Below are 248,062 nucleotides of genomic sequence, written 5' to 3' on the forward strand. Positions count from 1 at the left end.
TTTAATAAATTTATTTACTTTTTCTTCTTTCTCCTTCCATCACTTTAAATCAAGTAAGAAAATTTAACACCTTATAAAGTTAAATGCATTGTAAGAATAGCAGTTCCCATTTAAATTCTATTTAAACAGGTCGGGTCCTTTTGACTTCATCAAGTTTTTAAAAAATAATTACTGTAACACTCTCATCAGCTACACAGGACCAATATCATTGTCTCCATTTTATAGATGAAGAAACTGAGGCTTATAGAAGTTAAATGATTTTCCAAAATTACACAACTAATTAACAAAAGAATTAGAAATAAAAACTTAGTATACAATTCTCTTTCACCTTCACTGTGCTTACCCAGAAATAGGCAGTTTACAAAAACATTTTTTAATAACTTTAATTTAAAAAAAAGTTTTTGAATTAAAACCTAGAAATTCATAGCATACATCATTTACTTCCCTTTTAAATTTCAGTTAGATAACCCCATATGCTGTTATTACCTGTCAGTAACTGCAATATAATCTTAATTTTATCTTTAATTAATTCAAAGTAGGAAATCTTTAAACAGACACCTTTTTAATGACTTTAATTGATTCCAAAGCCAATTATGCCTTATTTTTAGTCTCCCGCAGAGCCCAATTCTTAATAATCTTCCTTTTGTTGCAACTTAACCATTTGCATGAATCTTCCCTGACTTTTTAGAAACTAAGCATGTATGCTCAGTTGGAGGGAGTTTAAACACATAGCAGCAGAGAACACTGTTTCTATGGAAGCACCATTCATGTACAGAAATGGTAGAGTTGTATATTTATTAGAAAATGTTACTAAAAAAACGGCACACCAGTGGCGTGCTGTAACAAAATCATTGTGACTTGATCATTTTCTAGCAGATGGAGATAAAATATCTTGCAGAAGAATGACTTTCTCAATTCACAGAAAGGTGTCTTATGGGCTAGCAGTGGTCCTGCAGAAATCAAGTATCTATGGAATATTAGCCATACAAGGCAACTACATAAAAATCTTTAAATGTCTCCAAAATAGGAACTTTCTAAACTAAAAGGGAAGAAGGAAACAGGTGACAAAGAGTTAACACCTTTAATTTCGGGAGAGCACATTTAAAGGTAGAAGAAAATAATTTCTAAAAGAAAAAGAATATAAATGGGAAAATTTTAGAAAAAAATACTAAATAGCACACTGAAAATATTCAAATTCCTTAGTGTTCAAAGAATGTTGGCAAGGCTATGATTAAAGTATGATAAAGGTGCTGCTAATGGCATTATGAACTGGAAAAGCGCTTCTGAAAAGGGATATAAAAATATGTAGTATGGAACACTAAAAAAAGTCATGGCACCTTGACATGATCATCTCACTCCCAGAACTGTATCCTAGATGTGGCAGATTCTAGGACCACCAACTCATCCCTAACCCTTTCCTCTGTGCCATCTTCTGGCCAAGAGTGGCCTCATATCACAGTTCTAGTTCAGGAAAGTAAGAGTAAGGCTGCTGGGTGCACCTTTCATTCTTCTTTCTTCCTGCTTTAAATGGGAAAGTGGTAGCTGAAGCTGTGGCAGCCATCTTCTAGACATAAAAAAAGATCAAAAACATTGTAGAGACACTGACCTTGAAATCAGTGAACCACCAAATCAATGCCAACAACCACCATATAACCTCCAAACTGGTTATGTAGGAGAAACAAACCCTGGTTTGCTTGAGCCACTTAATAATACACAAAGGATAAATTCAATCAAAGAATTGTGACTATTCCTTTCAAGACTTTTCTGTAAGACTGAAGAAAGGGAGATGACCAGTTGCCTAATAATTGGGAGACGTTTAGGAATAGTGATGTCAAAAAATCAGATTCAAATGATCAATCTGAAGATCATGTGCTGTGGTGGGCTGACTGTATTAATGACTCCAATTTTTTAACCCTTTCCTAGAGTCACATCTTTTGCCATGAGGCCTTGCAATTACCCTCAACAAAGAGGCAAGATGATTTTTCGGCCCTTGATACTAAGCTCAGCCTCAGGACTTGTCCTGAACAATGAGATGTTAGCAACCATGACACAAGTCATTTTGAAAAGTACTTCTGTATTGTGCTTGACTTCACACTATCACCACGGTCATCTCCATGAAAATAGTTCCAGTCAAGCCTGCTGGAGACCGAGATATGTGAGTGGTGCCAAGTCTCCCCAGCTGTCTGAGGCCATTCTAAGCCATTGACAGCCAGGCAACTGTCAGACACATGAGGGAGCCCTGCCAAGATCAGCAGAGCTGCCCTAGATGGTCCACGACTGTCACATGCAGAAGTCCAGATGAGAGCAACTGAGCCCACCCCAGGTCAGCTGAATTCTACAGACTCATAAAACATTTACTGCTGTGTGTCACAAGAGGTTTTGTGGTTGTTACTCAGTACTGTGTGGCAATAGGTAACTAACTGATATAATGCAAAAAACAAATTTTATTATGTATTTATTCATCCATCTAATATTCCATGCTCATCTACAATATACCAGGCATTATGTTCATCAAAAAGAGGCTGGATGCAGAATTGTATTACTTGGTAAGGACAAAGTTGTAAACAATCTGGCATATATTGGAAAGGCAAGGAATGATGGCAATGCCATACATTGTCTTTCTTTTGTTCAGTTGTTTTGGCTTTCCTTTAAAATGGCCTTTCACATGCCACGGGTAGGTTGGTGGGTTACAAAGAATGGAGGAGTAATGTGAATTAAAAGAGTGAGGAGAATGAACAACAAAATAGTGCAGATGTGGGTAAGGAGACATTGGGATGACTAATCAGTCCTTTGTGGGATGAAGAATACAAAAACATGTTTGTAGGCTCAAGTGAAAGCCCTGGGAAAGACGGAGCATTTGGAGATACAAGAGACAGGAAAGCTGATGGGTGAAGTCAATGAGGAGAGGCAGGAGGACACAGGATACCCAGCACAAGTGAGGGTGGCAGAGCTGGAAGGAAAAGAGGCTGCCTCTCTCTATGAAACAGCAGAAAAGGATGGGGCAATTCTGTTTTGTTTCCTTGTTTGTTTACTAAAGTATAGTTCATTTAGAATGTTGTGTTAGTTTCTGATTTACAGCATTGTGATTCTTTTTCATATTCTTTTCCATTATAGGATACTATAAGATATTGAATATAGTTCCCTGTGCTATACAGTAGGGCCTTGTTGTTTATCTCTTCTGTACATAGTAGTTTGTATCTGCTAATCCCAAACTCTCAATTTATCCTTCCCCACCCCTTTCCTCTTTGGTAACCATAAATTCATTTTCTGTGAGTCTGCTTCTGTTTTGTATATAGATTCATTTGTATTTTTTTTAGATTTTACATATAAGGGATATATATGATATTTGTCTTTCCCTGACTTACTTCAATTAGTATGATAATCTCCAGGTCCATCCATGTTGCTGCAAATGGCATTATTTCATTATTTTCTTTGGCTGAATAGTATTTCACTGTATAAATATACCACATCTACTTTATCCAGTCATCTGTCAATGGACATTTAGGTTGCTTCAGTGTCTTGGGTATTGTAAATAGTGCTGTTATAAACACTGGGGTGCATGTATCTTTCTGAATTAGACCTTTCTCCAGATACATGCCTAGGAGAGGGATTGCTGGATCATAGGGTAAGTCTATTTCTAGTTTTTAAGGAACCTCCATACTGGCTACACCAGATTACATCCCCACCAACAGTGTAGGAGGGTTCCCTTTTATCCAAAAGGATGGAACAGTTTTATGTGCTCTGAACTGTAGAAGGGCAGAAAGGTGATAAAGCCACTACCTCAAAGACTCTACTTTCTTAAGCCTCAACACAGCAAAATTATCTACTAAGAAGGAAGAGAGTGAGGTGGGGGGAGGGGGGCAAAAAGGGTTTGAAAGAAATAGTAAAGGTCTGTGAAAGGAGGCTAAGTGTGGGTAACCCAAATGATTCCTGAATTTTTGTGTTGCAACTTATTATTACCTATCTCCAAGAAGAAGTTAAGTTTGAGGAGAATTTTGAAAAGTACTTTGAAATGACAGAGAAAAACTTTTATAAAAATAATGCCTTCATTATTACCTTGATTATTGGTATTCTGAAAAGTTTCACTTTTAAGACTCCTTGTTAATTTACTTAAGGATCAACAGATTCAGTAAGATACAAAAATTTAAGTATGAGGTATAAAGAATTAAAATATACACCAAAAATGCCCAGAGAAAAAATTGTAAGTTATCTTCATGTACTCCACTTACAATTATAAATTTTATTAGAACATCTTAACTGCTCCATTACTTGATGTGTTTTTTTTTCCTAATTCTGTTTTTGCTACCTTAATAGTTTCTGCCCTAAACTGCATTAAAAGATTCTGTGGTTGTAAATTTTTAGTAGCATGTTGGCAATACAACAAACAAAAAACGAATCTACGCAAAAAATACATGTAAGAGATAAGGGTGTTTCAGTGAAAAACATGATTTAATTTCCCTTCCTCCACTGCTGCCATATTGCTTTTTTTTAAAGCATGCAGAAAGAAACTGATATGATGTAAAAACTAGTTTAACTTTGACAACCAGGGAGTTAAAAGTCATACAATAAAAAGTTATACATTTCCTCCAGGGAGGAAAAGAATGGAGTGGGGTCCAAAGTTATTGACGTTCAGTTTTCTTGACTTCACCTGGTTACAGCAAAACTTGAGTAAGCAGCCCCGTTACCTCTGTGCACCTATATTGATGTATCCCACCCCCACAAAAGGGTGCTTCACATGGACTAACTCTGCAACACTTTCCCCAAAGCTTCCTAACTTGTTTGGGATCATAAACCCTCTTAAAACATACATTTGCACACAGCACATTGAAATTTGGCACATTGTTCCAGGAGGTTTACAGATCCCACAAGGCCCACCCAAGAGTCCTCATTGAATCTCTGCTAGATCCTGTTTTTGAAGGTTCTACTAGATTAGTAAATCTATGGAACTATTTTTGTTCTGTTCAGTGCTGCATCAGCCTTACCTAGAGTGACAATTGAGTGTTACCAAATTGATGTTTCACTGGAGGCACCTAGATGCAATAGATCAAAATGCAGAATTTACAGAGAAAATTATGAAAACTGGTTCCCTGACTCTTAGACACCAGTCAGCCAGGTTAAGAATTTTTAAAAGGGGGTCGAAGAAAGGATTCTTGTAGAAAGAGATTTCTGGACACAACCACAGTCTCAGCCCCAACTACACTTCTTCTAACTTACTCTTACCTAAAACCTAGTAAGCAGGGACGGGGGCTTTGGCAGGACACTCAGAGAGCCTGGTATGTGTGGTTTACGTCTCCTTTATTGTGAGGCAGAGTGGACTGGGAGCTGACACCTAATTTAGGAGATCCAGAAGGACAGAGAGGTGACCAACTACTTCAGAGAGGAATGGCTATGCACAACTAAGAGCCGTGTGGGGTCAGCATCAATCCTGCCCAGTGGGTGGGAAAAGACTCAAAAGCAACAAAAAGCCGGCATGGAAGACAGAAATCCCAGGGCTTGCAGGTGGAGGCTCGAACATCCACTGGCATCAATTTGCATCCCCCTCTCTCCTCCCAAGGCAACTGTAGGTGAGAAGTCTCTAGCAATGGGAATCATGGACAGAGCTTTGAAAAGAACCCCAAAGAGCGTGAACTTTAAGTACCTGCCTAAGCCAGCTCACAACAGTACCAGTTCAGGTAAGAACTTTATTATAGCCTTTACCCCTCCACCTCTCCTATCTCCCTCTCTCCCCTTTTCCCTGCCACAGATAACAAGCTGTGAGTTGAGAGAAGAGGTGAGGAAGAAAGAAAAGAAGGACCGTGATGCTCTGACTCACAGCAAGGGGCCAGCTAAAGGAAAGGAGAAGATGGATGACAAATCAATTGTGAACTTTTGATTATGGTGGGCAACTGAGGACTATTATCTCTGAACTGATAATATTTGTGACTTCAATCCATTGTGGGCCGATCTTTTATTTCAGTCCACTGAACCTGCCCACAATTTTTAGTGGAAAAGCCTCTTCCATTAAATGCAATTTTACAGAGATCAAGGGAGACAAAAACAAAATTGCATTTTGATCGTGTCATCACATCATTTGTTCAATCTATACATTCAATCTATAGAATGAAAATTTAACAGCATTTCAGACGTTGCAAGTTCTTGGCATGCATGCCTGATAAAGCTAGGAAATGAATGTGTTTAGCTACCAAAATGATTTTTAATTTAATGTGAATGCCTTTAGGTGAAACAGGCACCCTCCAGTTCAGCCTCTACATGGCTTACACGACCCCCGCCCACTGCCAACAACTACCCTTTCAGAGTCCTCTTTTACATGCTTGCCTAGTCGGTGAAGGCATTTGAGTTTGAGGTGGGAAGGTCTCCACCTTAGAGTAACAGAGATGGATTTTATGTGGATTCAAGCAACTCTAAGTCAAAATCTTGGCTCCAGGATGTATTGGCTTAGTGACCATGGTCAGATATTTAATGTTTCTGAAAGGTCTCGTCCATAAAATATATTAAATGTTTATCTCACAGTTTCTTAGAAGTTAAATAAGATTCTGTGTACAGTGGAAGGCACTGAGCAATGAGTGATGCCCCAATGAATATTAGCTTCCTTCCTCTTCTTTATTTTTATTTCTAAGTCCATTAGATGAGAAAATAGGGTTGTATAAATAACTGTTCATTGCATATAGTGCTAGCTGTTCTTTTAGCTGTTTTGAAGGCTTTAGCAAAATTACATTAAGGGAAAATTCCACCTAATTATAAATAGTTATTCTTTTAATAATTATAAATAATCAACAAAAAATAAGTTGATCGCAATTAAAACAATTTCATCCAAGAGTCTTCAAAACATTAAAAGTTAAGATATGTGGCAACAGTATAATTAAAAAGTCAAAAGTCTTGTAATTGCCTTGTTTTTGCAGTGAGTAAAGGTAAATGCATGAGATTTTTAAAATTCTCTCCAAAAGACTATGTTTACCTTTCACTTGGTCAATTTTTATTGTTTTTTTCACTGTCATTTTAAGGTCTTTTTCAATGACTACTTCAGTAACTGTACCTTCAGGGTGATGGAGCTTTGTCTTTGACGGAGTAGTTTTAACTGCTGGCTTTTCCAAGGAATTATACGTTCTTGACTGGCATTGACAACTCACCAAGTGAAGAGTTTACAACGGCCTATTGATAGATCAGATTCTAGATGAAGGTTGTATTTATGTTGACGTGACTAGGAATTAAGACATAGTCAAAACAGCTCACGTCAAAGCAGTTACTAGACCAACCATGCGTTGTGTGTGTGAACCTCTCAATCATCTCTCTGATAAATGATTCTGATCCCTCTGCTTGGAAACCTCCAGTAAAACAACTCCCTATAACCACGAGCATCTGATTAAAAGTTAAGGCAGGTGTAAGTTTTAGAGTGTTTCCTTATATTGAACTTAAATCAACTGGCTCATTAGTGGCAATCCCTCCAGTCTCTGCCACCCAGTACCTGTAAACAGAGCCATTACAATTTTATCTGCCTAGAGACCTCAGCTAAAATGTCATCTAAGATGAATGCTGCCCAGCTGGTGCTATGCTGTAGTTAAGACAGCCTGTAATTGTTTCTAAAGGCATCAAAATTGATCCCTTTTACAGTTGTGGTGTATGCATGTGTTTATGTGTGTGTGTGTGTATGTGTGTGTTTAACTTCTTAGGAATAAAGTCTGGAATAAAGTTCCCGGTCAGCATTGCTGAGAGGTGGTATCTAGTAAAAATGGTCTCCTCAACTTATGAGCGAAAATAAAATTCCTTTTTCTACATCACCTGAATGTTCTTCAAAATGAACAAACTTCTAGAAAAGCTGGAGACCCGTGTAACCAGCAGCAACTTTTGAGAAGCTGGCTTTCCAATGTAACAGACCTTGTGCTAAATGCCTTATTCTCATTTAAACCTCCAGTCGCCCACACGATCGGTACTATCATCATTGCCTTTAAGAGTAAGGAAACTAAGACAGAGAAAGATAAACCAAATTCACACAACTAGTCAGTGAAGGAGGCAGGATTTTTACACCCTAAGTTGGATTCTAGAGCCCAGTCTCTTCACCTCTGTGCAGTTAGTGGCTTTCTCAGCATCTGGTCACCCATACCATTTCAGAGAACACCTATGCTATCAGTAATCTACTTCAGTCCTTCACTCCTGTCTTTCATAGTTAGGCACAATTTAAGGCCTTGGTCAGGGGCATGTGACATCCAAGACAGTCGCTCAAAATGGTTTCCAACAGCATAGATGGTGCTGACACTGGGTACAATTGCAAAATTCATCTTTTCTTCTCTCCATCTAGATAACACCCTCCACTTTACTCAGATAGAAGACAGGAGTAGTTAGAATAATAGAAGTTGATTGGTTATTGAGTTCTTCCAATATTTATGCTGTTATTGGACTGAAAAATTATTGGAGCTGATTTATTTTATATTCCTGAAGCCCAAAGGAAACAATTCTAATTCTCAGAAGACAAACCAAGCAAGCTTTTCTTAGGTGACAAGATCTAGAGAAACCAGAACATTCCCCATGCCCCTCACGGCAACATCGATCACTCCCTCAACACCCAGATGCAAACAAACATTCATTCACGCAGGAGAATACATGAAAATGAAACATGCTAAATCTGAAACAGCATCCATCCTTTAGGCTATACTTGCCGGTCCAGGCAATCTAAGATGCAGAATGGCCCCAGGATTATATCATGAGTGGACTGAATTAGTCAACTTTTATTTTCTCAGACCACAGATTGTTAGCTCTGCCAATGAGGAGAGACAGGTTTCTAATGGTTATTGTTGGATCAACCACTCCTCACAGCCCCCTGATAGAACTTCCAAAGTGACCCAACCCCTACTGATCCCAGTAGGTCCCTGCTCCAGCAGTGAACACTGATAACCTTAACCAATCATTGTAATCTTGTAATCCCATCCCTCTTGCTAGTGATTGGTTCAGCAACCTAGGTTTAAGCCAATTAAAACACTCCATATCCCTTGGAGATGATCTCTGGCCCAATGTTGAGCATGTGACCTAAAGTAATAAAGCCTGAAGAGTGAACTTTGTTCGGAAAACAAACCTAACTCACAAAAACTTGAAGTAAAACTGACAATTTATTATTCTTTAATATAAAATTCAAGCAGGTAAGGTAGCTGTCTTCCACAAAACTGTCAGATGTCCCAGCTACTTCCACCTTATTGCTCTGCCCTTTCCCATACCAGACCATCTCAAGGACTAAGCCCACCAACGAACACTCATCCCATCAAATAAACATAGAGAGAGATTGGAAGAGAAAGAGTTATTATAGGAATTGGCTCACATGATTATAGAAGCCACGAAGTCCCACGATCTGCTGTCTGCAAGCCAGAGAGCAAGGAAAGCCAATGGTTTAATTCAGTGCAAGTCCGGAGGCCTGAGAACCAGGGGGAGTCGATGGTAAGTCCCATTAGGAGTGCAAAAGCCCAAGAAAAGGGGGCGGAGGCATAACTGCGTAAGTTTTGGTCTGAGTTTTGGACCCAAGAAACAGGAGCACTGATGTTCAAGGGCATCTCAGCTCAGGTAGAGAGCTAATGCACCCCTCCTCCTCCTTTTTATTCTGTTCAGGCCCTCAGCAGATTGAGTGATGCCCACTGCATTGGTGAGGCTGCTCTGCTTTACAGTCTACTGATTCAGATGCTCATCTCTTCTAGCAACATCCTCACAGACACATGTTTGACCAGCTACCTGGGGCTACCTTAGCTATTCAAGTTGGCACCTAAAATTAACCATCACAAGGAAGACTAGATATTGGGTAACAACTGAGGTGTGTGACATATCGAGGAAGAGTTCTTTTCTTCTGGACATGATCAGGGAAGACTGCTCTGTCGGATGTTGCTGGAACCCACGGGAGAAGCCAGCTTGAGAATAAAGATGATGCAGAGGAAAGGGAAGAGCCAAGCGAACAGGAGAGAAACAGAACAAGCATCTTCATGGCCTCATGCCTGGGGCCCACACCACCTCTTAACCACCTGTTAGGGGAAATGAAGAACTTTATTGGTTGAATCAGGTTTGCAATTAATTGAAGCTGAAAAGAATCTAACTACTACAGTGGCCAAAAAGACAACCAAAAGGAGAAACAGCTGGACTCCAATGACCTCATAATAATTTAATGAGGGCTTTAATTTCTCTCTTTAGCTATAAGATGAAACTTCTTTACTGCTTTTCACTCTGTCCCCTGAGTAAATTCTTAGTTTTCTTCAGGAAAGTTTTACATCATCTGTATTTAAAAAACAGAACTAGATGCAACTGACAGGATGGGCTGCCTTGTGCTGAACTTCAGGTCTCTCTAAGTGTGGTACCCTGTGATACGTGTTCATTAGAGAGCTTCGTTGTGATCTCTAAGTCAACTGAAATCGCTCAGTGGCTCTGTTGTTAAGTAGTGCTCAGCAAAGCTGCAGAAGTGTGAATAATAATCTAAAATCATCATCATTAGACACAAAGAACACCACATTTTATCAGCAGAAAGTATAAAAGCACAAGAGGAAATGAAAATGTGATATTTTCATCATGCTATGTAATATCCTACAATCACTTAGATATCCACACAAAATACACTGCATTTAAGCTAAGTTTTAATCCATAATTCTATAACCAAGTTCAATGCCTAAGTTCAAACCTCAGCCAGAATCATATTTACAGTCCCATTGCAAGGACTAACTTATACTTTTCCCACATAGGGAAAATGACTATTTCTGTTACCTGTTAGAGGAGAAATCATGGCAATATACCACTTAGTTTTGCAGGGGAAATTAGTTGTAAGGCATATTTTCAACCAAACAAAACATAAAGTCTGTATCAGTAACACAGCAATTATCTGTTGCTTAATCTACACAATAAAACATTCACCATCTGCCTCACTCTATCCCAAACACCCCCCTAAAAAATATGTCCCTATATTTAAAGACCTGTGGGTCATTCTAGTCCTTCCTGGATGATTGGTATCATCATATCAGTTTTAAGTAAATAACTGCATAGATATTTCTCACAAATGGATATCTCCAAATTACTACAGTCTGAATTTGAATTTCTAACCACAGCAATCTCACCCCAAGTTAAGTAGTTCAGATCATGACTATGTATCCCCTTCAAATAACAACTCTTCTATATAGCATGAAAGAAAATCTTAGAACATTCCCTTTGAACTGCAGTGTTTTCTAACAGCTTCTGATCACAACACTTCTGAGAGACTTTAGTTTATCTGCAGAAGTTGTTTTATTAAAAAAAAAAAAAGAACATAAATACATACATGCATACATCATGGTAGAATGTGTTTATCAGCAAACATTGACGCTACCTTCTCACATCCTTCCTCTGCGGAAAGAGAATATGTCTCAGCCCACTTATGGGTTTGGTCTGATGATTTTCTTTGCAAATGGAATTGGAGTGAATATGACATATTGTGTCCAAGCAGAAACTTTTCATGGCATTGCAAGTTTCTGTCATTTGTTGAACTTTAGCCTTGAAGCTCATGAAGGAAACTTTCCCTAGATAAGGGCTTTTCCTTCCACTTAGGTTCCAGAATGAAAAGATATATGAAGCAGACTTGAACCCAGTCCACAGCTTAGAGACCAGCCCAGAAGAGCCAAGCAGAGCTGAGCAAAGCTACAACCAACCTGAAAACACATGAGTGAGAAATAAATACAATAAGCAATTGTAATTTGGGGGATGTTTGCTACTGTAGAAAAAGCTGACTAATGCATACCCAATGTTTCTGAAGGGCATTTAAGAGGATATAATAAATGTAACCCCAAACTGACCCCTTTGAATCTGATACTTAAAAGTGATCTGACCAGAACACAATCAACTGGAAATACAAAGGGCCATTTTTCTTCTTGACACTTCAGTAGGCTTATCCTTTGCTCTGACACTTCACTGTAGAGCTGACTAGCCCCAAACTGCTACACAAGTTTTTGAACACCTGAGGGTAAAGGATGAGAAATCCTTATTAAAAAGTTTAAAATTCTATCCATGTTGATTAGGATAAAATGGAGCCAAATCAAATCCTGAGTCTAGCTCCCTCCATTGTAATCTACCACTCAGCTTCTCTCACCTTCCTATCACCGGGATATGACATTCCCACATTCTAAGGATAAGATAGGGACCCTGCCCTATTCATTCTGCACAAATTCCCCCAGTGTTTATCAGTACCATCCACAGAGTAGGCCTTACATAGATAAGATGATAAACAGACAGACAGATAGATGGATCTATCCCAGAGTGTGGCAGATTTTGCCGCAACATTTCTGGAAGAATCTTCTTCACTGGATTCTCTACAAGTGCATTCCACAGGATTTCAGCTACGCCCCACTATTTACAGTTCTCCAAACTCACCAACCTCTTTCCAAACTGTACTTCTACCTATGGGAGCCTGTACTAGGAAAGGCCTCCCTCCCTTCTCACCAGAGAAGTACTTCAAGACACAGTTTAATGTCATCTCCTCTGTCTTTCCCATGAAACTGTCAGCTCCGTGGAAACAAAGACGTCTTCCTTCTTCAAAGACACCATCTAGCATGATGCCTGGTATGAGGTAGATGCTCAGTGAGTATTTATTGTATGGAGAAATAAATTAATTCAAAAGCTCCCCTAATCCTCCCAGACTGCTTTTAACCTCACTTCTGTTCTCCTATTATAATTAATAAGTACCTTAAAAAATTTCCAAAGTTGTATGATGATTATCTATCATGGTACCTGACAGTAAGTGGCCAATAAATATTCAAGGCGTGAAATATTTATGGCAGAAACAGACTAGGATTCTCAAATCCATGCCTGTGGGTTTTTTTAGCCCACATAACTGAGAACTGGTTTTATAGTGACAGATAAATAATCCAGTTCACAGAGGTGGGGCATCTCCAAACCACGTTTTCTTTTCTGGCACAGTCTCAGCTTGAGGATGAACAGAGACTGGCCGGGCACACAAAAATCTCTCTTTTTTTTTTTAATTTTTCACTCTTTTTGGTCCCTCTTTCTCATCACTTAGATTGCCTTCAATTATATTTCTTATTTTTTTTCTAGCTTTTTCATCCTTGTTTTCAAATCATCTTAAATCATTCTCTTGCCTCTAACATGTTAGACTCCACTTCCCAACATAACACCACTGACTAACTTCATAAGCATGCTTTGTAATCTCTGGCAAGTCATTATTGCAACATTCACATTGGTTTCCTAGACAACAAGCCTCCCTGGAACATGATACCATAAAGTCCCCAGGCTGGCATTAGCCACTGATGGTCAGTCTTTGAAAATAATTCTGAAACCAGTGATCCGCTATACTTCTTAATCCTTTCTTTCTTCAATGAAGCAATCATTTTTGATGACTAAGTTTCCTTTGTCCAATATTTAATACGCCCAAATTCAAGGAAAAGTTTAAGAAATGACTACAGTTTTGGATTTTAGAGTTATAAAAACGTGCCTCTCATTGGCCGTTCTCCCAATCGCCCTCAAAAGAGTTTCTCATCATCTTCCTAATTTCTGAAATTCCACCATCAGATATTCTGTTGAATCACTTCATTCCCTTTTAAAATATAAATATCTAGAGGCTAACAGGATTTTCAGTCACTTACATCTAATCATTAATTTGCTTTGGGGGGAGCAATTTTAGTCCTTGAAAGACAGAGAACCATCAGGGGAGCTTACTTGGAGAATTCTGAAAATGTATGAGGAATGAATGAAAGGAGGAGGGGTCTCAAAAAACAACTGACTTACTTGTATAAAAAGAGAAGTGGATTAAAACTCGAGTCTTGAAGGGGAGGAAGGGATAAACTGGGAATTTGGGACTGGCAGATACAAACTACTATATACAGACTAGATAAACAACAAGGTCATACTGTATAGCACAGGGAACTATATTCAATGGCTTGTAGAAAAAAATATGAAAAATTTATGGGAAAGAATATATATCTGAATCACTATGCTGTACACCGGAAACTAATACAACATCATAAATCAACTATACTTCAATTTTAAAAAAGATGGGGGGAAAAAAACCTTAAGAGTCTTGCATGCAAACAGTCTAAAGAACTCCTATGAATCAATATGAAAAAGACTGATGACCCACTAAAATTTGGCCCCAAAATTGAACAAGCACCTCACAAAAGAAGATACACAAATGGCCAGCCATTATATGAAAAGATGTTCACCATTTTAAGTACTGCTGATACACAGCACAGATGAAGTTCTAGACAGATGCTGAGGAAAGAAGCCAGACAGGAAAGACAATAAACTGTATGATTCCAAATATACGAAGTTCAAGAACAAGCAAAATTAATCTATGGTGGTAGACATTAGCGTAGTGGTCATGTTTGTGGGGTGGGGTGATTTGACTGGAGGTGGGCACAAAGAAGTCTTCCAGGTTCTGGAAATTTTCCATATCATGACATGGTGGTGATGTCATGGGCACAGACAAATATTTAAAGTCATCAAGCCGTCCATTCAACATTTCTGCGCTTTTCTACAGGTATGTCATGTATCAGTATTTTTTTTCTTTTTTAAATCAGAAGTCTTTGGTTGGAATATGAATGCTGCAATCTGTGGGTCCTGGGTCACACGTTTTCAGTTACAGAATCCAGGATTTTAGAGATATAAAAAGATGCCTCTCATTGGCCATTCTTCCAATGAGGAACCAGTGATGAGGCAACTAGCTTCTGCCTCCTTTGGTCCTTGACGTTGCCAGGTCACCTTCTGATTTCCCCATAGAGCTCTTTAGCCCTCTCCTGCTTGTCAATCCAAAGTCTGAGAAACAAGCCTTAGGGGCCCAGTCGGTTAACACCCAAATGTGAAACTGTTGTTTTTGGATTTTTGTTTGTTTGTTTAATATTTTTCTCCTGCTGAGACTAAACCTTTTAAAATAAATTGCTTATCTAATGCTCTATGGGGTAGTTAAATAAGAATATCAATCAACCAACTTGCTGGATTCAGTGTTTTCTCAAGCTTTCATATAATAGCCATGGCATCTAGGTCTTTGGTCATTTCTGAGACAAAAAAGATGGAACAACCATTGTCTTGACTTAGTCGCCTCCTCCCTTCGACTGTGACTTCCTTGAAGACAAGAAATTATTTCATTCATCTTTGTATCCCTGGCATCAAGCCCAGTGCCTGGTACATAGTAGGTGCTCATTAATTTTTCTTGAATTAAAATGAATGAGTAAGACCTTCACAAAACCTTTTGCCAGAGGCAATTTTAACTTGCATTCAACATCCAAGTAGTGTGGGTGTGCTGCTTTGGCAATAGCTCTGACATTGAATAATCTGGATGTTCCAAATTTCTTGTTGCTCATTTATCCTCAGGGAGAAAAAAGGGAAGCAGGGGAGGATGGTGTTTGTGGGCCTAGCAGACACATCTCAGACTCATCACCCTGCGCGACAGATCAGTGGAGGCAGCGGCAAGACCAAGGCCACCTGCCCTGCTGTCTTCTGACTGCTGATGTTGCCTTAATCACTGAGCTGATGCAATTTCCTGCCGCTAACCCTCGCTATGGTCCACTGGGAGGTCTCGTTTGTCACTGTCATTACCTTTCAGATCAGCAAAACATCCGTCTTTACTGGGGCCCTCCTTCAGAGCCTTGCTCAGGAGTATCAGAAGCTCACGGGCAGCACAGTGATCCAAGACAATGGTCCTTGTGCCCCAATATGAAGGTGGATTCATGCACTTTGATATATTCACTCTATTAATAGTGATTTTGAGGAAAGACTGAGCCTCAGTCTCATTTCAGAGTGGCACTTTGTTTTTATGTATCCTTTATCAAACACATGTTTTTGTAATTTTTTAATAACTCACATATTCTACGGAAGGGCCTCGATTAAACATATAGCTCCAATTCAACCAACTCTGTCACCTCTGATAATACACTGAGCCCAAATCAGTCCTCCTTCCTGTCTACTCAGCTGAAAAACGAATACACGCCTGACCCCCAAAAGGAGTCTGAACCATAAGCAAAATGCCCCCTCTACATTTGACTCAAGTAGAGCTGGCTTTCTTATTTAACAAACATCTGTCTAGCATATACTCTGTGCCAGACACAATTCTAAGAATTTTACAAACAGAAACTCATTTATAACACCAAAATCTCACTTGCTGGATGAGGAAACTGAGGCACAGGGAGACTTAGTATCTTGACCCAGGTCACATGGCTGGTAAATGAAACTCTAACCCCTTCCTGAGTCCATGCACCTAATCACAACAGTCAGACAACATACGTTCTTTGGACCTAAATGCCAGGTCCAAAGCTTCCCACAGTGTTCTGACCACATTACTTCGTTACCTAATTAATTCTTTCAACTCTGGCCCAGAACAAATTAGAAGGGTATGTGTGTGTGCGTGAGGGTGGGGACGGAGGTGTGCACATGTGTGAGTGCACAATGAACAAGTGGTCCACAAAATTGTACCTCTTCTGCTGTCTCTCACATTTTACAATTCATGGCCACCAGCTGGGTCTCCAGAAACAGATGTTCAGAGGGAATTTGAGGTGCAAGATGTTTATTATGAATCAGCCCCTGTGAAGGGAAGGGAAAGGTGGCTGAGAGCTCTGGACTGAGTAAGGCCCATGCCGGTGACCACAGAGAGCTGAGCGGCTGGGCCTCTGTCCAGCCACCTTGCCCAGGTGCCAGTTTGGGGCTTGCCCGGGAAGGGCATAACCTCAAGTAGGACAGCTCTGCAGCTGAGGCCGAGCCTGGAGGAGCACACTCCCCTCAGCCGGGCATCCAGTCTTTCCTTGAAGGGGATCTGGGCGGCGCACCTCCATGTCTGCCAAACTCAGAGTAAAAGCCTAGGGCTTTACAAAGCCTCCAAGTCCTACGCAATCTGCGACACTGTCACCTCTCTGTTTTTTTTGTTTGTTTGTTTGCTTGTTTGTTTATTAGTGGAGGTACTGGGGATTGAACCCAGGACCTTGTGCATGCTAGGCATGTGCTCTACCACTAAGTTATACCCTCCCCCCGCCATCACCTCTCTGACCTCACTCACCACTTCCCACCGCCCTCCTGTCTCCTTGCCAGGAAAGCCCCTACCTTAAGGATTTTGTCCTTGTGTTCCCTCTGCGTGCTCCAATGTCCACATGATATGCTCTTCTGCCTTCTTCATGTCTTGGCTCAAATATTACATCTCAGTGAAGCATTTTCGGAACACAACGTTAAATCCCTCCCACCACCCCTCACCCTACTCGGATACTCCCAGTCCTCCTTCCTGCTTCTCTCCATGCCATTTATCGCCTTCTGACATACCATATAGTTAATGGCTTTTTTTTTTTTTAATTCTTTCTCTTCATAAGCTCTGTGAAGACGCAGGATTTTTTCCCCTTTTGTGCTCACTCATTTATCTTCAGTACCAAGAACAGTGGCTGGCAGGCACTGAACGACTACCCAGAGTAAAAGAAGGCGGTTTCTGCCTCCTCAGCTCCCTCCACAAGCTCAGGACAAGTAAGAAGCATTTCCTACCTCAGAGGAAGGAACCTTGAATATGCAGATCTCTCATGTCATCTCTATCAGATGCAACGTAATTCTTAGACTTCGACCAACAACAAATATGCTTTAAGTCTATTCCTGGAACAATCAAGCAGTCTTACTAGATTTTTCTGCCAAATGTACATGGATTACCCACTAGGATGATCAGAGCACCCAACTGCAGACTCCCTGGTCAGCAAACCCCATTGGTTCCATCTGCAGTTTTACAGGAGACCCACTCCCGCATCCCCTTGCTGAGGTATCAGTGGTTTCTTGTCCCTCTTCTCAATCCCTTTCACACCTGGGGTGACAAACTGGGCTACCACTGCTCTTTTTCCCATTATACCAGGTTTTACCAGCCAAGCTTTTTAGCAAATTCTGCTTTGCTCCATTAGTTAAGAGTGTGGGTTCAAGTCTTGCCCACCTACACGATGGGTATCCTTTGGCACATTGCCCAATTGCCCCATGCTTCAGTCTCCTCGTGTGATCTGTCTCTTACAGCACTTTGGATACATAAAGCTTGAAGCCTGGCACATTGTTGGGACCTAGGAAAGAGTAGTTATCATGACTCCGTAATTCCCACGTCTCTCTCCTGCCTGCCCCACCCATGTTTGTCACTGGCAGCTGCTTTGCTCTCAATTTTTCCTTCTCCCTAAGTCCTCCTTCCAAGTTTTACAGCACTCATTAACCTTTAAGTTTCACAGTCTTCTTGCCTCATTCAAAAATCTGTCTGTAAGTGGGTTTACAGTTATAGAATATAGTAATTCCCAGGACTCAGAATGACCCATTTGGGGCTGGAGTGAGAGATAAAAATGGGTTGCCCCACCCCCCGCCACTGCGAAGAAGCATCCTATCAGGAGGCAACAGGAGATACATGCCCCTTTCAGAGTTGTCAGTTTCTCACAGCCACCCAATGGATCTGCCCAGTAGTCCTCCATCCCAACGAGGGGGAAAAAAGTATAGCTCTTTGAAACACAATAAAACATAAAATATATGGTATTTCAAGAAGCCAGTTTCTTAATTATGAAAGCTAAGTCACCGTGTCATCTACTTTGCACTAGACTATTGGTTTGTCATGGTTTTAAATTAAGATGGAAAACTCAAGGCAAAATAATCTGTGAGCACCACCTTGTGGAGAGATCCACAACCATCATGTCAGTTTGGACCCTATCGGACTTTATTCACTGAACACCTATGTAATGTTCTGGCTCTGGGGTTAGAGCAATAAACAGACAAAAATTCTTGGTCTCCTAGAACTTACTTTCTATTGGGGAGACAAAAAATTAACAAGATCAGCAAGCGAAATACATAACACATTAGATGTGGTGAGTGCTACAGGGAAATGTAAAGCAAGGAAGAGCATCTGGGAATGGGACAGCAATTTAAAATTCCGTGGTCCATACATAGTAAACAAACTTACGGTTACCAGGGAGGAAGAGGGTGGAAAGGGATACATTGCAAGTTCAAGATTTGCAAATGTTAACTACTACATATAAAATAGATTAAAAAAAACAAATTTCTTCCATATAGCACAGGGAACTATATTCAGTATCTTATAGTAACCTATAATGAAAAAGAAAATGAATATGTTTGTGTATGTATGACTGAAACAGTATGCTGTACACCAGAAATTGACACACTGTAACTGACAATACTTCAATTAAAGAAATACAATAAATTTCCCCAGATTTGGCCTTAAAAAACTTTTTTTTTAATAAAAAAATAAAATTCAGTGGTCGAAGAAGGCCTTACTGAAAAGGCGATATTTGAATAAAGGCTTAAGAGAGAGGAAGGGGCCAGAAATGCCTTTACCTGGGATAAGAGCCATTTAGGTAGAATGATACCTGCAAAACCTGAAGTGGAAATACGCTTGGTGGATTTGAAGAATGGCATTGAGAGCAATGTCCCAAGTGAGCGCAGAGGAGATGGCAGGAGATGAAGTTGGAGGGAAAGCAAGGGTCAGATCACACGGGGCCTGTCTGGTCACTGTAAGGATTCACCTTCTACTCAGGATGAGATGGGAGCTTCCAGAGCTTCAAGAGGCTTTGAGTAGAGGAGTAAGATGATCAAACTTCATTTTTTTGTTTGTTTGGGTTTTTTTGTTTGTTGGTTTTTCAAGGAACAGAATTTATTTTAGGATCTACCATTAATTATTGAAATAATTTTCCTACTGATGAACACTTGGACTCTTTTTTCAGAATTCTATTTTTTAAATTTTTTTATTGAAGTAGAGTTGATTTACAGTGTTGTGTTAGTTTCTGGTATAAGCATAGTGATTCAGTCATACATATATACATTGTTTTTCATTATAGATTATTAAAAGCTATTGGATATAGTCCCCTGTGACCTTGTTTGTTTATATTTTATATTTTATAATTAGTATCTACAAATCTTAAACTCCCAGTTTATCCCTTCCCACCCCCTTCCCCCTCATAACCATAAGTTTGTTTTCTACGTCTGTGAGTCTGTTTCTGTTTTGTAAATAAGTTCATGTGAGTCATTTTTTAGATTCCACATGTAGGTGATATCATATATTTGTCTTTCTCTGTCTGACTTACTTCACCTAGTATGATAATCTCTAGGTCCACCCATGTTGCTGCTAATAGCATTATTTCATTTGTTTTAATGGCTGAATAATATACTATTTTTATATACATATATATATAATGGAGTATATATATATATATACACACACATACATATACATACATACATACCACAACTTCTTTATCCAGTCATCTGTCAATGGACATTTAGGTTGCTTCCATGTCTTGGCTGTTGTAAACAGTGCTGCTGTGAACATTGGGGTGCAAGTATCTTTCAAAAGTCCAATTTCCTTTTTAACAGGATTGCTTTGATTGAAGGAGTCAGGGGCAGAAATAGGCAATACTGCCTTTAGACCCAAGCAAGAGGAGCCCCTGCCCTGGGCCCCAGGTTGGACAGGGCCCTGCATAAAACAAATACACAAGATGTACATTTATGATAATACCTTGAGTATCTTTCTTAGCAGTCAGGCTCAATTCTGGCACAGCCCGTCCTACAGTCTTAAATATGTACTTCTTTGCCTACTACCTTTTAGACCCTTTAGACTCTTCATCACACCTCTTGCCTTATGTGCATCAAACAAAAGGTGATAGCTTTCAGTGCCATCAAGGCTAGGGGGTGCACAGCTGTACACATGGGAGATAGTCACTGCCTAGGAGTGGGGGGAGGATTTGAGCAATGTATGTGCCTAATTAAGAGATGTACAACTTAGCTTATTGACTTCCTCTTGGAGAGCATAAATGCCATAGACAGCAAAGTATTATGTCTCAGTTGTGCTGAGCATTCTTTTCCTGCTTCTCTTTGTATTCCAGTTCATCATTCTTGAGATACTCATAAACTGCCCAGGGTTTGCAACAGGCACATACTTAATGCCTAGAAATATTAAACAATGCATACCTCTCTAAATTTCTATTTATACAGGTCCAAACAGAAAATTCATGCTGGATCTAGATTCTAGAATATTGTTTCAAGAGATGCTGAAAATGGCAATATAAGTAATCATAGTTCATAGGATGAAATTTAAATATTTTGAAATATTGTTTACAACAGTGATGATGTATCATATGCAACCCCAATTACAATATTTGATCATGATATGTAAAAGTCACAGCTCATTTCCAAAACTTATTACTAGTTCAGCTGAGTAAATTTTCTCCAAATTGAACTGAAATGAATTTTTAAAATACAATGATTCAACAAAAGTGGTTTGATTTGATAAAAATGGTCAATAGAACATGACTTACATGGAAATCTTGATTATGAAAATATATATTTTGCTGAAACATCTACAGGATAGACACACAGTAATGCAAAAGTTAAAGTCTTTCTTTGCTCATCCAAATATCACTTACCCATTAATAGAGCAACCAGACACACACAATAGTAATCCAGTCATCTTTGATTTTTGCTTACTGTCAGTCATATAGAAATCATTAATTTTTTAAAACTTTTTCAACATTAAATTATACATTAAAGTGGAAGGACAGAACATATTTTAAATAACTTTGTTAGTGATTCATAAATTTTAAGTATTTAGATAGTTATTATGTTGGGTTGTAGTTTAGCCCTGAATCCCTTAGGGATCTTAGGGAAATCCAATTTGGAGGTTATGCAATAAAAAAAAAAAAATCCAGGCCATATGATGGTGGTTTGATCAGGGTGATGGTAATGGAGATGTGAAAAGTTGTGAAATTCTGGATACTTTCTGAAACACTAAAAGGATTTCCTGACAGACTGGATTTAAGGGTGAAAGAGAAAAATTAAATGACACAAGGTTTTTGGCCTGAGCAACTCCAGAAAAAAAGTTGTCATTATGTAAGTTAGGGCAGGTTGTGGGAGGAGCAGTTTCGGGAGAATTTCAGAAGCGTGTTTTGTCATTATTAACACTCTTCATTTTGGAGCTTTTAACAAGATGAGAGAGTATAGCTGAAAGAAGGGGAACTGTTGTGCCATTTCTCCACCCTTGTAGCAGAAAGCAGCATAAGGAACCTAGAAGCCACCTCCCAAAACCATCCCAAAGGATAAGAACTTCCTTAGTTTGTATACCCTGAGAAAAATTCATAATTAACCACCAATCCTGGATCCTAATCCTAAACTCTTAACTTCAGACTTTCTATATGTTTACCACAAACATACATGTAAGACCCTGTTTGATATCATAAATCCTCCATGTGAATTGTTCCTCCCTTACTGGTCCTCTGCCCAGCTGCTTGTTACATCATATCCTTTGATGTGGTTTCTCTTCCAACTTCCTAGGTTAATTGGGTCTCAGCCTCCCCAAATCCTTCCAACCCAAAGATGGAGAAGGCATAAATAGAAAAATACGTATCTATAAGAAAGGACGGGAGGGATAAATTAGGAGTTTGGAACTAGCAGAAACTAACTGCTATATACAAAATAGATAAACAAGGAGGACCTACTGTATAGCACAGGACACTATATTCAATAGCTTGTAATAACCAATAATGAAAAAGAATAAATATGTGCATGTATAACTGAATCACTATGCTGTATACCAGAAACTAATACAACATTGTAAATCAACTATATTTCAATTATATATATATATATATATATACACAGAGAGCCAAAATTCTTAAGTTCCTGGAATCTCTTCACTATCCCACCCTCAAACTGGAAAAGAGAATTCTAAGTACAAGTATCACTACTTTAATCACTTGCGAATTCTTCTCTCCCTCTGACAAATACAAGCAAGGCAACAATTAAAGTAACATTACAATCTAAATAGAGAAGAATTGCTGAAGGAAGGGGGAAATGTCAAGAGTAAACTTTACCCCAGACTGCTGAGCAATCTTCACATGAGAAACTAAAGCAACATTGCCAAAATTGGCATCTTACAGAGCGCTGCTCCACCGGATGTTGCTTGATGAGTTCTATATTCAAAATAAGCATAGGATCCTTGAATAAAACAAAATTAAACAAATTTCTTTCCTGTGGGAATGTTAAGAGACTACACCAACATGCTTTATGACTCTTCAAGAAGGAGATACAGAACATAGCATTTCCAATATTTGTTTGACACAGAAACCACTTTTTTTGCAGTAGTTCATAATAACAACTTCCAGTAATAGTTTTCCTCTGAACGCAATATATATATTAAATATATACATGAAGATAAAAAATGAATTATGTTTTTCAGAGTTTGCTTATCTGGCAGAGCAAGACCATAAAGTTCCCCATCACTCATTCCCTGATTTGATTCATCAAGATTTGCAAATCTGCATAACTATATGCCTTCATTAAACCAAATTCAATTTGGAGTCAATAAATTCATTTTCTCAAAAAAATGAGGCCGCTGAGTTATTATATATTCACAGTTTTAAATATTCACATTGCAAGTGAATTCCCAAGTAGCCACCTGTTCCAGCAGTGTTATCACTGAATAACCAGAATTAATTATTTTAGAGGTGATGATAATGAAGCCAAAGTATTTATCCAAATTAAATGTCCTTTCATGAAGAAAGGGTAAAAATTTTAGATCAGTGATGATTTAATTTTGCTCTTGAATCTTTCGGGGACATTCAGTTCTTCTTAGCACAATAATTAGATGAATGGCTGGATCTTTGCTAAGATGAAGCACTATCTTTATAAATTTTCTTTTTACCTGTTACCCAACACACAAGTCCATATTGTACAGGTTTTTTTATGTGCCAGTTCTGACACATTGATTAATTTTAAAGATATTTTAGCTAGTCTTATTATTCTTTCTCTGTATTCTCCCTGAATTAAACTAAAATGGGAATAGTTCCATTTTGTTGGAAGGTTACCCTCCCAACAGGGAGGAGTTGGGCTTAACAGATACACACTACTGTATATAAAATAGATAAACAACAAGGACTTACTGTATAGCACAGGGAACTATATTCAATTTCTTGTAATAAGCTGTAATGGAAAAGAATCTGAAGACACGTGCGTATATATATGTGTGTTTTATATATATATATATATATATATGTAACTGAATCACTTTGCTGTACACCTAAAACTAACACTGTAAATTAACTACACTTTAATAAAAAATAGAACTTCTGAGAAATGCCTGCCCATTATATGCCAGCTCTTGGCCTCACAGTCACACAGAAAAGATTTACACACATTTTTATGAGATATAGAAACCATTTAGTAGGAATATATTTATTTATTATGAATCTCATTCATATTTTTGCATACAAATGTTATTATTTAAAGGGCAAGAGAAATGCTATTAAATGCTAAATGAAAAAGACCTATGAAATTAATAGACGTGTTCTCAAATACATATAAACACTTTTAAAGATGATGTCTCAAAATAGGAATTATTGACTCTAGGTGATACAGTTTTCCTTATTTTTTTCTGTTCTATTCTTATTATGAAAAAAAAATAGTGAAAATTATTTTTTTTCAATAGCACTACGCTGTCACCTGGCTTACTCCACTAAACCCAAATTACAGTGCTGAAGACACACGTTTACGGTGATATTCCAGGATTTTCCTCTGGGTACAAAAGGAATCCGGTAAAAATGCTATCATCCTCAGCACTGACATACACCCCATTCCAATCTTTGGAAACTTCCAGCCAGACTTGGTCCCCTGCTCTTAATTTCAGGATGATGAGGAGAGAGGCCTGGTCTATTTCATGACCGTAGAGTGTTTCTCTGGACCTGAACTGCTTCGTATTCCAGGCCACCAGGCTGATTCGAGCCGGGCGACCCCTCACCGTGACGTGATAGGAAAACACATATGCCCCAGGAATACTGCAGTTAAATTTCCCGGTGACGGGACTATAATTCCCTTGCTCGTTATAGAGAACCTTGTCAAACCTGATAGGGGCGTTGGGAGGAGGGAAAGGCTTGGATAAAGTGGCGCTGAAAGCCGACCGTGGGACTCTGGCCACCTCCCCCTTGGAGCCCTTGAGGCCCCGAGAGCCCTTCTTCCCAATCGACCCTCGGGCCCCTTTGCTCCCAAGCTCGCCCTTTGGCCCCGTAAGTCCCACAAGACCCTGCGGACCTAACTCTCCCTTTTCTCCTTTAACCCCGGGATCACCTCGGGCCCCAGGGGGGCCATGCGGGCCGCTTTTGCCCTCCGTTCCAGTATCTCCTTTGCTACCTTTTTCCCCTTTCTTGCCCTCTTCGCCTTTTTCTCCTTTCCCTCCCCTCTCCCCAGAATCTCCACAGTAGCCCTTATCCCCCTTCTCTCCCTTGGCCCCAGGCTCTCCGTTCAAGCCTGGTGCACCCACGGCCCCTCGGTCCCCTTTATCTCCTTTGGTACCATTGGCACATGCGTCCCCCTTCGAGCCTTTTTGTCCTTTCACTCCCTCCAGTCCAATGCCTCCTCTCTCCCCCTTGGGACCAAGTCCACCTGAAATGGAAAATTAAAATAATGGTTAAGGCTCACAGAGAGGCTGAGTGGTACGCTGTTATCAGAGAACTCACAAAATGAAACAAAAGCGCCCGATCGGTCCTGGAAACCTGGTTCTGGCCTCAGCAATGGCGGTGCCGTGAAGACTCTTACACTGAGCCTTTCATATCAAGCTACTGTCTCCCTAAAAGGGAAGAGTTAATGCTACTGAGAAGCCATAGCTTATATTTCCATCTCATATATCTAGTGCTTTTGCTTGTTAGACTTTTAAGATGATAAGAGTAAGAGAACTAGAGTTGCCGGCTGTGGTCTACCACACGGCGCATTTTGGCCCAACCCACCTTCTCCTAAATCTCCACACTGTCCACTTAAACCTAAAATCTTACAGGCACAGAAACTGCAACCCAGAAAGATTTGGGCATCTTTTCCCCAAGGACAGCTAAAGTGAGACGCAGAGCTCAGATATTTTTCCACCTCCAAACTCCTATACCAGTGCTAGTGACACTCCATCTGATCAGTAACCTGAATGATTAGGAAATTATTAGTAATTTATATCTCCATCTTACCTCCCTGAAAACCTTAACTACAAAGGAAGAAAATTAATGGCTATCCTGCACACGAGACTGTACATAATAGATATGTTTTATACCCTACCTGGTTCTCCAGGTTTTCCTGGGTATCCTGGAACTCCACTTGCTCCTTGGTCCCCACGTTCTCCTTTTAGTCCTAAAATGATACCAAGATGAACTTTTCCCCAGTTGTATTAGCCACGACATAACTAACACCCATTTCACAACCGTGTTACATTCCAGTGCTTCCTTTACCAAAATAGGTAAAGGTAAAACAATACTGAAAAAGAATTTCTTGAGCATCATTAGGAATGTTTTATTTTATTTATTTATAGCCTAACCATGTAAAGGCTATTTGGGGTTAGTGCAGAGAATTCAGTGTTTCCCTTAGCATTCTTGCAGCTTTTCAGATCTCTCACAAAACTCTTGACATTCTGCCTTGTGTTATATATGTATGTGTTTATGGTTCTTCTATTATGAATTCTGAATGACAGTTAAAAAGTCGTCTTTTTCTTAATATTCCCAACAATGCTTGAGAAATAGTGCCAAACACCATAAAAATTGACACACAGAGCAGTGTTTTGCAGTTAGCTAAAATTATTCATTTTTGTTTGTTTTGGGGATGGAGGTAATTCGATTTATTTGTTTATTTTTTAATGGAGGTGCTGGGGATTGAACCAGGACCTCGTGCATGCTAAACACACACTCTACCACTGAGCTATACCCTCCTCCTCAAACTATTCATAATACAAACCCACTGAGGAAAAGAAAAATACTGTCCTTGACACACATAGAGCATCCAGGAAATGCTCATTTTCATTTTGTTCGGAAATTTTTTCACATACTCTTTGGACAAATTATAAAACTGTGGAAATTCATCTTTGAAAACAATAAAAAGATACGGGCTTTTAGATATTTGCCATATTGCCACCAAATGGACTTCGATACTGGGCCTGCCTAAAGGCCCATCCTGTTACAGTGCAGCCACTTTAGATTTATTTTAATTGTAAGTAAGAATAGCAAAAATAACAGAAATAGCAATAGCTACCTCTTATTGAACATTTACTTTGCACCATTAATGTTCTGAGCTCTTAACATGATTTTTAATTTAATCAACATTTTTAATTTAATACTAATTTTTATTTGATCTTAAAACAGCCTCTCATATAACAGGGAGGCTCACCTAACAGAGCACTTCTCATCAATTGGAACATTTTTCATTTACATAGTTGGTAGCATCTCCCATCAAGAAAAGTAGAGCAGATATTCTTGTCACCACTTTTACCACAGAAGAAACTGAGGTATGAAGAAGTTTAGAAATTTGTCCAGAGTCAGTCATGACTGCATATAATACTGGTTGGCATTGATTTGTCACCCATATGATTTATAATATAACTAACTTTTTTTTTGTTTCATTTTTGCCAGGGAAAGGAAATCCTAAGTCAAATTAAAAGTCATGAGAAGAGTCAGCCAAATCTCATAAGACCAGCTGAAGAAATCCCACTGTAAGCCACTCAGCAGAGTTTTCTAAGTAGCTAGCTCCACCATTATCATTCCACATAAAATTTTAAATTTGGAAATTAACCCACAGGCCATCAGGAAAACGTCTGTATGCCTTTGAAGAGAACCCAGTATGAATGGAAGTGAAGGATCAATTCTATTCCCGGTCCTTGTCAATATCCATATACCAACTTTCACTGGTCATTTAAAGAATTTTACTGCTTAGAGTGAATTTACTCAGGTAATGATTAGCCAGAGTGCAGTCATTTGACTCTTTTTTTTTTTTTTAACTTTCAGTCTTTTTTTTTTAACCAAGAGTCCAAGCTAAGTCTGGAAGTAAAAGGAAAGTAGAATTGCCACTTTATAGAGACTGGCTAAATGAATTTCTCTTTTTGATCCTCCATCAAAGCATATTCTTAAGAACCTTATCTTATAATACTTCTCTGTTTTTTTTTTCTTCTTCTACTTCCAGAAGTCTAACTTCCAAAATGTATAAATCACTGAGGAGGTTCATCACTCATCTTTATTTCACAGGGCTTTCTGCTAACATAATTCAGCCACAAAAGGATTAAATGTTTCCGAGAATGAAAATCGCCTAACTGACAAGTGTGAAGTAGCTCTCTCTCACCCTAGCATCTTTTTTGAGTAATTACTTCACTGACTGTTCTATCAGAAATGAGTTAGGCAGTCCCTGAGCCATGCGGAGGGTGATGTATCGATGATACTAGATCTTTTGACATGTGACACTGAGGCTAAAACATTTAACTTGATGAATAGATGGTATTTCTGCAGGCTGGTGGTATTCACTGAGGAATTTCAAATGTCCCAGTGAATCTGTACCTTGAAGCATTTACAGGACCAGGGATTTCCTAGAGCAGAACACACTCTTTGCTGATACATCTATGGAATTATATAGACTTTCTGAGCTGGAAAAGATCTATGAAAGTACACAAACCTACAAATCTTTGATAGTAAACAGAGTATAAATAAATGGCTCATCTATTCCCCTCAATTTCCAGATGAGGTAAAGTGACTGGTCCAAGGTCACTGGAATAAGCTTAATTTCTTCCATTGTAATTCAGTTCTCTTCCCATCATTGACACTGCCCCTGATTTGAGAGTGGCCAGAGGATATGTCATATTCTCATTAGCAGGTAAGCTATCTGCTCAAATGGAATAATCTAGAGGATTGCCTGTTAGTTTTACCTGGTGTGATATTAATCTGCATCATAAGGAAGAACTCAAACAAGAGAATGTAGGAAAGGACCTTTCCTCAGAGTCTATGCCCTGTGGCTCCCAGTTACTGGGTCAGTCAGGTGGCCTATGAGAAATAGAAAAGATGTGTGAAAGCCTCTGCTGTGTATATGTGTATGTGGGGGGTGGTGGTGATATATTACCAGGCAAATTTTAAATTTCTCAATTGGCTATTTATAAAGTTAACATTTTTATATCAACTATAGCCCACAATATGCTTTACCAAGTTTTTATATTTAAAAATAAAATTGATCCACCTGCAAGAATCTGGTATTTCCTTAGCAAGGTGCTCTTCTTAAAAATAATGCAGAACATCTCTTTGAGTTTTGACATGAAATGAATAAAATTACCTACCTTTCTCTCCTTTCTGACCTTTTGGACCCTGGGGTCCAATAACTCCTGGTGGCCCTGGGACCCCCATATCACCTGCCTTTCCCTTAAGACCTGGAAATGAGATTCAAAAAACATCAGGGTAGAAACATTTTCTTTTGAAATTCATTAGTTCCCCCACACACACACCAAAAAAAGAAAAAAAGAAAGCAGTCATTTTATTGAGACCAATGACTGTCAGTATCTTAATGATACAATCTGAGTGAGAATAAATCATAACAGAGTGCTCAGGACAGCATTTCTGTCTGATTTGCAATTTTGAACTACCTGAATAGATAAATTGAGCTCATTAGTACTTGTCACTGAATTCATGGCAATGATCAAATGATTCAGAGAAGCAGTGCCATGTCCAACAGTAAGAACAAAATGATTACCTGACTCTTAACCTCATGTGGACCACACTTTCAAATTGGAAGTAAAACCACAATCCCTAGCACTGTTAGTTTTCCACACCTTCACTAACGTACTCATTCAGGAACTACTGCTGAGGCCTCCTGTACACCAAACCATCCTGCTCGGAATCAGAAATCACCCATCAGCATTCCAGCAGGCCCCTCCCTCAGGGAGCTGAGAATCCATGAATGATAAACACCGAACAAATAACCACACAAGTAAATATAACTGGCCACACTGTCATTAGTGATGTAAAGCAAAAGAGGGAGTTCCTATTGATTGTTCCGATATATTGTAGTTTAAAAAAAACTATAATGGAAAAGAAGGATATATATATATATATATATATATATAACTAAATCATTTAGCTATACACGTGAAATTAACACAAATTGTAAATCAACTGTATTTCAATTAGGAATTCAAAAATTGCACCTCTTGGGGAGTGATGGAAATGTTAGCTGTCTTGATTGTGGTAGTGGTTTCATTCATGTATACTTCTATCAAAATTCATCAAAGTGCACATCTGAAATATGTGTAATTTACTGTACAGAAACCATACCACAACAAAGGTGTTAAAAAAACTATACTTCAATTTAAAAAAAGGAAAAATCTAAAATATCAACTTTGAAAAAATAAATAATTTATGGGATCAGAGGAAACATCCCAGAAAAAATGGTGTTAAGCTAAGACCCAATGAGCAAATTAGAATTTTCTAAGTCCAAAAAATACATAGATGACTATTTGGGGGAAAATAAGAGTAGAAAAGACCATGGTGTTTTTAAGAAACTGAAAGAAGAGCACTGTGGATGGAGCTAGCAATCAGGGTAAAGGAGACTGAGGGGCAGATGAGGGGCAAATGGTGCAGGGCTCAGACCTCACTAGGGGTCCTTGCTCACCCCAGTGGACCACGTCCTTTCCACTTGGCTGGGCCAGACAGAAACCCAAGCCTAGGATAATTATCCTTCCTGCAACCCCAGCCCTGTTCAAACATAGGAATTGATTCACAACCTCTGATGAGAATAATGTATGGCCAGGTTCTTTGAAAGTTACCCATATAGATAGGTGCACTCAATTAAATTGTAGTATTTCGTCTTCATTACTATAATTAAGGCTAATGGAATGGAGAAAATCATATTCAATCTGTTGAATTTCCTCTTTGAAAGAACACTGTGCTTGTTTGGATGAAAAACTTTCATAAATGACTTGCAGTGGGGATGAAGGCTGAAGGCAAGCTTAAGTAGCCAAAACCTCTGTCTAGAAAAGGAAGGAGAACAGAGATGAAAAGAAGGGAGAATGAAGGGATGGAGGGGAGGCAGAAGCAAGCAAAATGGTCAGTTTCAGTTCACTGCGCATGTCCCACCTTCCTCGTGATCCCCAAATGCCTGATGTTGTTACAAGGGAAATCATAAAGGGCAATGCCCAGCTTGGCACACAGAGCACACAGCAACCGCCTGCGAGGACACCAGGGGCAGGGAGGCTGCCCCTTACATGTAGGCAAGATGTACATCTTGGTTAGTTCAGTGTAAATACTGGCAGGCTGGACTTCATGGAAGAGCAGCGGCTTAAAGGTGCACAAGTGGAGTTTGACTCCAGGTTCTACCCTCTCAGGTGGTACAACCTCTAGAATTACCTAAAACTCTCCGAAACACAATTAAATCATCCAGTGACATGTAGTAACATTTTTGACATTGTCTATTAAAATTAGAAACAACAAAAGTGCTTAACAGTTCTTGGCACATAGTAGGTAGCTATTATTATAACTGAACTAATGAGAGAAGCTGGAGATAAAATTTCAAAAGGAATTTCACCTTTGTGAGCTATTAGAAATGTCTGCAGACTTCAAAACACTTTTATTTAGAAACGATAAAATTAGGCTTGTGGCTTTTCAAGTCTAGATTTATTCTCTACATTACAATACAAATGTGATGTATGCAATGTGTGTGTGTGTTCATAGGGCCAAAAACTAAAAAATAACAAAGAAAAATTTAAATAGTTTGGTTTGAGCAGGTTCATTTGCATTTTCAAGTTTGTTTAGTGTTGCTCTTATGTTAGCTTTTTAATTTAAAACAGTGCTTTTGAAACACTGGTAAAGCCACACCAAATATCTATGAACCACAGAACCAGGATCCTATCAGCTTCAGAGTATCTCACAAGGTAGGAAAAGACTCCTCCTACAGCCAACAGGAAAAACAAACACAGTTTATTAAGCATTTATCCTCTTCCAGGCACCACACTGAGACCACATACGTGTGATCTCATTCAGCTCTCTTGACAATTCCATGAAGCTGGTTTTATTCTTCTCTCGTTTTACTATTTGGGAAACTTAGACTTAGAGAGGGAATGAAGCTTCCTCAAGGTAGGACCATGATAGACTTGATATTTTGAAGTCTCCAACACTCTGCTCCACAGCAGAACCAGTCAGACTAAGACATAGGAGCGCCCCAGGCAGGCTAACAACTTGGCACATCTTCAAAAATATTAGATTAGAGGCTGAGCTCTGAGAACAGCCCAGCTAGCTCCACCAGCGTGTAAAACAAACGCCCTGATGTCCCAGACCCACAGCCTTGGAAGACAATTTAGCAACCAGTTGTTTACTTGACCGCCTCCCGGTACCCCCAAGCAGCCTGCCAGCCAGACATGATACTAAGAGAAATCCTGGTGCATATAATTGTCTCAGTCTCATTAGATTTCCAAAAATGTTTTGGCAACCATGAAATCTTGGTACTCTTTTACCCTTCAGTTTCACCTCTGCATAAACAGTGATCACATTTCCCAAAAGGTTCCTGCCATGAGATGAAATGAATGAAAAACCTTAATAAGGATGCAGAACTCCTGATTTTATAACTTTAAATTCTTCCAGCAAGACAAATATTTGCGTGTAATTTTTTTTTTCAGGGAAGCGTGGATTTGAAATTCACATTCTGATCTCACTTTTACCTTGAATTCTCTGCTGCAGGATATGTGAAAACTGGAATGTATTACAATAAAAGTGAGAGTGTATTCATTAAAGACATCTGAAATGTTGAAATATTTAACCATGATGTTCAATGGAGAAAATTGCTAGGCAAGGATACAGTGTTACCTCAGAATTTCAATGAGAAGCAAACTGAATCCTGCCTTGATTCTCCACCTCACAGACTTCCCATTTCTTATCCTAACTACAAATTGCACTCCCAAAAATCTATCAGTCAGCACCCACCCTTAACAGATCACAGAATTTTCATTTACCCTTTCTACATTAGCCGTTAATTAAAAGACTGTGGAACTGGAAGACCTGCCAACCAGTGTTGGGCCTGGTCTCTGCTCTAATCAGCACCGTCCTGTAGAACTTTCTGCAATGATATCAATGCTCTGTGTCTGCGCTGCCCCATACGGTAGCCACTGGCCATGCGCGGCTACTGGGCACTTGAACTGTGGCTAATGTGACTGAAGAATTGAATTTTTTAATCTCCTTTAATCTTAATATTTATTAATAGTCACACACATAGCTATGGCTACCACACTGGGCAACAGAGCCCATGTGAGTGTGTCACAATGTTATACACAGCTTGTCCTATTCCGACGACAATGTAGAACCCCTGGGGCAATTCCATCACCAGTTCACCACTTCTCAACTCTAAGGATGTACCAGTGAGAAACAGGGTTTTGTGCATTTTCAAATACCTGGCTTTCCGGTCTCTCCATGTTCTCCTTTCTGCCCTGGTACGGATGAACAACAATCACAGCAATTCAGGAAGAAATCAGCCGTCTCAAGAGTGAGGTTTTCAAGGGGGAAGAGCGTGGCAGCACCAAAGGGCTCCGGGCTTGGTTCTGCCATTTCAGCCACTTCTGTGAAGGGCAGTTCTTCTTCCGGAGGCTTCCCACCGGACGGCTTTGGGCCCTTTGGCATCTCTTTTCCCTCGGATTTCTTCGTAAATCTGGTATACGGGGTGGTCTTTGCTATTGTGTCCATACCAGCAATAGCCAAAATAATTAAAATGACGCAAAGCCAAGAAAACACCCACATGTTTGAGGCTGGAAGAAAGATACAATGGGAATATGTGCACATATTACATGAGAACCAGATGAAAAGACTAAGTGATGCAGATATATACTCAGATGAAAGAAATACATATATCTGTATACATATTCATATGAGTATATATCCTTATATATGATTCATAGATTCATACATAAATGAACCATAAGAATGAACAGTATGCATAATATAAAATGATTTTATGTAGTTTATATGTAAATGTATGCTTGAATCACAATAGAATATTTTATTTACTCAAAGTATTTATCGTAAGGAACTTTCTGCTTCAGTTCTCCTTTGTGGTTGCTTTCCTAGTGCTACATGGACTAAAATATTGTTCTCAGTCATTCGTATTATCTTGCCAAATAGCAAACATGATCTATAATAAATGCAACATGACTTAATAGCTCATATACCCAGTGGAAAGAAATATGTATAAAATCTCAACTGACCTCACTCAGATTTATAGGAATCAAATACATTTGTATTAGAGGGAGATGAAAAATATTGAGCTGAATAGTTTATTTCAGCAAACTCAATTATTTCAAGAAAATAAACTGGTAAATAGTCCTTAAATCTACTCAGGATTATGGTCTTGTTGTGAGGGCAATCTTTTAGAATCTGTCGTAATAAATGGAGGGAGAGAGAGAGAATAAGAAATCATAAATTTAAATATATGCTAGGTCTTTATGGCCTTCACATGTCATTTAACTCTCCAATTCTTTGCTTTACAATTTGAGTTTTCTGAAAACTCACATTTATCTTTGTATTATTTTAATGGGGCAAATAGTGGTTATTCCGATTAAGGCTTTTATCAATGTTCAAAGTGATGGGATATAAGGTTCTCGAAGAAGTAAAAGTTTGATACTTCATAGTATTCCATTCCCCAGCAACTCCCAGCAATCCAGTGGCTGCTAACAGATAATATCTGCTAACAGATGCATGATTTCTGATTGGAAAAGGAAGGAATGATTAGGATAAATAGTGACAGAGTAAAGAGAATGGAAATAAGGAAAGTAATAACACTTACTATTTATAGGGCCCCTTTTATGAGTAGCTGTGTTACATTCATCAATCCGATCTGTTCTCTAAACAGCTCTGCCAGGTAGATGACTCACAATCCCTCACCTTCACAGATGAAACAGGCACCAAGTGGTTACGTGCCTTGCTCAAGATCACACAACCAGTAAGTTATTAATTCAGAACTTAAATCCAGGTCTGTTTAATTTTAAATCCTTAATCCTTTCCCACAAATCATGTGGCATTCATAGGGATGAGATTAAAGAACAATAAATCCAAGGGTAGGATCAGTGGAAGAGCTATGAAGGAGACAGACATAAATCAAAGCAGACAAGAAGGGACAAAGGATGCTATATTTCCAAAATCATATAAAGATCCAAAAACACTAACTTTGCTTCAAGTTGCCTTTGCTACCGTATTCATCCATTCAGTCAATATTTACTGAATATCGACAATGTCACAAGCACTAAGAAATTATATGTGGTGACATCTAATAATATATACTAACCCATGGCCTCTGTCCTCAGGGAGCTGACAATCTAGTAGGAAAGATGAGAAACAACAAAAGCTAAGAGGAAAGTGTGAAGGGCAGGTGATTACGTTGCATCCCCCTAAATACAGATCTCGCACCTCAACTCCCTCTACCCCTGCAAGACTGACCACACAAACAGGGTTACTGTGTATCAGTCAGATGACAGAAATACTCTGTTTAAATATAAAATAATATAGCTTTCATTTGTTCATACAACTGCATTCAATGAAACATTCATTTGTTCCACACATATTTATTTGAGTGTCTAAGAAGTGCCAGGTCTGATGCTGGGTCATAGAATATAAAGACAAGTAAAACCCAGCCCCCTCTCTAAGGATCTTGTTGCAGTAAACATCCAAATATGGCAAATATCCAAAGTGCAAAGTAGTCAAAGTGCAACATCGGTAACTTAAGTTTCTCACCACTCTGCTATGAGAATAATTCAAGGTTGCAGAATGGTGAGTATTAATTCTCTAAGACATTGCTTTGTTCTCTTAAACAAATGAAGTCACATGGGAAAATAATCCTTTTTTCCTTGCTAAAACAAATCTGTGTTATTCTTGTATGCATACAAAGTATTTCTGACCCTGGAAACATGTTATGATAGCCCCTTGGTAAACCATTCCTGAGGTGGCAAATAAGAGAGAGCTGTTGGGAGGAACATGATAGGGGAAGGATATAGGTCAGCGGTGGAGCACGTGCTTAGCATGCACGAGGTCCTGGGTTCAATCCCCAGTACCTCCACTAAATAAATAAATAAATAAACCTAATTACCTCCCTCAAATAAATAAATAAATAAATAAATAAATAAATAAATAAATAAATAAATAAAATTAAAGAACATGACAGCCAGAGGGAGGGTATAGCTTAGTGGTAGACTAGCATGCAGGTACTAATCGTTATTGCAATTACATCACAATATCACACATGAACCATGCCGAACCATGCAAGGTTAGATTTACTATAACCACATAATGTATTATAAAACTGAGGCACAGAGAGGTTAAGTAGCCTGCCCGAGATCACAGGGTTAGTTAAGCAGTGGAGCGGGGATTAAAACCTAAATCCATTTGACTCCAGAGTCAGCCCATGCACCTCGCACTGTGACGTGCTGCCTGGGGATTAACCAGTAATCAGAGATGCTGCAGAACAAACTGAGTTGGACCCTTCAAGGAGCTTGACATTAGGCCCTTCAGTGGAAGAACGTGGTTTCCCACAGACAGGAAATGGGAGCTTAATAGGAGACAGGAGGAAAAGGAGAGATGAGAAGTCTGGCTCTGACAGTGGAACATATTAGTGTGGGGCAAACAAAGTTTCAGAGGGGAACATAGCCCATCTGACAAGAGGCTAAAGGACGACAGAAAGGAATGAGCAGAGTTAACCAATATAGGAAGGTGCTCAGTGTCCCTCTTTGAGGATGTGAGTTGTCCTCATGAATGTTTTCCTTGCATCGTGACTTCCTGCTTCCTGATGTTAAAGGATAAGGTAGTCAGTACTTTAAGACTATGAGGAGGCTCCCCAAGAATTTGTAGTTAAGGAAAACATGATGCCCTTTGAAAAACAATGGAGCAAGAGTTGATGGCAACCTGACCAACGGGGCAGAGACAGTATTTCTTTTTAATGGGAATTTCTTCAAGTTTGTGTAAAAACATAAAACCTAGTCAAACAAAACCTCCACAATGAGTCAAGAAAGTCAAGGCTTCTGACCAAATTTTAAGTCACTAAAACAATCAAACATAAGTCAAATGCTAAGTCTGAAGTTTAACAGGCATAAATCTTAACAGAGGGGTTAAAAGTAAAGATCTAAAAGGAGGCTGAGGTCGCCAATCAAACTAAATGCAGTTAAAGCCCTTTTTCTCATCTTGAAGGTTGCCTGGACTTGTAAATATTTCAAGAGCAGAAAGTTAGGTCTCTTTTGCTTCATTCCTAGTACCTAACATAACATCCCCAATGTGCCTAGCGTAATATGTATCGCATAAATGTTTGCTAATTTGAAATGAAGTAAATGTAGTAAACTGCATTATTATCTCTAATTTTCCACCCTTCCCTGAACGCACACTCTTTGATATATGGGTTTTGCACCGTTTCCCACAAGAGAAATGAGGTCTATGCTCTCCCTTGACTTTGAGTTCAGCCATGTGACTTTGGCCAGTAGAACGAGGTGGAAGAGACAGGGTGCCATTTCCAAGCCTAGGTCTCAAGAGCCCTTGTATGTTTCCACCTCCTCTTTTATACTTTGGACATTTCCATCAGAAAGACATGCATGGCCGATCTTGCTGGTCACAGAAGGAGGGTGTGAGACATATGTGGCAGAGCTGCCCCAAGAAAGATGCCCAACCCTATCACAATCTTGATGAAAGTCCCCAACTGATCCACAGAGACATAAGCGAGCCCAGGTGAGACCAGTTGGGGCCAAAAATCTAGATCAGACAACCCTCACCCATCCCACAGACATGTTCCAATTAGCTATTGCTGTGTAACAAAACACCTCAAACTTAGTGACTTAAAATAACCATTTACCATAGCTCATAATTTCATGGGTCAGGAATTTAAGCCTAGATTATTTAGGTGACTCTTCTGCTTCCTGAGGCATAAGCTAAGGTCACACAGAAGTTTTCAGCTGGTGCATGAGCTGGTCTGGAGAGGCTTCACTACAAATCCAGTGGCTCAGTAAAGGTAGAAAAATGCTGAGCTCATCAAGGACAATAGTTTCCCTAACATGCTAGTCTCAAAAGAATCAAATTTCTTCAGTCATCAGTTTTCTTCAATCACAGTTCCCAAACAGAGTGCTCCAAGAACATGGAAGCTGTCAATCTATTTAGGCTGTGCCTGAGAACTGACACCACAACACTTTTACTGACTTCTACCAGTTACAGGAGTCACAGAGGCTAGCCAGACTCCAAGGGAAAGGGCATAGACCCCATCTCTCAACGGAAGAAGAGTCAAATAATCTTTGGCCATCTTAAATCCACCACAGACACTCAAACTATAATTTGTAAGTCATGGAGTGAGTTTGGGAAAGATTAGGCAGCAAAAGCTAACTATTACCAACAGTTCCAGCCTTTAGCCTAACACTGTATTTGCTACCATCGAGACAATAATGACTGAGCAGCTTCCAGGCAGCACCATCTTACCTCTACCCAGCAGCAGGCATCCTATGTGCTCCTCCCCCTCATCAATTAGCCCCCATAGTCCTGGGAGTTGCACCCATTGAAAGTTCTTAAGCAGGAGCTGGGCCACCCCTTGTTGAAGTGCTCTTAGAAGGGATCTTGAAGATTCTTCAAACTTGAGTGCCCCTTCTAACCTTGAGAGTCTACGACATGGTTTTATAACAGCAGACATTTTTTCAACGTATGAAAATTAGTTCATACCATAAAATTTCATTCTAAATACAGGAGACATTACATTTCTTTTAATGATATACTCTTCTCTCTCATTAAGACAGTGCCTATGCTTAGGAGGACATTCTTTGAAGATTGGTTAGTTCTTTTCTCAAAATAAGTTAGGTATTTATACCAACTAAACAATGTATATTTGTAAGATGACTGGTATGTTTTATGCTGAGGTTAGGACTATGGATTGTAAAGAAATGTAGTAACTGACTAGCAAGTAATTTAGTATAAGTACTAAAAGCCATTGGCTTTGTAGACAGTGAGTCTTGAATACAAGATTCAGATCTTCTATTTACTAGTTGTTTGATTGGGAGCAAGTTACTGTACCTCTCAGAGTCTTGGTTCCTTTTTTCTAAGATGGAGATAATAATAGTAGATACATCTTATACGGCTATGAAACTTAACGAGATAATGCATGAAAAAATCAGTATTTCAGACTGTAATAAGTGCTATGGAAGAAACAAATAGGGGTATTTGATAGAGTGACAAGGAAAGATTGTTTCAAACAGGTGTCTAGAGAAAGCCTATCTGAGGAAGTAGCACTTAATGTGACAGGAAACAGCACTGACGAATCAGAGGAGCCAGTCTCAGGAAGAGCAAGGAGAAGAGATTTCCAGGAAGCGGGTGTGCCTTTGATACAAGGGAGAGAAGGAAGGTCAGGAGGCCCTGACTATATGGAGTGAGAGACTGGCACAGTCACCCGGGACGCACTTTGTAGGGAGCTGTGGACCATCATAAGGATTGGGGGCTTCTTCAATAAGCTATAAGAAGTCTTCAAAAGCTAAAGCAGGGGAGAGACCCTGGCTGTTGTGTGGAGGATAGTTACAGGTGGGACAAAACAGCAGGCAGTAAAAGCAAATGAGAGCTGCTGTCATCCAGGCAATAAGAGATGAGGGTGGCTTACAACAATGTGTTGACATTAATTCACAGCTAAAAGATCAACCCATTCTGGAAAACATCCGTTACTTTAATTTCTCTCTGAGAAGTGCATCTTCAACCTAGTTAAATTAGAATTTATATTTTGACACGAGGAGGTTTCTTAGAATTGTGGTTTTAACACATTACTTTGAGAAAATGAGGATAAGAAGAAAGCAAAGTATGAATCTCTGGGTGGAAAATTCCTGAAGAATATGATTAATAACTATTTTCCTTCAGAAATACAGGGTGAGATTTAGTTATTAGTCAATGTTTTAGTCTAAAACATACAACAAGGTTTTCGTTTAAAATATATATACTTTAGTTCAGACTACACAAAATTTTCAGAGACAGTTTTGCACTAAGCAGCACATAGACACAGAAATGCTTGCATGGAAATAGTGCTTGTTAAATTTTGTCTCCCTGGGACCAAAGTAATTCATCTCTGGCTTCTCTGAGTGGATTTTACAAGTAAAGTGAGATCTCAGCCCCAACTTCAGATATAATAGCTTGAGTCAGATGAACTGAACTGGCCTGAGGGGCTTCCCTGTGTTGAGGAACAGGAGGAAAAGACGCAGTGTTCTAAGGCACTAGAGCCCCAGGCAAGAAGGATGACTTCGGGGCTTGTTCCCAGGATGTCAGCAGCCCTCTGGGATCTTCCCATTTAAACAAGTAAAAGGAAGTAGAGATGAAAGTTAGAAGCAGCAGCCAAGAGGGACCATTAACGTCATACTCATTTCAGGCACGTCCACCCCAAGGAAGAAGGTCCCACAACAGAGCATAATATATAAGGATGTCAGGAAAAAGAAAACAGGCAGAGAGAGTTGCTGCCACCACTTCCTTCTTCCTCGAGAGCTGCATTCATCAAACAATCCTCTTTTCCTTTTTAAGGTACCTGGTGTTGAGCTCTCAGTGCTATGCACCCACGAGGGTGAATTAGGGAGAATTTCCAAGAAGCTGTCTTCTCTTGCCCTGATGCTTCCAGCTGACCTTCTCCTGCTCAGTGTTAGAGTTTGTTTGCACATATAACCCCATGAAAAGGAAGGAGGAGAAACTCTGTAACTACAGAGTCCGATTTCCCACCTTATTTTTTACGGGCAATTCCAGGGTGGCTGTAATCAGTTCTGATAAGTCTTGCTCATTCCTTCCTTTGATAGAGGCAGCAAAACCATCATCATTTCCATTAGCCAGTGGGAGGCTCTTTCTCCCAGAGTGTTGAAATAAGTGAATCCTTTACAATTTTATGAAGCACCTTGAGTATAACATTGCATTCTATCAAGTTAAATGCTTCTTGTACTTAACAAGTGTGCAGTAAATTAAAAACATATTCTCAGCATTTTTCAGTTAGAGAAGAGGGATTAGCTTGGGTTCAAAGTCTCAGACCATTAAAAACAAAAAGAAGTCCATCGGCAAACATGGACCTTTTTCTCCCTCTCTGCAGGCCACCACTGTCCCAGTCACTCCTCTTCTCCTCCCACTCTGTCTTCAATCCAGGGAGTATGACAGGAAGCAGAATGTTCCAAGTGGCAGGCGAGGCCCATGGCACAGCTTTGGGTGCAGAAAAAGAACTGTACTCAGGAGGGCAGGGAGGCAACACGCTAAGGCAGGCAAAGTCATCATGCAGGTAACTGGGTGATGGAAAAGCAAACTCACCCGCACGGACAAGTAGACCGGGAAAAACGTACATTAAATTTAGGCACGAAAATAAACCCTGGCTCTACATCTCCCAAGCCTCAAAGAAACCTTTAAGGATGGTATTAGGCAAAGGCAAGAACGAGATTATTATAACTCTTTTTAATCTTTTTTTATTCCCTTCACAGGGAGCCCGAATCTCTCTGCTGTAGTGGGGTTTTCTTATATTAGGGAGAGAGAGAGAGGAGGTAGGAAACGCCACAGTGTGAATGACTGGGTGGACAAGGAGCCAGAAGCCAGTTTTGCAGGCTGAAACATCCCACTGATTGTAAAAGGCAGCAGGTAACTGCGTGTGACCAGTGGGGGAGATGCGGTACACGGGAACTCTCTGTACTTTCTGCTCAATTGTCTGTAAAACTGAAACGACTCTAAAAGATAAAGTCCATTTACTAAAAAAAAAGAGAAAAAGCACTGGGGTCTGAATATGATTGATCTGTTCACTCATTTGTTTATTCGTTGGTCCTGGTGGCAGTTCATAATCTATCAAAGTTGCTGCTAAAAATCTGAATTTAAAATTTAACTGATGCCCATAATTCATCTTTGTTAAGTTTCGGCAGGTTAACCAAAATCTATGGTAGAGCTAAACTGGGTTCCATGTGAGAAACGTTTTCCATGAAGAAAAGATTTGAATGAGACTTTTCTACTTCCATGACATAAATTATTTAGACACCCATTAAAATAAGTATAACCAAACTTAAGCAAACCGCTTCACTTTTCTGGAGACCAAGCAGAGTGTCTGTTGTGGGATGGTCCCCAGTAGAAATTATCACAGAAAGAAGTAGGAGCCAACTCACTCCTGCTCCATCAGGTCCACCCAAAAATTAGCCAAAGGTTCCCTGTTGGGGAGGCTCTGGAGAAGCTTCAGGATGCAGAATCTAGCAGATTGGAGGGTTTTAAGGAAAAGGAGTTTATCTTTGAAGCAAAAGGTGTTTTTGGATAACATGATAGATACGGAATTTTCATCACTAGCAGCTTATCTTCTGCTGAGAGCCTTGCTTCTCAGGGTTGAAAGATCTGTGTTGATCCTTTTATCAGCTTACTTACATGCTCAGACAAAGGGAACACAAACATGAAGTAAAGCAACTAAAGACATGGCTTTATTATAAAAATATTTCCAATTACCAAACTTCCATTTGTCTTTCATTTCTGCACTGTTAAAATCTTCTTTAAAAATCCATAGTCCCAAACCTATTCCATTGCTCTGAATGTCTTACAAACAAATATTAGGAAAGTCAGAAGTTTGGAGATGTCAACAGACAGTGCATATATCCCCAAAGACATCATGGAATCTAAACTAGTAGCCAAGCTGGTTAGCATATTTGATCAAGGTTACAGCAGGCCCATAGAAACATTTTAATCAGAAGTTACCAGGAGAAATCAATCTAGGCCTATAGGAACTGGAGTGGGTTCTTACCCTGCCTCTAGTCCTCAAAAAGTTCTTGAAAAACCCTTAATCACTCCTAACCACTCATAAAGCTGTGGTCACTGACCCATACCATTGACCAAAAAAGGCAAGAAACAAAGTAAGATACAGGCCACATTGCATTTTTCTGGGTTGTGCTAACATGCTGATCCTAGCACTTTCCTGCTTTGCTCTGACTCCGTAATTTGTCATTTGTTTCCAAGACTTCATCATGGATCTAGATTCTGGTAACTCCATAAAAGTTTGTCAGGAGCCTGGGTCACCAACAGCTTCAAGAGACTCGGGGCAAGTCAATTTACTATGGGGGCTCGGTGTCCTTATATTAAAAACAATGAGTCTGGCCTAGATGAGCCAGCGATAAACCCTTTTCTAATTCTGAAGTGTTAAGACTGTTTTCTCAATAAATCCTGGCTAATCATACCACCTGAGACTTAAATATCATTACATCCTCATTTTGCCACCTGGTCTGGGGCCTATTCTGGGGCTTCAGAGTCAGGTCATGGAAAGCTCTGCCTGTGGCAGTGGCTCTGGAAGCCCCTTTAGAGGTCCACAGCTCTCTGAGGGAGAGCTGAGAATCCCAGAATAACGGGCATCTCTGATAAGCATCAGGTTAGGTATCAGCCCAGAGAAGAACAGAAGGGAGTCTGTCCCTGAAAAAGTGACCAAGAGGTTAATGCTTCCCCTGAAAACCAGCAGTCACTTCCTCTTTGAGGATAGCTGTGCTATTTAATACCCCAGAAGACCAAGGACAAAGGATGGCATTGTGTAAGCACTGTAACTCAAGCAATTAGCCAGGTAATGGTCTGTGGGGTTCATTACAGCAGAAAGTCAATTAAAACACTTGGAAGGAGATTATGCAAAGCCCTCAGATTTCAAATCTTATAAGCCACCCAGTAAGACTAAATTATAGTAAATGTCCTATCTCTACAGTAGATATCACATAAATGAAAATAAAGTTTCTCTTCTAGTATGGACTCATGCTCAATAGCTCATCAATCCTAGAAATTTAAAAAAGCAGCCAAGTGTCTAGCTTTCATTCAACAATAGAGGATATGGGATAAAGGATGTCATGTTTGAATTGAATATCTTCTTTCCTACCTTTGGTCTAAATAATATTTTGTATACCTCTAGTTAATAATTGTCTTTTAAAGATTAAAAAATACAGCAATTAATTTCATTTTGAATTTCTGCCAGTGGACTTGAGGAAGAATGAATGAAATGTGAATTTCAGAAGGAAAATTATTTCTTAGAAAGATCTTTAGATAAGATTTCTTCTGTTTAATGACTTGTGCCTGACTTCATTCTCACAGAAGCATAGTGTTTCCTTTTTTCTATAATGCAGATATGTTATTTTAAAACTAGACTTCTTTAAACTAGAAAATAAATGAGAGTTCTTTATGAAATTTCAAAAATTCAAATACCATTTAGCATCCAAATAGATGGCCATAATGATTTGCCCTAAACACTGGTAGAAATATAAAAATTAGTTCCTGTCCTAAAAGCCCTCAAGTCAAGTTTAAGCCAGTGGTTAAGTTTTATTCATGAATTATAAATCCCTTACAGAAGGGAGTAAAAATAAAATGACCAATAGATCTAGAAATGTAATGTTCCACTAATTCTATCATAAGAAGCTAAATGCATATTAAACTTTTATTATTATTCATAATTGTTCTGTAAAATACCACAGGCATAACATATTTTTAAAAGCAAAATCTTTTCTCCTTACCAGATAATTATGATAGAAACCACATTTTTGATACCACTACCTAATTCATCTTAACTGAACATATACCTCAGTATTATAATCTAAACAAAACTTGATTGTTAAGACCTTCATCTCTGAAAAGGGGTTAAATATTATGCAGAACCAAAACACATAGCTCTACCCCCGTAATGTCAATCTATTTTAATCTCCCGTTAGAATTTATTTATTCTACTTATCTCACAGATATTCACAAACTTAGTGACTTTTAAATTAAGAATGATTCTATACTTCATCCCACAACCCTTCATATTTCAAAAATCGATTCAAAAAATAGATTTCACACAACAAAGACAGCCTTCTCTCAATTGCACACTTGTATCATGTCTATTATATTCTTATTTCCTTGAGGCAAATTATAGCAACACAACTTTTTTAAGCCTAGGATCTTATTGCAAAAGGTCTGATGAAAGATTAAAAAAATCAATATTTGCAATCATCACCTACCTTATGGATATCTCCCTATCAGTAATCCCTCCCTGGATGGCACATTGGAAAATTCAGTCTCCTTCACCATTAGACAGGGGTCTGTTTTATTCCTTTTGAGATTTGCCCCACCCAATGAGAGGTGAGTACCCTATGATGAGGGGAGTGGTGACTTTCTGACTCTGAAGAAAGGCTCTGAAATCTGATGAAATGCAAATATCTTGGGAATATTCAAGTCTTAGCCCTTCACTGTCCTGACCATGTCTGCCATTCCCCTTGGCTCACAGGATTATCTTTCATCCTAATACTTTAAGGCCATGGCACCAATGTGGCATATAACTCCCCTGTTTGGTAAATGCCACAGTTCTCTGGAGGATCTCCACTGGAATCTGTTATTTGGGCAGCATTTGGGTGTTTAGAGGCATCTGCTTCCACTGTTGAGTGAGTCCTCACTGCAGGAAAACGATCACTTGGGTGACATTTCTGAACAAACCCATCCTCCCCACCAACCTTCCTCTTTACTGCATGAGCCTGACACCCACTGAGGATTGTAGACTTGCAGATTCCTGGCCAGGTTCATTTCTAAGAAGATAACTTTGTCATATTATTTGGGACTGCAATAAGATGTTCTCAAGAACTCATAAATTACAAAAGCACTATTGGTCTCTTGATAGAGAATTCATTCAGCAAACAAGCAAGCAAGCTTTCATGAGAACCTATCAAATGCCAGACCATGTTCTAGATGCTGGGAATAGAACAGGAGAAAGATTGACAAGGTCACTACTTTCATGGAGTTTGTATCCTAATGGAAGAAACAATCAAAAATTAAAACACAAAGATGTAGATAAACAACAAGTTTCTACTATATAGCACAGGCATCTATCGTCAATATCTTGCAGTAACCTAATGAAAAGGAATATGAAAAGGAATATATGTATTTACATGTATAACTGAAATATTATGCTGTACACCAGAAATTGATACAACATTGTAAATTGACCATACTTCAATAAAAAAATAATAAAACATAAAGATGTAAACAGTAAATATCATATATTAATAAGCCAGTAAGCATTATGCACAAACTAAAGCAAAGTGAAATGATGGAGAATGAGTGGCTTTTTAGATCGGGGGCTCAGGGAAGGCCTTTCTAACAAGCTGACATTTAAGCTGTTGCAATTTGAATGACCAAGGAACCATGGAGAAGGAGGAAATCAGAGGATAATGCAAGAGAATCCCAAGTGCAGAAACTGAATGAAAACAAGCATTCGACTATAAGTGCAATGCAAAATAGATCAGAACAGAGCTACAAAAGAAAACAAATTAAATCCCAGCAAAATGGTGATATGAGTGAAGATATTAACATATCTGAGACAGCAGCTATAGAAGAAAACCAACAGAAAATAGAAAAAGGAGCCTGTGAGGCACAAACAGAATTAGAACCCATCCAGACAGGCTCAGGGAGCCTCAGCCAATGAAGACTGCAACATTCCAGTCCCATTGGTAACCTGATCCCCATTAAGAGCTGATACAGCCGATTAGCTTAACCAGAAACCATGAAATATTTGATTAATGTAAATCCTCTCCTTCTGATTCCACACTCACCAAGCACTTCCTCATTCTGCCCTCAGGGAGAATGTGCTGATCCTAAGACTTCAAATAATTCCACCTAGTGACTGCTCATGGTAAGTTACAAAGTGGATTTCCAATTATTATTTGGCTTCCCCTGTAGCTTGCTGGCCTGGAGAAAATGTTGTTGCCAGGCTGATACATATACAGCAGCCCATGTGGTTATATTTCTCATTATAAATTAATTCTGAGAGATACCTGTCTCTTCCTCATTTTAGTGTTTCTGGAGTCCTGCTCACTGCTGAACATTGACAAATGCAAGTTTAATCAAGCCAGCACCTAGAGAATCCCAGCCCAGTGCCAGCTGGCCTTTCCTTGGCAGCCACAGCCTCCTGATGCTGAGGCTGTATGTATCTATGGCTACCACATCTTCACCTAAAATGCCTGATGAGTTCACCTGGACCTGGTAAAGAAAGTGACTGCCCTGAAACAAGCAAACAAGCATGCTGAAGTCCACCTTTGGGTTTACCATGCTATCTGAGATCCTTGGCAAGCAAGTATCAGTTTTCAGTCTATAAAATGGAGAAGATGGTCTACTCTGGGGCTTTTTCCATAAGTTTTTAATTACACAAGTAATATATAAATACATTTGCCCTTAAATGCACAAAAACATTACAGGAAACAACACCCCAACTGCTGTCTGCTGTTCCTCAGATCCCAAGGTAAGCACTGTTATTACATATGAATCCCTTCCAAAAAGCATTTACATCCTATGTCTCCATACATAAACCTCCCCATAAAATATAGTATTGTTTGCTTTATGTCTAATAAATAGTTCCACATGAGTATATCTTGCTCTGTAACTTGCTTTCAATAAGCAATATATCTTGGGATTTGACTCATCTCCATAGGCAGTGTGTGAATAACAGTGGAAGATGGCTTACAGCTGAAGTAATGGTTCCATGACTTCCACAAAGGTCGTTTCTTGGGTTACTTACATATCTTTTACTCTCTAAATACCTAAAACTATAATACTGCTTGGAGTTTAAAACACCTTTACCTAGCAAAACTGTAACAGTTATGTTTAGATCTCCTATATAGAAACGGAAGTAGGTATTTTCCTCACAAATGTAATGCAAGTAAATGTAAACCTAGATTTTTCAACATCAGAACACATAGCTCTCCCTTAGTCTCTATAATTATTGCATAACATTCCATTATATGAATACACCACGCATTTGTACTCTATTCATCAATTGGGAGCTACTTAGACTTACTCCAATTTTTAACTCTACAAAATGTTGCAATAAGTATACACATACATTCTTTTTTTTTTCTGATAGAGGTACTGGGGACTGAACCCAGAACCTCATGCATGCTAAGCATGTGCTCTACCACTGAGCTATACCCTCCCCCTATTTTTCACTGTGCACGTAAAAGAGAATTTCTCTAGAATAGCTCCAGGAAATAGAACTACCAAATGACAGCATCTAAGTCTAGGCTCAAGTTATAGTCTGTAGACGCACAGGAGTGTTTATTTAAAATAAAGAAATACATCAGAAGACTCAAAATTTAAAAAGAAACACATAAGAAGAAAGAAGAAGGAAGCTTTCATGGTTCCACCTCAGATCTTCTGAGCCAGAATCCATAGAAGTAGGAGCCAGGACCTATGTTTTATGCAAACACTTTAGGTGGTTTTCACAGTGAAGTTGGAGAACGACTAGACTAGGTGGCTCTCAGGTGCTGTCTGTCTCTAAAAATGCCCTAAAATATCCATCTAGCAACCACTTCCATGAGCAAGGCCCTGCCTTAGGAGCTTCACACAAGCTCCCTGTTGAGTCATAGCTCCCATACCAGGACCAGAGCTGAATTTCAATCCAGATTTTTGTCTACTGATATATATGAGGGCCCTTGGACACAGAGCTTCACTCCCAAGTGCACCCCCAGAAGAGTCATCTTTCACCCTCCTCCATCCCACCTCTGTGACCATCCTCTCCACCCACCTCTGTTTCCATGGATGTGGCTCTGATGAGTCTGGCTCCCTAATACGTGCTGCCTCCTGCCGGACTGGGACTGGCCTGCTGCTCTGTCTGGGTTTTGGTTTTGTTTTTTTTTCCTTTGTTATCACCAAATCTTCCTGAACAGCCTTTCTCTGTAGAGAGCAGGAGAAGAAGAGAAGGGAAGTAAACAAAGACCCATGTCCATTGTGGTTAGAAGTTTACAGAGAAAGCTGTAAATATTAACATATTCATAAATGTATTTAATTAATAATTGACTAGTAAATTTTATAGATGAGAAAACTGAGCACAGAGAAGTTAAGAAATTTGCCCAAGAAAACTAGCCAGGGAGAGGCAGACCCAGCATTCAAACCCAGGTTTCTCTGGTGCCAAAGCCCAGCTCGTAAGTCTGTTTTATACTACTTTCCATTTCTAGCGCAAGTCTAGTACCTGTGAATTTTATCCTCCCTCTCTTCTAGGCATTTATGCAGGATTTTATAGTTGAAGTGCAAGAAACAACCTTGAGCATGAAGTTAAAGGAATATGGGCCATGGAAATCTTCATCAATTCGTTTGAAAGTGTTCAGCAGGCATCACGCATTATGCTGAGTCACATTAGGAATTCATGCCAGCCTGTAACTCTTTACACTCTCTGGCATGCTGGCTCCGGATGGATTTATGTACCACTAAACTTAGATAGCTTAAAACACTTCATTGCCTAAGCCCTCAGTAATGCTGATAAAATATATGTAGCTGCATTTATGAATAATTACATTTACTTACATTTAAAAAATTGAAAATGTTTTCCAAGAAGTTATTGGACAGTTTCAACTCACTCTGGGCTGGCTGTGATTGTTTTTTTTGCACTGTGTCTCTACATTACTATCACCTTTTATGTAGTTACTATGAGCTGAATTATGCTCCTCCACCTCCCCCTAAAAAAAATTCATATATTGAAGGCATATCCCTCAATGTAATGACATTTGGAGACAGGACCTTTGGGGAGTAATTACGCTTAGATGAGGTCACGGGGATGAGGGTCCTCATGATGGGACTAGTGACCGTATAAGAGACACCAGTGAGCTTAGCTCTCTTTCTGCCACATGAAGACACAGCAAGAAGGCAGCTGTTGGCAAACCAGGAAAAGAGCTCTCACCAGAAACCCACCATACTCTGGCACCTGATTCTCAAACTTTCAACCTCCAGAATTGTGAGAAAATTTATTTCTGTTGTTTAAGCTACTCAGCCCATGATATTTTGTTATGACAGCCCAAGCTAAGACAATAGTATTAGATTACTCTGTTTGGGTCATTTTTATGCATTTCTTTTAAAATAAAATTAACAGAATGTTTTTAGTCATTTATAACCTAGTTCAAATTTAGTTGAATGCAAGAATGTCTTTATTCTTAGAGTTCAATGCTAAAATACTTAGCGTTAGTGAATATTATGACGACTACAACTTATTTTTACAACTTATTTTCAATGATCCCCAAAATCTTCTAGAGAGAAAGAGAAAAATGACAGGATGTTAACATTGGTTGAATCTAAGTGAAGAGCATACAGGTACTCATTCTACTCTTCTTTCATTTTTCTGTAGGTCTCAAATTTTGAAAAATAAAAAATTGAAAGTATATTAGATTCAGCTGTGATATTGTTATACAACAAACACCCTTAAAATCTCAGTAGCTTACAACAAAAAACATTTGTTTATTTCTCATTCACAGGTTCACGAATGGGCTAGGCAGCTCTGCTTCAAGCTGCAGGTCAGGTTTATTTCTGTACTACATATCCCTTATCCTGAGACCAGTAGCTACCTAGTATATGCTCACCTCATAGCAGATGGCAGAGTCCAAGAGGGTAAGAGGAATATACAATGTCTCTTCAGACTGGAATCAGTACCACCATTTTGTCCCATATTCCACCAGCCAAAGCAAGACACGTGGTCAAGCCCAACATCAGTAGGTCTGGAAAGCATATTATACCCACAGTGAACACAGCAAGTGTGGAGGGGGAGGAAGAACTGTTGACAAGTAATACAATCTATCACAGGGGAAGCATTTCATAAATATCAAAAGGGTGAATGGGGATAAACACCAGAGCAAGAGGAAAAGAGTATTTATACTCAGTGCAACATAAAGTCAGTTTAAGAAATCAAAGGAAGCCTCACTGAGGAAATCATGTTATGAAGCACATCAAGGCATAAAGGTGTATAAACACTTTTTCATTGTGCTTGAGGATGGGGTATGTCAGTGAAGTAAGTGATTTTAACATGAAGGTGCCTCCTTGAATACCCCCAGCTTTCCAGTCATTCAAAGTCCCAGAGAACATGGGCCCCAGACAGCCACCCTCATCCACTGTCCCTGCAGTCGGATGTCCACGAGGATCTCCACAGTAACAGTCAGCCCTGAGCTGTGCCTTTGACTTCTGATGTATTTCACAATAAACTGCACTTTCCCTGTGACTGAGCATCTTAACCTGAGAATTAGCGTTTTTATACTCACACAATCTCCACATACTAACTTTTCTTTAATAGCCATGACAGTCACTCAAAGGAGTCTTTCCGTGTATTAAATTTTGAAGAAGAAAATGTGTCAAGGTGAAATTCAAATTATAAGCAGTAGAACATCAAATATATAAATATAGTTGTATATTATACAGACATACCTATCTTACATATGATATAATGCATTTTTACAATATATGCATTAGAGATAGGTATATATAAACCCAAATGACTTCATAAAATGTATTGTGTTCCTCTTCAGGGTAGCATTTGTACTCAAAATAATTTACTAGGAGGAAAACAATGAAGGCCCAGAATAAAGCTCCTTTTATGAAATAGCTCCATCACCAAGCAGATTATATATCCGACCCTGACCTGAAGGAGCTTGTCAGGTTCCTTTCTTTCCAAGTAAATCGGCCTTGTAGGGCTTCAGTCCAGAAAGCCTCTCTGCTATAGCTCACCGCACCTCTCACGGACCTTTACTCCTCAGATGTGTACCTCTCGTAATAGGTCTGTACACTTGACCCTGACTCCTTTGATCAAACACAAAAGACAGAAGAATTAAAGGCGAAAGCTTCCCTTAGTAAGTTGACAGCAGAAAATCTTCATATTTTAGAGCCTTTGGTTTTTAACAACATAATATCCCCTTAAACTTACCTATTTAAAAACTAAAGTTTCATCAGTAGCATGGAGCTCTGAAAGTCTCAAATAGTTTGAAATTAATTTCACACTTTGTAAGATTTTCACTGCTATAAAGTTTTGTTTCACCCTCCCTCTTATAGAAAATCTCATTGCAAAAATACTCATTTGTTTTCAACTCTGCTAAAATTATAAGCCTTATAGTGGAAAACTTAAATGGCAGAGAGCTTCCTTCTATTTTGTAATTTAATGTGTAAATAAAGTCAAATTTGAACAGCTAGACATTTCACTACACTTGTTCATCATTCAAATTGACTACCAGAAAAAAAAAAAAAAAGATTATCTTTTTGGTTGCTTCAAACCTTCTTCTAAAACCATTTAGCTTCTTTCTCATTGATTCAAGCAATAAGAGACCTAATGTTCCTTGAACAACTTACATTTGAAAATGTGTTTTGCTTCCTGAAAATATTCAAGTTTTATAACATTGGGATTTTTTTCAATAAAGTGGAGTTCAAGAAGATAGGCAAATCTCTCCACCAGGGACTTCTGAAATATTGCAATATACCAGCAATTCAATTTAAACACTAAAAATAGTTTCTCTGATATCATACATTTTCTTAGTCTGACAGATTTGTACTTCCCTTCATAAAACCAATTAATTTTTGCTAATATGCATCAGTCACTAATATACATTGATATCTAAGTGTGTATTTTAAATACATGGTAAGGTGCCAATGAAAATGAGGCCCTTTTTCAGTTATTTGAATTCCATCAGGGCCGTGACTCTGTGCATATGGCAACAGTCCTGGTTAGCCACAAAACAACCCCAACAATATATCAACGGATCAAAAATGAAATATGTATATAACCTGATTTTTCTCCAGCTTCCAGCCTGCCTAAAAAGTAATTTACTCCTATTTTACTTACTTTTACATCAATATCTTAAGACCCTTCCCTAAGTATTTCTAAGATTCTTCATGGGTGTCTTGCCAGGTGGCCCCACGGGCCCTCCCTGACCCACTGTGCCCCTCCCTCCCCAGGTCTCTACTGGACTCCACCTCTGCTCCTCCTCCAGTGATGCATGGAGCATTGTATGGCCAAGGAGCTACCACTTGAGTACACCCACTTGGATATTTGTGCATTCTCTTGATGTCTTAGAGAGATTTAAGTGCAAAATGGTTTCTGTTTCTCTCTCCTTCTCCACACAGAACTCAAACACGAGACCAAAGAGGGCTTGCCTGGGGAATAAATCTAAGTAACATGGACAGGTTGCATTAGAATCCCCCTTTCTCAGTGGCAACTTGTATCTCAAGAATTAATTCCTCCCCCAGAAGAGTTCTTGGTCCTTACGCTTATTAGCTTTCCATTCCTTCATGGTAAGTCAACATTTTCCACACAACCCCGGAAATATCTGGATCCCACTTTAAATTTAAGACCCCTGGTCCAGGTGATTATCCACATCTAAAACAATATGTAGCTATTACTAAAATATTATCAAAACTATTTCTATTTGCATATTAAAATAAGAGACTCCAACTCTCATAGCTTAACTCTGGAGGTACATCTTGTAGTGGGTATTTGTGGGTTTTCTGACTAATAAGCTTCTCTTTTTTTCTTTCTCTTTTTTTTTTTTTTTTTTTGGGAGGGGGCAATTTTTTAAGATTAAGAGACCTGCATCTTCAAGGTAAAACCCAGGAAACTCAGGCACATGACCTAGACACTACCAATAAGGAGTACTCAGTGAGGCTTCAGTTTGGAAGTGAGTGGCCTAAGGAAGGAAGCTCTGCACACAATCCAACATGCTGGTGAGACTTACAGCAGAACTGCCTGGCTTTCTCAGAGACTTAATCTATGCAGGGATCTATGGCAAAGTGGGACAGAAACAGCTCTGTGCTGTTTGCCTTTGTTAGCAGGATTCCAAAGCGCTCCTGGGACTGGCCTCAATGTTATACGAAGCTTTCACTGAAATTGTGCCTCCTAAGTTTCTCACAGCCTTTCTGAATTACATGGGACTCAAACATGAATCCAATGGCGACTACACTCAATGCAGAGTATGTCCTCCTAAGTTTTTTCCACTGGATGTTTTCAGCAAAACTGGTTCATTCTTTCCCAAATAAGATCCCTCAAGCCTCCTTCAAATAGGTGTCTGGTGGGCCCAACACTCAATTTCACTCTAGGTAAATCCCATTTAGAACCCAGCTGGAGTTCCTACTTTATCAATATCATAGATGATTAAATTACTAAAGATGGAGCATGTTTGAACAAATGTAAACATTTTAAGTAAATATTCAAATAATCAAAATGCTCCATTTCAACATTTTAGAGTAACAAAGAAGATCCCTTAATTAATATAAAGGACAAGGTCCTTTAAATATACTTTATATAAGTAGCATAATTCCAAGTCCTATTTGACAATTGCAGGAGGCCCCATCCTTACGCCAGGGGTCTAACCCTGAGATATTCCTAAGGACCTCCAGCACTGTTTACTTAATCTAGGGTTAATTCCCAACTATCTGGGCCTCCTCAGACAGCCCACCACACCCTGCAGTTTCTGCCAGTGGCAGTGGGGCCACCCAGACGAGGGCCCCATCTGCCGTGGCTATTGTAGCTCTCCTGCAGGTGCTGGGCCAGAGAAGTTTGAGCACGAGCCACACGTTGTGCCCCAAAGCAGACTCTCTCACGATGGCTCCAAGCTTGGCCAGACTACACCCTGTTGACTTCCCAGAAGCACAACTAAAAAGCAAGCGCTATGCTCCTGAAGAGACCATCTCAAATTCTAAGTTATTCAATCCTTAACAAACCCAAACAGAGGGCACTAATAGTCCCGATTGAATATCTTTTAGGAAAACTATTTCTGTTCCGTCTTTTAAAAGTAAAATATGTACATCTAATTGACATTACCAAACGGAACACAATGCATGCATTCTCAGATTCGAAGTAACCTCATACTTCTATCTGAAAGCAAGGGGTGGGTATTTTTTTTCTTACAGACCTGGAATGAAAGAGCCTATTCTGAAGCATTTCCTTAACAAGAGTAGTCGATTCCAAAGGTAAGGACATTTGTCCCTCCATAAAACCAAATTGCCAGCCAGCCTGCAATGAACAGTTTCCTAGTAAATCTTTTAAAAGGTAAAGTCCCTGCCGTGTAAGTAGTTTTTTTTTAATCTAAAAACAATTTGTACTTTCTTACCGAAAACATCATTTAAAAGCTTTTCAAATTGAATTTTATATATATATTTTTTGTATAAGTACTACCTGAAGATGGTACAAAATTCAAAGTATGCAAAGCACATCTCTCTGCCACCCCATTCACCTTCCCAGAAACAACCACTCTTAGTGATAATTTTTTATGCTTTCCAGAGATTGCAGAAGAACTGATGCCAGTGTAATGGAGTAAGACATCTTTGGAAGCTTCCTGAGTCAACTTCTCCTCCTTAACTTTCCACGTATTAGGATCCTATTGTGTTCTAGTTTCAGTATTTTCCTCCGTCCCTATAATTGTTCTGATCTTACCGTCCAGTAGCTCTTTCGCATACTCTTTCCCAATGCAAGATGGTGGCTGTTTTGCCCCTTAATAGGAGCTTTGTTCTGCAAAGTGGGGAAGTTGCATTTTTGGTTAGATCCTGCTGACTTGTTTGTTTTCCTTATCCAATTCAGTTGGCTACTTCTTCGGATTTTTTTGAGCTTTTCTGAGAGTAGGCACTTTAGTGCAAAAAGCGTGTAGAGTGTCAAAAACTGTGAAGGGCCTGAGATTTTAACCTACTTGCAAACTAACCCTTAGCCTCCCACCGTCTAATGGATGTTGATAGAGGACCTAAGACTCCTGGGTCAGAGACAAAGGACAGATTATTGCTCGGTGCAACAGTGATAGCCAGAGTACCATCATGTGTGCCAGTTCCCCAAGCCTCAGGTACCACAATGTGACATCCAGATGGTGAAAAGATACCTGCATGAGAAGCACAGTGCATTACAGGAGAGGAACCCTCAACATAAGGATCTCAAATCTTTCACAATGGGAAGTAAACGTGTCTGACTTGTGCTCCAAAAAGGGACATATTTATTACACTGGACAGTATGCAAATCTGCCCATTGCTCTGGAGGGAGACATTACCTTCCAAGGCTCTTTACTATACAAATACCCTCAAGAAGGTAGTTCATAACAAAGGTAGTCAGTTCCTCTGCTCACAAGATATGCAGACGTGAGATTATGGAGAATTATCTCCAGAAATGCAGTGCCTACAATCTGCTGGACACTGGCAGGAATTTCAATACGTTCATTCAGCAAGCTTTTATTGAGCATTTGCTATGTTCCAGGGACCATGACTGGTGTCCATTAAAGGAAATAATGTATGTGAGGAATTTTTTAACTGTGGAGAGATAAGCGTTAGCTCTTTTCCTATTACCTTAGCTGATATATCTCTTTAGTGTTTGCCATTAGTCGGTGTTGTGTCCACTGTTGTTGCTGGTTATCCTGCAATGTCTATGTTGGTCTTTTCCTTCCACAGCTGGGGTTTAGGGGAAGAGCCGGAGTACTAAAGCCACAGGGCCTGGCTTCCTCTGTACAGAACAAACTGGCTTCTCTTTGCTCGTGGCCAGCTTTCCTGGGGCTTTCAATCTCCTCCATTCACAAAGGGATGAAGGGAGAATCTGATTAGGCTGGAACTCAGAACTGTAAAAATTCTCAGCTGTGAAATCAGACAATATTTAAGTACATTTAAAAATGTTAAGCCAAAGACTGTTCTATTGAGTTGCTTTCTAAGTTGAGTTAATACATTTTACTTACCCAGAATTAGGCATGGTATATGCCTAATTATGGTATGTTATACAATGAATAAAAAGTACTGGTAACTCTGAATATTTTTAACATATATTCATGTAACAAAATCTCTGAAGTGAAAAAAACCAACTGTTTTGTAAATTTATACATAATACAGAAATTGTTTATGTAATTCCAAACAAACAAACAAACAAAAACTTGAGGTAAGAGAATGTAACTTTCTGGGATTGGGGGCTTTTTATCTTATTTTTATTTATTGTTATTATTTTTTTAAAACAATTCATTGAAATATAATCAAAATGCAGCAAACTGCATATATTTAAATTATATAATTCGAGGGGTTTTTACATATGAATATACCCATAAAACGTCACAACATTCAAGATAATAAACATTCACTCCCCAAAGTTTCCTTGTGCCCTTTTGTAATTCCTCCCTCCAGCAGAGTGAAAAGGCAACTTATGGAATGGGAGAAAATATCTGCAAACTATATATCTGATAAGGGGTTAATATCCAAAATGTATGTCTTAAAACTCAATAGCAAAAATAAATAAATAGCCCAATTAAGAAATGAGCAAAAGACTTGAATAAATGTTTCTCCAAAGAAGACATAGAGATGGTCAACAAACATATAAAAAGATGCTCAACTTCACTAATCATCAGATAAATGCAAATCAAAACCGTGATGAAATATCAACTCATATCCGTTATAATGGTCACTATCCAAAAAAAGTCAGAAAATAACAAGTGATGCAGAGGATGTGGAGAAATTGGAACCCTTGTGCACTATGGATGAGAATGTAAAATGGAGAAACCACTAGGGAAAATAGTATGCAGATTCCAAAAAGAAAATTAAAAAATAGAATTACCACATGATCCAGCAATTCTTCTTCTGGGTATTTATCCAAAAGAATTGAAATCAGGATCTCAAAGAGACACAGGCACACGCATGTTCATGAAAGCACTATTCACAATAGCCAAGAGGTGGAAGCAACCTAAATATGCATCAATGAATGAATAAAGAAAATGTGGTACATACATACAATGACATATTATTCAACCATTAAAAAGAAAGAAATCCTGTCCTTGAGGACATCATGCTAAATGAGATGAGTCAATCACAAAAGGACAAATGCTGTATGATTCCACTTCTTTGAGGTATCTAAAGTAGACAAAATCAGAAACAGAAAATAGAATAATGGTTTCCAGGGCTGAAGGGCGGGAGAAATGGGGAGTTGCTGTCCAATGGGTACAGAATGCAGGTCATGTAAGATGGAAAAGTTCTAGAGAGATACTACAACATTGTGCCTACACTTAACAATACTGTGCTGTACATTTAAAGATGTGTGAGGAAGAGAGATTTCATGTTATATGATTTTTTACCACATAAAAAATTCATTTGGGAGCGACAGATAATTATCAAATAACTATCTGAAATGTCAGACAAGGAAATGAAGAATGAAAAAGCAGGGTAAAAGGATAAGGGGAAAAATCCAGTTGTACATGCATGGGTGGATTTATTTCTGTTCTACTGATCTATGTATCTATCCTTATGCCAATATGACACTGTCTTCTTTTTATCCATTTATTGAGGAATGGTTGACATACAAAAATCTATACATATTTCACTTTAAATATCTTATAATTTATCCATTATACCTCAATAAAGTTGGAGGGAAAAACAGTAATTGGAAAATTCAGTGAAAAATTAAAAAGAATGGTGTTTGGGAAAAACCTGTACATATTTAATGTATACAACTTGATGAATCTGGTGATAAGTATATATCCAGGAAACTATCACCACAATCTATGTTATAAACATATCCATCTATAAATAATTTACAAAACATATCCAGCACCCACAAAAGTTTCTTCCCATCCTCTTAATTTTGTGTGTGTGTCTAATAAGAACACTTCACATAAGATCTATCCTCTCAGCAAAGTTTTAAGTATATAATATTGTTAACTATATGAGGAAGCTGAAACAGTCAAACTCATAGAAGCAGAGAATAGATTGGCTGTTGCTAGGGCTTGGAAGGAGGGGGAAACAAGGGGTATTTGTGAAACAATACAAAGTTGCAGTTATGCAAGTTGAATAAATCCTAGAGATCTGGTGTACAACACAGTTTCATCTCTAGAAATTCAGTTTAGGTGTTATTTCATACCTTTCATTTCTCTCTTCATCATGCTCATGCTTTTCTCTACTTTCCTCAACACATGGAGTATATTTATAATAGCCAATTTATTGTCCTTTCCAACTCTATCATCAATGCCATCTTTTTGTTTCTATTAATTTACTTTTGTCTTCATTATGAGTCATATTTTACTGCCTCCTTGTATACCTGGTAATTTTTTATTAGATGCCAGACATTGTGATTTTTACATTGTTGGATACTGGGTTTTTTGTAATCCTTTAAATATTTTTGAATACTGATGCAGAAATTTTCTTAGAAATGGATACTAATTTTTTCCCATTAAATATTTTTAGGCTCTGTTTTAGGATGTGGTTCATTTACTAGGAAATAGATACTTTTGTTTTTAACCTTTACTAAGCAGGTTTAAAACAGCATTTAGTCTAGGGTAGGTCTCAGCAAACTTTTTTGATAAAGGACCAGATAGTTACTACTTAGATTTGCAGGCCATGTATCTGTTGCGTACTCTTCTTTATTTGCTTTCAACAACCCTTTAAAAATGTAAAAACAATTGCTAGCTTGTCAGCTGTTACAAAAAAGGCCAGACTGGACCTGCATGTCATAGTTTTCTCTTCTTCATCCAGGGCCATTTGACTCTCTTCTCAATGTCCTAGGAATAAATAGGCCTTTCCACTCTGGCTGGTAGAAACCCAAACTGCTCCTGACACCACGTGAGCTCCATGGACGATTCCGTCTGATCCTTTCTATATAAACATTCGAGAGCCAGATGTCCAGAACTCTCTGGCTATGCAGCTCTCCTCTCCAGTACCAGTACTCTGCTCTTTCCATTTTAAGTGTCTTGGCTCCCATGAACTCTGCACTCTGTCTCCTCAGCTGGGAGAGACAGCCAGGTTCTGTATGGACTCCCCGACCCTGCACTGAAGCCTGGAAACTCTCTTTAGCCTGTAGCTTGAGTGACTGTGGGCTTCATCTTGTTTGTTCCCTTCTCTCAGAGATCATTTTCATGTACTGTCCGAGGTTCAATATCTGAAAACCATTGTTCCATATATTTTGTCTGGTTATTTACTTGTTTAAGATAAATCCTGTGCCTGTTAATCCATCCTGGACAGAGATGGCAGTAAAGAATACAATTTTGAAATATTTATTTACATAAAATTAAGTATTGATTCAAGCTCAAGCAGAAGCATCACAGTTTACTTTTTCCAATAACGTATGTAAATTGAATTATGCTCATATATTGTATGAACCACAAGAAGAAAATATTTTCTTAGGGAAAACATTTTTGGAAAAGAAATTCCATATGTAAGTAGAAATAAAGAAATATCTATTAATATTGAAAAGACAAATTTTTACTTAATTGTAATATTTCCTGAGAATGAGAAAGTTGTTTAAAAATATCACTAGCTAAAAAGAAGCTATAGAATTTGCCTCACTTAGACGTTGTAACTAAAACATATTCATATCTGTTTAAAGTTTTTGAAATGTGGGACTGGCATCATATTTGGTAAGTAAGCTTTATATTGAGAACAGCAATAGCTATTTTAAGGATTCCAAACAATTTAGTTATTAGAAAAAATAAAAGAGTTTCACTTATTTAAAAACTAGGACAGCAATTTTAGTATTATATATGCGAAGCCTTTAAATGTATAAAGTAAATAAATTCAACTTATACGGGTCTTTTAAGCACTATCAGCTATTGCTCTAAGTACCTCTAATGACTTCTTTCAGACTTTGTTTAGAATGCCAATTATTCCAAATGACATGTTCACTATAATTTTACGTCTTTCTCTATTTCAAAACTATTTCAACTTGTGGTGATATTGCTTTCCAGCAATTAAGCTAAAAATGTGCATTAAGTAGTCAACATTAGAACCTAAATTATATGAGCAAAACATCTCATCCATGAATTTCCAAGAAAAGTTTTTTTTATAATTTAACTGACTAACCATTCTTCTTCCACTAACTGAAAAAACAATAATACTGCTAAGAGAGTTCCATTAAAATGCCACTTTTAACTTGGAATAAATTCTTAGAAAATCAGTCTACCTTCATTAGAAGATATTAAGGTCATTCTGATGCTATAAACAAATAATACAATTTCATATTCTTATCTATCAGTGAAGCGTATCTTTTTTACAGAAATTAACTTAGCTCATGCTAGACCCTTTAGAAAGCAAGGGAGTATAATATACATGCTTCCTGCCTTCATGGAACTGACAATGTTGTTGTAAAACAGGGGTATAAATATAGGAATTAAATAATAATGCAGAAGATACAATAAACAATTTGTGATTTAGTGTAAAAATGATGCCATTTACTGAAAATCTACAGTGATTTTCTAACTCTACCATTCTTTCTGCATCTTTTAGCTGAACTTCTATAAGGAAGAATCTTCCCTCATCAAGTCTTCAGTTACATAAACATATAATTCACACAGATAAGGCAGAGCAAGCAAGGTTCTTTCCCTTTTTCAGTTTTCCAGAGAAATGACTGGAGCTCTGGCAACCTCCAGTGGTGAATGTGGGATATTTTCTTTGTTTTGTCTTGCTGTCTTTACAAACTCACTAGTTTTTACATATGTGCTGTGTTATAACTCAATGCAGCCAGTCTTTTTGATGCTCAAATTATCTGGTGCACTGGGACCTCCTTTCCCCCAGCTGGCTACTCTGCACTGTTGACATGAGTTCATAAGACTTTTTTTAACAGCTTCATTAAGATATAATTCACATACTATACAACTCACCCATTTAATGTATACAATTCAATTGTTTTTAGTTTGTTCACAGAATTGTGCAATCATCACAATGAATTTTAGAACACTTTATTCCCCTACAAAGAAACTCCATATCCATCAGTGGTAACTCCCATGTCTCCTACACCTCAATCCATCCTCTGCCCTAGGTAACTACTAACCCACTGTCTGAATCTATAGATTTGCCCATAAAGGACATTTCATATAAACTGATCATACACTATGAAGTCTTTTCTGTCTGCCTTCTTTCACTTTGCATTTCAAGGCTTATCCCTATTGTAGCACACATCAGAACTTTACTCCTTTTAATGGCTGAATAATATTCCATTGTACAGCTATATCACATTTCCTTTGTCCATTCATTAGCTGATGGACATTTGAGTTGATTCCAGTTTTTGGATATTATGAAATAATGCTGTGATCAACATCTGTGTACAAGTTTGTGCATGGACATGTTTTCAACTCTCTTGGGTATCGCTCTTTTCTCTCTCTCCTCTTTTTGTCCTATAATTGTTATACATATTACATCTATATGTGTGACAAACCCAACAGTATGTTGTTTTCATTATTACTTTATATAGTTCTGTCTCTTAAAGAAGTTGAGAGAATAAAGGAGAGCAAGTATATATCTAGAGTTCGTGAATCTCCTTATTTACGATTTTTGGTTCTCTCCCTTTGTTCCCACACATTCAAGTTACCAGCTCGTGTCATTTCCTTAGTCCAGCATAGCTTTGCTCCCAACCACTTCTTCTGTGCTGTTCAAATATGCTGCATTCCTATGTGTTTTAGGACCAATAATTTGTTTATATACATAATTTAATACAATTACTTTTGTAGTTTAGAGAAGAAATATGCACCTTTTATAATTATCTAATTACCTTTACCACTACTTTTTGGGTTTTGAGTGTGCAGTTGAATTAAGGTCTGGGGTCACTTGCTTTTAGCCTGAAGAACTCTTTAGTATTTCAGAAAAGGTGATCGTCTAGCAACTGTCTCCATTGTTGCTTATCTGGAAATGTCTTTATTTCACCCTTTTTCCAGAATTTAAGATTCTTAGTCGATAATTTTTTTCTTTCAGTTCTTTGAATATGTCATCCCACTACCTTCAGCCCATGTCATTTCTGATGAGAAGTCATCTATTAATCTTACAGGAGTTTCCTCGTATGTGAAGGGTCTTTTCTTTCACTCCTTTTGAGATTTTCTCTTTGTCTTTGTCTTTCACTCTTTTTACTACAATATGTCTGGGTGTGGACCTCTTTGTGTTTACCCTACTTGGACTATGTGAGTGGTTTTCTAGGGCACATATATAAATCTGTCCTTAGATACATTCCACTAGGAAGGAACAGTCAAAACACTGCTTTGCTATTACTTTAAATAATTCATTTATGTGTGTGATTATGCTACCAAATTGATACACAGCTAGATTTGCTTATTTCCATTAGCCTTTTTTTTTAATTGAAGTATAGTCAGTTTACAATGTTGTGTCAATCTCTGGTGTACAGCATAATAGTTCAATCATACATATACATACATGTATTCAGGTTTTTTGTTTTTTGTTTTTTAGTGGAGGTACTGGGGATTGAACCCAGGACTTCACACATGCTAAGCATGTACCCTACCAGTGACCTGTACCCTCCCCTCTTTCCAGTAGTCTTTAATGTTTAATAGTTCCTTAGCTATTCTTTCATTTTGTTTTTAATTATGTAAACCAAAGAACCAAAGTCAAGAAATACAACAAGGTATACCCACAAAAGCCTCGCATGAGTCCTATCTCCTCCTCCTTGATCCAGGACTCCCTCTTTAAGTAACCATACTTGTTTATTTTGGTTAGTCACCCCATTGTTTCCTTCTGAAAATAGAAGCACTGGTGTATATATACTCACATTCCCCTTTTCTTATACAAAAGATTGCCCACGAAAACACCATCAACCACCTAGATCTTTTTTTCCCTTTTTACAACTACAAAGTACTCCCTTGTGTGAATATACCATAGTCTATTCAATCTGTCCCGTATTGATGGACATTTTGGTAGTATTTTGTTTGTCAGTGTATTGGTTTTCTAATACTGCATCACAAATTACCGCAAATTTAGTAACTTAAAACAGCACAAATGGATTACCTCACAGTTTCTGTGGGTCAGGAATCTGCACAAGGTTGTCTGGGTCCTCTCTTCAGCATCCCACCAGGCTGAAATCAAAGTTTTGGCCAAGGCTGTGATCTCACGTGCAACTCAGAGTCCTCTTCCAAGTCCGCTAGTGTTGGCAGAATTCAGTTCCTTATCACTGTAAAGAGAAATCCCCAGTTTTTGGCTAGCTGTCATCTGGGATGACTCTCACAACCCAGAAGCCTTCCTCGGGTCCTAACCACAGAACCCCCTCCAGAGGTCCCCTCACATGTGGTAGCCTACTTCTCCAGATCCATCAAGAGAATCTCTGCTTCAAGGACTCATCTGATTAGGTCAGGCCTACTCAGTAGAATCCCCCTTTGATTAACTCAAAGTGAACTGGTTAGGGGCCTGAATTTTACCTGAAAAAGTCCTTTACCTTTGTCATGTAATGTAGCCTACTCCTGAGAGTAAAACCCTATCGTGTTCACAGATTCCGCCTGCGCTCAAGAGGAAGGGGCCATACAAGGCATATGTCGCAGGGGGAAAGGATGGCTCAGAAGGGGTGGGTCTATCTTAGAATTCTACTTACCACACTGAGCATTACAAATAATGCCGCAATGAAAAGCTCTGTGCACATGTTTGTATTTTTTGCCAGTGCATCTTTGAGATGGAGTCCTAGAAGAAAGATTATGCATATATAATTTTGCTCCATATTGCCAAAGCTTCCTCTACAGAGTCAGACAATTTCACATACCCATCAGCAGTGTAAGAAACAGCCAGTTTCCCAAAAGCTTCACTAACAGAATATGATGTCAAACTTTTTGGTTTTTGCCAATGTAACTGGTAATAAATGGTATCTTACTGTCACCTAAATTTGTACTTTTCTTATTATGAGAGAATTTAAGCATCTTTCACATGTTCAAGGGACATTCTGAGCTTTGAGTGTGATGCAGTCAAACTCTCTAGATGAAGATTAGAAAGGAAATTTGGCATTGGGGAAAGAATATGAAGATGGTAAGTTTTTGAAAAGTTTATGTAACCTATGCATCTACTCCCCCCCAAAATTATATCTACAAACACTCATGGGTAATTTTTGTTTTGTTTTTTAATTTTGTTTTTTACTGAAGTGTAGTTGATTTACAATATTAGTTCCAGGTGTACAGCAAAGCAATTCAGTTATACATATATATACATACATATTTTTTTCAGATTCTTTTCCATTATAGCTTATTATAAGAAATTGAATACAATTCCCTGTGCTATACAGTAGGTCCATGTTGTTTATCTATTTCATATATAGTAATGTGTACTTGTTAATCCCAACTCCTAATTTAGCCCTCCTCCACCCACCATGGACATTTTTATATACATTTTATATTATTGCTTTGAATGTTTATTGCTTTCACATAGGCAACATTAAAAAATTTTTATTTTAAAAATTCTCCCAAAATTGTAAATGACGTCATTTCTATCTTTCATTTAACCTCCCTTGTTAGCCTCATTCACTGTTCAAGCTTACTTGCCACCACAAGAGTCACAAAGCCTAGATGCTTGTTCCCTGGCTCCCTGACATTTAGGGCATGGACTACCAGCAAGACTGGGCCAGTTCAATACACCAGCCTGGCATTCTCAATTTGGCCAGAGAGGCAGGAACAGCACAAAATCCATTACAGTGGCCCAGCCAGCAGCAGCTGGGTGCTATGTTTGTGTCTTCGGCAGCAGTGGTGAAACAGGCATCCAGGACCCTTTAGAGGTGGCAAGGTGCCTCCCTGAATTCGGTTCTGTGATGCGATGCTGGCCACGGCTCTGGCTACCTGGTCCACCACTGTTCCTGCTGACTTCACAAGGCTGGTCAGCCAGCTCTCCCGGAAACTCTGGGAGCAGACCCATACTCTCTCATTAAAACCCTTTTCTGCTTTATCGGCCCTGAGTGGTACATTTTCTTTCTTTCTTTCTTTCTTTTTTTTTTCCCTTGCAGAAATTAGTGGCAACTTCCTGAAAATGTGAAATCAATCCAATTGTTCACATGAAATGAAAATTGGCTTGATGATTGCTTAGAAATGAGAATTCTGAAGTTATCCGGCAAGAATAAGAAGTTAAAATTGCAGAGATCTTTGACATAACACACTTGTCAGCTTTAATAGCCAATTCATTTCCATTTCTGGTTTCTAATAAGCACTTAATCACAAAGATGTGAATCATTATAACCTTCAAGACAGCTGGAGGCCTCGCTGCCCCCTTGATTTTTAGGTAAAATCTCCTTGTACTCAATAATTTCATGGCTCATGAAATGCAAAGCTCCGCCTCAAGGTTTCCACTAATTCTGCACCAACTGGCCTCGGTCTGGCCTCATCTCTAAGCTTTGATGTCCTTACCTCTAGCCTTCCCCTACCCAGCACTAATTCCATCTTAGCCCCTTCTTACACACAAGCTTTTGTGACAATAATAGATTTGATTGAATTTTTTTACTTTTTGGTGAAGAGCACAGACAGGTCGCGTCAAGTAACATTGTACCATTTTACCGACTCCAAATTTTTCTTTCTATTAGACAAAGCAATCGTGTTCACTCTCTGAAGCCTAGGGGCTCACTGACATCCAGACACTGAAAGGGCTCCCCCTTACCTAGTGATGATCTTGTTCCTATTGTCCCTGTACCATTCTTTGTCCTGACCCTCGCCAGTCTACAGGAGGCAGCCACATAGCCTTGAAAAGGATGAGAATTTTAAAAGCAGGCATACAAGAAACAAAAAGCATCACGTAGGGTTTTGGAGGGTTTTGTGGGATTTCTGGTTTTTGTTCAACTTTTGATTCCTGTTTTACATCTACAGTGGGCTGTTAAGTGGGAAACAGGGTGTGGAATTTAATCATAATTCATTTGAAAGAAAAGTGAAGGAGAAGCCAACAATGCCACCCTCAAATCTCCATGGGAACTCAGTGAGGTTTATCTGGGGAAAGACGTGACAGGGAGGAGAGCGGGTACCAGAGCATCACTGAGAGGAGGTCAGAGGAGGAGCTGAATCACAAAGTGGGGTGGGGAGGGGCAGCAAGTGAAAGAACAGAGTCACCATCTCTGCAGGGAGCCTGATGGAAGCTGTACCCATACCAAGCCACCACCCATGGCCATCCCACTGAGGGTCACAGGCAGCTCAGGAACTACACTCAGGGGCTGTGTTGACTTTCCATTGCAGATGCGGGGGGCTTGCCACTCATGGGTCATCCACCACAGGGACATTTATCTGGACTCACTACACCCAAAACTGGTCATATAAACATTTCATTTTTCAAAAGCCCAGGATCTGCACAAGTGCCTCAAAGTGGGAGTTGGAGGTATGGAGGGGCAAATCACCAGTTCTAGCACTTGAGCAAAATCCATCCCAGTTACACACTTGTCAGAGAATAACTTTCAACAAAGATAGTCCTCTCAAAGAGGAATTTGGGGGCTAGTTCTTAAGGTTACAATAATTCTCTGCAGTAAATGAAATAAAAACTACTATCATTTGATTTGCCAGATTAAAATAATCTTGTGTCCAGACACACTAGGGTTCTCCAGGTCTCTGAATTGACTGTAAGTCAAGTCATCTCTTGTGCCCTTACATCAATGATGGTATCTGTAATAGTCAGGGTTCTCCAGAGAATAGACCAAAAGGATATGAATATAGATACAGATAAACATAGAAATAGATATAGATATAGAAATAGATATAGATATCTCTATATAGAGATAATAAGAAATTGACTCACGTGATTATGGAGCCTGGCAAGTCCCAGGAGATCCAATGGTGTAGTTTCACAGTCCAAAGGCTGGCAGTTTGAGACCTAGGAAGCAACAGTGTTTCAATTTGAGTTCAAAGTCAGGAAAAACACCAATATCTCAGTTCCAAGACAGTTAGGCAAGAAGAATTCTGTCTTACTCAGAAGAGGGTCAGCCTTTGTGTTCTATTCAGGCCAACTGATAAGATGAGGCCCACCCACATTAGGGAGGACAATCTGCTTTACTCAGTCTATCCATTTAAATGTTAATTACACCCAACAACACCCTCCTAGAAATACCCAGAATATTTGACCAAATATCTGAGTACCCCATGGTCTAATCAAGTTGGTACAGAAAATTAACCATCACAGTATCTTCAGCAAAGTCTGAATTATTGGTGCTCTTTGTCAGCAAGGAAGGAGTATCAAATCCAAAGTCCTATTTTATCTGAGCAAAATAATTTTCAAACAAATGCTACCACATTGCCAGGGGTCTATATACAATGCTATCTTCTCAGCATCCCCATTTCCAGGCTACAAAAGTATATCCTCATCCGAAAATTCACATACTTGGCCACCTCCAGTAGCAGCCTGATCAAAGGGCTTGTAATTTTTCAATGACACCCATAATTTCACTGCAGAAGCTTGAATCAAAAGATTTACTCAAGTATGTGACCAAAAATATTTGTCAGATAAGTCAGGCCATGAATGAGCTATTCCCATGCCCAAACTGAGTAGATTTATTTTCTTTTTCTCTCAGAAAATGGAAATCTCCATCTGACATCCAACCACTTGTTTCAAGATTTGCTCTTAGGAAACCAGTAAACTGTGTAATAGAGAGGAACTTTGTATCTGGCCCATTTCTTGACAAAACTTCTTGAAAGTTTCTGGTTATGAATTTAACACTTCACATAGCAGTAAGCATGACTTCTTTCAGGACTTTTGACAGGGTTTTGATGTCAACACGCGCTTATATCAAAAACGTGAATTACTCTAACATGCCACCAGGCAGGAAAGCCAAGCACAATGCCAAGTATCCAGGGACCCCATCTGTACACAGGGTAGCACGATTTTTCTTTCAGGCAAAGTTTTGCTTGGCTAAGATACACTGCACCATTCTGAAGCTGCTGACAACCTTTCCAGTTTCCAAAAGAGAAGCTGGACTTTTTCTTTGATGGCATCAGCATGCACATAACAGACGGAAAACAGGAGCTGCCTGTGCTAAAAAACATCATTCAGTTTGTTGGAGAAACTAGTGGCGGTAGCTCCATGATCAGCTGTGAAATATCAGGAGAAATGTCAACAGTTACATAGTGAGTTACCTCATTTAGGACAGATGCTCCTTCAATTATCCTCCCCTGCTCCAAGCTCCTCCCAACTTAACCATTCCCAGGGCACATGGTTTCATCAAGTCTCTGGATATATGCAGCTTCTCTCCTTCTCTGGTGCAATCAGCATTCTAGCAGGATGCAAGGTTCTTGTTTGAGGTCAAATCCAAGTGTATATAAAATCTTAACTTTTTCAAATCAAGACTTTTCCCTGAGATGTTCCAATGAGTTTCAGAATGGACAGGCATGAAGTGTCCCCTGGTTTTGCTGCATTTAGGATCTCATTGGCAAGAATTCAGCCACCTAAGAAGCACACCAGCTTTTGTGTTGGAAATGCAAGGGAAATTTACATCTCATCCTTTTACCCATGTGACCATCTCAGTGACAAAACATGGGCCTCTCCTTCTGACTCCAGCTTGGCCGACGGAGTGAGTCAAATTTTCTGTTATGGAGCAGGTTTCCCTCACAGCGGCTAGAGCAGCACATGTGTCCACCTCCCCATGCACTTTGTGGGGCACCATCCATTCCCCTTCCTCCTCCTTCCTACACGGAGGGGAAGAGAATTAAGGGTTGGTCAGCACTTGATCACACATTTGATCAACAGATGTGGCTTTTTTTTTTTCATGTTAATGATTTTCTGTTTTATTAGCAAACTTGAATCACTATGTTGTATACCTGAAACTAATATAATTTGGACGTCAACTATACCTCAATTTTAAAAAATCATCATAATGCATGAGAAAGAGCCAGTTCTGAAAAAAAGAAAAAGAAAAAGAAAAAAAGCCAGGGGAAGAGTGTTTGTAGCAGAGAAAACAGCCTGAGCAAAGAAAATTGCATTAGGAAAATTGTAGGAACTGACAGAAGGCCTAGGTGACTGCAGCCTACTTTGTGAGAAAAGATTAATGTAAAAATCTAAATTACTAAAACAATTACCACCATTTCCTTTAAGAATCCTTTGTTTCCATTTATAAAATACTAACAGTTTGATCATCAGTAGCAGATGAAATGTTGATCTTTCTAAAGATTTTCAGAAGACTATGGTTGTGCATAGTCCTGGTCTCTCATGCACTGTCTCACCCTCTTCCCTACTAAAGCTATACAAGAGTTTGCAGTGCCCCTCTGCCCCTCTGGATGTCACTGGGGTTACCAGAAAGTTTGTAGTTAATGACATCGCACATCATCCTCTCCAGATTTCTCCTCCAGCATCATGGGAGGGTCTACCACTGCCTGCTGCAGCTTTAGGATGGGCTCTCCCTAGTTCTTGAAATTCCCTCATCCACGCCCACAAAACTCTGACACAATCCCATTGAAAGGTTGCAGCCCTCACTTCCCTGGAGACTGGGAAGGGTTGGAAGGACAGGCTTCCCTTCTTCTTCACCACTATTAAGTGACCCAGGACTAGTTTAAGGCAGTGCAGGCATGTTCAGACCCTTTTCAGAAAGGGATCACTACCTGGGAGGGGACATGTTACCATCCAGCTGGTATACAGCTTCTTCAAGCCCCTTCATTCTAAAAATCTTCCTTTTCACTGGAAGAATTCTCATCTCCTGGGTCCTCCCCCTGTCTCCTCTTACAAGGTCCCAAGTCAGGGTTTCATAGTCTTAAGTATCTTCTACCTCAGCAAAGATTATTGTGCATGTCACCTCCCAAGATCTTAGTAGAGGATGATGAGATTCAGTGCAGAAGGTAAGAGTATCCATCTTCTAACTCAAGGTCTCTTTTTAAGTCTCACCAGTGAGAGCTGCAGTCCTGCTGGTCCCTTTCAGAGTTGACCTGTTAGGTAGACTGCCCTTTGACTTCTGGCAAGACTGTCATTAAGTACCCTGAGACTTGCTCAGTCCGTATCTAAATACCCCTTAGTGCAGCCTTGCTTCCAGCATACTCATGAGCCTTCCAGTGAAATGTGTGGACTTTGGACTTCCTGGGGCAATGGGAACCATGGTAGAATATCCTTGTTATAGGGCTCTAAGAGGCCACAAATGGAAAAAAGAAAAGGTGTGCTTCATAAAACCCTTCTCAGATGCCTCTTGATAGGTACATAATTCATTTGTATTTAAAAGAAGACAGCATGCCTAGGTGGGGAAATCCATGTGGTTTAGTTATCGATCTTCTTAGAAAAATCACTACAAATTCTATAAAAATTAATCCCTAAATGTACTCCACTCAATATCTTTATGGAATAAACTTGGGGGAAATGATGTGATAATCCCTGTCAACAGAAAACAAAAATGAGATGGATTTTTTTTTTTAAACAACAGAAATTTTTTTCCCCGTAAATCTGGAGGCTAGAAGTCCAAGATCAAGGGGTCAACAGAGTTGGTTTCTTCTGAGGTCTTTCTTGTTGGCTTTTAGATGACTGTCGACTCAGAGGGAAGACCATGTGAAAAGATGATGGATTCTTTTTCAGTAACCCCATGGTGCCTTTTCTCCTGTAGAGGTTGAAGCCTCCCATTAAAAAGATACTGGACTTACCTTCTTTGGCACAGAGGATTCTTTGAGTTAGTTTACCAAAAAACTGTGTTCATGTTCAAGGCTCCTCGGCATAGCTTTTATCTTTAGAAGTAAGAAATTAAGAAATATTTCATAGAGTTAATTTAATCATTTTTACCCCGGTTTTTATTTTTATTGAAGTACACAATTCAGTAATAGCAATCTGCTTTAGTTAAGAAAATTGGGATTTAGGCAATGAATGACAACCATTTAAAGAGAGAACAATCTCGACACTGGTCTCCTCCTGGCTTCTCCGTGTTTTCAGACGCAGCGCAGTTTGGGAAGGCCTGTAAAACACAAGCCGCTTGATAGCCCAATGCCATGCCTTTGTTGGAACCAGTGAGTTGAATCATTAGAAAACAGATTTCTTCTGTTCTATTTCATGTTTCTCTGAAATGGCGCCCCGTCTGTGGTGGTAAATTGTTTTTAAATGATTGGTTCTCTGTGACCAAGAATGCAGGAAAGAATCCTCCCCTTGAAGATTGCTATTATTTTCCACTCCATCAATCTCACTGTGGAAAATGGTGGCAGTGGTGGAAGTTACAGCCGGCTGGGAACACTGGTGACACCCGGCCATCTGCGCTTGGATCGGTTTCAGAGCTCTTTTAAAGCAAGCCTGGATGAACAGAGGAGGTTTGTTTAAAATGCTCTGCGGCACTGCAAGGCCAATAACTTGTTGGGCAGTGCCGAAGTTGGGAACAGGGTTATAGGCCCCTAGACAGCTCATCAGAGAACTTGTGTTAGTGAATCGGAAACCACACACCTGAAAAAAAACAGGGCAGTAAATGCTATTGTAAAAGTGATTTAAAGAAACTCTTTCCTCCCCAAAGAGAAGGCTTTTAATGGCTTCTGATATTTATTCACATATGCTGTTATGTAACAGAAATAAAGGGAAAAAGAAGAAGAAGAAAATAATGCTCAGAAGTCAGGTCTTTGGGGCCAGAATACTTTATAAATCTTTCAAAATAGGTGAAAGACTGTAAGTAAATATACCCTGTTGTGGGGTGTTAACACACAGCAAATTTGCCAGACTGTAATTAATGCAGAAATGACAATTTTTAATGAAGTAACTACCCACAAATAAGGAAAAGGGGCTGATGGGTTGCAAAATTAAATTAGAAAGTATAACAGAAGATGAAAGCAAATGAGATTTCATTTTGTATTTTAAATAACAATGTTTTGCATTTAAATGAAACTCTACCTTAAAATACAGCATATGTTAGAAGAAGAAAAGCAAGTTTTCTCCTATCTTCTAGAAGGGGGCAGATGCGCTCAGATGGAGAACTATTTATTCTACTGCTCAAGACGTTCACTAAGTATTATAATGTATATTTCATTTTCTCACAGTCAAATGTCATATATGGATTCAATTAAATTATAAATTTTAACATTATGTAAGAATTTTGTAAGAAACTGTAGGGTTTCGATTGAATGGCTGTCCTAAAAATTTTAGAAATTTCAAGTAAACTAAAGATTTTGTACAACAAGTGAATGGAAGAGAAAATGATATTTCTTACCCAGGAAGTCTGGACAATTGATAATAAGTTGATTTCAGGTACAAAATCACCAGATGCCACTGAAGCTGTCCTACAGTAGAACTCCGCGCCGCCATCCTTAAAATGATGGAAAATACATTAAACATTTTTGGCCATAGTCTTCAGTCTCATAGAAAACATCAGTTTTGCTTTGTTTTGTTTTGTTTTTAAATGTAGATACTGGGGATTGAACCCAGGATCTCATGCATGCGCTCTATGAGCTACACCCTCCCCCCAACAACATCAGTTTTATTAGGGTCACTTCTCCCTGTTACCACAAGCTCAGACTACCACCATCTACTCTACACACACACACACACACACACACACACACACACACACACACACAATCTGTAGCCCCTTTGTTGAGGTTCTAGAGACTGGACCACCATTCAACCTGTCCTCAGTGCCATCTTCACCACTCCACATTTTATCTAAAACAATGGGTAAATCCTGCATACTTAACAAAGGTTGGAATAAGCATTTCAAAATTATAGTACATGAACTTACAGTCTAGCAATTCTGAATGCTGGGTCCAAATCTTGAATTCATGACTTACCACTTCTGCTGCCTTGTGATCATCACTTGTTCCTCTGAGGCTCGGTTTCCTTCTCTGCAAAGCAGAAAGAATTACATTAACTTTGCATAGTTGTGAGATTAAAGATAATCTAAGTGAAGACCCCAGCACCAGTTACAGCCCCAGCTGCCCAGTCAGTTACACCTGTTAAGCTCTTGATGCTTTGGGAACTGGATTCTCTCATTTTTGCTGTTTGCACAGTCTTCTTTTACTATTGAAAAAAAAAAGTTATAAATTTTTAAAAGGCCACTCTAGACTGGTCTGCCTTCTCTTTTCCAGGATTATTTTGCTGCTTGGTTTCATTTGGATTAGGTGGTATATTTGTTTGCTAGCGTGGCTTAAACAGAACTTCCTGTTTCCCCAGAACTCACAATTCTGGACGCTAGAAGTTCAAGATCAAGGTGTCGGTGGGGTTCGTTCCTTCCAAGGGCTGGGAGGAAGAATCTGCTTCTTGCCTCTCCCTAGCTTCTGGTGTTTTGCTAGCAATCTTTGGCATTCCTTGGACTGCAGAACCATCACCCCAATCTCTGCAATTATCTTCACATGGTGTTCTTCCTGTGCACATGTCTGTGTCCAATTTCCCCATTTTTATAAGGATACTAGTATTGGGTTAAAGCCCACTCTATTGCAGTATGATCTCATCTAACTAATTACATCTGCAAGGACATGTTTTCCAAATAAGGTCACATTGTTGGAGGTGGGGGATGGTTAGGACTTCAACATATGAATTGGGGCAAAAAGGGTGATCAATTCAACCCATAATAGGCGGTAAGACTCTCACCATTTCCATGAGCCTTCTGGACTTCAAACTCCAAAGGAAACAAGAAGGACCTAATTATAACTGATTGTCAGCCTTTTTATATTACAAGCCATCTGCCCTGGAGCATGAAATGTGTAACTTTATGTGTATAAGAGAAAGGCTCTTATCTTCCCACAGAACGGTGAATCTTTACAGGATTTTATCTAAATTATTTTTTAAAATAGAAACCCCACCATCAATGTCTTAAATGTATTATTTACTTTCATCTATTACATTATTTCATCTATTAATCATTCAGCTTAAAATCATTTAATTGATCAGACGAGATTTCAGAAACCCTGCGACAGGGAATTTTTAAAATGGCACCACTTGACCAAAAGCCTAAGGATGGGTTTCAACTAACTACATAAACATTTTTATGTTGCTCAAAGCAACGGAGCCAAACTCTGAGGCCTGGGAGCATTTTTGCTGTGACAAAATTTTCTTTGGACAGATTTTTTTATTGTGTTTTTCTGTTTCTGTAATTTGATAGTGAACTGTAGGTGGAATTTTTTTTCAATGGTGGAGACCAAGATGCACAAAACTTCACCATAAAAATAAAATCTCCCTCTGTACCTCCAGCCACTCACTTCCCATCCCTGGAGGCTGCCAGGGTTGTTGGTCTCCACAATCAAAAACAAAGACACATGTAAACTCACACCAAAGATAGCAGGACTGTCCAGCTCCTGCCCTTTTCTTTTCTCTTTACCTTGTGTCTTGAAGATCCTGCCCTATTAGTAGCTGTTTCATTCGTTGTAACTGCTGCACTCACTGTGTTCCAGAGTCACAATTCCTCTTTAGGAGGAATATTATCTCTATAAGCAATGCACTGTTTTCACAATACTATTATGTGCACCCTGCCCACCCCCACCTCTGCTGAGGATCAAGAAGGCAGGTTTCTGCCTAAAACACAATATCAAATCGAAAGAAGGACTTAATCAAGGCTTTCAATGGTGCCATTGTACCGGAGAAATTCTGTTTGGTGACTAGCGTTTAAAAAACTAAAAATCAGGTTCAGGAATTGTTCCTTCCCTTCCCAGCTTGCCTCACTAGTTCCCTTACTAATAAAATTAACTAGTGAGAGAATCACTAATTCTATAGCTAGATTGCTAATAGCCATAGTGACCCCCTCCTAGGGCTGGAAGGTGATTAATTTGAAACTTCCCAATATAGATCATTTAGGTGGTTTGCAGCTTGAAATGTTACAACAATGATGGAATGAACATACCCGAGAACTTTTTTTTGGCACAGATTGCCAATTCCCGCCCCCAACGCAACCCCAGAAATAATTCAAACGTGTTAACATTTGGGAGTGTGGGCTTTGAGAATCTAATGGAAATTTCACCTCTCCTCAGAAAAAAAGACAAATAGACACAAAGATCTTTATACAATTTTAGGGAACCTCTCCTCAAAAAAGGGATTCCAGATTAAGAACCCAGTAACAATCATGCTCCTACCAACAATGTAAATACCTCTTTGCTCACACCTTCACTTTCCTTTTCAAACTTTTTACTGACTTGATGATAAAAAGGTATACCTCTCTTAATCTATGTTTTTTTGATTGCTTAATATAAACAATTTTTTAAAAAAGTTAATTGGTCATGTATGTTTTTTGCACATTGCTTATTCGAGTCTATTATATAATTAAGATTTTAAATATTAAATTAAAATTTTTAACTCAACACTATAAAAGCAAGTGATAAATTGGAAGTATTCAATCCCTAGACATTCCCCGGACTAGAATAATAGTCTTTTATGAGCATCAGATTCCACCATTGCATGTCTCATATTTTCCACTAGAGGGCAACATTAGCTCATCTAATATTCTCTGGCTTCTGCAGCACAGAGACTGCTCAATTTGTGTTCCCTAGGAAGTATTTTTCTGAAAAATACTTGCAAGGAGTAAAGAGTTATAAATACTTCAGTATGTAAAAAACACATTATTATATTAAAATAACTATTTAAAATTGTTCTATGTAATTTGTTTCAACACAAGAAAACGTACAAATGGAATTTCCGTCATCATTACCATAATCAGTACTTCACACAAAATTTATCCCTTTATTAGCGTTCATTATTACATAGATTTACTGAAACTAGCATTACTATAGATTTGTGTTTACAGTATGGTTCATAATTGAAACTTCATAAACCGCTTGTATAAATTGAGGAAAAGCAATTGACTCCTGCAAAGCTTCTTGAAAGGCAACTAGATTAATTCATGATTCCAAATATTTTATCTTATTGGCTGATTGTGTACTAAATGATAAAGCATGATTTTTTTCATTCAATAAATATTTGTTGATCACCTGTATTTGCAGAGCATTCTTCTGGGGCCTACAAATACAGTAATGAAGAAAATACAGATCCCTGACCTCAAGGAGATTACACAGTGGAGAGGTGGGGCAAGGAGCATATACCAACACATCTCATGTTATCTATACACATGAGAAGGTTACAGGTGCTGAGAGGAAGATAAGGCTGGGAAGGGAGACAGAACACACTGGGGCCACAGAGATACTATTTTAAATAGTGGCCATTGGAGACCACACACGCTTTAATGTCTGAGCAGAGAGCTTAAGGAGCTCAGAAGCCTGATCAGAGAGCATCACAGAGATAAAACATGATACAGGAACCAGCAAGTGTAAACAGTTAATTCAAGGAATTTTGATAGAAAGGGGGACCCAGAAAGGAAGCAATAGCTAGAGAATGATATGAGGTCAAGAGAGGGTTTTCAAAAGATAGGAGAAATGATAGATGGAAACCATAAACAAAAGAAAAAGACAATCCATGGAATGGGAGAAAATGTTTACAAATGACACAACCGACAAGGGACTGATTTCTAAAATATACAAACAGCTCATACAGCTTAATATCAAAAACCCCCAAACAACCCAATTAAAAAATGGGCAGAAGACTTAAATAGATATTTCTTCAAAGAAGACATATGGATGGCCAACAGGCACATGAAAAGATGCTCAGTATTGCTAATTATTAGAGAAATGTGAATCAAAACTACAATGAGGTGGGAAGGGATAAATTGTGAGTTCAAGATTTGCAGATACTAACTAATATATACAAAATAGATAAACAAGTTCATACTGTATAGCACAAGGAACTATATTCAATATCTTGTAGTAACTTACAGTGAAAAAGAATGTAAAAAAGAATATATGTATGTTCATTTATGACTGAAGCATTACTGTACACCAGAAATTGACACAACATTGTAAACCGATGATACTTCAATAAATATCTACATACAAAAAACAAAATAAAAATTTAAAAACTACAATGAGATATCACCTCACACCAGTCAGAATGGCCATCATTAAAAAGTCTATAAATAATAGATGCTGGAGAGGGTATGGAAAAAAGGGAACTCTCCTACACTATTGGTGGGAATGTAATTTGGTGCAGCCACTATGGACAACAGTATGAAGTTTCCTTAAAAAACTAAAAATAGAGTTACCTTATCCAGCAATTCCACTCCTGGGCATACATCTGGAGAAAACTGTAATTCAAAAAGACACATGCACCCCAATGTTCACAGCAGCACTATTTACAACAGCCAAGACATGGAAATAACCTAAATGTCCATCGACAGATGACTAGATAAAGATATGTCATATATATACACTGGAATACTACTCAGCCATAAAAAAGAATGAAATAATGCCATTTGCAGCAACATGGATGGACCTAGAGATTATCATATTGAGTGAAATAAGTCAGAAAGAGAAAGACAACTATCATATGATATCACTTATATGTGGAATCTTTTAAAAAATGATACAAATTCTATTTACAAACCAAAAAATAAGCTCATGGACATAGAAAACAAACTATGATTACCAAAGGGGAAAGGGTGGGGAGGAGTAAATCAGGGGTTGGGGATTAACAGACACGCATTACTATACATAAAATACAGAAACGACAAGGGCCTATTGTATAGCACAGGGAACTATACTCAATTTCTTAGAGTAAAACCTAAACCTTTCTAAATGGTATTAGATTCCCGGCATACTTGCTGTCCTCTCTGATCAGGCAGTTTTGTCCTAGATCTCTATGTGACTCACATTTTTACATCATTGTGTCCTTTAATCACACATCACCATCTCAGAGATGTCTTTCCTGAACACAGACTTAACCATGCAGTCTCCACTGTGTCCACCATCCCTTCATTTCCTTTGCTTTGCTGGGATGCCCTCGCCATTTCTGAAAGTCTGTGAGGTATTTCTTTACCTGATTCACTTCTCCTCCAGGAAGCAAACATCCGTTTTGTCACCTCTTCCCCCCAACACCAGGAAAACAGCACACAGAGAAACTGCCCAATCAAGCATATGCTGAGTGAAGGAACTAATGAGAATGAAGACAGAAAAGAAAGAATGAAGCGCCAGAGCTGGCAGGAACCACATGATAATATTTAAGACACCCTTATACTGAAAAAATGCTTGATGTTTATCTGAAATTGGAATTTAACTGGATATCCTGTATTTCATTTGGCAACTCTACCCCTAGACATTTTCATTGTTGGCAACACACACCAAACCATAATACAGTTGTCCCTTGGCATCTATGGGGGGGACCCCTGCTGACACCAAAATCCACAGATGCTCAAGTTCATTATATAAAATAGTGCTAAATTTGCATATACTCTCCTGTATACTTTACACATCCTCCCATATACTTTAAGTCATCTCTAGACTACTTATAATACCTAATACAACATAAATGCTATGTAAATAGTTGCTGGCTCACAGAAAATTCAAGTTTTGCTTTTTGGAACTTTCTGAAAATTTTTTCCCAATATTTTCAATCTGCTGTTGGTTGAATCAATGGATGTAGAACCTGAGGATGCAGAACCAACAGATACAGAGGGCCACTCATACATCCAATGTACATCCTTGCTTAATCAGGGGAGGTGGCATGCCATAGTGGATACAGCGGAATTGGGGTCAGTTGGGTAGCCCTGGGATCACGTGGCTGTTGAGTGTTGGTTTTAGGAAACTTACTTTCTTGTATGCTATGAACATAATTCAATTATTTGTTCAGTAAATACTATGTGCTAAGCACTGAGTTAGCACATAAAAATTATTTCACAATGAGAGAAAAGGGAACCCTCACATACTATTGGTGGGAATGTAATTTCCACTGAGCAAAACAGTATGGAAGTTTCTCAAAAAACTAAAAATGGAAGTACCATATGACTTAATTCCACTCCTGGGTATATATTGGGGGGAAAAAACCACTAATTTGAAAAGATACATTCACCCCAATGTTTATAGCAGCATTATTTATAATTGCCAAGATATGGAAGCAATCTAAGTGTCTATCAACAGATGAACAGATAAAGAAGATGTGGTATGTATTGTGGTATGTATATACAATGGAATATTACTCGGCCATAAAAAAGAATAAAATCTTGCCATTTGTAGCAACATAGATGGACTTGGAGGACATTATGCTAAGTGAAATAAATCAGACAGAGAAAGACAAATACTGTATGATATCACTCATGTGGATTCTAAAAAATACAACACACTAGTAAAGAATATAACAAAAAAGCAGAAGAATCACAGATATAGAGAACAAATTAGTGGTTACCAATGGGGAGACAGAAGGGAGAGGGGCAACATAGGGGCATGGATTAACAGGTACAAGCTATTAGGCATAAACTAACCTACAAGGATAGAGCATACAACATTGAAAATATAGCCAATATTTTATAATAACTATAAACGGAATTAACCTTCAAAAGTTGTGTATCATTATATTGTACACCTGTTATTTATATAATATTGTACGTCAACTATACTTCATTTTTTTAAAATTTCCACATCAACTACAAGAAAAAAAATTTACACAATGGAACAAACTTTCCTACATCTCATTTCTTTATTGACAACATATTATGAATTGATTAACTTCCTCAAAATTTTATCCACTCCTTGTTGCCTCAAATTATGAAAGAAGTCTGTTCTTGAGTTTTTGCTGAAGGACAGATGATTCTATGGGGAGGAATTACTTACACGCAAAATGAGCCTTTCTGTCTAACTGTGCCTGAAGGAATTTCCTCCACCATCTTCATAGCTCCTTCACACTAACTGAAGATCACAGTCTCAAGAACTTGTATTGTTTCTATGTATTCTATTATCTTCATCCACAACATGTATTGTTAAAAAGGCATATTAAAAATATATCCATTTCCACTGCCATCCGGGCCAGCATCAGTGATTCCTCCCACCATGGGTTTTCAAAGGAGCATTTTTCTTTCTATCTAAATCTCTTTTTTGAATCTGTTCAATTAGCAACATTTAGTTAATAAAATGGGTTACTTTGGGCCTACAAACCACCCACTCCACATCATGTGTCTTTCATGGGAAAATAGAAGGGTGTGGCATCTGAGTAGCACAAATTCATGAATAATCTCCTACAAGATTAATATAACTTGAAATTTCCCAATGGAGGTGTGTACGTTCATTCTCATACTTGACAGTGAAGATCAGATTAGTCAAAATCACTTAAAAGGAGGGAGAAGGGATAGTTTCCTAAAAAAACAAGGAACGTTCCTCTCCAGTGCAGCACTGAGGAATAAACTAAAGTGAACAAAACAAAACTGCTTGGTCAGACTTTGATCACCCTATTGCTTTGACTCTTGGGGCAGGCATTAGGGAAGAAATGTACCCTCCTCGTGGGAAGTGGCTTCATGCTCTCATCTGGGGTGGCTACAGTTATCTGAGTGGTAGAAAGTTCATCTGAGAGGTCCTTGGGATCTGGGGTCCCTGGGCCCAATCTGCCCATCTGGCTGTTCCAACCAGGGATAAAGGACCCACTGAATATGAAAGGAGAGAGGAGAGTCAACCTGGAGGTGGACAACAAGAGCATTGCAGAAGAACGAGATGCCAGAATATGAAAAGGAATATATATATATATATGTGTGTGTGTGTGTGTGTGTGTGTGTGTGTAACTGAACCACTGTGCTGTATACCAGAAATTAACACAATATTGAAAACCAACTATATTTCAATTAAAAAAAAAAGAAGACAATGCCCATGCAGCCTTCTCCAGCTCATCTTCTCAAGGCTCATGTAGGAAACACCAAACCCCCTAGCCTCCCTTCTCACCACAGGGGGCTGCACTCCCCAAGGTCACAGAGCAGACCTCCTCATAGCAAAAAACTCAAACACTGCAATCATACCATTATCAAGGTCTTGTCTACTACCCTAAATTTACTGTATAATTTCACAATTAAACATTCTTGAAGCTCTGTAAATATTCGAGTTATGTAAATTACATGAATAGGCCCCAGGATTGGGAGCCCAGACTGGATGGCAGCCGTGTAAAGTCCACCATCCTGCACCTGGTTGTGCCCAGAAATCCCACTGCTGATTTACGTTCTGTAGTTGTTGACATTGCTTGTAGGCCCCCACCCCTATAAGAGAGAAAAACACAAATGTAATTCAACTGGTAAACACCATTACATAAATAGCGTCTTTGGGTAACTCAGAAGCCTGAGTATATTAAACTCCCTCCCCCTCCCCTGCTCTTCTTCAAGATGGCAGCTCGCGAATGCTGGTGGGGACCCAGACACCTACTCACCATCCCTGCCTTCCATCTCCTGTTCCTGGTCAGGGGAGCCCCATCTGGCGTCTACTGGGCCAGAGGAACTGTCAGGTCTTTCTCAGCTGGGTCTGACGAGGTCTGACCTTCAACTTCCATTCTACCTCCAGCCCAGGGGGGCCACCCTACCTTGCTAGGTGTCCCTTTGCCCCTATCACTTCAACACCCTCCCATTAAGTTCACCACTGGGGCCTTCAGTAATCCAGACAGTTCTCTATAGCATTCATAGAAAATTCTAGAAAGGGATAGTCTGGAGAACCAGGCCCTCACTCCATGACCTGTCCCTGTAGCTGCCCACACGGTAATGGGAAGAATCACTCTGTGACAGCTCCTTGTCTCAAGGAAAGATTGTGGGGAGGGTATAGCTCAAGTGGTAGAGTGCATACTTTAGCATGCACAAGGTCTTGGGTTCAATCCCCAGGACCTCATCTTAAAGTAAATAAAGAGATAAACCTAATTACCTCCCTCCCCCCTGCAAAAATAAATAAATAAAATAAAAAAGAAGAAATGGGCCAAAAGCTAGTTTTCTTCCACCTCTGCCCTCACTCTACCTAAAATGTCTCCACACTCAGCACTTTGGGTCACACAGACACTTTGTCACCAGGTGCTCCCTCTGCCTCTGGTACATCCTTCCTAGCACGAGGATGGGCTCTCCTCTTTATCTTCTGTTCTGACCAGGATACACCTGGTAGAATATCAGCTTAAGGGTGAAAGACAAAACAAAATCCATCTGTTCAATATTTTACAAAATATGACTCCTTGACATCTATTTTCTCAGAAGCAGAATTTTTGAATTCAAGAGTTTCTTCACTAGCTTTTAGCTTCCTAACTTGCCAGTTCACCTTTGTTCCACAGAGAAATTTTCATTATCTCATTAAACAAAAAACCCACCTAACCAGTTCTCAAAGATTTGACGTCAAGTCCAAAGCAGCTATGAGAATATGGGAGAGAATGACTGCAGGAAAGTCATGTGTGAAGAAGCAAACACAGGATTCCATTTGCAGAGAAATATGACTCATGACATTCGGGGCAAATAAAAGTATTTTTGGAAAAACCAAGGCCAGCTTATTAACAAAGTAGACTTGTTTTATACGGTGATGAATGCACACCCATAATTACTAGTGATCTTAGTAAAATTAAGATTAATGATCAATACTACATGGTGAGGACACACCTGCCAGTTTCAAAAGATAAGCACCGCCCTATGAAACTTACCATCTACAACCAGTTTTCTCTAACTTTATTTTGAAAATTAACCTTCCCGTGTGATTGCCTAATGGAATGAAGCTTTAGTATGATTCAACATCATTTGATTTACTTTAGGAATTCAGTCCAAATACTGATGTAATTTTTGGCACAAAGAGTCATTTGCAAGGTCGTGGGGTATGGGAGGAAAGACTAACTTTCTCATTTCTTGTTATTTCAGATTGTATATGCTCTTTTCAATATTGATTAGTACCCAGAGAAAAGCTGATCACTTCTAGAACCCCATTATTAAAGTCTGAACTAGATGCCAAGTGAAAAAAATTGCAGTGACTATTATAGGCATTATTTTTAAAAAGTCACTCCTAAGCAAGATGAATTTTATTCAATTAAATTGATGAAAAAGTCCATTACAGATTGTTTTTAGTAGGTTCTCTTCAATATTTACATAATATTTTCATTATCTTCCATGTATGACTTAGGTTCCCAATCAAAAGAATAAGTCTCTGCTTTAGTACAATTGTAGTTTTAAGGGAGGGGGGAGAGTTATGGAGAAATGTTTAAAAATATAGCTATGAAAAAATGGGGGGAGGGAACAGGCATAAATAGGAGCAGTAATTTTCTGAGAATATCAGATCTACTTAAGCTCCTTAGTTAAACTTCCCTGAAACTTAACACAATTGCTAACCAGGATATAAAATGTCACTGAGAAAACAACAGTGCTTAAGGAGCTGGAACATCTTCAGTCATTGTTTTCATTTTTTAATTTCAAAATCCACTTTTTAATAACAGAAACACTAAGCACGCATATTTCTCTATAGACTCCTCCAGCTTTTGGTTGATTTGTGTATTAATATACTTACTGTGAACAAACTTCTGCATATACTTATCCACCCCGTCACGCACATACACACACACACACACACATACCAGATTATAAACTAGGGCAGAGATTGTTAATCCTAACTTTTTAATCTTTCATAATTCTTATTCCAGTTCTTGCAAACACTAAGTGCTTAGAAAATGTTTGTCTAGTTGAAGTTTGCTTTAATGGTTTAAATTTTTAGCTCATACTTCCTGGAGAGAAACATGGAGCTAATTGATGGTGAACTTGACAGAGGCAAAAGCTTAAAGGAGAGAGAGAATTTCTAAATAATCTATCTAGAAACCTCCATAATGTTATGGTATGCTGCATGGTATGCAGACTAAATTTTATTTTTCCATCAGACCTATTGTTATTCCTAGGTTCAGCAGAAATTTTGCTGATAAGTCACTATAAATTTCCAGAGTTTTAGGTTGTCTATTCAAAACCTAAAGTTGTGTTGACAAAAGGTATATCAAAGAGACTGATTGCACGGGCTTCTGATTAAATTAGTACTGGATAAGCTTTACTGCTTTCCTTTTTAATATCTTACCACCAAAGGCTCAGTGCAGGAAGGTTGAATTTAATTGTGTTATATCAGTTTTCAGAAAGTATGGCTGTCCTTCCAGATTCTACTCATTTCTCCCCTCTAGGCCAATTTTCTTTAATTAAAGAGATAAGTGTCTCCCCCCCTTTTTTTTCCTTTGCATCAAGAGGCTCAAAATTAAAGACCTAGAAAAGGCAGTATACACACATGGGATAAAGACAAATGGATGCATCTTCAGTGAAGCAGAGTAACTAGAAAAAGAAGGAAGAAAGGATAAAAGGAGCAAAGAAATGAATGATACTTAAAGGAAAATGAAAAACAAAAATAGATGGAGAAGTAAGTTTTTGTACATTTAAAGATATTACCTGGACAGAGCCAGGACTCGGTCTCTTCTTGACCTGGTTACCCTGAAGCACCTACCACACTGCCTTGTGCTCTGTGCTTCTCAGAGTGTTAGTCATGCTTCTCAAAATTAAGCATGCATATCACACTACTATATATAAAATAGATAAACAACAAGGACTTAGTTTTTAGCACAGGGAACTGTATTCAATTTCTTGTAATGAGTTGTAATGGAAAAGAAATTAAAATTATATATATATCTATCTATCTCACTGAATCACTTTGCTGTACACCTGAAACTAACATTGTAAATCGACTACACTTCAATAAAAAAAAATTTTAAAAAACTAAACATGCATAGAAACCACCTGGGGATCTGATGAAAGTGCAGATTCTAATCCAGTGTGTCTGGAGTAGATCCTGAGAGTCTGTCTTTCTCACAAACTTCCAAGTGATTCTGATGTCATCTGGGGACCACACTTGGAGTAGTAAGATGTTAGTTGACACAGTTAAGCAAGAAACTGGTTTCCTTGTCTTACAATATAGAATGGGGTTTCTCCATCCTGGCACTCTGGACATCTGGGGGTGGATGATTCTTTGTTGTGAGGGGCTGTCCTGTGTATTGTAGGGTGTACAGCAGCATCCCTGTCCTCTACCTAGTAGATGCCAATAGCAAGTCCCCCAATTATGACTATCAAAAATGTCTCCAGATATGGCTCGATGTCCCATGGGAGGCAAAAGCACCCCAGCTGAGACCACTGAAATAGAAGACATGTTGAGGCTACAAGGGCACTGGATACAATGCATGCATCTTTGTAAAAGTAGCCCCATCTCTCTCAGTTCTGTGCCAGCCCTGACCCTTACACAACCATGACCTTCCTTTAGAAACAGTGGCAGAAGCCTTCATGCCAGTACCTCGGATGAAAACATTACAACACAGCCAGCTGCAGCCTGGCCTCCCTCCAGAGAAACCTGCCATCCAAGAACCACCCACTCTGTTTGCTGCAGAGCTGGCAAGATCTGAGAATATTCTTAGCATCTAGAAGGAATAAATTTCTCTGTACCTATTCTTAGGGTTTAGATAAATGTTAAACTAGGAGAAATTTTTACTAATTTCAGCAATGTTAAATCACACACAGAAATGTACTTTCAATGTCACCTACACAATGTATCTCAGAGATTCATTCCTTCCTTGTAATTAAGGAAGCAAATAGCAAATATCTTTTAGAGTATTTCGGAAATATAAGGGAAGTTAGTTTGGCCTTCAGAGTGAATTTCAGTTTCTTCTTCATGTCAAAAAGGGTAATACAGTAATTTCTTTTATCCTTTCAACATTGTCATTTTCTTTTTCTTCTCCACTTAACAGTCAAACTACTCAACTTCTGTTTCAAAGCATTTTTCTTTATCTTCTTGATTTATTCTGTGTGGCTCAATTATATTTAATAAATTCAGTTGACTATTTATTGGGCTCTACTGAATTATATACCATGTGGGAGACAAGAATGAGAGAGTGTCTCTAATCTCAATGAAGCTATTTAGTTAAGGTAAAACTAACCCAACTAAAACAACCAGAGAAAGAAACAATCCGAAGACTCCTAACTCTTGAACCACGCCCAGCATGCAGAAGGCTCCCAACTCATCCTTGTGGAGTGAGTAGACGAACTTCTAAGGCTCTGGTTTCCAAAGGTCCCCAAAGCCGCAGATGGAGACCCGCGAGGGCTTCTATTGGTCAGAGAAGGCCTCGTGGTAAGAATTACACTCCAACCTCTGCACGATGAGAAAGCAAACTCTAGCATGAGGCTAGTCCCTGGGAGACCCCAGCCACCCCCCCACCCCCATGAAGATGTCTGCCTGAGAAAACAGATGAGGCTAGGAAAAATTACTATTTTCCTAGCCAACACCTGAGAATAGGCCCCAACCTCCCTTTCTTAGAGTGTTTTCTTAAAAGAGCTTTCCATCGAGATGCCTCCCTCTGTCCCTGTGAGATGCATGCGGGTCTCCTACAGCACAGGAGTGTCTTTCTCAAGATCCCAGAGCCATACCTTTGAAATGTCACCATCAGATAATAGGGCCTCTGTTCCCCACTGTCTGCAGGAGGATAGAATCCCAACGTCAGGCACTGACGGCTCCACTTCTTACCAATCTTCTGATACCCCACTCTTGCCCCTCCCTACTTTCCCTTTAAAATGCCCAGTTGCCTCTACACAAATCAGAATGGAGCTCAGCTCTTTCCCCACCTCTCAGTAGCTACAGAATCAAGTCTGTTTTCACTGCTTTACCTCGCATCTGGCTCTGTTTATTTTCAACAATGGTGAAGTTGAGACTTGGGGACAACAGGCAGAACTTCCATCATCAGTCTCTTCTGTGTGCCTCCCTCCACTCCCTTGTAGACACCAATGAGTGTCCTACCAACCTCCCCGCAACCGCTGTCACTGCCTACCCTCCACTCCCACTTACCTGCCAGGTCTTTCCTCAATGGGTGATACATCTGAGGAGCATGGTCCTAGGGACAGAGTGGTTTGACCCGCCAGGTGGGGGTCTAGTTTCAGAAGTCACCCCCATTGCACCTAACTCCCTTCAGTGCTCAGAAACAGCAGCCACAGCAGGAGCCCTTCCTGGCCAATTAACTGAAATTCCTGCTCCTCCCAGGCATGGTGGAGAGGGAAGGGCCTTCCCAGATGGGAGGAAAGGAAAACACAGGTCTCAGTGTTTCCTCCTTCCTCATTTACCCTGCATCCCTAGGATCAGAGCTATAAGAACTGGAGAGGACCTCGGAACTCCTGCATGACAATCTCCCCGTGTAATAATTGAGGAGACTAGGACCCAGGGGTTACCACTACTCCAACCACTGCTACTACTTTTACTCCTGCACGGAAACTCTGCACCAGGAATTGTTTCAAATGCTTCACAAATGGTGCCATTCTCCCCATTTTACAGAGAAAGACACTGAGGCTCAGGGAAATTAAGAGTCATGATAAGAAGTTATGCAGTCAACAAGGGGCAGAGCTGGCATTCAAACTCACCTTTAGAAAAAAACTTAAACAAATTTCCAAACATTTCATAAATATGAAACTTAAAATAAGCTGTCTTATCCCCACATTTCATAAAATATTAAGACCACCATCCCATTTTGTTAGATACATTTAAAAAAGATGTGTACAGTGGGGAGGGTATAGTTCATTTGTAGAGTACGGGTTTAGCATGCCCAAGGTCCTGGGTTCAGTCCCCGGTACCTCCATCAAATAAATAAATAAACAAACAAGCCTAATTCCATCCCTCTGAAAATCTTAAAAAATTAAAAACAACACAAATTTAAAACAATAAATTTGAAAAGAATTTTTTTTAAAGATGTATACTAAATGATTAGTCCTGAGGATGTGGGGAAAGAGGCTAAGACATATAGTTAGAAATTTTCACAAAATTTTCTGTAGATTTTCCTATTATCACATTTTCCTTAAATCTGGCAAAATTTCGGTAATGGTTGATTTAATATATGAACGTGGTAAGATAACATGCTACCCTGAGAGAAACTAACGCTTGTAAATCGTGTTTTATTTCTCTCAGTCTAATAAAGACTAATTCAGTAAAGAATTTTGCAAATATCAAAAGTTCCATAAGGGGGCAACATGGGGCCATCACATAGATGAGACATTATTTCCAAAAAACCTCTTTAAGCTAAAAAATTTCCAGAGTCACAGCTTACTCCAAAAATAATATTCCAAGAATTAATTTTAAGAATTATTGCCAGGAATTCCAAGTTCTGTGAAACCTTCCCAGTGGTAATCGGAGCTACATATCAGAAGAATTAAGACGTATTAAGAACTGAAGTTACACCCTGGGCAAGTCCCTTGCTCATGTTTGTAAAATGGGGCTAATACCACCTGTACTGCTTACAGAGGGCACGTGCCCATTCCCAGGGAAGCACTGTGCCTGCACATGTAAGATGTGATTAAGAATGTGGACGGTTGTTTCACCTGTTTGTTTGCATCCAAGATCCTCAAGACAGCAATATGCCCAGAAGCATAAAGCAGGAGATAGCCTAGAACAAGAGTCCCCCAAACGCTGATATAAAGGAGATCAAGGCCTCAGGGAAAACCCTTCCTCAAATGCAGGTTTCCCCTGGCAGGGATTAGGGGCCACATGGAGACATTGCTCAGAACCATTGGTGCCTGAGAGGGCAAGCACCATCAGGGATTGGGGTGGGGGAGCTTCCAGTGGGTCTCAATAGCCTATATCCATTCCTAGGGCCAATGACTGGATACATCACAGATTAAATTTATGCACCTAAAAATGCCTCTTGATGTAATTAACTTTTTTTAAAATTCAAAGAGATACATGCACCCCAATGTTCATAGCAGCACTATTTACAATAGCCAAGACATAGAAACAACCTAAATGTCCATCAACAGATGAATGGATAAAGAAGTTGTGGTATATTTCTACAATGGAATACTACTCAGCCATAAAAAAGAATAAAATAATACAATTTGCAGCAACATGGATGGACCTGGAGATTGTCATTCTAAGTGAAGTACGCCAGAAAAAGAAAGAAAAATACCATAAGATATCACTTATATGTGGAATCTAAAGAAAAAAATACAAACAAACTTATTTACAAAACAGAAACAGACTTACAGACATAGAAAACAAACTTATGGTTGGGGGGTGGGGAAGGGGGTGGGAAGGGATAAATTGGGAGTTTGAAATTTGCAGATACTAACTACTATATGTAAAATAGATGAACAACAAGTTTATACTGTATAGCACAAGAAACTATTCAATCTCTTGTAGTAACTTATGATGAAAAAGATTATGAAAACGAATATATGTATGTTACTTTATGACTGAAGTATTGTGCTCTACACCAGACATTGACACAGCATTTTAAACTGACTATCCTTCAATAAATATATATATAAATTTTTTTAATTTTAAAAAATTATAAAAATCTTTTTGGGGGGTAATTAGGTTTTCTTTATTTACTATTATTTTTTAATGGAGGTACTGGGGATTGAACTCAGGATCTCATGCACACTAAGCACGCATTCTACCACTGAGCTCTACCCTCCCCCTGTAATCAACTTTTTTGAAGATGACCTTATAGACTTTCATGAAATTGAGGTGTCAGATAGGTTGCCTAATGATTTATTGGTCTGCTCTTCACCTCAAAGGTAGAAACTTGAGGTAGTGTTGAATCACGGTACTCTCTGACAATCTTGGTCGATGTTAATGATTCAACCATGAATACCTTGCTTGGCACATCGTACTTAAGAACAGCTACTTTGTATACTGCCTTACAGTTTGTGATTTTATGTAAGTATACTGCTTTACAGTTTAGTTTACATTTATCTCCAAAACTAATTCTGAAAACTTTTTGGAATTCCATCATTCAAGGTTCTTTGCTTATGTGTTTTTCCACCAGTCTCAAAATAATGAGTCAAACAACTTGGGAATTCCCATCAAATCTACTGGTGACCTGGTGGGAGTCATCAGCTGAGGTCACTAAAGAACTGATGGAGTGAGACCAGGTTATTTAGCCTAAACCATTACCTGAATTGTCAAAGGGGGGCCCCTAGAAGATAAAAACCTGTTTAACATTTCCCATAGATGTTATATTTTCTTGAGAAAGCACCCCATGCTAGAAAATACATCAGGTGGCAAGGAAAAAATGTATAACCCTTAGTCAGAGTCATAATAGGCCCAACCCTTGAGAAAAAAAAACAGAGAGAGCATGGGTTCATCCATCTCCTGAGTCAATGTTTGCACATTCAAAACTTGCAGGTATCAAATGTACATATTTGCTTTGAGAAGAATTTTTGGAGCTGGAAAATATTCTATTCCTGGTGATAACCTTTGACATCTCCTGACCTTTGATCTACTGTACAACTTTAAGGGTCCTTACTCTTGTGCTGAAAAATCCATGGCCAGAAACAAAAGAATTCTCTGCCTGTAGGTCCCACCTTCCTCTGCCGAGCTTCACTTTGGATTTGATTCTGAGGGCTGACCCTCTGGCCAAGCGCAAAAAAAGAGTTCTCAAGAAGCAATGAGGCAAAGAGAAAGTGTTCTCTTTGTATTTAAGGAAGTTCTCTGACTGTGGTGTTATGATAGAAAAGAGCTATGCTTTCACCACGAGATATAAAGGCAAAGAGTAGAATGAATATGAATGCTATTTTGGGAAGAGTTAAGAGAATAGTTGAAATCAGAGCTGTCCTAAACCCAGGTTTTATCTCTGCAGTTAACAGACCACAGACATAATAAACATACTTATGGTTACTAGGGTATAAGGGAAAGGGGTGGGAAGGGATAAATTGGAAGTTCGAGATTTGCAAATATTAACTACTATATATAAAATAGATTTAAAAAAATGTCATCTGTATCACACAGGGAACTAGAGTCAATATCTTGTAGTAACCTATAATGAAAAAGAATATGAAAACGAATATATGTATCTTTAAGTATGATTGAAACATTATGCTGTACACCAGAAACTGACGTATTGTAACTGACTAGATTTCAATTGAAAAAAGAAAAAGAAAAAATCAGGCCCTTTCACGAGGCTCTTTGGTGTGTCTTAGCACCACCCACAGCCTTCTACCTACACACACACACACACACGAAAACAATGGCCAGATTTCCTCAAACACTGGGGTATCTTAATGTGTACCAAAATTTTCAGACCAGTTTTTGCTTTGAGATGAGGCCCTCGCTTCCTACAATCTTTGTGTGGAAAGTTGGCCGTCAGCTTGGTTCCTGCATCCCAGCTTTCAGCCTGGGGGCCTGCGTGCTAGTTTTCACTGGGGTCTCCACCCACCTGGGTCCTCTCTATGACATTAGTTGGAACCCTTCGCAGAATGTTTCTTTCTCATCACCTGCCATTCTGCAAGCCTGATATTTCACCACACCAGAGAATGCCAGGATGGCCCACAGTGAGCAAATGCTTCTAGGAAGTTTTAACAGATAAACCACATCTTCTGCACCAGCTATCCCAATCTTGCCCAAAACTTTCAGTCTTTTGCTCCCCTTTTCCCATCTCCTCACCCCGGCCCCAGCATCAGGGACAGCCCTCTGCATCCAAGTCCCATCTGCTGTACTATTCCTGTCATAGGACCCATGGAGAAGCTGAAATTAGCACCTCTGGTGGGCTTCTCCACAGGGGTATTTGCTAAGTTGGGGAATAAATTCAAAGGTGTATAAGACACATCCCCCATCCTCGAGCTGATAACCATCAAGTGTCAAAGGTAACCTCCCACTTGAACAAAATGTTCTCATATCTCATCCTCAGGCATGAGGAAATGTTGTAAAACAACTAGATTGTCAAGAATGTAGGTTTTATGTCAGTGCCCTTGTAGATAAGCCCCAAAAGTTAGGTCAGGTGAGAGCAGGAAGGTTTTCAATGCCCATGAAAGAAGTTCAGCTGGACTTGATGGGGCACAGGCCGTCAATAAAAGCTTTCAGGCCATGGGTAGCATGAATGATGTGTGAGTTAGTAATACTACCCTACAGACAGCCTACCGGAATATTTGGAGGGAGATGTGTCTGAAAGCAGAGAGACCTAGCTGGAAGGCTAGTATCATTCTCCAGCAGGGAAGGCACTGAGGCCTGAGCCAGAGAAAAGCAGGAAAAACTAATAGGAAGGCTTTGCAAAGGAAGAAGCCACAGGACAGGACACAGAATAGATAAATGCAGTAAAGGTGAAATCTGAGCCCCTGGTTCCAGGGAGAGGAGTGGGACCCTGAGCAGAAATCCTCTTTGAATTAATGTAAATCTGTCTCTAAGTCACTGAGAACCTCTGGTTCTCCCAAACAGAAATCACAGTGGCCTCAGATGTGAATCCTCCTTTCCCCAGTTGTTCATTTGACAAGCATTTATTTAGTGTTTCCTATATGCTGGGCATTAAGTAGTCAAAAATAATTAAATGAGGACCAGACTCCCTAGGAGTTCAGTAACCAGTTCCATGACCTACAGGTAATTATTTTGGTTTCCTCAATCTCTAAAACATAGAACTGCCACTCAATTTTCATTCATGATTTCTCCTATAAGCAATTATTATGCCACTATTATTATTTAAATGCATGTTCTCTTTGAGCGACCACTAGCCATTGCGAGGGCATAATAAGATGTGAATAATTTATTATGTTCCCCTTTTTAGCTGCATTGTCAAGGAGAACACACAGCTTAAGGGCCATCATTTCAAATGGGATTTCAGACATGATAGGGAATCAGAGGCAATGGTCCTTCACCGCTTTTAAAAGAAATGTCCTTCTCCACTATTTCTCAGATGGAATTTTATGCACCATTAGGAGGCTGGCCCGTAGTATTCAGAGTCTCAGGTAGCAGGGCACATTATTCTGGAGCATATGTTTTACTTGAAGATTTGGGGTAACTTGTTGATATGAAATAGTTTATACTAAAACACTTAAATTTTGTGCAAGATTTTCATTTTAAACAGGGACTAAACATAAATTTACTGCTGGGCTGTTCTGGAGTATGTGAAAGAGATGGGGGGAGAAGGGAGAGGAAGGTAAAGATATTGAATCTTGAATGTTCTCCTGGGAAAACTTCGGAACCCTGATGGACACATCCAGGCCAGCCTAATGGCTCATATGCCTTAGGATGAAGACAACAACCCGTGAGACCCAAAACTCAGACTTGCTGGGCATCAGTACATTTTTTAAATTCCCTTCCTTTTTCCCTATATTTACTTTCAGTGGAGTTTATATGTGCTTTATAATTCTGAGCCGATGCTACCAGTTATAGACTCAATAACTCTTTGAAATCAAGGGCAAGCTATGAACAGAATGCTGCGTCAGTGCTGACGATGGGAAATATGCAGTGAGAACAGTTGTGAAGACGGACATCATCATCTGCAAAGCATAGCCAGCCCCTGTCACCGTCCACAAACCAGTGGCATGTCCCAATTAAAACATCAGCAGCTCACATTCAAGGTTTGTCCCTAATGTCTGCTTTTGGTTTCCCTCACCATGAAAGATCTTTAAGGAACCCAGTCGCCCAAATTCTTTGTCTCTCTAAAATGTCTATGTAAAACTTAACACAAAGGAAGCCATCTCCATAGTGACCATAGAAAAATCTAAGATGTAAGAGTGGCTTTGTATCTCCTCAACTGAAATGAGAAAATCTGGTTCAAACTGTATGACTTTTTGATGCCAAAAATGATGGATTCAAAAACATAAAAGTATTCAAATCTGTCCTCTGTGGAGTTTAAGTAAAGTGGGCATATGATTTTCCCAGAGTTGGGCAGCTCTTACAACTGATCTCTGGGACATTCTGTGGCTGGCCCAGCTTGGGTGCAACAGCAATGTGTCTTCAGCAGGCAACAGATGAAGAGTCACCCAGCTTAGAAAGACCCTCTTCATGAGGTCCAGGGCCAAGAAGGCCTCCATCCCCTGGGCAGAAGCAGCGGAGGAGAGACGGAAGAGAGCAACAGCCAGCAGGGCCCACACGGGGGAAGAGCAGAGCACTGACAGAAGGAGGGTCTCAGCCGATTGGTCTCCCCAGACCACTGTGCTCCCTCTCACCCCTCCACTCAGAGGCATCATTTGGAGAGGTGTTTCAACTGCCTGGAAATCCTGAGTTAGAGAAGCAAGGTATGGGGAAGGGCGACCTGCTCCCTCGGCTCCCAGGGGACTTTGACCTTCTGAGTCTCATTCAGGAGCCCCAGCCCCAACCCCTGACTCCACCCTGCTCTTCCCCAGTGGATCCTGGCAATTACTCAGGTACTTCTAGGGTGAGATGACTCCCGGGAACATGAGGCTCCTTCAGCTCCAGGAAAGGGACGATGGGTGGGAATGGCCAGCTGACTTAGTTTATAACTTTAAACTAGTTTTGTCTAGACCTTTAAAATATTGAGATATATGGTATATGACCTACTTTCAAACTGCTGAATCTGATCAAGCAGTCATCAATTTCCAAGAAACATCAAGTCAGAAAAACATGTTAAACCAAAGCCCCGTGATACAATCAGCAAAAATCCAGAATGTGGAAACTGGACAGGACAAATAACAAACAAATTGCCAGGGGAGGGAAAAAGGAGGCTGTAGAAACAGAAACTTCAGAAACCATTCAACCAGCTAGACTGTAAAGCCCCTGCTTGGAATGGAGCAAGCTGAATATAACATCACTCATGACACAGTTGGGGTGTCTGGAAGACTGACTGGCTATTCAGCAAATCTAAGGAATTATTGTTAATTTTTTACATATAGTAATACCGTTGAAGTCACATTTTAAAAATAATCTTTATCTTTTAGAAGTAGACTAATGGATGACATGATATGATGTCTGGGATTTGCTTCAAAATAATCTAGTGTCAAGCGAGAGAAAACCAGATTGGATAGAGATAAAACAAGATTGGCCAGGAGCCAATCTATTGAAGGTAGAACACAGGATACAAGAGTTCATGAGACCATCCTCTCTAGTTTTACCCAGGTTTTCCTCCTTCCTTCCTTTTAGCCATATTTATGCACTAGACCAGAAGAAAAATAGAGGAGTATTTTGAGCCAAATGTTTTTCCCATGTGAAACAGGGATATTACTTATATCAAAACATTTACTATATCAAGGCAATGTATGAGGGAAAGCAAGTCTGAATGTCGAATGAGCTTTAATTTAAATCTCACTTTACCTGCTGGGTGACCTTGAGCAAATCATTAAACCTTCCAGAACCTCACTAGCAGTTCTCTCACTTGTCAAGCCACAATAAAACCACTTTGTTTGCTGTGTTGTAAAGATCAGCAAGAATGTTTGAAAAGTGCCAGGAATAGGAGAGGTTCTCAGTACACAGAAGTTACAACAGTTGATTATAGATACCATTATGCCTCTTGCTTCCACGAATACTTAAATTCTTTAAGCAAAATCAGAAGACACATTTCTTGATTTGAAAACTTTCACATTTTACCATTTTAGTAAAGTTCTTGCTGCACTTAATTTTAGGGCAAATTTCTTCCTTTAATCTGAGATAACAGCTGTAGAAAATAGCAAGCAGTTTAAAGTTCCATATTAAAAGCGGGTCTGATAATGAAATCACCTTTGACTATTAAATTTTACTTTATGCTCACATCAGCTTCTGACTGAATATTTTTTGTGTATATATTTATTCAAAAGAATAAACTTGTATCAGTTGGCATAAGCAAACCCCATCAGCTCTTGAGAGTTTAATAATATGAACGTAAAGGAGGAATGTTATCATCAGCATCATATATTCTGCCTTTGCTCCTGGAATATGGGAGAAGCTCCACTCCTCTATTGGAGCCCTGGTCCCCTCCGCTCTTTGCCTCCTCAAGGACATCACTCCAGTGATTCTCTCCTGCATCTTCAGTTTCTCCCCTACTACTAGATCATTCCCTTGAGCATAAAATATACCTTAATATCACCTATTTTAAAAAAAAAATCTCTCCCTTGACCTTATATCCTCATCCAGCTTCACCCCATCCCTTATCTCCTCTTTACAGCAAAATGCTAAAGGATTGACTAATCCTTGCTTTCCATTCTCTCTCCCACTACTCTAATCATCTTTCATCCCCATGGTGTCCATGAAACAACGCTCATCAAGGACCTTCAACCACACCAAACCCAGTGGTCAGTTCTTTGTCCTCATCCAACTGCATGTGGACATAGCTGTCCACATTCATCTTCCCAAAGCACTTTCTTCTCTTAGCATCCATGGTTCCTCACTCCTCGTTCGTCTGTTCCAACTCACTTTGTCTTCTTCTATGCCCAGCTGCTAATTATGGAAGCCCAGGGCTGAGTCTTCAGTTCTCTTCTCTTCCACCCCAAACCCCAGCCCATCAAAGATCTCATCCAGGCCCGTGATTTTCAGTGCCATCTATTCACTGAAGATAATGATATTTTTGTCTCCAGCTCTGACTTCTCCCTTATGCTCTGGCCCCATAAATATTATTATTTAACCAACATTCACATTTGGGTGTCTAATTGGCATCTCAAAGCTAATCTTTCCAAATGGGATTCCAAATTTTCCCTGAATATCTCCACCTCTTGATTATGTTCATGGTGGGGAAAAGATCTAAGGATGCAAGTAGTTTTGCAAAATTCCCTTTAAAGATGTTTGGGTTCTGTAAATCATTCAACAAACATTGTATTAAAGACATGGAACTGAGTGCTTGAGGTACCAAGGTACCAAGAGGGATGAGATGGGACTTTCACCATCAAGAAATTCAATACAGGGTAAAGTTCAATAAAGTATAAAGCCATAGTCAAATGCTCTGTCTTTGACATCTGCTACTTATAATTGCCTAAACTTGACAACTTCTTGCCTTGGTTTCCTCATCTCTGACATAATAATAATGTAATAATAATAATTACACTATTACTACATTATTACTATTATAATACTTTTCTTATATGATCATTATGAGAGTCAAATAAAACAATATATATAAAAGTAATTATTTCAGTGCCTGGCACATAAAAAAGCACTCAATAAATGTTACCTTTTAAAGAAGTGGCTAAAATTGGATGTCCAGTCATCATCTGAAATTCAGTGTCTTTTTCTTTATGCCTAGAAGGGAGACAGATATATAAATAAATCTGGAAATTATGCAAAACACTTGAAAGTAACACATTAAATAATGTAAACTCTGAAAGAAAATGTTTTCCAGCAAAAAGCCCAAACCAAACAATTGTCACATAAACCTCCACTGCATGGGATGTCTTTTTCGCTACCCTACTCTTAGCCCTTGTAACTTATTTCAACTTTGTCTAATGGTCATCTCTTTCCTCTCAAATGTTCTTCACGTAAAGAGCCACCCCACATTTGAGGCATATTCATTCCTTCTTCCTCCTACACATAAGGGATCTGTTCCATTATAAAGCTGAGTCAGCAGAATGACTGTGTTTAAATGTCAATTATGGAAAGCCATAAAGGAAGCCTAGCATTCAGTTTCCTGCATAAAAACTTCGCAAGTGCTCTGACTTCTAGACTACTTGGATTGTTTTCCCCCCTCTAAGCACATGCAGAGCCTGCAGAAGTGTGTCCTATCCTTGGGAACCTGGGAAACATTAGGGTAAATGCTAGGAAGCAAGGCTGGTGTGCAGAGCAGTGAGTGCTCGGTGAGACACTTGCAATCAGCTTTTTTCAATCTCGGTTGAAGACAAGTTCAATAATGTCATGAACCGTTTGACATTTCCTTCCAAAACTCTTAGTAACCAAGGGAATCATCTAACCCTAGGTTCTTGTAAGAGTCCTCCCAATTTTTGCTTTGACCGCAGTTCAATGTGTCCTACTATTAAGTCATCACGTATCAAATCTTCTCAGAGATTGTGAGGTTTTCTTAGACAGCACACTTGACCTCAAACTACATAGTATTCAGTATGTAAATACTATCTTTTAACCAAAACCTTTATATCCCTGTAAATTATTAGAAAACGGAACTCATCCAATTTCACATCCATCCTGAGGTGTGTGTCAGAGTGCTATTTAAGGGTCACAGATGGAAAGACTGAGGCCCAGAGACATTACTAAATCCCTAACAGGGCAGGAATGGGTGATGGGAGCCTGGTAGTAAAATGCTTTCTCCTTTTGTTTTTCCTACAGGCCTTCTTTACTGGGACAGCCCAATCAGCATCCTGAACAAGGAGTATCCTCCTGAAGAGGCTGCATCCTTCTTGAGAAGAGATGAGAAAAGAGTGTCTTCACAGGACACATTTAGCTGTATTCACTTCCCCAGCTCTCAAGGCAAACAAGTCCCTCGGGGCCCCTCCCTTGCTTTATTTTTGTGAGGACTCCATTGACAAATGAACTCTCTTGTCTCTATTCACACTCTAAAAATTATGAATTAGTGTCTTCAGAGACAAAGGGGAGGGCTAGTTTTCCACACAGTGGAAATCCCACAGCAGGTCAACAGCACATTGTCATGCTCCCTGAAGCCCACTCTTAACACAGCACAGAACGAGCAGGTCGGCGTCAGGAACTTCCTCACTGGAATCCAGGAGGGAAGAATTAAACTACCACTTTCCAGAGGGAGAAACAGACTCAAATGGAGAAATCTTCCAGAGGGAGTTGCCTGAGCTCCCACAGCTCATGTGTGGCTGAGATGGGATGTAACAGAAGCCTGTCCTCCGTGTCCATCCTGTTTCCCTTTGCACTCTGGAAGACAAAGCTTCTCTCCTACAGCATCTTCGGAATATCTGAACAGATCTAAAGATATATGATCTAACCCAGTGTCACCCAGATCCCCGCTCTGGTTCACCCTTGGGCCAGCTTCAGAAATCCATTCACTCCACCTGAGAAACCAAGGCTTTACCAAAAGCTACCTCAGAGTAGGGCTGAATTCCTGAATTTTGCTGTTTTGGGTCTTTCTCAATCAAAGAGAAGGCAGAGTTCAATAGAACCCTGGAGTCAGAGAGGGCAGAACTCCTGGTAAAGGCCAGAAACAAAGTGGCCTCGTACGAATGGAAGGAAAACAGAGGCTCTGAAACTAGCAGACCAGATTCTCCTCTCGAATTCATCATTTGCCAGCAGTGGGACCTTCCATTGTCTCATTTCTCTGAGCTCCAGCTTTCAAGTCTGGAAAATGGAGATAATAGAACCTTCTGCTTCTTTTATATCATTACATTGATGATGAAAAGAACTAATGGAAGCAGCCTAGGTGTTCCTCAACAGGAAAGGGGACAAACAGACTGAGACGCATTCATACAATAGAATGGTATTTAGCAACCAAAAAGAACAAACTATATGTGCAACAACTGAGACAACTCTCAAAAACATTATACTAAGGGGAAAAAAGACAGACATAAAAGACTGCATCATTCAATTTATATGAAGTTTTCTAGCAAGAAAAGCTAACCAACAGTGATAGGAAATAGGATAGTGGTTACATGAGGAGCTGACTGAGAAGGGGCATGGGGAAACTTTCTAGGGTGATGGAAATGCTCTATACCTTGACAGAAGTCTACACATTTGTCAAGAATGATTGAATGCACACTTAAGAGCTATACCTTTCACCATATGTAAACTATACCTCAATAGAAAGGATAATAAAATTTAAAAACCCTTGTAAAAGAAGAGCTTTGTACAAATGTAAAATGCCACAGTTGCTTACCAAAATATTACTCCTTTTTATGTCACTGCTTGGTCAGACACCTTATTTTAGTGACTTGTGGTGGCTTAAAAAAAGCACTAAATTGAGGTTACTTTCCTTTATTATCTAAAGTTTATGATTGATCTGAACATAGGGATTTCTGAGAAAAGCAAATAGCATACAAATAAAGCAACACTAAGTTTAGAAATAATGAGTCATATTCTAATAGCAAAGTGGCATATGGGACATTCCACAGCATATACACATTTCGTCTAAATCAGACTCCCTGGATTTCCATAGGAAAGGGAAGTTGCTATTTAAAATTCAGTTTGAAAAAAGCAAGCAGCAATAAAAAGAATGATACCATTTTGTATTGAGTATACCAGCCTCTTCCAAAACGTTCTTGTTTCTGCTCCCAACTGCCCTGTAAAGCAGAAAGCACTATCTCCATCTTACAGATAAGAAAATCGAGGCTCAGGAGTGGCTAAATTACTTGCCATAAGATGCACGCAAAGAAATCAAACCTGTGTGTGTCTCACTCTTTAGTTTGTCTCTATCTGACAGATTATATATATTTCCCAGTCTCACTTATTGTTCTAATAAGTTATCTTCACAGCTGTAGTCATACAACTACACAATATGTCATATACATACACAATAGTCATAATAGTAATATCTAACATTTATTGAGTATTTATCAAGTGTCAGGAATTCAACATGTATTAACTCATTACATGCTTCAAACTTAGTAAAAGGTAGACATGATTATCAGCCTGATTTACAAACGAAGAAACTGACCAAGAGTAGTAAAGGAACTTTCCTAAGGTCACACACAGAGCAAGTAGCCAAGCCAGCATTTGTACCCAGGTAGCCTAGCTTCAAAGTCCGCATGAGCACCCCAACCACTGCAATGTCTTTTCTCAATGCCTGTCAATGGGTGGCTTCCCTTTGAGAAATCCCAAGTGCAAGGCATTGTACAGTAAGACTAAAGCCTTTATTTCAGAAAAGAGTAGAACATTTTACTTTTCTAGGAAAGGTCTGCAACCAGAAGCTTGCCCAAGATTATAAAACAACGTTCATCTTCTCCTATTTCTGTCTAACTCGTAGTAGTGGTTGGAGCTATCAGTACATCTGTAGTAAATGCAAAGACAACAGAACTTTACAAATATTGATTAACCAGTATCCTAAAAAGGTCACAGGGTCAGGACATGACTCCAACATAACTGACCATCTCCAAGAAAGTTTCACTCATCTAGCCCAGTGATTCACCCCAATGCCTCCAAAGGATGTGTCGGAATCTCAGAATAATAAAATTACTGATCTAAGGCTCATCTTCCTACTACAGGGATCTCAAATTTGAGTATGCATCAGAACCACCGGGAGCAGGGGGAATTTCTAACAAGTCCCTAGGCGAGGCTAATGCTCTTGGTCTCAAGACCACACTTTGAAAACCACTGCCCTATAACGTTCATCCCTACAACCACAGAGGACACTGAAGTGAAATTAACACTGCCCACTCAGCAAAGCAGGAAGTTACAATTATACTTACTGATCATGAGGAAATGTTACCAAATGTGAAGTAGAAAAACACTTTGTAATAATACATTCTAAACGTATTTATTTCTGAAATGCAAATAACACAAGTTGATATATTCACTTTAAAAAAAAAAGGTCATACTTAAGTTTTTAAATAACTACCCAGGTCAAAACTGTCCATGTGCAATGTTTATGCCTGGTCAGAAGAAAACCGCTGCAGACCCAGAGGTAAACGTGCAGGTTCTGCATAAATGTTGACAGCTGGAGTCTCAGTTGAGCTCATTTAGCTTAACAAGTCTCTAGCTTCAGTTCACAGTGAGAAGCAGAGATCAATAAATGATCCATAATGCTTTTCCGTTAGTCTCCAGACTTTCTTTGCTCAAAATGGTAAAGGATGAACGAGGGCCAATAGTGTGATAGACAGAACCCATAGCTGCCTGCTCCTTAGAGCTCAGTACACTTACATAGAATTAAGTGGCACTTTTTTAGGGGGACTTCTGTGTTTTTCCGGGATCATTTTGGAGAGATCCCTCTTCCTTGGTTTATTACCAATTCACCAAATCCTAAGTAAGAAAGACGCCTTAGAAATCTTTTGGTTTAACTTCTTATCAGCCTATGTTTTAAGAATCTCGCCTACAGTCTTTTTAGGAGATGTAAGTATGACAGTCTTCAAAAAGAGGAAGACAGAGATCTTCAAGACGTCTCTCTTTCAGAGCAGCTTCACCTGGCTCCCTTCAATGGCATGACTGTTGTTTAAAATAAATCCTTCAAAACTATGGTACCTAAGACAGGCTTGGAAGGGAGTCAGAATTGCTCAACTAATTTACCATCACAAGAAAAAAAAAAAAAAAAACTCTGTTAAGGGAGGAAGGTAGCCTGTGTTCGTCACTTTGGAATGCCAGAGTGGGTACAGCCATACATAAGTGCTCAATAAATATTAATTGGATAAATTAGCAAGTGAATGAGATCATCATAGGTCTTCATAGCTGTAATAACATTTTGTAACTTTCCAGAATAACCTGAAATGATTTGTTCTATTATGGAGGATCCCACAAGACTGCAAAGACACAGGTTGGTCTTCAGATCAGAAGGAACTGTATTTTATACCTAAAACACTTGCTATTGATACCTAAGGGACATTTTAAAATAGAGAAAATATAAAGTGTGGTAAGCCATGGATGCAAATATGAAACATTAAATTAAATTAGTGTTGCGAAATTTTTTGAATATTTAATTTTAGTTGGATCCTAACTAGGCTATCTGTGTATATGAACATGAAATTTACTCAGAAAGAAACTCAGAGCCTTAGTTAACTCATTTCATTTTAGATTGTAATTTTGCCATTTAACAACACTTCCATTTCAACTTCACTATTAAGGAAGAAAACAAATAACCACTGAGCACCTGCCATGTGCAAGACAATGAGAAAGACTCTTACAAGCATCATCTTACTCAGCATATCAATAGGACTAACTCTCCAATAGCCAGGTAATCTAGATAACCAGGTATCTCCTGAAACCAGCAGTAAGCCAACCAGGCAGCTTTTGTGTTAAATTTAAATTAAATGATCCAACAGCTAAGTTGAAAAGTATATTTCTAATACCTAACACATGCCTTGCATAGGTGTTAAGCGACCAGAATTGGAGAAAATAAACAAAAACTTTATTAGATAAGAAAAGGAAAAATATTTCCCAGTCAAGTTATGAATACTATTTGAGATAGCTAGAGAGGACAGACATTTCTTCAAAGATTAGTCACTTTCTCATGGACAAAAAAAAAAAAAAAAGTCAACCAAAAGGGCAGCAAGTGATATTTTAAAAGGATGCAGGGAGGGTGGGTAGAATGGTCATCCCATCCTTCACAAGAGGTACAGGTAAAAGAAACCTTCCCTCATACTGTATTGTTTATTAGGATGGTTAAAAAGCACAGTAACACTTGAGCACATTTCTGCTAAATCCTCCCTCCCATCTCTCATTCTCTCCTGTCTCTCCCTAGATGAGCCTTTTTTTTTTATCCTTCTCTTCATTTTAGGGGAGAACAGTCTGCTTGCATCTCTCCCCATCTTCATTTTCCCTCTCTCTTCCTCCTTCTCTTCTCTGGTGGCCATAATATAGAACTGAAGTCTTCAATCTTATAGTCCTTGGTTGGGAAATTTTATCATTCTCCCTTAAGAATGTCTCAGCTTTTTTAAATGAGCTTCAGTCTTGTTTAAAAATTCAAGGCTTTGAAATTGTCTTGAAATCTACCAAGATCAGAAAACTTTGTTCTATGTCTCCATAGAAGATCATTTTTAAATTATCTGTAGCTTTATTGTAATAAGTTTTGAAATGAGGAAGTGTTGGTTTTCCAATTTTGTGCTTTTTAAAAGATTGTTTTGACTTTTCTGGGTCCCTTGTATCTTCATATGACTTTTAGAATCAGCTTGTCAACGTCTGTGAAAAAGGCAGCTAAAATTTCGCTAAGGATTGCTATCCCTTTCTACAGATTGAATCTGTACAGACATTTGGGTAGTATGCCATCTTAATATTAAGGCTTCTGATCCATTTATTTAAATCTTTGAATCAGGAAAAGCATGATTTTTGCAGACTCGGAGGAGTACACACTGCAAGACGGTCTATACCTAGGAATGCCTGACCACTTGTAAAGCCAATCATTGAATTCAAAAAATCAAAAATAAGATACAATGAAAGAAAAATCCCACTATAGAAGATTTAGAGCAAAGAAAATGTAGTATAACTGAGATACAGTGACTCAAACTCCTACCTTGTTTCAGTGTAAACGATAAAAACCCAAAGCAGAAAAGGAAAAAACAGTTTGTCTTAATGTAAGACATTTTTCCAAGGTAAAGAGAAATTCGTTTCAGCTATTCTCATTTCGTTTCAGCTATTGATCTACCTCTTAATTGCTCCTTCCTTTACCATTATTGATTCAGAAGGAGGGTTTCACATTTATTCATTTGTCTATCCCTCAAATGCCTGCGGAGAGTGGGGCAAACGGGGAAAGGATAGTATCCTCTCGTCTCTGCAGCTTCTAAACTTAGAGACGGCCTCAGTGCCAGATGCCTCAAATGGAGGACACAAATGCTGATATACTGCTGAATGAAAAGACTTGTCCTGCTTATAGACATCAAAGAACACAAATCTGTGCTCCAGGATTCCTTGCAGCTTCAGAGCCACCATTAGGCGCTACCATGGGTCCAAATTCACAGTTCTGGTCTTTGTTTCCCAAAACCAGGTCCTTTCTTGCTAACTTCAATGAGTCCCACTCTGGGACCTGTAATGTCCTTAGTTTTTAGAAGGATTTAAATTTAGGTTTGCAGTTTCCAAAGCTCTCAAAGAGACTTTTGAGTATACCCTCTGCAAAACTGTGTGACATCCAAACTGCCACTGCAGTAAAAATAACTTTCACCCTGATGACCTGGAATTGATCATTCTCACACAACAGTTTGAGGAAAATTCCTAGATAACCTGTTACTTAAAATTGTATCTTAACTTTCTTCAGCAACAAAAATAATCTGATTCTTTTCTTTTTAAGAAACAGTGAGCTTTCTTGAAACTAAGAGGACAAAATAAACTCGTGCAATTTTCTTTAATTCTCTCCTGAACTAAACTTTGATACTTACTATGGAAATGCAGCTTCATGACAAAAGTCTTCCCCTTCCTACTAGTTGTCATCTCTAAGAAATGCCTAAATAGAAAGGTGGAATCATTCTATCCCCTCCAACTAAATGCAATTATCTATGTTAATGAAAGATAAGATTAACATGAAATAAAACTCAAGTAATTCACATATTCTACTTCAAATATTTATGTTACTTCCTGCCTATTTTCACCAGGGCTACTGGCAAATTAAAAATAAAAACAATGGAGATGATATCAGAATACTCATATTGCTGATGAAAATACAGAGTGATGCAATCTCTTTGGAAAATAGTTTAACAGTTTCTCAAAATGCTAAACATAGAGTTACCACATTACCCAACAATTTTACTAAATATCTCCTCAAGAGAAATGAAAACAAATATCCATACAAAACTTTCACGCAAATGTTCAAAGCAGCATTATTCATAATAGTCAAAGAGTGAAAACAACCCAAAATGTTCATCGACTAATGAATGGGTAAGCAAAATGGGGTAGTTCCATTCAATGGAATATTATTCAGCAAAAGAAGGGAATGAAATACTAATGCAAGCTACAGGAGGAATGAATCTTAAAAACATTATGATAAGAAAAAGAAGCCAATCACAAAAGACTACATAATGTGTGATTCCATTTACGTCCAAAGTCCAAAAGTAGTAAATGCTTAGAGACATTTCTGGGGTGAATGGTTACTGTTGGACAACTCTGCTAATACACTAGAAACACTGAAATGTAACTTTGAAGGCATGACTTTTATGGTATGTGAATTATTTCTCAATAAAGATAATGTAAGTAAAAAAAGGAAAACAAACAAACAAAAATGAAAACAAAACAAAACAAGAACTTTTTAAAGATTACCTCTTATTTACTGGATAGATCACTTCCTAATTAAGCAACTTGCTCTTTCATTCCAACCTCAAATTCAGAAATCAAGCTTGTGGCTCAGCAAAATTATAAATTTCATAGGCCAGTAGAATGATCTGAATATAGTAGAACTAAAAATGTTACATTCACGTACGCTGAGGGTCTATTTCATGGCCTTGATTAAATGTTTATAATCAGTGGTTTGACTCTTAAACAATTGATAGATAACATGTATGCTGTTAAGAGCAATTCAACACTCGTCTTCATTAGCAAGTTCTCTTGTGTTTAATTCCCATTTCAGAACTCCCATCCCTCTACTTACATTTTCCTACAGAGAAAAATAGCCTATTATTTTTACCTGTCTTCTTCAGGAAACACTTCCTGGAGTATAAAATTACTTCTTTTTTAATCATTTATAATTAAAATTTCTTCATCAGGGGGTCCAGGCAGCCATCATTTTCCATCCACTTCAGACTTGAAAAGCATCAGTCAATCACAGTAGTTTCTTTTAGGCCACAGCGTCTGATACTCTGGATAACAGGCATTTCTCTTAATGCACCTCCTATTTTCATCATCAAGAAGCTCTTAGTGGGCCTCCTTTCCCCTTTCTAATGAGAGTTGAGTAATCAGTAGCAGGTGGCCAAGTCTAGCCTAGTCTTCTCTTGGTCCTTTTGGTTGTCTGACCTTGACAGTGTCTTCCTAGTTGGTAAGCATTCCCAATAAATGCTAGATACCCGTACCCTGCTCTCCTTTCACTCACAGTAATTTAACACCTGTTTCATTTCATCACAAGCTTTTCTATCAGATGCTCAACCAAGTGCTTAACAGGACACTCAGTTCTAAAGCCTGAATTAGAGACCATTCTAGGAAATGTCAACTCATAAAACACAAGTAGAAGAGAGAGTCTCCAAGTTTTGCTACATCTTTAACTCCATCTCTGGTAGTCAGACTTTAATTCTCTTTCTTTCTCTCTCTCTCTCTGTCTCTTTTCCTTCCTTCTCTTTCTTCCCTTCCTTCCTCCCTCCCTTTCTTCCCTTCCTTCCTCCCTTTCTTTCTTTCTTTCTTTCTTTCTTTCTTTCTTTCTTTCTTTTCTTTTCTTTTCTTTTCTTTTCTTTTCTTTTCTTTTCTTTTCTTTCTTCTAGTGGTCATTTGATTCTGTCCAATTAACTTTCATTTTTAAGTCAAGATTCTTGTATTCTCACATCCATGGGTCACTGAAATGTGGCATGGAGATAACTATAAGCTTTTTTTGCAAACACTTTGCTAATTTAAAAGTTCAAGAAAGAAATACATCCCCAGAGTGAAATCCTTATTTTAGCCCTAAAGAAGCTAGATGATATGACAATATACATTTTTAATGTAATTCAATAAAAATCACTTAGTGCCCTCCCCCATTTTCCCCTGATCTTCTCAATGTGTTTCTTGGCTTAAAAGCTTTCAGAATTAATACAATACTAGGGGGAAATGAGGAATTTTGATCTAGTTTGATATCTGACAGGGACAGAGTATCTATAGCCATGCCAATTAACTTTCTTGACCTTAATACATTACCAGTTAACTTTCTTATTCAATGGGGTTGATACTTTTTCTGTCTTCTTAACGGGTTGCTATAATTTTAAAAAATGATATTGTGAACTTTCTATAAATATAAATGATGTCTTCTCAATTTACTTCAATAAGCACGGGGATTGCCAATCACAATTCAGGACACTAAGCCAAGTAGGAAGGATGCTGGGTTGACTAAGACATAATTCCTAGACATTGCTAAGTTTTATTCATATTGGGGGTTTAGAATAAGAGTTTAACAGAAGTGCAAGGCTTGTGCACTGAAAATTACCAGACAATGTTGAAAAAATTAAAGAAAATTTAAATAAATGGAAAGACACCCTATGTTTGTGGATTGGAAGCCTTAATATTATTAAGATGGCATACTCCTCAAACGGATCTACAGGTTTCATCTGTAGAAGGGGACAGCAATCCTTAGCGAAATTTCCGCTGCCTTTTTCACAGAAGTTGACAAGTTGATTCTAAAACTCACATGAAAATGCAAGGGATCCAGAAAAGTTAAAACAATCTTAAAAGAGAAGCACAAAACTGGAAAACCAACACTTCCCAATTTCAAAACTTATTACAATAAAGCTACAGTAATCAAAACAATATGATACAGCATAAGGCTAGAAATATTGATCAAAGGAATAGGATTGAGTATCCAGAAATAATTCCTTACATTTATGGTTGTCAGCTTTGGCTACTACAACAGAAATATCATAAACTAGATGGCTTATAAACAACAGAAATTTATTTCTCACAGTTCTGGAGGCTGGAAGTCTAGGAACAGGGTGTCTGTGTGGTCGAGTTGTGGAAAGGGCCCTCATCCAGGTTGCAGACTGCAGATTTCTTCCTGTGTTCTATAGGGTGAAAGGAGCACTTTCTAGCTCTCTGGCCTCTTATAAGGGTCCTCTTACATGGACCCTATTCATGAGGGTTCCACCCTCTTGGCTTAATCACCTCCCAAAGGCCTCAATTCCAAATACCATCATACTGGGGATAAGATTTCAAAGTATAAATGTTGGGGAACACAAGCATTCAGTTCATAACAGTGGTCAACTAATGTTGGCAAGGGTGCTAAGACAATTCAACAGGAAAAATACAGTCTTTTCAACAAGTAGTGCTGGGACAACTTGATATCCACCTGCAAAAGAATGAATTTGGATACCTACTTCACATTACGCACAAAAATTAATACAAAATGGATCATACACCTAAATGTAAAACCTAAAACTCTAAAAATCTCAAAAGAAAATAGAAGAGTAACTCTTCATAAGCTTGAGTTAGCCATGGTTTCTTACATACGACACCAAAAGGCTGAAAGATCAAAGAAGAAAAGATAAATTGGACTTTGTCAAACTATTAAAAACTTGTATGCTTCAAAGAACAGCATCAAGAAAGTGAAAAAACAACTCATAAGATGAGAGAAAATGTTTTCAAATCATATTCTGACAAAGGACTTGTATCCAAAATATTTAAAGAGCTCTCACAATTCAACAATAAAAAGATCCAATTAAATTACCCAATTTTTAAAATGGGCAAAAAATTCAATCCACATTTGTCCAAAGATGTACAAATAATGAATACATTATGAAAAATGCTCAGTATCATGATTCATTAGGGAAATGCAAACCAAAACCACAATGCAACACCATTTCACACCCACCAGAATGGCTAAAATCACAAAGACAAACAATAACAAGTGTTGCTCAGGATATGAAAAAATTGGAACCCTCATTCATTACTGGTGGGAACATAAGATTGTGCACCCACCTTAGAAAATCATTTGGCAGTACTTGAAAAATTAAATAGAGTTATCTTGTGACCCAGACCTTCCACCCCTGGGTACATACAGAAGAGAAATAAAACATGTCTTCACAAAGATATGTACACAAATGTTCACAGCAGCGTCATTCATAATAGCCCCAAAGTAGAAACAACTCAAATGCCCATTAAATGATGAGTGAATAAATAAAATGTGGTATAGTCACACAATAGAATACTATTCAGCAATAAAAATGAATGGATAGCTGATACAGAGTACAATACGAAAGAACCTTAAAAATGTTATGCTAAGTAAAAAAAAACCAGTCACAAAAGACTATACACTATATGACCCCATTTATATGAAATGTCCAGAATAAGCACATCCACAGACAGAAAGTTGTGCTGGGGATGCCTAGGGCTGGGGGCGTGGAGGGGGAAGGTAAGGAAATGAGAAGTGACTAATAAATATGAAATTCCTTCTTGGGGTCATGAAAATATTCTGGAATTAGATAGTGAGGATGGTTGCACAACTCTGTGAACACATTAAAAACCACTGACCTATACCTTATAAATGAGTAAATTAAATGGTATGTGAATTATATTTCAATAATGCTGTTAAAAAAATAATAGCTAGCAGAAAATGACAACCATTTAAAAAAATGAAAAGATGAAGATCAATATCAACTTTGGTGGCTAGTTGTGGTCAGAGTCTGTTTTAACTTATACAGGCAATGGCATGTTTGGACCTGCCTGATATTTAAAAGTCTGGTCCTGTTGGGAAAAGTTTCTTAGGTGACTAGTATGTGGTTTCTAAGAGGCTTCACCAAATTCCCCTGAAGCCTCTCACAAAACTGTCTCATAAATTTCAAATACAGATCACTAGATCAGATATTAAAGACTGGGACAGACTACCCCAAAATGACCATGGCTTCATTCCCAGTTGCCATGTGTTTCTATGAGCTTCTTTTCCTGTTGTTTACTCTTGACCTCTGCATCTTCTTGTTGCCTTCTTTTCTTATGTCTTATTTTCACTCTGGGTTTGTTCAGTTTATGCCTAATGCAACCCTGGCCCAAATGTTTAATTTGACAGTAATTAAAAATAATAACTTCACAATAAATGCCAAATTCTCCATAGGAAAATGTCATGACACTAGAGCAACAATGAATTTCCATAGTGCAGAATAGTCAGAGAAGGATGTTTTGTTGAAGACGGGACAACTCACTCAATGAAGAACAGGCAAGGATGGGGCTGGAGTCCTCCTTTTCTCATTATACAGCTATTCATTATAGCTGAAGAGTCTTACTCCAAGTAATTAAGGATAAAAAAAGAAGTCAGAGAAGACTGTTGTTCAAACAAAAGCCTTAAAAGAAGCAATAAATTGCCTAGCAAAGAATATGCAAAGTAAGTTTATACTGGGAGAGATGCAGTCATGTCAAAATCCAAAGCAAAATGGATAGATCAATCAAAATTTTTGGCCACTTTGATGATCAATTTTATGTATCAACTTGACCGGGCCATGGGGTGTTCAGACATTGTCATGAGTGTGTCTGTGAGGGTGTTTCTGAATGAGATGAATCTTAGACTCAGCAAAGCAGACTGCCCTCCCTGTTGTGGCTTCTCTTGAAACCCCATCCAATCAGCTGAAGACCTAAATAGAACAAAAAGCCTGAGTAAGAGGTAACTCCTCCTGCCTGACAGCTTGAGCAGCATGTTGGTCTTTTCTTGCTTTCAGTCTTGAGCTAAAAAGTCAACTCTTCTTGAGTCTTAAGCCCACCAGCTTTTAGACTGGAATTTACACCATCAGCTCTCCTGGGTCTCCAGTTTCCAACCATGCATTTGGGGACTCCTTAGCCTCCATAATCGTGCGTAAGCGTTTCTTATAATAAATCTCTCTTGGTAGGTACGTAGGTAGATAATTGGTTCTGTTTTTTAGAGAACCCTGACTAATACAGCTACTTTAGACCAATCTATATTTCAGATATTGAGAGTTCTGTCATTATTATCCTTAATCAAACTTTCTCTCATAAAATAGGAGGGCTTTATTTTTAAGATAATTTCTACTTTCAAAACCTGAACATTCTTTTTTTTTTTTTTTTTTTTTAACCAACTACTGCTTAGCAAAAGTCTTTTAAAAGGATGCTGGAAGCTTTATGGATCAATTCGCCTTGATGCTTTTTTTTTTTTTAACTTTTCCATTTCATTAATTTTTGCTTTTATCTTTAGCATTAGTTCACATCATTCTTTTGCAGTTTCTTAGTTTGTACATTGTTCTGCAATAAATGCATTTAATGTTGTATGGCTTTTCTGTTCTCTCCTGATTTTATGTAGGATTTTTGTTTTTCTTCTGTTTCTAAAGAGTCTTTAGTTTCCTATTTGTCATTCCTTTAATCTAGATTTCAAGCATGTTTAAATGTCCAATTTTACAATATCAATGAGGGGGAAATGTGGTGTGTATGATTTCTGCCATTTAATATGTGTCCATCTAAAAAAAAGTGTTCATCTTTATTTTGTGATCTAGTTAAGTTTTGAGAATGTTCTATGTTTGTATGAAAAAACACCTACTCTCCATCTGGGGGTACAAAGATATACATAAAGGTGTTTGTGGTTTTATTACATATGTCATTTAAGATTATTTTTAATAGTCTTGGTGCTTCTCCCAGCTATACTAGTTTCTCCCCACATCCAGATGGAATAATTGCAAGGCCTCATATCCACTTCACAAACCTTTAGTAGGAGGAAGAGAGACCTGTTTCTATGTTTCTACAAATGTACAATCATAGGGGAGGGGAGGAGGCATGTCATAACCTAGTGAGAGAACTAGATAATGAAAAATGAGTCAGTAAATAGTACTGGCCCCACCACAAAACGGGCTTGGCGAGCCTGGAGAGTCACTCCTCAGGGTTTCTCCTTCCTCATCTCTTAGAGGGGGTGGTCATACTTGAGCTGCCAATATGACAAGGTTTGTCAGGAGAAGCCAAGAGGCAAGAAGTGTAAAGGACATACAGTGATGAATAAACACTAGCAGTGGTTGCTAATGTTTAGATACAAGATAAAGAAAAGAAGCACAACACAGGCTTCAAGGTGCTCAGTTTCTATTGGTTCCCTTCCCTGGCCCAGAGCATCTTCAGCCTTCTTTGGGGATTTCCTCCCTCCTGCTTGGAGAAACCGCCACCCAGTGACGTGAGTCTCTGTCTTCGTGGCACCATCAGCTTGGAACCTGCTGGAAGCGCGCTGTGAAATGAGAAGAAACCTGGCCGCAACTAAAATTCGCGCTTCAGCACTATCAGGCCGAGCATGTGCAGTGCCTCCTCCTTAGGCGGTGGGGGCTGACTGGCAGATGTTGCCCAAATACACATTAAGAGGCTTTCGCGCCGGACGCCCCTGGGACTCGGGCAGAGTCTCGGCTGCGGAGATGTCAGGGCCGGGAGCCTCAAGGGCCTCTGCGCTCTCAGCGAGCAGCCGCGGCGTTAAATCTAAGCACTCCGTCCTCCGCAGAGAACGGATCGAAGGTGTTCTGGATGCGGGTTTTCAGGGAAGATGCTTTTCGCGATCATTCTGCGCCTCCTCGGAAAGATAACTGAGCGCCGAGTGCAAGCGCTGGGTTCACTTGCCCCGGAGCCTCCGCAGCCGGCGCCGCGAGTGTCGGCACCGAGCCTCCTCCCAGCCCTTTCCCCAGTTTGCCTTCCTGCCGCAGTCCGGGCCCAATTAATTCTCTTCACTTGTGAGTGAGCACACACAAGTTCCCCGGGCACGATCCTTCCGTTTCCCTGAGGTGGTTCAGCTTTTCAACCATTAACCTCCCGGCCACGGGGAGGAGGGAAGGTGGCTGGATGGAGGGTGTGGGGGCGGGGAGAGGCATTTTGCACGTTCAAAGGCACCAAAATTAACTGCCAAAGCTAAAAGGGTTTGCTTTCTTCCATTTTTTGACAGACGAAGGCAGTGGGACGCCTGCTGGGCCGACTGCTGCCCGGGTCCGGAGCCCTGGGCTCACTTCGCAGCCTGCTGCTGAGTTTCAGACCGCAGAGCTCGGCGTCCGCTCGGCTTCGCCCCCTTGCCGAAGTCTGCAGATCGATGGGTGCTGGGCATAGGCTTTCCCTGGGCGGGTTAACGTTGGCTTAGGCTAAAGCCCCAAAGCGCCCATCTTTGAGCCTCCTGTTTATCTGCCCGCCTCACCGCCCCCACTCCCCACCGAAGTACGTGCCCCTCTTGTAGTGTCGGGGCTCCCAGCCCGAGCCAGGGGGAGGGCGCCTCCCCATCCCCTCCTCCCCATCCCCGCCGCGACTCGGGGTTTACTGCAGCAGCCGGAGGTGACAGCGACGCCTTAGCCTCCTCCGTTGCTCTCGGAGCCCGGGCTTCCCCTGCACCCGGAAAGCGCCCCCTCCTGAGAGGCTGGTGCCTGAGAAGTGCTAACGAGCTGCAGGAAACCAAAATTTAAAATGTGGAAGTCGCTGGGCTGCATTCCTCCGAGGACGAGCCTGATCGCCCAGGACTGAGTGGCAGGGTGTGGGAAGTTGGGACCGTAGAGCAAGGGGGGAGGGGAGTGGTGCAGCCGGAATTCTCTTCTGGAAGGAGTCGTTGGGAGCAGTGCAGTTGGACACAAGTTTGCCTGGGAGTGTTCTCCTTTTGTCAATAATTAATCACCGGAATCAAGTCTAGCAGAATTGGAGTTTTAGCAATAGTGCAAAGGGCGGGGCCGAACACCTAACTCCGGGAGGCTCCAGGCTCCCAGCGCAGTGGGAAGCTCGCCGCAACTGGGGAGGAGCCAAAGCGCTGGTGCTCACCTAAGCCGCAGGGAAATACACCCAACCGGGAGGTAAGCATCTTCCAAATATCCGCCTGAGCCGTAAAGTAGCTTTAGACGGAGAGAATTCCTGTCTTTACAGGGAAAAATTAATACCGAGCCATAATGCAATGTATCAGTTTATTATTTAACTGCATTAAAATTTTTAAGAATTGACTGAGTTTTTCCATTTGCCTTTAACCATGTTAGAAAGTAAGATGTTTCACTCAACAGAAGCCAAACTTTATTACTGAAACTTTTCCAGCCAAAAGAAAATTACTTTGCTCATTACTTTAATTATTTGTCTTTGTGTAGTTCAGTAATAACTATTCAGAGAAATGTCACTGGAAGGTGCTTGAGTTTACTCTTAAATATTCATCTTTATCTAGTTTCATGCTCTTATACAATACTTTCTTTTGCCGGTAAGCTACTTGAGGCAGTAATACACACAAGTCAACTGCTCAAAAGTGAAGAATTTCCAACAAGGAATACATTTTAACATTTTCTCATAGTTATTAAACAGTATGTATTTTCTCAAAGATAGTGAAGCGATTACTTATAAGGAACCCAAGGAGAAAAGATCATATAGTAAACTTTGCCATCAGGGTGGAGAGGTGGTATAGTGGATTGAGAAGGGTTTAGATATGAGCAGAGATTCTAGATCTGTTTCAACTAAAGTGACATTCAACTGGTTGGCAATTAACATATGAGCTCAACCCTTAATCAAATAAGATTTTGAAGAATTGTTAAATGTAAATCTAAGCCCTAAAACTACAAATAAATGCACCAGGGACGTTGGGAAAGTTGTTTTTCCACAAGACTTTGTGGTCCACTAGTTCTTTTGAATTAAACAAAAATTAAGAAATACACGATCATTTTTGCTTGTGAACTTTTGAGATTAGTGCATAAAACTAAAGAGGTTTTAATAACTTGATTTCCTCATCTGAATTATTCCTGTGCTTTTTTAAATGGCATTAATTTGATGACAGTTTCAACGTCTGTGATAGCTTTGCACATAGATTACTAGAGCAGCAACAACATATGAAATGTACTCTCACACACATTATCGAAATATTTCTATACAACTATTTAATAACCATAAATTAACAATGGTTTGCCAAACCAAATACATGGGTACTCTCAAAATTGACCAGATGTAAAGTTGAAAGTCAACAAGTCCTCAACTTCAATTGGGTTTCTTAATCCACTGTTTGTGAATTTGCAAAAACTTTTATAAAAACTGTCCTTTGTAATTTTATATCTACTATGTCAGCATAAATTATTTTACCACCAATTATATGAGGTGCAAAATCTTCGTTAAAAATTATCCAAATGGGACTCAACTTCCAGAATGGTGGTTGAGGAGCTCTGTGAACCTTTCCCTCCATTGGCAAAACAACAATAACTTCAAAATTATTGTTGAAAATTGTAGGTAAATAGCTATTTAGTCTCTGGAAATTGTCCTGAGGAAATGAAGCAAAACTTGTTCAAGACAATCTACTAAGTTTCAGTAAGGGCACCAAGAATTTGGTTTTTCAGCCACAACCCACTTCCCCGCCAGCTCCTGCTAGGTATGATGATGCTCCACTGCGGGAAGGGGAGCCAAAAACACAGGGCTCTCTCTCAACCTAGAGCCCAGTATAGAGCAGTGATATATTCCTGGGAAAGCAGGCCACCAGCATCTCCTCCACCCAGCTTTGTGTTGCCTAGAAGCCCTACTCTAGGCAAGAGCAGGTGAAAGATCTGAGGCTTTCTTCTTCCAACCATCCCCCAATCTTAAGGTAAAAGAGGAAAAAGTCAACAACTAAAAGACAACCCATTCAAAAATGGGCAAGAGATTTTAGACATTTCTCTAAAGAAGATGTACAAATGGCCAATCAACACATAGTTATCTATCATTAGTTATTAGGGAAATGAAGATTAAAAACACAAGCCACTTCACACCAACCAAAATGGCTACAATCAAAATGAAAGATAATAACAATTGTTGGAGGGGAGGTGGAGAAATTCAAACCATCTTACATTGCTGGTGGGAATGTAAAACGGTGAGTTACTGTGGAAGATAGGTTGGTAGTTCCTCCAAAAGCTGAACATAGAGTTACCATATAATCCATACAATTCTACTCCTAGGAATTATCCAAGAGAATTGAAAATCTATGTCCATGGAAGAACTTGTGCACAAAGGTTCACAGCTGCATTACTCATACTAGCTAAAAAGTAAAAATAACCCAAGTATCCATTGACTGATGAATGGATAGATAAAATGTAATATGGAATGGGACAATGAAATATTCATCAATAAAAAGGAATCAAGTATTGATCATGCTACAACATGGATGAACAATGAGCAGATTATGCTAAGTGGAAAACTATATATTGTATGGTTCAATTTATATAACATCTCCACAATAAGCAAACTTATAGAGACAGAAAGTAGATTAGTGGTTGCATGTGGCTGGAGTAGGAGGGTGGAGTTGAGCAGGAAAGGGGAGTTACTGCTAAAGGGTACATGTGTCTTCTGGTGGTGACAAAAAAAGTTCTAAAATCAATTAGTAATGGTTGCAAAACTGTGAGTATACTAAAAACTATTGAATTCTGTGCTTTGGCTGAATTTTCTGGTACTTGAATTATAACTCAATAAAGCCGTCTTTAATAAATAATCCAAGGTCTTAAAAGAACATGTGGGTTCAGAACGGGTGGCACAGGTATTACACAGCTATATGATATGCATATTTTTAGAGACCTACCAAGTTTTCCTCTGTTTAGAAATAAGTCAAATGTCATTCTGCAGTCCTACTAGAGAATCTGTTTGCAATACCCTATCTTTTGGACTCTTCCAAGCTCAGTGAGGCTAATCATTCCTCCTGCTTTTCGGTAAGTCTAGTCCTTTATCCATTCTTCAGGCCAGTTGTTGAGAGAGGCTACATGGGTGAGAGAGAGGGAGGGTACCTGAATCTCAGCCAAAAGTGTACTTGTCTGCCACTCAGATTAGCCTGGTTTCACTTCCACTAGACTGGCCTGGAAGTTGGAGTCTTGGGGGGAAAGGAAGAGCTGGAGTGGCCACTGTAGGGCTGAGAGCACACTGACATGTCACTGCTGGGAAGCATCTCTGGTGATTAAACAATCTCAAATGTAGGAGAAGCTCCCAAATAATTAATAGTCTCCTCTATTCATCTTTTATATTTTAAGTTCCCATAAACTGCCAGATCCTGTACTCAGAACCATGGAATTGGATGATCATGGAATTGGATGTCCGGAAATGGGGATACAAAATTAGTGAGTCTCTCAGTTTCATGGGGGTAGTGAGCAACTGAACTTGTTGCCAGGAACAGTTATGAGTATGCTGAGCCAAACATACCCATAGCTTTAGGGGTTCAAGTAAGTCTACCTGCATTGGGAAACCTCAAGATTTTTCATTCTTACCAGCCCAAGCTCATCATTCCATGTCTAGGTTTAGAAGAGCATACCATGCTGGTGAAAATGGGTTCCATGCAGTTTATTTGACCACTGAAGCTTTTGTAGAGGTCCTACTGTCATATTTTCTCAGATTTCTATAGTTTTAAATATCCAACCAGTTATCTATAAATTAAATACATGGAAGAAAAATCTGATCATGGTTATTATTTATTAATATTGAATTGATCAGAATCAATAATTCTTTTATTCAACATATTTATTGTGCATCTACCCTGTACTAGGACACTTCTAGGTCCTGGATGAGTAATAAACAAAACAGATAAAAATTCCTACCCTTGAGAAGCTTAAATTCAAGAGGGGCTGCCAGACATATATATATATATTTTTTTAAGTGAATTATGTAGTGTATGAGTAGGAAATAAGGGTTCTGGAGAAAAATTAAGCAGGGAAGGGCAAGAGGTACAATTTTAAATTGTGGCATCAAACTAGGTAGTAAAAGTATGTAATTAGCTAATGTAAAGATCATGTGTGGGATAGGCGATAAGGATTACCTGCTCCAGGTGGACTTCTCCCCTTGGGAGCTTTCGTTTCCCCTTTTGCATCAGCATTGTTTTACTACCTTGGATTTACTGGTGCTTCACCAAAGAAAATATTACATTACCCACAACACATTCCAAGCAACCACAAGGAAGACATAACTTCATACCTTTTCTAAAGAACTACAACCTAAATAAAACACTGCCTTAGAACAACAAGAATTCTTGCTAAGAGAAATCATTATTAGCCTGGGCTTTTAAGTTTTCTTTTGGCCTTTCTCTCTAGCTTTGCCCTGAATTCTTGCAGTCTGCTGGAGGATTATGTGGTCAATAATTAAGAACCACTTTCCCAAGCTTAACACCTTTTGAAAGAGTAAAGAGGGTATGGGAGAAGTTGAGAGGAAGAAAAAATTCTAGGCCACTCTAGAAAGGTGAAGGGAGAACAGATCCTTCAGAACCAGCACAGAGCATGGAACCCCACAGATCAACTGGAAACTAGAGGGGAAAAGCCACCAGACAGCTGCTTCTTTCCGGAACTGTCCCAGAATCTCTACTCAGGGCACCTGGCTTAAAAGATACCTGAGGACACATTGTTCTAGTAAAATATAATGGGTGTAGCAGCTCTCCTGAAATAGAACTTTTAGAAAATGGCTTAAAAGGGAGCGGGGATTTGATTTTCTCTAAGTCAAAAGGGAATGTTTATTACAGGCTTAGAGGAGAAGCGTTTAACAATGTTCAGACTCAGGTTAGAAATAAATCAAAAGCCTCCCTGTTATACTGGAGCTATTACGGAGCATTAGAATTCTCATTCATTCATTCATTCAACAGATTGTAATTAAGCAGTCACTATGTGCCAAGTGCTGAGGGAACAACATAGACCTTACTTCAAAGACCTTCCTTTCTAGAGATTACATTATATGCCTTTTGCTACAGTCAATGCACACAGTAATGAGGACAAGAACTTTTTGAACTGCCTGTCCTGACACCCCCTTTGAGACTAGGTTAGTTCTTTCTACTTCCCTGTCATAGCACTTATCACACTGTAGGATGCTTGTGCAACTGTCTCTCCTCCTCTCTAGAAAGTGGCCTGAGGAGCGTGAGTATGTCAATCCTACTCATAGTTTATATCTCTAGTACCTGCTTACTGAATATTTGATTGGATGGATGGAGGGATGGAGGGATGGATGATTTGCCAAGTTGTGACCAGAGGTCTTGCATAGAGAGGCAGTCTGGGAGAGTAGTTAAAAGAGTGTGTGCTCTGCATTAGCTGTGAGACTTTGGGTCAATATTTAAATTTCCCAATGCCTCAGTTTTCTCATTTGTAAAATAGGTATAGAAATAGTGCCTCTGTTATAGTGTTGTTACGTGAATTGCATAAGGTAATACTTATTAAGTGGTTAGCAAAGTTCTGGGACATAAGCTGCTCAGTAAATAGCCACTATTAGTACCAATCCAGAATGGCAGCGTCCTGGGTGACAGTTTGCTATTCAAATATTGCAGCCCTGCTCTTTCAGCTCCATTGTAAGATCAGAGGATGTCCATTAGGAATTCCAAGCTAAGGTTTTCACTTTGAGGTCAAGATCTCTGAGAAGATTAAAAAGAGATTTGGGGAATAAATATAAGTAGGATATTGAACAAGAAAATTTAAAGGACTAGAAACAGAAAGAAAGAAAAAAGCTCAAGATGGCATCCCCAAAGCAATTTTTCTGGGGCAATAATACCTCTACTGCTCTCACACCCACCAGCCAGAGTGCCAGTTCATCTCTGTTCTTCTGGAACATACTTGTTTTGCATAGAATGTCATGCCCAATAAACATCAATAAATGTTCACTGATGCAGAAGAAAGAAGAAAAGTGGAAAAAAAATTTATTTGAAGTCAAGTCTTATCTGAACTTAAAAGTGTTATGTTTTCTTTTTTATTTCTTTTGAAAATCTAATTATCCTCTTTTTTGTGTAAGACTTTTGGTCAGATTTATCATAGTGCCTCCTCACATGCAGTTTTCTGTTATCTTCTAAATAAGAAGAAAAACCAACCAGTGACTGACCTATGGAAACCTAGTAACTTCAATGAGTCCCTCTATGGCTGTTAAGAAGTATTCTCTTAATCTCTTCCCCAACCATGGGGGAATCTCATGTTTTTTTATCTTCTCCTAAGAATAGTAAACTGCTTCCTCTTTATTAACTCATCCACTGGAGACTAATTTTTAGGTAAAAGTAGCTTAGAATCGTTTGACTGATAGAAAAAATTAGGGATAGGAATATGTAACTGACCTCAGTACTTCAGTTACCAACTCTTTTTATTCCTTGAGACTCCACAGGGAGAGCTTGGTCCTTAAATTTTTAATAGGATATTTTATTGCCTAAAACTTTAAACAAAGAAAAAAATCAATCAGGTTGGCCTGGTTCTGGTTTTGATGGGCAGGAAAATCAGGCTATAATTCAGGACGAAAATGTTGTCCCACAGGTTTCCTCCCCTTAGGAGGAAACAAAAACTGATGCAACACTAAACAGATGATATGGTACTCATCCCTAACCTACAGGGTGAATATTTTTTCTCCCAAACTCATAGGAATCACCATTTTACCCACTCACATCACCCGTGCTTCTCAGGCCACTTTCTAGAGAGGAGAGACAGTAACACAAGCATCCTACAGTGTGATAAGTGCTATGACAGGGAAGTAGAAAGAAGCTCTAACCCAGTCTTGAAGGAGATGTCAGGACAGGCAGCTCAATAGAGTCACCAGAAAGGAATCTCTTAGGAAAAGAAATAGAATCATGTAGAAAATAAGAGGAACAAATAAAAATTGTGATAAAAGTTACCATCCTTGAGCTATTATTAAGACCAGGCACCATTAACCATCCATTACCAGTGTTGTGCAATCTTCACAGTAACACAGAATTAACTATCTCCGTGTTACTCAGGACATAACTGATGCTTACAGTGATTATGCAACATCCTGAATATCACACAATGGCAAACTGGAGCTTGCCAATTTCCAAACCCAAACTCTTATTATGACAAAAAAAAAAAAAAATTAATGAAGCAAATCATTCTCCAGTGGGACACTGAATTCTATTATAGAAATAGTATCTTAGACTTGATGAAAGCTTAGAAATCTCTTATTAAACCCTTCCTCCTGGTTGATAGCAACCCTCAGAAGGTTTTGTCTGGACTCTGCTTGAACAGTTTCCCTAATGGAATTCTTACTACTTCAATCAGCCCACCCCTTTCCCTTTAGATTGCTCTTATTATTTAAAGTTTTTCCTGAGATTCACCTCTGAAAACAATAAAAACAATTTCAAACTTACCCCTCCATAATATCTTGTAACACCATTTAAAATCTTTTAGATCTTTTAAGACCTCCGTGACCACATTCCTCCCCCCAGATCTGCTCTCAATACTTCCCATTGGAAACCTCCCAGATTTTCTCCATCTAGCTTCCTGTGGATGTGCTCAACTTGCTGGAGTGACCATTTTTAACAGCTGGAAGAAGGATGGTAATCAAACCAAGAGCTGTAGCTCCCTTTCCTTATCTATGGCGCAGTACTTCTATAAATGTATCAGAATATTGGTGCTACAGTCTGAATGTGTCCCCCCAGATTCATATGTTGACTCCTAACTCCCAAAGGAGATGGTATTAGGAGGAAGTGCTTAGGTCTTGAGAATGGAACCTTCATGATGAGATTAGTGTTCTTGTAAGAGGCTCCAGAGAGATCCCTTGTCCCTTCCACCATGTGAAGACACAGTGAGAAGGTGGCACTAGGAACAGGAAGGGTGCCTTTTCCAGAATGCAGCTGTGCTGGTTCCTTGACCTTGGGCTACCCAGTCTCCAGAACTGTAAGAAATGAATTTCTGTTGTTTATACGCAGTCTGTGGTATTTTGTTATAAGGGTTCAAATGGACTAAGACAATTGGATCACTTATTTATTTGCCAACCATTTCCCAACACTATTGGCTCAAAAAGAACTTGAAGGCAAGGATAATTCCCTAGTCTGTTTTGTTTTAACTGATCATGGGCCACATTTTCCCTATCTTACCCCTGGACAATTGACTTTTTGAACTGAAGAACAAGACTTTGTATTTTCCTAAGTTTTACCCTCAGTCATTTTTGGAACTTTGTAATCTGCTAAGTCTTTTACAACTCTACCCCATAACTTTGGCTCATCAGAAAATTGAATCAGGCATATTTTCTATGACATAAATCAGATACACAAAAATGCTACAACAGTGAGGACAAAATGCAGAGCTCTGGGGCTCACCACTCAAGACCCACTCACCATCTTTGTGATGCTTCACTAATTACAAAACACTTTCACAAACATTATTTCATTTAATTCTTACAACTACCCTGTGGAAAAGATTTTATTATCATTCTACATGTGAGAACAAAGATTCAGAAAGACTATCTGACTTGCCTGATGTGACAGAGTAATAAATAAATAAAATAGGAAATAAGTCTTAAGGCTTCTGACTCTGTTTCCTGGGCTTTTTCAGAGACAGAGGTTTAAATACAGTGATTAAGCTAATCTCTTTTTCCTTTTTTTCTCCCCCACATGGATATCAACAAAGACTAGTTAAAACCAAGAAATATTTTCTACAAACAAAATCTTTCCCAGAAACCCAGTGTATAAAGCAGACTAAAAGCAGGCTACTCTGCTAAAAGCGAGATGGGAGGGTCTTAGCTTCTGTCTCTTTGTCCCACCTGGGGCCTCCCTGCAACCCTTCTATGGATGGTAATGTGCACCTTATAGTCCTCAGAGTCCATTAAGGACAATGACATGTCCTCAATACTACAACCTTCTCTAAAAATAAATTTTCAAATGAGGCTAACTTGTCATGCTTTGTTTTTATACTACATGCAAGAATTTTGTGAGAGATTATCCATCTAAGAGGTTTAATCATCTTTAACATGGAATAGAGTTGTTCTCAAGTTTGAAGGCATCTTTGGATTTAATTGAAATCTTAATTTCACAGATGAAGAAACTGCAACCCAGAGAGGAGAAGTAACGCACACGGAATCATTTCTCGAAGGAGCAAGGACAAGAACCCAGACCTGGACCCTCCTAGGCAGGTAGATTCTTCTCATTATATCAAGGAATCTCACTTTTAGAAATCTGCCCCTTTCTGATTACAAGATGACATCTTTAATAAGAGGGAGCTTCTGGTTGTTGCTTAAGCAACCAAGAAACATTTATGATAGACTCGATATTATCATGGCATTTAAGATGATACAAAGGAGTAAAATGTGGCAATTAACTTTAGTAACAAGGCCTCAAAACAGTGGTTCTTAGTTTACAGACATGACAGTCTCCTTTGAAGTGTATACTGAAAATGTTTATGCAAAATTTGCAAACATTTCAAGTAGTTCACAGATTCATTCTCCCCCCCCCCCCCCTCCAAGTTCTTGGCCTCCTGGTTAGGAACTTCTGGCCAATCCCAGTACAAGTGCCAGTGTCAGGATTACATAGCACCAGCTGCTATCTGATTTGTGGGTCTGCTGGTTAAAGTTGCTTCTGTTTTGGCATCCTTCATTTTTTATTTAAATGGAGCAGCATCTTACTCTGGAAGACCTTTGATATAAGACAGGAGTAAATTTTTCAGTAAGTATTTAGTTAACCAGAGAGGACAAATTAAGAGAGAAATAGGATAAAATAAAAACATTTTCTTAAAAAATGTTAATAAGAGTAAGGCTGGTCAGTGTTCATATGGGACATTTGTTTTCTTTCTGCTTATTTTATTTTTAAGAAAGAAAGAAAGAGAAATAGAATGAAAAAAAGAAAAACACCTAGATTACCACTAGCCACCAACCCACTTTTATTAAATCTATAGTAAATGGAAAAAATTTAAAAAGAGGAGAGGGTGTGGACAAAAAGAAACAGATTTATCTTCTGAATGATTGTTTCTTAATCCATCCTTTTTGCTGTAATGTTTTAAGAGATTTATGGTTCTGAAACAGTTGGCAACAATTTCTTCATTTCAAAAGAGTTCAGGAAGCTTCACTTACTCTAAAGTTACTGACAATGAAGCCTGATTTTACTAATTCAAAAAATACCCTGTTGGGCACAGCATTTGTAAAGGCATTTGGTGTGATAGAAAGACCACTTTGGAGTGAGAGAACCCTAAGACTATATCCCAGTGTTCCTTCCTCCTTGGCTACTGACAGTAGGTGAGGTATGAATACACAGTGAGTCTCAGTGTTCTCATCTTTGAAATGAGGAAATGTATTTTTTTTTCTCTCCTTTCTGATGGCAACACCAGAACTGAATAAACGTTCTGAAGACTGATCTCTCTAAAAGTAGCTTCTATCTTAATAACTGGTAAAGTCCACCCATTCTGCCTTAAAAAATGATCTCATTCTTTTTTTTTTTTCTTTGCCTGGTATTCATAGCCTTAGCAATAATATATCAGTATAGTATATAATAATCATAACAATTACCATTCCTTGAAGGCCTTCCCATGTATGATTCTAAATACTTTCCAACTCCTAATCTTCCCAGAAACTGTATGAATGAAGTTCTATTATCATTCCTTTTTTTTTTTTTTCCAGTAGAGGAAGTGGAGTCAAATGGGTTGAGCAACTCAGCCAGGGCCAAATCCAGACAGCACCCAGAGCCAGAGCTCATGACTACTTAGCACACTGCCTCTTGGCAGGATTAACACCCAGCTCCCCATGTGGTCACAGTGAGACTCTGGGCCTCAATTTCTTCATTTTTAAAATAGGAATCATTTAAGTTTAGCATTTAGTCAGTGCCTCCCATAGTGGTACTTAATAAATGCTGTTTCTGTTTTCTGGAGAGAACTCCACATTGTAAGAGTCCAGTATTTTTAAGGAAGAGATCTGAATTCATTCCCTGGGTCTGCTGAAACAAAGTACCACAAAGTTGGTAGCTTAAAACAGGAGAAAATTGTTCTCTGATAGTTCTGGAAGCTAGAAGTCTGAAATCAAGATGTCAGCAGGGCTGCGCTCCCTCCAAAGGCTCTAGGGGAAAATTCTCCTTTGCCTCTTCCAGCTTCTAACGGTGTCTTGGCTTATGGCTACATAATTCCAATCTGCCTCTGTCTTTGCTAACCTTCTCCTCTGTGTCTGTCTTCTGAGGACACTTATCATGGGATGTAGGATTGACATGGGTAATCCAGGATGAGCTCTTGCCAAGATCTGTAACTTAATTACATCTACAAAGACACTTATCCCAAATAAGGTCACATTCACAAGTTCCAGGATATGGACCTATCTTTTGGAGGCCCATCATTCAACCTATTACAGAATTTAACTCCAAATATTTTTCTGACTTGGCAGATTTCCTCTTGTATTCTTGACAAACAAGTCCACATTTATTCCAATAGATAAAAGAACATTTCCTTTCACCCAGTTTAAGCCTATAGTTAAATTGGTTTCAAAATCTATTGGTTGAAAATATTTTTCTTAATACTCCCAGTGCCATTAGCCTTCTTCACATTTACTTGAGAATCAACAAAGTTCTTAGGAAACAAAACAATTGTTTTGAAAAGAACAAGCTTGGAGCTAGGCCCTTTTCCACTTTTCCCGAGGCTCATGCAGGTACCCATGTACTTGGGAGCAGGTGAAACTGAATGAAGCAAACATAGTTTGTCTACACCATTCTGCGCAGAAGAATGAGAAATCCACTTGGCTAAATTGTCATTGAGATGTTTTTCTTCTAGTGTATCATTTAAGAAACTCACTTCTGTAAACTGACTATAACTCAATAAAAAAAATTAATAAATTAAATAATAAATAAATAAACCTTTAAAAAAAGACATTCACTTCTAAGTACCAGATTATAAAATTTAATTAATTTAATTGCCTGAAAGCAACAACATGTTTTAACATAACTCTAACTCCTGCCTTTCCCTCCTCACCTCACCCTACCACCCCCCAATAAACTAGCTGACCTAGAATGTTAACCAGCCCAGTAGGGAAATGTCCCATGATCTGGGGGTTGGCAGAGAGAACACCTCAACAATGCTGTGTCTATTTCCATGGCCCTTGGAGTCAGCCTAGCTCTCCACTTATTTTCCTAAAAGCAATAATAACTCAGATACAGAAGCAGGTCAGCTGAGGGCAGGAGAAAAAAAAAAAAAAAGCAACAGACTATGTTACTATTGTCACACACATACAAAATCACATCTATGAAAGTTTCAGTGTTGCTGGTCATCAAAATAAGAAAAATACCAAAATCTTCACTGGAAGATTTCCAGACAGTATAATAAAAAATAAAGAATAAACCAGAAGTGGGGGAGGGAGCTCTCAAGTGGTAGAGTGCATGCTTAACATACACGAGGTCCTGAGTTCAATCCCCAGTACTTCCTCTATAAATAAATAAATAAACCTAATTACCTCACCCCATAAATAAATAAATAAATAAATAAATAAATAAATAAATAAATAAATAAATAAATAAATAAATAAATAAATAAGAATAAACCAGAAGAATGAGACAGAAGAGGAGAAGACAAAGGACAGAAAAATAAACAAAAGCAAAGACATTTTATGAGCAAATCTATTCAATGCTACTCAAAAAATTACAAGGAAAACAGAAAATTAGTACTAGAAAATACTACTGGAAGAGTCTTGGTTGACCAGCTGCCTATGAAACTAGATTTCCTTTAGCAGAACACTGGGAGTAAGTGCTCAGCAAGTAGAAATCAGCATGGCAGTAACTCACCCTCCCTGCTCAAGTTTTTCCCTGGGGAAAAAAGTCCTCTATTTCTGAAGACATATCAAATATAATGATGATAGGCAGGGATGAGACAATGGCTTGACTTTTGTGTGTGTGTGTGTGTGTGTGTGTGGTCAGGCTTCTAGCTCCTGAGAAAATCAGGCCTTTAGAAACACTGTTCAGACTATTTTAAAGTATATTTTAAAATTTTAGTCCCTCTTATTGTTTTGCTGTACACCTGAAATTAACATTGTAAATCAACTACAATTCAATAAAAAAAATAAGATTTAAAAAACATTCAGTTCCTTCTTAGTTTTTAGAGTTATTCATTATCAATGAATATTTAATTTAAAAATTGTAAATTGCAGGAAGATATCGTAACATTAAAATTTACCATCTTAGCCATTTTTACACATACCACTCAGTAATATTAAGTATATTCACATTGTTGTGCAACCAGTCTTCAGAATGTTTTCATCTTGCAAAACTGAAACTTCATACCCATTGAAAAACAACTCTCAATTTCTCCCTTTCTCCAATCCCTGGTAGCCACTATTCTACTTTGTTTCTATGAGCTTGACTCCTCTAGATGTCTCAGATAAGGGAAATCATACAGCGCTTGTCTTTTTGGTTTATTTCACTTGGCACAATGTCCTCAAGGTTCATCTATGTTGTAGCCTGCATTAGAATTTCCTTATTTTTAAAATATAAATAATATTCCATTGTATGTATATACTACATTTTGTTTACCCATTCATCTGCCAATGGACTTTTGGGTTGCTTTTGGCTATTGTAAATAATGCGCTTTAACACGTGTGTACATTTAATGACTTTTTAAAAATGATTGTTAATGACTTTAAGGCCACTGTTAGTGTGGTAGCTCTGTTCACTTTCTACTTCTAAAAACAAATTGGCAGTCCTGGGGAACAAAATCTTCAGAAGGAAAAAGCCACCTGGAAGCTATACTCTTTCCTCTTTCCTTCTTTTTGGGATAACAGGGTTTCTTTTCTTTCTTTCCTTTTTAAAATAAAATAGTAATAAAGAGGCTTATCCTGGGAAATGGCATTAAAGTTTAAAACTTAGTCCAGAAGCCCTACTCTCCACTCCAAACTGGGCAGAACTAAAGAAGGATACTTGCCCTGCTTCTGTATGAGTCAATGAAAGCACACCAGGAGCAAGGCAAGATATATCATTCCTGTTACTAATTTCTCTTCTTATTCATAACATCTACTCAGCAGTGTACTTGCTGCTCTTTTCTAGTTTCACTATGTATATCTCTCCTTTTTAATGGCCAACGTGACATTGCAATTGATCTAATCAGAACTTAGTGTTTCCTAAATTATTGTGAAATTTTCTGTTAAAGTGAAATTCCAAATTTTCTTTCCCAGCTAGAAGTCTTTCATTCATAAATCTCTTTAGAGTCTTTCATAAGATGCCACACAACAAGGACTGCTTTGAAAATACAGTTACACAATGGATAGTTGGACTGGAAATACATGTTTTCTATTGTTCTGCTTTTGTTGGAAGCAGTAAGTCTGGATCAGATACAAAAACACTACTCTTGTCTGTAAGTCAAACCAACACAGTACCAACAACAACTTGGCTAAATTGTTATAAGATTATAAAACTTAGAGTAACTTAGTTGCCTAAAAGCAGAAACATGCTTTGACTTGCAACTATTTGTTTATTCCTCTCTGAGAAGTCTATAAAATTGTCCAGCTAATTAATGAATGTGTAAAGAAAGTTCCTTAATTGCCCTATGGCTGTTTGATTTTCTTCTCTGGCTTTGATTTATCAGACTTTTAAGTTGACTTTTTTTTTAGCTCCCTTTAAAGACTTGGACTTCAGATCCATTATTTCTGGCCTGATTTCCAATATTTACCTCGGTATCAGCATGAGAAATTGCTTGCCAGAGGATGACTAGAAAGTATTCTAAGATGAAAAGAAAATCCTTGGAAAATGCTAAGCAAGAATAGAACCTTCTGATAAACAAGATTATACTGTATAGCACAGGGAAATATATACAAGATCTTGTGGTGGCTCATAGCGAAAAAAAAAATGTGACAATGAATATATGTATGTTCATGTATAACTGAAAAATTGTGCTCTACACTGGAATTTGACATAACATTGTAAAATCACTATAACTCAATAAAAAAAAGTTTAAAAGAAAAGAAAAGAAATTACACAATAAAGTAAAAAAAAAAAAAGAATAGAACTTTCTGTGGGACACAGAAAATGGAGTCACCCACAGAAAACTTAGAGCAAAATATATGGAAACTGGGAAGTCAATAAACTACTATTGTGTCTGATTCTTACACAGACACAATATGAGGTTTTGCCTTTAATCATACAAACTTTGTATCTTTGTGAATCAAACTGTGTTCACATAAAGAAGCAGTTTGTGATTAGGACCCGAATATAAGAACCATGACATAAGGTTACACAGCGCTCAGCCCACACAATGGTATGTGGTGGCCCTACCTAGCACAATTGTTTAAAAATTTGTGTAAAGATTGCAATGCCTTTCAAATAGCGGTTTGTGGTAATGGCTATATACAAATATTGTTTTATTATTTTTTAATGTACTAGGCAATTCAATTAGCAAACCTAAATCAGGGGTGGTATTTTTTTCCCTGTAAAATATACAAGGCACACCATTGTTGAGGTAACCGTTATAGAATATTCCATGAAGACTTTCTGACTCCACAATTTAATAAAATCTTGCAAGCAGTTTAAAGTTGTACCAGTCCACGAGGAACAACAGTAAACACTACTATTACTGTTACTATGACACTTACAATTATTTCTGAAGAGCTCACAAACTATTCCTACATTTCTTATCACATCACTGAGACAGACTTAGAGGCAATTATCAATTATCATCTTCATTTTACACAGAGAAGCTGTGACACAGAAAGATTTTGGAACTTGCCCAAGGACACAAAGTAAAATGAAACTATGAATCAACAAATGAAGAGAAATAAAGAGAAAGGAAAAGGATAAAGAGAAGAGAAAAGAAAAAAGCCACAGTAGAATTTAGAACTTCAGATGTTCTCATCCTGGGATTTTTTTTTTTTTTCTTCTTCATTAGAACCACTTTTCTACCTACCAGTCTTAAATTCCAACTCACCTGGAGTAAACCCCTGTAAAAGCCATTTTAATGGGATTTAAAACCACTTCACAAGTGTTTTTCATGCCCCCCCCAGAGTTCATGAACTTTTAATAGTATGAGAAAATGAAAAAGTATTTGTTATAATAAAAAAATTAGTACAACTCCCTTGTATCCTACAAAAGGCAGATTGCACTGAAATTTCAGAAAACAGTCTGTATAAAACTCATCGCTTGAAAATAGACCATGAGAATTCATAAGTACCTTCAATGTGCCCCACATTGTGCTATGGAGATATTATTTAAGTACAAGTCTGCTCCCTGCCTTCAACATCCTTACAATTCAATCAGTCAGCCAGCCAACCAGTTCATCGGTGCATAAGTATCCCATTCCAGGCACTGGGGTCAAAGAGATGATGATGGCATCTTCCCAGTATTTAAACCTCTCATAGTCTAGTGGGGAAACACTGTACGTGGCTAATTATAATACAGTATAAATGCTACAATAGTAACCCATAAAAGAAAATAATACACTTTCCTTAGGAAGAGTGGTCTCCTGAGAATATTTCATAGAAGAGAGAAGATAGGAGTTATGCCTTGAAAGTAAATAGGATTTTTATCTAACAGAAAAGGGCAAGGGAGGGTATTGTGGCAGAGTACATGCCTAGCATGCACAAGGTCCTGGTTTCAATCCCCAGTACCTTTACTAAAATAACTAAATAAATAAACCTACTTACCTCCCCCTTCAAAACCAAACCAAAAAAAAAAAAAAAAAAAACCAAAAACCCCACAAACAAAATAAATAAAATATTTTTTTTTAAAAAGAAAAGAGAAACAAAAATATTTCTAGAAAAGAAAAGAGGATGAACTAAAACATGGAAGATTAAGAGTGAGTAGCAGGCATACAGCATGGGTGGACTTGGAGGGCATTGTGCTAAGAGAAATAAGTCAGACAAAGACAAATACTGTAAGATATCACTTACACGTGGAGTCTAAAAAAATACAACAAACTAGTGAGTATAACAGAAAAGAAACAGACTCACAGATGTAGAGAAGGAACTAGTGGTTACCAGTGGGGAGAGGAAAGGGGGAGGAGCAAGATGGAGGTAGAGGATTATGAAGTACAAACTATCAGGTATAAAATAAGCAACAAGGATATATTGTACCATGAGGAATAGAGCCAATATTTTATAATAACTATAAATGGAGTATAACCTTTAAAAATTATGAATTACTATATTGTATACCTATAACATATAATATTATATATTAACTATAATTCCATTTTAATATATGATATTGTAAACTAAATACACAAATAAATTTTAAAATGAAAAAAAAGTGAATGGCATTTAGCAGGAGAGTTCAGAGATGATGTAGGAGAGGTGGAGGAATCCAGCTGTGAAGGGCCTCAAATGAATGATTCATTTCATAGGACATGGAGCACCACTGAAGGGCTTCAAGCAGAAAAATAAATCCATAATTTTAGAAAGTTAATTCCAGCAGAGGCATGGAAGATTATAAGGTGAAAAGGAGACAAGCTGTAGGCCATTTCATTAGTCCAAGCAAGAGATGGAGAGAGCCCAAAAGCACTGCCCAATAACATTTTCTGCAGATGGAAATATTCTGTTTGTGCTGTCCAATATGGTAGCCATAAGCCACATGTGGCTCTTGAGCACTAAAAATTTTAATTGCCACATGTGGCTAGTGTCTACCAACCTGGACCATGCAGAGACTTCTTGAAGAAGTTAGCATTTGAGTTAAGCATTAAAGGAGGGTTTTTCCAACTGCAGGTTGCAATTGGCATGTTAAGAAATCAATGCGGTAGCTCATAATTGGGGTATTTTGTAATGAATGATGAGAATAACATAGAACACAGCAGAATAGAATCAAATCAAATGGAATAGAACAGAATGGAAATAAAACATCAGCGTGAACTGCAGCATATTATTTTGAGAGATGTCTATCTCAGTTACATAGCTATGTGTATGTGTGCGTACCCTGGATCACAAGGTAAAATGTACTTTTCCTCTCTGCTGGGTTTGAAGATGTTTGAAATCCAGTCCTTTACGGAAGGCTATTATTTAACTACATTCAGAGTTAATAGGAAGTATCTTCCAGAAGGGAAGAACAGCATAAGCAAAGTTCACTGGAGCTTGGAATGGGGATAACTCTGGACTTTTCAAGACTTTTCTAATTATTTTTTTACCTTCAAAAAAAACCTAACAGACTTTATTGCTTAGAACATTTTTAGACTTACAGAAAACTGAGGCACGAATAAAGAGAATTACCACGTAGCCTGTGCCCAGTTTCTGCTATTAACAGCTTACATTAGTATGCCATGTGTTACAATTAATGAGCCAATATTGATACACTATCATTAAAGCCAATACATTACTCAGATTTACTTAGTTTTTACCTAAAATCCTTCATCAGCTGCAGGATTCCATCCAGCCTAACACATTACATTTAGTTGTCTTGTTTCCTTAGGCAGCTCCTTTGGGCTGTGAGTGTTTTTCACACTTTGCTTGTTTCTGATGACCTTGAGAGTTTCAAGCAGTACTAAGCGAATTTTAAGGCCAGGTATTTTCTAAGAGGCTTCTCTGTTGAAATTTGTCTGATGTTTTTTTCTCATGATTAGACTGAAGCTGTGGGCTTGGGGAAGGAAGACCACAGAAGCAAAGTGCCATTTTCATACCATGATATCCTGGAAACATACTGTCAACATCATTGCTGATGCTGGCTTTGATGAGCGGGCTGAGGAAGCGCCTATCAGTTTCCTCCTCTGTGAATTTACTCGTTTTTATCACCCTTTTCCACACTGCACTCTTTGGAAGGAAATCACTCTGCTCCTTCTTTAAATGAATTACTTCATTAAAGGAAGGCTTGAATTTGAGTAAGTCATATTGAGCTCTTTCCAAAGAAAGCTACTTCTGAGCACAGACACATTCTCTTTTTAGATACAGCCTCTCTCTGCAGCAGCAGGCAGGACACTTTTTCCATTTCTCAGATTTTTAGGTTTCAAAGATGAAACACAACAAAAGCTGAGTAATTGAGGTAGAATTCCAAAACAAGTTGGGAAGGAGTTAACCTCAAATCGATTGGAGGTCCTGCTGACTTTTCTCTTTAGCCCCAGCTTCTGACATTTTAGAAGGAAATTTAGACCAAAATGTGTTAGGGTTTTTTTTCCCACCTCAGAAGGAAAGATTCATTTTTAGCTAATGTTTAGAAAGAGAAATCCCTTACTTAGAAAATCCAGTAATTTGGAGGACTTTCTTTAGGCAGAGGAGGGCTGCAGAATCGGGTCCTTTGCAGGATTCCCAAGGTATCAAAAAACCCACTACCTATCTTTCGTTGCACTTGCCTGACTTTTTACCATTCCTGTTCCCGTGAACAGAAACCAAAAACAAAGGGCCTCCTGAGCAAGCTCAGCCTCTAATGTTGTCACTGCCCTGCACATTCCCCCTACAGTGCTCTCCTCTTGTGACTCCTACACACGGGTTCACGCAAACACGTGGGGTTTTTTGTTTGTTTGTTTGTTTTTTGCTGTTTATTCAAACTTTCCTCTCTGTTCAGGCCAGAACAAAGCCTTGCCCCTGAGTAATGTGGATCACAATTCCAGGACTTCTCTCTCTTATTCTGGGAGAGGAGATGAAACTTTATCTTTCCCCACTGTATACAAATCTAGTGAGAGAAAAAAAACAAAAAACAAAAAAAAACTTGGTGCCAAAATTCAGAAGTAAAAAATTGCGGCTTACTCTCCAATCAATTATGAGATCACTTCCTAGAGGAATTCCAAGTCCTTCCTGTTTTCTCCTGTCATTAGGTCCCCATTTAATCATTAGGTTCCCTTTAGAAATCATTCTCTCTCTGGTTCCCAAGACTCTCATAATCTTTCTCTAATAATCTCTTCCTTCTCCCTCTTTCTCCCCTCAACCTGGCAAAACTCTGCTTTGGGTCATTTACCCACGCTGTTGTACATCACGCACAAGAACCTTGGCTTTTGCCAGTTCCTGGTAATATTTACAGTCAATAGGCATTCAGACCTTCATTTGCCTAGAAGATAGTCTGAACTGTGGGATTTCAGGGAAGAAGCTTGAGTGAGAGAAGAGAAGAGTCTGAAGAACCTGAGGGAGGGTGGCACTGAGGTCTTTCAGACACCCACACATTGATTCCAATGTCCTGCTCAACTCTGAGTCTTTGAAGACCACGGAAAACCTCCACTGGAATTTCTGTTTCTTCCATCCAGTGTCAATTCACAAAACACAGGGTATTCACCACCTGGAATTGTCCAGTCACTTTAATTCAGTTTGACAAACAAATTTAATGTCAGTTTAATTTTAGTCCCATAGTCTTGGTCCTTTTCTTTAAAACGAGTGATTGGGTATAGGGGATTCTACAGTCTACACAGCCACTAACATTCTAGGACTCCACTGTAGCTACCTAATACACGTGGTAAATATTGTCTAAAATGTGTATTTGTAGAATATACTCAGCTGGATTATAATCCTGGGGGCAATAGCCATGACTGTCTCAATCACCATGGAATCTCCAGTTCTTAGTGCAATTGCCAGCAGGTTAATAATTATTTTCAATAAATAAAAGAAAACGAGGGAGGAAAGGTTTTTCTCCAGTGAGATTCCATCTTCCTACCTATGGACTTCCTCCATGTACAAATCCCTTAAATTGATGCTTTGCTTGCATTTCTGCTAATCCTCACAGCAACCTTAAGAAGAGGGGATTATTATTTCCATTTACAGGTGACGAACCTGAGGCCCACCCAGAACAATTAAGTTAAGTGGGCCAAGGTCACACAGCCAGTAAGTGGAGAAGTCAGAACTTGAACCAGTGCCTATCCTTATTCCCAAACCCATTATGCAAATGCAGTAAAAGCCTTCTCTAAACTACAGATAATCCTATGAAAATATAATTTGTTTTGTTATTATTACTAGAGAAACTCTGATAAATCAAATCCATTAGGTATCTGAGAATATGATACTGCACAGATCCTCCTGGAGAGGAAGACATTATCCTGTTTTCAAAACAATGGACCAAAGAAAGCCTTTCTTCAGGCTCATAACCCATTCCTCCAGGTACCAGTGCTGGCCTGTGCCCCACCCCTACTTCTTATAGAGAGCTTCACCTGCTTTGTGTTCCACAGGGGCTCCCTGCCCTCCCCACTCACCTGAGGGGTGTCACCACACAGCCTCAGCTGTTAGAGTCATACCCATCTAGGCCCCTGTACCACTGAAGACATCCCACAGTGCAGGTAGGCAGTGCTGCCTTTGAATGCACAACTTCATTAAAGATTTAAGAGGGTTTTAAAAGTCATCAAGTTTAAAGGGAAAATTAAAAGAAGAAGGAAGAGAAGAAACAAACATACTTCCTTCCTCCTTTTGGTATAGGGAAATCATCTTCTGAAAACACACAATTAAAGACAAGGAGATTCATGGTGTACTTGAATGAAGTAACCATTTTAAGTTCTTTGTTTAGCTTTCCTGAAATATGCCATCAGCTCTCTAAGGGCGTATTAATTCCACATTTCATTGTGAAAAATTGAGACACTGAGATTTTGTTGTCATCTAGTTCCAGGTTCCTTGTGAGTAATTCATTTCATGGTGTTTCTGTCATCCTATTTCCCAAATTCAGCCTCTTTTCCTAGCTTCCTTCTTAGCATTTTCCCAGGCCCTTTCCTCCCATTCAGTGCTCATTCCTGGCCCCTTGTCACTGCATGTTTGTTACATGATCCAGTTTGCTGCTGCCTAGAAGAGCTTCCCCCCGTCTGCAGTGCCACTTTGGAGCAGACTGCTTCTGAAGCCATTCCTACTCAGAAGAGACCATGTAGTAGTACTCAGAATGCATTTGTCTAATGATTGAATGAATTCTCCTTCCCACATGACTCATCTTAAATTATCTTAAGTGGTTTTCTTAAATCTTGCATGTTGTCCCATAGGAGATTTAAAAATGAACTCAAAAGGAAGTAAGATTATATTACCTAAGCCAATCTAGAACCTAAATATAGCACATATTCTAACAATAGTTTGCAGCAGATGGTTTGCCAATAATAACCAACTCTCTTCTCACCTTTTCATAAGAAACAATAAATAACTAATCTTTTAGATTGCTTTTCATTAATTAGGAAGAAAAGAATCAAAGAAAAGGGGGAGATCGATGCTTTTTATCACTCAGATTTCATGAGACTGAAGTGAGAAGTGATAATAAAAGCCTTTTTACACATCAGAGCTGGCTACTGAGAGGGCTGGGAAGTGATCCAGGGCACGGTAGAAACTGGCAAGGAAAAAAAAAATGTTTTTAATCTTAATTCTGTAAATTGTTAGCAATATGTGACCACAGTCTTACCAGGTATCCAGCTTTGGTGTAAGACATGTTGGTATGCTTTAGATCTGTCCCTTCCTTGATTGATTGACTTTTACAGCTTAAAACAACGAACACTAGGGCTGCTCAAGGAAGAAATTTAATTTTTGAAAAGAAAGTAATGGCCAGGCAATTAATTAGGATATTTTTTAAAATTTGGGGGGGGGGGGGTTGTAGGTAATTAAGTTTACTTATTTATTTTTAGAGGAGGTACTGGGGATTGAACCCAGGACCCTGTGTATGCTAAGCATGCTCTCTACCACTTGAGCTACACCCTTCCCTCTAATTAGGACATTTTTAAAAGCTAAAATGTACAGAGAAAAAGTCAGTGATATTTCTAAATGAGTCATTTATCTCATTTATAAAAGTGAAGAGTATTAATAATATTTTAAACAGCTTTTCAGTACCTGGTTGATTTTGAATGAGGAATGCCAATGGGAGAGCAGAGGCACAGATTTACTGAAACAATGTATTCAAAATTATTTCATAGCAGGTACACACTACTATATATAAAATAGATCAACAACAAGATCCTACTGTATAGCACAGGGAACTATATTCAATAACTTGTAATAACCTATGACAAAAAAGAATATATATATGTGTGTGTGTGTGTGTGTGTGTGTACATATACATATATATATTATATCTGAATCACTATGCTCTACACCAGAAACTAACACAATACTGTAAATCAACTATACTTCAACAAGTAAATTTTTTTAAAACTAAAATTAAATCATTTCAACTTGGCTTTAGAATGCAGAGAAGGCAGCATGTCCATACAAGCTTTAAAGGCTCAGGCTCTCAAGCCCACGATAGCATTCCCCTGTTAAAACCCCTAGATCCCTGCCCTTGTAGAATAAAGACAAAACACTAGGCCCTAGAGTGCTTGGCCTCACTCTGGTCATCCCCTCCTCTTCAGGCTTCTCATACTCCCAGCCTCCCTCCCCAGGTCACTGGGCTCCATTCCCCACCGCTTATCAGGCTCCTTCGCACCGCTGAACTCTGCACAAACACAGGGGAACCCCTCTGTATTGGCTCTTCTCCTCACCTGACTACCCAATTTATTTGTTTGACTCAAAGTCATCTCTTGGATTTTATCTCGAAATATCTCTTCCTTGGAGACATATTCAGACTGGATTAGGTTTCCTACAGCTCCCTTTACGTTGCTCTTATCCCTTATGGAGTAAGGTGGTTGACAATTATTTATTTGTATGTATTATTCGATGGCTACCTGTCTTCCCATCTGGACCAAGCTTCCTAGGGGGAGGGTCTGTATCTATCGGAGCCATCACCCTCCCATCTTCACCCAGCACAGTCTGGAAGTTTCTGCCTGATGAATAGACTCTCACATTCCTGATCAGTTACCTAGTGCCACCCTAAATTCTGTCTAGGTAATGAAAAGGAACCAAGTGTGGGTATCCATGAATGACATTTTTAAAAATTAAATTTAGTTTGAAATATACAGTTGCCTAATGGGACAGCCTAAAAGCTCAAATAGTGATACCTCCCAATCTCTCTTTGGCCTATCAGTGGAAAGTCTTGGTTGCTTGGATAATATTATTCACTGAAATTACCACTCCTTCTGCCACTCATTTTCTCTAAGACCTAACCCTATTCACCTTCACTCTTTCTCTGCAACTAGGAATGAAAAAGAACACTGAGGTAATTTCTCACCAAAGTCCACCTGCTAGGACAAGACATTTATATCCAATTACTTAGTCCCCATTTTGGCTTCTAGGAAAGATGGGAGGCTCACTTTTCTTTTCATAGGAAAGTAAAGCGACTCCAGTATATATTATCTACTTATCTGGATCATCCTGGCCATTGTTACAAATAATCACAACCTGGTAACCCATTTTAAGTTTTTGTGGAAATTATCCTTATCAGAAAGAGTTACTCATTATCAAAGTCAAGCTGTTAAAAGTCAGCAACAGCCAACCTTATCCCACTTAAACGGGAACTGAGTCATCTATAATTATTTTGTTAAGTTGGTTACTTGTCATTCATTCATTTACTCATTTGTTCAGCAAGTATTTGCTGATGACTGTCTTTGTGCCAGGCATTAGGATCATGAGAGTCTCCCCATAGCCGAGGAGTCCATAGTCTTATGGAGCAAAGACATCTTGCTTTTCCTCAAAAGAGAATAAAAGAAAAGAGAGATTTTCAAATAAGAATATAGAAATGATCTTCAAAAAAATTTAACTTTGATTTGAATATTAAAAGTCATCAAAGTGGGCTCAGTGATGTGGCACTGTTGTATTTTTAGGAGTAAGCAGAACAGGCACAAGTCAGCTTGTAGATCCAAGGACACCCACCATGTTTATGAAAGTCTGCAAAAGCATGCCAAGAATCTTTTAAAGAAATGATAGATGCCCTTCTTCCTAGGAAGTTTTACATGTGGTTTTAACTGTGGTCCTATCTGAAGGCCAATAAAACATTTTTATACGGTTTTTCGTAAGTTCTTTCCTTGAAAGCCAAATGACTACCCAAAGGTGCACTTTGGGCTTCCCCTTTGTTTTGGAGGTCCCCAAGTCCACCCACATGTCCAGTGCCTCACTAGAAAGATTCACAGGACTCAGCATATATTCGTGCTCAAAGCTGAGGTTTCTAACAGCAGAAAGATATACAACAGGATCAGCAAGGAAGAAAGACACAGGTGGAGTCTGAAGAAATCCACTTACAGGCTAACAATGCTCTCTCCCTCCCATGAATGGACACAACAAGTGTGCTTATCCTTTATCAACAGAAAGTGCAGTGATACATGTGTAATGTTTCTGCCCAGGGAAACCCATTACAGACTCAGCACCAAAGTTTTTAATTGGGGCTGGTCACATGGACACTCTTTGCCTAGCAATTACAAAAATTCTGGACTCCCAAAATAAAGCAGGTGTTTGCCATAAATTACAGTGTTTGCACAGCCTAGGCATAGTGAATCATCCTTATCCATTAGGGAATGGAGAGAACATTACAAAAGCCAAGTTCCCAGATGCCAGCCAAGGGCCCTTCTAAAGATAGCAGCCTCTGGCTTGCTATAGTGACTCTTTTCTGCACACCAGTCTTTACTCTTTTTCAGAATATATGTTGTAGGAAATGGAAAATTCACATTTATCTCCCTAGATATACAGGGCTACATAAAATGTGCTTGGTCTCAATTGGTAGATATTATTCTCACTAGAGTTATTACTAGCAACTATATCTTTAGATACATATTACTGTTATTAATAATATTGCTATTAATTCTAGTAGTAATTATTGTATAGTAACAGTGGCAATATTTTTATTTCTATGATTAATGTGTTGTGTATTATTTCCATACAATATTTCTATTCATAATTCACTCAATGATCATTAACAGTCTTTGAAAAATTTTAACAGTCTGAGGTTGTGAAAATCTAAGGAGATTCTGTGTTTGGTACCTTATTTTATGTTTCTTCTAATCTGGTACTTTTTTTTAACAGGACAGACTTTCTGCAGCTTGAAGGAGCCAACCATGGATTTCAAGCGTGTGAAGGACTATTTCTCCTGGCTCTACTATCAATATCAAATCATTAGCTGCTGTGCTGTCTTGGAGCCCTGGGAACAATCCATGTTCAATACCATCTTACTAACTATTTTTGCTATGGTGGTGTATACTGCCTATGTTTTTATCCCAATCCACATTCGCCTGGCTTGGGAATTTTTCTCCAAAATATGTGGCTATCACAGTACAATTTCTAATTGATCTTCTTTGCATTCTGTGAACTGGCACTGCATATGTGTGTGTTGCTTACAACATATTGATTTAGGTGAATGCTATGGCTTCTTTTGCTGCCTGACCTGAAAATCTCTCTCTTCTCTATGCACTCTTATATCCTGCCTGAAACTTGAGACAGATGTCTCTTTAGGTTCTTTGGTACATGCTACATTGTGCATCAGACCATAGATAACACAGTGACCTTACCTCACATACCATATTCTCTCAACTTAAATCTATGACTTCTGATTTTGTTTTTAATCAGGAAATTTCATATAAACTTTTCCTGGAAAGTAGGCTTATAAGAGACCTACCAGAATCATTTAAAATGCTCCCTTGATACTGATTCTACAGTGAAGGATATATTTTTTTTAAATTTGTTTATAGGCTACTGTCAAAAGTATCCTATCCTTGTTTACAATACACAAAAATGTCAGAATAAATTATATAGACCCCCGAAAGTCTTATTTTCTCATAACCTGCTGATACCTAGAATTTTTTTGCTCCCAAGTGCAAAAGTCTAGGTTGAAGGCAATTATCTCCTCACAGACATGGTTCATGAATTGCTTCAAATGTCTCTAAAAGTCTGGCTTTATAACAGTTTAACATCAACAATGTTGACTGTAGATAACCCAGTAAGTATTCTAATATGAAATAATTTAAAGTGTATGAAACAAAATATAATCAAAGTAAACACAGATATTGTGACTTGTGATGCTGCCTTGCCTTGCATGATGCTAGGGGGGAAAGAGACAAGAAATTGCTTCCTTTCTGTGCTTTCACTCAGCAGAATAGGGGGAAAAATCATGTATTGGGCTACAGGAAGAAAAGCTAATAAATAGGCTGGAAGTAATATTCTACCAGCAGGAACTCTACAGCTCCAGTTAAATGCTTTGATATAGTGGCTCCTTTGCAGAGCAAAAACAAGACTTATTAAATTTCCTTCAAAGTGTTTATCTTAAAAACAAATACAAAATTTTAATTATACTGCTGAATCAAATGTGAATGTCAAAAACCAAGCCTTGCAGTTTTTCTTTTCTCTCAATAAATATTAATGTTAGTAATTCTGGAGGATAAAAATGTAAATAGTTTTTGACAACATTTGCACCTTTGTTTATGTGATGAAAAAAAAAATTTCCAAGGAGATCTAGAGAGAAAGATGTTTGGCATGCCAAATTAACTTGCATGTTTGTTGGAAAACGAACACACGTTTTGAAGATAAACCAGATCTGAATGTGTATTTGTTGATTTTAGCAAAATAAAATTAGGTTTAATTTTATAAATAAAATATCCATCTCCATATTTGCTTTTTCCTCATACTGTACTAAATATCCAGGTGCTTACCTCCATATTTCTCCCCTAATTTATCATTTCTTATTGATCCAATGGGGCAACTGATCTTAAAATGGTAGGGTAAACCTTAACAATTATCAAGGGTCTTCTCCAAGGTGGACACATTTTACAAGTTGAATTTGGTATTAAGGTCTCTTAGTTACAGGTAAGGAACCTAGAACTTGGAAAAGGTACATTTCTCATTCAAGATCCTTTAACCATTAGTGACAAAGCCAGGAAACAAATCCAGGTCAGGAACACACTGGGCCCTGAAACACTTGCCGCATTGAAGCCCATGGGAGGACATCATGAGCAAATGAAAGTTAATGGGATGGGGGTCATCAACACGTAAGGAAGCAGGACCCCATCGGTAAAAGAGGTGAGGAGCTGAGGATATAGCCAAGGTCGGAGGAACAAGACCAGGTCCCAACAACTGCCTTTGCTGTTTATATAGTGCTGTGTTTACCCATTTCTGTGCTGTCCAGGCCCATATGCCTGTTTTGAAAGATTGCTTTCACTTTTAAATATTTAACAGAGAAGTCTCAGTTAAGCATGAACTTGGATGCATTCCCAGTTCACAATGATTCAACACCCTTATATACACAGACCCCTACTAAGTACTCTTGGAATTCAATCACAAAGATACTGCATTGACCTTCTTATAATCCTCCTTCTAAAAATAAGAATTAAGATAAATGTGAATAGACACAGTAAAACTTAATAAAGGATATTGCAAAGCACTGCCCCAGGATGTCACTTCAAAGGGAAGCATTTCCTCTGAGAAATCAAAATAATAAATATAGGCTCCAAAAACATAATCAAACATAGTTTGGAAAAAACCTATCTGCATGCAGAAGGGAATAAACTCTACCTGTCCTGCCAGCTCTGTCAATTTCTAGACCAGGCAGAGATGCTCTCTACCTTGACCATAGTTGGCCTAGATTAGGAACATTTTTTACATGCTTTTCTTTTGCTTCTATTATTTGTATATTTCAATGGTAGGTACAGAACATTCAAAAAAAAAAAAAAGAAAAAAAAAAAGAACGAAAGAAAAGAAAAGCTAAGATTTTCATGGTTCAAATGTGTTTGAATATGTCTCTCCCTAAACTAGAAATCATAAAATGTTCTTTCACTGGTATTAGCCAAGTCAATAACTGCTTTTATCTACTTGTGCAACAAAAAAATACAAAATGCCAAGAAATCAGACAGTTTTAACATCAAGAGAACACTAGTCAGTTTTTATTCATATGTTTTGTGTGAAAAAAAAATCACTAGTCCACATTTCTACTTCTTTCTTCTTCTATCATTAATATACTTGGGTCCTCCAACTTGTAGAGCACGTGCCCCTGGAAGGCATGAAATTTGTTCTTATTTCTGAATCCCCAGTAAATGGCCCAGTGCCTGAAACAGAGCTGAGGAGATAGATACACATCCTAGGGAACATGGCATAGTTCCCCATACCCTGTGTCCACATGGAAACAAGGAAGCTAAGTATCAAGGAAGCTCAGTATTGGGCCAATCTCAGGATGAACAACTTCTGGGTATTGACCAAAATAACATTTTCATTTACCCATTCACTCAACAAATTTGTTAAAAGCCAACCATGTGTCAATGAGTAGAGAGAGAAATAGAGACGTGCAGATATGTAATAAAGTACAGTTAAAACTAGGGTGTAGGTTTTCAGGTATTTGTTGTAAAACTCTCTTAAATTTACTGTATGTTTGAAATTTTTTATTTAAAAAAATGCTGGGGAAAAAGTTCACCATGTGCTAGCGACTGAGCTTGCCACTAGGAAACAAAGATGAACGAGACAGAAACGGAAACATCCCTGCATCTATGAATCATACAATCTGGTAGGCAAGATGACACAAGAAAAAAATAAGCAAATGAACTATTTACAAATAGTGCTAAGGTCTTATGGAAGAAATAAAAGAGTGCCGGAGAGAATGTAACAGAGGGTTGGGGATGGTAGGAAACATGGGGACTGCATTAGGGGAAAATTCAAACTTCTCCCATCGCAAGTCTTTAAGCAGGGGGGTGATGTCATTTACACTGTAAGATGAGGACACTGGCTGTTGTGTGAGAAGGGATAGGATGGGGGCATGAGTCTGAGTAGGGGGACCCAATGCAGATAAGAGCTGGACTAAGGTGGCAGCAACAGAGACAGAGATATGCAGTCTGATGTGACATATATTTGGAGCTAGAAAGTCAACACATCTTGCTTATGGGTTGGATCAAAGGGGTAATTCCATTAAATATATAAAAATACATGAAGTCTTTTTTTAAAACACATCTAACTCACCTAAAGGAAATTTTCTCCTCATTTTGGGAAAGTTGTTTCCAGAGCTGATTGGCTGCCCTCTTTTTGAGAGGTTGATGGAAACAAACTTTATATATTTTTACTGTTTTCTCCAGCTTTTAAAGCTTCACTATATCTCATCAAGAGTCTTTATACTTCTGATGGGAAGAAAGGACTCTAATTTTCCACCAAGAAACAGAATGTTATTCTCTAGGTACTTTGCATCATCAAAGCTGACTAACCAAAACATCAGTAGTAGGGCTGTTCCTAGGGATTAAGATAGCCCAACACTAATTCTAGAGCTTGAAAAGGCTTTGATGGTACTAAGTGAAGTAAGTCAGAAAGAGAAAGACAAATACCATAGGATATCACAATCTAAAATATGACACAAATGAGCTTATTTACGAAACAGAAACAGACTCACAGACATAGAAAACAAATTTACGGTTACCAAAGGGGAAAGGGGGTGGGGGAGGGACAGATTAGGAGTTCAGGATTAGCAGATATACACTACTATATATAAAACAGATAAACAACAAGGTCTTACTATATAGAACAGGGAACTATATTCAGTATCCTGTAATAAACCATAGTAAAAAAAGAATACAGAAAAGAATATATGTGTATGTGTATGTGTATGTGTGTGTGTGTGTGTGTGTGTGTGTGTGTGTATGAAGAACTTTGCTGTACACCAGAAACTAACAGAGCATCTGTGGCTAGACATCAGAATCATCTGGGAGCTTTAAAAACCACCAATGTCTGACCTCACCCAGAAAAATTAAATCACAGTCCCTGGAGGGGGCCCCAGTCATGGTAGTTTAAAAGCTCCCCAGGTGACTGATTCTAATATTCAGGCAAGACTGAGAACCACTTTACTAGGGCTTCAACAATGTTAATTAAGTCACTCAGATCCAGCTTACAGCTGGACACTTGCTCTCTCCCATTTGCCAGGTTCCCTGAACATGTCATTGATATGGTCAAGGCTCCACTGCTTTTCTAGATACAGTTCAATTGTAACAAACACCACTTCCCTGCAGTTCTTCAGTAAAGGTACTTAACACTCCCAGAAGAGCTCGAAGTGCTAAATCGTTAAGAACATCACACTCCCTGCTGGATATCGTTTCACGTAATGATGTCCTCAATCATTTCATCATGCATCATTTAAAAGCAGCAAAATATCACAATTTATGCTTATAGGCATGAAGCTTTAAGTATACTCAATCTGCTGCTGATGAGCCTAGTGGAGCTTTTTCATTTGCAACTTGAGTACAAGATCATGTCACAGTAATTTGGTTAAGCCAGATAGATAGTGCCATCAGCCTGCTGCAGAGCAAGCAAGGCTGGTGAATTTCACTATAATGTTGTAGGGCATCACCTGGATGAATGATTGTACTTGTTTCCTTTTGTTTTTTATTACTTGCAGCTATAGGTCTTTAATGTTATATATATATACACACACACATACACACACATATAACATTATATATATACACACATACATATATATGACACAACATTGTTAAAATCAAAAACAAATGGAGACCAACCTTGAAAACTTCCTGAGCAGACAGAACCAGTTTAATCATACAAGCAAAGATTAATTTAGCTTATTTTGCAACACTAATTTACCTGGGTTATTTCTTACTTATGCCTCTGAAAATCATTAGCAAAACTTAAAAAACTTTTCCCAAAACTGATGTGGGTAGCCACTAACCAATTTCCTATTATTTAAGAAAATTCTAATACCATAGCCAATCTTGATGAATAATAGTCACTGCCTTCCTACTATAAAAATTGCTGTATAACAATGTACCCTGAGCCTCATTCCATGTTTGGTTTGAGTGCTTTTGGTTCGTAAACTGTCTCTGAAGTGTGTGCACAATGAACTTTTACTGATTACTACTTCAATGATTCATTGGTTTTACTTCTGTTATATATGAACTTTAGACAATATATACCCACATACGCATACACACACACACATATATTTATATACATATACATATATATATATATTGAACCATCTAAAACCTACACCAATGTAATTAAAAACTAAGCTAACCAAGTGATATGTTAGGAAAATAAATACCAGTCATATATGATGGAAAGACAAATACAAACCAGAGAATAGAAAAACCCAAGTTTTATTTCTTGCTCTGGCTAGCTATATGGCACCTTGGGCAAGTCACGATGCATTCTGAGGCTGCATCTGCTCACTGGAATGAATACCATTATCAACATATCAGTGTCCGTCATGAGAGCAGGAGAAGGAAAATGGAGTTTAAATTCCACTGGGCCAAACACCAGAGAATTACTTTCCAAAGCCAATGTAGTGAATGGAGACCAGTAGAAGTAAAATGAGAACAACTATTTACACCACCTTAACTGCTAACCTCTACAGCCTTAAAAAAGAGTGTACCCACATACTGGCATATGGCTGTCTTTACCCAGCACACTTACCCTTTAGCTCTATTTCAAATTCCCCTTCTTCTACTTGACCAACCACATGCCATAATAATAATTGGTAATATTTAGGTAGCATATACTATGTGTCAGGCACTGTTGTAAGCATTCTGCATATGTAACTCATTTAATCCTCACAGCAACCCTGTTAGGTAGATACTATTAATATCCCCATTCTACAGATGCAGAAAGCTGAGGCACAGATTGTTTAAGTGACTTGCTCAAGGTTACAGTCAGTGAGAGAAGTGGAATTTGAACCAAGGCAGTCTGCTCCAGAGGAAATGTATTTAACCAGTGGATAAAAAGATACCTTCTTCTGAATATCCATATCAGCTATCCTCTACACCATATTTTTTTTTCATTATATCATATACTGATTGTGTGATTACAGGAGATCAATGTGGTAAACATGTTGAGATTTAGAAATAACTTTATACAGGATGAGCATGCATCCTGGTTTGCTCACTCAGTCTATTTGGATGGGGGTGGGGAAACTCAGAGAAGGCTTCCTACATGAAGTGATGCCTGAGTTACTGAATTATTAAAGGATAAATACCAATTAACCACATTAAAATCAGCAATTAAGAGCAGTCTGTTCTCTAATACAAACATTCTCCCTTGCCAATTGGTTATATTTGCTTGGACCCCAAAATACATCCTTTTACAAACGGAATTGACTATCCCTCCCTAAAACTCAAAGAAAACATTAAATTGCCTGCAAGAATAAAGTTCAGTACTCGGGTTATGATGGCAGCCCTGGAGCGGAAAGTGCAGTCCCCGGCCGCAGTGCCTGGCAGAGGGAGTGGAGGAGAAGAAACCTTGGGCCACTGCTGAGGGAAGCAGCAGGAAATGCGAATCACCCCTGGTGGAACTGGAAAGTGTCCTCAGCCACTAGAAGGTCTCTTTGCCTGGACACTAGTACCACAAGGGCTGATCCTCCTTGGGGGCAATGCCGTAAGTCCCAAGGAGATCTGTGACAGACTCCGGTTCTTTGGACTCTTTAATCAACAGAAATTGTTAAGAGACCAGACAAGAAATTCAGGCAAGCCTTTACTGGGACTCGTGCTGGCTGCAGCACGAGGAAGCAAACACGAGGAACAGGTGCCGTTGTTCGCTTTCCGAGGAGGGCAGGCTGGATCCTTAAATGGGGCAAGGGTAAGGGTGGATGGGTGGGTTGGGCAGGAGCCGTAGCTTAGGTGGTCTGCCTGCCCCTTGGTGGTGCTGTGTGCAGGGATCATATGCAGTACCCCCACCTTTGCTCTCAGCATCTCAGGAATGGCAGTGGGCTTGTGGCCTTTTAGTGTCTTACGGTTTAAAACTGCCCCAACTGGGCATGGGTGTAGCTACTTTTAGTCTCTTACAGTTTCTTTCTTTCTGTGGCTGGAGGAGACTCTTGCTGAGGTGCAGGTGCAAGCGCTGCAGTAAAGAGCCCCAGGTCCTGGCCTGTCTCAGTTCGACAAGCTCGACTTGTCCCGCTTGGCCCCCAACAGCACAGGCCGAGCCTGAGCACAGCAGCTTCTTTGCACTGCCTCTTCCAAGTCACGTTCATGGCCTTGAGAGAGCTGCAGGACATGGACCTCCACCCATGGACACCACCCTCACAGCACAGGGCCATCGTGACTGTGGAGACTGGTTTGGACCCAAGCTCAACTACAGAGTGCCTAGCCAAGGCCACAGACTGACTGTGACCCTGTCCTGCGGGCTGACCCTGCATCCCACCCACAGCCTGGGGGGATTACATTTGGCTCCAGGCCCTAGTGACACTGAAAGTCTTCCATGAACACAACGGCTAAATTATCTTTCCCCCTGTGGCACCAAATGACCCATCTCTTGCTTGGAGCTAGTCATCTTCCTGGTGAAAGGAATGTCTTACCCTTCTGGTGTCCCTTCCTCAGATTTCCTGGGGGGCTGGTGGTATGGCTGGGGAATGTAATAACCGTCACTGAACAACATCTTTTTGAATCAAAGGCTGACTTTCCCAGAGGGTGCTGAGTCAGGCCTTTCTGTTTGGGGTTGGAAAGCAAGCCTAGGCCCATAGACAGACAATCCTATGGAGGTGGGCTCTTTCTGCTTTTTGCTGTGGCAGCTCAGAATTTTTACCAGGGACATAATGTGGGTGTGACTCATGAACTTAAATATAAAGTGAATGGATTCAGATTAAATTTTCCTGAAACTCAAAAAAAAAAAAAAAATTCAGTCCTGTCATAATTATGGTAACTTGCTTTATGTATGAAAGGCTTAAAATGTTACTTCTAGGTGATATCTTGGGTTGTTAGAAAGGGAGAGAAAGATTTAATAAAACTCATATGACTAGGAAAGGAGAAAGTATTTCAGGGCAAGAGAGTGAGGGAAGTAGTTTCCTCTTACAGTCAAGAGCTTAAGACTCTCCAATAAATCAAAGGCAATGAGCCAGTAACTCTATGAGGATGTGAGGGAAAAGATGCTACATTTTGGTGAGTTCCAGACAAATAAAAATTGGTTCCACTTATATACTCTGAGACTTCGTTTAGGGATGATTGGGCTAACAGAAAAGCATGTTGGTCAGAGAGAGAATAAAAAGGGACCACTTTGGAACCCTATTTGTATTTCTGGTTTGCTGACCATGACTTTTATTTAACAGTCACATTTTTCAAATTTACTGTAATAAGGAATAATTTTCAACGTGACCTTAGTGGTGACTTTTTTCCACAGACACACAAAGACACAAGCCTTGTAAGACACATTCACTCATTAGAGCTGCAAGCACTGAGAAGCTCAGACAAGAAATGCAAGGAGGACACAATTGCTCTCATTTCTTCAAAGCCACACCAGAATGCCTCTGAGTTAATTACCAAAGTAGGACACTCAAACCAAGCTCAAAGGTCGATCTGATATCCTGGAAACTTGAAGTTGCCTGCCCCCCAGATGATGAAAAAATGATGAGACCTATCAGGAGGGTGGGAGCCTGACTCTTCCAGAGACGGAAACCAACTCAGAAACAAGAAACCAGTCAGAGGTGATTTCAGTTTACGGAGCAGGAGTTAAAAATTGAGGTCAGCACCATTCTAAGTGAAGCCAGCCAGAAAGAGAAAGAAAAATACTGTATGATATGACTCATATGTAGAATCTAAGAAAAAAAAGAAAAGACACAGATGAACTTATTTACAAAACAGAAACAGACTCACAGACATAGGAAACAAACTTAGGGTTACCAGGGAGGAAAGAGGGTGGGAAGAGATAAATTGGGAGGTCTAGATTTGCAGATATTGATACTATATATAAAATAGATAAATAGCAAGTTCCTTCTGTATAGCACAGAGAACTATATTCAATATTTTGTAGTAACCTGTAATGAAAAAGAATATGAAAACAAATATATGTTTGTATATGTATGACTGAAACATGCTGTACATCAGAAATTGACACAATATTGCAAACTAACTACACTTCAATAAAAAATGAAAAAAAGGAATTGGCTAAACCTGAAAAAAAAAAAAAAAAAAACCTGAGATCAGGATCTGGACAAAAAGGAAAATAATCAGGAGCTAGGAGAATAGAAAGAGGCGGTCAAAACCAAGTGAGAAACTCCAGAGGCTGGAGTGGGAATGCTGCCTGGAAACTCCATGGTCCCCACCGCAGTAAGGAGGGTCTGAAAGTTCTAAATTCCAGGCTGCCCCTGAGAGGTTGGGATGGAAGGGACATTTGGTCAGCCTGATCCAGCTTCCCAGGTTCACTGCTAAACACCAGCTGCATCCCTTTTGGAGCACACTCTTAGGGAACCATTCTTGACTTTGAAAAGGTACTTTTGCTGAATTAAAAAATTCAGGAGGGCAACAGAACAAGTCTCCACTCGAAGTCATCTAACATCAGTACCCACAATCATAGTGGCCCTAAAAGTCACAGCAAACCCAGTGTACCCATTTGCACACTTCTCTGCAAAATGGACTATTTCTCATAAAGATGTCATGGCCTTTCCCCCGTTAATTTGTTTAGCAAAACTTTTGTTCACAGGACAAAGGTGAATCTGGGCACAGCCCTATCTGAATGATCACTAGTCCCGTAATACACTTTCTTTGTTGTAATTTTCCATAATGTGACATAATTTATGTAATGTCAATTCTCCCTTTGGAAAATAAGGTCCAAGAGGGCAAGGAACCGTGTCTATTTTTGTCCACTATGGTATCCTCATCACCTGGAATACCACCTGGCACCAAGCAGACCTCAGTAAATGTTTGCTGAAGAGATAATACCCACTCAAAAAACTGTGAGGACTGAAAGAGAAAATGTATATGAAGTACCCATCCCAGTGCCTGGCAAATGAATCAACATTAAACATTTTTTTTCTTTTTTAAAAAATTATTTCTTGGGGGGATGGAGGTAATTAGATTTGTTTGTTTGTTTGTTATTTTAATGGAGGTTCTGGGGACTGAACCAAGAACCTTGTGCATCCTAAGCATGTGCTCTACCACTGAGCTGTACCCAACCCCCAATCAACATTTTTGAGTGGAGTGAATGAGTGGAGATTTTATTGCACTCACTCTTGGTGCCCGTTCTGGTTACCTTCCTATTTGGTAGCTTTCTTTAATTACCTACTTTTCAAATGAGTGCTCAATGCTTTTATTTCCTCTCTAGTTACTCTCCAACTTCTGCCCTTTCTACTTCACTGAAATGATCCCCTCAAAGCTGTTTCAAAATCCAAACAATTGTCAAATCTCTCTTCCTTGAAACGCTCTCTTCAGTGTCTGTGACACCACTACAAATTCTCCTGCAGCTTTTCCAGTACTTTCTCCATTTCTGTCACTGACTCAACTTTCTCCTCTTCTCTCAGTGAGAGTATCAGCAGGACTCACACCTTGACTGTCTGCCCTTTTTCCTTCATTGAAATGGGACTCAGCCATTCTAGGATACTACTTACCACTTCTGGCTAATGACTCCGAAATTTTCAGATCTTCCATATTTTGCCTGACCTGTAGTCCCATATTCCCAAAACCTTGGGGAAACTGTCCCTCCTTTGTGCCCCTAGAAACATTTTAGTCTCCCTACAAACACAGCCTGTATACCTGTCTCTACCAGACTCCCTTAAACCCCATATCATAGATTTTTGTATCTCCAGAACCTAGCCTCATGTTCTGGCACAAAGCAGGTGATCGTCTGCTGAATGAATGAATGAGTTTATAAAACTATTATTAAAACACTTTAAAACACTTTCATTTGAATCTCTTGCAATATCTCAAACTTGACACCAAAATGATATCCGTTTTCCCTAAATTCCTTTGCCTCCTGAACTTCCTGCTGTCAGTGGTAATGGCATCCACCTACATGAGCCTAAAATCTTCAAGTCCTCTGTGACTCCTCTCCATATTCCTCACAGTCATCAAATCATGAATATTTCCTATGATATTGTATGTCATATCCATTCTGCATCCCCACTGTCAACGTGCAAACATGGCAAGGCCTCAGGTCCTATCTGGATTATTACAATAGCCTCCCTATTTCCAAACATGCAAAGGCTCTCTGTTATCTGCAAAAGGCTGGTACTCTAATATCCTTGACCTAGTGTTCAGGAATCTCCATAATCCAGTCTCTCCTCTTCCCCTACTGCTGGCTACTAATTCAGCCTCAGGTCAACATGCACTGCCCACTCCAGGCAGGCTGATTCTCTCATTGGCCACTCGAGTGGTGGCTTCTTCTCTCCCTATCTGGAATCCTTTCCTTCCTCACCATCTATGAAATTGTGCCCACAGTTCAACTGAGATCAAATACTTTCTTTTTTAGAAAACAGCTTTATTGAGATATCTTTGACACACAAAAATTGTGTATGTTTAAGATACACAACTTGATGTACTGACAGTTAAAGAATTTCTTACGCAAGAAACTTAGTGTGGCCATTCCAGCCCCCTAACCTCCTCTCCCCAACAGCACTTTAATGCTGCACCATGAGCTCATTCAGGGCTTCATTTAGGGTTTTGCCCTGGCTGCTCTATGTTCACTTAGTTTCTGCAAAGAGATTGTGGAGCTTATTAAGGACTATGGCTATGTTCTGAGTCCTCAGAAAGCAGTAAGTAGACATTTGCTGATTGATTAATTTGATCAGATTTAAATACAACTGTAACTCATTTAAAAGATGAGATACAGTCCCTAAAAGCAGACTACCACAGATAACTGAGGGAACCCAAACTCATTTTATCTCCCTGTAAAGCTGGAAATGAGTTCTTAACAGGAAAAACTGTATGCTCAGAATTTTATAATAACATTTAAAATACAACACAATTTTCTAATCACACTTGTCAAGGAAAAGTAAACTATTTTGATGGAGAATGGGAAAGGGAAGACAAAATAAAATCAAGACAACTCCTCACTCGAACTACAATGTACAAATATTCTCAAAGAACTTTACCCTGCCAACTTGCCTGACCCTCTAAAGGTGGCCCTAAAGATTTCCAACTTTTTTCCCTTCTCAAGAGGAGAGAACCTCTGTCCTGAGTAATTTTTTCTTTACTTTTTTTAACTTTCTATTTTGAAATAACTTTAGACTTGCCAGAAAGTTGCGAAAATAGCAGTTTCCATACATTTTACTCAGCTTCTTCGAATGTTAACATGTTGTATAACCTTAGCACAATGATCAAAACCAGGAAATTAATACACCAATATTCAGCCAATACTATTGACTGAACTACAGATCTTATTTGAATTTCTCTAGTCTTTCCCTTATCGTCCTTTTGCTGTTCCAGGATCAACTCAGTATCCCACATTGCATTTGGTTGCGCCCTTAGTCTCCTGCAATTTTATCATTCATGATATTGATAGTTTCTTTTTTTTAATTGAAGTATAGTCCGTTTACAATGTTGTGTCAATTTCTGGTGTACAGTATAATGTTTCAGTCATACACATACATATATATACTCCTTTTCATATTTTTCATTAAAGGTTACTACAAGATATTGAATATGGTTCTTTATGCTAAATTGAACACAAGATATTGAATATGGTTCTTTGTTTATCTATTTTGTATATAGTAATTAGTATCTGCAAATCTCGAACTCCCAATTTATCCCTTCCCATCCCCTTTCCCTCCTGGACAGGTATGTTGCAGAATGTCCCTCAATTTGGGATTATGAGATATTTTCTCATGATTAAAGGGAGGTTTTTACCTTTTTTGGCAAGATTACAGCAAAAGTGATGCTGTGTCCTTCTCAGTACATCGTATCAAGAGGTACATGATATTAATATGTCTCAATACCAGAGACACTGACCTCGACCACTTGGCTACTGTGGCACCTTTTGCATTTCTTCACTGCAAATTACCATTGCAAGTTACCATTTTCCCTAGGGGGTGATAATTTGGAGATTTTCCTCATATTCCATTTCTACCTCAATTTTCACCCACTGATTTTATCCATCAGTGGCTCTTACCTGCAACAATTATTACTGTGGTATTTGCCTAATGGTGATTCTAAATTTCCCTCATTTCTTCTATATTTGTTAATTGGAATTCTGTAAGGCTGAATGATTCTAAATATAATTTTGATTTATGATATCAGATGTCTAGTATGGAGAACACAGTCTTGGGAGTCTTAGAGATCCTAGTCTAATAACAACTCTGCCCCTAAAAGCTTTATTAACTTGAGAATATTTCTGTTTTATACTTCAAAGTGAAAAAAGGCAGTCTAAAGGATATTTTTCAGAAAAAAAGAAGAAGGAAGAGGATGAGTAGGAGAAGGAAGAGGAGGAGAGGAGAAAGGGAAAGAAGGAAAGGAGGGAGAGAGAGATAAAAGGGAAAATTAAGCTTTTGTATCTTTCTTAACTCTCAGTAATTTTGTAAACAAGAAGCATTTTAAGGGGACACTTTCCTTTCAATAAGATACTCCCATACTGAATCTCAAGGAATGATCTAGAAACAAAACACATTTCTGGCACTCATGCCACCTGCATGGCATGGATACTACATTTCTGAGGCCATTACCTATCAATACAACCACCGTTATGTCTTTCCCTCTTATCTTTTATAGTAACTGAGTATATCCTGAAACAGGAAAAAAGGGCCTCAAGCTACAGTACAAACTAGCAGAGTGATAACTGCTTTCCTGATGGCCTTGGTACCCCATGCAGGAAAGTAGAACCTAGTGCACAGTGATTCTCAAAGTGGGAAATGCTCACTTACACGGAGGCAGCAGGGGCGGTATCCACAAATACCTTGAGATTATTATCATCATTCTCATATGATTGAAACTCTTGAAAAAAATAACATAGGTATTTTCTGGGTCAATCTGGATGACCACTCAACACCCACAAACAGCTGCTAATCCCAGTGCCGCATTTTTGCACCGTAGTTTATAATCAGGTTATTATCAATTGATCATTAGAAGGGATAACATTTAACTTCTATGTGCTAATAGGCATCACTGAATGCATTTGAGCCGGCATGTCCTAACATCCAAGTGACAACATTCTGTATCTGCTATTGCACTGAGGTGTTTTATTTTAACCAATGATAAAGATAAATCTTGAGATTTGCAGTGATACTCAAAATTGTAAGACATTTTCATGTATTAAAACAACATAAAAATGACAGTATGCAGTAATATCCTCTAATGGAGCAACCTAATAAGGAAAGAATTGAGGCATACTTAGAATGGAAATGAGGCACCGAGGTCAACTGGAGGCTGAATTACCTCATTTTGTGCTATGCAGTCACTTAACAATAGTTTGAGGAGGGAAACATTTTCTGGAGAATTGTGTCATACTATACACATCACTCCATATATAGTGGTATAATTGTTAGTACCATTCAGGAAAAAAGTGGATTCTTTCTACATGTCTCCCTTTGTACTAATCAGCTTGCAAAAAGTCCATTACTGGAACATGTAACTGTAGAGAGACTTGGAAAATATTTTTGTTAAATGGCCCTTTGCAAATGTTTCAGTATGTTTGGGCATTCACTATTACACTGACCCCACACAGGATCAAAAGAGAGTGTGTTGTTTACTGTTTAAAAGGAAAAATAATAAAATGATAATGATGATGACATAAATTATGGTCTATCATATTCAAAATCAACAGGATCAAGTCAAGTAAAAAATACACATCTTCTGAAAAAGAATATCTATATATATATATACATATATAAATAAATCACTTTTCTGTACACCAGAAATTCACACAACATAGTGAATCAACTGTACTTCAGTTAAAATATATATATATACACCAGGCAGGAAAAAAATAAAATAAAATAAAATAAAATAAGATAAAATAAAATAAAATAAAACATCTTCCTATTATTAAACCAAACCACTGATAATTTTATTTTAATTATGTTAAACTGTATTATATTAACATTGATAATTTAATTTTTTATTTTGAAATTTTGTTGGTCCCTCATTTATTTGGGTTTTATAGTTGTATACTACCTTGAAGCACAAGGGATTTTATAACTAATTTTATAACTGCATGTATTTAAGCCACAGGATAATAACATAATTCAAGTCATTATGCCAGGGAAGGGTCCAAAGAGGGGGGAGAAAGGCCAGAGTAAAAAGGAGTTGAGCAAGTTATAAACAAGATGATCCTATTTATGTACAATAGAATAGCTATATATGTGCTTATGAATATGCAAATTTATAAACATGTAGGGAAAAAGAGTCTGGAAGAAGACCTATCCCACCGTTAACAGTGATAACTCCTGAGGAGGGACGTGTTTTGAGAGACAAAGATGAAATTGAACTTTTCACTATAATTTCCGTATTCTTTCAATTTTTATAAAAATAAATTCATCTGAGTGGAAAACACTAAGCGAATGCATAAACCAAAAGGATCAGTAGATTATTGAAGCTGGTAAAAAGGGCATGGACTTTGGCTTCAGAAAACATGGGATTAAACTTTGATTCTCGTGCTTCTTATGAGCTATAGGATTTGGGGAAGTTACTTAATTTCTCTAAACCTCAATTTTCCCAATCTGCAAGATAGGAATGATTCTAGCTACGGAAATATTGTGAAAATTAAACAAAGTATGCAACATGCCAAGTACATGGCCTAGCCCATACAGGATGCCCAACAGATAAAGACCATATTTTTACTGTACCAATTATTACTATAAATATTAATTGCAGTTGTCTTGTGAGGTTAGGTTGACCCTGGAAGTAGCCAAATGGGCTGTCTGGCCCACATCCTGGTTCCCTGTTTCTGCTGGACATTTGTTATTTGCTCCTTCAGGTCCATGCCTCTGCCTTCTCCACCTGCTCTGTGCCTAAGGAAGGCTGACCCTTATGAACTGCATCCACAGACCCCCACACCTTGCAACCTCCAGACAGGTTCAGCCAAGTGGCATGCTGGCAGGAGACTGGAGGGTGGGGTAAGAGGCAGTCCGGTATTCATTCTCACAGCTCCCTCCTTAGCAGGGAGCCGTTGGTTAGATGCCCCCTCTACCAAAGCCCACAGCTTCTGTCCTCAGCCCTCTTTGGGTTCTGGTAAGCCCTCCCTCCCACGGCCCCTTCAGTCTAAGGTGGTCAAGTCTTCCTAAGGTTTCTAGTCTAAGGTTCTGCACTATTCTTGGTTGTTTTTCCTAACTTCATAAATCGTCCTTTTCTTCCACCCTTTTCAAATCATGCTATTGGAGTGTAGCACCTGTTTCTTCCCAGACTCCTTTAAATTTACTGTTTCATAGTTTGGCCACAGTGGGATAACCTAGCACAACACAACTTCACTGCAGGAAACTTCCAGTGGAAATTCCTGCAAATCTCAACAGACCAGCCTTATGCATAGGCAGCAAAGGGAGATTTTCACATTGTGCCATTTCAGCGGGATGGAAAGAAATCCCTCTCCTGCTGATCTGAAATTCCACTGCTATAATAACTACAGATTACTCACTAACTGGTGGTTATAAAGGATGAAAGTTTACTAATTACAGGTTATAATGCCAAACCACCTACTCACAATTTGTCTATGGATGCAAAGAACGGAATCTGTGAACTGTAAAGTTCTCATTCTAATTTACAAGTTTTTTCTCTGCATGTGAGTTGCTCACCAGTGTTTCTTATGCAGGCAATACACCTTGGGTCAATGAGAATCAGCCTAACTAAAGCAGTAGCTATAGCTGCACCACTGGTCCTGTCTTTTATTATACCTTTCACCCTGCTTCAAAAATGCCACCTTCCCATTCAAAAAGCTACAGTGGACCCTCATTTTATTAAACAATTACTGCTGTAGAATTTACTATGCACTGAGTGCTAGTCTAAGCAATTTATAAATATTAACTCATTTAATTTTCAGAATCACTCTATTATACCATTTGTTTTTGACATGGAAACAAGCAGAGAGACTAGGTAAGTTGCCCCAAGTTACATAGCTAATAATTGCTAGTAAATACAACTGGCTGTCAAACGCAAAGAGTCTGGCTCCATAGTCCATAGTTTTAACCTCTTCTTCCTGAGGCTTGTTTGCCAAAGGAGTTAGTGCACACTTCCTACAGATACATTATTCCACAATATGGCCCCAACTAGTTCTCCAGCATTACCTCATACCACCTACTAAGTATCCATTTATCCAACAAAAATCTATTGAATTTTGAGAGAGTCAGCATAGAGGAATGACAGATGTTTAAGAAAATAATAACTCATCAGCATTAAAATGGATCAATAAATTGTGGCGGACTCAAACAATGGAATGTTATATGGCAAAGAAAATGAACAAGCTACAACCACAGGCAACAGCATGACCCACCTAAGGCTGAGGCAGCCAATGCTGGTGCAGGGCCAGCAATTTCAACAAAAGGTAAAGATGCTCCAGAAAAGTGCTAGAGAATATGGCCTGCATTGGAAAGGTGGCTTCCAGTGTATCCTAAGCCATCCCAGCCCCTGAAAGTTGACAGTGTCAGAATGGCTTTCTTAATTGCCTTGCCTTGGTTATTGCCTGTCCTGGTAATTAATTGCACTATTTGTCTACCTTGCAGCTCATCCATTCCTACTGAAGCCCCAGAAGGGTAACATGATCCAGCTCAGAAGAAAAGGATACACCTAGTAAATGAAATCAACATTGAAGCCCTGTGTCTTACTAAAGCAGTCCATGGCAGATGTTGCACTCAAGACCTATCCCACATACGTGCATGCTTTATGGTTCACTTAATAAATCTATGAATTGACAGAAGATGACATAGGTCCAACACTACTGAAGAAGACAGGAGTATTAACAATGATAAATTAGAATCAAATGCTTTTGTATGCTGCAAAATCTTATGACAGTATTTTCCCATTCTTTGTGTATCCAAAATTCTTTAAAAAGAATTTTTAAAAAGAAAAAATTATTGCTATTGGTTAAATAATTATTTTTTCTTTTTTTCCAGTTTCATTAAGATATAATTGATATTGTTCACTGTATATGTTTAAGGTGTACAGTGTAATGGTTTGACTTACATATACTATGAAATGAATGTCACAATAAATTTAGTTAGCATCATAACATTATACAGATACAATTTTTTTAATAAGAAAAAAATTTTCCTGGTGATGAGAACGCTTAGGATTTACTCTGTTAATATTTACTCTGTTTCAGATTTGTTAGGCAGCAGTGTTAACACTATGGTCACTATATTGTACATCATATCCCTAGTACTTACGTATCTTATAACTGGAAGTTTGTACCCTTTGACCACCTTCTTTCAATTCCACCTCCCCTGGAACCCCACCTCTATGAGCTTGTTTTGTTTTAAGATTCCACATATGAGTGAAATCACATGGTATTTGTCTTTCTCCATCTGATTTATTTCATTTAACATAATGCCTCAAGGTCCAACTACGTTGTTGCAAATGGCAGGATTTCCTTGTTTTTTATGGCAGAATAATATTCTACTCTGTGTGTGTGTGTGTGTGTGTGTGTGTACAAATTTTTAAATCTATTTTTCCACTGATGGACACTTAGGTTGTTTTCATATCTTGGCTATTGTAAATAATGCTGCTATGAACGTAGGGGTGCAGAAATCTTTTTGACGTAGTGTTTTTGTTTCCTTTGAATATATTCCCCAAAGTGAAATTGCTCAATTATACAGTAGTTTTATTTTTAATTTTTTGAGGCACCTCCATATAGTTTTCCACAGTGGTTGCACCAGTTCACAACCCTACCAACAGTGCAAAAAGGTTCCCCGTTCTCCTCATTGTCCCAAGAACTTATTAGCTCTTGTCTTTTTGATGATGACCACTCTAACAGGCATGCAGTAATATCTCATCTGTGATTTTGATTTGCATTTCCCTAGTGACTAGAGATGTTGAACATCTTTTCATACATCTGTTGGTCATTCATATATCTTATGTGAAAAAAAGTCGATTCAGGTCTTTTGCCCATTTTTTAGTTGGATTGTTTGTTTTGCTATTGAGTTATATGAACTCTTTATATATTTGGGATATTAACTTCTTATCAAATATATACAGTTTGCAAACATTTTTTCCATTCCATAAGTTGTCTTTTCATTTTGTTGATTGTTTTGATATGTAAATAATTATTTATGCCCATTTATTTTCTTTCTACACTACTATGTATATTTGATACTTTGTTTAGCAAACAATCATTTATGTAGAAACTGTCAAGTCTTACAAGAATGAATATTTCCTTTAACAATAAAATCAACACTTCTGATTTTAATTAATTTAGAAACCAAAATTTTTAGAATAGATCCAAAACTACTTTTTTTGAATATCAAGATTTTCAACAGAATCTACACATTAAAAAAAAATCCCACATGGGGGAGGGCTCAAGATGGCAACATAGAAGGACCCTGACTCACTTCTTCCCATAAGTACAACAAATTTACAACTGCATATGGAATAATTCCCTGTAAAAGGAACCAGAAAACTGGACAAACAGAGCCTCCACAACAAAAGGTCAAAGGACAGCACTGAGACAGGTAGGAGAGGCAGAGATACGGTCTTACCAAGAAAAATGTACACCCCAGCCACAGTGATCCACAACCAAGAAGGATAACAAAAGTATGGGTCTTTCCCCTGCAGAGTGAGAGATCTGAGCTCCACATCAGGCACCCCAATCACTAGATCTTGGATAAGAAAAATAAGCCCTAAAAACATCTGACTTTGGAAACCAATGATAAATACACCCAGAAATAAAGGACTGCAGGGAACAAAAAAACCTGCTCTTAAAGGGCTCATGTCTAAAAACTGCCAACCAAGATTACTTGCATCTGTCAAAGTTATGTTTCAAAATGAAGGAGGATAAAGACTTTCCCAGATAAACAAAAGCTGAGGAAGTTCATCATCACTAGACTTGCCTTACTGAAACAGCAGAAAGAAATGCTGAAAGGAGTTCTTTCAGCTGAAATAAAAAGATGCTAATTAGTAACACTAAAATACACAATCCACTCTTGAACCATGTATAAAAACAAAATCAAAATGTATTAAAGACTTAAATGTAAGACCTGAAGAAAAGAAAATAGGCAGTATGCTCTTTGACATCAGTTTTAGCAGTATTTTTTTTGGTATGTCCCCTCAGGCAAGGGCAACAAAAGGAAAAATAAACAAGTGGGACCACATCAAACTAAAAAGCTTTTGCAAAGCAAAGGAAACCATCAACAAAATGAAAAGGCAACCTAATGAATGGGAGAGATATATGCAAATCATATATTCAGTAAGGAGTTGATATCCAAAATACATAAAGAATTCATATAACTCAATATAAAAAAAATAAACAACCTGATTAAAAAATGTGCAGAGGATCTGAACAGACATTTTTCCAAAGAAGACATACAGGTGGCCAACAGACACACAAAAAGATGCTGAAAATCACTAATTATCAAGGAAATGCAAATCAAAACCATAATGACATATCACATTCTACCTGTTAGAATGGCTATTATCAAAAAGACAAGAAAAAATAAGTGTCAGAGAGGATGCAGAGAAGAGAGAACCCTTGTGCACTATTGGTAGGACTGCAAATTGGTACAGCCACTTTGGGAAAGCAGTATGGAGTTTCCTCAAAAAAATTGGGAATAGAACTACCATATGACCCAGCTATTCCATTTCTGGGTTTATCTGAAGAACAGAAAAACATTAATTTGAAAAGACATATGCACCCCTATGTTCACTGCAGCATCATTTACAATAGCCAAGATATGGAAATAACCAAAGTATCCATCAATGGATGAATGGGTAAAGAAGTGATATATATACATATATATACACACACACACACACCATATACACTATATATACAGTGGAATATATACTCAGCCATAAAAGAATGAAATCCTGTCATTTGGGACAAAATGAATGAATCTTGAAGGTATTATGCTAAGTGAAATAAGTCAGACGGCAAAAGACAAACATCATAAGATTTCACTCATATGTGAAATCTGAAAAAAAGAAAAGAAACAATTTAAAAAAAAACACCCAGATATATTGAGAATAGATTAGTGGTTACCAGAAGGGAATGAGGTTGGAAGGACAGTGAAATAAGGGGGTCAACTATATGATGAGGGATGGTAACTAGACTTGTGGTGCTGATCACTTTTGTAATGTCAAATTATAATGCTGTACACCTAAAATTTATATAATTTTAAAAAATTCTCACACTCTTAAATACATCATTTTTAGATGGAAAGAAACCCAAGCCCAAAGGGGTACATACTTCATGGTGTCACTTACAAAAAGTTCAAAAAGCAGGCAAAATCATCCTATGCTATTAGAAGTCAAAATAATAATTACCCTTCTGGCTTGAAACATGATGGGGCTTTGAGGGTCCCAGTCATACTCTGTTTCTTGATCTGGGGCTGGTTACATGTGTATGTTTCATTTATTCATGAAGTTGTAATTTTGATATGTGCTCTTTCCTGTATATGTATTTCAATAAAAAGTTTACTAGAAACACACACAAATTTATAATTACTAAAGGAACCCAGTGCCTGAAATATAACACATCTTCAACAAATATTAACAATTGCTAAACAAATGAATGTATAAATTTTTGTAAAGGCAAAGAATACAGTACAAGAGAGAGACAGCAGGTGGGACTTCTTGAGTTTGGCTACTCAGAGATGTTCTTCCTAAGGAAACAGTATTCCCAGGATAGCCAGTGGACTGGAGGAGAGCGGAGACCCATGAGCAGGAAGAGGAGCATGTGTGAGGATGCAGGGCTGGAACGGGATTGCTCACTGGGAGGATGACAGAGGCCCACGGTCCTGGAGTGTGGAAGCAGAGAGCTGTAGAACATAAGCTCCCTAAGATTTTCTGCATGTTTCTGCCTCTATGACTCTCCTTCTAATAGGCTCTCTTCCCAGAAGGCAATCTTCTTAAAATTTAGTCCAACATTCAAGACTCATCTCAACTTCTTTAAGAAATCTCTCCTGATGACTCCAGCCAGGAATTAGATGCAATAGTGTTGAGGGAGGTCATCCAAAAGACGTGACGCGGAAGCTGAACCAGGGCAATCAGAGGCTCTTTACCATGTCTCCTGTCCTTGGAATATACACCCCACCTACCATTCCCACCGTGGAACTGTTCCAAGGACATTACCTTGAGAAAGCAGGATATTGTTGAGACCATCTGGACAGTATATGTGACTAAACCCAGTGAAGGCCTCTATATAAACTTTTCAAAATCTGGCAGGTGGGTGCAGCTACCCAAGACAAGCATGGTAAGTAAGTTCCCTTGCTTATTAAACCTGCCACCAACCAATCTGGAGTGATCTGCCTCTTTCTTGGGGTCTCTTCCTGCCCTCCGTGTATAGACATCAGTTTCAGATTACAGCCGGGAAACCCCCAAGAAAGCTGCAAATCTACAATCAGCAAGCCAGGCAGGAGACTGAATATATGTGCACTGGGAAAGAGGCATCCAGAGGGGAAATCCCGACTTGGCCAGCAACCTGTCTGCAGGGAACAGTGGCCTGTATGTTAGATGCCTGTGGTCTGCTGCATGTATATGGGGATGCCCCCAAAACGCCAGCTGGCATTTTTGTTTGAGGAACTGCACATAGTGCCTTGCAGCAAAGAAGGGAAATGAATGGCTGCTGCAGTGGGCTGGCCTTCACTGTAAACTGGTGCAGCCAGGCTGGAGATTGAGTTAGAGAGCTGGAAGAAAAGCTGAGGCTAAAGAAAGACATGCAATTGTCCGCTACTCTGCTAGCTTTGGGGCTGGCAGACAAGGTGAGAGAGCAGGATAATAAGTTGGAGAGCTTAGCGTAGTATTTTGCAAAGCTAGGAGGGAGAAAGTTGCCATGGATTAAGGTCCAAGCACTTGTGACAAAGCCTGATTTCGTGCTAAGATGTGGAATCCCTGGGAAAGTGATGAGATTAAAGAGGAGGATGCTACAGTAATTGATGAGGAAACAGGTGAACTGGCTGTATGCCATCCTACTACAAAGGAAAATTTAAATAGCAATTTCTTTCTCTGTCTTTTGAAGTTGTAAATCTTATTATGTCTTTGAAATATAAACACCCTGGGAGACAACCAAAACATTGCCTACAGAGACTAAAGAAAAAGCGAGGTGGGATGGGTGGGTAGGGAAAGGCTTTTTAAAACACAGACTGCTGTAGAAGTTCCTTTGCCCCAAAATCTAGTCCACAGCCTCCAAAAGATCACAAATACCAGTAAAAAGCTTTAGCTATATGAGTGTGTATCTGATTCAGGGCTAAAGTTTTAGAGTGGAAGTCATGGAGTTTCTGTTTGTGTCTGTCTGCGTGTTTACGTATGCCTTTAAGATGTAAGTTGTGCAGTCGTTACAGGTTTCTACTTACAGAGTATATTACCAAAACTGATTTGTAAAAGAGTCGAGGTTTTTTACAAAACTACTAGAAAAAGAGTGAAAGAAAATGACTGTATACGAAAAATAGATAAGAAAAATAGAATGTGTTTCTTTTTAGACAAAGAATATGAAGGACATTGTATGAAATCCCTAAAAATCTGATATGCCCTGGTGTTAGAGTGGGCAGATAGCTAGATGTGAGCAGAGAAAGGGGAACACAGACCAAATGGCAGGAATTGGGCAGAATGGAGGGGCATAAGCCAAATGCAGGAAACCATACATCATGTAAGCACCAGGGGTCCCTGGGCAGAGAAAGAAAAGCAGGAATCTTTGGGCTGATAAGTGGTCATACCTGTAGGGGTGATGAGTAGCCTGGAGACTGACAAAGAAAGGTGAGGAAAGGCAGGAATTTCCAGTGTCCGAATGTAACCTTTTGCTCATTATACCCTCATTTCAATAAAATTAGCCTTGTAGATTAGAAGTACCCATCGTGTAACAATCCCATGGCACTTCCAATCCAGACTAAATAAAGACAAAAATCCCTCCTCCCTTTGGGAAGGTGGAGTTGGGATGATAATCAGGGAATACGACCCCAAACACTTCCCTCCCCAATGAATATTCTGTCCATTCATTTTTACACCCTATGTAACTAACTTGCCAAAGAAACACAGGGCAGCCGCTCACCTGAGCCTGCCTGCTCTCCCCTTGAGAGTGTACTATCCATCTTTTAATAAAATTTTACTTTACTTTTTTAACCACTATGTCTCGTCTCTGAATTCTTTCTGGGACGGGACAAGAACCTGGAATACCGGTTGCATCCACCGGCAACACTGGTATAATGTTTTATCAGTCACAATTTTAAAATGTATGTCACAGAAATAACCAAATTCACTTAACAATTGCATTATAAAGATCTCATCAGAACTTTAACCATGGCCATATTTTTACATCTTTTGTCATTTGCAAATAGTTATTATTTTACTCTGATGCCTTGACAAAAAGGGTTCCTGCAAAAGTGCTTTATATTCAAGGAGATTCACAGAAAATATTTTCACAAGAACAGGTTTCTGATAACTGAGATAAATTTGCCTTTATATGGGAGGAGCAACAATGGACCTCTCAAGTGCTTCCCTGAGGCTACCTGCATAGCCCCACAACATGTCATGGGATGGTAGCCAAGACCTGTCCCTGTTCTACTTCCCCACATCAGTAAAATGGGCCCATTACACTGCTGATACAATGTTAACATGTGAAGACTTGCTAGAAATCTGTGAGGTAGAAAATGGGCAGTGAACTCACAGAAAATTCAAGGCACAGTCACCACCACCATGTTTCTGGGAGTCGTTTGGTCAGATAAAATGTGTGTTGTCTTAGAAGCTGTGTTTAATAAGTTGCAAGCCTATCCAACCCCTAAGAATGCAAAAGAAATGCAAAGCTTTGTAGAAATTTTAGGGTTTTAGAGGACTTTTATTCCTTAGTTGGCACAGTATGTTCACCCAGTAAAGAAATCAGAAGAGCAAGCCACCTTTGAGAAGGCAAAAATACTGATGATGCAGATTAAAGCTCTGGGCACCTCCCAAGCAGGGCTATCATTTGAGTTAGATGTGTTTGTGACCCCAGAAGGTGTGGATCAGGACCTGGGGCAGAACAACAGAGGAGGAGAATGCCCCTCGGATTTTGGTCCCAGGTCTGGACAATGGGAAGCAAGGGTGGATGATTCATGAGTTGGTCTTTGTGGGGTCAGGATGTATGAAGGGACATCTGGGTTTGGCCCCGAAAGCCTGAGGCAGTCTTCACTGTTTTCCACATCCTGGGTCATTAGGCACTGACACCCCCTGGCAATCAGGAACCTGATGCTCCAGCTCAGAAATGAGCCCATGCAACTGACCCTTCAGTAGCTACAGCAGATTGGGTACATAAAAGCAGCAGCCACTGCACTGCTTGGGTGGGATGGCATATTGCCAAGGATGCCTAATTGCCCTGGAAACACAGTGACTTGGTTAATGCGGTAACAGCATGTCCTGTGTATTCTAAACAGTGCCCAAGGCAACATTGTGATCTGACACATCCACTGCAGTTCCCAACTGGGGAGGGATCGGCAAATTGGTTACATTAGCCCCCTCCCTGTGAGTGAGGGCTCTACATATGCCTTGGTTTGTGTGGACACTGTGTCTGGTTTAACTTAAGCTTTCACCTGTTGCCATGCAAACCAGCCTGCTACTATTAGGGGATTACAGAAGCCGAGTACCATGTATGGATACCCTGTTCGAATAGACAGTGATCAGAGGATCACATTACAAAGATAATGATGGGCAAAAGAACATGACATTAAATAGAGTTTCCATCTCCCCTATAATCTGCAAGCAACAGGGCTGGTAGAAAGGAAAAATGGAATATTCAGCAGTAGATTAAATTTCTAACAAGTAAAATCACCTTAGCTGGGTGAACTAAAGTACTTCCTCAGGCTTTAATACATGTGAATAACCAACCAGTACTGCCTGTTGCCGCATATGCCAGATGCGGGACCCCTGACAAGGCACCCAATACTGTAAAGGTATGAGAATGGTAGGAAAAAGCCATTGCCTGACTCTCACAATAGGTCAACATGCTATGCTGCTGAGAACACCAAGCCCCATCATGCCTGGGGAAAAAAACTGGAATATGCAGTGGGATGTCTCACCTGGATAAGTGAGTTACTTTGTCTCCTCTGGGAGTCCGTCATCCCACGGCAAGCCAGACCCATTGAAACACATTGTACCTGGAATAGAATACACACAATTTAAAGAGCGGAGAAGGTAGGGGACCTAGTCTGGCATATCGCACCCCCAGTCCACCTCCTCATGTCTGACAGTGCTGCCTCCCCAAGCAACATGTATGGTATGTACAATCAGGTCAAGTTTCTAAAGCTGCCAACCTCCTTTTCTTGAAGGTTAGGTGGACATACTCTGTGTTCCACCGGTACAATCATTTGGTCACTGTTTGTTCTCTCCATTGGCCTGGAGGACATTATAGCACACATAGAAGCCCTAACTAAATTCACCCAGCAAGCCTTAAATAATAGTCAGCAATGCCTGTCTTTATGGAACACTGAAATGTCTCTAATGAGAAAAGCTGTCCTCCATTTGAAGATTCTGGTGGGCGGGCACGAAAATCCACTCATCTTGTGGCTGCCCAAGACAAGCCTTATAAGTAAGTTCTCTTCCTTATTAAACCTGCCACCTACCAATCTGGAGTGATCTGCATCTTTTCTTGGGTCTTTCTTTGCCCTTTGTGTATGGGTGCCAGTTTCAGGTTACACTCAGGAAATTCCTGAGGAAGTTGTGAACCAAAAAACACACCTATGTCACACCCCTCTGAAAACCCCATGACAACCCGCACTTCTTCCATAACACTGTCCTACTCTGTGTTGCATTGTGTGTACATGTATCTAGTTCTCCCTTCTAGATAACAAGCTACTTAAAGACAAGGAATTTGTCTTAGTCATCTTTGTAGAACCCCCATTCCAGTGCTAGTGCCATGCTTTGCAAATATTGTCCAATAGGAACTGAATTGGGGTGTTGGCATAATTCAGCTGATGTGGGATGAACAGAAACAGTGGGAAGCACTGTGCATATAGGAGTGTATCAAGTAGGAATACCTTTGTCTGCAAGGACCAGAAAAGCTGAACAACCATGACTTAAACAATGAAGAATTTATTTTTCTCATATAACCAAAGCTAGGCAGCTATTGGCAATTGGTTTAGCTACTCAGCCACACCCAAGGGCCAAGATTCTTGCTTATTTCTGCTCAGTATTCTTCACAGACTGGCTTTTGCCCCCGTGGCTATCTCCCTGTGATGAAAAGATGGTTTTTGCCTCTTCAGAGAACTTCTCCATTTCAAAGCAGGAAAAGAGGGGGAATGGTCCAGAGCCAAACCAACTGCTCCTGTCCTCTTTTATAGGCAAATAAAAAATTCCCCAGCTTGTGAGCATGTTCTGCCCACATCTTGTTGGTCAGAACTGGGTTACATGGCTAGCAACAAGAGAAGCTAAAAAATACAAGAATGTGATTTAAAAATTTGGCATAGACCCAGCTGTAGGCACTTTGCCACCATTAAAAAAAAAAAAAACAACCAAGCATTTCATTGAAAAGAAAGAAAAGGGGACTGTCTCTTGGAATAATAAACATGTGATTTCAGCCTATGGGGTGATGTAGGCCCGAAGATGAGATCACAGGTACAGAAGCTAAACCAGGCACCTTAAACCCAAAGTCTACAAGGGAGTAAATGAGTAAAACAGGCAGGTGATTTCTGTACAGATCTATATTATATGCATTTTATTCCCCAGGATCATTAGCTTTCTCAAGGAAATATACTTTCTCCCATTGTTCTTGAATTACGTGGCATCTTGGTCTGTATCACACTTTTGATACAGATGAGATTATAGGACATATTCCAATATTCCATTAATTCTACCCATAAGACAAAACTGCAATCACATGAATGGATGGATGACAACTGATATTCAGCCTCCATGTCTGAAGAAATAGAGGCATAGGAAGGGGCTGGAACATGAACAGCTGCTATTCAGTCCCACTCAGTGATAGTTGCTATGGTGGAATGCTATCAGATTTTCCAAGAGAAATCAGAAATGTGGATTTGCATGTGAAATCTCATGGTTAAATGTTAGTAATGAATGTAGGAGGTTTCAAACACAAGGGCTAAATGATCTGTGCCCTCTTGGGAGCAGCTGTCAAGGAAGAGAGCTCTCACCATGGGCCAAGCTCAGCCAACCCTCTCGGAGCTTCCTTTCCCACTACAGATCCCAGCATTTTCCATAGGCACATTCCTTTCCCACCTCCTACTGTTTAGATAGTCCCATCAACTTTGACAAACAAAAATGTTTTAAATAAGAACATTTTAAATTCTAAAACTGGAGTTTACTTGTAAGAGGAAATCTCTCCTACTGTTAGAAAGTTCTTTCCAATTTTTTATTAAAAGTTGAACTTATGTACCTTTTTTAACCTTTAGTAAGAATTTCTAAAATTTTACACAATCAGATTTAAAAACCAAAACCAGATACTTCTGGTCACCATAAAGAGCAAATATTGACTCACTTGCTGGTGAGATAACTGCTTCTTTGCTAACTCTTTCATTTATTTGTTTCCATTTAGAAAGTGCTGTTTGCTTTATAAATAAGACCAATGGTCTGTTTTCAGCTCAAGAAAATGCTGGACTTCCTTACTTTCTCAAATTTTCCAAGTTTTCCAAAGTAAAACTTTAAATAAGTAAAGCTCTGCTTTGTCTTCAAGCATTTTGATTTTTCTTCTCTCTCCGGTTGTTTTCTGTTTTCCCATTTCACTCTGGCCCTAGGCCTTTTGGTAAGCCTGTAACAAAACGAAGAGTAATCTGACAAAGAAAATCCTCCTCACTTCACAAAGTAATATTCTTGATGATTAGTGTCACTAGCCAAGGCAACCATTCCCCAATCTCAAATCTAATACTGCTTTTCTCTCATTGTGATAGAGGTGCAGCTCTCAGACTCTGCTGTCTGACTCCAGTACTTAGTATCTGTCTTAGTACTTAGGCTTTCTCATAATTGGACCACTGTGCAGTTTTTTCACCAGGTTTATAATATTCCTTTTCCTCTGAGAAGTCCTTGGGATTTTCTATGTCTTTTTTCTCCTTCTCCTAGATATAAAAAATAATAAAAACTATTAAATAACTAAAGGTAAAGTACATTTTTTCAAAACATGGTCCTTCCAGGTACCTAATATCTACCCACACCAAATCAACTTCAGCAACTCTCCCCACGTAAGTATAAGTATTTGTAGTTTATACATCAGCAGTCAATTCTTTGAATGATCCCCATTTTTCTTTCTTATATAAGCATAATACATACCACCTTCCCATGTTTATCTAATAGTTATTGCTCCTTGATTTTTCTTAATGTTACCATCATGGTGATTAGGTTCACTATGGTGAAGGCATTGCTTTTCCTTAAATATAAATCAGAGTGAACCAAAATTTCCCAATTTTATTTTTTTATTTTAATTTTTTTATTGAGGTATAGTCAGTTTACAATGTTGTATCAATTTCTAGTGTACAGCACAATTCTTCAGTCATATGTGAATATACATATATTCATATTCATATTCTTTTTCACCATAAGTTACTACAAGATATTGAATATATTTTCCTGTGCTATACAGTATAAACTTGTTTATCTATTTTATATATACCAGTCAGTATCTGCAAATCCTGAACTCCCAGTTTATCCCTTCCCATTCTCCATCCCTCTGGCAACCACAAGTCTGTATTCTATGTCTGCGAGTCTGTTTCTGTTTTATATGTAAGTTCATTTGTCTTTTTTTTTTTAGATTCCACATGTGAGTGATAACACATGGTATTTTTCTTTCTCTTTCTGGCTTATTTCACTTAGAATGACATTCTCCAGGGCCATCCATGTTGCTGCAAATGGCATTATTTTATCATTTTTAATGGCTGAATAGTATTCCATTGTATAAATATGCCACAACTTCTTTATCCAGTCATCTGTCTATGGACATTTAGGTTGTTTCCATGTCTTGGCTATTGTAAATAGTGTTGCCATGAACACTGGGGTGCAGGTGGCCTTTTGAATTAGGGTTCCCTCTGGATATATGCCCAGGAGTGGGATTGCTGGGTCATAAATATGTTTATTTTTAATTTATGTTATTTGTAGTTCTAAAAAGCATTTGGCATCACTTATAATAAAAATATGTGGCCAGGTTAATTTAAAGAAAAATAAAAATAGAAGTCAAAAATCTTTCAGAATTGGAGTAAGATAGTTACTGTCACAGAGCATAAAATCTGGCTTGAAGTTTCCTGGCATGCAAGGAAAAAGAAAACCAGAAAGTGATGCAAAGCTCTCATCATGTTATCAAATAAGGTGCATGAGTTCTTCCTTCAATAAACAAATCCATTTAATTTGCAGAGGACTCACAATGCCTCAGATGCCAAGATTGCTATGTGGATATACAGACAGATGATATTAAAATGACCTGAAGAGTCCAGCATCCAGTGGGGTTGACAGACATAATGATGACAATGGAATGAATTAAATTTAGCAATTTAAATATGTACAGGATGTTACAGGAACACTTACTGGACTTAGGAGTGTTCCCTCTCCTGAAGGAGAAGCAAGTGACTGCCTAGGACTGAATTCACAGACAAGGGTTTCCATGTACTAGATGCCCACGCTAGAGGACAGCACACACACAAAGAATATCTGGAGTTTCAGGTGAGAAAGCCAGTGCAGTTTGTATGAAGTAAACACAATCAATTTGTGTAAAATTTTGTTTCGTCTTTGGGGAGTGATATTGTATTTGAGGTGTCTCAAGTTCAAAATCCATCAAATTAAAAATGGCTGGATATGATCTAGAAAAATAAAAACATATTCTGGGCTACATAAAATATAATGTCCATTGACAGATGACTGGATAAAGAAGATGTGATATGTGTATATATGTGTATACACACACACACACACACACACACACACACACACACACACACACAAATGGAATAGTACTCAGCCATAAAAAATGAAATAATGCCATTTACAGCAACATGGATTAACCTAGAGATTATAATATTAAATGAAGTAAGTCAGAGAAAGACAAATACCATATAATATCACTTATATGTGGAATCTTAAAAATGATACAAACAAACTTCTTTACAAATTAGGAATAGACTCACAGACATTAAAAAACAAGTTATGGTTATCAAAGGAGAAAGAGGTGGAGGAGAAGGATAAATTAGGAGTTTGGGATTAATATATACACACTACTACATATGAAATACATAAACAACAAGGACCTACTGTATAGCACAAAGAGCTATATTTAATATCTTGTAATAACCTATAATGGAAAAGAATCTGAACCAGAATATATATGTATATGTTTAAGTGAATCACTTTGCTGTACGCCTGAAACTAATACAACATAGTAAATCAACTATACTACAATTAAAATAAAATAAAATATAAAACATGAGCCATGCAGTTCTATTCAAAAACAGTTCACAAAACCTGCAGTTTTAAGGCTGTGCATCACTAATTGACATTTGGATCAATTTGACCAAGAGGGAATTTGATCATTAAGAATTCAGCCATGCCCAGTAGGGGCCCTTCATGATGGACGGTGACAAGCCCATGCACGCACAGCCTCTCCCTCAGTGTGACGGTTAATTTTATGTGTCAATCTCAGTGATCATGCGTGCCTAGATTAAGCATTATTTCTAGGTGTGTCTGTGAAAGTGTTTCTGGATAAGATCAGCATTTGAATTGGTGGACTCAATAAAGCACGCCGTCCTCCCCAATACGGGTAAGCATCATCCCATTCTTTGAAAGTCTGAAAAGAACAAAAGGTAGAAGAAGGAAGGAGGAATTTGCCCCTTTTTCCCCTGCCTCACTGCTTGAGCTGGGATGACTCATCTTATCTTCTCCAGCCCTTGGATTGGGATTTACATCATCAGCTCCCTGGTTCTTAGACCTTTGGACTTGGACTAAATTATACCACTGGCTTTCCTGGGTCTCCAGTTTGCAGACAACAGATCCTGGGACTTCTCAGTTTCCATAGTTGTGTGAACCAATTTCTCATCATATATATATATAGATATAGTTAGATATAGATAGATAGATAGATAGATAGATAGACAGACAGACAGATAGATAGATATCCTACTGATTATATCTATATCTATATCTATATAGTTATCCTACTGGTCTGTTTCTCTGGTGAACCCTGACTACTGCACTTGGGAAGGGTGAATGTGAACACACTAGAGGAAGCAGCAGTGGGGAGCAGCACTGCTCGACTCTGAAGGGAAGATAAGATGATCAGGTTCGTCAAGCTGTTGTTGCATCACAGATTACTATGGGTAGTAGGACTGCTGGGAGTTCCTGAACAACACTGAACAGTGTTCTCACTGAGAGAGGACTGCTGAACATCTCAGCCATGGATGTACTGGGGGCTGGAGGGAGCCCCCTCTCCCCCAGTTTGCCAGGTTTACTATTAACCTTTGTGGTAAGCTGAATAATGGTCCTGCAAATATGTCCATATGCTAATTCCCAGACCCTATGAATATGTTACCTTACATGGCAAAAGGGACTTTACAGATATAATTAAATTAAGGATCTTGAAATAAGATGATTCTGGATTATCCAGATTGACCCAATATAATCACAGTGGTACTTACAAGAGGCAGGCAGGAGGAGTCAGAGTCAGAGAGAAGGCAATGTGATATCAGAAACAGGAACTAGAGTGATAAACTTGAAAGATGAAGAAGAGGCCACAAGCCAAGAAAGCCAAGCAAGGTAACCAGCCGTAGAAGCTGCAAAAAGCAAGGAAATGGACTCTCCCTGCAGAACTGCCAGAGGAACCAGCCCTGCTGACACCTGACTTTAGCCCAGTGAAACTGATGTGGCACTTCTGACCTCCAGGACTGTACAGGATAAACTTCTGTTGTTTTAAGGCACTCAGTTGGAGGTAATTCGTTACAACAGCAATAGGAAACTAGTACAAACATTTTTGTCCCCACTCCCCTTTAACACTGCAGGCCACCTTATGCCTTAGGCTCATTTAGGAACAGACAAGGCAGTGTGATGCAAGTTTCTGCATGAGCACACACGAGGAAGAGCAAGACATCCACTCAGTACCTGGGATAAGAGCTGAAGTGGGAAGACAGAAAATTGAAACTCACTGGTCGCCTAAGTGGAGTGAGTGCTGAGAGCAGAAAGCCTAGTTTTAAAGGGCTGATTCACGAGCAGGGGATGAGGAACTCAAGACAGCCAGTGAGTATGGACTATGCGGGCACACTGCCTGTCATCAAAGGAAACCAATTTGTCTGTCCATAAATTCTGGAAAGAACAAAGCACTGGATTCTTATATAAAGGGAAATTCATAATAAAACAGATAATGTCTTCAAGCAGCAAAGAAGACAAATAGAGTCAGAATATATTACTTATGGTAATCTAAATTAATTTTTTTAAAAAAAGAGTTTAGACCCCCTGAATAAATTACCAAAAGTTATTCAAGGGAAATGGCCTCACACCTTAGAAAAGCTGGCTTTAAAAACCAATGCAATAGCAGTGACTTCTAATTTTGTCTTTAAACAGAGAGAAACTGAACAATCTTCCCTGTGTGGACAGGGCCTGCATCTGTTTATGCAACTATTAAATCTCTGGATTATGACAGGTAGGGTAGACTGGAAAATTTATTTTCTCAGTGTAAGTAGCTGACAGCACTGACAGCAGAGAGTTCAGTTCTAAACTTTACTACAGATCCTGGTTTGTGTTTTGTGAGACAACCAAATAATCTGATATATTTGTACTGATTAGAGACTAATTATACTGCATATTGTTCATTTTTTTTAATAGAATGTTGATAGACACAGAGAGTAGACCACATCCATGTAGAATTCTAACAACTCATTTTTCTGAAAAAATGAGTGGATATTCTGACTGATTAGGTTTCCATCTTTAGGAATCATGAGATCCTAGGTCTTCCTTTCACAAGGCCCCAATACCAGGGGCAAAATGTAGGGAAGAGATTCAGACTTTCAACTCCTCCCACTGACAACGCATAGCACTTTCTAATCCCACACTTCCCAGAATATTCCTTAGCCCAGGAACTCAGGATTAAAAAAATATTTATTCTCCTTCTCTCATTATTTTTGTCATTCTTTGTATTTTATTACTTTTATTCTCTTAACTCAGCTTAATTACTGTTTTGGGCTTCCCTACTGCTGGGCATCAGGCCAGGGCCCCTACCCTCTGTTCATGCTGGAATCCTAGAATCTTGGACAGTGGAAGGCAGTCAGGGAAAGACCGACTCAGAGACATCCAACCTCGAGGTGGCATTTCAGAGTCTTCCCACTGCTGTCCTAAACTTCCAGGGTACTGCGTGCCTCTGTGAAACTGCCCCAAGCAGCTTTCTCAACTCTAGAATCTTGCCACCCGCCCAACACCCTGCCTAGAAATTAAGCAAGCATTTAAGAGAAATGTAACCAGCTTTCTGGGTTCAATATTCAGCTCTGATACCTACTAGCTATGAGATCAGCAAATTATGTAACCTCTCTGTCTCAATTTTATTTGTTAGCTGGGAACATGGTATCTAACACAACCCGTTGTAAGAACTGAATACATGCCGTGCGCTTAGAACAGGGTATGGTATACCAGAATCTCATACATTTTGCTGTGTACTAAAATGAAAGCTCCATGAGGGCAAGGATCTTTATGTATCTGTTCACTGCTCTTAGAACAGCTCATGGTGTATACAGAAGTGAATGAATGAATGAATGAATGAATGAATGTTGAGAGAGTCAGGGCATGTTTCTTCTCTGCCCCTTCAGAGGGGAGAACTGCAGAGTTCTCTGTTTTCCTTATGTTCCCTCTGCAGCCCTGGGAAATCTCTCTTTAGTCTCAGAGAAATCTTTATTCTTTGGGGTTTCTGGCAAACATGTTATTTATGTGTTTTCTGCCCCACACCTTCCCCATCTCTGCTCCCAAAGCTTGCTTTTCTCCCTACCGTATCCCTCCAGGGAAGCAAAGAACATACTTAACTACCCTGCTTCAAGGGAAGGAACGGAGAGGAAGAAACATAGAAGAAAACCAAATGTTAAAAATCTCAGAAGTATCCCATCCCAAGAGCTTTAACTCATTTTCTTTTTAAACTTTTAGTTTCTCATGAATGAGTTCAAGGGTTGTGCAAAATTTTAAGGCTTTTTCTTGTAATCATTATATGAAATGCACACATGCCTGCTCACACCAGCTGAATCCAATTTGTGTGTGACTGACTCATGGCCTCATTACCACGTTGCCTTCCTGGTCAGAACAGAGTTTCTTCCTGGCTCCCTTGGACAGGATGGGGCTGGCTCTTGGGTAACCAAGTCATTGAAGTCGTATGAGTGAGCAATTTGCCTTCTTTGATAACAGCTCTACTCTGGCTGTTAACAGCCCACACCTACACGTACCACATGTACTTTCTAAACAGAGGTGGGGCAAGCACAGTAATGGCAGCTTCCTGCCAAGTCCGACGTCACAGTAATGCTCTCCTCCTCCACCTCCCTCCCACCTGGTTTGCCATCTTCAGCTCTAGGCAGTGTGGACAGCTACCAGTCTCCTATTTATTAGCCAAAGCAGTCTGGGTTCCTTTGCCACAAGACACACCCAGGAAGGTTCGTCTGCCCATATCCAGTTACACCAGCTTTGCTGCCAGCTGGAAGCCTCCCAGCCCTCATGTTCGTGAAGAGCCCTAAAGTCTGGGCCCAAAGTTAACTTGGCTTCATCTGGGACAGCAGCACCAGAGCCAACAATTTTTCACTAACATATAATGAGATTGTTAAACACTCCATTTCAAAACAGACCTGAAGTTGGTTTAGGGTTTTCTTTTTGAAGCAAGATGTACTTTCTGGATCTTAGTTTGCCTAGGTATGGCTGACATTAGAGTCTAGTCTAAGCGGTGCTGCCTGTTGCTGAAGATGGTGAACCGTCTTACTGATGATAAAGACACCTCTCCTTCAGCCTAAGTGTTTTCCAGGGTTCACTATTATACCGTATTTACATGGTAGATATTGGTAAGGATTGGAAATGACATAAAATGGAGGTAAGAGCCCTGGACTGAAGTCCCAATCATGGCCTAGTCACTATTAGCCCTTGGAAAATTTAGTGGCCTTGTCTGGATCCAATTTCCCCATCTGTACATTATGAGACATTTTTGAAATATTTTCATATTGTACCATTATCTTTGCCTATGGCAGCCCACTCACTGACTCTGTAGCATCCATCCCTTTGGTAGGACAGATACCATCTAGAACAAAGCATCAGCTTCCATGCCCAAATTTGTTTATTAAGATTCTTATCAAAAAATAGTAATGCACTAATTCTAAAATCTCTAAATCCGTTCAGCTTCTTTTATATAACATAAGCAAACCTTGGAGTAGGGTGGCCAACTCATTTTGATTTGCCCAGGACTTTCCCAGTTTTAGCACTGAAAGTCCCACATCCCAGAACTGCCCCCCTCCCCCTTAGTCCAAATCAGGGTCACTGGTCACTCCACTTAGAGGTCTGGACCCACAGTTTAATTATGAGCTATAGTGTAGAGATTATTTAAGAAAGAAGAGAAAGACTGGTGAGAACGTGAGCTCCAGGAGGAGTGGGTGCTTCAGTCATCTATGAACAAACCACTCCAAAAGAGTAACTTAAAATAAGAGCAGTTGTTTACTTTGCTCATGAATTTGAGCATTGAATGAGCTTAGGTAGGTGCTTCTCACTCAGGGTGCAGTCAGATAGTGGCTGAAACTGACACTTCTTAACTTGCATGTTGGCCCCTGGGTCGGGCACACATGCACACCTAACAGCTCAAGCTCCTCAGATCTCTCTCTCTCCCCTGCTCCCTCTCTCTCTTCCTCTCATCTCTCCCCACAGTCTCCCCAAATGGTGGCCTCAGGGTAGCTGGACTTCTCACATGGTGGCTGAAGGCTCCCACAGCAAGTCCCAAGAGAAACTGGCAGAAATGGAATGGCCTTTTCTCATCCAGCCTTAGGTCACACTGCATCACTTCTGCCATGTTCTTTTCATCAAGGAAGTCACAAATGTCCACCCAGGTTCATGAAAAGTAACACAGACTCCATCTCTTGTTGGAAAGAGCATCGAGGAATTTGCAGACACACTTTAAAACCACCATAAGGAAGAAGGACACCTACTTCTTCCAGCTCAGAGAATTTACCAGAAATAGAAGAGAGGTCGGGGAAGCAAGTTGTCAGGTGCATATATGTTAGGGATCACCAGCACACCTCCCTAGACCGTAAGATCTGAGGGGCTAGTGTCAGACAGGACAAGAGTCAAGAAGAAAGCCAAAAGTAGAGAAGCCTCTACCACTTCCCATTCACAACTCTGGGAAGATTTCACCATGTAGGGCACCAACAGTGAATGATGCAACAAAGTGAAAATGGCAGCAGAGCCGGGTAGGTAATGAGAGCATTAGTTACCCGGAGCCTTCCTTGTGGCACAGAGGAAACTTAGAGGTTCCTGCCTGCCTCTTGAAGGATGTGGGAAGATGATGTTGCTGCTGGCAAAGATGCCATAGAGGAATGATGAGGTCATGCTGAAGTGCTTTATACTGGGAATCAAAGGAGTCCTCAGACCTTAGGGAGAAGAAACTGTGGAATCAGAGAAAATGGAAGTAGGGTGACTGCAGGAAAGACCTCTGGGCCAACTGAACCCAGAGAACAGACTAAGAGTTCTCCAGAGACAGGTAAGTAAAGTGTCCCCCAACCTTGTCACCTGACCAGATGCACAAGGACGAGACAAGAGCTCCGGCTCCATCTGTCATAATGGAGGCAGGAGGAGCCAGAGGGCAGCAGACAACTGCTGTGGTGTGTGGACCTACGGCTTCTCTTCCCTGACATCTTGCAAATACTATGGAGTCAACTGAAAGTGATGAATATACCACAAATAGGCAGGTTTAAATTCCTGGTCCCTTCTTTCAGTCTCAACTCCTATTCAGAGTGGCATCTGTGAGAAAAATCAGGTCAGCTATAGAGAGAGAAAAAGCAGTATTTCTTTTTGCACATCCAAGATACAGTGTTAAACCTGTTCCTGAGCGATATGAAAAATAGAAACCACTCTTTTGATTGCCTCGCTCCCTGTCCTGCAGCCACAATAGCTCCTGTTGCTCACCTCTGACCTTCCAAGCTGTTTCCCCTCTTTGTGCCTCTGTACCTATGGTTCCCTCTATCTGGAATGTTCTCTCTGCTGGCTCTTCGTACCTTTCATATCTCACCTTAAATGTCAACTTCTGAGTGAGGCCTTCACACACTGCTCTACCAAAATGGGCTTACTCCTGTTTTTCCCGATCTCAATACCTACTTATTTTTTCTAATGAATGACTCTTCACCCCACCCACACTGCTCCCAACCTGCTCCTCACCAGACCTGCCCATCTCAGGAAATGGTCCTACTCAATCGCTTAAGCCAGAAACCTCAGTCCTTCTGAGTCCTTCTCATTTGGCCTCAAACCCAGATCCAGTGGAACTGTAGTCCTAACAGTCCTGTCTCCAAATCTGTATCCTACATCCATTCACTTGTTTGCCTCACCTCTGCCACCACCTTCCATTTAGGCCAGAACCTTCTTGCCTGGCCTGACTGCAGTGCTAGTCTCTCTGCTTCTGCTCCTGCCTCTCTACCATTCCACATCACACCCGACAAAATATCTTTAAAATATAAATCAGATCCTGCAACTCCTGTGTTTAAACCTTCAAGGGCCTCAAAAGCCTTTCCCTGGGCCCACAAGGCCTGCAGAGTCAGCCCTCAAGCTCTTCAGCAACAATCACATCTCCTTCCCTAGGCACTGGTCTGCTTTGGACTCTGAACCTGCCAGTCACCTTCCTGCCTTTGGGGCCTCGGCTATTCCTCTACCATGACAATTTTCCCCAGTGCCTTCACATAGATGGTGTAATGGAACAGGACCCTAGGGGGCCTTCCTGGGACAGATGCCTTCCCCATATCCTCTGCTTTAGCCACTCTCTGATGTACCTAGATAATAGTATCTGATGCACATTTCCTGAGTTATTTTACAGATGTGAAAACCCCCACCAAATGGAAGACACCAAATGGAAGACAAATTAGCTGCTTGATAACCTTGAGCACACAGCCCCCAGACCGACTGGAGCCTAAGGATTGATGATGTTAACCCCTGTGACACTGCCCTGTACCTCACCATCAACCAGAGGACTGTGCACAGCTGATCACATACCCTGCAACCCTCTTCCCTCACCTGGGCTTTAAAAATGCTTTGCTGAAACCCATCCAGGAGTTTGGGCTTTTTCAACACTAGCTGTCTCAGACTCCTTGGAAGGCACCTTACAATAAACACTGTCTTTCACCATAATCCAGTGTCGGTACATTGGTATTGAGCTGGGGCAAGTGGACCCCAGTTTGGTTCAGTAACGATTCTCCTTTTCATCATTCAGGCTTCAGCTTAAATGTCATCTCCTTGAAAGGCTTAAATGTCATCTCCTTGGAAGGCTCTCCCTGAGCTCTTCCACCCCCATCAGACAGTTCCTCTCCCTGGGCTTCTTTTCTTTACAACACTTGACACTGTGATGAAATAGGCAGTACCTTTGTTTCCTCTTTAATTATCTAGTCCCTCCTTCACAAACACACTTAGGTAAGCTCCCTGGTGCAGGTCCCTATATCCCCAACACCCAGAACAATATCTACTGCCAAAATAGAGCACTTACTAATAGGTACTCAGAAGGTATTGAATAAACAACCAAATGAATGAATGAATATCTTGAAAACAAGTTATTCTCCGAGGAAGAGGAACATTTTCTTCTGATTGTTTCCTGACCTGGTGAAACAAGGCTACTGAATAAGGTGATTGTCAGGGCTCATTTCAGCCAAGTGTCTGAGAGTTTTTTCTGTAATTGCACGTGCATTCTAATGGTTGGCTCTGTAAGGGCATCTTTTCTATACAGAGAGTTTAAGGGCTCTTTCTATCTTCTCCTAAAGTACAAATTGTGTCTGCCAAAATAAAGTAAAACTTCACAAGGTAAATAATACAATTAACACTGAATAAGATAAGGTAGGCCCAAGTAAAATGCAAACCCCTCATTTCAACAAATGATGAATTAAATTGCCTGAGCACCAGGTCTGTTTACATCTGACATTTAGCTTTCCTTTGGAATTTGGCTCCTCTGGACTGGAGCGTGAATTTAAGTAAACTGAAAAAAAAACCAAACAAACAAACAAAAGAAACCAGAATCAAAACTCTATTAACTACAAATGGTTCGTTGTGTCCCTACCTGGGGCAATACTCTTTATTGTCAGCAGTACTTGGTTTTCAACTCTGATTCATTTTTCAAGTTCTTCCTGATTGAAAAAAAAAAAAGAAAAAGAAAAAGAAAACTTTGAGGGTAGAAGAAATACTCTTTTATTTTGGCAGAGTTTCCAGCTACATGACCGCAAGTTGGTACTTCTAGGCAAATGGCAATAGGACCCAGGACTTCAAGTTTTCTCTCAAAGCATTTCTCTTTGAAGAACTACAAAGTGACTCTAAATGCTCTTTAAGCTTCAAAAATAAAAGCACATTTTAAGCCAGTCCCCACGGTGAATTTTTACCATATATAAATACATCTAACTTCATAGGCTAAAGGCATGAAAGAATAAGTTCAGAGAAAAAGAAATTTGATTAAGAAAATACTAACAAAAAGAATCTAGGATATACATTAAAAAAAAACTTCCTTACTCTCTTCTGTACCTTCAGAATCAGATCCATTCTTCAAGGTTCACTTCAGAAATCACCTTCTCCAAGAAATTTTCCCCCAGACTCTCAGGCCACTTTAAAATCTCCTTCCTCTCAATTTCTGCCACACTCTCTTGTAATGATTCAATTTATTTAACTCAGAGATTATAGATGGTTGTTTACATGCTCACCTCTTAGTAGACAATGTGTCATTCACAGAACTATCTACCCTACTGCCCATAAGCGCCTAGACGGTAAGGACTCCCTCTAAGCCACCGAGAATGTTCAGCAAAGCCTAAATTCACATTCATTTTTATGTTCAAAATCATTATTGCCTTTAATCAAATTATTAATAAATACAGATACTTCCAAGTGTTTTATAAGCGTTTTACTCACTACCTAGGTTTTTTTAACTTTTTATTTTGAAACATATATAGTACCCTTCACCCAGCTTCCCCCAATGTGACATCTTGAATACAATATCAAAACAGGAAACTGACATCGGTATGATACTGTTAACAAGACTACTGACTGTGTTCAATTTTCATCAGTTTTTACATGCACTCATTTGTATGTGTTTCTATGCAGTATATGCATGTGCAATCCCATGTATATATACTTAGGTAGCTACCACCACAATCAAGATATGGATCTGTTCCATCATCACAAGGGATCCCTCTCATACTTTGTTAATATTCACATCCCCTCCCAACCATATCCCTGCCCCATGGCAACCACTAGTCTGTTCCCCATGTATAGTTTTGTCATTTTGAGAATGTTAATATAAATGGAATTATAAAGTATATGTAAGACCTTCAAAGGTTTTAAAGTAATAAACCTCTTAATAGTGATTTTTTCCCCTTGAGCATAATGCCCTTGAGATCCATCCAGGTTATTGTGTGTGAAGTTCATTACTTTTTATTGCTGAGTAGTACTCCATGGTATGAATGTATCAGAGTTTGACTTTTCCCAGTTTGGAGCTACTACAAATAAAGCCACTATAAACATTCATGTATAGATGTTTGTGTGAGTATCAGTTTTCCTTTATCTGGGATGAATGCCCAAGAGTGCCACTGCTGGGTCATTATGGTAAATGCATGTTCTGTTTTATAAAAAAAACTGCCATACTATCTTCCAGAGAGGCTATGCCACTCCCATCAGTGATATATGAGAAATACAGTTTTTCTGCATTCTCTCCAGCTTTTGATATTATCACTATTTTTAACTCATCTTATAGGTGGGATATCTTGTTGTCGTTTTAATTTGCATTTTCCTGATGGCTAATAATGTTGAATATATTCATGTGTTTATTTTCCATCTGTATCTCCTTTTTGGTGAAATATTTCTTAGTCTTTTGCCCGTTTCTTTCTTCTTTGTGTGTGTGTGTGTGTGTGTGTGTATATAATTGAAGTATAGTCAGTTTACAATGTTGTGTCAATTTCTGATGTACAGCACAATGCATCAGTCATACATGAACATATATTCATTTTCATATTCTTTTTCACCATAAGTTACTACAAGATATTGAATATAGTTCCCTACACTATACACTATGAACTTGATGTTTATCCATTTTATATATATTAGTTAGTATCTGCAAATCTCAAACTCCCAATTTATCCCTTCTCACCCCTATCCCTCCTGGTAACCAAAAGTTTGTTTTTTATGTCTGTGAGTCTGTTTCTATTCTGTAAATAAGTTCGTTTGTATTTTTTTCTTTAGATTCCACATGTAAGTGATGTCATGTAATATTTGTCTTTCTCTGTCTGACTTACTTCACTTCGTGTGATAATCTCTAGGTCCATCTATGTTGCTACAAATGACAATATTTCATTTTTATGTCTGAATAATATTCCATTATATACATACATACATACATACATACACTTACACATACACACACTACAACTTTTTATCCAGTCATCTGTTGATGGACACTTAGGTTGCTTCCATGTCTTGGCTATTGTAAATAGTGTTTCCAGCACAAAAGTTTTTAATTTTGATGCTGTCCAATTTATCAGCTTTTCCTTTTATGGATAGTGCTTTTGGTGTAATTTCTAAGAACTGTTTACTTAGCCCTAGGTCTAAAAGATTTTCTCCTATGCTTTCTTTTAGAAGTGTTTATCGGTTTACATTTTACATTGAAATTTGATTCATTTTGGATTAATTTTTGTATAAGATATGGGGAGAAGGTCATAGTTTATTTTTTTGCCTATGGATGCCCAACTGCTACAGTGCCATTTGTTGAAAAGACTATCTTTCCTCCATTGAATTGCTTTGACTCTTTGCAGTAAGGTCTTTCTTGGTTCACGAGGCAGAACATAAGAGGCAAATAATAATGGTGCCCACCACACACCAGGCCCTGCCTGTGCTGGGCCCCTCAAAACATCTCCAAAACTATAATTTGAAAAGACACATGCACCCCAATGTTCACAGCAGCACTATTTACAATAGCCAAGACATAGAAACAACCTATATGTCCATTGACAGGTGATTGGATAAATGGATATATATGTGGTATACATATATAATGGAATATGACTCAGCCATAAAAAAGAATAAAATAATGCCATTTGCAGCAACATGGATGGACCTGGAGATCATCACTCTAAGTGAAATAAGCCAGAAAGAGAAAGAAAAATACCATATGATATCACTCACATGATACGTGGAATCTGAAAAAAAAAAGAGAGAGAGAGACACACACACAAATGAATATATTTACAAAACAGAAATTGATTCACAGACATAGAGAAAAATACATGGTTACCAGGGGATAAAAGGAGTGGGAAGAGATAAATTGGGAGTTGGAGATTTGTAGATACTAACTACTATATACAAAATAGATAAACAACAAGCTTATACTATATAGCACTGGGAACCATATTCAATACCTTGTAGTAACCTATATTGAAAAAGAATATGAAAACAAATATATGTATGTTTATGTGTGACTGAAACATGCTGTTCACCAGAAATTGACACAATATTGTAAACTGACTATACTTCAATAAAAAAGAATGCAAATTTAAAAAACAAAAACAAAACAAAGACATCTTCTCCAGGCCTCACAGATGTTACTGGAGAGTAGGTTCTTGTTTCATCACAGAAAGAATTCAGAGAGGAGACATGGAGGACAAAAAAGCAAAGCAAGGATTTAGTAAGCAACAGTACACTCTCAGAAGGAAGAGCAGGCAGGCTCAGGTGAGCAGATGCTCTGAGTTCCTTTGGCAAGCTGGTTATATGGGGTGTGAAAATGACTGGGCAGAATATTCATTGGGGAGGGAGGGGTTTGGGTCATCTTTCCTGGTTTTCGTCCCAGTCCGCCTTCCTGAGGGGTGGGGGAGTTTTTGTCCTTATTTGGTCTTGCCTGGAACTGTCATGGCATTGGTGCGTGATGGGTACTTCTCATTTGCAATGCTAATTTTATTATAATGAGGGCATAATGAGTAAAAAGGCTATATTTGGATGCTGGAGATTCCTGCCTTTCTTTGTTTGCCTCTAGGATGCCTGTCACCACAAGATGTACCTGATGCCTCCCTTCTCTGCTCATATCTAGCTAACTGTCTGCTCTGACAACAGCATATCTGCTCTTATTCCCATTTTACAGTTAAGAAAACTGAGGGTCAGATAGGTTAAGGGGCCTGCCCACCAGACAGCTAAAAGGATAAAGAGAAAATTAAGCGATGATGACACAGCTTTGTTCCTCCATTTCTGTCCCAATAAAATTATTTAAAATCACTTTTGTTTCAGTCCCTTGAAAATAAAGATAATTAATAACTCATGTTATTTCCTAGATTCCTCCTGACATGTTAGATGAGTAAAATTGACACAGATCCTAAATATTTTATTGTAATATAGAAATCAACATTTTGAGACCAATGTATGGCTACAACTCTTATGAAAATCATGTGAATTTCATAGGAAATAGTTTTGTCTATTTTCTTCTCAATTAAGAGGGAACAGTTTTGTATTTTTAACTGAGACAAATGAAAGGAATGTTTATAACAAATATGACCCAATCTGAATGTCAGTAATAAATAAACAACTCATGTAATCCTGTGGGTTTAACACAAACAAATTGCCCAGACAATGCACAAAGGAAAAAATACAAATTTTTACCAAACATATGGAAGCTCATCAATAATAAAGCAAATTCAAAGTAAAACAATGATATCCCACATTTTACATATTGAATAAGTAGAAATTTTTAAATTTAAATACTTGATGTTGGTTAAGTGTGACAATGAGCATTCTCATCCACTGCTGGTAGAACTGCATATCAGCATAACCTTTCTAGAAAGTGATTTGGTGAGGTGAATAAAGATCCTTCAACAATATGCTCTTTGACTATGGCAGATTAAATATGTCACCGAATTCTCTGTCATTTTCCTGACAAAGAAATGTAGTCTATTTTACCACCCTCTGGAACGTGGCCTGTGACCAGTCTGACCAAGAGAGAGTGGCGGAAGAGACTCCGTGCCAGTTTCAGACCTGGCCTTTAAGAGGAATGCCAGTTTCCACCTCCTCCCTCTTGGAACCCACTGGAAAAGCCCACGTTGGAGGAGAACTGAGGCTCCAGTCAACAGCCATCACCAAATTGTCAGTCATGTGAAAGTTACCTAGGAAATGGATCTCTAGCCCCCGTCAAGTCACCCCAGCCGGCTAACATCATGTGGAGCAGAGACAAATTGTCCCCAAATTGCAAAACTGTGAGCAAATGAATGATTGCTATTGTTTTAAGTGACTAGGTTGTAAGTTTGGAAGACATGCTACAAAGCAATAGATACTTGATATTAACCCCAAAATTTTACTTCTGGAAATTTATCCTCCGGCACTAATCAGGAATGCAGACAAAGGCTTACATCCAAGACATTTTTTACAGAGAAGCTTCAGAAAACCTTGATGTCTAAATTAGGAAAATGTTTATATGGGTTGTGGTATAACCATTATGAAAGTAATTTAAATGTTAGCAATACGGTAGAGTACTTATGGTAAACTTCTAGTTGGAAAAAGTCATATAAAACAGGAAAAAAATTAAAAGCTAATAGTGGTTATTTCTAGGCAATAGATTATGAGTGATTTTATTCTGACTTTCACATTTTTGTGATAATTGAATAAAACAGGAAAAAATAAACCTTAAAAATGAAAAAAAAAACCCTACCAACTTATAAAATCTGTCCACAGATTTTTTTTTAAAAAGCTTCATTTTAACTATAGTTTCAAACTTTTTCATATAACCATTTTACCAAGGCATTCAGCAATATTGATGTAGAAACATCTGTTATATCTCATAACTGACAGGCTGACAGGTAGTTATACTGCAATTTTAAAAATTAGCAAGAGACAGACTTATTAGCAACAGGCTTTGATAATCCATAAACTGGATGTAAAAATCTTGAATAATAAAGCAGTTCTAATGATGTGGCAGAAAATAAAATAACTGAAGAAAAATCTCCAAGAAATCAGACTAACATTATTTTAAATATTTACCTTCTAGGAGCTTTCCTAGAGCCATGCCACAATCTTCACAATAGCCTTTGTGAGGTAGGTGTTACTCCCATTGTACAGGTGAAGAGCCTGTGGCCTTGACAGAACTTTCTACAGCCCTCACCTGCAGAGCTGGGAGTTGGGCTCAATGAACATGTTTTTTCCACAGTACCAGGCCACTCCTCTCCAAGGTCAGGGTTCAACATTCTTATGGGATGAAAAGAAAAAAATTATTAGAACTGTAGGCTTTTTGAAAAAAATGTGTTATTCTAACACAATTCATTAAAATATATTTAATTGAACTTCTTAAGCTTCTTTTGTGGGATAATTTTCTTCTTGAACTTCAAACAATCCTAAAAAAGTCAATGCCAGTTTCATAAGAAGCCTAGAGTATTCTTGAGCAGTTGTAAACGGTTTGAGGGGAGGAGGACCAGCTGACAAAGCACAGGTACCTAGGACACATCTCCCCACCTTGTCCTCTCACTCATGGCATCTCTGCAAAGCTCTATCTTTAGCATGACTGAAGCTTTTAGTCAGAAACTAGCTGTGCTCTTTTGCTTTATTCACTATTCGTATTTGTTTTATTTTGTTTCCAATAGGCTGTATCCATTTTAGGAGCCAAGATGTAAGGGATTGGTACCACAGAGAGGCACCACAGGGCATTTGATGGATAAGATGGAGAGCCAGATTTCAACCAAGTGCACTGGGTTTTTGTTTTTAAAGACAGTGGTTTGTTTTATTTGTTGTTAGTTAAAGAAGAGTAACTAGTAACAGCCAAGATTTCCATAGTGTTTATATGCATCAGCTCTGCGCTGTGCACTGTGTGTGAACATCATCCTACTTAATCCTCAAGACTCTAGGAGGTAGGCACTATTTCTATCTTCATTTTATAGATGGAGATGTGAGGTCTGAGACTCCAGATAGATGGTGTCAGGGTATGAATTGTTTGATCTCAGGCCATGCTCCTTACTGGCACATGGACTGCAGGAGTCAGGGCTGGAATTTCAAAGAGAAGCCTGCTTCTTTCCCCTTCTGTCAGCTCCAGTGGGAACCCTGAGTATGAACAACAGGAGAAGGGCCACGGCTGTGGGAATGGAGAAGTGGGAATCCTAGCTGTGCAAGGCCGAGCTGGAGGGTCGCTCTTCCCAGAGCCAGGGCTGCTTGCTTCCTGGTTCCAAACTGCTAAGTATTCTGAGTCTTCTGTTAAAATGTATTTCTATTCATCCATTATTCCCTGTTATCTAAAAGGATGTAAGATAGTTTATAATGATAGACAGAATATAACAACATGAAGTATGAAAGAAAAAGACATGAGTGGACCTTGAAATATTCAATGGCCAATGTAAAATCACGATCAGCAGTCGTCACAGATCAGTGTCCATTAGATTGAAATAAACCAGTGGCTCAAGATAGGCACGACTAGTGTCAATATTAAGATTAGGAAAATATTTTCTCCTGAAAGCGAAGTGACACAGTGCAAAGTGGTAAGTAGTGCCTTCCGCGTCTCCAAAGGATTCAACACCAGGCAGCAGAGCAGAGTGGTTTGGCATACAGAGTCTGGAGCCAGACAGCCTGGGTTCTGTCGCTTTCCAGGTGAGTAATCTTGGGCAAGTTATTTAAGCTGTCTGTACCTTGGTTTCTTCATCTATAAGCAGGGTCTGGGGAAATACAGAGGACTAAATAAGATAAAGGCTGTAAAGCCTTTAGAACAGAGTCAGGCACGTGCCGTGTCTGTGTGCTAATGTTATCATCAGTCTGCTTTGGAACGTCACAGACATTTCCTACCTCAGGGCCCTTGCACTCACTGCTCCCCCTGCCTGACCCAGTTCTTCCCCCCATTGTACATGTGGCTCACTCCTTTCTCCCCTTGTTCTATTGTCACTTTCTCAGTGAGGCCTTTCCAGACAATATTTAAAACTGAAATGCTTTCCCTACTTGACTCCACCAAACCAGCAGCCTATATACTTCCTGCCCCAATGCAGGTTTCTCCTTCTCATGAGCACTTCTCAAGCTCAAATAACCAATCACTTTATTTCCTTTGTTTTTCTGTCTTATCTTCCTCCACTAAATGAGGGCAAGTTTCTGTTTTATTCACTGCACTATTCCCAACTCCTACAACAGAACATGACAGAGAGCAGACACCCAACAAACATGTGTTGAATGAATTAACCAACATACTCATCACTGTACAACCAACAGCAGGGTCACTCTGAAACACCTGCAAGGGCAAGTCAGTCAGTCAAAAAAATGAACCTGCAAATTGTGGGAACTTTTCAATCTTCTGGTAATGATTTGAGAAAGACTTTGAAAATCTTATGTTACGTTATGGAGACAAAGGTAACTCCAGTGAGATTTGAGGTGACATGTACCGTTTTATACTCTTGGAGTGAGTTTAGAATTAGTGACTAAGAGTCACTTCCAGCTGGGGCACAGCTAGATGGAACTGTCAAAATACAGAGTAAGAACAAAGCATTACTGGAATCAAATCATCACTCTGTCAGTTCTTAATAGAGCCAGTCCAACAAATCATAGGTTCTATTATCCAGTTCTCTCTTGACAGCAAAGCAAGGACAGGAAAGCCAGTTATTAATGAGAACATCTTATTTTAATGCCTCAGAGGAACTCAAAACTCCATGCTTCCTAACACAAAGGCAAGTGTTAAGCGCGGAACTTGGTGAGAGACATCAGGACACATGGGGCTCCCACTTAGAACCAAGAGTTACGTGACTGCACAGGCCTAAGTGGTGAGTGGCTGTCTTTTCAGTCAGTGAAAGGCAATCTAGCAGAACAGAAAACATGCCACAGAAAGGGCAACAGAAGCCAACAAGGTGAGTCAAGCTCCAGGTGAATATGGGAAACTCTCCCAGTCCCAAAGACAGACTGACATGTGTCGTCCACATGTGGTAATATGCCAACCTCACAGTAGCAGCCATTTCTGTACACCACTCTTTGGCCAAACAGATGAGTTGGGGAGCTCTTAGCTTTCCCATGGCCGAAGTGTGAGAGCCAGGAATATTTCCAGGAGATATTCTTCATAAGGGATTCAGAAGAAAAAAGTTGACTTGGCTATGGTTGCATTCTGAGCATTCTGTTCATGTAAAATGTGGCCTGAGCATGGTTCCCAATTAAGAGAGAACTGTGTGGTGTAGATTGCTGCCTGGGAATGAGCCTGAGTGCTTCTTTGTCTCTCGGTACCATTTTTGGCTGAAAGTCAATTTTGTCTGATATGAGAATAATATACCCCTGCTCTCTTCTGTTTTCCACTTGCATGAAATATCTTTTTCCATCACTTCACTTTGAGCTTACACGTGTCCTTAAGGCTGAAATAAGCCTTCTTATAGACAGTATGTAGACGGGTCTTATTTGTTTATCCATCCAGCCACTCTGCGCCTTTTGATTGCTGGATTCAATCCATTTACTTTTGGAGTAATTATTCACAGTTAAAGACATACTAATGCCATCTTATTAATTGCTTTCCGGCTGTTCTGTAGTGCCGGTTTCCTTTTTCCTCTCTTTCTGTCTACCTTTGTGAATTGGTGATTTTCCATAATGGTACACTCTGATTCTCCTCTCTTTATTTTCTGTGAATTTACTAAAGGTTTTTGCTTTTGTGGTTACCATGAGGCTTACACAAAACATCTTGTAACAGTCTATTTTAAGCTGATAGCATCTTAACTCCAATCACACACAAAATCTCTACCCTTTTACTCCTCCCTTTTTTTGTTTTTGATGTCACAATTACCTCTTTTATATTGTGTTTTTGTTAACAAACTAGGGTAGCCATGGTTATTTTTAATATTCTTGTCCTTTAATCTTTACACTAGACTTAAGTGGTTAACACACCACTCTATTGCAGTATTCTGAATTCAATTATATGCTTATCTTTACCAATATGTTCTACACTTTCCTTTTTTTTTATTAAATTATAATTGACATACAGTATTATGTTAGTTTCAGGTGTACAACATAGTGAGTTGATATTTAAATGATCACTATGATAAATCCGGTTACCAAGTGTTACCATACAGTTATTACAGTATTATTGACTATATTCCCTATGTTGTACATTACATCCTCATGATTTATTTACTTTATAGGTGGAAGTTTGTACCTCTTAATCCCCTTCACCTTTTTCACCCCTTTGCCCTCTCCTCTCCCTTCTGGCAAACACCAGTTTGTTCTCTGTATTTGAGTCTTTTCTGTTTTGTTTGTTTTGTTTTTTAGATTCTACATATTAGTGAAATTATATGGTATTTGTCTTTCTTATTTTGTCGACTGACTTCACTTAGCATAATACCTGCTACGTCCAACTATGCTGTTACAAATGGCAAGATTTCATTCCTTTTTATGGCTGAATAATGTTCCATTGTGTGTGTGTAAATATATATAATACATCTTTATCCATTTGTCTATCAGTGAGCACTTAGGTTGCTTCCATGTCTAGGCTATTGTAAATAGTGCTGCAATGAACACAGAAGTGCATGTAACTTTTCAAATTAGTGTTTTCACTTTCTTCAGATAATATTCAGGAGTGGAATTGCTGGATCGTATGGTAGTTGTATTGTTAATTTTTTGAGGAACCTCCAAAGTTTCCCATAGTGGTTCCACCAATTTACATTAACACCTACATTACATGAGGGTTCCCTTTTCTCCAGATCCTTGTCAAAACTTGTAATTTGCTGTCTTTTTGATAATAGCTATTTTGACAGGTGTGAGGTGATATCTCATTGTGGTTTTGATTTGCACTTCCCAGGTGATTAGTGATGCTGAGCATCTTTTCACATGTCTGATGGTCATCTGTATGTCTTCTTTGGAAAAATATTCAGATTCTCTACCCATTTTTTAATGAGGTTTCTTTTTTTGATATTGAGTTGTATTGTTCTTTATATATTTTGGATATCAACCTCTTACCAGATATATCATTGAGAAGTATCTTCTCCCATTCAGTAGGTTGCCTTATCGTTTTGTTGATGGTTTCCTTCACTGTGCAAAAGTTTTTTTAGTTTGATGTAGTCCCATTTGTTTATTTTTGCTTTTGTTGCCCTTGGCTGAGGAGACAAATCCAAAAAAAAAAAAAAAAAAAAATCTTTAAAACTGATGTCAAAGAGCTTATTGTCTATGTTTCCTTCTAGGATTTTTATGGTTTCAGGTCTTACATTTAATCCATTTTGAGTTTATCTTTCATATGGCTTACAAGTGTGTTGTACATTTTTTATGTTACTAATTAGCATCCTTACATTTCAACTGGAAAAACTCCTGCCAGTATTTCTTGTAAGGCATTGTTAGTGGTGTTGAACTCCCTCAGCTTTTGTTTTTCTGGGAAAGTCATATTTCTTCTTCATTTCTGAAGGATAACTTTGCCAGCTACAGTATTGTTGGTTGGCAGTGTTTTTTCTTTTGGCATGTTAAATATTATCATCCCACTCTCTCCTGATGTAAGCTTTATTCTGAGAAACTCACTGATAGCATTATGGGGGTTTCTTTGTAAGTTTCAAGCTTCTTTTCTCTTGCTGCTTTTAAGATTCTCCATTTGTCTTTAATCATGTGTCTCGGAAGAATCTTTACAAGTTTGGTGACCTATGAGATTCATGAACTTGAATATCCAAATCTCTGTCCAGATTTGAGAAGTTCTCAGTCATTATTTCTTTAAATAAGCTTTCTGCCCCTTTCTCTCCCTCTTCTTCTATTGGAACTCCAATAATTCACAAAGTACTTTTTTTTTCATGGTATCGTAAATCACATGGGCTTCTGTCATTCTTTTTTCTTTATTTTTGACTGAATAATTTCAAAGTTCCTGTCTTCTAACTCAGATTTTTTTTTTCTTCAGCTTGATCCATTCTGATGTTGATGCTTTCCACTGCATTTTTCATTTCACTCATTGTATTCCTCAGCTACAGAATTTTTGTTTGGTTCTCTCTCTTTTTTAAACTTTTCATTTTATTCACGTACTGTTTTCCTGATTTTGCTGAAATGTCTTGTGTATTTTCTTGTGACTCATTAAATTTCCTTAAAACAGATATTTTGAAATCTTTATCATGTAAATTATAGATTTCACGTTTTTGAGATCAGTTACTGGAAGATAATTATAATCCTTTGGTGGAGTCATTTTTCTTTGATTTTTCATGTCCTTGAAGTTTTGTGTTGCTGTCTTCTCATTTGAAGTAGCAGTATCCTCCTCTAGTCTTTACTAACTTCCTTTGAGGAAGAAATACCTTTCATTGGCCCTGCTAGTGATTCTGAGGCTTTCTATGGGTACACCTGCTCCATTCTTCTTGCTCCCTCTTGCAGAAGAATTCTTAAGTTTATTGGCATATCTTGAAGATATTATGGATTTGGTTCCAAACAACTGCAATAAAGTGAGTACTGCAATAAAGCAAGACATATGAATTTTTTGTTTTCCTGGTGCAAATAAAAGTCATGTTTACACTATACTGTAGTCAAGTAAGTGTCCAATAGCATTATGTCTAAAAAAATGTATATACTTTGATCTAAAAATAATTTATTGCTGAAAAATACTGTCATCTGAGCCTTCAGCAAGTTGTAATCTTTTTGCTGGTGGAGGGTCTTGCCTCAGTGTTGATGGCTGTTGAGTTATCAGGGTGGTGGTTACTGAAAGTAAGGGTGGCTGTGGCAATTTCTTAAAATTAGATAACAATAAATTTTGCCACATTGTTGACTTTTTTTCACAAATGATTCTCTGAAGCATGCAATGCTGTTTGACAGCATTTTACCCACAAATAGAACTTGTTTCAAAATTAGAATCAATCCTCTCAAACCCTACTGTTGCTTTTTTAACTAAGTTTATATAATATATGTAATATTTAAATCCTTTGTTGTCATTTCAACATGTGATTAAGTTTGCCATCTTATATGGGCACAGTTTGTGGAGCCCCAAAACAATTACAAAGGTAACATCAAAGATGACTGATCACAGATCACCCTAACAAATATAATAATGAAAAAGCTGAAATATTTTGTGAATTATCAAAATAAGCAGAGACACAAAGTGAGCAAATGTTGGAAAAATGGTGCCAACAGACTTGCTTGACACAGGGTTGCCACAAACCTTCAATTTGTAAAAAACACAATATCTGCAAAGTATAGTAAAGCAACACACAACAAAACAAAATATGCCTGTATGCCTTCCCTTAATCCTGCAACAGGCCAGGCTGGGTGCCTACAGCCTCCCTTTGTTTTTACAAAGATGGCTAGCACTAAACCTCAAGTTTGTGGGATCTCCCTCAACCGCAGATTCAGGTTGGCTTTTCTCATGTGCTCACTAGCCATCTGCCAAAGCTCACTCTTGCTGCCACCGTGGGAGCATGCACAGGGAGCCACCATGGTGTAAGAGAGGGGGACAAAGCACACAGAGCACTGGGGTGCCCATAGGTCATTTGGGGGATCTGCTGGCAAGGTGCCCCCAATGGTTCATAGGCAAGCTTCTTTTTTTTTAAATTGAAGTATAATTGATTTATAATGTTGTGTTAGTTTCTGGTGTACAGCATAGTGATTCAGTCATGTGTGTGTGTATACACACACACACACATACATATATACATATTCTATTTCATTATAGGTTAATACAAGATATTGAATATAGTTCCCTGTGCTATACTGTAGGACCTTGCTGTCTACCTGTTTTATATACAGTAGTGTATACCTGTTAATTTGAAACTACTAATTTATCCCTCCCCTCCCCTTTCCCCTTTAGTAACCATAAGTTTACTTTCTATGTCTGAGTCTGCTTCTGTCTTATAAATAAATTCATTGTCTCTTTTTTTTTTTAGATTCCACATATGAGTGATATCATATGGTATTTTTCTCTTTCTGGCTTACTTCACTTAGAATGACAATCCCCAGGTCCCCAGTGCTGCAAATGGCATTGTTTTACTTTTTATGGCTTAGTAGTATTACACACACACACACACACACACACACCACATCTTCTCTATTCAATCATCTGTTGATGGATATTTAGGTTGCTTCCATGTCTTGGCTGCTGTGAATAGTGCTGTTGTGAATACTGGGGTGCATGTATCTTTCTGAATTGGAATTTTCTCTGGATATATGCCCAGGAGTGGGATCACTGGATCACATGGTTAACACTATTTTCAGGTTTTTGAGGAATCTCCATACTGTTTTCCACAGTGGCTGCACCAAATTACATTCCCACCAACAGTGTAGGAGGGTTCCCTTTTCTCCACACCCTCTCCAGCATTTGTCACTTGTGGTCTTCTTAATGATGGCCATTCTGACCAGTATGAAGTGATACCTCATTGTAGTTTTTATTTCCATTTCTCTGATAACTAGTGATATTGAGCATCTTTTCATGTGCCTATTGGCCATCTGTATGTTTTCGTTGGAGAAATGTCTGTTTAGATCTTCTGCACATCTTTTGATTGGGTTGTTCACTTTTCTCTTATTGAGTTGTATGAGCTGTTTGTATATTCTGAAAGTTAAGCCCTTGTTGGTCTCATTGTTTGCAAGTATTTTCTCCCATTCCATAGGTTATCTTTTCATTTTGTTTATGGTTTCCTTTGTTGTGCAAAACTTAAGTTTAACTAGGTCCCGCTTATTTTTGCTTTTATTTTTGTTGCCTTGGTAGACTGACCTAGGAAAACATTGCTATGATTTACACCAGAGAATGTTTTATCTATATTCTCTTCTAGGAGGTTTATGGTGTCCTGTCTTATGTTTAAGCCTTTAAGCCATTTTGAGTTTACTTCTGTGTATGGTGTGAGGGAGTGTTCTAACCTCATTGATTTACATGCAGCTGTCCAGCTTTCCCAACACCACTTGATGGGCAAGCTTCTTGATGGAGTCTGAGACCCAGTTAGTGGGATTCATGTCCCTTTGATGATCTCCAAGAGTCCAATCTGCTGCCCTCCCAGTCTTTCCCCTCACCTACCTAGTCAGGAAGCTCACAACTCAGTATTCCCGATGGGGTGAGAGCAATGAGCCTGTTTGACAGTGTCTCACACAACTGGGGAAGCAAGATGCTCATTCACACACTCTTTTTTTCCCTTACAGAAGAAATCTGTGAAGATCTCTCTTGGCCCTAAGCAGTGCCATCTTGCGTATGTGGTGATGCAGGTAAAGACTTTTCTTCTTACCCACTCCAATGCATCCAAACTCATGTTTTTCTTACACTCGTGTGCTAGAACTTCTCCACTGGAAACTCTTGACTTCCACAAAGGCTCTCTTGCTCATGGGTCATTGTCTAAGACAGTGTTTTCCAGGGGCTCCTGGACTGCAGCCGAGAGGGGCAGGAGCCAGATTACAGACCACTGCAGGATCCACAGCCAGGACCAACGTCCATATTCCTATTACTTGATGCACAGGTGGGCAGACTCCTCCAGGATTCCTTGGCATATGGGACTGGATCCCACAGCTCCCACAAAGGCACTTTTGTCCCTGGATGGATGCCAGACTGTTGTTGCGGGAAGGACACAAACGAGGGACGTCTTAGTCAGCTACATGGCTGACATCACTCCCTAAACAACCTAGCCCTGTATCTTTCAGCAAGCTGAGCAATTCAAGAATGGTAAAATCTAGACATTCCAGCATTCTGTACCACAAAATTCTTGGCTCCATCAACTACCTAAATCTTTTTTTATTCTTATTTTTTATTGAAGTGTAGTTGATTTACAATGTTAGTTTCAGGTGTTCAGCAAAGCAATTCAGTTATACACATACACACATACATTTATATTTTTCAGTTTCTTTTCCATTATGTGTTATTACAAGAAGTTGAATACAGTTCCCTGTGCTATACAGTAGGTGCTTGTTGCTTATTTCCTTCACATATAGTAATGTGTATTCATCAATCCCAAACTCCCAATCTGTCCCTCCTCAGTCCCGTACGCCCATCATGTTTCCCCAAGGTAACCACAATTTGTTTTCTGTATCCATGTCAACTATCTCTTAACCACCAGCTCCATTCCTTCAATTCCCAGTTTCATCTCTGTACAATATTGCCTCTAAACTTTGAACACTGTCCCCCATTATCCATCCCATGCTTGTCCTTTCGATCTGAAATGGACTTGACTTCTCTGATTCAATCCCCTCCTTATTCCTGGCTCAATCCATCCTCAGTATCTACTCCAGGAAATGAAGCCTAGGCTCCCAGGACCAAACTAATCATTAGCCAGATGCACAAGACTGCCACTGAGCTTATCTAGAGCCCCCCTTGGGAAGAAACTGGGTAACAGTACATGATGGCTGGACATGCTATAATTACCATGAGTACCATTAGAAGGAGGGCACAATTCTGCCACACTGTCTGCTGCTTCTACCACCACCAGCAGCAGCACCTTTCCATGTCCTGGGTGTGTGAAGAGTGGTCTGGTTCAACCCACCACCACCAGAGCAACAAGTGATTTATTGGGGACAACAAAAATAAACTGAGAGACCCAAAGTATGAAAGTAGAGAAGACTATAAGCTCCCTTGAGGTGAAAATTATGTATGTCTTATTTATAATTGCCTCTTCAGGGCATGCTAGTATCTAACATGTTACTAGTTTCTCAATAAATCTGTTGAAATAATTAATTAGGAAAAGAGTGGTACTGTCTTTGATCTCCATCTTACTGTCCTTTAAAGGAAATTAAATCAATAAATATGTTGTTCCAATCATGGTGTAAGGCTTTGCAAATGTATAAATAGATGAAATGAGTTACACATAATCTTTACTCACGAGAACTTCTCAAGAAGTTATCTACCTCATAAAGTTTTGTAAGGATAACATGAATGTACATAAGGCACTTAGAACAATGCCTGACATAGTAAGCACTGTTTGCCATTACTATTTCCTCTTAAGAACAAAGACATCCTATAGGCCTGTAATCTCAATTGACTTGGTTATGCAAATCTCAACCACAAATCTTAAGCAGAACAGAAGATAATGGGAAAACAAAGTAATACAAAGCAATGCTAAATCACACATTCCACATTCCATCTGGCAGTTTTAACCAGTGAGCTGCAGTTTCATATTCTCTCCCTTCCTTGATCACCCTTTTGATCTAGACATACAAGAAAGGTGATGAACTCAAAAATGCAAGCAACAAGAAGTTGGAAAATAAGAAACGGGTGCATTTCAGATTAGACGGTCAGCCCCTTACTGGGGGAATGCTTCACCTGCCCCAGTGCTACTCTGACGCAGGGTTCAAATTCTTCCCTGCCTACTCCCTGGCTACAGAAGGATGGAGGAGTGGGGAGAAGCCTGTGCTAGGATTAGCAAACTTTCAGATGTAGAAGGGCATGGTTCTGGGAATCAAGCCTCTCATCCGAGCTCTGCACAGACCTCTCAGTGATCCATGGTGAATCACCTCAATTCTTTCTTCTTCTGTTTCATCTACAGAATGAGAATGCCTATGCTCTGCCCCTCATAAATGTTGTGAAAATAAGTTGAAATAACACAGGGGAAGGCATTTTGAGAGTATAAAGTACTATAAAAAGTCTTACTAGTGACAGAGTTAGTATTAGTATAGCATTAATATAGCTTTCCCTAAAGTTAACAGATACACAAAATAAAGGCTCTATTATCAAATTAATTTAGCAAATGATTCGTTAAGAAAATTCTCCAGATTTCTCCGCTTAGGATAGTGGTTTCCAACCCTCTCAAATCCAATGTTCTCTCGTTGTAAACAGGTATCTCTGTAACACCTCCTTTACCATCCTGAAACAAAATTCATAGGTATGTCCTACATAAAAGTAATTTTTCGAAAGACCAACAATAGCATAATATGTATTTTAATGTGTAAATCTTGGAAATGACTAAACCAAAAGACATAGGTAGTCAGCCCCCTGCCTTCACATGGAAAATTATGGTGAATGTGCCAGCTGCACACACAGGCTACACAGTCACACTGTATCGGGGATTCAAACACAACCAGTGCTGTTTGCTCATGATGCCCTTTTCTGAAATGGTAAAAAATTCTTGGTAAAGCTCCAAACAAAACAGAATACAATCTCCCCTTAATTTACATGGTCATTGTATTCCAAAGGCATATCAGTGACTACTCTTATGAAATCATGATTTTGTGTTTATATGTAAAAGAATTAGTTTCTAAGCTTAATTATAAATAGATTTTAAAGCTACCTGACCGTAAGGACAACAGTAAGTCCCAGGAAGCAAGGGACAACTCTTGCTTTTACGGGACAGATTGTGCCCTGCAGGCTATCCATGACCTCTGGGCCAACTGGTGTGACAACAAAAACACTCCCACAGATTTATAATTTATAAAATGTCCCCTCGGGGATAGTACTGCTCCACTGAAAATCACCACTATAGGCTTCAGGGTGTCTCTAACCTGATAGTATGAGCTGTACCTAAGACAACAGTTTGCCATTGCTTAACCACAGAACACTTCCCGAGCAGCTTCAAGAAAGACTATCATTTCACTCATCACACTTTTGGAAATACTGGTATTGATCATTTTGAAAAAGTGAATTCAATAGTGAAAACATACTGAGTACTTGCCACAAGTAACCAGCAGTAACAAGGTTCTGAAGATATGTTTTCCAGGGGTAGAAAACCTGATACTTGGCTGGTCCTCTTATCAATAATCCAGAAAAGGTATCATGTCTCCAAAGACAAGAGAGAAGGAGCTCATAGAAAATTTTCTAGGATAATCAGACTCACAGAGCCATCAGTACCATTCAGGATAAATGGTATGAAAGTTTCACACTTGGAGTACAAGCTGCTGCTTGGAAATCACTTTTATGGTCCTTGAACATATTAATTCATACTCATTTTTCAAGGGCTGTAAATTTCTCTATGCGCATTTCTCAAAAGGAAACTGGATTTGTAGATCAGTCCAGGGAATGAGGTGGATAATCTTGGCTATTTTTTCCTTATCAATTCAATACACAAAATTAAAGCAATGAAATGTTTATTTCCACTATTTTCCCAAAGCTGCAGGTTTTATAAGCATTGAAAGATACATAAAATTGGAAAGTTCACATTTTAATACTTCTCCCAAACCTGGCTGGCTTTAACTCATAACCTAACGATTACTAGAAAAATAAATAAAAGCCCCACTATCAATGGCCTAGTGAGACTAAAACTATCCCAATTCTCTATCTCAAATGAAAGGAATGGACTCTAGCAAATAATTACAGGGCAATCAGGTGAGTGCTATTAGCTACAGGATCACAGAGAAAGACACCTCTCTCCACCTGGAGCCCCAGGAAGGGTTTCTTGAAGACTAATTAATAGAAAGCCAAAATTATCTCCTTAATTACACTGTCAATACATTTTATTTTAACAGATTTTAAGATAAGTGTGAGAGTAAGACTTCTGATTTTCTAAGTACTTATCACGCATTGGTGCCATCTGGTGGACATTTTTAGCTAAAGCTAAAATTACTGTTTAAAAGAATTTGGGGCTTTCTCCTCTTTAAAAAAAAAAAAAAAGGAAAGAGAAGAACACATTTTTATTATTTTGCAATATATTTTATATTACAGTTTCTGTAACTGGGTGACCAATTCAATCCTATGGGGTTCTCTACCAACCTAAGTCAGTTCTCTTACCACATGGCCACATCTCACCTTTATTCAGATTTATGAATGGGTTAAGTTAACCACATTATATGTAAAATTTGCAAAGCAAATTCAAATGAAATGATCAATAAGAGAGCACAGTGTTTGTCAATATTTTTAAAACTACTTCCATTCATCCAATAGTTTTTAGAGAGACTTTTATTTATTCAAAAAATCTAAATTATGGATATCAGTTGCCCTGCCTAAGCAAGATCCAGAGAAGCACATACCTTAATAAGAAGAAAGAATTTATGGCTATAACTACATCAAAGTTAAGTATTTCTGTTTAGTGACAGACATTATTTGCAAATTTAACAACTACTAAAATGAGTAAAGATATCTGCAATGTCTGAAACCAATAAGGACTATTTATACAAGACATTTCATCAAGTCAACATAAGACAGAAAAATCGAAGAAAGAAGAGCAGAAGTAAATAAGCACTGGCTAAAAATGGAAATGATAGTCAGCATGTTATCAAATAAATATTAAAATGAGGTATCACTTTACACCTATCAGGTTGACAAAAAAAAATTCATAAAGTCTGATACTAGCAAGTGCTAGTGAAAGTGTAAGGAAACAGAAGCCATCAAGTATCGCTGTTAAGAAAGAAATCTGACAGTACTTAGTTAAGTATGCATATATCCCACAACCCAACAATGACATTCCTGGGTATATTAGTTACCTGGCGGTGTAACAAGTTACCCAAGATTTAGAGGCTTAAAATGACAAACATTAGCTCAAAATTTCTGTAGGTCTGGAATCTAGATGCAGTTTAGCTGGGGCCCTCTGAGGTGTCTCTCAAAAGATTACAATCAAGGGTCAGCTGGGGCTGCAGTTACCTCAGGAGTAACTGGGGAAGCATCTGCTTCCAAGCTCACTCACAAAGCTGTTGTCATGCCTCAGAGACTAACTGACTGTTGGTCAGAGACATGGACCTCTCCACAGGTCAGTCCACAACATAGCAGCTGGCTTCCCCCAAAGAAGAAAGAATGAGAAATGGCAAGTATGATAGAAGTCACAGATCTTTAAAGGAAAAAAAAAAAAACTGATCTTGGAAGTGACATCTCATCACAGCTGTCAGCTTCTATTCACCAGAAGAGAATCGCGAACCCCAGCCCATGTTAAACGGGAGGAGACTCAACAAGGGCGTGGGTATGAGGAGACAGGGATCACTGGGAGCCATGTTAGAGGCTGCCTGTTACCATACAGGATATATACCCTAGAAACTCAACAGACCAACAATAAAACAGGCATGAGGCTGTTCACTGTAATATGTATGCAAGATAATTGCAGGAAACCTGAATGTCCATCAATGGGAAACAGATGAGAAGAGAAAGGGAGAGTATCATGCAACAAAAAACAGTGAACCAATTTACAAGATGGATCCATTTCAAAATCCTAATGTTAAGTGTAAAAAGGTAATAAAAAGTAAAAATTTCAGCACAACAGCATTTATTTAAATTTAACCCATGAAAAACATTACATATCTTTCAAGAATTTCCATGTATCTATGTAAAAGCATGAGAGGTAGACATATACATGGCATGGGTGACAACGGGAAGAAGGAATGGGCATGATGATTTGCATGAACCAAAATCAATGTGCCATGAAATGAGTATAATCAATTCAATTCCGTGGATGTAAAAGCATTAAAAACAAAGTCCGGGGGAGGATATAGCTCAAGTCGTAGAGTGTGTGCTTAGCATGCAAGAGGTCCTGGGATGAATCCCCAGTACCCTCCATCAAAAAACTACATAAATAAACCTAATGACCTCCCTCTGCAAAAAAAAAAAAAAATAGAAAGAAAGAAAAAAAGCCCAAAACACAAGGAGTAAAATGAATGCATCCCTTTACTACTGTGGCTCAAGTCCCCGAATTCTCCTTCCTAGACACACAGTTTCTGGTTATGGAAGATAAGTGCATATGCATAAGAAGGGACTGCACAGGTTAGTTACTTGTTATTTTTTACCCCACATACCCTTCAATATGCTGCTCTGAACATCTGGGAAACATCAAACTATATTCCTAAGCTCTCTTGCCAGGTAGCTTTCTATGAGGCACTGAAAGGAACCAAGGAAGCTGAAGAAAAAAGACCCCAGCTTCCATTGTGTGCCAGTTGCTGGCAGACACTCTTGCTGCTATGGAAATGGAGTGATTCCAGATGAGAAGCCGGCACAGGAACAGCACTCTTTGGTTAAGTGACACCTCTTCAGCAGATCCAGGCTGGCCTCTAACAGTGCCTTCAAGAGTACAGCCACAGGTCAACTTAAGGGTGGCAGCATCTGCACCTCTGATCTCTGAGCATCACCCCTTCATCTTCATTTTTACTGTTCCAGGCCCATTTGTCTTCCTTTTCGCACTTCCAGACCCTTTATGTCAGTACAGAGAGTACAGACCATCTGAAAAATACTGCTTTTCTATTACCTTGACAATAATGGGACCCCACAGTTTTAAACAACCGAATTTCCATTTTACAGATAAGGAGATTGAGTTATTTGCCTGAGGATCACAGCTGCGATGTGAACCCTGGACATCTGGCTCCTAAGCCTATGCACTCCACTATGTTCTTCCTTTCATACACAAGTCCAGTAAAACTGTATTTCCACGTGATGCCATTTTAAAAAAGAAATGTGACTGTATGATAAAGATAGCCGAGTAACACCTGTGGGCCTTTTAAGTAAGCATTTATTTTGTATCCTCATGCCTTAGAAAAAGGAAAATACAAAATAAGTTACACAATAAAGGATATGACTGACCTCCCTTCCTTTCTGATAGATTCATTCATATGCTTGGGGTAAATATGGCTCCATGTGTCATAGTACAGGTCTGATGCTAAACTTGCCATGGTTCAGTCAGTGAGAAGCACCAGATCGGGCAAATATATTGTCAGACCTGTAATCCAAGTTAGATTTGCATCATAAACTATTTTTTAAAATAATTAAAAGAGGTACTAAGACAAATCATAACACAATCCTTAAAATTCTTTTTTTTAAAAAAAGCATTTGTATTTTCTTGCTTACACTAGAAATTCTCAAATCACAGAACACTGGGGAAAATAGTATAGGACATTGGTGATGTTATCATCACTGAATTAGGTTAGAGTCCAAAGCTAGGGGCTGTTAGATGATTTTACACCCCAAATCAGTAAGCCTCAACCCAACTCCTGTGAGCTTCAGTTTATCCCCAAATATCTGACAACAAAGGAGCATGTTACTGTAAACAATTACGCTTTGAACATTCTTAATGGAAAGAAAACTGCTTTTAATTTGCTAACACAAAGGTCTCCTGATTGCCGAAACTAAAAATCGCTAGTCCTCTGTTAGTTGCCTTCTGCCTAATAATAACCTAATAATCATAAAAGAAGACCCTCTCATCTCTCTTCCCTTTATCCAACATCAGCAATAATAATGATCCCCTTTTGTGGGACTCCTATAAATTCCATTAGACAGAACCAAATAAACACATACATACACACATGTACCCTCTTACGTCACATTAACTTTTCTCTAAAGAACATTTCAGATTATCAGGAATGAATAAATTGTCCAATAAAATGTCTCAATAGTCACTTAAATTTCTTTCAAATAAATCACTCGATTATTTATTAGTATTTATTACTGTGATTTATTATTTATTTGATTATTAAAGGAAGAATTATTTCTTTTCCTCTAATACTAGCTCTTATACATGGCAATGCTTTTAATTCTTAACTTTTAATTCTGAAATAATTATATACTCACAGAACATAACAAAAAAAAGTACAGGGAGGCCCTGTGCATTCTGCACCTATGCTCCCAGCATGGAAACATCTTGCATAACTACAGCACGTGATCAAGCCCAGGAAACTGACACTGAGACAATCCACAGAGTTTATTCAGATTTTATCAGTTTTACAAGCACATGTGTATGTGTATCTGCCTGTCTGCACATTTTATCACCTGCATAGTTTCATGTGATCATCACCACAATCAAAACATGGAACTATTCCATCACCAAAAAGCTCCCTTTATAGCCACACACAACCTCCACATACAAGCCCATCCCTAAACCCTGGCAATCACTAAGCTGTTCTCCATCTATAAAACTGTTGCTTCAAGTTTGTTACATTAATGGAACCACATAGTATATAACCTTTTGAAATTGGATCTTTTGACTCAGCATAATTCCCTTGAGATCCATCCAAGTTGTGTGTATCAAAAGTTCATTTCTTTTTACTGATGAATAATATTCCATGGCATGAATGTACAAGTTTGTTTATAAGCAACAAATTTTCAATTTTCTAAAAAACAGCTTTTTTTCCCTAACAAAATCTTACCTGAAAACCAAATATCTAAAAAAAGTAAAGCTGCGAGCCTGACGCAGGGTTGGGAGCAACTGGAGCTAGGTCTTCTTGGCCTCCCCAGTCTGCCCAAGGCACCTATATTTAAATCAGTAAAACTTGTAATACTGGCAAAAGGGAGAGAGCATGGGAATGTACCCAATGTAACTGTTGTATCTGCTCACAACAACAGTGAAAGCAGCAGTGAAAGCCAGGCTGCTTTAAGGGAATCTGTAGAAGTACATCCACTACCATGTAGGTTAAGTTTAACCCTATCAGATAAGTGGGGGAAAGGGAGGTTGCCTATTTCTACAATCAGAGAAGGTATTATCCATCAAGAACCACTTAATGAAATAAATTTTAAAGATGCAGAGACTATTAGTTAGCTATTGCCAGTAATACTACATGAAAAACTACCCCAAAACTCAATGGTGTAACCGTAATTATTTAGTCTTAAACTCAGGGGTTCAGCAGATGTACAGGGTGACACTGCTTCAAATGTTCCATTCTGAGCCCAGCTAGGGAGGAAGTGACTACTCAGGTTACTTCTCATGGTGAAGGCAGAAGGACAAAAACACAAGTGCAAACAAGCAAAGGTATTTTAATCTTACCTTCTTACCATATCCACTAACATCCCACTGCCAAAGCAAGTCACACAGCCAAATCCAAAGGGGCAAAGAAACACACTCCACCACCACGAGGATGGGGAAATAGAAAGTTATATATTACTTACAAAGGAATTAAGAATTGTTACCAACAATTCAATCTACCACACTCAGAAGACTTGCTATCTCCCAAAATATTTCCTCCATCTGAATGAGCCTTTGCTTAAGCCTTTGATCTCTAACAAATATGAAAATACTCTCAAGAATAACATTTTATTCCGTAACTATTTATTTATCCCTTACTTATAAATATCAGACCATTTCCTATGAAAAGAGAGAAAGGGAAAACAAAGAGTAAGGGATTGGGAGAACAACCCCAAACAGACTTTTTGCAATATTACAAATTTACCTACCATCAGAGTCTGTGTATTCTCACACAGACACAAAAGGTAAAATGCTAAAATGGAACTCTACATTCAGAACACAGATATTTTTAAGATTCTCTTTGAAACACAGAATTCCACATGCCAGACTATTCAGAGCGTCACCACTCCCAGGAATCTATCTTGTAACACTCCACAGAGACTTCTACACCTTCCTTTATGCTGACTCTAGAATCCAGATGAATGCTAATTTATCTCAGCCCCTGTCTAGTAGTCAGTGGTTCAACATTATTCTGATCCAAATGTATAAACACAGAAAAACTACCAGAGGTATTTTATATTTCTTGAATACTGCCCAACAGTTTATCCTTCTGATTATAGGTTACGGGTTTCTCTGTGCAAATCATTTGCACTTCTCTGTCCAAATGACTATTTTCAAATAGTATTTTGTGCTATTATATACAATAAAGTTCCCTGGAGGAAGAAAACAATTTACTGTGTGTTAAACAGTTTGTCTTAACACTACTTCAGACTTCCGTGGCTAACTAGCACTACTCACATAAAATTTACCAAGTTTAGAATTAAATACAGGTTTTGTTCCTATAAGTAAAATGAAGTCTACATGAACAACTCTCCCTACAAATCCCAATTACTGCCTCTCTAATGCTATTAAGATTGGCTTGATTTCTAGTTTATGGACAGACTCGTAAGGAAATTATTTAAAGTAAAACTATACCCAACAAAAATTTCTACCCATTTTTCAAAATACTGACTTCAACCAGATCATACTACTAATTATGTATTTGAGAACCTATACATTGTATTAGTATTGCCTTAAAGAAATATAGTCTAGTTAGAAAGACAAACACATTTAAAAATAGTAGTAACTCCAGAGGCATATAAAAACTAACCAAGTAGGACAGACTAACTGCAACAGAAGTTCAAAAAAACGATCACTATGGACCAGGCCTCACCTACTTAAGTCTAGAAAGCATTAAGTGAAAAAAAGAAAACACGTCAATCATCTACAACATTAAGACTGTAAAAGAGACACTCTCAGAAACTACCACATGATAAGTGTCTTTCTGGAAAGGATTTTTCTAAAGTGTCCTGAGATCCTTACATGCTCTTTGACAGTAATTTTATTCCAAAGAAAATAATGAGCAAAATGGACAGATTCTTACAGGAAAAGGAAAAAGGAAAAAGGAAAAAACCTGGCAATGATCAACTTTAGAGACAGGGTAATTAAATGTTGGTTTATCAGTCTACCAACTGTCTAATGCCACAATGCTGTGCAACAACCACAAACCCTCAGTGGCATTTAAGTTTACTGTTCACGTGTCCAGGGTTAGCTGGGAGTTGGCTTGGCACCTCTGATGATCTTAGCTGGGCTTGCTCAACGTCTGAGGGCTGACTGGCTTCATACAAGGCAACTGGGGCAACCTGGTCTGTACTATTTGTATCTCTTCCTCCAACACTCAACCAGGCATGTTTTCATAGTTATGACAAAGGCCTAACTCCTCCTAAGACCTAAGCTCAGAATCTGTACTTCATTCTAATTACCAAAACACAGACAAGAGTAGAAGGGCACTATAAAGTTATGTCAGGGGTCAGTAAACTGTAGGCTACAGGCAAAACCTGACCCACTGCCTGTTTTTTAAATAAAGTTTTATTAGAATATAGTCTCTTCCTTTCCTGTACATACTGTCCATGGCTCTTTCACGCTACAACAGCAGAGTAGTTGTGACAGAGACCAAATGACCTGCAAAGCCTTTAATGTTTATCATTTGGTCCTATTGTGAGTTATAGGATAAAGGGAATGGACACAAGGAAGAATGAAAAATTGGAGCTATTTCTGCAATCTACCAGTGGAATATTATTTTATTATTAAATATGTTTAAGAATAGTTAATGGCTTAGAGAAGGCTAATAAGATAATGTCAAAGAAAAAAGAAGGTACAAAAATATACAGACAGTATGATCCCATCTCTACACAATCATGTTTAATTACATACATTACATACAAATAGCTCACATACATATTTATTTTCACATATATTTTTAAAGGCAAGCCACAAAGAAAATATTTTCAAAACACATATCTGATAAAGGACCTGTCTCCAGAGTATACAAAGAACTCTTAAAACTCAACAATAAGAATATAATCAACACTGTTGCATATTATACACTTAAGTTGTTAAGGGTAAATCCTAAGAGTTCTCATCACAAGGAAACTTCTTTTTTCTTTTTCAATTTAATTTTGTACCTATTTGAGACGATGTTCACTAAATTTACTGTGATAATCATTTTTCTCATGATGTATGTAAGTCATATCGTTATACTGTATACCTTGAACTCATAAAGTGCTGTATGTCAATTAGATATCAATAAAACAGGAAGGGAAAAAAACAACTCAATAAGAAAACCATATAATTTAAAAATGGGCCAAAGATCTGAACAGATACTTCATTATAGAAGATATACAGGTAGCAAATAAGCACAGGAAAAGATACTAATCATCATTTATCATCAGGAAACTGCAAATTAAGACAACAGTGAAATACCAGTGTACACCTATTAGAATGGCTAAAATAAAAAAAAACCCAAAAAACTAGTAATACCAAGTACTGTCAAGAACACAAAGCAACAGAAACTCTTACACATTGCTGGTGGGAATGTAGAACAGCACAGCCACTTTGGAAGCCAGTCTCTTCCAAAGTTAAATGTAGTGTTACCGTAAAAGCCGGCAATCATGCTTTTAGGTATTTATTCAGTTGATCTGAAAACTTTTACCCACACAAAAACCTGCATGTGGAAGTTTATAGTAGATTTACTCATAATCACCAAAAGCTGGAATTAATCAAGGTATCTTTTGATAGGTGACAGGATAAAGAAAGTATGGCACATCTATACTATGGAATATTGTTCAACAATAAAATTAAATGCACTAACAAGCCACAAAAGACAGGGTAACAGTAAAGGCATATCACTAAATGAAAGAAGCCAGTATGAAAGACTATGTATTATATGATTCCAATTATATGACCCTCTGGGAAAGGGTAAACTATAGAGACAGTGAAATGATCAGTGGTTGCCAAAGGTATGGGGTTCAGAATGAACAGGTGAAGTACAGGAGACTCTGAGGGCAGTAAAACTATTCTGTATGATACTGTAATGGTGGACTCATACAAGACATTATGCATTTGTCGAAACCCATATAACTTTACAGCACAAAGAATGAACCTTAATGTATGCAACTTTTAAAAAATCATTTATGAGGTCAGGGGATTAAATGCAGAATGTGACAACAGAGTCTAACTAATACAAATATATGAAAGCAACTTCACTGAAGGAGGTGGGAGAAGTTATTTAGGTCACTAAATAACTGAAAATGAGTGCAGTCTGTAAAACTCAAGGCAAAAGGAACTGTGAACACGCACTTACTGCAATAATGTTTTTCACAGAGCATAAGTTAACAGTTCTGATACCACTATAAATGTAGAGTGGAATTAAATAATGAAGTAAATGGATGGCAGGCTATGGGGACCAGGTTTTTTTTAACATCCATACAATTCAGTATTATTCAAAATAAAAAGTACTCTTGACATATACCATACTTAGACGAATCTCAAGTGCACCATGCTAAGTGAATAAAACCAGACTCAGCTACATACTGTATGGTTTCATTTACATATTTTGGAAAAAGCAAACCATAAGATTAGAAAAAAGATAAGAAGCTGATGGAGGTTAAGGATGAGTGAAAGGTTTGAAAACAAAGGGGTAGCAAAGGGAATTCAGGGAGGTTGGGGGGGATAAGAGAATTTTCTTGTATTTTGATTATAGTGATAATTACATGAATCTATACATGTTAAAATTCAAAGAACTGTAAATCAAAGCATAAACTTGACCATCTATAAATTAATGAATTTCAAAAGAAAAATCAAGTTAAAATAAAAGCTGCAAAGGATTAAATCCTTTAATTCCTTCAAAGAGAAAACCAACAAATAAACCAAGAAAGTTTCGGAACATCTAGACTAACCGAAAGCCCATGTTCCCTAATGCAGTGCATTGAGAATTTAGCATTATGTCTGGGGTAGTCCTGCTACTAAAAGGGCTTAACCTAAATTTAATCATGAGAAAACTTCAGAGAAGCTTAAACTGAGGTCAATCTATAAAACAACTGATTTGGACGCTTCAAAAATGTCAATTACATTAAAAAAAAAAAAAAAAAAAAAAAACCTCAGGAACTGGTCCAGATGAAAGAAGTCTAAACAGATATGAGAACTCAATGCAACACATAATCCTAGATTTTTTTTTTCCTATAAAGGACTTTATAGTTGGAACAATTGACAAAAATCTCAATTTGGTCCACAATTAAGTAACAGTATTGTATCAATGTTTTCTTATTTTGATCACTGTACTGTGATTATTTAAGAAAATTCCCTGATTTGAAAGGGAAAAAGCAAATATTTAGGAAGTTACTCTTAAATGGTTCAGGAAAAAAAATGAGAAGGAAAGCAGTAAATGAGGTTAAGTATTCATATTTGGCATATGTGAGTGAAAGATATCCAGGAATTCTCTGTACTAATCTGCAACTTTTGTCTGAAATGACATCAAAATTTTAAATAAATTATTTTTAAAAGTAAACATCCTTTGGGCTAAAAATAACAGATCAAGTTATCTAAAGGATGGGAATCAACATGAACATATTTAATAAATTAAGAGTCATGGGAAAACTCTTGGCACTTACTCAGTACTGACCAGAGAAGTGTGTTTCAGCACATTGCCTGGAATTCTGGGTTCTTGCTTAAATGAACCGGATCTTAAGCAAGGAATTAGCTCAATGCTGTTAAACATCTGAACTATACAAGCAACTCTCTCCCCTCAACTATTTCCTTGCTCATTAGTGATCTTAACTTATAAAACAGCAGCTTCACGAAGATCTGGCTACAAAAAATAATGAATCATACTGACTTTGAAATTATTTATATTTATAAATCAGGTGCCTGTGATTTTGATTAATTCCCAAATTGTATCAACTCTGGGACATCGAGTTTATTTTGGGACCCAGAAGCCTAGGAGCTACACTCTAAAATGGTGGTTTTATCAAGGCTCTGTAACTGTGCACACTCTTGGCTAACAGCTTTTAACTATATTCCCTCACCTTGGCACAGCCTTCTTTTAACAGGTTTCATTACTCACAAAGACACATCATCAAAATGAGTACGACTAAATATGGCTAGTGGGAAACTGTATTTTTCAGTGGGAAAATCATATGACAAGTACTTAAAGATTAGTTCTACTTTGAAAAACTGCATGAGATAGACACTGATGTAACCACTTCAAGGACACAAAAATGGGGAGAACATTTTTATTTTCATGCTTTTTAAACTCTTCACATAGAAGAGGTAAACACATACCACATATAAAAACTTTAAATATGAAGACAGAAAAGGAGCCACCTCAGAAAGCATACGGTTTTATTCAGAACTTCTCAATTAGGGAGTTGAATCTTATAAAGGGAAGTGGTCCCATTCAGCACTTACTCAATTCCCTTATTTAGTGGTGTATACAGAATTTATGAATTAGCTCTTAGTTCTGGCATGCTTAGTAAGTCCAATCTTGCTTATAGGAATAGGATCTTAATACTTCATTTTCAGAACACTTTAAAACCCAAGCCAAGGCTTCTCCTTCAAGGATGTGGAAGGCATTCCTCATTCATATCTGATTTGCAGTTTTATAAAGCATGAAGATCATTTTTGTTACTTCTTCATCTATCTGCTGGATTCTAATATTCTTTTTGATGATGATACATTCATTCAATGATAGAAACTTACAGAAAAAGAATTCCTTCTCAATTTGTAAATCAAAATTTTAAAAGCAAAACCTTTGAAGTGATAGGAAGACATTTTTATGACATAAGCAGCTACTGCACTAAGCTGCTGGCACAGACCAAAACAACAAAGGTATAAACTGCTCTTTAACCTTTAAATAGTCTACATTTGCTACAAATCCACAAATATTTTAAATATACTTTCTTCTGCATTAAAAATTAAGATAACCTCCGGCTTTCAAAGAAGTAAATATTGTGAATTGAAAAAGATTAACTTTCCTATCGAATGTCCAATGATAAACTGAACTCCAACTTCCCTATTCCAAGGATATAAAAATGATCTAAAGTGGATCAACGTGCGTGGCAAATTCATATTAAAAATTATTTCTCATATACTCTTTTACTAAAGCAATTAATACAAAAAGAATGTAAAAGCTTGTTATATGCTTGAGGATTTAGGTAACCTCCAAGGAATCACAACTTGTCAGCTTTTAAACCCAGAGTTATAGTATGTGAAAATACTATCGTCTCATAAAAAAGCAAGCCCATAAAACTCCATACATAAAATGGCCTAAATATCAGCAATAATTACATTCTCCATAATCTTTTATCTAAAGCTTCAAAGCCATCAATCTTTTTCCAGTCTTCAAGTGAGCAATCAAAATAGTCATATTTAGTCAGGTTTAAAACTAAATTTCTCCTTCTCAATATGAAAGCATAGACAGAAAAAACAAAAAGTTATTCCATCTAACATCCTGAGCCTAAGGATGTGGAAACCATCTACAACATTATCTCATTATGTCATCATTGATTCACCTTCTTCACCAGTAGCATCCTGGGAAATGTGAAGGTCTTCAAGCATCTCCGCCAGACTAATACGAGGTGCTCCTTCATCATCTGTGTCACTTTCCACCGGAATGGTTGAATCTAAGGAAAAATACAAAGAGGATTTCAAATAAATATAAATAAGGAAATATGCAAATACTGCCGCCATCATCATTGATGTATTATTTAATCATATTATATCCACAGCTCTTATACCATATCTAGAACAGGCATTTAAATATGCATTGAATGACTAAACTTCCATAAATGTATTATGAGTAACTATCTACTAGTAAAGGGATCAGCAAATTTGAGGGCTCATGCTAGGATGCAAATGATTTCTAATGTGGTATAGTAAACAACATTTTAATAACTATTACTGTTCAAGTTTTGGGGGGTTATTTGGGGGAAGAGGGAGTAAATGTTTAGTTGTTTTAAAAACATGTAATAGGTCATTTATGGAATCAAAGTTTAAGATAACAAAATACTCACACTGGTATAATATATCTATACACAGAAGACACAACTTAAACACTCCTAAAACACCAACCTCTGTAAATGTTTACATTTTTTCTAATTGCCTCATCTTCTTCAAGATCTTCAAGGAAATCTTGGTATTGCCTAAGAAGGATAAAGAAACATTCAAATATTTCATCTTTACCAAGAAAGTATGAAATTATGTTTTCTTCACTTTCAGCACTATAAGATAAATGTGTTCCAAGTATTAAAATCCTTAAAATAATAACTGAAGGTCAGATATGGATGTCAATACTCTGACAGGTTTTTAAAAAATCTTTTCTTTCAAAATTACATGATAAAAAAAATACACACTGAATATAAGGTGACATTAAATACACGACAATGAGAAGACCCCTTCAAACTTCATCCTCCCCTGCAAAAATTTATGGCCAAGTTGAAATACACATTTTAAGACTATAAATGAAATAGTCAAATATATACTTATAATATCTAATTAAGTTAACATGATATACTTATACATACTTATTTTAAATTATACTATGAGATTATATTTTAGAAACACTGCTATTTTCCACTCACATTTCACGACACAATTTTATCCTAACAGTGTCTTCACCATCATTAAGGCCATTTTTCCAATCATCCAATACACTTCTCTAGAACACAATATCTTCATTTCTCATTGTTATTTGACAAACAGAATATCTCATATCAATGAGCTGTTTTCTTTTTATACCGTCTGAAGTACTCATTTGCTATTTGTGATATCCACAAGGTGCTCATTATATTTTAACTTTTCAAATGAATCATCTACAATCATAACTCAGCCAATAATAACTAAAACTTTGTTAAATGTCATTATGTCCGCTTATACCGATCCAAACAACACATTGATAAGAATACAAAATTAATACTGAGTACAAGGACCAACTGTGTGACAACTATTTCTTTACAATATAAAAACCATAAAGATTTATCACAAGGATTTCCTTTGAGAAAACATATGAAGTTTAAAGAAAAGTGGAACCTTTCATTATCTGCATCCATGTTTTCTCTCTCTTTTGCAAGCTCTTTCAGTTTCCAGTTTCTACGACGTTGACGTTTGGTACGGTCATAGCTCTTCTTGATTAATACCTAAAAGTAATAGAAATATTTGCAAATATTTCTACAAAATATTTGTATTTGAACAAAAAAAGGGAACTAGGTAACAGTACCTCAAAATCCAATAAAATTAAAAAATGAAAGGTTATGGGAATGCCAGGAAGTCACCAAACTGATGATAGTGGTTGTACCTCATACCTGATAGTAGTCAGGGAAAAGAGTAGGGCTCAAGAAGCAGTGTCAAGAGACCATTTAACATTTTTCTTAACATACTTAGTATTTTATGAGAATGCATTTAACCCTTATTTGTATAATTATTAAAATTATTAATAAATTGTATAATTATTAAAATGAAAACTGAAATCTTCCAATGATTGAAAATTGAAATATTTTACACCAAAAACTTCATGTTTTTGGTGACTGTTTTTTTCTTTATACCAAAGTATAGTAGCTTTCAGCTATCATTCACATAAATCATTCTGAAACATTATCACAGGCAGACATTTTTTCTCCCTTTTACTCCTAATAAGCACTTATAGAACTATACATATTTCTCACAACTGTATGTCCTACAACAGTTTAATAAAGTGTGGACTGTTTAAATGAAAATAACTTTACAATACAAAATTTTGTAAGACCATCTTGATCTTCTCTTACAACTTTGTGAGAAATACCTATTTAGACTTACCTAAACCATGCTTCTATTTACTAATTTATTAATTAATAAAAGTACAACTGGGTGGTAAGAAAGAGAGCCTTTCTTATGCCATGACTTTATTTCTGTTATTTTTGACCACAGCTAAAGCAATCAATGTTTATTTTAAAAGAATAAGCAAGCAGGAGATATAGTCTTTTTCACACTTCACATTCACTGTTGCTCATGATTCATATAAACTCATGTTAGAATTTAACAGATTTTTTTTCAAAAGTAACATTTTTTTCTCTAAGACTTGATACTGTGAGATTATTTTCAACTACAATTAAATTTCAAACCTGAAAAATGGTTTTAACTCTAAATGCCTTAACTAAACAATACATAATATACTGAGCCTAAAAGAATGAACAGCAATAAATTCTAAAGGTCATCATTTTTCGTTGCAAATTTATTTTTGTTCTACAGATACCATCAAACATTTTGACAGAATGAAAATCTGATTATAAGAGCAACCAAAACACTCAATAAATCCTGAATTTTACCTACCAAGAATAATTATTTTAAAGGAAGGTTTTGCTATTACACTTTAACTGCAATATCAAAAGGAATCTCTAAATTGATTTGTTATTTCCAAAAATGTGAATTTATGCATCTTACCCATAAGAGTTACATCAATCCTTTGTTAACACAGGAAAAAAGGGGAAAAATCTAAAGCCTTACCACATCTGGGATTCTATCTGATTTCATTTTATTGACATGCTCATCATTTAAGTTACAGTTGGCCAAATCAAACCTAAAATGAAAACATAAGACACTTAATTACAAAAACATTTATTCTTTCCATGTAACTTTTTATTTCATAGATGATCACCTAAAAGTTCCTTCTAAGATCAAACATTTAATATGCTTTCTCACTTTAAAAGTTTTGCAGTGTACTACACAGTGAACATGTTTCTACAGATTCCAGTAAATAAAATAATGTACTCTATCTCTGAGTTTCACATGTCATCCATTATTGTCCACCTCACCATATACTTGTAAAAGAAGCAAAACAATTATATTTGGTCTAACATTAGGATTCAGTGAGATGGTCCCATTTAGATTATAAATAACAAAAACAAAACACCTTTCATTGTCTAGTAAAAGGAACTGAAACCCTAAGAGCAAAAGTAATGTTTAATGCATGCTTATAAGTTCTGCATCAGAATGGACTGTCCTATACCTGTAAAGAGCTCTTACACATACAGCTGCCATATTTTAAAAGGGAAATATTTTAACAGCAGCATATGCATAATAAAAAACTACCTGCTTCCTCCAAAAGGCTATAAATATAATCTAATCATATAACTTCAGGGTTCAATTTCTCAAAATCTTGTAACAAATGACTCTTTAAGATGATGGCCAAAATGGAATAACTATGGGCTTCTATCCTCTATCCAATAAATAGTTTAATTTATTTATCAAAAATAAAATGAGCTAAAAGGTTCCTAAGAACTCTTAAATTCTTTTTAGAATAAACAACTCTAGTATTTTAGATTGCTCCACTGGCTCCCAGAGAAAATCTGCAGTGCTAACTGACAGTTTAAAATACTGCAAGATAATACAAACCCCAACACCAGGTCTCCAGGATTTAGAAGATGTCCCAAATGAGTGCGGCAAAAATACTGTTTATCTGTATTCATTTCAGATGTTTTCTGTACCCAGACTTCTCCGAGGGTATGCTTAACAGGAAAGAAAATGTACTCTTCAATAATCTAAGCATAACTTAAAAAGCACCTCATGGAAAAGTTAAATACAATGTTGATTTTGGTTTTCTGATTTTCATTTTAAAGACAGAAATTGTATTATTTTCCAGACTTCTGACATACTGTCAAAGTTCACAAATTACAGAATTATGAGTACAGAAAAAGATTCATAAGTAACTCATAAGATAATATTTTATTAAGATTTTATTCAAAGCTTTTATAAGACATTAACATTGTCACCTAAAAACAGACACATATGTAGAATTCTCAAAAGATATGTTTCACAACGAGATGGGCCAATACAGACTGAGCAAAAAGAAAAACTTTTTTTAAACGTAGGGGAGTCTAAAATTCAGGTAACATTTTAAGCAACCCTTTGTTTTACGTAAGTTTAAAAAAACAGGACTCACAGAAAATAATCTAGCAATCCCAGTGGCACCACTACCACAAGAGAACCCAAATCTTTAAATCTATTTTTTGAATGCCTACTATTTTGAGGTTTAACTTTTTTCTTCTAAACTATTTGTCATAGAAATAACATCCCAAATTTGAACTTTTAAAGTAGAAAACCATTAAAGCCCCATTCCAACATGGAATTTTACAATTTAACTGACATTTCAAACTTCCAGGCTGAATTAAGTATAGTACATGCCAGTACCTTTTACTAACAAAAACAGACCCAAGTAAAAAAGTTATACACAGAATTAAGGAAACTCAAAGAGGTGAAATGAAGAGGTAGCAATAGAGGAAGAAACTAAAATAACAGACATCAGATTCAGGAAAAAATCCAGATTTAGGGGAAAAAAAAAATGAATCGGGGAGAGGTATACCTCAAGCAGTAGAGCTCATGCTTAGCATGTGCTAAGTCCTGGGTTCAATCCCCAGTAACTCCTCTGTAAATAGGTAAGTAAGTAAGTAAGTAAGTAAGTAAATAAATAAATAAATAAATAAATAAATGTGAATCACCAGGGAAAGACTAAATTCTAGCTAAATGCATTTTCTGAAAGCAAAGAAAGTATAATATCTCATTTTATATATGCCTGAGAAGAGATGCTTAAAAGATAAGAAGTTTGCTCTTAATCATATTATTAAATTTTTTAAATAAAAATATGAAAAGTAATTAATTTTTCCATTTCCATTGATTTCCCCCAAATTATCAGAGGTTAGTTTTGTCTCAAGACAAAATTACCTCAAAAGAAATGAGCACTGTTAGTATCCAGTTTGGGGGGACCTCAAAATACTATTTCACAGCAGAAAAGAAATCAGACTTAACATCCTTGAAGAAATACCTAATTTCAGATACGGGGTAAGAACTATACAATGTGATTTTGGAACACGTAAATGATGTGGTGGTGTGCCAGAAAGAACGCTTTCAAAGACTAGAGAAGTTATGTCAAAAGAACAACATAGGTAGCAGATAAACAACGAAATCTTACTGTATAGCACAGGTAACTATATTCAATACCCTGTAATGGCCTATAATGAAAATTGTAAATTGACTATACTTCAATTTTTAAAAAAGGACACAGGAATAGACTGATATCTATCAAAGAAACTTGAGTCAATAATTAATAATCTTTCAAAACAGAAAGCACTGGGCCCAGATGGATTCAATGGTGAACTGTATCAAACATTTAAGGCAGAAATTATACCATTCCTCTACAGTCTCTTCCAGAAGATGGAAGCAGAGGGAATACTTCCTAACTTTTTTACAAAACCAGCATTACCCTAAAACCAAAACGGAAGACATTACAAGGAAAACAATCTACAGACCAATTTCTCATGAACACAGATTCAAAAATCCTCAACAAAATATAAAAGAATTGTACACCATGACCAAGTGGGATTTAACCTATGTGTGCAAGGCTAGTTCAACATTTGAAAAACCCATCGACCACATCAACACGCTAAAAAGGAAAACAAACAAAATCACATGATGGTATCAACACATAAAGACAAAGCATGTAACAAAATCCAACCCTCATTCATGATAAAAACTCTCAGTAAACTAGGAATTGAGAGAAACTTCCTTCACTTGATAAAGAATATCTACTTAAGAAAAAAAAAAACTTAACCAGCATTACACTTAAAGGTGAGAAACTTGGAGATTTCCCACTAAGATCCTACAAGTCAAGAATGTTCCCTCTCACTGCACATTTTCAATATCCTACTGGAAAATCTAGCTAATGTAAAAGACAAGAAAAGGAAATGACAGGTATATAGATTGAGAAGAAAAAAATAAAATTATCGCTGCAGATGACATGATCATCTACAAAGAATATCTGACTGGACAAAAACACTCGTGGAACATAGCAAGATTACAGGACACAAGGTTATAAACCAAAGTCAGTCACTCCCCTATATACCAACATGAAAACAGTGGAATTTGAAATTTAAAAATATAATTTACATTAGCACCCAAAAAAATGAAATACTAAGGTGTAAATCTGACAAAATATGTGTAAGACCTCTATGAGGAAAACTACAAAAGTCTGATGAACAAAATCAAATAACTCAAACAGAGAGATGTTCCATGTTCATTGACAGGAAAACTCAATATTGTCAAGATGTAAGTTCTGCACAACTTGATCTTAAGATTCATGCAGTTCTGATCAAAATCCTAACAAGTTAAGCCATGAAGGTGTAACATACAGCACAAGGAATATGGTCAATAATACTGTAATAACTCTGTAATGATTACTAGTCCTTACCATGGTGATCATTTCATAATAGATGCAAAACTCTGTTCATGTAGTACACCTGAAAATAAAATACTATTGTACATCAACTTTATTTCAATTTAAAAAAATCTCAACAAGTTATTTTGTGGATATTGACAACTGATTTTAAAGTTTGTACACAGAGGCAAAAGATCCAGGATAGTCAACACAATTCTGAAGAAAAGGTTGTAGGATTGACACTACCCAACTTTCTCAACTGAAGAAAAGGTTGTAGGATTGACACTACCCAAGCATTACTATAATGCTACAGTAAGCAAGACAGTATGGTACTGACTAAAGAACAAATAGATCAATGGAACAAAACAGAGAGCCCAGAAATACACCCACATAAATACAGTTAACTGATCTTTGACAAGGGAGCAAAAGCAATACAATGAAGCAAAGACAGTGTTTTCAACTAATGGTGCTGGAATAACTGGACATCAGCAAGCCAAAAAAAAAAAAAAAAGTCAATCTAGACACAAACCTTACATTCATCACAAAAACTAACTCAAAATGGATCAGACCTAAGTGTAAAATACACAACTATAAAACCCCTAGAAGATAACAAAGGAGAAATCTAGCTGACCTTGGGTTTGGCAATGACTATTTAGATACAACACCAAAAGCAGGATCCATGAAAGAATAGTTGATAAACTGGACTTCAATAAAATTAGAAATTTCTGCTCTGTGACAATGTCAAGAGAGTAAGAAGATAAACGAGCCTGAAAGGAAATATGTGCAAAAAAACACATCTAACAAAGGACTATTATCCAAAATTGACAAATAACTCTTATAACTCAGCAGTAAGAAAACAAACAACCTGATTAAGAAATGAGCCAAAGATCTTAACAGACACCTCACCAAAGACATTCAGATGGCAAAAAGCATATGGAAAATACCCCACATCGTGTCATCAGGGAAATATAAATTAAAATGACAGTAAGATACTAACACAGACTATTAGAATGGCCAAAATCCTAAACACTGACAACACCAAATGTGAAGATGTGGAACAAGAGGAACATTGCTGGTGGGAATGCAAAATGATACTGCCACTTTGGAAGACAGTTTGGCACTTTCTTACAAAGTAAACATACTCTTACCAAACAATGCAACAAACATGCTCTTTGGTATTTACCCAAAGAAGCTGAAAACACATGTCCACACAAAAACATGCAAAAGGATGTTCACAGCAACTTTATTCATAAATTGTCAAAAATTGGAAGCAACCAAGATGTCCTTCAGTAGGTGAATGAGTAAACTGGTACACTGAAACAATAAAACACTGTTTGGCATTAAAGAAAAAAACAAAAACAAAAAAGAGCTATTAAACCATGAAAAGACATGTAGGAATCTTAAATGCACATTACTAAGTGAAAGAGGCAATTTGTAAAGACTGTATGAGTCCAACTGTATGACATTCTGGAAAAGGCAAAATTGGAGAGACAGTATTAAAAAAAAAAAAATCAGTGATTGTCAGTGGTTAGGAGGGAGGGAAGATGAATAGGCAAAGCACAGAGGATTTTCAGGGCAGTTAAAATATCCTGCATGACACTATAATGATGGGATTCATGTCATTATACATTTGTCCAAACCCACAGAAAATACCAAGACTGAAACTTAAGGTAAAATATGGACTTTGGGTGATTACAATGTGTCAGTGCAGATTCATCAACTGGAACAAATGTACCACTCTGGTGGGAGAAGGGCATTAAAAACGGAAGCTATGCATGTGTAGAGGCAAGGGATATGTAGGAAATCTTTTACCTCTTAATTTTGCTGTGAATCTAAAACTGCTCAAAAGAAGGAAAAGTCATTTAAACAAAATTTTTTTAAAGGGCATAGAAACTATTCTGAAGGGGCTCCTACTGGCTGCATTTCAGGCAATCTGAGTGGAAGGAAGGAAGGAAAAAGGCAGGCAGGCAGGCTAGTAACAAAGGGGGAAAAAAATCATAATTTACAATGGAGAGATCTGGCTATAAGTCAAACAGCCAACCATTGCTTGCCTCTTGATATATCACAAAAAGTACACAGCATCACCTCTGAAATGTTCTGCCTAAATTAACCTAAATTCAAGCAAGACTTTAGACCCACTTTCCAGCTTAATGAAAATACAAAAGATTCAGAAGTAAGTTAAATGATATCATGAGGAAACAATAAGATAAAGCCACAAGATAAAGGCCCTAATTGCTTTAGGAAGTTAGTATCATAAATATTTAAGAAGTACAACATTCACATTCAATGAATAGTCCCTAACTAAATACTGGTTTGAATAAACCATAAAAGGCACTTTGGGACAAGTAAGGAAATTCAACAAACTATATAGTTTATATGTATGATAATACTTTGATTATGTAGAAAATATACCTATGTTTTAGAGATGCATATTGAAATATTCAGTGTTTAGTGATAATATATATTTAATTCAAAATGTTTGAAATTTTTTAGAAGTAAAAAAAGGTTAGCTTGTCATGTGGTCCTTCTGTACAAAAGTAAAAGAAATGTTTTTTCATAATAATATTTCCTATATGAAAGAGAAAACATTTAACATATCAGATAGTATAAATCTGATAGTTTTTACCACAATGACCACATTTTAAAAGCAAATGGCATACAAACACATTTTTTTAACCTAATGTGGTGTTAGCTTTATCTGGAACATTCTGGAATGACGAACAACAACAACAAAAAAACCAAAGATACAAAAGAGAGAGAGAGAGACTAGAAGAGTAAGTCGGGGGTTAGGAGGAAGTGAGCAGGATGTAAATTACCTTTTTGGATATCATTCCAGCACCTGCACTGCGTTTTAGATCTCGTACTATGCTGCAATCCATAACAATAAACTCCTCTAGCTGTCTGGGATGGCATAAACTATTAAAAGGATGACTCCAAAAAGTGTTCCCATCAATATCTGCAACTAAGAATAAGCATAGAACGTTATGGAACAAAAGAACTTAAATATTTCAAAAGACATCAACTGTGTTAACTAGGAAGTAGTTGGTATATACAAACTGGGAAGCATCAGGTCAAAGGAACCACAGTGGTTCACTCACACTCTAGTGGATATCATTTATTCCTATAAATCAGCCCCAAATTCTCAGAGCACAAGAGAAATACCAGTTGTCAAACATATCGTAAGTAGTTACTATGATCTGAACACCACAATGTAAGTGCCTTTAAAATAAGGTCAGATCCAATCAGTTGTACAGTTGTTTCATGTGCTGGTGTTTTATTTCAGATACATTATCAATCATCTTAGGTGCTTAATTTATGGGAAATAAAGTTCTTCTACCTGACAGATGTTCATCACAATGTTGCAAACAGATCTTTGATGAATAATTCTAATTGACATGGATTATGAATGACTTTCAACAAAATATAATGTTTTATAACAGAAAATTCATATTACAGGAAACATGTGAAAAAGATCAAGTAGGAGATACAACCAAATACTAATAAGACAGCTATCAACATGGGGGTCTCTTTTAAAAATAGTTTTTTTTATAAAGAGAATGTTAAAAATTAGGTATAAAAATGATGAAATTAGTTAAAATTCATATTTAAAATAAATATTCTACCAGATTACAAAGTGTCTAAAGTTCCAAACTTTAAAACACTTGCTATACACTAAAATTTGGCAATGAACTTAGTCATAAAAATTAAATGAGGTAAATAAGTAAGTCGATTTCAGTAAAAATAAATAGAATAAAATTAATAAAATTTTAAAAGTTCTCAGAAATCTTTCTCCAAATAAAATATACAAGGGTAACTTATCAAAAGCTTTAAAAAGTCCAGTGCTTTTAAACACTGCACAGTAGTTTTTCAAAATGGTTATTACTGAGAATGCTTGATAAAATTACCAACAACTACAAGTTATTACTGCTCGTTGCACTGAACTGTCAAGGCAAATAGTTCCCAAAACTTACCTTGTAGGGTATTTGGATCTATGAGGTGGATAACGCTGGTTACTCGAATACACACACAAATCTGGTTCATGTTTCCCAGGCTTTGTGCCAGTTTCGAAGACAGACAAACAACATTATCCTAGGCATAAGAGCTAACATTTAATGTGAAGGAAATCCTAAATAACAGTCTCCAATAAACACTCATCAATGCAAATCTGATCCAGGTGCATTTTCCCAAATCAAAATGTTATTTTTAATTCTCCATAACAACAAATGGCCTAAAAAAAGAATCAGACCTTAGAGAAACAGAAAATAAGTTATACCTTCTTAAGATGGGGATATAGGTCTTAATAAAATGCTTTTAAAAATATATTCCAGATCCTAATCACCAAGCTGTTAAGTTTATTTCAATTTTACTGAAGGGTGAATGCTTGCTTATCACTCTATGTTAATACAGTGTACATTCTAAACAAAGTATTATAAATACCAGGAGCGTGATTGGCTAAATTGATTTGTGACTTCGTTCAATATCTATAAAAATTAATTTCAGAGAAGCCACATGTTTCTCTTTCTTGTCTATATGTACCAATATGTAATCAAAGATTTAATGCCCCGCAGAAAGCACATATGTCTATGTGTGCATTAGGAGAGATTACCAGCAATGTGGTTATCTGTTTTTAAGCTGATATTAAAACATGAAAAAGACCTGAGATATATTTTAAGTTGTATCTATTCACAATCATAGGCTCCCCCACTGAAGGGACAGTCTTGTGCATCCCTCATGGCCTAGTCCAGACTTTTTCGTTTAAACTTAATAAAAAAGAGTCTCCAAAGATTAATTAAAATACTCCTTTATATTATGTATTCATTCAGATACCTGTATGAATTACTCAAAGGAATTAATACACAAGGCCTAAATATGCCCTTACACCTGAATTCTTATTTCCCCGGTTTTGTACCAGGAAAATGTTCCTTGTTTTAAACCAGAGGTCTGCAAAATAAGACCCTTAGGCCAAATTTTCGTAAATAAAGTTTTGCTGGAACACAGCCTCAACCCTTCATTTATCTATTATCAATGGTTACTTTTGTGCAACAGCAGCACAGCTGAGTGATTGCAAAACAGACTCCATAGTTTAAAAGCTGAAAATACTTACTCTCTGGTCCTTTCCAGAAAAAAATCTGCTGACTGTTTTACGCCATCATTTCATCCCTGATACTGTACTACACCATAGATTAGTGATGACAGCTTTAAAGCCTTAGAGTCACAAACCTAGACACAAATCCTGGTTTGATCATTCTGTAGTTACGTAACTTTGGGCAAGTCATCTAACCTCCTCAAGCTTCAATTTCCTCATCTTCAAAATGATGATATGATGATACACCAGTTGTTGTGAGACATGAAGAGGTGAAATATACTTAAGTACTCGGATAAAAACTTTATGTAGAATGCTCACTACAAATTATGGCATTTATCATTACTAATGATTTAAATACGGACACATTTCTACTTGGCAGAGACCTCTAGTATATAATCCTTAACAAACAGCCTTCTGTACAATAGAGCCTCAATAACTATTCATTGTATTTTAATTCATTTCTATTTTTTGAAGCAGGGTTTTTACCTGAGTAAAATTAATGAAATGACAATCTACATTTTAAGTGTTACTCAGATTATATTTTTAAAATCACAAAAATTATTCTATGATCTCATTTTCACAATACTGTTTAATTTTATTAAGCCAAAATCCAGTTTGAACACATTCCACAAAGTGTTAAAAGATATTTATCTTAAAGTCATTTCCTGTATTCACAGTTTCATAGAACTGTATGTGTCCACTAGGATCACAAATTTTAAGGAATGTACATGGTAAAGAATTGCACACCAAAGATTCATAATTACAAGTTATATTTATAGTTAAAGAACTGTACACCAAAAATTTATAATTTTAAGCATGGTTACTTTCAAACATCTTTTTAACATGCCTAAAAATGTGTCAGAAATCATTTAAGAAAGAGGTTACTATAAATGCTTAACCAATCCCAGAAGGAAATCAGGAGCTAATAATTACATATAAACCAATTAATTTTACTTGTACTCTTTCATAAGAAAGACATGGTTTAATTAAATGAGAAAAATTACCTTGCATATTGGAACAATTTCCACAGAAAAAGTGCTTTTGTAATTGTATGTGTTACTGTGGATATCCTGAGAGATGAGTCTCTGTGAAGCTTTGTATCTGTTAAGAGAAAAAGTTAGCCATAATAAAAGACAAAGGTCCTTACTTGTGTAGTCTCGGGAATATAAACTTTCATTAAATCAAATCATCACAGCCTGAGGTCTGAAATAGCTTCCTGATGCCTGCTATGTATGATAAAGCTAATTTTATCTATTTCATTTAAAAACCCTCACCAATCTACTGCACTCTACCGATTTTCAACTTTATCTACTAAAAACCTACAAAACACTCCCTTGGCTTAGATCAATCTAGTCCATATATAGCATCCATTAAAAGCAACACTAATGCCCACCCCGTCTTCATTGACACTAATCTCATGTTCCAATATAAACTCTACTTTTGAAAATTTCCCATTTTAAGATCTTAAGTCCTTCACCCTCCATGAAGTTTCTTCCCATAGTCCTCTACCCCCATTTTTCTTTTCTCTTATTTAAATATGTTCAATCACCGGTTCAGAACTACAGGGCTTACTATCACAGTCTAGCTTCCCAAAGAGATTCTTAATGCTGTTTGGCTAATGTTTCCCTTAAAGTGGCTAATCCAATAAATGCTTCTAACTGTGTAAGTATTCTTAGTATAATTTTAAATATCTTGAGATAAGTTGCTTAAGCCTGGAGAATGGATGTGACCTAAATTCACTCCGAGCTCCCTGGATTTAATCACATGAAGTTTCAGAACATACCTAGTGGGAACCGTACACTGGAGAAATTCTACCATCTTCTGAGCATGTTGTTTTGAGGAATAATAGAAATCCAGACCATCTTTAAAAAAAAAAAAAAAGCTATATTAAAATAATTCTGCAAAGTAAGATTTTCCTCTACTAAGATGACTATATCACGATTTAAATGTGTATTATACAGTTAAATTATAATATTCTAGCCATAGCAATTAGGGATATCATATCACTTAAAACTTGTCTGACAAAAGGATAGATAAATCAGACAAATGATAAGGAAAAGAAACAAGATTCACAATTTAAATTCCAGACAAAATAAAATTCAAAGTCAAAAGGGAAGAGAAAAACATTAAACAGAACAAAGGATAATTTCTATTTAAAGTGGAACAATCTACTAAGAAGACAATAGGAATGCATTTAATAACATAGCACTGAGATGCAGAAAACAAAAACTATTAAAAAGAAAAGAGGAAATTAACAAATGCTAACACATGCACAATCACTGTGGGAGACTTGTATAAGAACATCAAAACCAAAATTACCAAACTGACCAAAAATAGGAAGGATGCATAGAACCTGAATAACGAACTGTATCAAGGCTGATTTAATCGAAATGACAAAACGTGGTCCCAAGAAAGAATATATATTATTTTCAAAAATTCATAAAACATTCATAAAATAATCATATACTAAGATTAAAAAAAGAACTTCAATAAATTCCAAAAGGTAGAAATTAATACAGTGTTATCTGATCACAATGCAGTAGCATTAAAAATCAGCAGCAAATGGGTAACCACAAGCAAACTACTTGCTGAGTAATGTTTGTAGAGATATTCTTCCAAACAACTCAGTACACTACAGGAGAGAATATTAAATAGTGCAGCGACTATGGAAACTAGTACAGATGTTCTTCAAAAAAATTAAAAATAGAACTACCACATGATCTCACTTCCAGGCATTCACCCAAAAGAACTGAAATCAGTATCTCCCATGTTTATTGCAGTACTATTCACAATAGCCAAAATGATGGACATTTAGGTTGTTTCCACAACAGCTGAATGGATAAAATGTGATATATACAAACAATGGAATGTTATTCAGCCTTAAAAAGGGAGGAAATTCTGCGATGTGCAACGTCATGGATGAATCTTGAGTACATTATGATAAGTGAAATAAGCCAGTCACAGAAAGACAAATACTGTATGATTCCACTTATATGATATACCTAAAATAGTCAAATTCATAAAATTAAAGAGTGGAATGGTGGTTGCCAGAAAGGAGGGAGAAATGAGGAGCAACTAATTAATGGGCATTAAGCAAGATGATTAACTTCTAGAGATCTGCTGTACAACATTGTACTTATAGACAACCATAATGTATTATACACTTAAAAATTTAAGAGGGCAGCTCTTAAGTGTTCTTATCACAATTTTTTTTAAAAAGACCCCATTTAAAAAATAAAAATATAGGGGAGTGATGGAAATGTTAGGTATTCTTGATTGTGGTGGTGGTTTCATATATACGTGTATCAAAATCCAACAAATTATACATCTGAAAAATGCGCAGTTTACCATACAGAAATTATACCACAATACATTTGTTCATAAAAATTTTTTAAAAAGAAAAGAAAATGAAAATACAAACTAAGAGAAAGTATTTACAAATCATATGTGATAAGGGACATGTATCCACAGTATATTTTAAGAAAACTCTTACAACTTAGTAAGACAAATGACCCAATTAAAAAATGGGCAAAATATTTAAATAGCTATTTCACCAAGAACGATTCAGGAATGGCTAATAAGCTCATGAAAAGATAATTAACATCATTAGTCATTAAAGAAATGCAAATTAAAACCACAATGTAAACTAACATAACACTGTAAACTGATCATACTTTAATATAAATATATATATATATACATACACAAAAAAAAACCCAAAATGAGATACAACTTCACACCATCCTCTAGAATGGCTATTTACAAAAAAAGAAACAACAGCAAAGGTTGGTGAGTAAATGTAGAAACTTGAACCCTCAAACACTGCTGATGGGACTATAAAATGGTATAGCCACTCAGGAGAGTTTGGCAGTTTCTTAAAAAGATAAGTTTACCACATGACTCAGCAACTCTTACAGTGAGGCACGAACCCAAGAAAATAAAATAGATGAGATGCTTGCTCAGAAAAAAAAAGAAATATGCAATGGGTAGAGGAAAAAGGTAGCTACAAGTACCAGCTACAGTCAATATAATACACAGAAGAAAATTTGTAACTTTAAGTCTATATATCAGAAATTGAAAATAAACTAAGCTCAATTAATTCAAACAAAAGAAAACTGAGAAAAACTAAATAGAAGAGGAAATACTGTAAAACTGTGTGGTAATGTTTGTTAACTAGATTCAATAGGGTGAACATTTAGCAATATACACAAATAGTCAATCAATATGCTGTACACCTGAAACTAATACAATGTTACATGTCAATTCTACAATTCTATCTCAATAAAAAAAAATTTTAAACATCAGTAATAAAAGCAAAAATTAAGAAAAAGGAAAAATAAGGCTCTTTTGATAAAATTAAAGCTAACTCTCTGAAAAAACTAACATAATTGACAACTTTGACAAATATGACAGGGAAGGGAGGAATTGAGGGGAGAGGAGAAAAGACAACAATAGCGACAATAAAGACATAGCGATAGTTACGAATGAGACTTAACACCATGATATATATAGTTCAATTTTATGCCAAGAGTGTAAAAAGCTAGATGAAAAGGTTTATTTCCTCGGAAAACGCTATTAAAATTGATTCAAGAAGCAGCAGAATACCTGAAAGAAACTAATGCTCTAACAAAGCAGTTGAAAAGCCTTTATTCCCTTTCCTCATACCAAACTGGATGGCTTAATGGGCAGGTTCTTACAAAACTTCAAGAGGTTAATTAACAAACACTATGCAGGAAGGGGGAAAACTTTCGAATTCTTTCAATATCAAACATTAACTGATAGCAAGATTGGACAGAACAGTTTAAATATGTATGTAACTATGTATGCATATGTCAAGCAGAAATCTCAACAAATACTCTACTTAAGGGTAAAACACAGAAAGATAATAATGCCTGATACATTACCACTCAATGCTATTCTCCACTCCTAGCCAAAGAGAAAAAAAAAAGAGGAAAAATACTGCAAAAGAAGAAATAATATTATTGTGTACATATAATAATTTACCTAGTAAATCAAGAGTATCATGTATAATGTAATGATACATGAGTATAATGTATAAACTATTACTGATATTAAGAAATTTCAGAAAGATCAATATATAAAATCAAGAGCTTTCCATAATATTAGCAATAATCACTTAGAAAAATGTAATGAAAAAAGTTGCTATCCATAATAACAAAAAGTATAGAATAGTCCAAAAAAAACAAGAAACATTCAAAATCTTGAGGAAAACTGTATGTCACTAAGTATAGAAAAGAACTAAATACACGTGATTACACACCAAGCACGGTTCTAAGGGCTTTACACAAAATTATTTAACCCTCACTATAATTCTATGAGGTAGGTGTTATCATCCTCTCTAGTTTACTGATGGAGAAACTGAGGCTGAAAGAAGTTAAAAAACTTGCCTTAGGTCACAAAGCAAAAAACTGGTGGGACAGAGATTCAAACTCAAAAAATCTCGTTCAAGAATCCGTGCTCTTACTATCAATCAAATTTTGCAAAAGAAAGGGGCACATATTATAAACTATAATTTACATACTGTGATAGAAGCAGTGAGATACAATAAATTAGAACTGAGCCATGTGCATAAAGGAATTTAGTATATACAGAAAAGGAGATACTTCAGATTAGTGAGGAGAAGACAGACTAGTTGGTAGGTAGATACTGCAACAATGCAAGGTAACCTTCTGGGAAAAAGTCTTAAAAGGTAAGATTAAAGATCCAAAAGTAAAACAAAAATTTACTTTTTAAAAAATAATCTTGGGAGTATAAAAAACTTCCCTATGTAAGACAAAATTATAAGCCATAAATGTATCATTAAAAAATGAAAAATTTAAATGATAAAAGACATGAGACATTGTAAGACAAGTATCTGCTCTCTCAGGTTCACACTCAGGAGCATGAGCTACATGCTCCTCTTTATACAAACATACACATACATAATGAGATTAATATCCTGAATAACAGACACAAAATAAATAAGGAAAAAATAGATACATGAAGAACAGAAAATTCACATTAGATAAACAAATGGCTAAAACACATGAAAATGTTAACCTTTGCTAATAATAAAGGAAATGCAAATAAAAACAAGATTCCTTTATTTTCTTCATTAGCACGGGAAAATTAGTAAGTCCAATAAATCATATGCAGCACTGGAAAGTGTCCGGAAAAATGGAAACTCTCACAAGAGATGACACTGTAAACTGGCACTATTTTGGAAGACATTCTAGCAGCACATATAAAAATCTAACATTCACATACTCTTGTCTAGTAATTTCAATTCTTGAACTCAGTCCCACAGAAAAAACACTAACTATGCACAAACATAAGGATGTTTCTTACAATACTGTCTGTTGCAGCAAAAACCTAGAATATCTTATAAGCAAATTAATAGGAAACAACTAAATAATTAAAAAATATTGATTAACAAATACACACAGTGGTCAAAAATGATGAAATAGGATTATCTTCAATGATATAGGAAGGTTCCCAAGTATTTTAAGATGGCAAGTCACAGAATATTACAGAAAAGTCTCATACATGAGAAACAAATATTATCAAATTTCATATATAAAGAGCACATACTGTATTATCTTGTTTTAAAGGGCTACATCTGGGAATAACAAGTGGATAGATGGACAGAGTTCCTTTATTTACATATACTTCTATTTTAATTTTCACTATTATTATGATTTTAAAATCAAAGTTACAAACAAGCAAACAAAAGATTCATTTACATCATACCAAGAACAAGTAGGGGGAAAAAAGCAGATTAATTCCTCTGGATGAAAAAAAGTTTTTTGGCTCTGAAAGTGACTGCAAAAGCATGTCCTAAAATGCTTTATCCAAGTCTTTTGCTACAAAAAATTCTGTGTGAGGATATTTCAGCATGGTAATGAATAAAGCTCAGGGGTTTTTTTCTGCTTCCTTTGCTAGAATATTAGTCTCTCCTAATCCCCAAGAGTTAATCAACACATTGTTACTCAGAACAAAGGTAAAAATTTCTGCCTGATGGCTAGCCACAAATAGACAGACACCATGTTAAGCAGGCAGCAAAATATCTTACCCACAATAAGAATTCAGTAAACTCTATCTCACCAATTTAGACTGTTAACTTTCTGTCTACAGGTAATGCACTCAAGTCAGATAGAAAGCTTAAAAGATTTTCTCCAGATGACACACTAATACTCAGTTTTCCCTGTTTAAGGACCCAACACCACATTTCTAAGTACTTTTCTCAAGACACGAGATAATGAGTAACAGATTAGCAAGTAACAGAGGAACTCACACTTTTAAAATAAGTAGTACAAGAATCTGATCATTTCTTCAAGAATAACCATCTCTAAACCTGTACTTTAGAGACTAGGAAAATAATGTACACGTCCAGCAACTAAAAATATTAACTTTTATCAAGAGACTTAAGAGTTTGCTAAAGAATATTTGTATTTTCTATGATTAATTGAAGAAATACTCATCCATCAACTAGTATATATAAGTATCCTACAACAGAAAGTGCTAAGCCATTATGAAATTACACAAAAAGTTTTAAATTCTAGCTTCAAGGAATCTATATTATTTGTATATCACTATTTATTATTACTGAGTTTAGCCTTCTGATTTAAGGTATCCATTACAAATGCCTATAGGTACATGAAAAATAAAAATATTACAACTTACAGATCTCAAAAATAATTTTCTTCCAATCAGAAACTGATCTCTGCATAAAATAAGTTTTCGATGAATTTCTATCATACCACTTTAAATCCTATTAATTTAGTTACTGGTTTACTCATCTGGTAGCTATTTAGTAGAAATTTAAATTAAAATAGAAAAAAATTAAAAATTTAGTTCCTCAGTTGCACCAACCACATTTCAAAATATCCAAAAGCCATATATGGCTAGTGGCTCCCATACTGGTTGCAGCTAAAGTACTAAGATTTTTTTCTTCCTAACAGAAAGTTCTTTTTGGACAGTACTATTCCAGATATTATCAGCAAAGATAAAAGACTCCTTGGGATAGTTGAAATAAAACTCTGACATTGTTTCAAATGCTTTTAAATTTTAACTCACCATGAATCTCTTTGATACGAAGTGTATTCTGGTGCATCCCATATTTCAAAATCAACTGTTCCAGGTAGTAGAAAGTTTTTTTGTGCAAAGTCTAAACATAAATGTATTATTAGATTAATAAACAAAATGAAAAAAAAAAGCCATCTATAGATATAGCACATTGATTTTTAAAACAAAAACAATCTTTAAAGATTATCTAAAGTACAGTAGTGATATGTTTCTAAAGGTGAATGCCCCAGGGACCTGGAATATCCCTGGTGCCTGAAGGATTTGGATAGAAGAGAAAGGAGGAAGTTTTACTCTCTATTTGTAACTGACAAAGATAAAATACAACATGAAAGATTCACGCATGATCTTCCTCTTATTACCTTTTGCCTCACTTGAACCACAGCTTTCCAGAAATCCTTAGCTTCTACTCTATGGCAGTCTCCACACATTTGGGGTTGAACAACATAATCCACCACAAACACTTGCTGAAGGATAGCACCATTCATCACCTGATAAAGAAAACATCACACTCCTTCATTCTTTCCTTTCTATTTAATAACAAACACTTTCCTTAAAAGATGATCCTTTAACACTGAACTTAAAGACTTTTTCCATAATAGCTTTGAGGACATCAACAATAAAAGTTATACTTAAAGCCATAAATTATACTATTTCAGGAAAGATACGTAGGTTTAATTCATAGGATTTATTAGATTAACATTTCAAATTTACCTTTAGGTCAAGTGGTTGCAAGAATATTCCTTGAAGAATTTTTATAGCTATATATATGTGTGTTTGCATGTGTGTGTATAAAATTTATCCTTAGAAGACACGAAAACTCTCAAAAAAAGAAAACATTCCTTAATTTAATTGTTCTCAAACACAGTCAATCATCAGAAATCACCAGGAAAGCTTTACAGATTCCTGGATCTTACATCTAGTTGAATCCAGTTTGATTCAGGCATCCTGAGTCATGATAATCAGCCAAGTTTGAGAAGCACTGCCTTAGCTCATGTTTTTACTTCAATCTTATTCCAAATAAAAATAACTTTAAGAAGAGTATCTCAGCCTACTACTCATGAACAATGGTTTCTTTCACTTGTGACATGATAATCTGTGCAGATGATCCAAAAGAAAACAAAAGGCTAAAATTAAGAGTGTATCTGTTAAAAAAAAAAAAAAAAAAAGAGTATATCTGTTTCCTTTTTAGCTATTCAAGCCACAATGTAACTTCCCAACAGGCCCTCATTTACACTTTAACCATGCTGAGAAAATTATGCATAGCTTACCTCTTTCTGAATAGTTAGTTTAACTTTAAGTCTCTTGGAATGGGGTTCAGTCCAAACAAAACTTGCATCTACAAGCCGCACCTTCAATAAAACACAAAAAAACATAAGTTCCCAAATGAGGAGAAAAAAGATGAAAGAATAATTCAGTAATTAACAGATTTCAAAAGATTCTCAAGCAATCTGTCATTAATCTACCCAACATTATCAGTTAAAAAAAAAGATTCAAGATTTATCATCAGAGGTATGGCAACAAAAACAGCAAATAAAAGGAAAATCTCATGATATATTAATGCAACTGGTATAATACAAGCAAAAACTATAATACTTGCATAGAAAACTCCTTTCCCCTAAAAACAATGTACTGTTTTTGGAGTATAAATTACAGTCTTGAATAGAAAACAAAGACCTGATGACATCATCATCTACTAGAAATCTCATGAACAAAAGTTTCTACCTCTATTATTCTCTCTATATGAAGTATGTGAGTTTAAAAAAAAAAAGAATCAACTTTCATTAGAGGGAGTCTCATGCACTGAATACTGAATCCATAACAATAACTCACTGCTAAATCAGAAGAGTCAGCAGAGGCCAAAAACAGTTTGCCGTAAGTGAGGAACAGAATGTAGCTCAATGATTAAAATGGGTGTTTTGAGGAAAGAAGCAGAACAAAACTGGAGGTTGTTTCAGTAATTTGGGCAGGAGTTGTAGATGAGCTGAACTGAGAGGGGCTGCAAGTAACAGAAGCAGAAAGATCCAAGACCTATTTAGGATATAAAATCTAGAGGATTTAATAATAACCAGATGTGGGAAGGAGAAAAAGATTCTAGAATGACACTCAAGTATTCAACTTGGGCATCTAGGTAACACTATTTTTCTGACACAAATAAAAAACAGATTAAATGGGAAGAACATGTCATATTTGATTTCACACATTTAGTTTAAGAGGATTTATCTGAGATATCCAAGTGAGGTTGTTCAGTGGATAGTAAGATATATGTTTGATCTGGAGCTCTATGGAGAAATCTGAGCTACAGATAACAGATTTAGGGGACAACAGCAGGCAGATGATAATTTTCTTAAGACCTGTCTGGTGAGAACCTGTCTGAGTGCAAATCCGGCTCAGCAGAGTAAAACCCTCCTCATACGTCTGGCTCCGCTAAAGCAAAGCCTAGTAATCAACAAGCCACACAGGTACAGAGGGTAACTGACAGCTTTTTATTCCCTCAGCCTCCACCTGCAGGCAGGGGTCAAAAGGAAACTCCATGGGCACTGTCTAAGACTGCCCTTCCCTCAACCTCCAACTTCCATCTGCAGGAATAGAGGGAGGACTCTTGTCATCTACTTCACCATCCCCCAACACAGCCTCACCACACCATCCGTCCTCAGACAACAGGACTTATCCACCTTATTGAGCATTTATCCTTCACTACTGTCTCAGACACTTCAGTCACCCCCTCATCTCTCACTCTGATCTCCATGTGGTTCCACATATTCCCTTTTCTGTCCACCTAACACTGTTCCCCAAATCCTGAAACTCTTTTACTACGGCCTCTGGAGCTCCACACTCACTAACAAATCTCCTAAACCCTCAGTCTCTTTGCTGAACATTCCCTTCACCTTCTAGATCTCCTGATTATATCAATTGCTCTCCCTACAGCTAATGAGAAGTAATGACTGATTTTTTTCCTCACCAAAACTTCACCCAAACTTTTATCATTAAAGGATCCCAGGATTCAGTACTCAAATTCCTCCCCTTCTCTATATAAAAACCCCTAGAAAATCTCTTCCAATTTCATAGCTTTAAATACCATCTATATCCCAAATTCATTATCTCCAGTCTGGGCCACTCCCTTACTTATCCAGCTCCTCACTCAGTATTTCTACTTCCATGTCTAACAGACACCTAAGTACCACTCTGAGATGAGCTTTTCTCTCTCCCACCTGACCTGCTCCTCTTGAAGCCTTTCCTACTTCGCTAACAGCAACTCCCTCTTTCTGGTTGCTCAAGTTAAGAACCATGGAAGTCATCCTTGACTCTTCCAACTCATAAACATACGTCCAGCTTCATCAGTAATTCTAATGACTGTCTATAAAACATCCAGAATCTGTCTGCTTCTCACCACCTCCACTACTGATCCAAATATCATCATTTCTCACAATTATTTCAATCGCTTCCTAAATGTGCCCACCCCCATCACATCTATTCTAAACACAGCCAGGGGGAACCGGATAAACTGTAAATCATTCATTTTACTATTCTGCCTATACCCTCTATACCTATTATACTCAGAGTAAAAACCAGTCTTCAAAGGGTCTACAAGGCCTGACCTACTCTGACTTTCCATCGTTTCTCTGGCCTCATCCCCAATTACTTTTCCTTCCCCACTCCACTCTAACCACATAGGTATGCTCCTGCCTCTGGCCACTATATTTGTTTTCTCCATAATGTTCTCCTCCAGATTGCAGCTCCCTCCCTTACTGCCTTTAATGTTTACTCAAATGTCACCCTATCAATGAGGCCTCCCCTAACCACTGTATTTCAAATTCCAACTTTTCCCTGTACAGTTCTTATCCCCTTCCTGGTTTTTTCCTCCACAGAATTTACACTTTTTAATATACCTACTTATTTTGTTCATTGCCTACTCCACACCCTCCCCTCCAACTAAAATAAAAGTTCCCTAAGACTGAGATTTTTCTCTCTTATTCACTGTACTATTCCTAATCACCAAAAACAGACTGGCACAGAGCTGACATTTAATGAACATCTGCTGAATGCTAGTGAATTATTAATAACATTTAACAATAGCCTGAAGTATGGAAGCAAAATACCAAGTTACATAAAAAACTGAATCCAAAAAACTGAGAAAAATCAGTTAACAGAAAGAAAGTAAAAAACAGTAACAATCCATTATCAAACTTTTAGAAAAATTCAATAGACTGCATCAAAGACATTAAAAACTCTAAACTTAAAATGTTACTACTTAAAAAAAAAAAAAAAGGAAGACAAAAATTGGAAAATAAAGTAAATTGCCAGGAATACAGGAAAAAGACAGAAAGATTAAAAACAATACAAGTGCAAAAAGGCAAAGTTTTAAGCCAGTAGGGCCAACGACTGATACAAATTCCAGGGAGGTAAAAAAAAGGAAAATAAAGGGAGAAACTTCGAAGAACTATTACTATCAGTATTTAAGAGAATCTGAAGGCCTTCAAATCAAGAGTCCATCAAGAGCCCACCAAGTTTAACATAAAGAGAACAGTGGGGGAGGGTAATAGCTCAATGGTAAAGTACATGTTCAGCATGCACGAGGTCCTAGGTTCTATCCCCAGTACCTCTATTAAAGAAAAAAGAAATAAAATTGAAAGTGTTATGTAGAGAGGTTAACTAGACTAACAAACCCTATTTTTGGGGGGAGACATTTGTGCACCAACTTTAAGTAATAGGCATAAATTTTTTTTTTCCAGAGCAGTAATGAAAATTTTTAAAAAACAGAATATCACAGTCCTAATACTATAACCTCTTAAATTACATTGAGCAATGGCTTTATATATTTTCAGACAAAACTACTGCACGTAAGAGGTTCTCATTAAATAATGAATGAAAAAATTTGATTCTAAACTAAATCTTTTAAAGCAAAAAGATTTTCATTTCCGTAAGAAGAGAATATATATAACTTTAAAAATGAAAACAGCATTTGTAGTAGCATGCTTACCAATAGTAGCATTTAAGTTATTTTGGAAAATCTACTCAAACAACGGTTTTCTGAAAATGAGAGATTAAAACACACACAAACCCCAACAAAAACTGATTTTAGCTATTTGACCTACCTTACTCAGAGGGGCTTTGATTTTTTTCAAACACAAAGCAAGAAGTTCCCTGGATTCTAACGCACACTGTATCCAAGTTCCTGGTGGCTGGAAATATCTGAGAGAAAAGATAATATATTGAAACCCAGTATCTCTCAGAAAAAAAAAAATTCCATCTGAATATATAGACATAACAATGATTATAAACCAGATATAATAATATTCAAGGTTGATCTGAAGCATTTAACCCAAATATATTTTAATAGTTCTAGAAAACTTTCAGTTAAACCAATAGCTTTAATTAAAAAGGTAAAATCTGAGTATTTGAGAAAGTCAATTTGAAACAACTCATTAAAAGGTCTTATTACTTCAAGCACCAATAAGAATTTCAGTGAGGATGACAAAATGCCCAACACTTCCTTGAAAATAGCATTAAAATGGTTTATAATGTACATGTAAAATACTTATAAACTGCTTATTTCTCACACACAAAGGAGGTAAATTAGTACCTAATACTATGTGTCAATATAGTTCAAACTATTTATCTACTTCAAGTCCCCTTCCAAATTTTAAATTATAAAACTGAAGTTTTAAAATCTTATATAAACACAACATTGTAAAATGACTATTACTCAATAAAAAAAGTAAAATAAAATAAAATCTTACATAAAACTTGACTAAAATCAAAATTTAAATTCCTAATGCATGTACTGTAAGTTTTTTAGCCCAGCCAGCCCAGGACTTAAATCAGTGTCTAACACACAGTAAGTGCTCAACAAGTTTGTTAAATAATAATACTTCTAATGTGTTTTGATACATTTGTGAATGCTTTTTTTTTCCTTTTGGCCTACCTATTAATTAAATATTCTGATTTTCATTTTTAAAGGTTCACTGAAAAACCTTATACAGATTTCTTTGTTACAAGCATGTATTTGGAGTTAGAAAGGACTTCATATATTATCTAATAAAGCCCCTTCACTCTGATGAAGAAATAAAAGCTTAGAAAAGGTAAGTGGCCAAGAGTCTCAAAGAGCTAGTTTGTGAGAAATTCAAGACGATCTAGGTCTCCAGATTCTTTGTCCAATGTTTTTTTCACTCTATTACACTTGTAAATATTTGTTAAAGATTAAGCCTCACACCTGCCAAACTTGAATAAGCATATATAAGCTTGTATATGATATATAAACTCCCTGAAACAATACACAAGTTTCTTGTGTTTGTACGTATGTACGTTTCATGCATTTTTCTGGGGAGATGCAGTTTTCAAATTCTTAAAGGGATTCACAAACCTTTCCAAAAAAGTTAAGAACCACTACAGTCCTAACCCATTTGGGAAATCACAGGAATACAATTTTCTGGGAAGTTACACTGGGAAGTTCCGTATTACTCAAAGGCCTAGGGAGGCAGTGACTGCAGTACCAGCAGCAACAGTGGTGACTACAGCGCAGGCTGCAGTGTGTATCCTGTGAGAGTGATGTCTGTGTGATTTTTGACTGGATGAGTTGTCTCTGCTGTGTAATTCTGGGTGGTGTTCCTGGCTATATGGCCCTGACTCTTGTCCTCCACTTTCCTGTGGATTTTGGGTCCTACCAAAAGCATGTCACAAATTCCTTTCTCCTAACTAAGCTTGAGCCAGTTTCTCATGCTGGTAACTAAGAATATCACACAATAAAGCAATTCATTCCATTCTTTAAAAAGGCTTCTGTTAGACTGTCAACTAAAGAAAATGAAGAAGAAATAAAACATTAACTTTCAGAAGAAATCTGCCTTCAAATCCAGTCTTTATTTCAGATCATCCTAGATATGATACACTGACCTTTTTTTCCATTAACTATAGTCATTTTAGTTACATGGGAACATCAATAGATACAATTTTTAAAACACATTGGTAACTTACTTTAAAAATAAGGTGCCTTTTATCATACATGGCTTCTTGTGATTGAAGGGAAAAATAAAAGCATCATGGTAATTAACAGTAATGTCTTTAAAATCTGCTGTCACCTTTAAAAACATCAACTTGTATCAATTAACTGTATACATCAAACCTATTAATCCCTTAACAGAGAAAGAACAGATACAAATACCTTTGTAGCAGGGCAAACTACTAGAGTATGCTACAAAATTGCAAATTCTAAAATCTCTAGCTATGCCAACATAAATAAAATGTAAATCTCAATTACATGCACTTTATTCCATGTATCTTAGTGTAATCTCAGCATATCCTAGTGGTTCTCCTAAATATAAATCTCAACTTTAAATAGGATAAAATAGTACTACATACCTTTGGCATTGTTTGCAGAAAGATATAGACACTTGTTTTGGAATGCCTTGGCTGATATCTACTTTACTTCGCAGACAGGCCACACAAATATTGGCAGGATTTGGACTAATTGGGACACCACAATCGCAGCACAAGCTAAAATAAATAAAGCATACGTTTTTCAAATGAGATTTCATAAGTGTACTAGCTAAATTAAAAAACTATCAAACAAACAAAAGCCTTCAAGTTAGGCTACAATATCTCTGCCTTTTTAAAAAAACTAACTTAGAGCAACCTTCAAAGATACAGTAGATTAAAAAATAACCTTGGAATAGTGAGGCAAAAAACAAGGATGGCCACAATTTCAAAAATCCCCAAAATATAATTGAGTACAAAGGATCTAAAGAGTCTAAATCATTTCTAACAGTAATCATTAGACTGCTTCATAGTCCAAAGGCAATTCTTTTAAGGCCTCAGTGTAGCACAGGGACTGCCAAAATGTAACACATTTACCCAGAGCAGAAAAAATTTTAAAGGATGGAAAGGTAACATGTTTAGTGATTCAGTACAAAAGATGGGAGTTTCATAAACCTAAGTGCACTGGGGACAGAAAATGTTTAAGAATAACTGATGTTACCCAGAAGAAATGTTCTAAGGTCTATGTTGTCCAATATAGCAGCCACCAGGCATATGTACTATCGAGGACTTGATACGTGGGTAGTAGACCAGGGAATTGAATGTTTAATTTTATTTTCATTTTAATTAAATTTAAAAAGCTACATATGGCCAATGGCTATTACAGCAATCTAGAATTATGTATAGTGAAGATTTTAATACTCTTAAAGCAGTATTTACTACAACAAACTTTCCAGGGGAAAATGAATTCGATTTTCTCAGGAAATAAGGCTTTCCATTTTTCCCATTTAAGACAAAAGAATCTGCCCATCAAAAGAAACGATTTTCCCCACAGCAAGTTTCAAAGACTCACGTTAACATTTTTAAATTTAAGGGGAATGGGGTAAAAGGGACGCAACTTACATGTGTCCAGGTGTGCAGGTGACAGATTCTGTCATATACTCCATTTTTCTGTATACCTTGATTTAAAAATGAGAGAGAATACTGAGATTTAAGACATTTGTCTAGTCACCTCTTTATACAAATCTTTCTTCTGCCTCTCTGAATGAGGCAGCCAAGCCCCGTAAAGCAGCAAACAAGAAAAACCAATTCGATGTGGTACCTTGTGACGAACTGACTCCGTTAATAGCAGAACCAAGCGCATTCCGGAGTTTGCAACTACAAGACCTTAGAGCCAATAACCTGACCGCCAACCAGGGCGAACTCCAGGTGGGCCAGACGGGACTGAGGCCGCCCCGCACACCCCCACCCTCACCCCGGCGTCTGGAGTACCTCAAACCCGCACTGCAGGAGCCCACGGGCAGTCTCAACACGCCTGCGGATCACCCACCCCGACCCGGCGCCCCGCACCCCTCACCCCGCCCGTGAGACCTCACGCCGGCTGCTGGCCCGCGGCGCACACGCTGCACGCACGCGGCCCGAAGTCGGCCCGAGACCGAGAGTCCGGCTCCCTCTCTCCTTGGGGACCCCGCGCGACTGCAGCCCGAGTCTTAGACCCCAGAACCTACTTAACGCCTCTGAGCTTGGCGCAGACTTTCTGGAAAACCGCGACAGAACCACCTCCTCTCACCCCGCAAGCAGCCACCACAGCTGACTCCGGTACTGCAAAAACCTCGCGAGAGAAAGGCTCGAAATCCCGCGGGCTGAGAGACGCGACTTAAAGCGGCGGGTGGGGACGGAAGAAGGGGAGGGCATTGTTGAGCGGTGGGGGTGGGACGGGGCTGGGCGAGGGGCGGGGCTGAGCCGCGTGAGGGGCGGGGCGGGGGGGCCTGGGCGGGGGGCCTGGCCGGTGGGAGGGATGCGGAGAGAAGGCCGGGGCTCTCGTACTATGGTTTACATCGTGCCGATTTTCCCTGGCCAGAATTCACTGCAAGCCTGCCTCGCACATGTATATAACACCACTTTTCAGCTGTCCCTATTGGGAGCTTGCTTATTGGTTAAATTATATAAAAGTTATCTGTAAACAATTCCACACTGCACAAAGAAATTAAACTCCATCGAGAGCAGTGCCTTTGTCCCTTTTGCTCACCATCATATGCTTAATGATAACTGCTCAAATGAATATTTTTTGGATAGATGAAAGAAAGAAATGTAAGAAATAATTATTTGTGGAGTCATTTTTTGATCACTCTAATTAGAATGTGCTTTCTCATAGTGCACTTAATATTTTTTTTAAGACTTTACACTTTGATCTTAGAGCAACTCAGACCATGTCTAATCACCCTGATTGGCAGAATTTCAAATATTTGAAGATCATGACCATATTTTTTATGTCTTCTCCAAATTTCAAGAAATAAGCAAGGTCATCTTACAGAAGGTGATCAAAGAAGGCCTCCCATTTCTTGCCTAGGGTACTTAGTCTCCAATTCCTTCTTCTTACTTCAGGATTCCAACCCATCCTTCTAAAATGCAAATGTAATTTTGTCACACTCCCCTGTTTTAATCCTTCAGTGGTCTCTGATCTTCTGGATTATTTCCAATTTCTCTGAATAGAAAGATCTTTCAGGATCTGACCTTGGCATATCCTGTCACACTCCTAAGCACACAGCCACACAAACAACTGTCAGGTCCTGCAGGAACTAATCTGCCTTTGCTTACACCTGGGACACTCCCCCTTAAAGATTAAGCTCAAGCATGCTGTATGAGTTTCCTATTGCTGCTGTAATGAATTATCACAAAATGTGTGCCTTAAAACAATGCAAATTTATCATCTTACAGTTATGAAGGTTGCAAGTCTAAAAACAAATGTTCCTCCTTCAGGTATGATCTGACAGTATTTTTACAGGAGGTGTATGCCTCTATAATAATGCTAGCCACATTAAATTGGATCACAAATTTGCTCTTTGCATTGTCCACAGGTTTAAGCTCCGGGAGAGCCGTCCAGGTCTTGTTCTTCTCAGTATTCCTTTCACCTCGCACAAAACAGACCCTCAATATATGTTGGTAAATTAATTATCGATTTGACACAACCACTCTGAAGAGACAGTGTATATCTCCTCATTTTTTCCATTCACATTATCATTTCTGGTGAGCCAAATACCACTAGGAATACAACTGTAGTTAAACAGATTGTGTTTGTTATTCATTAAGTGAATGCAAACACACCATGAGGAATCATGGAGTATCTCAGTAAGAGGGTGCTAGAAAAAAGCCCATCATAGAATATGGGCTTTGGTTGGGTAACTTGGGGATGGATGGTCTAAGAAGCAGAGGTTTGCTCTAAATTGGATGCCATCAAAAGCAGAGGCAAGTCTATGACTGGATAGCTCCATAAATCTTATGTATAGGAAGAGAGGCAAAAGAATGTAGCAGCAATTAGTAAAGAAGTATCCATCACTCATTTTTGGCTGAGAGGGAGTGTTCGGTATTTTGTGGGTGGCACAGTGACCTTGTATTTATCTACACTTAGAAAAAAAATCATGCAGTGGCTTTGCTTTGGCTCATTTTATCATGGTCTCAGAGAAACCTTGTCTGGGGTTGATATTCTGTTAAATTGTTTATGTCTAACAGGAGAATGATGTGGGCTACCTGTGAGTCTAGGCCAGCTTCTGAATGTCGGGGGCTGCTCTGTTTTTCTTTCTCAGTACACTCTTCCCATATCCTGTTTGATTTGGCACCAAGTGCCTCAATGCCAGGCTTGTTAGGCACTGGATATGTAACAGTGATCAACACAAACATGGTCCCTGCCCTCACAGACCTTATATTTTACAGATGAGGCTGATATTGCAGAAGATTAGATAATCTGCTGGGATTTCTACAGCAAGTAAGTGGCAGAACAAGACCCGAACTACAATTTGTCTAACTCTGTACCTGTGCCCTTAACACCATACCAAGCTGCCTGCTCTTCTGAGGCTCAGGCCAACTATTTTTATTCACAGGTATTTGTTTCTTTTTTAAGAAATTTTATTTTCCATCAACCGTATTTCCATTTTCTGTTTAAGAGTACGTGAAGGATCAGCGTGAGACCACTCAGTGGCTGTTCCTCCCCATCCAGTGGCCTGAGCAGTGGGGGCTGCAGTCAGGTCTCAGGTGGGCAGGTCGTAGCCATCTTCAGCAGGAGCGGCTGGAGGGCACGGAGGCCACGGCACCTCCAGACCCATCTGCAACTTCTAGTTGAGTGGCAGTAAATCTGGGACCTAGAGCAGTGCACTTACCCCGATATTTCTCCTGGGTCACAGCCTCTTCAGCAGCCGCCTGCTCTTCCTTCTCAGTCCCGTCAGGATCTCCGTGGAAGCAGAGATCAGGCCTGACCTCCCGGGGGCGCTCCCGGGGATGCGGCTGTGCGTGCGCAGAACCCCCAGGCCAGCATCATGAGTCCCGACCCGCTGGGTGAGCTCCCTTCTGGCTGCAGGGATGGCGGTGTCCACACAGCGCAGAGTCCATGTTACAGGTCAACATCAGGCGCCTCTGTGAGAGGCTGGGGGCAGCCCTGGGATCTGTAACCACCCGCAGACACGGCTGAAGGCTGCCTGGAGCCGGTCAGTGAAGTTTCCAGAGGTGGAGCGGTACCAACGGGAGCGGCTCTGGTGGCAGCAGCAAACTTCAACACAGCTCACTGGCCAGCGTTCCTGGAGGACAGGACACTGGCATCAGCTGGGTTCTCAGTGTCAACAATGGCACCAGCTGCCAGCAGAAGCCTTTCTCACATTCTCTTCAGATTTATGAGTTAATGCCATCACTTTTCCTTTTGTGGACGTGCTGTTCCCTTTGGAAGTGACAGTTGGTGCCACCTAAGCGGGTTCTACTGCAAGGATTTGAGGACATTCTCCTCCTTCATTTGCAGGACATCGCAGGCTCCAGACATTGTGAAAATTCCCCTTCAAGTCACAAGGGGTCCTTAAAAAACTAAAAATAGACTTACCATATGATCCAGCAATTCCACTCCTGGGCATATATCCAGAGAAAACTGTAACTTAAAAAGACATACGCACTCCATTGTTCACAGCAGCACTATTTACAATAGCCAAGGCATGGAAACAACCTAAATGTCCACTGACAGATGAATGGATAAAGAAGATGTATACACACACACATATATACATACACACACAATGGAATACTACTCAGCCATAAAAAAATTAATGCCATTTGCAGCAACATGCATGGACCTGAAGATCATCATTCTAAGTGAAGTAAGCCAGAAAGAGAAAGAAAAATACCAGATGATATTGCTTATATGTGGAATCTAAAAAAAGACACAAACTTATTTACAGAACAAAAACAGAACACACTTAAAGTTACCAGGGGGTAAAGGAGGTGGGAAGGGATAAATTGAACGTTCAAAATTTGCAGTTCCTAACTACTATATATAAAAAAGATAAGCAACAAATTTCTACTGTATAGCACAGGGAACTATATTCATATCTTGTAGTAATCTATAATGAAAAAGAATATGAAATGGAATATATGTATGTATATGCATGACTGAAACATTATGCTGCACACCAGAAATTGACACAACATTGTAAACTGACTATAAATCAATTAAAAAAAAAAAGGAAAAGAAAAAAAGTTGTGAATACCAGGAGGGAAAGTGGGAGGTGGGGGGATAAATTGAGAGTTCGGCATTTGCAGATACTAACTACTGTATATAAAATAGATAAACAGCAAGTTCCTACTATATAACACAGGGAACTATATGCAATACCTTGTAATAGCCTATAATGAAGAAGAGTATGAAAATATATATATGTGTGTGTGTGTGTGTGTGTGTGTAACTGAATCACTATGCTGTACACCAGAAATTAACACAATGTTGTAAACCGATTAAACTTCAAAAAAATGTTTTAATTTAATTTTTTTAAAGTTACAAGGGGGAGCCCAGAACAACGCCGCCATATGAACTTCAGTCTGGTTAGCGTGGAAAGGCCACAGGCTTTTGACAAATGAAATATGTTTATGGTAGGAAGAACCTATATTTCTCCACCTACTTCTCACCCATCAGTACTAAGATCTCCAGATGTCAGAAGTAAGTGCTTGGTGTCGAATGTCTCTGCCAGAAACCTGGATGAGCTTGTTAGGACTGGTTGGACAGACACATAATATTGGCAAATTATACCAGAGAGAAACTCATTTTGCACTTTGTATTTAATTCTCAAATCTCACTTTGAAAAAAATGGGTTCTCTTGTCCCATAGTCCTTACATTTGGGGTATCTGTCCTTATTCAAATCTTAGCTTTAGTTTGTTTTTACAAACTTAAATTGTGTGTTTGACCTCAGTTTTTAAATGGAATTCCTAAAAGGACTAGATGGCTTTGACCTCCTAGCAAGTTACAGGTTCAGCGAATTCATCATCCACTAACTCGTCAAAAAAATTTTTTTTACAACAGAATGCATAAAATCTCTTTCAAGACCAATTACGGTAAATATAAATATTGATTTTTATCTCTTGTTTTAGATTATAATATACCTTTCTTAGAGACAGGCTGAATAAGTGTTTTAAAAGAAGTAGAGTTTTTTTAATTTTAAGTAACTTCTAGACCTAGCAAGTAGTAAATGCTCACTTAATATAGGTTAATCAATGAAATTCTACACAGAACTTTCCAATGCATAGTGTAACTTTTTTTTTCACACCATCAAATGTGATAGCACTTGTGGGATATCAATATCTCATTGATTGGAGAGAGCTCAGGAAAGGTTTATTAGGGAGGACTCTAAGAATCAACACCTGAAGAAGGGAAGGACAGAACCACAGTTGGATAGAGGGAGAACTAGTGCTCCCTTGCCGTCTGATGGAGGTCTCACCACCCATAATGCTGGAAGCTCTGAAGCTGAGATGACTGTTCAGTTTTCCAGAGGGGGCTGGGCCATTGTTTATTGGTGAGTCATTGGATGTGACTGCTCAAGGGAGGAGGTGTAACCTTGGGTGAGGTTTCTCTCTTTAGCCAAGGCAGTCCCAGAAGTGGGTGGAACTCAGAGCTTTCTGTCAGCAGAAGGAATAGGGGAACAAGTCGTTCAGAGGAATTAATCCTTCACTCCTGCATGGGGATCTGGGAAACACTTCACAGCATGCACCACATAAAAAGTTTGTCTACTAGAACTGATACAAGACCTGGGCTCTAAGAGCCTTGCTTCAAGTCCAAGATTTGCAGTTTATTGACCCCGTGCCCCTAAGGGGTTGTTCACCTCTCTGAGCCTCAGTTTCCTTCTTTCTATAAAACTATGTAATAATCTGTCCCACATAAAGTTGTTGTGAGAATTGATAGAGATAAGGTATGTTGAAATGTTAGTAAGCTGGAAAAAGATGAGCTTAGTAACTGCAAAAAGCTCTTAAGGACGGAGGTATGCTATTCTCCCATGAAGCTCATTACCAGCAACTGAATTAAGTGGCAAGGAATGGTTTGTATTTGGTACACCAATATATAGAATTTGAAACATCACACTTGTGATCTTGCTTCACTATTAACTTACAAGATAAATAAATTATAAACAAAATAAAAGTTGAGTGCTCATTTTGTGAAATTCATTCAGCTATTACATCTATGCATATGTCTACATGTGATTATATTTAGACAAAAAGTTTAAAAAATACAAATGAAATCTCACATAGAATCCCAGTAAATAAAACAGACAAAAAAAATTACAATACTAATACTTGATAAATGTCCCCATTTTTTCAAACTGCAAAATATCAGAGATTAAATTTGTAATGTTCTACTGTAGTTTTTCAAAGATGTAATCACTGACCTCTAGGTTTAGATGCTAGTGACGGCAGAGAACTACTACTATAGTAGTAGATGAGGGAATATTTTATAAAGATAAATTTATTAGGTATGATAAAAGACAAGATGAACAAAGGAAAAACAGAAATGAACAAATTTAGATGCACCATAATAACTTTCAACAATGAAAGTTTACATGCACTGGGTCTCAAAAAACCAAGAATTTGAGGATATGAAACTGACATTTTGCTCTGACCCTTCTTTTCAGTAATTGCTACCATATCAGTGTCTCATTTTTCTTAAAAGCCTCCTCACCTTTTGCTCTTAGAACATCTCAAAGATGCTTTGTGCTCTGTTTTGTTTTTTTTTTTTTTAATTTCACTGTAGCAGGAATGGAAAAGACATCAAAATTGTACTTGTAATGATGAGCCAATCTGGAGGTGATGGGGAGAATTTTCCTGCCAAGACTGTTTAGAATTAAACTTCCTTTGACTATATGGACATTTTATATAATCTGAAGTTTAGTTTCAGGGAAGAGTCCAGGGATGTACAGGTAGTGTAAGTAAGCAAATTTAGATGTCAGAAAAAAGTACTTTCTAAAATGTCTGACTAGGGGTTGCAGGGTATAGCACAGTGGTTGAGCACACACTTGGTGTGCATGAGGTCCTAGGTTCAATTCTCAGTGCCTCCATTAAGGGGGGAAAATGTTAAAAAACAAACGAACAAAAAATTGGATTCTCAAAAATACTTTGAAAAATTGTCTGGCTATGTAATTTCTACAAGGAATGAAAAATTGATGATGTATACAATGTTTCTGAATAGCTTGAAGATTTAGACAACTGGCAAATAGTTGGATACTGATTAGGGAATACTATGAAAACATGTACGTGCAAAATTTGAAAACTTAAGATGAAATAGACCAGTTCCTCAAGAAGCACAAAATACCACAACTCCCCCAAAATGAAGTGGATAATTTGAATAACTCAATAACTACTAAGGAAATCAAATTTGCAATTTAAAAAACCCCACCTCCCCCCACCAAAGAGTCTGCAGGTCTAGATATTTCAATGGAGAATTCTACCAAATGTTTAAAGAAGAATTAACATCAACTCTATACAATCTTTTCCAAAAAATAGAGAAAGGAACACTTCCTAATTCATTTTTATGAACCTATTTATTACCTGTATACCAAAACTAGACAAAAACAGTACCAAAAGACTGGGGAACAATAGCCTCATAAATATAAACTCAAAAATTTTTAACAAAATGTTAGCAAGTAGAATTCAATATATACTTAGAATTATACACCATTGGACTAAGCGGAGTTTATTCCAGGGATGCAAGCCTGGTGCAATACTAAATAATCAATGTAATCCACCATATTAACAGGCTAAAAAAGAAAAATCACATAACTGTATCAGTTGACACAGAAGTATTAGACAAAATTTAACACTCATTCATAATGAAAATTCTTAGAAAAATAGGAATAGAGGGAAACTTCCTCAACTTGATAAAGAGCATCAACAAAAAAACCTTAGCTAACATGCTCAGTGGTAAAAGATGGAATGCTTTACCCCTAAAACTGCAAACAGGGGAAGATGTTCACTCTCACAACTCTTATTCAACATGGTGCTGGAAGTTTTATCCAGTGCAACATGGCAAGGAAATGAAATAAGCAGATCAGAAAAGGAAGAAAAACCATATGATTCCATTTATATGACATGCTTGACACGACAAAATTAGAGAGCTGGAGAACAGATTAGTCATTGCCAGAAATTAAGAATGAGGC

At 38.1% G+C, this 248,062-nt stretch overlaps 3 protein-coding genes across 16 annotated transcripts; 1 reads left to right on the forward strand and 2 right to left on the reverse strand.

Moving 5' to 3' along the window:
- Window positions 1–24,140: 24,140 nt before the first annotated feature.
- OTOL1 (otolin 1) lies at window positions 24,141–63,295 on the reverse strand. Of its 2 annotated transcripts, none has more exons than XM_074368558.1 (5): window positions 63,156–63,295; window positions 33,131–33,481; window positions 29,036–29,125; window positions 26,014–26,085; window positions 24,141–25,359 (listed from the first exon to the last, which is right to left on the reverse strand). In XM_074368558.1, exons 2-5 carry the CDS (start codon window positions 33,471–33,473, stop codon window positions 24,470–24,472), a joined length of 1,395 nt encoding a protein of 464 aa, XP_074224659.1. In that variant the 5' UTR covers window positions 33,474–33,481; window positions 63,156–63,295; the 3' UTR covers window positions 24,141–24,469. The 2 variants fall into 2 exon arrangements, with proteins under 2 accessions (XP_074224659.1, XP_045370497.2); XM_045514541.2 differs by lacking the exon at window positions 63,156–63,295 and adding an exon at window positions 48,220–48,359.
- Window positions 63,296–70,822: 7,527 nt separating this feature from the next.
- Window positions 70,823–243,438, reverse strand: NMD3 (NMD3 ribosome export adaptor). 12 transcript variants are annotated; one of them, XM_074368513.1, is made up of 23 exons: window positions 240,121–240,269; window positions 239,516–239,571; window positions 238,499–238,633; window positions 236,239–236,335; window positions 232,414–232,494; window positions 231,505–231,633; window positions 231,137–231,227; window positions 224,844–224,922; window positions 224,065–224,161; window positions 221,946–222,063; window positions 220,791–220,936; window positions 215,160–215,272; window positions 214,272–214,344; window positions 212,823–212,929; window positions 211,866–211,936; window positions 211,307–211,417; window positions 179,882–179,948; window positions 168,274–168,415; window positions 165,732–165,809; window positions 107,599–107,697; window positions 96,663–96,730; window positions 72,806–72,859; window positions 70,823–72,324 (listed from the first exon to the last, which is right to left on the reverse strand). In XM_074368513.1, the coding sequence occupies exons 2-17, from the start codon at window positions 239,557–239,559 to the stop codon at window positions 179,938–179,940; spliced, it is 1,503 nt and encodes a 500-aa protein (XP_074224614.1). In that variant the 5' UTR covers window positions 239,560–239,571; window positions 240,121–240,269; the 3' UTR covers window positions 70,823–72,324; window positions 72,806–72,859; window positions 96,663–96,730; window positions 107,599–107,697; window positions 165,732–165,809; window positions 168,274–168,415; window positions 179,882–179,937. The 12 variants fall into 12 exon arrangements, with proteins under 12 accessions (XP_074224614.1, XP_074224597.1, XP_074224642.1 ...); XM_074368496.1 differs by lacking the exon at window positions 107,599–107,697; XM_074368541.1 differs by lacking the exons at window positions 107,599–107,697; window positions 168,274–168,415 and adding an exon at window positions 185,936–186,018.
- On the forward strand, window positions 112,878–140,544 carry SPTSSB (serine palmitoyltransferase small subunit B). 2 transcript variants are annotated; one of them, XM_010952064.3, is made up of 3 exons: window positions 112,878–113,418; window positions 122,314–122,406; window positions 138,968–140,544. In XM_010952064.3, exon 3 carries the CDS (start codon window positions 139,000–139,002, stop codon window positions 139,228–139,230), a length of 231 nt encoding a protein of 76 aa, XP_010950366.1. In that variant the 5' UTR covers window positions 112,878–113,418; window positions 122,314–122,406; window positions 138,968–138,999; the 3' UTR covers window positions 139,231–140,544. The 2 variants fall into 2 exon arrangements, with proteins under 2 accessions (XP_010950366.1, XP_010950365.1); XM_010952063.3 differs by having other exon boundaries at window positions 112,881–113,418; window positions 122,314–122,410.
- Window positions 243,439–248,062: the final 4,624 nt, after the last annotated feature.

This window comes from Camelus bactrianus, chromosome 1 (genome assembly GCF_048773025.1).
Source record: "Camelus bactrianus isolate YW-2024 breed Bactrian camel chromosome 1, ASM4877302v1, whole genome shotgun sequence".
NCBI lineage: Eukaryota > Metazoa > Chordata > Mammalia > Artiodactyla > Camelidae > Camelus > Camelus bactrianus.

What these genes read in the sequence shown, in the direction of transcription:
- OTOL1 (XM_074368558.1), bottom strand. Translation starts at nt 33,473, where the DNA reads ATGTGGGTGTTTTCTTGGCTTTGCGTCATTTTAATTATTTTGGCTATT. An exon ending in TGGAGAGACCGGAAAGCCAG is followed by an intron (nt 29,126 to 33,130) that starts GTATTTGAAAAT and finishes TCTCATTTCCAG; the next exon opens with GTCTTAAGGGAAAGGCAGGT. An exon ending in AGGTCAGAAAGGAGAGAAAG is followed by an intron (nt 26,086 to 29,035) that starts GTAGGTAATTTT and finishes GTATCATTTTAG; the next exon opens with GACTAAAAGGAGAACGTGGG.
- SPTSSB (XM_010952064.3), top strand. Translation starts at nt 139,000, where the DNA reads ATGGATTTCAAGCGTGTGAAGGACTATTTCTCCTGGCTCTACTATCAA.
- NMD3 (XM_045514539.2), bottom strand. Translation starts at nt 239,559, where the DNA reads ATGGAGTATATGACAGAATCTGTCACCTGCACACCTGGACACAT. An exon ending in AACTAACTATTCAGAAAGAG is followed by an intron (nt 231,634 to 232,413) that starts GTAAGCTATGCA and finishes TTTCTTTATCAG; the next exon opens with GTGATGAATGGTGCTATCCT. An exon ending in CAGTGTACGGTTCCCACTAG is followed by an intron (nt 224,162 to 224,843) that starts GTATGTTCTGAA and finishes TTCTCTTAACAG; the next exon opens with ATACAAAGCTTCACAGAGAC.